The sequence below is a fragment of the Maylandia zebra genome, linkage group LG16, assembly GCF_041146795.1.
Source record: "Maylandia zebra isolate NMK-2024a linkage group LG16, Mzebra_GT3a, whole genome shotgun sequence".
Lineage (NCBI taxonomy): Eukaryota > Metazoa > Chordata > Actinopteri > Cichliformes > Cichlidae > Maylandia > Maylandia zebra.
In genome coordinates, this window is record NC_135182.1 from 27,271,336 (window position 1) to 27,534,652 (window position 263,317).

The 263,317-nt window shown below is 38.6% G+C and overlaps 3 protein-coding genes and 2 long non-coding RNA genes across 9 annotated transcripts; all 5 read left to right on the forward strand.

Moving 5' to 3' along the window:
- Window positions 1-1,268: 1,268 nt before the first annotated feature.
- Window positions 1,269-202,893, forward strand: thsd7ba (thrombospondin, type I, domain containing 7Ba). Its single transcript, XM_076875192.1, has 29 exons — window positions 1,269-1,487; window positions 42,414-42,749; window positions 46,016-46,192; window positions 85,607-86,465; window positions 89,379-89,627; window positions 90,602-90,771; window positions 100,682-100,840; window positions 113,039-113,239; window positions 125,818-126,009; window positions 127,702-127,933; window positions 131,910-132,025; window positions 133,849-133,981; window positions 135,568-135,671; window positions 142,172-142,363; window positions 156,083-156,349; window positions 156,869-157,047; window positions 177,780-177,913; window positions 179,046-179,205; window positions 183,395-183,539; window positions 185,261-185,376; window positions 186,062-186,179; window positions 187,755-187,900; window positions 188,210-188,378; window positions 192,110-192,283; window positions 197,640-197,735; window positions 198,873-198,955; window positions 199,596-199,791; window positions 200,089-200,176; window positions 200,467-202,893. Exons 3-29 carry the CDS (start codon window positions 46,033-46,035, stop codon window positions 200,546-200,548), a joined length of 4,920 nt encoding a protein of 1,639 aa, XP_076731307.1. The 5' UTR covers window positions 1,269-1,487; window positions 42,414-42,749; window positions 46,016-46,032; the 3' UTR covers window positions 200,549-202,893.
- LOC143413045 (uncharacterized) lies at window positions 62,293-63,061 on the forward strand. Its single transcript, XR_013093603.1, has 2 exons — window positions 62,293-62,600; window positions 62,652-63,061. It is a non-coding gene; the product is annotated as an uncharacterized LOC143413045 (long non-coding RNA).
- Window positions 67,624-69,603, forward strand: LOC143413044 (uncharacterized). Its single transcript, XR_013093602.1, has 2 exons — window positions 67,624-69,142; window positions 69,194-69,603. It is a non-coding gene; the product is annotated as an uncharacterized LOC143413044 (long non-coding RNA).
- Window positions 202,894-207,954: 5,061 nt separating the features above from the next.
- Window positions 207,955-217,311, forward strand: LOC101475778 (histamine N-methyltransferase). Of its 4 annotated transcripts, none has more exons than XM_012922374.3 (8): window positions 207,968-208,074; window positions 209,280-209,434; window positions 210,598-210,744; window positions 212,700-212,752; window positions 213,611-213,718; window positions 215,169-215,299; window positions 215,465-215,558; window positions 216,523-217,311. In XM_012922374.3, the coding sequence occupies exons 3-8, from the start codon at window positions 210,608-210,610 to the stop codon at window positions 216,882-216,884; spliced, it is 885 nt and encodes a 294-aa protein (XP_012777828.1). In that variant the 5' UTR covers window positions 207,968-208,074; window positions 209,280-209,434; window positions 210,598-210,607; the 3' UTR covers window positions 216,885-217,311. The 4 variants fall into 4 exon arrangements, with proteins under 4 accessions (XP_004563175.1, XP_012777828.1, XP_004563176.1 ...); XM_004563119.4 differs by having other exon boundaries at window positions 209,280-209,383; window positions 216,523-217,257; XM_004563117.6 differs by lacking the exon at window positions 207,968-208,074 and adding an exon at window positions 208,212-209,006 and having other exon boundaries at window positions 209,280-209,383; window positions 216,523-217,257.
- An 831-nt stretch (window positions 217,312-218,142) lies between these two features.
- On the forward strand, window positions 218,143-232,981 carry LOC101475481 (histamine N-methyltransferase). Of its 2 annotated transcripts, XM_004563116.6 has the most exons (8): window positions 218,143-218,338; window positions 218,436-218,578; window positions 219,940-219,992; window positions 221,308-221,415; window positions 226,838-226,968; window positions 227,371-227,464; window positions 227,970-228,370; window positions 232,736-232,981. In XM_004563116.6, exons 2-7 carry the CDS (start codon window positions 218,445-218,447, stop codon window positions 228,320-228,322), a joined length of 873 nt encoding a protein of 290 aa, XP_004563173.1. In that variant the 5' UTR covers window positions 218,143-218,338; window positions 218,436-218,444; the 3' UTR covers window positions 228,323-228,370; window positions 232,736-232,981. The 2 variants fall into 2 exon arrangements, with proteins under 2 accessions (XP_004563173.1, XP_012777831.1); XM_012922377.4 differs by lacking the exon at window positions 232,736-232,981 and having other exon boundaries at window positions 227,970-228,416.
- The last annotated feature ends 30,336 nt before the right edge of the window (window positions 232,982-263,317 follow it).

Consider the following 263,317-nt stretch of genomic DNA (forward strand, 5'->3'; position numbering starts at 1 on the left):
TTCAAAGTTTTGTTTTTTGTAGACTTTTTTTAATTGCAGTACATTTAATGTTGCACCGTGGATGTTAGAAAGTAAAAATGGCAATAAAAGCACAATCCCAGCATATATTGAGTGTGCAAAATATTGTAATAAACAGTACACTGCTGTTTTCACGTGTTATTTTACTTATCCAGCTGTTAAATAATTGCATATCTGGAAAGTTTTTCTCATGAAAATGCATTAAGTCATATTTTTTTATGCCAGCAAACCTTCCAAAAATTGCTTTGTGAATGTATGATGGTACTCATGATGGTACTCACAATTACTCATTTTATTCAGTAACACCACTTGAAAACTCTAATAATGTAATGTATTCATATTAAGAATTTCATATTTTTTTATAACTCCCACACATTTGAGAAAGTGGGATTGCTGTAACAAATTTAAAAAGTTAGAATAAATCAATAAACTTGAAGTAATGTTTATAACTCTGTGGTTTTCTGCTCAAGACCTGACCACCTTAATCATGCCACAATCTGGATAAATCGATTAAAACAATGAAAAAGCAAAACAAATTTGCATACCAGCATTTGAAACTTCCAAAAGTTAGTAACGCTTATTAAAAGTAAAAGCAGTGAATGAGTTATTTTTTTCTTACAAGCTAAAAGAGCTAAAGAGCCATTCTCTCCATAATGGCCAAAAAGCCAACATAGGTAAAAAGGGTAAGTCTTTACAATATATAGATCACAAAGCGCCACTTATAGTGTCTAAGTTTTTGAAAGCTATTGGAAAAGGCAAAGAGTATCCTGCAAAAAAAAAAGAAGACACAGTTGAAAGGGGAAGCAATTTTGAATTGAAAGACAAAAACACTTTCTGCAACAATTGTGATAAATGACAATGCGTGTGTAGCGGGGGACCTCAGAGAATAAAGAAACGGGAAAGTGCCTAGGAGGAGGAAAAATAGGGCAAATGAAGTGGCAAAGACAATCTTTGCAAACTGCACGGAAAAAAGAATATCAGTCTGTGTCTTTGTGCATGTGTAGGTGTGTATGCGTGTCTATGTGTGTGTTGGAGTGGGTGGGTGTGCATACATCTGCGTATGCATATGCAGTGGGAAAGAAGGAGGGGGTGTGTTCACTTGGAGACAGCAGGGATGGCTTATTAGGAAATCATTCCTTTTAGCCAATGGTTTTTAAGAGGGAGGCAGATGTCATTTGGCTGAGAAGTACCACCTCCGAGAGCCAGCACATCCCCTTCAGTGTAACGCCGCGCTGTGTGAGAGCACCACTATCCCTGCTGTCTCCTCTCTGGCTATTTCTCCCGTTTGGTCCACAGACACTTTCTCGCCTTCTCCCTGATTCCTCCTGCTCCCTCTCTTTCTCTGCGCTCTGCTTGCCCCTCCTCTCTCCTTGCCTTTCCCCCCTTCTCTCTTCTCCTTCTTTCTCTGTGATTCTGAACCATAGACACAGATAGGATCTGTTACAGCATCAGCATCAGCAAGAGCTCAGGTAAGACCCTTTTTTCTTTTTGGTTTGTTTTTTCTTCGCTTTGCAATGAGGGTTCATAAAATTTAAAGCATAAAGCCTGGTTGCTTGCTTCCCGTAGTGGACAAATTGATTTCTCCACATTTCTAGTTTCTCCTTGCTCTGTTTGCCGTGATGAATTTGAAGTGGAGGTCTGATTATTTTAAGAGAGACAGTCTGAGCAAAGTTGAGGAACTCAAATGTCATTTTGTAAGCGCTTTTATTGCAAATAAGTTGTGACAATAACAACTTCAGGAATTTTACTTCAGGCAGAGGAGTGTACCTGATAGGTAGGACTGAATATACCCTTAGATAGAAAGGAAAACACGGATATTATGTATTAAACAAAGATGTGCAATGAGGCTGAAAGAATGAGAAATAAAGCCTGCAGCATGGGACAAAACAGAGAAGCAAAAGGGCTTTCGCTGGTCGAAGCTGGTGGCACAAAGTGAGTTAAGAGTTAGGGAAGCTCAAGTGTTCACAGATCGGCAGGTGCCCAGCGGACACAGTTTATCAGGACCTGTCATCCTTCCTGAACAAAGATATTTTTCTCTTTGGTATATTTATAGAGTGATCACATGTGACTTTGTGTACAGCAAAGAAAAACACGATAGTAAAGCTATTAGTGTTCTATGCAAGAACAGTTTTTCTCTTCTTCAGAGTGTGTCAGAACATCTGAGGCTATACAGTATGACTGACTAGATTTTTTTTTTATGTATTCTTTTAATCTTGGCTTAAGATGGTTACATTGAAAATCTATGTCTACTGAAATGAGCAAGTGAGAGAATCAGTAGGTTTTTCTACAACTGCGTGTTATAAGAGAAGGTTAGGTCATAGTGTTAACTATATAGTAATTGCTGGTCATGGATATAGCATTTGTGAAAACAGTTCCCTTTCAAAGTGTAATCTTTATAAATGCAAATGACTATATAAATTTGCATAAATTACAGAAGCAGACCGTGCTTTTTGCCTCCCTCATTTCGGAGATGTTAAAATGAGTTTAAGACTGCCCCATGAGCAACGCTTAGCCTTTGAAGTTTAAATAAACAATAGGACCATGCAATTGTACTTGTGCAATGCAACAGTGAAGCACATTAGTGTCACTTAAATCATGTCTCATGGTGGGTTTGTCTGCTTTGGAGCACCTTTGCAAGAGAGCCTTTGCTGTAATGATGAATGTTGAAAGGTGGTCTTTGCTGATAAGTAATCTTTCAAGTTCATCTTTAGCTAATATTTTCTCGAGGACCGATGCCCTGTTGGTCGTTTCTGTGGCGTAAGAATATTCATCATACTGATGAATTTAAATGAAATCTGAAAATAGCTCTGAGCAAAGTTGCGTCGGGTCTCATAAGTAATACAGCGGTGTGCTTATATTTCATTCATGACATAGTTTGCAGCGCTCTCTTGGACTGTGGAGAGAAATGAGAGAAATAGCTTTGTGATGTGAAAAGACACTGGTTGTTGAGGTGAGAGAACAACCAGATACACTGCAGTGGAAACACTAACAGCTGGAGCTGAAACTGCATTTTAATTTATGGACACACACACAGAAAACTTGCTCATTTTCACCAGACTTGCCATATTCCACAACAGTTCTGAGGCATTTATGCTGTTTGCTTGGCAATGCAACCCACACTGCACACAGCAACGAGGAAAGGCATGGTATAGGCTTTTTTGACATCTGTTAATGATACAAAATCAGTGACAGAACTACAAACCAAGAGATGTAAACGTCTTTTGTGCAGTATGTGCTGTATGTTGGCCATATAGGTTACCAAATGTGTTAATGTTTTCTAGAGCAAAAAGAAGCTGCCTCAGCTTGCCTGACACAGCCTCTTTCATTAACCCAGCATTCAGCTGGAGACCCAGAAAAATATCCACGTTTTGAGGAAATGAGAGACAGAGAAATGGGGAAGCTGGTGCCTTTTCAGTCCGCTGAGGGTTCTGTGCTGACAGAACACTCCGTCTTTTTTTCTGGTTGGTTGTGAGCTGCCCCAGGTGTGACAGGCAGCCGGAGTAATGGGGGACATTTGACAGATGCATATTTCCAGCCTTGAAAGCTTCATATAAAGAAGATAGACGGCATGGATTCAGGCTGAGCGTGGGACAAACTGTTGGGCTGTGAATCACCTCAATGAGTGCGCCGCCTCTCTGCTCGATTGATCCGTCACGTGACTCTCACAAGCCTTCCAAGTTACTAATTGTATCCCCACCTGATTATTGATTGAAATATGAGGGTGGTATATTGGACTCAAGGAGGCAGGCAGCGTGTTGTGCCCACTTATACTGGTGGAGGTGGCTGGATTACAGACAGAGGGACCCCACAGATTTCACTGGTTTGATTTCAAAAAAGAAATATTTGGAATGAAAAGTGTGACTTCTGTGTAGGTTGAGTGCGCATGTGTCTGCATGCACATGTGCATGGGGTTGAGGTATCACTTGTGTGCTGGATCCATTTTTGCAGCATCGCGGGATGCTACTAATAATGGTGGCTTTATGCAATAATTAATCTTTTACAAGGCTATAAGGGCACATAACTAGGAGTCAAGGTAGGAGGATTAGATTACAGTTTGTAAAGTAGATGGAAGCGTTTCTTGGCAATCAGACTTCATCTGGCAGTCAGTCAGCCCAGGGAAACGCTAACTGAGCAATGAATTCTCCAATTTAAGGTATATTTGTCTCCAGTGTGCCCCTATGTCATTTAAAGTCCCTGTATAATTTAAATTTACAGATTGGCCCATTTTTACTTGTTAAAGAACACATGTTAGGTGCTTTGAGCTAATATGCTCACAGGGATACTGACATGTTTGGCTATTAAAGTAGATGTCATGTTTGCCATGTTCACCATCTGGGTTTAACATTATAGCATACTAGCGTTTGTGCAACTCAAGCACAATAAACCTTCTTCTTATTACTATTCTGAATGTCTGTACATGGCAATCCATACAATAGTTGCTGTCTGACTGATCACCAGATTGAGATGAGCTGAAGGTACATTTCCACACATGCGTGGGTCTAGAAGATAGATGCACCCAACATAAAGTCACCCATTGGTTTTAGACTGCACATTTTCACCACTCAGCACCTTGTTAAGTTTTCAAAGACAGATATTGCTATATTGGGATAAGATGTAGTGATAAGCTATCAGCTTGATTTTGAAGCTGCATGGGTGGACATGAAGGTACAGACATCTAATAAGCACAACGTAAGAGGTTAAAATAGTAGAACTTCACTTAGCAAAACTTTGTGGATGGTCTGTACCACAGCAGGCAGTGATTTTGTCAGATAGGTCCATTAAAAAGCTCCAAAGGCCACCAAAGCGGAAAACGTGGTGGAAAGGTCTACCAGTGTCTCCCATTAGTGGACGTTGAGTGCATCAGATACCTGTAGCTACAGCAAACTGATTGGCAGGTTTCCCAAAACAAAGTGGCCATGCCCATAGCCCACAAAAGTACAGTGCAGTTATATTACAGTTATTATGAAGGAAGCTATCCAGAGAGATGCCCAGTTTTGTGGACCATGTAAGTCATATATGAAGCATGTAAAGTTTCTTAACCTTGTAAAGATGTCATTTTAACAAAGGAGTCTATGGCAATGGACTGTATTTAGGAGTCAGACTGAACTAGATTTCGATGGATACTGCACTTATTGGTATTTTACATTGGCTTCCTTTTTCAGTCTTGGGAGTTGACCTACAAAATCATGCACAGACCAGCCACAACATTATAACTACTGACCAGTGAAACAAATGATCTCATTATAATGCAATGTTCTCCATGTGTGCTGGTATTCATGTGGCTGACCACCCACTTAAGGATTGTTCCAGATCAATCACACTCCCACAGAATTGACATTGACCCAGCCTTCAAACTCCCTCGATCCCAATCTGATCAATTATCTGCAAGATGTAAGCCAGATCCACAGAGGCCCCATACTGCAACCAGGAACCAAAGGATATACAGCCAAAAGCCTGGTGCCACACACACCACAGGATATTGCAGACCCACTGTGTCCATGCTCTGATGGGTCAGAGCTGGCATAAGAAAGATGTGAAAAAGATAGCAGGTGGTTTTACCGTGGTCGATGATTGACGATTACACACAAACTAGAAAGATCACGTGTAATAAAATACAGCTAAAAATATAATTTAAGAAACGTTCTCCAAAGTTTTTGTGTCTCAGCCCCACATTCTGATCTGACAGGCTGTTGTTAAGTAACTGTATAGAGAAAAACAGCAGTCAGTGATTGCAACTTAACTGAGTACAACTTCTCCACTGTGTAGGTGTATGCTGTATTTGAAAATGCCTATGGTGTTTCAAATAATATAGCTAATCAAAGTGATATTTATGAACAAATTTGCATTAAAATATTTCTTTTGACTAAATCACAGTGATCACAGTTTCTCCGTCTGTATAGCAAGCACATGTGGCCACTTCCATTTGTATTAAATAATAAACATAAGTTCTCTTTTGAAGTCATGAACTGTGAGCAAGTGTTCTGGGCTGCAAGTAAAATGTTACACAACTGTTTTCTTTATGTGAAAGCATTGGCATTATAAAATGATAAAGGACAGATGGCTTAGTGCATACTTCTTTATCGCTAAGGGCTCTTCATATTACAGTTTATTCTGCCGTAATATGATGCAATGAGAGTGCTGAGCAAGTACAAAGTTATTTGTCAATTACACCTCCCTGTTAATAGGATTAGATGCATCTGAAAAGCTCTCAAAAGGGTTGTTTGCAGTGAATATGGTGTTCACAACTGTGACAGAGAGGCACGGCTCATGCTGAGGCTATGAGCAATAAATTGTGACAATGTTTTGGAGGAAAGTTGATTATTGGTTGTAAAGAGTACATCAGTCTGTATATGTGGGTTTTTTTGTACTATTTTAATTTAAATACTCAGACAAAAATGATGACGTAATTTCACGGTTGGTAAATTAGGAATACTTTCCCAGGATGGATACACTGTTGTGTGCTCAAATGATATATATGCATAATCACTTTAATCAGTCAGTTGATAGTCAAGGCATGCATTTAACTGGATAACCTCTCCGTTATTTTTCATTTTGGTTTATTAAAATTTGTGAACAACAAGACAAACATGTGCACATATGTTCCCAACATAATACTGGATGGTTGTATTGACCATTGTTAGGTTTTGTATTGTTGATTGTCATTTATGCTTAGAAATATCTACTTATATATGCTTAGAGTTTTATAAATGGGAAGAGGTCGTACCTTGTCTTATTGTTTTATGGTAGGATAAACGTATCTATATCTATATCTACACACACACACACACACACACACACACACACACACACACACACACACACACACACACACACACACAGGCAAGGTACTCTTTGTATGTAGACGTCGTATGTTAATGAACCTATGCATATTCATGTAACCTCAATAAAAGAGCAGTGTTACGGGGGAGCGGACGAGAGCAACTGGGGTCAAGCGAAGGAACAGCATTTGTCCGGTTCTCTCCCGTGCACGAGAAACATGAAGAACTTTGCCTACTTCGTGTCTTACTTTGCTGTGTAATTATATTGTCTTCAACGTTCCAGCGAATAGGTTCAAGCTACAAACCTATCAACCATCTCAACAGATTGTTAGAGATTCTATAAAATAGTAGAAATTCCCTCAAAGAAATCTTTTTCTTAGAGAAGGCTGTCATCGGTGAAACCAAATTGGCCTTTTGAAAGTATGTCCATCAGTTTGTTTGTTTGAAGTGAAGAAAGTCCTGTTTTTTTCCTGATTGAAATGCAACTGTGATAAATATTTAAAAAAAAAATAGCAGACATGTTTTTGATTTTATTTTCCCCTCTTAATGCATTCACAAACCAAAGCAAAAAAGGCATCCCCTTGAATTTTTTAAAAGCTATTTACTATATATGACAGATTTGCATTAAGAAAATATAACGTATCTCCTTTGATGGTTTAATTTGAATACTTTGTGGAGAGGACTGCCAGGATGTGTTTTGACAATGTCTTCATCTCGAGAAATATCAAATCACGGAAGTTCAAAAGCAGTTTGTAACCAACAGGAACACTTCAGGGGTTTGGTATGCCTGCAAAATGTTTCTGGGCTGTAATATATTTCCCCCTTCACTCACTTTACTGCTTTACACCCTTTTCACATGAAAAGCGACACCTGCTACTATTCAATTCATTTTTAATGAGAAGCATGCGGGCAGTGAGGGACTTGTGTGCACGCACCGTGGAAGCATGGGATTTATCACAATTGTCAGAGATCACATTTTATGTTGAGGTCACGAGAAGGAGGAGAATTTAATTTTGGCCGGGTTGGACTGCCCCGGAGCTGTAATGTACATATTTAAATTTACAGGGATATAAACTAAAAGGCACATGTCAGTAAAGGGAGGCTCAGCGAGCTGTCTGTTCTGAGACGAGAAGAATGTACTCTTGTGACCGTGTCCTCTGGTAATGTTTTGTGTAAAGGCAGAGTACTATCAAAGCAGCTCTTATTGTGTCAACAGCTAGCAATATTGTAAATGTGTGTGTCAGTGAAAAATGGTGCAGCAATAAAGTAGAACTGTGATATCCTGATTGTACAAACTAAATATTGCGAACGGTTAGCTTGAGTGTTGATGCTAGCCAAAGTTAGCTATCTTTATCAAATTAGCTGGTGGCAGAATTGAGCATGATGTCTTTTATATATTGTTATGGACTGCTCTAGTAAAGTGAGTGGGGAATACATTGTTGTTGATTGAAAACATCCCTTCATGATGGTTTGATTACTCTGCTGTTCCCATGGTTACTTCATTGCGCACATGTACTGTATCGATACCCCAGATGGTGTGTTTGTTTCTCACATGCGGCAGGGTGTGGACCTCAGATTGGAGACTGCTTCCATCTGAAAGCACCTTTCTCATGACACATGCAGTTATATCATTAAGCTAGCTGCCATTTATTTTAATTTGAGCATGTGTGGGCCATTCATGGAAAAGTAATTCATATTCCACCCTGCTTTGCAGCTTCCCTGTGATGTTTCCAGGATATGTTTTCAATTCCAATTCTGAGTATGGCTTTTAAAGAGTTACATAACTTTAAAAAACTCTTTCCTCCTAGGTATGTACTTACACCCTGCTGTCTTCAGGTGGTTTTAAAGGAATGCTTGTTTGCTGTGTGAGTTTAAATTCTTCTTTTTCTACATTATCACATGGGATTGTATATAAATATCATGCTATTTTAGGCGCATCTGGTGCTTCTTTAAACCTTTTCCTGCCATTTTACTTGGCATTCGAAATATTTTGGGTTAGGTCAGGTTGGGGTCGAGAATTTAATGCCATAACATGGCACATTAAAAGCAAAAACATTGTGATAACACAAGAAATGTCTTGCTGTTACAGTTATGTACCATTTTAAGGTACAAGTTTGGGGGAAAAATATTGCATGTCTCTCCTTTATGTTAGAGAGCTGCAATTTTCAGCTTTTTCAAAGCAATTGCTATTTTAGCATTTTTTTTAAATGTCTATGGAGAGAATGGAAACCTATACTTAACAACTGAACCAAGTGGTGGTTCCATATTTCAGCTCCACAAAAAGAATATTCTCACATCTAGTGAAAACATGCTGTATGCACAGAGTATAAATTACAGTTACAGCTACTACATTCATCTGGGGTAACCTGCATTACGGCATAAACTGTTCGGGAAGAGTAATAGAGAAAGAAATGTGTTCATTTACTGCAGTTTATATAAGCAACTATTTGTCTGATTGCTATATTCATGAGCTCTTGTGATATTAAAATGTAGTTTTTTTACACTTCTGGCACAGTGGTTAGTACTGTCTCCTCAGAGGAAGACGATTTGAATTTGCTGCCGAGGACTTTCTGTGTGGAGTTTGTGTGTTCTTCCTGTGCCACCAAAGACATTTATGATGGATCAATTGGCAGTGAGTGTGAGTGATTGCCTGCTTCTCTGTGTGATGAACTAGTGACGCCTTTTGGGAAATGTCAGTTTAGATGGGGCATCGGCATAGGCTTCACAACCCTGCGACCTTAGTTAGATAAACTCCTAAGAAAATCCACAGATGGATTTTCATAAATAAGGAGCTTAACAAACTGCTTTGATAGTTATCCCTGGAAAATGGAGATATGAGTTTGGTTTCATTTTAGGGTGAATTCTAGATTACTTAAAAACCTTGCAAGCATTTGGCTATGTATATGCAGGTTATCCTCAAAGATTACTTTTAAAATATGCACTCAGATACCTCAGTTTCAAAACTGTGGCTGCCAGAAACATGGTTTTTCTAGAGCCAGACGTGAGCACATTCTAGCGAAGGCAGAATGCTAAGTTACAACTAATGCTAGAGAGCCTAAAAGGTACATCTATAGTCTGTATATTAGACAGAAAACCAAATTGAACCAGGTTGTAAATATGCTTATTCCTGCTGCAAAGTTAGCCATTTTTACATGGAATTCTGTGGGGACAGACCTGCTTTTAGAGCCAGCGTGAGATGGCCACTCGTGACAACTAAAGTTTTTGGCACTTCCACATTGTCTTCATTTCTAACCCCTGAGAGGTTGCTGCTGTGTTTGCTTGTTGAGTAACTGGAGCTTCCAGTGAGTCATTTATCTTGCTACATTAGCTGACATACTGTAGATATGTATATAGACTTGCATCATGGTGTAACTTTTATGAGGTACAATACTATAAAAGGTGACTTTAAAAATTTTATTTTTCCCCCAAATGGTTTATTTTGTTGTTGCTCCTTTAATTTTCTATAAAAATTATGTGGTTGAATTAGGATCCCATTCACAAATAAACTACCAAAGTGTGGCTCTTGGAAACAATTGTTACCTCTTTTGACCTCAACTTAAAAAATGTACCCTTTTTCACCTAAGCTTAAAAACACCTGACTCCATTAAAATAAAGAAATCCTTCTTAGAGGAAACCATTTAGAAAATGCTACCCTTGACATGGTTAGTGGTGATGATTTCATGCTCCTATTCCTCTTCACATCAAACTGATAGAGGGTAGGATGGAAGCTATTATTTGGACAGAAGAATCATAATTCTCTGCAGGGCTGTTGTTAGTTCACATTGCTACCCAAAACACAAACACTTTTTTTTTTTCCCAGAGTCTATTGAATTTGCTGACCCCCAACACCCCAACAGTTTTCAATTACATTAGCCCCCACACTGCAATCCACTTGGAATACAAATGCAGAAGCTTGAACAAGCCTTCTCTTAAGAGTCTTTGTCAAGTAGCCGGCTTATTTGTCTATAGTTCTTTCCATCTGGCCACACAGGTTATTCGTTGGCTGTTTTGTAGTTGTCAGGCAGCTGAAGGAGTCTGTCACAAAACCCAGTCAGCTCACTGGCCTTTAGCTTAGATCTCCTGCTTTTGTCACCCCAATTAACTTTGGATCACTTGCTATATTCACTAAATCTTCCTAGCGCGTAATAGAATTAGTGCAGCAATACAATTCGTTCTTAATGGTCAAATGTGTCTTTTTCTTGGCCTTCTGTACAGACATTCTGTCTCAATTGGCGTTTTTTTTCTTGGTTATTCTGCTGCTGTCTTTGAGGTGTCAGCGGTAATTACATTTAATGAGAAAGGAATGGAGTTGTTCACCTGAACAGAACGCACGACCTCTGATGAAAGAATGCCGTTTCTGCTTATGAAAATGTGCAGTCAGTCAGTTGCGATGCTACTCTGATATTCGGGGTTCGAATCGGTTTTGAACAGTCTTTTGTGCGATATGGATTCAGAAAGAGGCGATGGCACAACTAATGACTGGCAACTAAAGGGAGCGTGTACTTTAAGACTTAGTAATGTAGACTGAAGAGGTGAGAGTGAGCTGCTTAAGATCAACGTTCTTTTGATTTGCTGAGGCTCTTTTAAATGCTGCTGTTGCATCTTGTCTAATTTACCATGATAAGAAGCTGTCTTCAAGCTGAAATTACTAATGAGATGGGAATATTTTTTAAAAAGTGTATTAAGAAAAATCCGGTGTTGCTCACTTGGTGTTACCACAGCCAAATATGATTTCCCTTGCAATGCATTTACTCTCTATCTCATCCAGTGACTTAGTATTTGCAGTGATCTGTGGTGTGAGTGGAAACATCATCTGACGTGAAACTGAAAGATAAAGAAGTCATCATATTTCTGAGTTTTTACATTTTAATTATTTAATGCTTATTATAAATGCTAATTATACTGATGTTACATTGACTACTGTGTACTTTATGTTTCACTCGAAAAAAAGTCAGAATTTCTTGTAATTTTTAAAGTGGTCTTGAGCAATATTTCTTTGGACTTTTTGAAAAGTTTTCAGTTTTTCTTTGGACACTGGCTACTTTTTCACTCACATTCAGTCGAGTGTTTGTACCTGATAATTTTCACAGAAATGTTTTTCTACTTTGTTAAGCCTACACATAATAGACAATCTAGCAAACAACCAATTTTAGATTTAGATTTAGGAGCTCAGCTTGGTGTGCAGTGTGTCTTTAAAAAAAATGAGGAAACTAGAGGAGAGGAGGAGAAAAAAATCTATCAAAGACCTGACACAGAAACATCTGGCCTTTCAGTCAATCCATCCACTTCATTAAATTGTCAAGAAGTCATGCTGAAGGGTAACAGTGAGGCCAAGATATGCCAAATCATAAATAGAAGAAAAGAAAATAAGCAGCAACAGGTCTCATGGAGTGATGAATCCAAATGTGAAAATATTTGTTCAAATGAATTTTTAGTTCAAATCACTGTCAGTATGTATGGAAGAGGTTATAAAAGAGGTACAACAGTTATTATCTACAGCCATCCATTAGTATGGTCTGTTTTTGATTGTTTTTTTGTTTTTTTTTAGTGGGGAGTTATTTTGTGTTACTGCTTCCTGTTTTATTTTGATAGTAGTTTGTCTAGTGTGCGTTGTATTTAGTTTTGCTTTCCTGCCTTGTTCTAATTAGTTTCAGCTGTGTCTCGTCATCCTCCCGTGTCCACTTTCCTTGACAACCTCATGTGGGAGTATTTAAGGCAAACCTTTCCCTTTCCTTGTTTCAGAGAGTCTGTTAATCCTCCTTGTGTGTTACTGGCTTGTGTTTTGAATTCGTTTTTTTTTATCACTTTTTCCCAGTTCTTATTCTAAACTATGTATAAGGTCCTCAATATGTGTATTTACATGAGCAAGAGGAAGTAGTTCATTTGCTGTAGTTTAGAGGCAAACTGTGCATCTATGTATTTGTCATTATTGATAAATAAAGTAGGACAAGCTCTAAATTAACAGTAGAAAGGGAGCGTTTCCTCAGCATACAATAGAGTGGCTCATGGATGTGCGTGCTTTTTCTTAACACTATCATTGTAGCTTTGGCTACACAGGTAGTATTTATTTAGTACTGGAGCTGCAAATTGCCATTCCAAAAAAATATATTTTGCTTAATGTATAGCTGTACGTTAGTGCTTTATGCAAGCACAGATGTATATGGTTATATTGGTCAAATCCACATAGTCCATATAATCCTATTTCTTCATTTACTTAATTGCCATCCACATTGCTAGCACGGTGTCATTATGCATAAACAGACAAAAACACCCACACACAGATGTACATTCCATTAAACAACCCTCATTTTTGTCTGTCTTTGAATATTGCATTTTATATAACTTGAGTATAATGACAATGAGAACTCAACTTTTTAAAAAGTTTTGAAAAATCCATCGGTGATATTAAAAGATTTGTGCATTTTTCTTGGTCGCTTGAGTTTCTGGTCTTTCCATCTGGTTGTCTTCTGATGTAGTGTTGTCCTTATCTTCCTGGACTCCTTCTCTGTGTAGATACACTCTGTCTTCATTCATACTACATGTAATTAACGGTAGATAAGCTAACATTTTTAAAACATCTACTGATTCACTTATTGCTGTTTGGGTCTTGTGTTGACATGTGGACGAGATGCTGCGAGGATGCGTTTTTAGCGATCGTATTTCACCCTTTTGCCCTGACACCTGAGGTGCAAGAATCAGTGTTGCATTGTCACGATGCTGCATTGGCCCTTTGCTCTCCACGGCAGCTGCCTGCTTCAAAAGGCCGCCTGTTGATGTGCTCTGCTCTCTACAGGAGAAGCTCCTGTGATAGTTCATTATTTTATTACACTTCAACCTGCAGCAACAGGCTGTGAGACATGTTTCTCTCTCCTCATTTGTAGTGCTAGATACAGTTTCTCTGCTCTTTTGCATCTAATTAGGACAAGCTGTGTGCCTCCAAACAATGGGATAATGGCTGGCACTCACTGGCTGTGCTGGTGCTGAGTGCCTTCTGGCCAAGCACCAGAACCTTGGAGTGGAAATCTCTCCTTACACAAATGTGGCACAGTTACGAGTGCCAGGGTATGCTGGTGCTTATTGGTATCCACATCACATCCACGTCATGGACTCTGGAGGGGCTTTAGACTGCCTGGTGTTTTAATTGTTAAATATTTTACTCAGTTTATAGCTCATGAAGATTTGAGAAGAAAAATATTTGTTGTGGCACATTTGTCTCACAGAAACAAGGTCCTGGGTCCTGGTTTGCAGCTTTTGGTTGGCTGCAACCTTTTTGTGTGCACTTAGCACGTTTTCCCTGTACCTGGATGAGTTGTTTTCAGATTCCTTCCACAGTCCAAACATAGCTTGTTAGGCTAATTGGTGATTCTAAATTGGCTGTAGGTATAGATCTGAGAATGTATCCCTATCTGCCTGAGTTCACCCTGTGATGACCTTACTTCCTCTCCAGGGTGTACCCCGCCTTTCACCTAAGGGTCAACAACAGGTGACCCCCCTCCACCCCCTCCTTGACCCTGAACTAAAGAAAGAAAGTAAAGAAAATCAAAACATGATTAGTTTGTTGATATATATTTTCATATGAAACCGATTTTTTTAAAAATCTTGTTGTTTCTAAAAGCCTGATTGACATTTGCCTTTTAGTATCACAAAATAATAAAAAATGTCGTCAATTCATATCATGCTGCTGTATAATTGCCTACAGTAATTTTGGTTAATCAAAGGCAATTTAGATTTTTAAGAGCTAGACTATTCATCAATGGGACCCTTTGTTGTGTTGATGAATGTTTAGCAATGAATTGCCTTCATGAAAGAGATTTTAAATTAAAAAAAAAGAGCTATGCCATTCTGTCATCTATCTACAATATGTCAGCCTCAGTAAATAATACAACGGCGCAAGGATTAGACCACTTAAAGTTTCAAATTTGCCACCCTGTGGATTTTCTTCTCAAATAGCTTTTACTTTCCTGGAGCAAACCCTTTCTCGTGCTCATACATTGTTATTTTTTTATAGTTTTTCATTTTCCTATTGATGTTATTCTGAAATGGATTGAAAAAGACATTTAAAAATGAGAGATTAAATATGTCTGGATAATATGTCTGGATCATTCTTATTTATTATCTTAAATAAGGTATATGAGGCCATATATTATAAATTGTATAATTTGCAACCCAGCGTTTTCGAGTGCATTCTTTTCTTGTTCATAAATTATATCTTTTGTTATTTATAAACAAGCTATACGCCTCGCACCCCTTAAATGAAAAAGCAGGTTGTAATAGCATGTTAGGGTGCAGAAGCTGTAATGTTTGATGGTGTGGCAACATGTGAATTGCTTAGTGCCACTGAAAAGAGTTTTAGCTGAGAAAGGTGTTCTACAGAGGACTGGAGGCTTCTACACTGGTCTTTTGTTCTCCCCTGCTTAACATTGTTTTCCCAATGGCAGGTCTCCATACATTGCCTTGTCATGCACAAGTGTCTTCATTAGAGCAGCGTCAGTGCAGTTGTCTCTGTTGTGACAGCTCTAGTATCACAACAAACTGAAGAAAATACTGTCTTGGACTCTTAACCCTGTAAGACCCAACCCATCAAAAAATTCTGATTTATTTGGAACTGAGATGTTTTTTAACCTTTATAACATTTTTTTTTTGCTATATCTTGTTGTGTACGATATATTTTTATTATACATTTATTATATTTTTTGTAACGCATTTGATACATGTTTTTGGCAACTTTTTTGTTAACAACAGTGTTAATTTCAGACAAAAAAAGAGTTTTTTCCATAACATTTTGAAATTATAGCAAGTATTGATCATGCCGATGAGATAGAGGTCTCAGAAACTCATGTTTCAAATATCAACTCATGTAAACTCATGTATCATCTATCAAGGGCATTATAGGCTTAAATTCTCAGGGAAGAAGACCATTAGTTTAGCAACATAACGTAGTAACAACCATGTAAAGAGTCAGAGCGAAAAAGAAATCAGTAGTGATGCACTTGGCCAGTTGCTGACAACTCATCCTAGTCTTTACCTGCATTTGGAGAGATAATTGGAGGCATTTTGACCCCTGAGCATTGGTATTCTAATGTTAATACTCTCATAAATGCTCTGATCCATGAATGGCTAAACAACTAACTTCTCCTGTATTATAACTTAATCTCGAATCTGTTTTTCTTAAAATGCTTTAATGCCAAGTAAAATCCTGCTTCGAGCAAAACTTGTGACTCAGCTGTAGGACTGTCTACCCATAAGGCACCACTCGCATCATGAGGTCAATCTGGAAAGCAAAACCTAATTTTAATCTTTCAATTATTACATTTCTCTGCATTATTTAGATAGAAATATTACTAAAAACTGTTTGTTTTTTTTTGTCATTGTTGAATTAATTAATCAATTGGGCTTTTAACGATCTAATTTATGCATATAAAGGTTACAATGTTAAATTGCTTGTTTTTAAAGGGAGGCTGTACATTAACTTTATACTTCGCAGAGAAAAGCTGCAATTAGGTTTGCAAATCCTAGCTTAATGGACAGATACAGAAAGAGCTATAGATGAAAGCGTACACTGCTGAACACATTGGAATGTATTTTGCAACAGCAAAATTAGTTTTACAAATGCTAAGAACATGCACTCTGTATTCTTATCAAACCCAGGAGGGCTCTTCAACATAAGGCTGGTAACCTTGATGAGTAATGCCTCCTCCAAGTCATGGTCACACTGCATGTTCTATAAGATATAACTGCTCTTTGCTCTCGTTAACAATAACCACATCTACCATTTTTAGCAATGACACTGGAAAAGATCAAAAATATATACGTGATATATGTTGTGTGTGTTAACAAACCCAGTAATTCACAATCAAATATGAAGTAGATATCCTTGTAGGTACATATGCATGAAAATTCTGGTTTCTTGGATACAAACACTGAGCGTGAACTTATTAAGAAACCACATGTTTGTTCTTTCTTGGTAACATCATGTGCATCAACTTTAGTCATGGCAATTAAAACGTGTCATTGTAATAGCTCTCACAAAGATATACATAGTTTACTAACATTATGTAAAATATAATACAAGTTTGTCTATTCTGTCGTGTCAAGAAAAATATGTAAAGGGTTATCAGCACATTGCTGGTGCTACAGTTGAATAATTATTTAGAGTAAATAATAACAGCTGAATAAGATTCCAGTGGGCACAACCTAAATAGAAGGAAAAATGCTTTATTGCTGCTGTTGACAACACTTGCAGCTTTTTGGTCAATGGCTCACACTGGACTTCAAGGTGTTGTTTCTAAAGCAAACCATATATTGGCAGATGATGTCATCACAGTCATGGCCTATTGGGAAATCTAAAAAAAAAAAAGTAAAATCTAAAAAACCCGTAACAGTCCCTTTGGAGACTGTCCAAAGTGCCAAATGATGCTGATGGAAAACCAAAGGTGCACTGATTGGCATACAAGTGCCACATGGCAGTTCTAGTTGATTTATTCATGATTCTATAAAAATAAGATATGTTCACATTAGCATACTACTTGACAGAGTCACGGCTTAATCCACAGTGCCAGTTCCAAGTTGTCAACTCCAAAAACAAGATGCAGCAACCCCTGCAGCCAGCTTACAGTCTGCCTTTACTTACCATCTATTTGACATTTTACATATAAAACTGTGCATTATTAAGTCGAAAATAAAAAAAATTAAAATGTGAATTTATAATCCATCAGCTTTCTTATCTTATCAGCTTATCCAACTTCACAAGAACCTGGAGCTCTACATAAGGCAAGAGACAGGGTGCACCTAGGGTTAACATAAAGAGACGATCACACAAAGTCTATTTAGAATCATCAGGTAACCTAGCAAGCATTTCTTTCAACTATGGTAAGAAGCTGGAGTACTCAGAGGAAACCTACGCAGGCACAGGGAGAACTTGCAAACTCAACACAGAAAGGCCCATGAGGTTTGAATCAGGATCAGTCTTGCTGTGAAGTGAGAGTACTAATGATTGTGTCACACCTCTTATCACATGTTATTTGACATGGAATTCATTTCATTTGTTTGTATTTCAAAGACCTTCACTCTGTGTGGAAATGAAAGCTTGCCTCACCATTGATAAAACAAGTTACATAAGATAAGTCAGTTCCTTGCATTTTATTACACAGAGAGAATTATTGTGTTTAAGCTCTTTCAAGTCCTCTTTTTGAAATTACAGCATTAGAAAGGAAGGGGCATAGCAAGAAATCATTAGAGTTCTTTGTGACACTGTCTGAGAGTATAAGCTGATTTAATCACTGTGCTGGGAATGTTGGGGAAAATTCAGGTGGTCATGTTGAAGCCACAGATGGTATGTGAATCTATATTAGTGTTCTCATTGACTTTACGTTGTGTTTTCTTTAACTGGCAGATGGAGCATCAGCATTTAATCTCACGGATAAACTCTGCCATCACGGTCATTTAGTACTTGTAATTAGTTGTATCATTTACAACCTCGGCATAAAAGCGGAATGTATCCGCTCTTCTACGTTGCTACATCTTAGAAATTACTAGAAAAGCAAGAAGGTTGTAATAATTACTGGCTTTAAATTCCAATCACTCACCACAAACTGACAGTCAGAAAGCATGGTGTGATAAACTGATTAAATAATGAGATTATATTGTTATGATTACGCATTAACTCCCCTGTTAAAAATAATCATTAGGGTATTAATTGTTAAGAGATTAACTTCACTGCACACTGATTAAAATAAGTCACCTACAGTGTTATATTTTTTTTCTCTTTTTTTTTTTTTTTACAAATGAAGACTTTTGGTCAATTACTTGACCTCTTATTGTAGTTTTTAAAAGAGTGCAGTTACACATGCATGCACATGCACAACTGTACTTTATTCAGTCCATTTCCTTTCACAATACCGTGAAATATGAACTGCAAAAAATCATGCAGCATATGAAAAAGATAATCTTCTTACCATAATGGTTGCAAAACAGCTTCTGAATATAACTTTTTTTCCCGTTTGGTGGACTAATGGAATTGTTCAAATTCTTACAACTAATTAATAAAGAGAATAATATTGGAAAAGTTCGAGAAATATTTAGTTTTATCTCCTGCCTTGCCTTGTAATTTTTCACCAGCATTGTTTGGCTTCTGCATCTGTGAATATCTTCCACCTGGAGCTTATCTCCAAAACTGAAGGTGGGCAAAAACCAGCCACTGACAGATTGGGCCTGTCAGCCCTCGAAACATTTGATTGGATTTGGTGGCCACTGTGAGGTCTCTGCTTTCACAAAGTGAACCTGTGCAGGGTTTTCCACAGAGACAGAATGTTCAATAAAGTCCTACTTTCAGCCTTCCCTTGCTCCCTCCTCCCTTATCTGGGAAGCACAACCAGATAAGTGCCTCACCCAACAAAGGCGATAGAGCACTCACACTGTGAATCCATATGTCATGCTGTGTCTTCCACCCCAGAGTTGATAGAGCATCAATTAGACCTCTAGTGTGGGGGGGTTAAATTTTCCTGTAATTGTTATCAATGTGTAATATAGTCCTGAGGGGTTCCTATCAAAGTACCATATTTAATTATGCTGCAATTACAGTGTCGCTGTATTGTCTTTGTTTCATCCCAACTACAATATTATAAACTATAGGTACCATTTTTTGCACAGCATGTCATCGATAAACTTTTCTAAACATTAACTGCACATAGCTGCAAATGTATTCTATATATGCATGTATAAGAGGTGTAGTATTTAATAAACTCAATGTAAACTGAAAGGTTAACTTACTATTTAGATTGGGTCAGTGAATGGGACAGCAGGCATCTGCTTAGATCAGTCAAGGAAAACTTCAAACAGTTTAGGCCTTATTAAATAAATAATTTTGTTCCCTTTTAGTATTTCCTTCCCAAAAAAGCATCTCAAAGACGTCACTCACAAAGTGGTAAACAACTAATCCAGGCTAATCCAGGCGTATATCACAGAGTTATTCTCAGAGAGGCTCATGCTTAATGAATGTCAGCTGCTCTCGGTTTAATTGCATGTTTATTCAGCACTGTCATTTCCATAACATCACGCACCGATTTTTTTTAAATCTTTTATTTTTTGTTGCTTTGCTTGGTGCACAAAAGCTGCACACTTTTTTTAGTCAGTACTATATTCCCGTGCAATGCAGAATATAAAATGTTAATGAAATGAAACTAACTAAGAGCATCAAGAAAAATCTTCTAATTTGTTTTGTAAAAAAATATGGAGGAAAACAAAAGTGTTTACATGGTACCAGGCAATGGAATCTGGGCCACAATAATGAACCAATATATTAATTCAGACAGGCCACTTTTTTAAAGTCTGCTCTAAAACGATTAATTTTGATGGAACAGTGGGGGAAAATTCAACTTTTGCACCTCTGAATTTATTGTTTGCCACTTTGACAAAACTTGTTTGTAGCCATTTCAGATTAAATGCAGCCACGGTTATGCATTGTTTTGTCTTGGTTTCTGGTTGCAGCATGAGGTCTGCTGATCTTGTATTGTCATTGTGCTATGCTGGAGACAGAAGGTAAGTTTTTATATAGCATCCTGCTGGAGATAAGGAAAACTGTAAATTGTATTGTTCTTATCATAGACTTGGTGAATAAAATTAATAGCTATTTTGCTTTCATTTTGTTTTATTTTATACTTCTATTTTATACATCTTTATCTACTCTGATAGTCTAATGTCTAGTGATTAGCTGCATTTAAATGCATGGATGTAACAGTTAATATTCTAAACTAGTACATGGCATTATGACTTTGTGCCTCTGACAGGCGTGGCCAGAGACATTTGTGTTTTGGGGCTGTCAGTCCATACAACAGGTTTCCTTACATAAAACATTTATTGAAAAAACCCAACGCAACATTAATATCAAAAGGTTCGATGCCAGAATGGAAGAAAGAGCCTAAATAGTTCATCTGGGTCCGTTTTTGTAGCCTTGAAGACCAAGGAGAGCTGCATCAGCTGACCCTCCCTTGTAAGGCAATTATTGAAAACTTCCTTGGAGACAGTGGGAGGGGCCTGAGAGACTGCAAGATGAACTCATTAGATGATTTTGATGATTAAAATGCAAAAACACAACTAAAGAAATGTGGTGCACGCCAATTAAATCGTAATCTTCACTATGGTTATATATCCTGTGAGTCTGGAGAGCCCGTGCAGTCTATAACTTCACTGGTTGTCAGAGGCATACAATTGCAAGGCACTAATTATGGTTGTTGTTTGTAAACAATTTACAGTGTGTGTATTTCAGAAATGTTCCTGGGATATTGAGAGGAATGTTACTTGTCAAAATTTCAATTACCATCTAACTCACAGCAGGCACTGCCCTCCTCTACTCTGTCTCATATGTCTCTATGGCACATTGTTGTTATGAGGAATGCATTATTCAGTGCAGCAGTTGGTTACTGAGTGTTGATCCAAGACTCCATTTCCTGTTCTAGATTTGTTTATTCAAATGTGACAGTTGTGAAAAAGCTGTCTTAACACTCTGCATCTGAAGGTCTGAGTAGATTACAAGATTAGACGATATAGAGATGTTCCTGTCTCTGTACTGTCAGCTCCTATAAGACAGATTAGTCACATACTGTTATGTTGTGAAAGCTTCATAGACCACAGTGACCTTTCCTTATTTCTTTAGCAATTACACAAACCACAGATATGTAATAACTACTTTTTATTTTAAATGAATATAGGCCTCGATCTTTATTACCATATGTGTACATATATAAGTGAATGAGGCCAAAGAAATGAGCAGAAAATGGGAATACATTCAAATTTACAATTAGACAATTTGTCTAGCCTTGCTGGAATATATTGCATGTGTTAAATACATGTTTTTTAAAATGTAACATTTTAAAACATGTTCAAGGCCTAATTTTGTTCTTAGCATATGTTAGTGATTCATAATAATTACAATTCAATACAGAATCCTTCTTTGGAAGAAAAAAAAACAGCGGGCTGTTTGCAGACAGCAGGAATAGGCTATGTGCACATTTCTCTAAATAGAAAAATATGGTTGTCTTGAGGTGTATGGAGTAAGCAGTAAAGTTGGAGAAAACCATGACTGAGGTGGATGCTGCAAGGCACACTTCTCTAAAGTGCTGCAATAATTGATGCGCTGAATGTAAATCATCAGTCATCATTATTTGTCTTCTGAGACTGAACTGGGGCTTAGGTAAAAAAAAGAATTTGAATTGAAATAAAACAAACAACAACAAAAAACCAAAACAGAAACAGGATAATGGACCAGAAGATAAAACAGGCCACTCTCCTACATTTATATGTAGGAGAGTGGCCTGACATGTGGTGGAAAGGAATCAGTTCCAGCAAGGACTTTCAACAACATCTAATTTCTTAAACACAGTCCAATCGGTGTAACGTTTATATTTTGTTGAAGAAAAAAAAAAAAGGCGATGCAAACAAACTTTTTCCCAGCTATTTTAAACTGTAGGCCAGTGTGATGCTGGGATGGAGTGGCCACTAGCCATATATTCCACTGTCCAAGACATGCAAGAATGCGATCGAGATGCCCACTTATTGACTTGCCTACAACCAGCTGCAGTGAAGCATTTATATATATGTTTGTATATAATGGATTTTATCAAAAATGTCATTTTAACATTAGGCATTCAGCTGACTATCAGTTCAGTTCAAAGACACTGAACTAAGTCTCGATGAGCCTGAATTGCTGCCCCACCAGTTCCATCATTGGTTGTGTGTCATGTAGATCAGCGGTCCCCAACCTTTTTTGCGCCACGGACCGGTTTATGCCCGACAATATTTTCACGGACCGGCCTTTAAGGTGTTGCGGATAAATACAACAAAATAAAACTAGTACCGGTACCGAAAAAAAGAAGATTTATTCATATCACACGTGAAAAGACCCAGGATGACCGAGTTAAAGATAAAAACGATAACAAAATAACGCTGAAAACCGATAAAACCCCCGAAAACCATACATTTCACACCTGAGCCTCTACACTCGCGGCCCGGTACCAAACGACTCACGGACCGGTACCGGTCCGAGGTCCGGGGGTTGGGGACCGCTGATGTAGATGGCAGACAAGTTGCTGCTCTGTTCCAGATGGTAAAGGAATGTCATGTGCTATTGCAATGTTGTGAAGGACACAGCATGCCAGAATGATCATGCACACCTTTTCAGGGCTGTAAAGTAACCCCAGCTGCGTCCAAACACCTCCAATGACCCTTGAGCTGCCTAAAGTGTGCTGCGTTATGGTGCAAGGAAGTGTTTGTAGCAGAATCTCTTGAGTAGTTATGGTTTTAGCAAATCAGGTCAGGCCAGGTTTATCAGATAAAAATATGGCAAAGAGAATCCAGTGTTTAGAATTAGTAAATTACATACTGCAAAAGGCCTTCTGTGTTTGGTTTCCACCTTCTCAAAGCCATTGTAGGTTCTCTCTGTGTGCTGTGGCCTGTCCATCAGTCCAAAGACACGATTGTTGGATTCATCTGTGATTCTAAATTGGCCGTAGGTAAAGATGTGAGCGTTTGCTTGTCAGTCTGTTTGTGTTAGCCCCGTGATAGACGGGGTTGACCTGTGCAGGCTGTACACTGTTTTATGACAGCTTGGCTCCAGGCCAGATTGCCCATGAACCTAAGGTGAATAAGTGCTTTAGAAAAAGTATTCATATATTTTATCAAGTAGGCAGATGGAGCACAAACACATGGGTGCAGTACATTTCTCCAATAATTTCTGGCACTCAAGCAATGTCATGGAATTCCCTCTTAATGTTGCTCATCACAAGGAAATTAAAAATGCTTGGACAATGTCCTGATGATGATTTTAAAACCTTTGGAATTGAACAGTTCAGGGAATACTACAAGATCTGTGCTTTCCCTCTGGAAAAAAGCTATTGGGTTAGCGTGGTCTGTCTGAAGACTTGAATGTTGTTTCAAGGAGTTGTGTAGCTGCTGCAAAACTTCTCTTGGCAGTCAGGGATTTCTGACAAGCCATTTGTTACACTTCAAAATTTGTTATGTTGGCCTCTGAAGATGGCCTCTCTCCTGAAGGCGTGGGCTGCAATATATTCCAGCAAGGCTAGATCTGCCTTCATAACACCTGCTTAGAGAGTTGGAATCATTTATACACCCTCTCTGCCTAGGCTATAAGTAACCAGTTGGTTACCAACTGCATATATTTAATTTTATGACACTACAAATTAGCAAGAGTTCCTAAGAGTAGACTCCTATATTAACATTAAATATTTTGATAGGAAGAAAACTGCAAATATATATTGGATATTTAATAGGATGCACTTGGGCAATTAATCCAAATAATTTAGTAAATTACGAGCTATTCTATGTATTCATTATTTGCTTTTCTTTTGTTACAGCTAGTATGTGACTAATTTATATGCATTAAAACTATAATAGATTACTTAGATATGGTTGGGTAAAATTGGATCCCGTGGCAGACGTCAGTCTAGGAAAATGAAAGGAATTTAACTTAATAAAGGAATTTAGAGATTTTCGCAGTTGCCATTTTGTGTTTAAAATGTATATTCAGAAACAAAAATGTTTTTCTTAGTTGACCAGACAGCTGTGAGCAACACAGACAAGATTTGCAAACCTAAAGTTTGATATCTGCATCTGTCTGTCCACTGAACAAGTTCTGCTGACTCTGCATCCAAAAGAAGTTGCTCATTAAGAGTCCCACCCCTCGTGAAAGATACTGGCTCTATGCTACACTACATCCTCAGCAATAGTAAAACTGCCAGCACAGAGTGGAGAGTTATTTCCAGAGCTAATGGGATCCAGACACTTTTATCTAGAGCTTTTATCAGTTGATTAACTAATGCATTGTTCTTCGTCAAGATGTAGCGAGTTGGTTCAGTCACCCTGGGATGAAGAGGTCAAGCCAAGGTGAGATCCAATCAGGCCAACAGCACTGTCCCAGGCTGGAGGGTCCTGGTGTAATTACACTCTCCAAGACGCCTGGTGAAGTTACAGATAAGGTGTGGGCATTGTTAGGGGACGTTGGGAAGCCTTGTCTACACAAACACATTGTTTCACATTTTTCATGTTAATTGCATTGTCAGGATTTGGTGTTGCTTTGCATCATAAGCTTAAAGTTTCAAGGTGACTTTTTGTGCTTTCAGATTGTGGTGTGGAAAGCCTAGGGTGATAAATCCAAGCCTCTTGTGATCATTGTTAAGGCGCTTGTACGTGTATTTTAACTTTCTGAGGTCTAAGACATCACCATTGATGACCAACAACCCAAGCCATGAACTCTAACACTGAATTTTGGATAACTGCAAAAAGAAATTTTGATTTAAAAAAAGCAAGCAAACTTTTTTTTGTTTGAAAAAGGGTAAATAGTTAATTTTTGTAAATGCTCTCTATTGGCATTCAGGATACAAAGAAAGAAAATAAACTTAGAGTTAAGCAATATTTATCTTTAACAGGAACATTTTTTCTTTTTTTCTTTTTCTTTTCAATTTCTTTGGTTGTCAAGTTGTTTTTATAGCTGTTATTGTTTTGGAAAACTTTTTTTTCCATTTTGTCCTATGTTTGTTTTCACTGCTAAGTGTTCATCTTACGCTTTGATTTTGGTTTTATACAAAAAGAAGTTACGAAACAAAGTTCCTCTCTGAAAAATCGGTGTGTCAGTGTGCATATATATTTAACACAAGATAGAAATATGAAGTATGATATAGCTTGGGATGCTTCCAAGAACGCTTTCCACCATGTATGTTTTCAATGCACACCTGCAGATTGCTTCATTGTCTTGTACTAGTTCTAGAGCCTTGTATGGAAAAGACAACAGCAAGGTTTCTGTTTGTCCTGTGTCTCGTTGCAAATAAAACATCCATTAAAAAGAAGACAGTAATTGCACAAAAATAATTTCTGTTGGTCCGTTATGAAACAAGAGTGGTTTTTGATCAATTATTTAAAAAAGTAAACACGTTTTATTGAATGGTACCTCCTATTATTCTATCAACATGCTGTCTCTGCCTTTTATTTCCATTAAGTTGTATTGTGTGCGTCTGAGCCACTGGATGTTGAATTAGAACATTTTTGAATTTTGGTAACCCTTTTTTTGTGTGACTAAAAGTAGAGACTGGAGCAGTCAGCCCATTAAAAAGACAAAACCATAACCGGCCATTAAAACTATTATGAAAAATATAATTGAAAAGAATCTCTGAGGTCAACCGAAAGCATATCACTAATCAAATTTCTGATGCGTGTGAAATTGAATTACACATATGCCGAAGATCAGCATTATTTCCGACGAGTGAGAGGCTCATAGTGTCCAGGTCATCCTTCTCACTCCCCCTGTCTCAAGGCCCAATACAGCAGGGTAAATTTGTATCCTCTTGTGCATTGGCGTGTCTGATTGGTAGATCAAGTTTTATGTCCCCCTGTCTGTGACTCTCATTGAATTACCGCCATGTGGGCTGAGCAGCTGTTCCTGCTGGTCGCAGCAGGCTGCTGTCGTTAATTGAAGCGTAATGGGCTCAACAGCAGGGAAGGTCAGACAGAGCGCTCTGCTGATGCACAGCCCCTGTCTGATCATATATACAGTATACCAAGAAACTTTTTAACTCCCCTCCTGTGTTACACCTCCGTCAACCAGACATGTGAGTCAACTGTTATCTTGATGCATAAGTAATATTAAAATTGCATTTTTTTTTCTTTGCAAAAGCAGGTTTACCTTAAGCATGTTAACTTAATAATACTCAATGAAAAGAATATAGTGGACAGAATTTTCTTTTTGCTGTGATAACTTTTTGTTCAGCAAGCAGATCTGATTTAATTGCGGAACAATTTGGTCTGCAATTTAACATTTCTTTGTTTTCTCTCCTCATAGTCTGGTTTTCTTGCAGTTCGTGTAGAACTCTTTAACACAATACTACCTCAAGATACGTTCACACTGCAGGTCTTAATGCTCAATCCTGATTTTTTGATCAAGTCCGATTTTTTTGTCTGCTTGTTCACACTACAAATAAAATGTGACAGCAAACGCACTCTAGTGTGAACGCTCAAAGCGGCCCGCATGCGCAAAAGAAGACGTCACACACACAACACGCTCTGTTTAGACCCAGAGCAAACAATATTGTTTGACTGATGGCCCTTAATATAAAGACTTCGGACTTTACGTTTCCCAATTTTTGCTTTAAGTTATTTGTAAATAACCTAAAAATTATCCTTATTGCTGTTTTAGAGGAGCGGTGCTTCAAAGGATAGCTGCAGATTTCTGTCAGAATCTGCAGATTATATAGTACAAATAAAATGTTTACGTTGTCTTCCCAACAGTTTCACTGATATCTACACTGGAAGGAAGCGTTCGCGACCCCGATAATTGGCATCTGTCTTGTGTCAGTGACGTAAAAGACGGATTTAATGCGACATGACCGTTCAAACAGCAGTCGATTTTTCTAAAACATCGGATATGTATTGGATTCAGTACCACATACGAAAGTGACCCAGCTCGGATTTGAAAATATCGGATTTGTGCTGTTCACACTGTCATAGCATGATCGGATATGGGTCGCATGGGGTCAAAAAATCGGATTTGATGCGCTTTTGCTTGCAGTGTGAACGTAGCCCAAGTTACATTAGTCACATTTTTAGTCACCTGTTAATAACTGTTATATATTTATATAAATCTTTGCGTATACTAACCTTGATTTGCTTGATCTTTATGTTGGGTGTCCAATCTGAGAAGACAGTTTGTTCCAGCAATAGCATAGCCATTCATCTCAGTGCTCACACCTCAGAGCACCATGAATTATCCTCCGAGCTCTATTTATGTTTGAGGATTCAAAAAAGATTTCATGGATCACTGGCAGGAGATCAGAGAGGCAGTTTTATGAATCACAGAACCACAATCCTATTGAACACAGTGCAGTTATTGCAGGCATTGTTTGGCTACTTGAAACTGATTCTGTATTGTGCCGCTGACATTCTGAGCTTCTCCTTACAACAATAGTTGCTTTGATGAAAGATCCTACGAAATCTTGATTGTATTGCAAACCAGGATTTGTGACGTTGTGGGGCATCCTGGTTTAAGTTGAACTGGAGATGTAGATTTGGTGTGTTTATGGGTATGGATGAGTCCCATATCCCACTGTGCTGCTGGAAGTTGAGGTTGTCATTTTCAAGTCTGACGTGGGAATATTTTAATCCTTTTTTTTTTTCCTTTAGCCTGCTTCCTTAGTGAGATTCTTAGATGCTTGATCATGACCTAGTTTAAAAATGTATGTCAACTGAAGAAAACTATAAGCTGTGTTTCTGATTGACCTTATGTCTCTAGCTCAAGTTGAATCTTCTTGACTGAGACCAAGAAATGTTACATTTCGTCAGGTAAAAATCTTTCTGATTTGAGGTTATTTTGAAAACATTTCTCTGTTGCCAAAAGTTATAAGGCTATAGGGTAGAAAGAGCTAATTTTCCCTAAAGTAATCAGATAGTGGATGTGGTCAAGAGATATGTAACTGCACATTGCTTAATGCTTAAAATAATAATGACACATCTGAAAGGTTTTGACTAAACCTGATTAACTTTTTAAATGATTTTTGGCACATTCTATCATATTAAACAAATCCACAAGGCTGTAATAACAAGTAGGGGGGAAAAGCTCAGCTAAATGATCTTCCCATTGTGTTTTAAACTCTCCGTTCCTGTTCAATTTGTACATCTGCTTTTACATTTTGTCAACAATATCTATCCATTTCATAGCTAGATAGTGTAGGGATATTCACAGTAATTACATGTACATGCAATTTCACGGCAGAAGCCAACTACAAATCAGTTTGAACTCCTCTGGGTTGTTCAGTAAAGTGGTGCAACATGCTTGGCCCTTTGTAGAGGAATGTATTTCCATTATTTGGCAAGAGATTCGGTGAATTTAAAGATGATGCAACTTAGCAATTCATAATATCTTTTACAAAGGTTACGCTCTTATTAACGCATTTTGACTTATTAAATTATTTAATCAGATAATGAATGCAAGCACAAACAGATACAAGCTTCCATCCTTCTTCCATCTTAACATCTTGTTAAACCATTGCAGACGTATTCATTAAATGAAATGAAAAAGTAAAGGTCATTTTGAAGTTGCCTTGCCAATCATAATACAATGATCTTTATAAAACAACTTGGGTATTTTCATTCTTCTGGTATAGTATCAAAGCAATGCTGTACTGATGTGTCATTTTTGCTTGTTGTTACACTGAAAATGCTTTATTTTGCTTAGTATTCTGTTTCTGTCCTTTATGCTCTCAAAATGGAGGGAAAAAACAACTGGCCTTTCTTAGAGTAGAATTGGTGTACCACTTCCTAAATCCTAATCCCGATCAGGTTGAGTGGAGTTTCTTTTGATTTCTTTTGATTGTGTGTGTGTGTATATATATATATAGCTGCTTCCACATAACCAAAACATAAAACCATGCATTGAAGGTAGTAATAAAGTATCGTACAGCTTTCAGCTATGTGGTTATGTTGTATACTTTCAACATTTGACATTTTTTCTAGTTAAAAAATAATCTAATTTATTATGCATCTTTAAAATAATGTTTTATACCAACACTTTCAAGACTGTGATTGCACAAATCTTACTTTGCAATACCACAATACCCTGAGTTCAGCATGGCACCATTTATGAAGATGTCACTTGTTCTTTTCTGCCCTTAAAATGCACACTAGTGCTGATGTAAGGCCTCCTTATTGTATGCTTGGCTCAACAAGCTGCTAGGTTTAGCAGTTTTATTCACTGTCATTTTCCCTAAGCTAGACCTAAGCCATCATTTCTCTGTGTCAAAGCACTTTTGAATTGAATTACAGAAATTCCTTATCCCTTACCCAGTTTTATACACAGAATAAAAGGCTGACAGCTGCCTGTCAAACCAAGTGCTTTGCACATTGTGACTAGTACAAGATTGAAGAGGTCTGGAATACAGAAAGCCACTTTTGAACTCTATCCATGTTTTTTTATTAGTTTTTTTTTTTTGTCATGAATCTTTCTGAAAAGATAAGACGCAACACTGCACTTCTAGCTCTGGTCTGTACATTGACTTATTTCAATATATTTTTCTAAGATGGAGAGAGGCAAAACTGTTCATATTAAAATAGCTGGATGTTGCATTATATAGGCCGCTACCTCTGCAAAATCATGGCAGTCCATTTCTTCTCACTCTGCGCTCAAACCTTTGCCCTCTCTACCTCTGCAAGAAAGCTTGGTCATATTTGCTCACAAGTTCTTCTCATCATTGCCAAGTCTGAAACTTTAGTACTAGGTTTAGTAACTTTACAGACCCCCAGTGGCTTCCTGGATCAACCTTAACCATGCATTCTGTAAAACATTGCACAACCCCACAAAACTCCAGCTGCTGGCACTCTTCTCTGCTCCTACTCTGCTTTTTGACCGGTAGCAGCACATTCAGCTGAACTGTGAATGACCTTTCTCTTTAGGCATCATTGTATATTCAAATATACTCAAAATCACAACACAACATCTTTAATTATTTGCGAACTGATTTTGTCAAATAATATCAGGTTAGGAAAAAAACAGTGACCACCTGGTAGGAAATTGACTGGATCTGATGGGCGAGAAATATATTAGACTGGAAACATCATATAAGGAAAAATGAGAACAGCTTTACGGGACTTCTTGGAAAATATATGTACATGAGCACAGAGAGTAAAAGAGGCGAACACAAGGCCGACACCAGCTGACACTAGGCAAAATGCAAGTATGATGCAATAGCGTCATGGACATGCTAGTGCCTGATGCCATTCAAGCATGCTTTTGCAGTTTTTTATTTAACTTCTAAAACATGGAGTGAGGGTCAAGGTTATTATCGTTAACGAAAACTAACAAAATAACGAAAACTAGAAGTGAAAAAACATTTTCGTTAATGGAAATAAAAATAAAAACAAAAAAAGGAAAACTAACTAAAACTGTAATGAGTGTTCACAAAACTAACTAAAATTAACTGAATTTATAGCAAAAATGTGTTTAGTTTTCATTGATGTGTGCGTGTCATACAATAGTCAAGGGTGAAAATGAAGTTTAGTTTCCAGATTTTTTTCTTGCCGTCTCATTATGCCAGCAGGTGGCAGTACGTTAGTTGAGTCGTCTGTGTCGCTGCTCCGTCCACGCGCAGAATCATGTCAGGAAAGTTTGGGAGAAAGCGCCAGAGTCCAATTTGGGATTACTTTGAATATGACTGTGTTTTGGATAAAGCAAGTGTCTTGTAGTGGAAAGAGACAAATTATGAGGGACATTTCTAAAGGGAAAAAAATCCCACAAACCTTAAAGTGCACTTGAAAAGCTCACACAAGAAGGCTAACCTACGTTGAGAAGGTAAGGGAGCACACTCAACCCTCATCCCCAGAAAACAGAAGCTAACCCCAGGCAAGGCAACGTGATGTATCCCGATGGCAGCTGGAATCGCAACATACGCAGAAGAGAATGACTGATATGATGAAAGTGGGATTTTGTTACACTTAATTATTGCAAACACAACTAAAACTATAACTGAAACTAATCAAAACTAAACTGAAACTAAGGATTTTCAAAAAAATAAAAACTAAACTAAACTAACAAACAATTGGTAAAAACTAATTAAAATTGATATAAAATTAAAAATCTGAAGTCAAAACTAAATAAAAATAAAAACTAATGAAAATTGCAAAACTATTAAAACCCTGGTGAGGGTGTGCATTTTTAAATAGGGAGGGAACTAGATGATAATGTCCCGCTTGGTTGTGATTTGAGTAATTTGGAACACATGCGCCTCACATGCCAAATAAGCCCAAGCTGAACTCAATTTAAGAAAGAAACAAAAAAAAAACCTTTATAACTGTTAATTTGTGAAAATGTAAAGAGCCTCAGCTGTGGGAAAGTACAAATGAGAACTGCACGAGGCCATTTGGAGATTACATCTTCTGTCACTTTTTGCAGCGCTTCTTCATCAGATCATGGAGTAAACATAACAGAAAAATCAGTCAGACTTTATCATGGTAGCTGTGTGTCAGACCTAATTAGATCACTGCGTTTTTAGCCTTAAAGCTATTTTGCTAATGACAATATCAAAAAACAGTGTCATGGTAACAGTCGATGAGGTCAGTTACAGAGCAGATGTAGTTTGTGGGTACACCGTGTTCGGTCAGGACAAGCTAAAATTTATTAATATACATAAATTTAAATCATATTACAGAAAGAGTGTTGTCTTTTGTGAGATATTATTTTGAGTGTTTCTAGAAATGTCATTATTCCTGAAAGACTATATTTTTCTACATTACAGCTCACATTTGGCATATTGTAAAAATAAAGTCTGGGAAAACTGTTAGACTGGAACAAAAGGCTGGAGTCGCTCTGCAGCTGCAGCGGCAAAGAAACTGCAGGAGGCCACAGCTCTATGTTGGTCATAAACTGAATACTGTCTTCAAAGTTGCGCAACTCCTTCATACACCAAAAAAAGCATGTGCACATTTGCCTTTGGGCACTTTCTTTAGCTCAGCATGCATATCTAAGACTTTTGCTAACCAAGCCAAATGACTTCCTGTAGCCTCTGCGCACACTTGAGAATGATAAGACTGAAGAAACATATGGTTCCTTTAGAAAGCTTGTGTATCCATAGTTTAAACTGTTTTTCTCTATGAGTAGTTAACTGTGGGATGTTTTTTGGAAACGTGTGACAAAAAAGGAAATTGTATTAGTTTGTACTAGAATTAATAGCAGTATAAATGCTTTATTAAAGCTTTTTTGTATGCACCATTGACTTAAAAAAATGAATAATTGTGTTCAGTTTGATAAGTGTGTTTGTGGCTGCAGATATGAAAGTTTATATTGTTTATGCGACTTCAATTCATCTGGCTTTAATTACTATTTATTTCCTTGGTTTAAGTGAGGGTATGATAAGTGTGGTCATCTTATTTGTTGTCTAGTTAATCAGCTACAATCGTGAAGAAGAACGTTTTCATGGATGATGCATGGACTGTATTTTCTACTGCTGCAAAATACTTAACTATATAAAGCATGATTTATAGCTGGGTTAGACTTAAAAGCTTGATGCAGTTCATCCAGGATGATGTAATGATGTTGCATTAAAAGAAACACTGATATTTCAACACAGTAGTAGAAGTGATATGTTATTATTTACTTTTATCTTTTATATAATTAAATTTTTACAAAGGTAATTTACTTTTGCTTGAATGCAATTTTCCAGCACATTTTGTGGACCAATTAGTCAATTGCATTTCGTGGTTGTTTGTATCAGTTGTATTAGAATTCCACAAGTCCTAACACCAGTTCTAATTCTAAAATTGATTTAATCACTTTTGAAAGTAGTTTTTTTTTCAATTACATTGATTTATTTAATCACGATCTTTTACCCAGTGTTAACAAAGACACAAAATCTTATGTTTTCACAGACTGAATGATAAAAAACTGTTAAAAGTATGAGCAGTATCTAACTACCTTATAGGAAATCGCCTAAAAAAAAGTTGAAACAGCAAATGCGAATGTTATTTTTGCAACAGGTCATAGAGTGTGCATACATTCACAGTCACAGATATGCACAATCTGTGTTGTATGCATTGTTTTGTGCTTTCAAGTGCTGGAACAAAGTTTGGCCTGGTTTTCTGTTTCACTTTCACGTTGACGTTATCTTTGAAACTGTACACGGCGCTGTTCAAAATAGTCATAATAAAATTATTTATAAACATAATCCAGAACGAGATAGAATAGATGCATGAGATAACTGACACTAATCACAAACATAAACAATTTAAACATTTGTGTGCGAAAGTATATTTTAAAATGTGTAAATTGTAACGTCTATTGATTTTGAAGAATGCTTAAAGTCTTGAAGCAACAACTGCAAAAACATGATCACAATCACACTCCACTTACTCTTGCAAATGAGATTCGGCTATAGCGAACGCTAAAGTGTGCTTAGGGAGCACAGTAGCCAATCATGTACAAGGGAGAGTTATTCAATGTACACTTTGCAGCCATTACAATCATCTCTGATTATTGTGCATTCTTGTGCAAGTCTACAGCGGGTGAATACAACTCTATCGAACAGCCTCCCACTCGGCAAAGAGCTTCATTGTTATTGCCAAAACAAAGTAGGCACTTATTTCGTTTCATGCTATACCCAACATAAACACCCAAGGAGTGAGTGACAAATTGCCTCTCAAGTCTATGCTTATCAGCCTTGTGTGGCACTAACACTTGCGAGCGACATCAGTTATCCTAATGGTGAGCTGATAGCACTGGCTTTTTTCCAGTGGACATGGCTGCCTGTCAGATCTGAGTCAAACATTTGAAAATAATAGCTTTCTTTTGTTCAGCTACCTGACATTGTGCATGTGGCACCACATTTTACACATCTATTCCTTTCTAGGATTTCTCTGTATTACTTTGAATCTTTTCTTTGTTGGCCTGTAGATAAAAATCAGATGTGTAGGTGCTTAAGCTGAATTTTGTGTAGCAATTAAAATTAAGAAATCAGCGAGGGGAAATGCAGCAGCTGTCTCATGGCCAGAGTTCTTCCCTTATATCCAGACTCACAAAGAAAACTGGATCAATATAAGGTTAAGGTTTAATCCCTGGAACACCCGCCAATCAATACAGGAAGTCAGCCATTTGAGTGCCTTTCTTCTGTGTGGAACCATAATTCCCAGTAAGAGACACTGGGCCAGCCTCCCCATCTTCTGCCCTCCTCTTTTCCATCCATGGCTGCGCTTTGATAATCCATACAGCTACAGGCTCAGCATGCTGTCTCTCAAGCAGTCTTTATCTATTGTCCTGAGCCCTTATCTCTTGGCACAGTACTCGTGCCACCTTAAAGCACAAAATGTCAACTTGTTCCCCCTCACATCCCTAAATGTGAACTTTGAGTTCTGACGCAGTTGAGCTTATAGACGACACTTCAAAAACTGTGAGTGTTTGAGTGGTTGTGTCTGCGTGCGTGGAACTGCGCTCACCTAACGACTTTATGTTGTTGAAGATTTACTTTACTTGTGTTTGATGGCAGAGAAATTTGAATATGTTGTGCTCTTGGGCAGGTGCTTTAATGTTTTTTAAAAAACATGAGAAATTAGCTCTGAACGTTTCTAAATGGCAAAACCCATATAATGTGTGTTTTTATTAAGTGTGAAATCATCGTCTTTGTTTCAGTCCCACCCGCAGTTTTGGAGTGATGCACATGACGGCATTAATAAACACAATAATTCATTGCATAAAAATGATCTCATTGTTTCAAATATGTAAATGGCACAGTGTGAGGAAAAAAACATAGTGGCGTGTGACTGGGTTATTAGCGCTGTCGTCAGTGTTGATGGGTTTGGAAAGGTCAGTGAACAAAGTGAACATAATGTTCTGACATTTAGATCTGAGAGGGGGAAAGATAATAATAATGTTTTTGATGACTTAAAATACAAAAATTATCCCTTTATACAGGAGCTAAATCCTTGTCTTAGGCTCTGTTTAGGTACTGATACTAATTCCTATTTTTTGTAGTCTTACAGATCTTATTTTGAGCATTTGTAATCTATTTGTCCTTTGACTTGTTCCCAATGACTTAATATGACAGTCTTAAAAATCTTGACTCTGAAAATATCAAATTCAAAGATGAATTTAAAAGCTAAGTTCACCTGCAGTGGAGCAGCTTTCTTCTTTAGCTGATTGCAGGATGTACTGAGCATATGACAGAGTATTGTTTGATATATCCATAGACACTAAAACCAGCAAAGCTTGTTTTTTTTTTTGTTTTTTTTTGTTAACTGTTACCACTGATTTAATTTTTGCAAAGAAAATCAAGTCCTGTGTCAAACTAGAATGCTACATTTTCGGTTTCCTCTTTCACACAGCGTGCAACCTCTTCTTTCCTCAACACGCTGGAACATTTTGACATTTTTTTACACCACCCCAGATTACCACTTACAAAAAAGAACAGACTTCCCATCATCACCACTTATCACAAGAAGCAGGCTTTTAATTTCACCCATGGTTCCCCTCTTCTCCACATTTTTCCCCTCTGTATAATTGACTTTTTACAGGTTTCAACCATCTCTGGACATCTTCTGCAGGCTAGGCAGGTATCAGCTCCTCCTCTACCTTTACTACATACATACACTTGGACACACACAAACACACACTTGGACACACGCAGATAAATGCACACAGCTCTCAGTACATTAACAGTTATTTTCCAGGGTAACATTCGTGGCTTCAGGGTCCAGGTGTCTCTGCAGCTGCTGACCCATGTTATCAGCCAACCTCAGCAACCAGGCCTCCTCGAAATTAATCCTGACGCCGTCACGCTACTTCTCTTGCTCACACTGATGGCTCCCTTTCTGTGCGACAATCCCCTCCGGATCCTAAGCAGTCGGGACTCAGACACACTCACCTGCATACCCTAGTCCCACGAGATGTGCCTATCAATTGAAAAGGGGAGATGGAGTGACCAGGATTACAGCCACGGCTGAGATAATTATAAGCTTTTTTAATGAAGGGGCGGTGGAGGCTGGGAGGCCAGGTGGAACAGCTGCACAAAACAAATCCGATTATCCAGGAACCGTTTTTTCCTCTTTCAGCTTCAGCATCTATCGCTGCCTTTTGTAGAATATTTCCCTGATCTGCTTCAAACATTTCACACATTGGCTTTTAGAGTTTCTGTTTCTGCACCAAATCCTTATTTATTTGTGCATTTTTTTTGCCCTGTTTTGCACATACTGTCAGCACCTTTAACTTGATTGAGAATGACCTACCTGTAACATGAACCAAATCATAGTTGCCATGCATGAGCGATACCCTCTCAGTAAAGTGTAAATTAACCTTGACAAAAAAATCTCATGCAGCCTTATTCACTTAAAAAAAAAGAAGCAAGTGTTACTTGTGTTATTCAAGTGCGTCAGAAATCCACAGAGGAAGAATAACAAAAACGAGCCTTCCTCCAAAAATAAACGCATAAAGACAGACACGTATTTTATTTCTCTCCTTCCTAAAACAAGTGACACTGCTCATCTGAAAATGTAATTTACACAAGTGGAGGTATCAGTAGTCAGTATGAAAGTTATGTGTGACACTTTTTATGGCAATATCAGTTGTAGGAGAGGTGCGAAATGCAGAAAACGGGTTTAATTTATTTAGACATAAAAGTGCACAAAACCTGATGTAGTTTCACATGTAATGGTTTAAAACCACTTCAGGAGGCCATGTGGACTCCTGAAATGGGAAAGTACAGTGACCAAGCTTGTAATTTAAAACATGTGTTGGTAGGAGTCTCTTCCAAGCGTCATTTGAATGAATAAGTCTTTAGGTTAGTCCAAGCAAAAAGCACTAAAATCCCAAACAAGAGGCAAACTACTTGAGGCAGCTTCTTGAAAACATCCATTAATATATCTCTTATAGAAAGACCCTTGATCAAGGCGAAAATGATTTGGAGAGATGAGCACAGATTCACCAGTGACAGGCTGCACCTGCAACAGACCCCAGGCGTCCTCACTCTTAGAAGCCTGCTTCATAAATGCAATTATTAGACAACTGTTCATAGTAACATGTGAAGAAACGACAGCTTGAGAAATCAGGTTTTTCACATGTTTATTTGTTACCCAATTAAATTAAATTAATATAGCACCAATTCACTGCAACAGTCACCTCAGTCCATCCACCAGGGTGGTATCACCGTTATATATGAATGAAGTCAGCTGTAATTTGGTGCTTCCTCTTTTTTCTTCTCCCATGCGGTGTCCCCCTTCTGTCATCCTCACGGAAACCCTGAAGTAAAACCCTGACATGCTTCAAAAAGATACTAAAATAAAAAACAAACCTTCATACTGTACATACATACTTCACACCTGTACAATTAGTATTAACTTCTAGCTCTTGGTAAAACTTGCAAATTCCAAACAAACTTCACTGCAACTCTGTTCGCTCTTTTAAAATGCAACTATAAAAACTTATCAGTGTTGTAGATGTTATGAAGATCATCACGACGTAGAACAGGGAGGTCTTGCAGTACAATGGCGCACTTGTCTGTGAAATCTGGCTTGCAGAACTAAGCAATGAACAAATGGATTACAACATCATGAAACATTCAATAGCACAAAAAACTTCCAAAAACAGTAAAAGAGCCATCTTGTTTGAGCTAACAACTACTGCCTGGAGAAAGGAAAACTCATAGGTTTATTGTAATCAGCAGTAACGAACAAAACTGCTCATAAAATAATGTAAATTTTCAACAATTTAAAATAGCAATTTAAGTTTTACATGAGTTTATACTCACAATCTGCAGGATTTAGGCTCTTAACTTAAATGTTGTTATTGGGCCATTTCATCCACATCCTAATTTACTTACAATATTACAGAAATAGTTTCAGCCATGCAAGTTCAATATAATAATGGGAGAACAATCTGTGGAGTGAAGTCAGGCTCTTATAGAAACAGTCATGTTCTATACAAATTATACTTAAAATAATTGTCAGATATAATCCTAATCTCTTGACTCGTCTGTGGAGAATTTACATTACAATGCACCATGAATGCGCTTTAGGTGGCGAACTTCAAACAGGCCATTGGGTTTCTAGCTCTCCACATCTGTCCACAATACACAATTATATTTGAAGTTAACGAAGCAATCCCAAATTTGCTGCTCTTCTTCTCCTCCATCTGTTTGGCAGATTCAGCACAGTTTAATGCAGTTTCCTTTCTCCCCATGAAACAATGTCATTGTTTCCTTTGTTGTCACTCAATTTGTTTAACATTGCTCCACAACAATGAGTAAACTGCAACTCAATACAAGCTAGTATATTCTTCATTTCCAAACAAAGGTAAGTAATGTATGTAAGCCACGAAAGCTACTGGAATTAACAGTGTACAGTGAGGCAACTTAAGCTCTTTACAGTGTTTTTGAGGGAGACTTATCTTATTCTTATCAAAAATGTTCGCATCAGTAAAAGGGAAAAAGCTCATTATTTTGCAGCTTTGTTCTGGTTGTGCTAATTTGACATTGTCGAGGTCCTTTTTCATGTCTGCGATGAAATATTTATGGTGTGAAGAAAATATTCTGTAAGAATTATCTGGCTATCAACACAATGCTCTGTGGCTTTGTGTTAGGCATTACATCAATTGGAATAATTTTTTTTTCTAAAGGCCATTGATTCACTTTGAACAAGGAAATCTGTGAACAATTAAAAGGTGTATGAATATCTACCGGTGAAATTTAACAGGTTTTACATGCCTAAAACCGCTTTGATGCCCAAAGGTGTCCTTTTACCTTCAGCAGTAGAATACATCAGACAGTTTTCCAAATGAATTTCTGTCAATTTTTTTTGGATGAACATTAGAGGCACAGTAATTATTATTTTCTGTCAGAGGTTTGATTTTGATCAGTATAGCAGAGGAGTTTGTATGTTCAGATAGCTGTGGGCTACAGCTTTGCCTAGTTTAATTGTTCCTTTCATCAGATACAGAAATATAGAAACATTGATGAACTAAAATCTTCACATTAAGGCTCAATTTAAAAATAGACTTCACCAAACACCAAAACTCCCCCTAAAATACTTCCCCAAACAAAACAAGACTGGCAAAAAGATATCCTCTCTGTATGAGAGTATGTCTGATGTCCTATTACATGTGACATAACTCATTTGATTAAGAGATTCTCTGCAGCTTGTGCATATTTAAATATCACATGGAGCATTTTTTGTCTGATCACATTTACTTTGTCATTTATCTTCCAGGCATTCACTGAATTTCCAGCCCAGCTCAAAGTAATTTTTTTTAAATAACCATACAGAAACTGAGAAAAACAATCAACACATTGTGATAAAAAAAGACCCGAAAAATCAACGAATAGATCAGAATTAAGATGGGTGGTATTGTATAGCTCATCTTTATTTGGTGACACTTATGGGCGTGGCTTATTTATATATGTATTTTTTCTCCTGTTATCAGTACTGTGACCCCCGTTGGCTGGCTTAACTGGCCATACCACTGCATCTATAGCTCATGGAGGCAGGGAAAAAGAGCCATAGTAAGTTTGGTGCCACAGTGATAAACATGCAGCTGATTGAGTTCACAACCCTGGCTTCAGGAGCAGCTGCTTGGGCTGCCAGACTGTTTGAGGTGCTGGCAGAATTGAGATACCTCTCTCTTTCAGATACTGCCACATACAACATCTTAACAGTCTGGGACTGAATTCATGTACGCATTGCATAATATACTGTCTGTTTTAGTGAGGTGATTAGTGACTCTGCAGTGCAGCTGTCTCTGATGTTTGTCTGCCAAGGTACCGAGCTGGGAACTGGTTTATGATATGGTGAAAAGCTTGGGTCTGTGGATGCTGCCAAGCCTGTTCATTAAATGCGGAGCTTCTTTTGAGATGCAGAATTTAATTTATTCAATGTTTGGATTAAAGTCTTATCTCTAAAATGTAACAGCAACTAGAAATCATTTAGCAGATGGCAATACACAAGGAATGGCCAAGTTCAGTGTATCAGCTGATGTTTTTGGAGCACACATTAGACATTTATTTTGTTTTATATATATCTGTCCTAAGTTTATATTGGCAAAATATCAAGGTCTTGACTTCCACCAGTGAGGCAGGTAGCTGAGGAGGGATTCCAGTTTTACAGTTTTTATAGTAATAGTACATTTACAGTATTAATAGTACTTATTAGCAGTTTTTGGAAAAGCTATGAAAGACGATAGAAATCATTACTTTTTCTTTCTATTCTCTTTTTTATTGAGTTTTTGTGAACCTCTGCAAACAACAAAACCACCAGAATACTGTACAAGGGATGGACATTTTAGACAACCTTAATGTCATTTACAGACCTCAATTTCAAGAAACACACTTGCACACATTGCAGAGCAAACATTCTGCCTTGTCAAGAGAGCTTTTAGCTGTGGGACTGGAGTATAGTGCCAAGCCAGGCGAGGTAAGCTCCTGAAGGGGGGTGAAAAGCATAAGGCAGGTTTAAGGTTGGAGGCAATTGTTGTCAGGAGAGAGGATGGCAAACACTTCTGCCTTTGAGCTTAACTTAAAGGTAGAAGATGTTAAGCAGAGAAAGCTGAAGAGACTGCACTGACCCAGTGTCAAATAGATGTGGTGGCTTAGGGTAATACATAATCTAGAGTTTGAACTACTACACTTATTTAAGCTAAAGCAGATACTAATTTATTTTAACCACCCAGTTTAATTACTCTTTGTAATTGCTAAATGTGAAATGAGGTAATCAGAATTCATTCATGTGTGATGTAAATGTGTATATTAAATTAGATGCCATTCTGTCAAAATGTTGATGAGATATTTCAATGAAACACTAAATTTTCACCCCACTGTGGTGCTAGATAAGGAGTCACCAAGATTAATCACCTGAGGACTCTGCATCAAGTTTGTGGGAGGTGTTTGAGCAGACTAATTGTTATTTTTCAGTCTGGACTAAAGTGGTGGAATCACTGGTTAACAGACTGGCAGTGACATCCCTTAAGCTGCATTGGCAAAAACAAAAGTGGTCGATTTAAAGCTCCCAGGATTGTACGAAGTGCCGTATTGTCCATCTTAAGGTTACTGCTGTGATTTAAAGCACACAAAAATACTTATTTCATTATCAACTAAAGGCAGAAATTCACAAGCGGTAAGAAAATGTCGCACATGCACCTTGACTCTAATAAACAACAGACTGAATAAAAAATGAATGAACTGTGTGTACATACTTGAAATTGAAATGTTTGCAATTGATTTTTCTCTGTCTACCAGGAGTACCTTTCTTCCACCCTATTTGTTGGCTTTTATTAAGTTAGTTGCCCGCTGGAGGAGGAGTGCAGCTGCAGAGACAAGCTCATTTGAGCCACAATGGAATGGCAGGGCAAAGCACTTAAAGGCCTTGGGAAATCAGGTCATTATGAGCCGTGGTTTTCAGGAGTATGACCAGAAAGGTCAATAAGAGAGCATGGAAGCACTGAGACAAAGTCAGAAGGCGTTAATAGGACTCAATTTCCATCTGGGTGAGCTCTCAAGAAGATCTTGGCTAGAGGGTTGACAGGTTGTCATTGAATATTATGGGAAGCAACTTCAACTCCTCAATTGTCATTGTCTTACATGCCCCCTGGAGACTGAGGGATAGACAAATAATCACTGCAAACCTTGCAGATTTATGCAAAATTTGTCGACAGCAAACTCACCTGCTGCTATAATGCACAACTTGCCCTTCGCCTTTTTAACAGCAGTACGTCTGAAAACTGGAAACATAATAATCCTTTTTTCTTATGCACAGAAACTTTCTTGGGGATCTTTGCACTGAGATGAAGAGTAGAGCGAATAAGAAAGAACAGATGAGTGGATTATAAATCACAGCAAAGTCCTACCTCTGGACCAGTATTTGCTGATCGTGTGTAAAAAAAGACATTGCATTCATGTCATGCATCTCTGTAGAGCTTCCCTGCATTTTCACACTGTTATTCATTACTTCTTGCCTTTTGCAGCTCACTAGCTATCAACTGTGTATCATGTGAAACATAAATAATAAAATGTCATTGCATGAGGCGTCAGATTTTTGCACTGTAGTTGAAAGATGTGAACATCATTGCCTCTTTTTTTCCTTGTCTGTTTTTGTCTTCCTCAGATTCCTTACAGTAGCTCGGGCTGCCTTGTGCCAACCAGAGTAGGAACATCAGTGGGTGAGTGCTTGACAGAGCCAGCACCGGGGAGTTAATACCAGTCACTGCTGGAGGTGTGACACAGTCCCAGCCCACAACACATTGATTCACACAGGATTAAGCCACTGCATGATGCTTCAGGTTGAAGGCCTGGTGCAGGTGATTTACTCTCCCCGTCAAACTTAACATCTTTGGACCATCCTCTGCCCTGTTCCTGCTTTCGGTGGGACTACTAAAAAAAAGCATCTGCTACTGTAACAACCAGATCACCGAAAGGGATGACTGGCAGTCATCTTGCTCAGGTACATTTTACATCATGTGCATGGTGTCCAATTAAGAGTGCAGCTGTTTATGAATTTAGTTATCCAAATGTGCGTTTTCTTTATTTTAAGGGTGGAAAAAATATTTTTTTCAGAATTTATGATCAGATTGAGACTAATGCTCAACTGTCAAGATGCTGACTCCCAAGATTCCATCAAAATTGAACTGAATTCCACTCATTTTGAGCTATATATATCTGTGCTCTTTTGTTTTACAGCTGCAATGAAAATACAAAAGAAGCTAAACATTCTGGAAATGACAAACACGTTTTATATAATGAGCTGTCACCATCCATTCAGGCAGCATAATAGTGGCACTGTCTTTGTTACTGTTCTGAATAGACTAAAACTCCTGGTGTCAAAGGAATTAAAGAATCAAATGTAGTGCAATACTCTTTAAATACCAATCTATACAGAAACAGAAGAAACCGACTGCTAAAATAAGCCTCGGATCAAAGGAATACAAAAAAATGTGTTGTGCATTTGTGATTCTTTCAATGCTGTCATGGCCATTCCTGCCAAGGAAAACATCTGCAAAAATCAGCTCCTTTGGATGTAGATGGATTTCTGTTTTCATATTGCCAACCCCAATCAAAAACAATTACATGCGCTACAATGTGGAAAAAATACTCGCAGCTGTGTTAACCTGAATCCACTTGATGCAACACACAAAGAATGGCGCAGCGATATAGATGGGAGTTTAAGCTTAGAATCTGAAGCGGGAATGAGCTGGTTGGCTACATAATTATGTGGAAATCCAGAGAAGAGGGTGGCATCTCTGGTAAACAGACTGGGATCAAATGCCTTTGTTTTCACTCCAGACAGAACAGGGTGTTTGGCTTATTTAAAGAGAGGCTGGAGGATCGCATGGTGATTGTTCAGAGCCTTGGCATACCAAATTAGCTTTTGCCATTCATTTGGAAACATCTAATCAAACATTAATTATTGTGACCACCTGTGAAAGGGAGGGGTGTAGAGTGTTGCTCATCTGCTCCCTTATGCTAGCTGCAGGGTTTTTCTCGCTGAATTCAATGAGTGAGCCCCAAACAAGGACCACAGGAGACAGAGGAGCAGATTGCATTCCATCAGATCGTGGAGTATCTAATAAGACTCACACCAGCATCTGAGCCATGCTGCTGTTTGCCAGGTTTTCTACGGCCACTGAGAGCCTAGCATGATTCCTTTGACCCAGATATTTAGCAGCTTAAGAGCTTTTCTTTTTTAAGATTTTCAGGATAGCCTGTATTACTCACCCATTCTGAGATGCGCTGGCTGGATGAGCACAATTGCTGCTGAATCTCGCAAAGATATCTTACAATAGAGTAATCTCGATTGTCTACCTTTTTGTACTTTGAAAAACAAAACTGGCATGCCTTGGGGTCATGCTTGTTTCCATTGCTTGTTTGTGTTCAAGACCATGTTTTCCAATCAGTTGTGACATGGTCTGTCAGCCCAAGAAGAGTGCTGCTTGTCCTGTGCATAGTCAAATAAGAGTGGCTGGAGGGTGCGTGTAATATAGGTGCAGTCAGGTATGGCTTCCAGAGCAGTGCAGCCCAAGAGAATGGCTAGTAATCAGCAACCAGAGGTATCTAATTGGCATATGGCTATGTGAGTGCCAGACTGGTCTGCTCACTCATCCAAGTAGAATACATCTTCTAGCCATCAAAAAATGTGAGACAAAGGCAGTTCTAATAAAAATTGTGAATACATTATCTTCAGAGTGGATGAGTTATTTAAAGGAGAAAGTGGAAGAGATGGAGAGGGAGACAGAGCGGGAGTGAAAAAGAGCACTCGCTGTTCTTTGCCTGACAGAACCCCATGAGGCAAATTGGTATTGAGAATAGATACAAACAATAGTTATGTGTTGAATTGCCAAACCCTTGGGCCTGAAGCCCTCCAACACACACAAAAAAGAGCAAACCATTTTGACTATAGAATAACACATCAAAGCCAGAGGAGAATTGGACAGTCCATCAAAAACTGTGCATCTGGCAGCCCACTTCTGGGCATCAAGCCATCTCCATCCAAGCATTTCTTTCTCATTAAACAAATTTTACCCCCACCAAAACATAGCTAAAGCAGCAAAGTCAAAATCTAATTTCCCTGAATGAAATCAAGCAAAAATAATTCAGCTGCCAGCGCTTTCACAGGCACGCCATGTGTAAATAATCTTAAATCTCAAATTGCTGCTGCCTCTCAGAAGTTAATCTACCATTAAATACTCTCTATGATACTTACTATCGTATACTATCGGGACAAAATGTAGAAAAGCCTCTCTGTTGTATTGATGTGGAATGTCAAAAGAAAAATTAAAAACTTGTCCTGTACAGAATCAGTAGATTAGAAAATGCTTACCACAGTCGCACAGATTACATCTAATTCATGACAGATGTGACTTTGAAATAAAATAAACTCTCAGTGATGTTAGTATTGGATGTGTGGCTCACCAGCTTAATACCTCGGCTTGCATAAACATAAAATGTTTTGCTATTCTTTATGTGCTGCAAATTCCCACGGTGCCTAAATCAGCTGTATTTGATATTAAGACCAATTTTTTGCTAAACCTATGCAGCAGAAATTGCTTTTGTCTCATGTTTTATGATTACAGAATGTCAAAAAACTGCAGGGGAGCTCAGTGGGACGATAAGTCAGTAATAACAAATCTCTCAATACCCAAGTGCCACAGTGTAGCAAAAATTGTTTTTGGAAAATGAATCACTGCAGTCATGAACACCAGTCTTTCAAAGCATAAGGTGTTACAGATTTAATTTCATATTCATTAATTTTGCTGTTGGTGCAACACAATTAGAGGCCTAGTGAATCCAGGACTAATCCTTAACACTCCTAGGACACGAATCACAGTAGCAGGAGATAGGAATAAATGAGCTGCAATAAAAAGGTACTAATACCCTGTATTACTCCAAGCTTAGAGCCTCGCCTTCCATCAGTGCTTGTTTCCACACCTCCTTTGGGACGCTGAGATACTCTTGCCACTCTGTCTAATTATTTTTGATCTATGTAGGTGGAGAAGAAGCCATAGTATCCCACAACTATCAACTACAACAGCAAAGCTGTTTTACAAGTCAAATCCATCCGGCACTATGATCCATGTGTGAAAAAGTCTGATGGACTTGGAAAGTGACACCTAATATTACATTTCTGGGCTGGAGGATTCAGTGGGAAGGTGGCCAAGGTTTCTGATCATATTTATGAATGAGCTGATGATGAATTTCATTTTCCTCCCACAGGAGTAAGAGAGGAAGCAATGGGCTGGACTATGACTCTAAAAGATGACTTTGGGGTCATTGCCTGGACACGGCAAGCTGGGAGCTACCTAAGCCTCTTCCTCCTCTTGTCTCTCTTTTCCATATCTGTCCGTTTAGACAACGTGTATCCTAGAGACCACCATTTTTCATGGAAAGCAGGTAAAATATTTATTCTATCTTATTACAAGTGCATTAATAAAGGTCCTGTTTTGACTTATATTTAAATTAAGATATGCAATCCACCTGCTTGCATGTAAAACAACATAATTTTGTTCTTAATGGTAATTTAAAAAGTCAAATCTCTTTGAACCTGTTGAGGATCATGGCGATAAGATACGCAGCACGTGGAAGCACACATTTGCACACATGCATTTTCAGTGAAACCAGTTTTGTGGGGAAAATATTCCTTCTTTTTTTGACACACATTGGACTGCAGTTGGACATCATCAAGCCTTCAGGCTCAAGTGCCTGGGGTGAAGAGAATAATAATGCTTTTTTTTTTTTTTCTTGTAGAGTATTCACTCACAGCCCCAAAATGACAAGGACAGCTACAGTTGTTACAGCAGAGTGGCATGGTTATTAAGATATTGAGGCATATGAAATAGTCTTCCTGGCATGCTTAGTGAATTTATGGCCCCAGTTATATATAGTACACATTGTTGTAATGGAAAACATGCTGCGTATTGAGCTGTACAAATCCCTTATTCAAACACATTCACATGTACTCACACCTAAAATGTGTTTTACATCTCCTGTGTGTTATTTATGCATCCATTTGGTAATTTCCATGCAAATTATTAACATTTTTGTAAATTAATCACCTTTTGGAAACCTGTACTGTAAGCTGATGTCATTCTTTTTTAACAAGAATTTTGAGGCAAACTCAGAATTCATCCTTTGTTCGCTTCACCAATTCAATTGAAAATGCATTTGCAAAGCAGCTTGAGGAGGAAAATTTGGCCTTCCCACACAAAAGCCCCACTTGCTGTGCGATTAGCACTTTCATTTCTCACTCTGTGGTTGGGTAATGACACTGCCCAAGTGATAAAGAGATTGATTAATTTCACTTGAAAGAGCTTATGTTCAAAACGGATGTAACCGGAACACCAAGTGTGAGGATTTGACATCCTTTCAGAGCTAAGATGGCTTATAAGTTGTTTCTTAAATGGAAATGAAAATCAATTTACAAAGAAGAAAGGGAATCTCAAACTTAACATACCTCACCTCTGAATAAATCCTCCTAATGTCTGTTTGACTGCAGGAAAACTGTTTGTCTCAAACTGCTGTTATCACAATGCTTTGATTTGAACTGCGGAACGACACAAACTCGAGTCGCACAAACACAGATTGAACACTTACTGTATTCGCATTGTATTGTGCTGATGAATGTCATTGATGTGAGCCACATATTTGTCTTAATGTCGGCAGCGGCTCCAAGCTTAATGTCTTAACTCAGACTATTAGGTTCATGTTGGCAAATATTGACAGGAACCATTTGAATACTTAATTTAGCTGACAGGCAAATCTTTTTCTTTAGGAATTGTCATTGTAGCAAAGATCTGTTCTCAATTAGCACAGCCACCCTTTTGTATGTCTGGCGTGTCTATCTAGGCCAGCAGCATTGTGGGGTAAGTCTTTTGTGTGAGCCAGTTCCCAGAGCTGTGGCTAAGCTGCGAGTCTCAGGCTGAAACAGGGAGCTGGAGCTATTTAAGCTTGACCTTCATCAGTGTCTTGAAGAACAAAATAGAACAGTGAGACACTGCTGCTAATGGCATTATTATTTCACCCTTAAAATAAATTGCTAAAAGAAATTCCCTTTAACATCTATAGATAACTTTCCTGGCAGTCAGTGCCACATTTCCAGGGTCATAGTCCTGTTTGCATCAGAATGCAGATATCGTGAGTGGAGCATTTTAAGTAGGATTTATTTAAGCATCTGCTTTTAAACATGCCACTGTGCTCATCCGGTGTCAGCTTTAGTCTACTGCAGTAAGTAAGGGCTTCTTTTCCAAGTTTTCAGTTGTCATCACTGAGATTAACGTAACTGTTCCAAAGAGGGTCTAAGGTGTTGGGATTTAGCTCTCAAAATGTATTTGTCTTTTTTTTTATAGTAAAGAAACAAGAAAACAGTCTTCCTGGGTACGTGTTAGCGTTCATCCCAAATGATTTCTATTATACATCAAAGCTTGTTTATTTTCTTTCTAAAAAACAAAAATAAAACGACACCCTCATTTAAGTTTTCATTTTCCTTCTTTGACTTGAGGACCAAGCTAGTTCAGGAAATTGATATGTCTTTAAATCCCAGAAGAAGAAGACAACATTGGTATTCTGGGGCGATCGTGGCTCAAGAGTTGGGAGTTCGCCTTGTAATTGGAAGGTTGCCGGTTCGAACCCCGGCTTGGACAGTCTCGGTCGTTGTGTCCTTGGGCGAGACACTTCACCCGTTGCCTACTGGTGGTAGTCAGAGGGTGGCGCCAGTGTCCGGCAGCCTCGCCTCTGCCAGTGCGCCCCAGGGTGGCTGTGGCTACAATGTAGCTTCCCATCACCAGTGTGTGAATGTGTGTGTGAATGGGTGGATGACTGGTTGTGTAAAGCGCTTTGGGATCCTTAGGGACTAGAAAAGCGCTATACAAATACAGGCCATTTACCATTCTGATGTATTTTAACAGTACACTGGAGACTGCATTTTCTATTTTTTAACTAATATTATTTCCCTATTTACACCTCTTAGTTCTTCCTCCTTTTTTTATTACACAAAATATTATTTTATTATATTGTTGGCTGGAGTCTGCTGAAAAACTCCAGGATGTAATCTACTCTTCATCTAAATTATGTGGGAACCTTCAGCAGGAAGATTCAGCTGAAGGGCAATGATTTTCAAAAGATTGAGAAATCAATAAAGGTTTTCCTTAATGAGAGATATCTCAGCCGCTCCTGGATTATTTAAAGGACTTACGGGGCTGAAGCCCCAGGATCCAGTCTGTAAATCATCTTAAATTGGTTCAGCTTAAAAGCGTAAGAGTCCCTGCTGCTTTAAAAATGTGACTTAATTGAACTTGGGTAGAATAATTTTTTAAAAAACAATGTGAGCTAACGGAACTTGGAGAATCACGTTAAAGAAACCTAAGAGATTCAGTTGGCATTGTTTTCAAATGTCTGTTTTCTTCAAGCTCCCAAAAAACAAAGGATGATGGGTCAAAAGACTTTAAAAGAAGAAAAGTTCTAAAGTTGTGTAAGAATAACAAATCCAAACTCCTCCAAAAACAGCACAGATGTATTTAAAATTCAACTTGAAATCAACAGTACATAATCACCTTAGTTGATCCCACTTAATTCCCGTATAAATATAGGGACCCGATGGATTTGCTGACGAGCTATGGTTAAAACAATCATTACAGCGCTGCATATGTGAGATGTTTGACTGTAAGAAAAAATAAACTCTATATGTGCTTTGATACAGTCAGGCAACATTTACATTTCATTTCAGGGTCTGAGTGTATTTATTTGCAATTTCACCACACTGTTGCACCATCAAAGCTGAAATCAAACATCACTGCTGCACAGAGCTTCTGTTGTTTCTCAAAAATAAGCTCAAAGGAGGCAGTGTGCAAGGATCAAATCTTTGGGGATTCACTTTTAACCAAATGGCACTGAATAATTTACAGAGGTCTTTTTTTGATTTACCGTGGCAAAGAAAACACACACACACACACACACACACACACACACACACACACTAGGCAAATGTATTTTGAAGCAGTTAACATCAGTTGATAAGATGTTGCAATTCAACAGTATCAGGTTACACTCAGTTGCAGTAGTTTTCTTTTGCAGACACAAACAAATCAACCTGTTAGTTATTACTTCTATAGTCAGTCCTATGGCGTGTAGGTGTCACGGCTGCCGAGGCGAGCCGTGTGGAGTTAGAAGAAGGACCCAAGATGCAGGCAGTGGATGAGATGCTGGTGAGTTTATTTACACAGTGGTGAGAAGGCAAAACAGGCAAGAGGGAAGACAAAACTAAAGACCTGAACTGGGAAAGCTAAATGACAAACCTGAGATGAAACAAAAAGGGAAGCGAGGCAGCGAGCCGAGCAGGACACCAAGGAACACAGACTGACGCGGAGTTACACAGACGAACCGGCAACAGGCAGGAGAACACACAGGGCTTAAATACACACACCAGTAATCAGGGGATGAGAGACAGGAGGGCAACACAGCTGGGAGGAATCTGGGCTGACGGGACAGGGGAAACGTAAACTGATCACACTCACATACGACACGGACCTTCACAATAAAACAGGAAATTCAGACACATGGAACCAGACAAGACATTGAACTAAACAGACAGATTCACAAACAGATGGGGAGACACCATAGACAGACAGATACAGACGCAGACTCAGAGGCAGATCGAAAATAACACAGAACTTAAACAATCATCATCTAGAAAATGATAACAAACTAAAAGCGCTGGGTCACCGACCCAGGACCATGACAGTAGGTAGTTAAATTGTTTTCCTTTTTTTTACTGGGCATCAAAAGTTGGCCTGATAAGGGGGACATTCAAGAGTGCATCATAAATATGCACAGTAATTATTATGCGCAGTACTAGCTAGAGATGTGCTCATTTGAAGTTTTGTAAGTAGCAACAGGGAATAACACAAACAGTAGATACTCTGGTGTGACCAGTAGCACTGATTCAAAAGGACCTTGACAAAGAAGATAAGTTGAAAATGACAAATTACGTGCTCAAAAGGAAAAAAGAAAAGCTTTTTGGAAATCAGAGAATCTATTCACAAGCACCCACTGTAACCTGATTACTCACAGAAGATGAATCCAAATAGTCCACGACCCATTTGGAGTGCATGATTTCAGCCATTCCACCTTGAACACACAGTTATTTATACTTCAAAATATCTAGATACATCTATGAAAGCCGTTATTGTATTTCATCTAGGTATGCTGCTAGGCTCCAGTATTCTGTGACGGTTTTGGGGTTTTAGCCTCGCTAAGTAGCTCAAAAAAGATGTTTTTCAAAAATGGGATCAAAACTGGAAATGTCACTCTCACATTAAACATTAATAAACACACAATAGCACAGACTAACCATCCTAAGAAAAGGCAGGATGCTGCTTTTAGCATAAGGCAATTTAACCCCCTTCAAATGAATATTAGAGAGACTGATAACAACATGAAAAAAACCTCACTTCTAAGCAATATTGATCTTTTTCTACCACACTAATTTGTTTTAGGGTGGAAAAAGCATTATAGGAGGCTGCTGAACTGAAAGCTCCAACAGGAGGTCGAGTGTAGTAGCCAACACCAGGCAATCTTATATGTTTGCAAACAACAAAGCAAAACCACTCACCCATTAGTGCATTATCCATGCTACATAAATATCATGTTGCGCTTATTACTCACAAATGATCAGCTTCACTACCAAAGCTGACAGGGATGTAATTAGATTTTATGTATTTCTAATCAGCATTAGAAATAATAATGGTCATTTGTTCCCTAAAACCTAAAATCGTGGCTCATCTGGAGGAGGTCAAGTCTCTTTTGCAAACACAGCTTCCTAATTCAATAAAACAGATCATTTCCCCGCGAGTCAAGTGATAACATGAGTTAGTAATGCTGTTAAATTACACTTGTTTTTTTCAGCTAAACAATAAGAGTTGAAGGACTGCTCTCAAACAAAATTACATGAAGTTGAAAATATATAATGCATACTTTTACCAACACCATGTTATACAAACTTTTATTTTACGTTGGCTCCTTTGTTGTTTAATACTGTTGTTAATTATGTCACAAATGACTCTGCACCTGACGAGCAGCCAATCCACAGTACACTGAACTCCTGTGGGTGGATGGCAGACCCATTAGCACTTTTAGGTTATGCCTGACTGGGTCCAATGTGTTAAAGCTACCAGACCTGGATCTAGAGTGACAACCTGGTAACCCTGTCCCAGGCCCATGCCACTTGATCGCTTGATCTCCATGTCGGCATAGAGGTCAATGAATCTTATTCTGTTTCTTCACCCAAGACCACTTAACCCCACCAGTGACAAACATAAACATACAACCCACTCCATCATGACAAGTTGTCAATTTCTGGAGAAGAGTTAAGTGGTTTGGGCATCTGAAGAGTATGCCTCCGTGATGCCCCCCCTAGGCAAGGTGTTTCAGGCGTGTGGTACTGGGAGAAGGCCCTGGGGCCGACCCAGGACACACTCTGGAGATTATATTTCTTGGCTGGCTTGGAAATGCCTCATTGACCTCCCAGATGAACAGGGAGGGCAGAGGGGTGATTTTCTGCTAAGAGAATTCTCTGCTGCCCCGATGAACCAAACCTGGATAAGTGTCAGAACATGGATGGATGGATGGATGAGGTCACCCAGCACTCCCAGTACTGGCACCAAGCCTGGATAAATGGCCTGTGGCAAACCCTTGGAAAATAAGGGAGCAGTCTCACTTGCAGAAAACTGCTCGTCAATTAACTGACTTGAACAAAACAATCAAAAATGAACAAGTGGCAGAATTTACAATAAAAAAAAATATTGTCAACAACACTGTAAGTGACAGCTCAATTATTTATGAATCATGAATTCAAACCATGAAGAAGGAGATTTTTGTAGTGTAGTAACAAGTGCTGTAGAGCTCAAAAACAGCTCCCTGTAGAGACAGACCCTTATCAATACACAATTAGAAACAGATTGGTGTTTGAAGAGTGTTAACTCCTAAATTCATGTGCCGATCACGTTTCTTAATAAATAGACTAAATGACTGAAGTAAACTCTGAGCATAATTTTAAATCAAGAGATTTCATGTCGGAAGTCGTGTTTATGCACTTCCAAACTGAAAACCCAAAATGACAGTTATTGCAAGTTATATATTTTTATTATGTTGATGACAAACAGTTAAATTTGCTCCACTATATTTCAATACAAAGTCTCAAAGTGTACACGCAGATCTTTCTCCTTAATCCAGCCGACATCATTCCCATAAAAGCCAAATCAGTAAAATGGGCAAGAGGTAACTTTTAATTCAGTGAGTGAATTCAGAGACAACCCTGGTAGTCTAGTCTCTTTGTGATAAACTGAATGGATTCACTTCATTATATTTATTTATTATTTTATTAACCTTCATTTAACCAGGAAGATCCCACTGAGATTAAAAATCTCTTTTTCACGGGAGACCTGGCAAGATAGGCAGCAGCAAGTGTCTCACAGTTACAGAAATGGCTCAATTAAACAAAGGCAGCAACAACACACATGCAAAAAAAAAAAAAAAAAAAAATAAAACATAAAATAAAATTCAGTAAAATTCAATAAAGTTCAAATAAAAATAAAAAAATCACTTTGGCAGCATCAAACTGAGGAAAAACCATTTTCATCATCTTTCACCATGAATTTTAACAGGATTTAACAAAGCTACTTGTCCACACTCTGTTATTTAATGGCTTCCTCCTCGCTCGATGTATAATGCATTAGTTTGTGTCATAGCAGTAAATATGTGTGAATCAATGGTTTCTTTTGACTCATCAAGTTGTTTAAAAATAATTATTACGTGTTTTCATTTTAAGTAATATGGTATCTGTAGAGTGTTGTGATATAGAGACTAAGCACAGTCTGTTTACAAATCCACAGTTATTTCTCAGATCCAGCAGGGATAGGATTTTGTGCTTTTGTTTATGGATTACATACAGATATTCATTATTTACTCTCATTTTGTTTGTTCTAAACAATCTAAAGGGAAGATACAAATGTGTCAGAGATGGCAGGTTTCCTAAAAGTTTAATATGTTTTTAGAAAATACGCTCACAGAACTCATTTATTTTAATGCAATCATAACAAACACCACTGCCAGGTGATTTGTCCTGCGGGCTCTGGCGTTGTCAGCAGTTTGACAACAGCTGTGGATCCTTGTCACAGTGGGATTTCTTCTGCCGCAAATGAAGAGCTTTAAAAGTAAATAAGCTGTGATTCACACAGGGAAGAAAGCGGCTGGTGCTGCACAGCTCTGTGACAATGCAGTGATTTAACAAACTATTTTATTTTAAGTTTTAGATTACTCTTCTTTAGCGGCAAGCCACAGCGGTTATTTTTTGTTTTGTTTTGCTGCACAACAAGATCACACTGTTATTAAATGGGTCCCTCTCGAACTTAAAATTCCATCCATACAATTTTGCAGAAGAATAAAAATAGGGCGTTTGTGTTTAAATATTGTGTTGTCAGAAGTGTCTGTTATGCGCAAAATGTCCTTTGGTGGTGGTGCGTGATGTGCCTAGTTATGGCATTAGTTAGATGCAGCTGTCACTACCAATTTGTCATGTTCCCCCAAAAAGTAACATTGGTATGAAAAGATCTTTTTCTTTATCTTAACCAAACAGCAATTAAATTGCCTAATTTAGTAAACGCCTTTACCTTTCAAAGCCTAGCCAACAACCTTTTAGAGCCTAAACCTAACAAAGCAGATTTTAGGAGAACTTCAAAGAAAACTAGACAGAGATGTGGGGTGGGGGGCAAAAACAAATGCAACACAGAAACAGGCCTGAACTATGGGTTGTGGTAAATCAATTTCCTCTTATAAAACTATTTCAGTGAGAAAATGCAGGAAATAAGCTAAATCTTCTCAACCCTGATGAGAGGCAAAGTCATGCAGCACAGTCCTAGATAAAGACAATGTTAGCACCCCCAGAGATACTGACAGAGGTGGAGCAGAGTGAGCAAAACCAGGAGAAGTGAAAGAGGAATGCTCATTAGACGTACTAAAAGGTAGTGTGGCAGACAATAATGAATACAAAAAACATGGACTGTGGTCTGATGGCCTTGGAGAACAGAGACAAACCCATCATTAGCCAGACACTGAAACTGACAATGAGGAGATATTTACAGCATGGGGGAAATGGAAGTGACAACAAAATAGACCAGCACGAATAGCTCTAATGACATTGAGGAATGGAGGGAAAATATAAGAGAACATGCAGACCTTCCTTGCTAAATTTATGCATGAACTTAATTTCCTGTGGAAGGTACATAATCTGAGTGTTTTTCTCTGTTTGCCTTTGATAAAAACTCTTAAACTTTCAAAGTATTTCTCGTATTTTATTTGTGTGCTATTAATTATGCAGGTTGCCGGAACAATTCAGCAAATTGCTACAAGTATGTGCAGTGTGTTATTCCATTAAAAATTGAATTTCTTTTTTCTGCTTTCACACATGTCCCTTGGGTTGTGTAAGCCTAGTACACAAAGTCAGCCTGATTAGGACAAAGGGGAATAAAATGTAGCATTGACTATTGAGCTGAATACACCCATTTTTTTCTTCTTCTTCTTATTTTTTTTTTGTTAAACCACTCATTGTATTTTAAACATTGCCTTGGGTGTGTCTTTGACAGAAAACGCCAAGAACAAAGTTGATAGGAAACAAATTATTTCCTTGAAGTATTTCAATTAGATCACCATAAAAAACTGATATTTATTAATGGCAAGCTGTATTATTTAAGCTATCAAACAACCTTGACAAAATCAGTTTTGTATGTTGATTGTTGATGTGAGATCTCATTTGAACTTGCGTCCTTCCTTTTGACTGGAATGGAACAGACTGAGGTTATCATAAAAGCCGGTGGCTAGTCTCATGAGAGCTACAAGGCAGTACAATCCAAGCAGTCAGATCCTTAATCCTATGAGAATATTCTCACAGAACAGTTAGCTTTCAGAGCAGCTCTCCTCTCTGAAGTCTCTTTCAAACGAAGCGAAGGCCTTTCAGATCACTCTTATACAAAATGTTCCAATTCTGAACAAATCTTCCCCAGTTTAAATTTTCCATAAGAGGATTGAAGGAGGAATTGGCAGTGACACACAGCCATAACTAGTTTGTAACAGGAGACAGAAGAAATTATAAAGAGCTCCTGTGGCTACTGGATATATCCAGCCTGGAGTGTCACTGTAGAAAAGATGGGAATCAAATTTGGAAGGTCACTACTGAATAGCTCTTGCGGCTTCAATTAATACTGATATTGAAATACATAAAAGGCATGTCTTGGTCTTCTGATTTTTGTCAGATGAAGCCCCATGTGTGCAAACTTCCTTAAGACACGACTCCCATATAAATGAAGGCAGTGTGAGGGCTGTTGAAACTTTGCTTCATTTTCGTCTCTATATAACTCTATATAATCATTGAATCATTCATAGAATATAATCATATATTCAAATTTGACTGATTGTAATCAGTTAGCCAGATTCCATTTAAACCATTATAACAGGCATGCACAAAATACAGTTCAATTTCCAGAGAGCTGAAATGAGTGTCTGTGAGATCATATGCCATGCAAATGAATGCTTTAGAAATAGTATGATGACCAATAAAATGAACTAAGAAGTAATAGATTACATAAGATACATCTCTACTACAGTAATGCAACAATGCAGAGCACCGCTTTCAGGATTTTCAGCTGTGCTCTTGCATCTTTGGAACATCACATATGGATTACACAACATATTTTCCAGCTCAGTCATTCATTGGTTCTTTTTTAGCAGGGTGTTATACAAATTTCACATAAATCACACATCATACAAACACAACTAGAAAAAGCTGGGATGCTGTGTAGAATGCAGATACAATTGGAATGCAATTAGCTTCTTAGAAACACAGTAATCAGTATATTTGATGGGACCAACAAGTCTCAAAATAGTTGGGTCCTCATGCACTAGCTCACGCTCCTTCCCAACCAGAGAAGTGACATTCCAAGCCCCAGCTGCTAGTTTAAAGAGCCAGGAATCGGTCCACTAGGATCTCCGACCCTGGCCACCGCCCAGCGGCCGCTATGGTAACTCCTGCAGATGGTTGGCCTACAGTAGGGTGGGCCCATGTCCCTTCTTTGGGCTGTGCCCGGACGGGCCCCATGGACTAGGGCCTAGCCTTAGTCCATGGGGCCCTTTCCCCGGCAGTGTTCCCTAGATCTTTTACTCATGGCTTAATAGTCCAAGTGCTGAACTGACCTGCCTGCAGTCCATTAATTGTGTAATGCCACTTGATAGCTTGATGAAATGTACTTTCTGAAATGCATTTTAAGACATTTTTAGTACAGCATCCACTTTCCAAAGCATGTATACAGCCTTTCATCGTATACACTTTAAGGACTTTTTTTCCTTTTGAATTACCAGTTAATCTAACACAAATGTCTTTAAACAGTAGGGGAAAGCCATTGTACCCAGAAAAAAACATGCAGAAACTGGGAGAACATGCACACAGAAAGACCAGACGAGTCAACCTCACTAAACTTTCTTGCTGTTAGGTGAAATTACTAACTACTGCACTTCTGTGCCGCCCAAGGAGTTATTTTTGCTGATACTTGTGACTGAAATAAAAGCAGAGCTTAATTAGTCATTTAGAATGAAATTTGAGAATGCAGCTATACCCCAGAAGCATTAAGTCACAATAGTGAAATTTGGTTAGTCAACATCTTCAGATTCTTGAATGCAAATGAAGTAAACCTGCTGACAGGATGTTCTCCTGTTCTGCTGCTGCAAACTGGCTCAAGTGCAAAGATTTCAGTAAATCAGCAGTGAGGGGAGTCAGGCAGGAGCAAGCCCTTCTCTTTGATGTCTTACTGGAAGTTGGAAGTATTGAGTTTTGCGGCTGATGTTAGTGACCTTGTACTTTGTGTTTTATGCATGTCTGTGTAAAGGTTAGGCACAAAAAGAGACCATAAAAGTAATTTGTCACTGCATGGAATGATGGGACAAAGCATCTGATATCCTTGGTTGCACACTGCAAAATGAATTAAGCCTCGGTGTCACAGAGTATTATTACTCTATCATTCTGTTCCTCATTTTTTTTGTTGGGTTTCTTAATATGCTCTATAAATGCTCTCTAGTGAGGAAGCTTCATTGTAATTCCAGATTTTAAAAAAATAGAAGGCCATTTGCTTTAACAAAACATGACACGCCTGTTGTAATTACACTAGCTTTAATGAGATGAACTCTTTGCTCTGCAAAAAAATAGCTTGAAAGTCTCAACCAGACTGAGGCAGGATGAATACAGAGAGAAGCAGAATATAGCAGGGGAGCAAAAACCTAAATGCTTAAAAAAAAAACCTTTTGTGTTCGTCTTCCTCATAGTGCATTTTCCTTGACAAGCTGCTCTCCATACTAGAGTGCTGTATCTTTGTCAGCACAATTGTTTATACCCCCTACTGCAGACAGAGCTAGAAGTAAATAGGTTACCAACTGATAAGATTTCCCATTTCCCTGGAAAGTTACACTTATTTCTATCACTGTATCCCCAACTGTTTGATAATTAATGATGCGGTATTTGTTTCCTGAGCTGGAGGTTTCACTCCACAAAAATGATCCTTTCTGTATTATAAAGGAGGGGAACTCCTTTGTAATGCATTACGCATAGCAAGACGGAAAAAAAAGAAACTGCTAAAAATGTTCTTTGTGTTTAAAAAGCAGCCTCTACTGAGACCTGTTAAAATAGCCCCGTCTGTTTACTGTGTATTTGACCCGGTGGGGAACGCACTAGAGAGACAGCGAGGTAAAACCAAATGGATTTCATTCTTACCTGAGAAACACTCCCATATGAGTCATTTTCTGATTGCAGAGTGCTGTCTATCAGGGCCGCTTGTTTTATTTTACCCTTTGATCAACTGCTGTGCTGAAAAAGACAAGTAAAAACAGAAGGTAAACAAGAGGAGAGTGGAAAAGTGTGAAGGCAGGCTGAGAGCCAGGGGTTTGTAGACTGGCTATACTGCCAGCAATAGTAGCCAATGAAAATGACACAGTTTTAATTGTGGAACATGTCACGTTAAACAGAAAATGGAAAATCATGCTTACAGCTATAAGATGTGGATTCAGCTTCTAAAAACTTTACTCGCAGTATCTATATAGAGCACATCATGTAGATTGTACACACAAGCATGTATATCATAAAATAATGTAATTATATTATTATTAATAATAATACAAAAACAGAAAATAGTAAAAAGAAGAAGTAGTAAAAAGAAGAAAGTCTGAGACACTACAAACCATTGTTATACTCTTAAATGCAAGGCTTATTTTTTCTTTTATCTGTATCTTGTTTTTAATAATTGTGCTTTATGCAGTTGTTTAAAATTTTTTTATTCTTTTCATACTTTCTACACTGAGGTGAGTTACTCTTGAGTGATTGAGAGTCCCACCTGTGACTTTCTACACCCACTGTTTCTGTTTCTACTTCTGTTTACATTTCCGTTTCTCTTTTTCACATCAATAATGTAAAATAATTTCCCTGAAGATTCCTACAATTAAACGCATCCAAAATCTTCTGAAGAACGATTCACGAGATAAATAAAACTACTGTGATGTAATGCGTGTTTGGGAAGGAATACAACTTCTAATCTTCCTGTAAAATGTAAAACGAAATGGTAGAAGTGAATGAACTAGGACCAAAATCCTTCCTCAATTCAGTTCAGTTCATTTCAGTCATAATGTCTCTGCTAATTTCTTTAAAAATCAATGATCTCACAAGTTTCAGACTCTTAAGTGTCAACAGTCAAGAAACTAATATTAGGGCTTTCTAGAAATATATGGAACATTATAAAAGCCACAACTTTTAAATGATTTTCCACTTACTTTTCTGCTGCATGTAATTTGTTTTCATTCAGCGTTATCATTTTGTTCATTCTCAATTGTCCTGTCCTGGGAAGAGCAGCTGAATAATTCTTTGTTGTTGAGAGCAGTGGGAGAGCTGGATCAACCTATTGGACTCAATGGTCACAACAACCCAATTTAATTAATTCTGTTAATTCTTGGCTTTCATTCTCTGCCGGATTTTTCTTTTTTGTACGAGTGACTTCTTAATCACATTGTAGACAGTTTTCAATTTTGTGTTGTACTTATGAGGTGAAAGAGGGCTTTTTCATAAATGAGAAAAAATTAAATCCAGGCGACATCACTGGTCTCACATTCTAAACATATATTAATTTTCAGGAAATTCAGGGCAGCGGTATGATTGCGGTGTTTTCATGATCTTTCTAAACTATACACTGCATTGATGTACATATGTGGTTAATGTGACCAACTCTGGCTGCTGAATCATATTAACTTTGTCCTGCATTCATGATAGGTGCTAGAAATCTGTGTTGGGTAGGTGGAACCTGGCAAGCAGGAAACTAAGAGAATACAGCTGTTTAGTATGTGTGTAATGATGAAAATGGATGTATTTTTCCAAAGCACGGGGTTAGTTAGGCAAAAGTAAAAGTAGTATAGTGCCTGTGTGTAATATGACCCTGTATTTCAGGTATACACTAGACAAACTAATATCATGCATGGTTTCATGCTCTTGACAGTGTTTATGTTACATAAAACACAACCCCAAATACTGTTAAACGTATTGAAGGACTGTTGCACTGTCTCTAGTCAAGTTCTTCAATTTATGCTAATATTTAAAAGCTAATTTTCTAGCTGCCTCTTTGTGTTTTCTGGGCTCTGATTAGTTTCACAGGTATCCATGAGCTGGACAATTAAAGGCCTAGAACATAACTGTCTGGGCTCAAATTTATATTATATAAGTACATAAAATGTTCATTTTTAAAAGCAATAAGGCAATCAGTTCAGTAGGGTTGGTGCTTGTAATCCTTTCATTGCTGACACTTCACCCAACCCACTGAATTAATGGGAGGGACAGAAGAAATGCATCAGAAAAGGCTGATATGGTAAATGGCCTGTATTTGTATAGAGCTTTACTAGTCCCTAAGGACAAAAAGACCCCAAAGAGCTTTACACATCCAGTCATCCACCCATTCACACACTGGTGATGGCAAGCTACATTGTAGCCACAGCCACCCTGGGGCTGTGTTACATATTTACAGTGTTTTTGGTCACTAAATTATGTAAGAAAGAATTCAATGCACTGACAGAGGCTAGGCTGCCAGACACTGGCGCCACCGGGCCCTCTGACCACCACCACTAGGCAACGGGTGAAGTGTCTTGCCCAAGGACACAACGACCGAGACTGTCGGACCTTCCGATTACAAGGCGAACTCCCAACTCTTGAGCCATGATCGCCCCACGTTATGGGTTATATTGAAAGAGCAGGGTGATGTGTGTGTATCATATATATATATATATATACATAACTTTTGTATTTTAAAAACAAGGCCTGGTATCATGTTACATATTTACAGTGTTTTTGGTCACTAAATTATGTAAGAAAGAATTCAACTGCCTGGGCAAAACTGGCCTATATTTAGTGAGCAACGATCAGGGCTATATGAGGGCAAGAACAAAGATACAATGTTATATTCTATCTACTTCTCAGAGGGGAGCATGAATGTTTTAACCATATTTCACAGTAGTGATATTTAAGAGAAACTGAAAGTAAATTTAAAAAAGAGATCAGTGCTAAATTAAAAACGAGGTAATTGACAGCGTCATCAGTCCACTCCAGCTGAAGATGAAAGTATTTCTAACTGGTTTTGAGATGTTTTAATATGAGATCAAATAGTCATACACCCCATGAACCGCACAGATCTTATGCCTCAAAACGAGCCACTGTGACAGTGTTATTGGTAATCGATTACCTTTGAATGTGCCTACTATATATTTGAATGTTTGTAAAAGAAAATTTAACCAATAATTTGTAACATTTACCATGTTGTTGATCTTTGAAGTCTCAAAATCTCTCTAGGGTAGTATGTACAACTGGTTTTATAATTATTCATCTCAACAAAATTGATCCACCTCAGGATTACATCTCCTCAGCCTCCACCTCAGAGTTGTGTTAAAAAATCTTATTGGATTTCATAAACCTGAAGTTGTAATGTTGAACTTGTGTAGAAGTCAAGTGGGAGCACAGTTCACAGAGATTTAAATGAGGCCCTTACAAAGTTTCATTTCAATAAGATGTAACTAGGGGAGAGAACACTAGTGTAATGATAAACAGACAGTGGTGGGAAAAGGGTGCTGGTGGGTTTTGCTGTAGGGATGCTTGGGGGGCTTCCCTTGATCAGGGATCATGCTCTCTCTCAAACTGGCTTTTTGGCAGCATGAGGCCCGAGCCACTGAATGGCAGAAGCAGCTCAATGACAAAGTTAGATTATTCAAAGATGTTCCTCATCACAAATGAACTTCTAGTTTGAGCGGAAACTGTAAAGTTGTTAAAGTTATGTGTAGTTCTGCTTTTTCAGCTGAGTTTGCATACAGCCATCCTTAGGAGAGTTTAAAACAAATACATAAAACGTTTGAAACTGTGGATCTCACAATATATATTGTCGAGGAGGGAAATTATTTTACTGCTATTGTTAAATAATTGTCATTGCATTAATAATATAATCTGCAGCATGGATATTGCATTCCAAGGTTTAAACAGTGTCTCTTTCAGAAAGACTGAGTTGCAGGCTGACAGGAAGTTGTATGCAGAAAGAAGCAGGAAGTTATTTTGAGCCGCAGGCTAAGACGAGGCTTTAACAATGTAACAGATAGCTTTTTAGTAGAGGTTCTTGATTAAAACATTTATTTAGTAGAAGACATACACATAGTCTCAGTGAGCTTCTGGTCTGGTAAAAGGTCAGAAGTGCAACAGGTGAATTGAGAAAGAGCATTTGAGGACGAGACACAGACAGTAGGTGAAGAGGTGACACAAAGAGCATGTGAGGTCAACACACACACACACACACACACGTTAAATTAGATTTATTTAGAGGAGAGGTTAGTTATGTTTGGCTGTAACTGCAAAATTGTCTTGGTAAAAGAGGAACCGTTTCTTGGTGTCTCGGCAAGAAAGAGGAACAAGACAAGAACTGAAAGGTAGACAGGAAGGGCTAGCCATGAAAATAGAAGATGATTTTCTAGGTAAAAAGTCATGATGATGTTGATCTGATCTATGTATAAAATGTATCTGTGACGCATGAAGGGGCGTCAGTAAACAAACCCTGATGCTATAAAATATCTGTTCATGCTTTGATTAAGTCGAAGACTACTTCCTGTCTGCGTACAGAGTTCTCTTCCCACGCGTGTATTCATTAAAATCATCGTTTGACTTCACCCGGTCGGATCGGTGTGGTTATTCTTCGATCACCTCTTGTACCCTTCCTCAATATTGAATCTTAACATTTGGGGGCTTCGTCCGGTTATTGAGGAAGGAGAGTTGGAGGTTTGGACGGAGAAATCCGGGGTCTTAGGTGGTCTGACGGGCAGACATGAATTCCAGTGGTCTAAGTGAGTGGGCATAAGCCGGCTTATCCAAAAGGTAAGGCACTACCTGTTGAATTATTTCCAAAGTGTGCCAAATTGGACATGATAAAATTTAAGTCTACTCACTGAAGTTACTGGTGGATGTCTGTTTTGATTTTGATGAAAATTTCATGAGTTGAAGCAGTTAGAGTTCTGCTAAGAAGAATGAAGAAATGAAAGCAGTAAAGTCTGCTAAAGCAGTAAAGTCTGCTAAAGTAGTTAAGAGTCTGATAAGAAAAGTTTAAATAATGGGTTGAAGTCCCAAAGAAATTGAGTTAGAGTCTCAAGTAGTTTGGTAGGGTATTTGGTCATTTTGTGGGTTAAAGTCCCGGTTGGTCATTAGGTCAGACCTTTGTCGGTCAATTTGTGGGTTAGAGTCCCCATTGTCCATCAGGGTCGATCTGCCTCAGTTATACACTTGTTTTGGGTGTTGATTGTTGTTTCAAAGTATTATAAATTATTCTAGAACGGCAGTTAGAGTCTGCTAGGAAGCGCAGAGCCCGGAGGTTACGCTCCCTCCTTGTCGTGGACGCGCGACATTGACCTCTCGGCGAAGAGGGTTAGTTCAGTGTGGTTTAGCTGTGGGGTACAGGGCATCCCGGAATTAAGCTAGGAGTTAGAGTCTCCTTACCGTTTGCAACGGTATCTGCGCTTTTTTGGACAGGAGAAGTTGGTCTTCGGGCGTGTAACTTTAACTTAACACTTCGAGGTAAGCCTTGGCTGTGAAATGCCAAAAATAGAGCTTCAGGCAAAGTTTGGGTTGGTTGACGCTTTTAAATTGAGTTAGGGATTTTAGAAATGAGGCCAGAAACAGTTAAAGTCTTGATACTGGTTAATTGGTGGGCGGTTATTTTAAATTTGTCGAAATTGGTTAGGCGCTAAAGCTGACAGATCTGACAGTAGTTGTAAATATAAGACGTCTTTGTAATAAGAGATCTCTGTGTGAAAGGAGTCTGAGGCAATGCTGCTGCTATTTTTAGACGGTGTGTGTGAGTGAAAATGCAAATGAGTAAGCAGTGAACTGTTTAAGCCACAGTTGGTTTTACAAATACTGCTGCAAACAGTGTTGAGTGTGTGTTTAAAATGCCATTTATGTTTAGTAAAGGACTATAAATAAAGTTTTGAGTTGCCGTAGGGGATGCATAGTAACTGACTGAGTTTGGATGTAGATATATAAATAGATTGAGTGCACTGTATATACTTAAGACTAACACATCACTTTCAGTAGTAACTTTTCTCCAGCATTAGTTGCTGGTGGGTTTTATTTTTTCAATTTCTTGTGTGTGCGGTGAGAATTAATGGAGGTTTCAATTTTTTGTTTGTTTGTTTTTTACTTGCTCTTTTTGATTATGACAAGCATGTCTAAAATACTCTTAGGAAAGTGTGTTGAGTTATATTCCTTAACTCTAGTCACAGTTTGAGTGTGAATGCGGTGACTAGAAGCTTTGACATGATGAATAAAGGTGTGAGAGGTATTTCTTGGGTGATGTAAAGTAGGACGTTTTAAACTTTGAAAGTGTTTTTAATTTGAGAGAGGCATGAGTGATGTTATAAGAGTTTAGTTTATTTAAAAGGTGTGTGTGAGAGGATTATGAAATCATTGTGTGAATGATGCTACATTTTAGGTCAAAAGTTAGTAGAATTACAGAGGGTTTGTAGATTGTAAATACAAAATAAGTTTGATTAGCCTGGAGAAACAGCAAAGCAGCTTGAGCTGCTCTGAGCAGCTGCGTGCGGTGTGTGTGTAACAGGAAATGGTGTGGGTGACAGGAAGTTTGCATGCCCATATAAGGTGATGTGTGAACAGAGGAAGTCTGAGAGAGAAGTGTGTGCGTAGGCAAAATGCAGAGTGTGTGCGTGAAATAAGGGAGTATTGTTTTTTACATCAAGGTTTAATAGAACTAAAGTAGAACGTGACAAACAAACAAAAGAAGGTAAAATGAAGAGAGAAAATAATGTGGTTCCCTGACCGGGAGAGAAAATAACTGACAATTACATTAATGAATAGAAAACACACATACACAAAGTGCCATATGAGAAATTATTCTAGGAAGGAGTCAGAAGTAAGATAGTTTAACATAAGATGCAATGAAGGAAGCAGCTTACATTCCTTTAATTCCCAGAGCCAGTGTGTTCCCTCCCCTGCCCACTTGGGCCCCGTATCAGGCGAGTATGGAAGGCTGGATAGCCCATGACGGGTAAGATCCCACCTCGAAACCCTGGGACAACCTAAGGCAGGCACAGTCACGATTACTCTCGGACCTGACGGGTAAGACCGCTGGGCTAGGGTGGAGGTGGAAAGTGGCAAGTGGAGCCCTACCTTCTGGCTGAGGACAAGGAATGCTGCTATTTAAGGTAGGAAATCAGAATTTGGGTTAGTAAAGTTGGGGAGGAGAAAATTGACTGTTTAAAGGCAAAATTATGAAGGAGTCTGACACACTGTAAAAGCACCATATGCAAATTCACACACACAAACAGGAAATGCATTAAACTTATAAAGACAAGACAAGCTCATGGAGTTTAATGCATAGACATTGATTACACCTAGCTAAGAATACAAACATAGGCAATGAAGAACAGCTTGCTATTTTGTATGAATGATACAATGGTGTGAATGTTTGATAAAATACATTTGAGTTTGTAATTGAGGAATAGAATAAGCCATATGACAAAGGGAGTTATGAAAACGAAAAAGGGATTAAAGTAGTTTTAAAAAAGAGTGACTTAGGAGTGCTCTCGTACTGAGTGATCAACACTAGTGATCACTGTTGGAAGAAATAAAATGATTTAATGAGTTGGGAATGTTTAAACATATGTTTCTGTTGTTACAGCTTCTTGAGAGATGATTCAGTATGCAAATTAGCTGGAGTGTGTGTGTGACTGTGACTTTCAGGAAGAGGAAGCATAGCAGAGACGAGAAGTGCAGATTGGGGTAGGAAATTTATAGTTTAGTGATATGTTGTTGTAAGGGGGTTTTATGCTGAATTGAAGTATGTTATAGAGCATAAGGGGGTGATTTTTGTGTGCAAATTGAGTGGGTTTAATGGGACTTTTGGTGTATTGAGGAGGTGAAATTATGTGGTGGCAAGATTTGTGTGTTTAAGGTTGTTGTGGTGATGGGTTGATTCTGTCAGGTAGGTTGTTGTTGGTGTTTTTGTTTTATATAGAGGGAGTTTTAGGAAACATGGACATGTCTAAAATTGGGCCCATTATTTTGTAACAGTGCACTTAAAGAAAACCTGTCAGGTGATTTTGTTTTGTTTTTATGAGCTAACAATCAGCTCTATTTTTTTTTTCATTTCTGTTTTAAGCAGGCCTGCAACAGTGAATAACGGCGCTGAAAATTATCGGGAGGAGCAAATATAAGGCGGCTTTCCAGATTACAATTGGCTGAGGAGAAAGCTACCTGGGGACAATTCAGGTCGTAAGTCCCTGTAAAAAGGATTTTATGCGAGTCAATCCAGTCCAAAAGCATAAAGAAATATTTTCCTATGGAAAATAAAAAATGACGGAGCTCATTTTGCTGAGGGTGGAGTATCTGATCGTGCGGGAGGCTCCACTATCAGCAAATACATGGTGTGCCTGCATGTGAGTGAATGTGTGAGTGAATGTGAGGGTGAATAAATGTGGACAAACAATTTGCTTTTACCAGAAAAATTTTTGTTTTGTTGACTGGGGTTAGATTATGAGATTATAGTATATTGTTGGGAGAATGCCAAATGCTAAAGGGGAAATATTTTTTGATGTAACTCAGTTACCATTAATTGTAGAAACACATGACTGATAACTGTTCTGTTTTAAGTTTATTTTTATGACACAGATTGGATCATGAGTGGGGAAAACTGAGCAGTTTTAAGTTTTGTATAGTATCTTGACACATGAAATGTATCAAGATAAAGGGGGGTTTAGGGTTTAATAATTTAATTGTTTAATAATTTAGGATCATTTTAGGACCTTTTGGGTTTTTGATCATTTGGATATGGTAAAACTGAAACTGTTATTTTTAAGTTAAGGTTAAAGGATTAAAAGTGAACTTGTCACGGTTTGCGAGGCAAGCCGTGTGGAGTTGTAGAAAAGGACCCAAAAGGCGGCAGCTCTGGTGCAGGTGAATATTTATTTACAACGGTGGGCACAAAACAGCACTGGTGGAAAAACAAGAAACCGGAAACCTAAACTGGGTAAGCTAATAACACAAACCAGAAACGAGACGCAGGGAGACCGAGGGGAAACAACACAGACAAACCAGCAACTACCATAACAGAAGACACAACTTAAATACACCCAGAGCACGGGGAGAACACAGACATAACAGGCTGGGGGAAAACATGGAATAAACACAAAGAGAGACGAGAGCTCATAAATACATAGAGGGGCACAAGGGGGTAAGAGTCACAAAGGAAAAAATACTTAGGGAACACCACAACAGGACACCTCAGAAAACCTGGCCTAAATAAGGAGCGAAAATACAAGGAACCAAGAATACTGGGCCAACATGGCCCAGGACCATGAATCCTGTTTAGAAGATACAATGCCGGTTTTTCAAAGCTGTGAATAATTCTTAGAGGGAAAATTAGTGAGGGTTGAAGGGGTAGAACAGCTTTGATTTCTTTTTGATTTCTAGAAGTAGTGGTTATAATGTAGGCTTACACATACAGATATTATATAGGAGGTATTTTTAGGATAAAAGGGGGAGCTTATAAATAGAAATGATTTTTATACATATTGCATTTTGTGCTTTTAAAGGAGTTGTGGCTCAAATTTGTCTCTGGAGGGTCACGAGCCTTTGGCTAGCGCTATGATTAGCCAATCTACTGTGAGGATAATATGAGTTCATGAAGGATTGCACACGCTTACAGACACAGAGTTAAGAAACACACATGACAGTATTGATTCCAGGCAAAAGGCCCTAAATTCATTTAGCTTTTAACTGAACTTAAAGAAGGACCAAAGAGGAAGGAAAGCATATATTTTGGTTAAGTCTGATACATTAGAATTAGAAGGTATTGTTACATTAAGGGAGCAAAATGAAATAAAAAGGTTATACCAAAACAGGTGATAACATAGGAAATGTGAGGTTTTAAAATGAAGTTAGTGTTAACACAGAGGAGTTGTTTCAAGGCAGCATTTAGCTATGATGAAATGTATACAGGAGTAATTGCTTATATGCTTGAACTTAATTGATTAAAGTGGTTGTTTTCTTTTGGAGTAGATTAACTTGCAGCAGCGACAACTTGTGCACAGGATGTTGATGATCAGATAAGGGAAAATAGAGCGAGCAACCGGACGTGAAACCAGCGCTTAAAAGAATTTTAAAGTGATGAGTAACGTTGAAGAGTATACATAAATACAAGTCAATAAGTTAAGAAGATAATTAGGATCAGGCTTTTGATTAAAGAGTCCCAGATAGGATAAGTTAGGGAGATGCAGGAAAGGTGTTTTGTTTCCTTTGCAGAAGATCTCGGCGACCACAGGAGGGGCGAGGATCCTGGAGATCTCGAGGTTCGAGACCACCAGAGAAGGGTCTGCGTGAGGACACAATGTATTGTGACCTCTGGTGTTCCAGAGGTCAAAAGGGGGAGTGTCGAGGAGGGAAATTATTTTACTGCTATTGTTAAATAATTGTCATTGCATTAATAATATAATCTGCAGCATGGATATTGCATTCCAAGGTTTAAACAGTGTCTCTTTCAGAAAGACTGAGTTGCAGGCTGACAGGAAGTTGTATGCAGAAAGAAGCAGGAAGTTATTTTGAGCCGCAGGCTAAGACGAGGCTTTAACAATGTAACAGATAGCTTTTTAGTAGAGGTTCTTGATTAAAACATTTATTTAGTAGAAGACATACACATAGTCTCAGTGAGCTTCTGGTCTGGTAAAAGGTCAGAAGTGCAACAGGTGAATTGAGAAAGAGCATTTGAGGACGAGACACAGACAGTAGGTGAAGAGGTGACACAAAGAGCATGTGAGGTCAACACACACACACACACACACACGTTAAATTAGATTTATTTAGAGGAGAGGTTAGTTATGTTTGGCTGTAACTGCAAAATTGTCTTGGTAAAAGAGGAACCGTTTCTTGGTGTCTCGGCAAGAAAGAGGAACAAGACAAGAACTGAAAGGTAGACAGGAAGGGCTAGCCATGAAAATAGAAGATGATTTTCTAGGTAAAAAGTCATGATGATGTTGATCTGATCTATGTATAAAATGTATCTGTGACGCATGAAGGGGCGTCAGTAAACAAACCCTGATGCTATAAAATATCTGTTCATGCTTTGATTAAGTCGAAGACTACTTCCTGTCTGCGTACAGAGTTCTCTTCCCACGCGTGTATTCATTAAAATCATCGTTTGACTTCACCCGGTCGGATCGGTGTGGTTATTCTTCGATCACCTCTTGTACCCTTCCTCAATATTGAATCTTAACAATATATATATATAAAATCATATATATGATGATCCCTGGCAAATTTAACAATAGAAGGTCAGTCCAATTACATTTTGGATCAGAGCATGAGCATAATTGCATTTACTTCAGGTTATTCTCTTATTAGGAGAGACAAAAAGAACTGCACAGTGTTCGTGATTAGAACAAGTCCATTAGACATATATCTGGCAGCAATAAAATCATCCTCGTCATTAGTGGACCACAGGTGCTACAGGAAGTGCCACTCTCACATGCTGAACTCATTATAGAAATGAAAATAGACTATGGCCTGCACACACTATTGAATTTCAGCTAAGATTTGTTTTAAACATCAGATGAAATAAAGCAGCAGACACAGACGAGACTCAATAAAGTCAAGAGTGAATACATTGCTTTATTTGTCGTGAACTAGAACACAAGTAATGCTTCAGTTTATCAAAGTTGGAAATGTTCTCCTCTATAGCTGTGAAAGTACAAACAGTAACACTATTTTGATATTAGCTCTGGAGAAATGGCTCCAGAAGCCACTGTTGTGATCTTTAAACAAAAATGAGTACATCTTCTTTGGCAGATTTTATAAAGTCATGTGTGGGGTTTTGTTTTTAATGGAAAGTGCCAAAAAGGACACTTAAGTTAAGGTTTTGCAGGAGAAACTTATTGCACATAATTAATATAAGTTTGACATGCTATGCATCATTTTCTACCCCAGACGCCCAGCACTTAATCATGAGGAAAGAAGCCAGTTGAACTCTTAATTAGTATTTGTGGAGTGATGTTTGATCTGTTATATACCTTCATTATGAAAGCAACAGGATTGACTCTCTCTTTGTGCGTATTAGATAATAGCTGCAAATCTTATCCCAGTTAACAGCTGATAGTTAACCAAAAATGTATTTTCTAATGTATTAATGATCCACTTTTAATATGAGTGTAGACAACAAGGATGAAGAAACCAGTAACACTCTAACAGTGATTTGGTCATTTTCAGTTGTGCACTTATTCGTGTTTTTTTGTTTTTTAGTGTGTCGCCCACAAAAAACATCTTGACTGTGTTTTTTGCAATAGTAACTACTCATCTTTCCTATTGTGTAATGGATGAGCTTAGTAATTATATTAGGGAAAAATTGAAAATGGTTATGACCGGGCATGTTCCTTCCAGGGTAACCCATCATCAAAGAAGCTGTTACCTTCAAAACGGAAACGCATATATTTTAATTATTGAGCTGTCTTTGAATGTGTGTGACTTATTATGATTATGATGACTGCAGGTGGAGGACAGGTGGGATCTGCGGAAGGTTTCAATGGATAAGCCTTTAAAAAACTAATCTGCATGAGAAAATTGGTCAGGGGATTATTTCTTAATAGAAGTAGAAATATCCTTGATTAATGTTCAGTGAGCTGTAAAATGCCAGTAAGAAAGAATCTCTTTCTGACTCGTTTAAATGAGTTTTAGCTTTGCAGCTGGAAAGTGTTTGTTTCTATGATCCGAAGAACTGGCACCACACTGACTCAAAGGTTTGCATCCTGGAACTGTTTACACTCTCCACTAAAAATAAGGCTGGATGTTAAGTTGAAAATTTTGATTGGTAATGGTACCATACATTCTAAGTGCAACAACCGAAACAGTGCATTTCTTGTGCTAAATAACATATGTATGTTTATACATGACACCGACATGGGTTATATGGAAAGGCTTTTAGATTATTTCTGTTTTAAAGCACGGCACTGCTTAGTTTTCATGATTAAAACACGACCATCAGGCAAAGAAATCTGGTGGCAGTCAGATCATCCCTATGCTACAACGAGGGACTGTGTGCTGATATAATGAGCTGAACTCATTATTGAAACAGAAGTGAACTACAGCCTTAACATTAGCGTAACAAGGTCACTCTCTCACTATATATATACACTATATATTTGTGTGCATTTGTGTGGATGTAAATTTAACTGTGAATACAGGCAAGTCAACTTTTTTAGAAGAGAAAAGGGTTATAATAATAAAAGGAATGTCTAGCAAGAAAATGAATGTTAAAGGGAAACCCAAGCAGTGGCCATTATGAGAATCCTTTTAGCCTAGAACCTGTTGATAATTTGACTACACACTTACAAAAATTCATTTCTTCTTTTATTGAACCAAAGCACATTTTGTTTTCATCTGGAGACTGTTTACCACTAAATACTTAGCAGATGATCCGAAATTGTCCAAAATTAGGAGATGATCACAGTACTTATCAGTTTATACTGTTTAGTCTAAGCAGCTGTATTTCATTCTTGCCTGTAATGAAGTATGAAGTAAACTTTAGCCTTAATTTTATTCATAGCATTGTTTTGATCTTGATTTTTTTTTTTTTGATCAAATCAACATTGTATTGATAGAGTATTGGCAGAATAGTTTGAAAATTAACTTGTGTTGTTTATAATTTGGAAATCAGATTTATTTATTTTGGTAGAAAAAGCCATTTGGCACGGTGGTGAATACTCAGTTCACACTAAGAGCTGTGAATGCCAATGGCTGTGGAAGTTTTAATTGTTGCTTTAAATGAGAGTTGGGTGTAGTTATGGGCCACAAAATCCATGCCACACACTCATACCAGTTGAGTTGCACCAGGTTTTATGATATTTAAAATCTATGCATTACACCCACATCTCCCTCCAAGATGTTCGCTTACATAACTGCCCTTCTTATTTTATATGCATTCAAAAATGGAGATGGCAATGACACAAGTGTTGAATATATCTTTTACACAGTCAGTGCACACTTAACAGTTTTTTGTTTTTTTGTTTGTTTTTGTTTTCACACAGTGTGGGGGGAGAAAAAGAAAAAAGAAGCAGCCCTGTTTCCAGTGAGAGCTACAGCAATCTGTGAAGGACTCAAAATATAGTGTTGCATTACAGTACTGCGGATGAAAGAATGTGTTTGATAGCTAAGCCAAGCCTTTTTAACATTTTGACTTTTTTTTCTGAGCTGCTGACTGACTGCTCTTTTGTGATTCAGTCAACAATTTTGTCAGGATCACTTGAAGCTACGGTTGCTCTGTGGAGCAAGTGGACTTGCCAGAATAAGCACTGCTATAAGTCCAAGGATTTCCATTTTCATTTTTCAGCTCTCCTTCTTATTATTTCACACAGCACACAGGCATCTTGTTTTTAACCTTTACAGTCATCTACATAATCTTTGTAACAGCATGCATTTTACTTACCACAATTGCTCTTTTTGCTGTGTTCTGTGTCTGAAATAACAATATTTGTTAGGCTCTGCTTCCAGTCTATAGTGTGTGAATGTATCATATATACATGCGGACGAAGGATGTGGACTTCTGCTGCTAGTAATATATTGTTTTCACCACAGCTTAGGTGTGCTTAGTTTTTGACAATGTCAGGAGACTCAAGTCTAAGCATCATCGGAAGTTGCCCTTTTAAACTTCAGGACAAAATCTAAAGTTTCACTACAGGAAATCCACTGTTAGGTTTAGATGAGGAAGCTGCCTTGGTAGAGCATGCAGTAGGCAGGACGCAGGATGCTCAGTGCCTTGGTGTTGATATTTTAGACTATTACTTGTGCTTTTCTCATATAGTAATCAGACATCACTGCTGGAAGGCTGAAAGCTGTTAAAAGTCCAATCTCAGTGCACTGAATATTCACATTCTCACATCCATTGGTGATGTCTTGAAAAGTTCAGGACTGTGTGAAAATATGTATAGAATAAGCTGAGTTCCAAAGCTGTTTAGTCCCTTTTGGTTGCAGTAATGTAAAAGCTGGCCTCTTGGATATGTCCGTGCTGAATGTTTTCCCAGTGCAGCTCTGACAAAATACCACAAGTTCAAAAGGTATTTGGTGAAGAAGAAAAAAATATTCCTATCCAATAATACCTCTATAGCAAAAATCACTAAAGCTCTTACAGCTAAGTGTTTGTCCAATATTTCACAGCAATCTATACAGCAGACTCAACCAAAACACTTCAGCCTACTTGTGGTATTCACTGAAAAAAAACAGAGGATAACAAAGCAAAATGAGAATCAATGGAAACAATTACCGTCCGCACAAAATTCTATGACAGTTAATCCAATTACGTGCGGACATATTTCAGTCGAGACCAAAATGATAGGTATCACAGAGTAACAGACTTACTTTACCATCCCAACAGTGCTTCGCCTCTACCAGTTTTTGCCTTGTTTGCAAGATGCAGTCACAGTGTTGTTCTTGTTATCAGAGAGAGATTAAGGCACTAGCAGCCATCAGAACTGTCAAACTATCCATTAGTCTTTCGCCCATTCCTGTGAGCGGGTCCAGGAAAGAAATATGAAGTGTCTGCATATCTCTAATAGACATGCTGATAACAACTACCTTGCACAGTGGTTGATGGTTTTGTTGGGAAGTCCAATAAAGAAAACCCAGAAACTCTTAGGTTTTGTGTTTTGGGTAAAGTGACTCTGTGGTTCCAACAGCAAATGTGAGCTTTGTGAGAGTAGTGAAAGCACACTGTATTTTTAACTTTATTTTACTTTCACTATGAGGTGTGATTTTAAAAAAAATAATCCAGTCACACTGAAATTGGTAAGGTTTAGATGAGCAGTGTTAGGGAGGTTGGCAAATTATAATTTTCTCCAGTAATTATTTATTTAGCCTCCCACAGATAGTCATAAAACAAGGGAGTATCTGATTAATAACTGAGGGACAAAGGGGATGCAAATGACAGATGGAGGATAGGTGAAGTGTTTAGTCTCCACAGGTTACACTCTGCAGGCTACCTGACTCGGGTAATCTGCACTTCTGTCTGTGGAAATTTTGGGTCCTTACAGAATTGGTCCATTCACTATTTTTCCTCTACTAAAGGAACAAACAAAGTACTCCAAAATAATTTTGTAAAGTAAAATGACTCTAGAACACTGTCGAGAAGGAAGCTCTCGAAAACAACAGCAAATTCATGAGTTCCTATTACGTTTAGTGCCAGTCAGTATTTTTAGAAAGGGATGGAAGGGGTGGTGGTGGTGGTGTGGAGGATTCTTGTCTTTCTGAATTAAATGTTGCAGACATTTTTTCCTTTTATAGCAGTCACTTTTCTTTAGTTCAAGTGCAAAAATAAAATAAAGAGAAGCTAATAATAATGTGAGTCAGGAACATTTGCTCCCTTTTATCTATTCAAGGCTCATATTTTGAGACACAAAGAAAAGCAATGGCAATTACTGTGAATATAGGTTCCTGAACCGGCCTGCTTTGACTGAAAAACAGATACACTTATATAATTCCATATATTCTTGAATGCACTTAATGGTATTGAAAAGTTTGCAGTTGTGATCAGCTAGACCTAGTATATGTAATTTTTTTAAACCTTTTCTGTACTTTCAGTCCACTTTAATTAGGAAATTTAGAAATACAGTCATGTTATGCTATGCTGGTCTTTGCATACAGGTTTTCTAGATTTATTGATGACTCTGACCACTTTTGCACATGGATCACATGGATATGTTGCTCAAGAACACTTTGACATGCTCACTGAAGGAACTGGGCATCTAATTGAATAGTGGACAACTCAATCTATCTTGTGAGTCACAGCCTGCCCAAGGTGGTATACTTGACAGTTCAAGGAAAATGTTCTTTTTCAAGCATATATATTTTTTAAATGAAATATTCTTATGTGTAAAAGCGTGTCCTTGCTGTCAGCAGCTCGTATTGTCACTTGTAGTAGAAATAACTTGTTACAGGACTTTTGCATAACTGGCCACCAGTTTCCAACATTGGCTTACTGAAAATTTTGACCATTCTGCCATGTAAAATCTCGTCAGTTGCAATATGTTTCAGGAGTTTCTTTAATATACTACCTATTATAAACAGGTTCATTTTAAATCCCACCTCACTGGGATTTGATATAGGATTCAGGTCTTGGCTTAGACATGGCCATATTGCTTTATTTCTTAGTTTTGTTCCTCTTTTGGTAGATTTGCCAGTGTGCATAGGATCATTATCCTGCTGAAACTTTAACTTCAACCCTTTGAGAGACAGCCTTACATAGCTTTAAAACACTAATTGATACGATATAGAATAAATAGTCTTGTCAGTGACCACTAAGTACCGAGTCTTAAGGGTCCCAGCAAACAAAACAAAACCAAAAACAAAACCCCAAATGGTTGCTTTTTCATCGGAAGACTGTAGTTTTTAGTTTGGCTGTGGGTTTTGTATAGCTAAAGGGTTTTTATTGGCACCCATTCCATGGAGGTTTGATTTTTCACACCAAGAGTGACCTTCAGATTCTTGAATGAACTTTTAGAGCTCTTGTGTTCAACTCTTGGGAGATATTTGCTGGGGCTATGAGATCCGATCTATAGCATGTGCAGCAAGATTGATAAAACATAGTCATAAGGAAATAGTGTTATTTTGCAGGTGCCGATATTCACTGCCACTCATACTTGTTTGCGAATTCGAAAAGACCTTCCATATATAACTAAAATAGAATAGAATAGAATAGAATAGCCCTTTATTGTCATTGTGCATGTACAACAAAGTGTACAAATTAGCTACTGTGCATGTGACAGTGTCTGCTCTACAATTACTGCACGACTCAGCTCTACCTTCAAAGCTGAATTCAGCCTGTGCAAAACAGTCTGACATGACAGTTTTCAAAATATTTGAACATAAAGTTTGCAAATCTTGTCTTTTTGCCCCGGACAAGTGTTAAATACACCTACTTGCTTTAGAATTCTTTGGTTAGTCAATCTTTTCTGTCATCAAAGTAAATCGGTGAGAGTTGTCAGAACATCCAAAGATACACGGCCTAATATGTGCAAGTAAAATTCAGCCTATGAGTCACACACTCATGTCCATGGTGGCTGCTTTGTTCACTTGGCTGCTTATTTCTACTTGAGTGTGTTATTGAATTTGCAAGTGATGACTTCATATTTTGCAACTGGTAGTGAACCTAAAATAATATGTTTTAATAATGGCTAAATTCCACTTCACAAAGGTCCTGCACTAACATTGGTTTACTCCTAAAGCTTATAGGAATACTTAAGGGAGCCGAGCGCTAGTAGTTTCACCTATGCTTGCCCTGCTACAAAGCAAATCTGTCATCAAAAAGGTCTGTTACTATATAAAACTGTTATGGTGAATGTGTTCACAAGAGTTCCCTATTTGTACATCTAGCCACATGAAGGAATATTAGTGTTGATTTGAAGTGACTGTGGCAACCCGTAAGCCCACAGCTCACTCTGCTCTTACCTCTGTTTTGCTTTCCATCAACTCTTGTAACTTTGTCTGATTGCTATTTGGTACATGGCAGGTAGTGTGCAGTGGGCATCAAAGCTTTTCCCTGAAAAGGAAGCTGTCTGCTGCAAATGGAAAAAGGTTGAGTTGATAAGATTGGTTGATAAAAGTGGTGAGACTGAAGCAAACAGTAAAGCTGCAACTATAAAAAGAATAAAGCCAGTGGTTAAAAACGCTGTATAGCTAACGAAAGCTACTACATGTTACAAGAATCGGTTGAAAATATTCTAGTATGAATAATGTTTTACCAAATTAATTAGCTTTTATTTTGTTGACAATTACCTGGCAATTTAGTCGTCTAAACCTCAACTTAAACCAATGATTTGGAGTGCATTCTCCTCAGACAAAATCGCAGAGAAGCACTTCAGGAATTGCTGCTTGCTTCTCAGTCTAAGAGCACCTCAAGGAAAGCCACTCGGGTACATCATTAATCAGCTCTCAAATTAAGTTACAGCAGATGTTTTTAGCCATGAAGGCAACCTTGTCATGGCCCCCTTCAACCAATTAAGATTAGTATTTATTCATAGTCTTAAATCTAGTTTATCCCCAGTTTCCCCTGCTGGTATTCCAGTTTTATCTAATGGATTTTCTTTTGATGTTGGGCAGAGAATTAAATCTTGTACGATATACACAAATTCCCCCAGGGACTGCATCATAACAGTTGCCATGGGTGCAATTTTAAATTTGTCAGCGATACAATTGTCACTTTATCTCTGTTCTTTCATGCCCTGGTCACCTGTATTATCTAAACACCAGGGTCTTTCCTCAGGTTGCTGTCTGTAGATACGGCCATTAGTTCTGCTCCTGTGCTTAAGAGAGAAATCCCAGGTCAGCAGAAGGCAGTGAGACAGAGGAGTGAATGACATCCTATCCAATTACTTGTCACCTCTACATAGGCTGGCACAGGGACTTGAGAAGACCACATGAGACAAGCAATTACATGGAAAAAGATTCTGATCACTGCAGAGGCATAGCACACCTCACATCCCCCACTGTTGTTTTCACATTTTAAAGTGATGCTGACTAAAGTACTGTGGCATTTATAAGTGTAAACACATTGATTTCAGCAAGAGCACCCCTCTGGGGATCTCACAAACAATCAAAGTGGGATCTATGTATATAAATGAGATCTTAGAGGAAATACAATATCCGCTTGGTAGATGAACTACCATGTCTCTCAAGGCTAGTTAATAGAATGACCAAGCATTGATTCTGTGGGGAGAAGAAGTTCTTTCTGAGTCTAAACATTGGCGTATTTTTAGTATGACAGCATGACATGCCAACGCTGCTAAAAGGAAATGTCACTGGATTCATCGCTCAAACTGAGGAAAGAAAAATGAGTTCCCTGTTGTGTTGTTTTGACATCATATGACACATGACCAAATACCCTCTGGTCACCTAAACAGTTTTCTTTTTTTCTTTTTTTTTTCTTTTTTGGACCTTTTGGTTTTAAAAAAAATTTTAAGGAAGAAAACTTACAGGAATCTGTCCTCTTTCGCTGACTTTTAAATCCTTTAACGGCCCTAGTTCCACAGTATTTTATGCTACTTATTTTAGTATAAAAGCCATGTCTCACAGTGTCATCATATATGCAAAGATATCAGCAATTATATTTGAAAGTTAATTGTTATCATCCCAAGGAGGAATGGGTCTATCTACAAAATGATAGTGTCTATAGAAATACACTAAGACTCAAATATAAAGAAACTATCTTCATACAACTCAGTCAGTAGGCAACCTGTAATAAGTCAGTCCAGGATCTCTATTAGGAAGCTATAGAAAGCCAGGAAAAAAAGGTTTCTGTGTGTGCTATTTCAAATATGTCTGCCACCTACAGCTTGTTTGCTTTCTTGACTTAACAAACAGAAAACTGTGTTTTCAGCAGCAACCATTTAAAATTCTCTGAGAGCTCTCACCCGTGGGCAGGTTAAATATACAGACAAGCAACTCAACAATTGGCAAGGAAAAATGACTGTTAGAAGGGAAAATAAGGTGATCACAACTGAAAAATAATATTTGATTTCATCACACAGATACATCTATATAAGGGAAAAACAACAGAAAGAATAATGCATAACTATTTAAATAACTTGCCACTTTTTTAGGTACGCCTATTCAACTCTTTGTTACCATAAATATTGAATCACCCAATGACAGGACAGGAAATTACTGCATTTAGACATGTAGACATGATGAAGACAGTGACCTGGTAAAGATCATACTGAGTATCAGACTTGGGAACTAAGGTTATTAAGTGACTTAACCTCCTAAGACCCGAACTCTTTCATGGCATGCATTTTTAATTTCTCTTTGATATTTGGGCTGATTGGGACCCGATGAATGTAAAAACAAAGAATCAATAGAAAAGGGACAGTATAATGTCCTCGTAAGTGGACATCAGGCCCTTTTGAGCAACATTCAGTATTTTGGTCTAAATAACCCAAAATGTGATGTCCACAAATGTGGACGCCAGGTCCTAGGAGGGTAAATGCGACATGGTTGTTGGTACCACATGGGCTGGTTTGCTTGGGTTTTCCCACACAAGCATGTCTAGGGTTTACAGAGAATGATCTAAAAAAGATGGTGACAGGAAGTAAATCAATCGACCACTTGTTACAACCAAGATATGTGCAACTCCGAATGCACATCATGGTAAAGACCACAACATTTGCCCCTTCTGCCAGGTTCACCAAAATTGCATAAGAGAATACTGGAAAAATTTTTCTGGTCTTATGCAAATTTGGTTCAAAAAACATGGATCCATCTAACCTTGTATCAATGGCTGGAGTTGCAGTTAGTGTAATGGTGTGGGGACATTGTCTTGGCATGGTTTAGGGTTCTTATTACCAATTGACCTTCATTTTAACACCACAGCTTACCTGATCATTATTGCTGACCACAGTGTGCACATCACCAGATCTTAATCCAATAGAGTTCCTTTGGGATGTAAACATGTGTAACAGGAGAGAATCTTGGGGTTTGTGTCTGACCCAAGGATATTTGGGAGGCAGACTGGAGCAGCCAGGAATCGAACCACTAACCTTCCAATATTGATCGATAGATAAATAGTCAGAAAACAAAAGTTTGTACGTGCTTCTAAACAGAAAAAAGAAAGAAAATTAAAAAATGATTTGAACACAAGCTGGTCATACTGTAGATTCCTGTTATTTATTTTTGTAGCCTTATACCTATAACTGATGTGCAGTTATTTTCCGTAGTGCACAAAGTACTATTATTTCTAGAGCCTGAAACACCACTAAGTAGTTTGTTTTGCTTTAGTTAAAAAATGAAAATATCTGGGAAATAGAAATATAATATATCAGAAGGAGCATAGCTTTGTTATGATGGTTATTATTTCTCAGGGGTGAACCATACTTTGCTGTTTGCCTGCCATGCATTTTGGAAAATCTCCTCACTTCACTGTGTGATAACTCTGAAGAAGTCATGATTGATCATCCACTTAGAAATCTTCATCATCAAGATTTATCGGAGCTTGAATTTAAAAAAAAAACATAAATCAGAACAGAGGACAGTGGTTTCCTACTTTAGGGTTTTTATTGTATCTTTTTTCAGTGTCATGCAGGGATGTTTGATTTTCCTCTTTGCTAAACATTATATTTTATTTTAAAAGCACATTCTTTGGTCAAAAACTGGATAGTCTTACAGTGTTTATTTATTTATTTACTTTTATGGATTGGCCCAAGTGGGCATTACATCACTCAGTGGGCACAACATGTGTTAGTGTTGTCTAGTGTTTATACTGTTGGCCATTTAAAAAGTGATTAGCTATTCAAGTAGGTCTGGCATGGATGCTGTGGGCCTGAATACTAAATTATAACAAAAGCTTAGTGGGGCATTGTGTATAGTACTGCAGCCCCAAGGAACATAATTCATAAGTTTGGGATGTTAAAGCTACATTTGATGCTTTTTCCCTGCAGATAATCCAAGCACATTAAGTATCTCATTGTCAATCCAAAACAAAAGTGCTATAATACATTCACTTATTGAGCATTTATGGAAATATATGATTTATATTCAAGCGCGAAGGTCAAACATCTCTCAGAAGTGGCTCATTTTTTATCATCATACAAAGTTTTTATTTTTAGCTCGGGGTCATCAGTGTTATTGTCACTTAATTTGCCTGATGATGATATTTTGCACATATTTTTCTCCGGATGTCCTTCTAACCTGCTACATAAACACTGCGCATTCGTGTTTGTGTAGCATGTAAGGAGAAATGAGCTGATTCAGGCCTTCGGGAGATGGATCGAGTGGCTGATGATAATTTGATGAATTTCTGCATATATTAATGTTGTAAGTGAATATGAACCACAGTGCTCATAAATTACAACTGATGGAAGTGTGTCACTGGGGATAGCTTTGCGCATAATTAGGCTCGGTGGCATAGGTATTTAATTAAAAGTGTTGTGACAAAGGACGCATGTGTACAAACAGTGAAGCTTAACTGAGGGAGATAAGTTGAAGATGGATGGCAAATAAATTCACTACATCCTTGTGAGGAAATGTACGAAAAGCTGCAGCATGATAAGAGAATGACTGATAATCAAATATTACCAACAGTGAAATAGTTTAATTAAGAAGCTTGCCCAAAACAAGTTTTATATACTATTATTTACACAAATGTTTGAAAAAGTACAGAAGATAGACTATATAATCAGTCATAGGCTAACAAAAATACTCTTAGACTTAGATTTTAAAGGCAGTATACCAAGGAAAAAATACCACCATGTCTTTACAGAATAGTGTTTGGTTGTCTAAAATAATATAAATAATAAAAATATATGCATTTGGGGTGCCAGTTTAGCTCAGTGGGCTGAGCAGGCGACCATAGCAGGTGGCCGCCCCGGGTTCGAGTCTGACCCACAGCCTTTTGCTGCATGTCTCCCCCTCTCTTTCCCTCTGCTTTCCTGTCAGTCTTCACTGCATCTATCTAATCAAGCTGAAAAAAGCCAATAATATTTCTAAATTTTATATTATATATATATATAGATAGGTAGGTAGATAGATATTAGATAGATTGATAGATAGATCCATATACATATATGCATTTCTGTAGGTTATACATTAACAAACCTAAAATAGCCGAAAGAAGTTCATACAGCAAGTACACCAGCCTGTGATCCTACAGGGTGTTTTTTTCCCCACTGACCTGAATCAGTGATGCTTTTACCAAATGTAATTAAATGGACAAGAGAGCCAAGCATTTCAACAGTAGCGAGTGCGGTTGCTGTTTAGGAGAAGTTTATTGCTCTTTTCTTTGCTGCTTCTTTCCCTCATCTGTCTGGTTTCGGGGCAGAGTGGAAATTGCTTTTGTTGGGTTACTTGCTATTATCGTACAGCTTTAGCATCATTTGTCTAACTTAAGGGTTGAACTGAACGCTGCTGAGGAAGATAATACGTGTTCAGTCACACTACACTGGCTAAGTTTAATTTCTGCATTTTCCCATAATGTAGTGATGTCTGCTCATCTGCTTTTGCTTCATTCAATTTCAGTTTTCAAACTGAATGGTAAATATAGCAGGAGCTCAATGGGTGCCGGGGCCCCCAGAGGTGCGAGCAAGGCGACTAAGTGCGACGGGAATGAAGGAGCTGTGGGCAACTGGTTCCTCCTGAGGGGCTGACAGATGCTGATGCTGACAGATCGAGAGAGTGATTATTCAGAGCTTAGAAGATGAACTAGTGCTTGTGTTAGCTGGCTCCCCTTGCAGCAGAATCACTCCCAATCACACCTCCATAAATCACACCCTGGCACAGTTTGAAAACAGCACTACTGAGCAAAGGTGGTCATGCCGATGAAAGGGTGTTTATCATGAAAGAGTGCCACTAGTGACCACAAAGGCTGTATGCATACTTGGAAGAAACATGGGTGCTTGCGACCCTGAACATCTGTAACCTTAATTTTGACTAACTATTCAAATTGTATTTCTGTAACTTCTGAACTCTTGGCAGCTTTGACTGAAGTGTAAAGGTCCCAAAGTGTAAGTAGTGAGTAAAGTAGTGCTGTAACAGAAACAACCACAGCCCCTCTCCAATAAACCTCTGCTTAATCCCAAATCATTATGGTATCTCCAATGAGGTATAAAAAGGCAAATAAACAAGCCAAACTGCACGTCTAATCAAGCACAGACGGTGCAAACTTTTTTCACTTTGAAATATGCAGAAAACATTCAAATTACATTTAACAACCTCTGTGTTTACTGAACCAGACACAAACGGTAAGGTAATTGCACCTCTTTACATGAAAATGTATATACAACTCCATATGTTTATTTCCATCTAAAATGCTGCACTTAGCTTTTTTTGAGTTTTTAGCCAAATCAGGAATTCATTTATTCATCCTTCCAGTGTTAAAATCTCACTGTAAATTAAAGTTGCATAATATGTTAAGTTTAAATGCTCTGTATGACTTGCAGTGGCCGATACGTGATGTGGTTCTGGGAGTGGGTCTGTTGGAAGATTAAAACACTCTGTCATTCTTTTTTTTAATCAAATTCTGAAGCAATTACTGGGTCTGTCTTTGTTTCTCAATATGCCCCCATGCGTTTTTTTCACTGTTTAACGGCAAAGAGAAAGAAACTTTATTTTGAAGAGTTCTGTGCAAACATAAGTGAGCAAATAGCCAAAGAGAGCCAATAGGACACTCAAGTCCAACATACCAATGAAATAAAACATCTCATTTGTTTTCTTGTTTATTTTTGTGTTTATGTTTTGATTTTTTTGAAAACAAGTGAAAAGAAATGCCCTTTCTTGTGTTTGATTTTTTATCTTAACAAAAAGAACAAAAATAAAGTGTTAGAAGAAACAAGCAAACAACAAAAAGAAACATGGTATCACAATCAACTGTATTTCTACCTTTAGAGCTTCAGCAGCAGCAGCATTTTCAGTTTGATACGTTGTACCTTTGATGCAAACATGATCTATGATCTTTGATCAGAATAATATATTAGTGACAGTCTCATTAGCATCACAGTGCCAGGACAAAGAAACTCAACATTGTGCTTCAATGAACTGTGAATAAAAATGTGTACTTTAGACTATTCCTACATTAAGCAAACAAACAAAGGAGCCTTAAAATGCTAGCTATAGGCCAGGAAGCAAAGTGTTAACAACAGATTTCTCTGGCATGAAAAGACATAAAACAGTTTGAACAGGTTGTCATTCGAAAGCAATTTGGGAAGCAGTAGGATCTCATTATTACATCAATTTAATTCCAATTAGAAGAAATGAATCAAATTATCTTTTTCATAGCATGTGGCAAAATAACTAAGAACGTGACTGACGAAGATAATCACATCATATCAGGAAATTGATTTATGTCTACTTCTTTTAATGATGAGGACAAAGAGGTTAAAAATGTATTTAAGATTTGTTGGGCTTGGTATTCAAAACTTAACATTTTATAAAAACCGACAATCGGCTACTGTTTTTGTTGAGACATAATCTATATATTTGTTACATTTAAATACAAATGTCACTGCATTGTTTGTAACTAAAACCCCAGATGAAGAAAATAACCCCAGCATCTGATACAACTCTTTTTGGTAATATTCATCAATATATTTGTCACATATTTAACTACAAATATGATTGGCTCATTAATTTAAAAAAAAAAGTCCTATTTGAATAAAATGATGAGGGTCTGATGCAGCCCTTAGCTAATTAACAAGAAACTGAAAAAGTCCCGACACAGGTTAGACACCCTAGTCCTCTGGATTAATGTCTTAGCTTTGAGCCACTCCCCTAACACACCCATTTCTTTCTAACTTTTTGGGTTATAGTTACCTGATGTGAACCAAAGAATTTCTGTGTTCACAACAACAAGGGTCATCAAATATTAATTATATTTATTTGTGTGCCTCTGAATTTACACCCATTATTTGCCACCATCCCTTAATGTGAGTAAAGAGTTCATTGCCATTTCACATAGTTCTTTGAAAGCAGGTGACTCAGATCTTCTGAGACAAAAATATCTGACTGGGTGTTTGTGAGCTGACCCTTTTGAGTGATCAATATTACATTTCCTTAATTATTAAGCAGAAATTTCTTTCCTAAATGTTGCTAGCACTGGTTAATTGATTGACATATTAAGACAATTCAACCTTATGGTTTGTTAAACAAGTTCAAAAGCATCTAATTTATCATTTTTGTTTGAAAGATCTCTTAAAATCACCATTGTACACCATTTCACCTTTGCAGACATTACATTTAAGCATTTGCATGCTTTTACTGTTAAAGGAGAGGCTTTGTTGTAATGAAGTAATAATACAAATTATAATAATGATAATAACGGCCCGCATAATTCAAGTTAATAGCATATCTTATCATAATACCCAAGTGAACTCCTAACCATACTATACATGACCAAAAATACTGATCAGTTTGAGCTCAAGAACCTAAAAATGAATTTAATCCCTTGTGACAAAGAAACTGATCTTGTATTTTCTTTATATTGATGTCCGCCACTGGTTTGATTACTTTGTGTTCCTTTGTTCCTTTTTTCCTCAGTTCATGAATAAAGCAATCATGGAGGTTGAGTGAATGGCCTTGAATTTTGCTTGATTGCAAGCTGCCAGATTGCTGCAATTTAAATCATTTTTCCCCTAAAGCTTCAGTTTTTAATGAAAATGCCCTCTCTGTGTGTTTTTTCTTTGCTGCAGGCCAGTGGGGTCAGTGTACCGGTGAGGAGTGTGGCTCTGGTGGGGTTCAGACAAGGACAATATGGTGCATCCACATGGAGGGCTGGACCACCCATCACTCCCACTGCCATCACATGGAGAAACCAGAAAGCCAGAGACAGTGTTTTAAAGTCTGCGACTGGCACCAGGACCTCTTCGAGTGGGAGGCGTCAGAGTGGGGGAGCTGTGTTCTTGTTCCTTTCTTTTCCAATGAGCTCAAGTTGAGGGCAACTGAGTGCATTACAGCACAGCATGGGATCCAGAGGCGCAAAGTCTACTGCGTACGCACCTCAAATCGGACCACAGTCAGTTCGAGGATATGTGAATTCTTTTCCCAAAAACCACCTGTGGAGCAGGCATGCCTTGTCCCCTGCCCCCAGGACTGTGTGGTTTCAGACTTCAACTCTTGGTCAAGTTGCAGCAAAACCTGCGGTGCTGGCCTGCAGCATCGGACTCGACATGTTCTGGCCACATCAATGTATGGAGGGGCAAACTGCCCCAACCTAACTGAGACCAGGACTTGTTCCAGCCATGTTGACTGCCCGGCTGGGGAGGACGAGTACCAGTACAGCCTTAAAGTAGGGGCCTGGAGTGAGTGCCGAATGCCCCATCACAAGGATGCGCTATTAAGTGGAAGGACCACAGTGGACTTCAGTACTATGTCCAACGAGAACAACACAGCCACGCTGCACACACTAGCTTCTCACCAGCATTTCCATCACACCCACCACCACCTTGCTCATGCGCACATTAAGTACCCCGCGTCGTGGGAACTAGAAGTGGGATACCAGACACGACATGTTCGCTGTACAAGAAGTGATGGCAAAAATGCTATGCTGAGGTAAGCAACATGCTTCAAACCATAAAGAATAGGAAAATCATCTTAATATGGTAATGTGGATTGAAGTTGAGACATATTGATGCATTTTTCACAAAAATTAGGAATACTTGTGCCTTTTTCATTCATTATGCCCCCAAAGTGGCCACCCTACCACTTCACAACTCTTCAATGCAAAATTCCATCAGTTGCACGATCGTTTAAACTTTTCTTGGTAGATTTCTTACTGTACTTTAAATCTTCAGGTCCCCGGCACTGTGCTGCATTAGAATCTATAACATTTTCTTTGCCATCCTTCACAGTTGGTTGAAAAATGCTCTTTTTGAAAGCTGTCTTTGGTCTGCGCCAAACACATCTACTTTAACCACCGTCAAAAAGTTGTATGCTGGATTTGTCTTTCCAGAGTACATTATTTAACCCCCCACTGCAAAAAAACAACAACCCTTCTCTCCCCCTATGGTTCATTGGCAAAATACTTTCTCCTGACACATCCCCCATGATTTTCAAATTTCTGAAATATTTATCAGATAGTATACACTTACAGTTTGACAAAGACAGTTTGTTCATCCTAGAATAAAATGCAGGTTTTACAAGAAACTGTTTTTCAGATGCACTGCTCTAAGGCTGACATTGCTGGGGCAATCAATCCTGGAAGAATCGGCAGTTCTTTGAAATCAACAATACATGTAAAAAAGTTTGCTTTTCGTTTCTTTTTCCCACTGGGATCCACAAACCCATTTTTCCCTCTGTCAGACCACATACCTCAATGGTATAGAAAGACTGATTCCACCTGTTACCCCCTAAGGACATTCTAATAATTTGCACCAAATAGAACGCCCGATTCTAATTTTCTGGATTTCAAGGTGTGATAAATGTTGTGGTGCACCTGATTTGTTCTCATATGAAAACAGCAGTGCTGTATAATATTTCTTTCTTCTTGTGTGTTTTTTTTTTTTTGTACTGTATCCAAGCGGAAATGTTTGCAGGTTTAATAATGAAAGGAAATACCTGTAGTTTGTTTCTCTTTCATCAGTTTACTTTTCCTCTGATAAAGCGTGTGGAGAGTTTTAAAAATTATAGGAGCTGAATGTTGTTGTCTGTCAGGCAAAATAATCCTAATGGACATTTTTTTTAATAAAAGAGAGGCGTAATCAATGCTCACCACCTCTCATGAGATGTATTCAGTGAAATAAAATGGTTTTTATTGATGGTGGTTATTTATTCAATTATTACTAGATTATATGAGGGCTGATGTTTGACCAGCATTTCAGCAAGGAAGGGAGGCATTATTGTGTTAAATGTCAAGTGTTGCCCCCTTCCACTCTCTGCTGTTAGAGCTAACCTTGGTATTTGGATTTGATAAGAATGGATTTTTCTGCACGTACTCGCACACAAAGCAAAAAGCAGAGCACACACAAATGCACACCTACACATGCTGTGTCTCACACACACACAAACACAAATACACAGTAACAAACAACATTCTGTCTTGTGTTTTTTTGCTTTGTTTTGTTTTTCTCATACAGAAAGAAAATCATTGCATGTATATTACATTGATTAAATGCCACCATACCATTTTCTTGGTGTAAAGTGTCACTATTAGCTGGCTGTTAAAATCCATTTCTGACTGCCATCATTGTTTCAGGGACCACATTTCAATCATGTTGTTTCAATTAAGCCTTTTTATTGCTCCATATTGCTTTTTTATTTATAATAAGGCATACTACATTGAAGTTGTACAGCATTTAATTGTCATATCAATTTTCTTGTGATTGCTCTTGCTTGTTGCCATTTTGGACAGAGTAGTTTAAAAGTCGTTTATCTTGCCACACATCTCTTTTCATTGACATGGTTTTTTTTGTGTGTGTGTGTGTGTGGTTTGAAAAAAGGATTTTATTTTGCATTGCTTGATTAGCACTTATTTTATCTAAGGAGGTCTGGCGCTTTTGAAATAGATTTCCCACGTGTATTGTGCTTCATTTTTCTCAACTTACAGCCTCATTACAAGGAGAAAGTCTAAAAATTATCTTGTATCTCAATAACCTGACTAATTCAACTTCCAAGATTAGCCAACAAAAACTGTAATTGGATGAGAAAACACGTGCTTTTCGTTTGGGATTAGCCTATTAAATGGCCATAGTCTGGTTATCGTAGCTAAGGATATGGCTGATTTAGGCTTACCACCACCACCCAGATGGCTCACTGGGTTATGACTTCATTTATGGGGTCATTATACAGTGGTGAAATAGATCACACATGAGCTTTTGCTGATAGAGCTTTTTTCTGATAGAGCGACAAAAGTCAATTCTTGGCAGTCCCAGATTTACTACTGGTACAAGTTGACTGTACTTTTCCCCAGGAGATCAGTGTTTGTGCCATGTGATATTGTTGTTGTTTTTTTAAACTCTCATTTCCATTTATTTCCATGTCACTCTTTTAGTTTTTGTCACACAAAAGACTATCATGCAGAGGACGTATGGGTCAGTTACATGGTTTGGCACTATAGTGGGTTGAGCAGCAGCAGCAGCAGCAGCAGTTTAATGGGATAATAGCATTAAAATCATGACTAATGACTTGTGCTTGTGCTTGGTTAACATCTCTGAGTGAGCATATCAGCTCTTTGTGGCACTTGTGTAAAAGATTGACTTTGTCTTGAGATCTGTGTTAACAGGATGTACTTTAAATTCTTGAGTGGAAGAAGTAAAGGTCATTTATTCAACAACAAATCAACATAACCACTTGGTCATAGGGTCTCATACCTCTCCTTCGGCAAATCCAATTAAATTCCAACAACATCTATTTATAGCTTGCTTTGTGTACAACTGCACTCTCAAACTTTAAAGGGGTCACAAAGATATCATGTTATGAAATAAAATTTCCTTGACGTGACAGTAATTTACTCTCCTCAATCTGCAGCCTCTGTACGAAGGACAAATCCCCACTGACCTTCCAAACATGCGTGATCCCCAAAGACTGTCAGACATCCGATTGGTCATCGTGGAGCCCCTGCTCTAAGACCTGCCGGTCCACCGACCTATCCCCTGGCTACCGCCTCCGGTCACGGATCATGACTCAGATCACAGTTGGCGGGGGGAAGCGATGTCCTGCCCTTGAGGAAAAAGAAGCTTGCAATATCATAGGCGATTTACTTCCAAACTGCCCCAGGTAATTTTTTATTTTTTTTTTAAATAGAGATCATCTTTATTGCTTCTTAAGGCCACAATCTTCAAATGAACGTTCTTTTCATTTGCAGTTTCACCAATGCACGATAAACTTGAGGACCAAATGAGGGTTTTTAATTTGGCTTCTTGGAACAAATTCACCTTAATAATTATGAGAGAAAGCCTAGAGGTTAAAATATTTATGACTTTACTATTGAATTGATTTGTGCACACTGTTTTTTTTTAGCATCATTTTAATTATCTTGTGGCAGCCACAATAATCTTGTGTACTGTAGGGAGCCCCATAGACATGACATGATAAAAAGAGGCCTTGACAGAATGCCATTGTATTGGGGCATTTGGGTTACGATAGGATTTAGCTAATATAACATGCACACAACAAAGTAGTCAATGGAGAATTACTTTCCCTGCTGGTAGATTTTGTTTTATTTGCTGAATCTACACTGAGTGCCTGAGAGCAGAGGATTTACATGATTAGGGAAAACTCATTACGGAAATTAAGCATTTGATAGATTACTACAGGCTGTTGTTCTGGTAAACTCCTCAAATATTATTGCTTTCTGCATCACTGCATTTTTCATAGATGAAACCAAACATTTGTTTAGAAGTTTTGAAATCAAAATAATCACCCCCCACCCCCACACCCCCTTCTTCTGACATACTGTGAGAGATGCTTTTGCCAGAGACTGCTCTCACTAATTTGTCTTTTGCTTTGTGTGACTCTTTGAAAGCAACTGGCACGGCTTTGTGTATACTGAGGCTTTATCCTTCTTAAGTACGATCATTTATCAATTTATTTCTTAATGGATTACAACTTTGTTTTTGAAAATACATAAACAAGTGTTGACTTTTTGTAATACATATCAAACAGTGGCTCCATCACTGATTCAATTTATCAGCTTTTAACTCATTAACATTGCAAATATAACTAATTAGCATCCTTGCATGCTCTGTTAGGTATGTGTGGAGGACCACTGACTGGGGCGAATGTCGGATTCTACCCTTACTGAGCCAGCAGAACCGGAGACTGGCAAACATCAGCCTTTTATGTGGAGGGGGCATCCAGACCAGGAAGACCTACTGTGTTCAAGTCCCTGATGCCTCAGCACCACATCACAGAAAGGAGGGTAAGGGGAAAAATGCCTTTATTTCAGTTGACCTTGGGCTTGCTGGAAAAACACAGTGACTCAAGAGATGCACCATAAATAATTTTCCATGGTTTGTTTGTGGTTTACATTATTAAGGTGAATGCAATGAGCAGAAAAATACAAACCTAATTCCCACAATATTTGGATGCTGTTTTAAATGTAAATTAAAAAATGTAAATAAAACCTTTAAACAATAGTCTGTAAATATCTGGGAGCCAAGAAAACCTGTTGCTGGACTTTAAGAAGAGGAGTGTTGCCCTTTTCTTGCCTGATAAAAGATTCTAGGTGCTCAACAGTCCTGGGTGTTTGCTGTCATATTTTGCACTCCATCATACATCAAGTGTTTTCAGTTGGGGGAAGGTGTGTACTGCAGGCACCAGGAGTCTTCTGCTACAAAGCTATGCTTTTCCAGCAGCTACAACACATGGTTTAGCATCGTCTTGCTGAAATATGCAAGGGTCATCCTTGAAAAAAGGAGCGTATGTAGCTGTAAAACCAGCGTATGCCTTTAAGCATTGATGTGAACGGTACGGGGGTCGTCTAAATGTACGAAGGTGCACTGATGGACCCCCATACTATCAAAGATGCAGGCTTTTTCAGTGAGCACTGATAACAAGCTCGTCGCTGCCTCTCCTCTTTAGTTCAGAGGGCACGACATCCATATTTTACAGAAAGCACTTCAAATTTCAATTCTGACCACAGAAGAGTTTTGCACTTTCCCTCAGTCCATTTTAAATGAGCTTTGGCCCAGACAGCATGGTGGCATTTATGAATCACGTTCACATATGGCTTCTTCTTTGCATGATAGAGCTTTAGCCTGCATTTGTGGATGGCACGCTGAACTGCACTCACAGACAATGATTTCTGAAGTGTTCTTGAGCCCATGCAGTGATTTCCATGATGCAATTATGACTGCTTTTAATACAGCGAGGCCTGAGAGCCATAGGATCATGGGCAACCAGTGTGGATCTACAGCCTTCTCTCTTGATTTCTCCAGATTCTCTGAATGTTTTGATGATATTATGTACTGTAAATGATGGGATATCCACAATTTGATGTCTTAAATTGTTCCAAAATTTACACACACAGTTTTTTTTGCACATTGTTGAAGCTCTATCATCTCTACCTCTGAAAAGCTTTGTCTCTCTAAGATGTTCTTTTTATATTCAGTCATGGTACTGACCGGTTGCTAATTAAACTAACTAGTTGCAAAATGTTCCTCCAGCTGTTTCTTTTTAGTACCACTTACTTTTCCAGCCTTTTAAGAGACATGTTGTTGCCATCAAATCCAAAATAGTTTTAGGTACGAAACAAAAAATGATAAACATTCTTCATTGCTGTAACTGATATGTGTTCTAAGTACAACTAGAAAGAGTCTTTTACCAAGGTACAATACAATATAAGATCTCAAATTCAAATTTTATTTGTCACACACACACAACCATACACAGTATGACATGGGGTGAAATGCTTGTAGCTGTACAATGCCGGACCATTAAATGACAGAAGAAAAGTTTTACAATATTTACAATTTACAGTTTACTACAAAAATTTACAAATTAACTTAGGAATTTACAGTAAAGAATGTGCAAATAGCAGAAGAGATTATAAAGATAAGGATTATAAATTATAGGAATTATAGGATTATAGGAAATGTGTGGTGACGTGTGTGAGAGTCCAGTCTTATAGTGACGTGTTTGGGAGAGTCCAGTCCTACACCTGGTTCAGGCGCCGAATAGCCTGGGGGAAGAAGCTCCTCCTCATTCTCTCTGTTTTGGCCTTAAGGGAGCGGAAGCGCTTCCCAGACCTCAACAGTGAGAAGAGTCCATTGTTGGGATGGGAGAGGTCCATCATAATCTTCCTAGCTTTGGACTTGCACCGCTTGGTGTAGATGGACAGCAGGTCAGGGAGCTCTGATTGAATGATGCGTTCTGCCGAGCGCACCGCTCTTTGCAGATCTCGTCTGTCCTGCTTGGTGCTGTTCCCAAACCAGGTGCAGATGTTTGCCATCAGGACGCTCTCGATGGTGCAGGAGTAGAAGTTCTTGAGCACCTTCAGTGGCAGATGGAAGTCTCTAAGTCTTCTGAGGAAGAAGAGACGCTGACGGGCTTTCTTAACCAGGGAGTTGATGTGGCAGGACCATGACAGGTCCTGAGTGATGCGGACACCCAGGTATCGGAAACTGTCCACTCTCTCCACTGGCGTGCCACTGATGATGAGGGGTTTGTAATTCCTCGCCTGCTTTGTAGTGAAGTCCACGATCAGCTCCTTAGTCTTGCTGATGTTTAGGAGGAGGTTATTCTCCTGGCACCAGGTCTCCAGGTTCCTAATCTCCTCCAGGTAGGCCGTCTCGATGTTGTCGGAGATCAGGCCCACAACAACAGTGTCGTCAGCAAACTTGACAATGGAGGTGGTGTCGGATGTGGCTACACAGTCATAAGTGTACAGTGAGTACAGCAGGGGGCTTAAAACACAGCCCTGAGGCACTCCAGTGCTGAGTGAGATGGAGGGGGAGACTTGTTTTCCCACCCTCACTGATTGGGGTCTGTCTGTGAGGAACACTGACACAGTGATGAGCTGAGTCCTAGATCCGTCAACTTGGTGAAAAGCTTAGAGGGAATTATTGTGTTGAATGCTGAACTGTAGTCCACGAACAGCATCCTAACATAATTCCCTCTGCCAGTGTCCAGGTGACTCAGGGATGTGTGGAGCAGGTGAGATATGGCATCGTCTGTGGAACGATTAGTCCGGTAAGCAAACTGAAGTGAGTCGATGGTGGCAGGAAGTGAAGAGGTGATGTGATCTCTCATCAGTCTTTCAAAACACTTCATCACAATTGAAGTCAGTGCTACTGGACGGTAGTCATTGTGGCAAGCGGGGCTGTTGTTTCTTTGGAACAGGAACAATAATGGACTGTTTGAAGCACGCACGTGGGAACCACAGCTTGGGCCAGGGAGAGGTTGAAGATGTCCGTGAACACCGGTGCTAGTTGATCAGCGCAGGCTCTAAGGACCCGGCCAGGGATTGCATCTGGTCCTGCTGCCTTCCTGGTGTTCACCCTCCTGAAGGTGTTCCTCACGGCATGCTCTGTGATGACGAATGCATTTTCTTCACTGGTGCACTCTGAGCGCGCGCAGCCGTTTGTTGTTTTAATTGCTGCTGCGGCGTCGAAGCGAGCATAAAACGTGTTCAGCTCATCAGCCAGTGAAGCATCTGCATTCATCATTGAAGAAGCTGGTCGTTTATAGTCCGTTATAGTCCGCAGTCCTTTCCACAGGCTCCTAGAGTCGCACTGTCGTAGCTGTGACTCTAGTTTTTCCCTGTAGCTCCGCTTTGCCTTTCGGACCGCGCTGCGCACGTTGTAGGACGCAGCCTTGTATAGGTCCATATTACCGGAGACAAGCCCTTCATTGTAGGCAGCGGTGCGTGATCTCAGAGCGTCGCGGATGTTTTTATCCACCCACGGCTTCTGGTTGGGAAACGTTCGGATGATAGTTCTTTCTGCTGTGTCGTCCGCTAGTTTCCCGATAAATCCCACAACCGCTTCCGTAAACATGTTAATGTCATCAGAGCTGCGCCGAAACATGTCCCAGTCTGCTTCATCCAGTGCGTCATCCAGTGCGTCCTGCAGCGCGGCCACCGATTGGTCCGTCCAGCGAGCGACCTCCCTCCTGATTGGTGGTTGCTGCTTTAGCCTTTGTTTGTAAGCAGGCATGAGGAAGATGGCGGAATGGTCCGATTTTCGAAATGCCGGCAGGGGCTGAGCCTTGTAACAGTTCTTGAACGGGGTGTAGCAGTGGTCTAATGTCCTCGTGCCCCGGGTGGGGCAGTTGATGTGCTGGTGAAGGTTGTGAAATGTCCGTTTGAGATTCACTCTGTTAAAATCTCCCATAACAATGAGTGCGGCATCTTGGTGAAGTGTTTGTTGATGTGTGAGAGCCTCATGTAGCTCACATAAGGCAGTGTCCGAGTCCGCGTGAGGCGGAATGTAAACAGTGAATGTAAATGTAAACAATGACCGCAGTGAATTCCCGAGGGAGATAGAAAGGGCGACACTTAACGATCAAAAGCTCCAGATTGGGCGAGCAAGAGCGTATGAGTGGGGAGATGTTTGTGCTGTCGCACCATCTGTTGTTCACCATCAAACACACTCCACCACCTCTTTTCTTCCCCGACTCCATTGTCCTGTCCATGCGGTAAACCGAAAAGAACCCCGTCGGCTGCACGGCGTGGTCTGGTATCGCTGGGTTCAGCCAAGTTCAGCCAAGATCTGGACCAACAGTGGGGCGCTGTTCTGCATGTGAAATTGTTATTTGTCTAAAGAGCTTGGAAAGAAAAGTGTCTGGACCTCTTTACCTCTTTAAGTTGCTTGAAGACGTTTCACTTCTTATCCGAGAAGCTTCTTTAGTTATTCAGACACCAACTAGGGAGGATCAGAAAGACAAATGCAACAACATTGTCTTCCCCCATGTTGCCGGTTTATCAGAAAAACTCAGGAGAGTCTTCTTCAAGCATGACATGCCAGTGTACTTCAGACACAGCCACACACTCAGACAAAACTGGTTCATCCCAAACTCCTAAACACAAACGTAGCAACGTAGTGTATGCTGTACAGTGTAGTGAGGAATGCTCAAACCTCTACATTGGAGAGACAAAACAGCCACTTCGTAAACGTATTACACGACATAGAAGAGCCACCTCGATGGGACAAGACTCGGCTGTTCATCAAGGACAAAGGTCACTGTTGAGGATGCCAATGTTCACATTTTGGACAGAGAAGACGGATGGTTTGAAAGAGGAGTGAAAGAAGCCATTTACGTCCATTGTGAGCGACCATCGTTGAACAGAGGCGGTGGCTTACGACACCAACTGTCTGCCATCTATAACCCAGTTTTGAGATCCCTTCCCAGATGCCTCAATGCCCACTCACATCCTGGGCCTGTTGACCTCAGGAAACCACATCATAGGGTGGGGCCAGGTTTCACAGCAGGTTCCCCCGAAACTTTTGATTGTGACCTACACCCATTTTCACACCTTGGCTCATGTGATTAGGTAGAGGATCAACAGGACCCCTGTGACCCCCTTGGGGGACACTCCCCTAGGACTTAAATCTGGGACTCTCCCCCATTTGACGTTAGAACTGAAAGAGCTTCTCAGATGAGAGGTGGAACGTCTTCAAGCAACTCAAAGAAGTCCAGACACTTTTCTTTCCAAGCTCTTTAGACTACCATGACCTGGATGACTGAGAACCTTCACAGAGAAATTGCTAATTGTACCTCTGAAAGTGTGAAAGTGCAGTTTTTTTCATGAACATACAAGCATTGGGCCTCTTTGGTCAGAAAATAATGCAGATTCATTATCAAACTAAGAGACAGCAAATATAAAATGGCACTTAAACCAGGAAAGCTACTAAAGATGCTAATGAAATTAACTCTCACACATCTCACAAATGTTGCTTTTGTTCAGTAAAAAGGTTTTTGAATTTCTGCTTTAAAAAATAAATAAATAAATGAATAATTAAATGAGACTGTTCAAATGAAAAAAAAAAGTGCTTGCAGAACAGTTTTTGACTGATATTCCTTACTCACAAGCCACTGTATAAGACTGCGGGAAATATTCCTCTTCAGTAAGCAAATCAGTGTGTCTATGGTCATTCCCCACTGTACTGTGGAAATTTACAAGACTAAAAATCTACTTTTAGTCAGGCTAAGGTAAAAAAAAAAAAAAAAAAAAATACACCTGTAACGATGCTAAATGAACTGAGCTCTTTTTTCCGCTACAATCCTTATTTTACCCTGTACAGTACATTGGATTGTATATTACAGATATGATATTGTCTATTATAGTAAACTGTACCTGGGCAAGTCACTTTAGAAGAATAAGTTTGTGATTCAGTTTTATTGAGCTTTATCTATTCTTTTAAGTTAAGTATAAGTTAAACAAACAAGGTCAAAAATATCATATTTATACTGAAATCACACCAAAGCCTTACAATAAAAAGGAATCTTTAGCAGTGAGAGAAGAAACTGGTGAGGCAAGCCAGATTTTCTCAGGCACATCATCCCTAAACGGGCGAGGCCTCACAGCTAACACTCACTGAGGTGAGAACAGTTAACAGGTTTTTGCCTGAGGATCTGAGGCTGCGCACCGGTTGGTACAGGAACAGCAATTTCAGCATGCATTCTGAATGCAGGCCGTGAAGACCTTTAAAAGTGATAAGTAAAATCTTAAAATCGATCCTTAAAGTGATGGGCAGCCAGTGTAGAGTCTTTAAGATTAGTGTAATATAATTTTTTCTTGGTTGTTGTAAGAAGTCTGGTTGCTACATTTTGCACAGTCTGAATTTTTCTATGCTTTCTGATTGATACGAGTTTAAAAGACCGTTACAAAAATCCAAAACCATGAATGACACTGAGCGTCACTAAAGCCCATGAACGGATAAAGGACTGAGGGAGGACTTCATGGTTGGATGCAGATTGTCTGTACCAGTGATAAGAATTCCTCTTTTATTTGAATTTAATTAACAAAAACTGTGACCAGCAATTTCTAATATAAGAATGTCTGCGTGTTATCAACATAGCAGTGGAATGAAATATTCTTTCTCTGTATAATAATCTGTATAATGTGGTCAGGAGGTAGAATGCATACATACCAGTTATTACCAAGCAAACTTTTTCTTTAACAGAAATCTAGTTCCTTTTTCAGAAAACAAGTAAAACAATTTGAGACCTAAAAGTGTGAGAGACAGGAGGAAAGTGTGTTTTCATGGTTTTTTTCAAATATGGCATACAAGCTGAAGTAAATGTGAAATATTACTTTAATTCAACTGCTGAGAAGAACTTATCATCCCTCCCACTGTGAACTGTGGCTGCAATATCAGGAAATGTATAACTATTAAAGCCCTGTAATAAAATGTAGACAGACTGCATAAATATCTGAGGTTAGTCAAGGTACAGACTTGAAGAAAATAAGGAACTGCTGTTAGTCAAATAATAAGAACTACTTTTTTATATATAGTTTGTGCGTGCGTTTAATGTATCTTGTTTATTGCCGGAGCTATATTGAAGTTCAGTTGAAGGTAGAGACTGAAAATAATGTAAAGTCTAGCTTTAAAATATGACCCAAAAACGGATAATCTAGTCAGATTCATTATTTTGGTTCAGGCAGTTGGGGCAACAATTGCATCTGTTTAAAGACTTCTTTGTTGTTTTGTCACACATCCTTAAAAAAAATGTCGTTACGTGTTGTAGTAATTTTGCAAAGAGATATACTGCCAAATAATGCTAGACAACAGTGATGATTATTTATTTGTTGGTTAAACCGATTTCAATTTGGTCTCCAATGCAATGGCCCTGGGGGTTCTCCCCTGAACTTAATCAGCTTAGCTGACTGGGATTCCTTTATTATTGCAGAACATGTTTATTTGCAGCTCACAACAACGGGGAAGGGAATTGTCTCTGAGTTTTCATTGTTCTACATTTGGCATATTGCCCATGTTTAAGTTGATGCAAAAAAAAAAAAAGATAAGCAAAGGAACAAAAATCTCTATCAACACTTCAGAAACCCAGTCTAACCCTCCTAAGTGTGTTCAGAACATGCGGCACACACAATATGGCAAGTTGTGGCAGCAGGAAGACATAGACCGTTACTGAATATTTATGAACAGAAAGGCGATACTTTCTAATTAACAAAATTAAAGTTAGGCTTATAAATCACTTTAAGAATAGACTAACATGCATACTAAGTATTTAATTTATCTTTTTAATTAAACACAGTTGGTAGTTTTTAATGGCTGCCAACTGTAAGATTCTCTTTTTGCAAATCGCATCTTTGCCTCCCCTTAAAACACAACAGTTTATTAAATAATAACAAGTTAACTTTGCCTCCATCCATATTTTCATATAGTTCTGACCCAAGTCCTGAGCTATGTGATGGAGGTGTTGCCTTTGGAAGGAAGTGTTCAGAGAAATGCTTGTATATTTGTGAATGTGCTAAGTATAGAGTACGAATGAAAGCAACTCTTTGAACCACTGGATGTGAGAGACAACATCAATACTTCAAGTTCAGTGTTTACCTTGATGTGACTCGTACAGTTTTACATGATAAACAGATGTGGCTGCAAGGCATGTGGAGAATATAAAGAGCTCAGTCAGGTTTTATTAGATGCCTACAACTGTAACACAATTGGCAAACATGAAAATACAATTTAGGGAGCAAAGCAGAAAGATCTATACTGCACTTTATCAACGTGTTTAGGCAAGCATCTCATTTTACAAAGGAGATCAAATACCATGTAAATTACTTTTGGTAAAAAGACAAAATGCACAGTGGACATTTAGTGAATATCTCTATGGGCTCTCATTTAAATGGAAATTTGCCTCTCAGTAATGTGCTGAGGTGCATCAAAATGGAATATTAGATTGAATAAATCCCCATGTTGTGGACAGGCAAAAAATAGTCACTTACTCTGCGAGAAAGACTAATGTCAGAGCCCATTACAGGTGGCTGAGCCGACTGTGATCTTCAAATAATGTCAGCTGTGCTTAGCAGTGAATTGGTCGTACCGTGTCTTGACTTAATATCTCCCTGTTGAGCTGCTGTTTATTCCCTTAGCTGGTCGTTGCCCTCTCAGCTGAGTCCCATGCAAAATGTTTTAAAGCTATATTGTTGCACAACACAAAACATCACAGTTTTTAGAAAAAAAAAAAAGGAATTAAAATTCTGCCTTTCATAAGTTATTTTTTTTGTTTCTTTGGGGGTTTTTTTTAGTCTGTTTTATTTTGTTTTTCATTTTGACAGTTTAGTTGGTTTGTCATGGGAACTACTCTCATTAGACTGAGGTTTGATTCTGTGTGTAACAATAACTTTTCTGCTGTTTGTTTTTAGACTTTTTGTCCTTGTTATGGGGCCAATTAGTTTTTCATATATTACTGTCAGACATAGTTTCATATTGTATTTTTATTTTTGTTTTACACTTACCATAATTCTAATTTCACTAAAATTATTCTGTTAGAGTTACAAAATTACCACATTTTGGGTAGACGTTTTCACATCCTTCACCATATATTTTCCCGTTATGCAAGGTTACTGGTTCCTGCCTCTACAATTGGTCCCTCTAAAACTCTAGGTATCTCCTGATTTGACCATTTTCAAAGTCAAAGTCAAAGTCAACTTTATTTGTCAATTCTGCCACATGTACAGGACATACGGAGAATATAAATTTCGTTACTCTCAAACCCTAGATGAAATAGCAAATGAACATTTAAATAAGAGAGTGATTAAAAAATGCAAATAAAATAATTAAAAAGTAAAAATTTAAATAAATAAATACAATACAAATTAACAAGAAAGCTATGCAATATACAATATACAATATTCAGGTAGAGAGAGAAGCCGCTGCGTGTGCACGCGCCGCCATGTTGGCAAAAAAAAATCTTTATTGCAAAGTACATTTATGCAGTAGACCAACCCAGCTGTTACAGATTTTCCTGTGAGACTGAACTGGCCTTCCACTTTACCTCTTAAGTTAGAAATGAGCATTTTTCTCTACTCGTAACCTATTTCTCACCAGCTGTAGTGAGAAAGTTTAAGTTGTAGACTTTACTTTAAGTAATACATATCTTGCCAATCAAAACTAACTGCTCTGATAACACATATGCTCATTCAATCACTTTCATATCAACTAGCACGTACAGTATGTTTGTTTAGCTTTCATTCCAAAACATATTACTTGCACACACACACACACACACACACACACACACACACACACACACACACACACACACACACACACACACACACACACACACACACACTCTACAACTGCCTGTATGTGTTTTGACTTGTGGTCGGTTTATCCTTCCCTGTGCTTCTTTTGTTTGTTCAGTGTCCAGGCCTGTAAATGCTAGGCTGTGTGATGGTGAAGAGCCTCCTTTGGCTGTCCAGCACTGCTCCATTCCCTGCCAGCATTACTGCTTACTCACCGGGTGGTCACCCTGGGGTGCATGTCTATATGACAGCTGCGAAGAACCACATGGGAAGAAAGGTATGCTGAAAAATTTATATAAAAATGAACAAGCTTTCGCTTTTGAAATATTTGGATCATTGCATTTTCCATGTATACATGTGTGTACCTGTCACAAGCGTTATATCGCAGCTCAAACTGGATGGAGTGAGGCAACATACAAACAGATATTCTTGGTTTCTGTGAAGATATTTATTGTCAAACAAAAAAAAGAAAGAATGAGAACAAGAAGATGAAATAAATTGCAGAAATGAGACAAACTGCATGAGCTTGTGAGTGATGCCTAATCAAAGAAAGGAACAAAACCAAGCGTAGGCTAACATCGTTTACAGAATGACTTACTACAAAAGAAGATAGAAATCAAATGTAACTAACTCTTTGTCCAAAACAAACTACAGAGCATCAACATCCTTGCAGCAAATGTGGCTAAACTGAAAAACAAGTAAGGCATGTGCACTGTTAGTGGAGCGTGTGTGGATATGTGTCTAAACCGGACCCAGCCGCAGGCAGTAACGGTTACTTCAAACACAGAGTTAAGTCTACCTGGTACTTGTGTTCAACCTTACAGGCTGTATCTGCAAAATATGTCCTCTAAGTGTCTGCTCGTAGTATTCACAGGCTAAATAAGGGTCTCAAACAAAAGGTACAGAACATGGAGACATCAACATCCGTGCTGAGCTTAAATAAGACATCAACTAATTGGTAAGCTTGATTGTAAGAAGTTCTTCTTACGACCCGGCAGCAAAGCCAGGTGGAAAGCAGTGTGACTGGAATTGTCACAGGACCATTCACAACAGAATCTACGTTTGACCAAATACGCTGTCGAGTTAAGCACATGGAGGCGACAGGGCTCGTGACCATGACACAAAGCTTGCTTTAAAAAAAAATAACGGGATGCTATTACTAAAAAAAGAAGAAAAAGATTACTGTGTAATGTTTATAATTGCTGCAATTAAGTAATTTTACTTCAAAGTCTAAGATGTACAGGATATGCTTGCTGGCCAAAAATATCATGACTATGTGACTCAAGTAGATGGGAGACACATCTTAACACGATGTCTCAAGATGCATCTTCCACCCGGAAAAACACTCTAATCACTCATGACCGACATAAAAAGAAAGGTAAAAGCAGAACAAGGTAACATTTATCTTTGATGGCACATGTGCGCTTCAAAGCACAGAGAGCAGAAGTTGTATTTCTTGTGATGCATCACCGAATTTTTATGTTTGCAATAATAGCCGTGCAGTATTTCAAAATATAATTTAGTAATGCACTCAGCAATTATATTTCAACAATGAGAAGGTTTGACAATGACTTGTCTTCAATCAAAACCGCAGACCACTCCTAGCCCTAGTGATCACAACAGCCCATGAAACATAATGTAACAACCACAATAACAGACAAAGTGCATCAGAGAGTCCTTTTAAAATGTAGAAACATTGTTTCAAGGTGCTTTATTCTTCCAGCTGCCTTCAAAAGTAAAGCACTGTATTCTCCGAATTACTCTGACCGATAATATGGATCGATAATAAAAGGATGGTCACCAAACAGTATAAGAGATATTACATATATTTAAGTCTATTATATTTAAAATTAATCAATTAACTTTGATGTGGAAGTTTAAATCATAACTATTAAATAAAAGAAAATAAACAGTGCTAACTCTATTACAGGGATGTTCCACATGTAGAGTTAGTTGTGTACTTGTATATAGACATGACTTCTAATTAACCTGAAAGCTGTTACATACATATGCATTTGCTTTTTTTAGCAGTGTGACATGCCTTGTGCTTAGATTGTCTCAAGACTGCTTACGCAGTGCTTCAGCAATCCTGAAGAGAAAGAAGTATTGTTCCTGACAGAGGTTAAGTGAGAAAGTGTCAGTGAAAAAGACCAATGTTGTCAGAGCAGTATAGAGAGCAGTATACGTTTGGATCTTAAATTGTTTGTTGATAAGCAGTTGTCTGGGAAGAAATGGGCTTTGGAAGAAGGTGCCACATGCTTAAACCACGGCAGACGAGAGACAGAAGCACCTAGATTTCAGCTCTCAGGCCCCAGGAGGCTGAAAGGAGTATCAGCAGATAAGATGCTTCCTGTCTGCGTGTGTGTTTGCTCATGTGAAGTGTGTGTGACAGTGTGTCTGTGTGCAAGAGAGCAGATGTACTGAAGTATTCAACACACTCTTGCTGCCGATGTTCTTGTCTTTTTGCACAGGTGAAAGTGTGTCATATCTGACTGCTTTGGAAAGGCTGTGCGTCGTGAATGTGTGTGTGTGTGCGCAGTGTGCGTGTTTCAGTCAGTGTGCCAGTAGTGTCGGAGCTGTTAGTGTGTTAGTACTTTGCTAAAAGGGCAGCATGACCTCGTCCCTGCCGTGAGTAAATGCGCATGAAAGCGCCCCAGGGAGTGAGTGAAGTGTGCATTGTTCAGGTCAGTGCCCACACTCTCCAACACTGGATCTCAACGTGATGAGCCGACTCCTCTCACAGACAGTGTCATTAATATATTTCAAGGAGTGGAAAACACAGCATCTGCTTTTTTGCACAGGGTCTCTTGTGGCACACTGTCTTTTGATGGTATTCATAAAGACTACGAGTGCACAGCAGAAAGCGTATGAACCAATACACAACCACTTGCTGAAGCAGTGCTGGCAATGGTGCAATAAACACTTATTGAGTAGTACAGTATTGTTATTATCAGTGTCTTTGACTGTAAGGTTGGGGGGCGGGTTCATTCCACTGCAGGACAACCTGCCACTGCATGTGGCAAATAAAATTTGAACTTGAACTTGAACTCGAACTTGAACTTGCACCCTCTGAGCTGCAAAGAATTGGTAGCACACTGCCTTTGTGTCTCACAATATTAAAACAACTTTTGATCCAAACTGAAAGGCTTGTGAGATCCCAAATTTCAGGTGGAGGAGCCAAGCTGGTGCTTCCGCTGCTTTGCTTTCCAGAAAATTACGAATTTAAATGATCTAAAAGCACTTTTAGTGCCTTTTCCATAAGGCACTAAAAGCTTTATGGAAAAATGAATTGAACATGGGAGATTATTGGACAGAGTTCTGGTAATGTCTCTGCAAGAAATCACAGAGCTGTGGGGAGGTGTATTTCTGAACAAATATGTGCTAAAAATCACCGGTTGGCCCTTGTTTCCTTGAAATAAACCTGGTATGACCAAGAAACCTTTCAATTATTAATATCCGTGGGGGCATGCCCAGCCAAATTGTTTTTTGTGGTTTGGATGTGAGTAACAGTAAGTGCTCCGGGCAATACTGCAATCGATCCACAGTCTCTTTGCTCTTCGAGAGCACACTTGGGCAGCATCGCTCGGATCTGGCCGCTGAACTGGTGCCTCACACCAATAGATGGTCGGGGATGTAATTTGCAGAGTGGGCATCTAGGGGTTTGACAGGTCCACCTGTGGAGGGAAAGAATGTGAGACCTTTCAGCCATGTGTAAATTGAGTATTGCTCAAAAAGAAAAGCCGCCCCTGCTCAAGTGTCGTCTACATTTACTGGAGAAAGTGCCACAGCTAAAAAATATTATTTTTATCCTTCAACTTTTTATCCACAAATGCATCATCAGGAAACTGGAAGAGCTCGGTAGTCAATAGAAACCATGGATTATAAATGTGGATCACAATGTATTCGATAGGTAAAGACCTGATTATAAAGAAATGTATATTTTAAGAATAACCCATCTGTGACATAATCAACATTTTAGAACCAAATCAGCCCTAATAGGCAACAAGAATGTAATTTGATGGGTGATTGGGTGGCTGAATAATAATGAGTGTGTCAAAATGTTGATCATTCTGCAATTTGCTAGTTACTGTGTAAACCATCTTTAGAGCAGTGTTGTTCATGTCACATGAATCAAGCTGCACCCTCTTTAATGTATCTCTAGTCACTGCCTTTTCACTGCTGTTGTGTCACTTTTGCACCTAGCTCTCGCTTAGATGTTATTTCAATCGATATACATTTGTTTTCTGATAGACAGTGATCATGCTGCTTTTGTTTATTTATTTGTTTATTTATAAGGAACCCCATTAGCTTCCACAACAGTGGTTGCTAGTGTTCCTGGTGCCCAAACCATCAAATACCATTGAATAAAATGTTACACAATGAATTGGATGCAAAATATCCACATAATTTGGCTCTTACATCCACAATAAGGTTTTACAATTCTGAAAATATAATATTCATATCATCTATTTGTTTATGTTCCTTACTGAAAAACAGGGAAAGGATGGCAACCAAAAATACGACATCTTTCCCGATCTTGCTAAAATAAAAGTTCTGTAAATGTGACATTTTAGACCAGCTTTTGCTTGATTATAGGGAAAATTATAAAATAAATATTATTATAGGGAAAAGTATTAATTAGCAGTTAAAGTATATATAAGAGAATTACTAACTAACTAAAATAAACTTGAATTGCATAAAAATTACTTGTAAATGTGCAAAGGATGGATCCTTCTATGTAGCTAGCTAGCTATTGGACTATCTATTGTTCTTTCTTTTACGTTTTGATTTTGTCAGGACAACTTAGTTTTTGGATTATAATTTAAAGAAGCATATGACCAGTTGTTTTCATGGGTTCTTTCCGGGTTCTCCGGCTTCCTCCCACAGTCCAAAGACATGCAGTTAGTAGGGTTAGGTTAATTGGTAACTCTAAATTGCCCATAGGTGTGAATGTGAGTGCAAATGGTTGTCTGTCTCTATGTGTAAGCCCTGCGACAGACTGGTGACCTCTCCAGGATGTACCCTGCCTCTTGCACTAAGACAGCTATCCCAGCTACCCTGATAAGGATAAGTGGAAGAGAATGCATGGATGGAAATTCTATTTTTTTATTTTTTTTGTCCCGTTTGGATCCTTAGCCATCAGAATTGTTGTCTTAAGGCCAAGAAAGATGCCAAGCGGATTTATTTTACCAAGTGGATCATCATGGCCTTGCCATATTGGTCCATTTGATTGACCTTTATTATAATTATGTATTTATTTTATTTTCGGTTGCTACAAACGGGACAAACATGACTGGGGAATAGGACAGGGAGAAAGAATGAAAGAAAGAGAGGGAGAGAAAGAAAAACAGAGGGGAGAAGAGACGGTGAGAAAGGGGGAAGAAAGAAAGAAAAGCAAACAAAACACCTGGATCACCTGTATGGAGAAAAAAAAAAACAGAAGAAAAAACACACAAAAAAAGAGCAACATAATAAATACAGCACCATCACAATAAACTAGCTAGCAGTAGATAACAGTAGATGCTAAATATTAAACGCTATTGTGCAGCACACAAGATAGACAGCGCACAATGTGCTTTGAGGCAGCAGCCAAGAAAGCTGTAGTCCGCGTCTGTGAACACCCGTGTGTACACCTGTGTGCACACCTGTGTGGATCAGCATGCTTGTATTCCAAAGGTTTCTCCATGTAACGATCTGCTAGGGAGTGTGGGGAGCCATAGCCCCGTCCCCCAGGGCATGAATCAGGTATGGATGGAAATTCTAAACCACGAGTCAAACATTTGGACTGGATTCTTATGGCACCAAACATTATAGATGTTTTTCATCAAGCTTGTCCTAAATGATCTTAACGTAGCACGTGCTGTACATTGAAGTTCAGATATTAAAATAAAATTTCACTTCTAGTATGTTGAAGGATTGTATTGAATCAAACAAAAAAGGGAAATGAATGAAGAAATATCTACTGGGAGTGTTTCTTTATGAAAAGGTCTCTGTGTTAGAGTAAATGAGAAGAGGGGCAGAAGCAGAATGTCAGTGTGTCTATATCTGTGGCACAGAGACAGGTGGGGCCAAGCAAGGGAAATACCAAAGATCATCATGTATTTCAGTTTGGACTTCTTTGTTCTGAAGTGAGGTGTGATCCAGCCTTTAAAATAACATTAAATATTTTCCTTTGGAAAAAGATGTTTTTTCCTTTGCTTTATTCAGTCTCTCTTGATCCAAAGGTTCAACTTGTGGTCACAAGTCTATGTGGTTAAATTGCTAACATTGCCACAGCATGGTGTTGTTCTGGGTTTTGAAAGGTTTAGTTGTTTGTTGGACAGCCTCAGTGCTGGTGGGTTTGAAATTAGGTGAGAGGGTGTTGTTACATTGTGTTGTCTTTGAGGGTGTGAGGTAATACATGTTGAACAATATTTATTATTCCTTTTAGTTTTATTTATGTTGAAACTATAGAAGGTACTTGAGTTCAAATGCTAATATCATGGCAGGGATACAGCTTTCACCTTCTGTTATGTCATCGAATGAAAGCCTTGTTGGTTTGGAAAGTGTTATCCTTTTCAATGGCATGAAGAACATTTTACAATCTTTGTGTGTACAGTGGGGCAAAAAAGTATTTAGTCAGCCACCGATTGTGCAAGTTCCCCCACCTAAAATGATGACAGAGGTCAGTAATTTGCACCAGAGGTACACTTCAACTGTGAGAGACAGAATGTGAAAAAAAAAAAATCCATGAATCCACATGGTAGGATTTGTAAAGAATTTATTCGTAAATCAGGGTGGAAAATAAGTATTTGGTCAATAACAAAAATACAACTCAATACTTTGTAACATAACCTTTGTTGGCAATAACAGAGGTCAAACGTTTACTATAGGTCTTTACCAGGTTTGCACACACAGTAGCTGGTATTTTGGCCCATTCCTCCATGCAGATCTTCTCGAGAGCAGTGATGTTTTGGGGCTGTCGCCGAGCAACACGGACTTTCAACTCCCGCCACAGATTTTCTATGGGGTTGAGGTCTGGAGACTGGCTAGGCCACTCCAGGACTTTCAAATGCTTCTTACGGAGCCACTCCATTGCCTGGGCGGTGTGTTTTGGATCATTGTCATGTTGGAAGACCCAGCCTCGTTTCATCTTCAAAGTTCTCACTGATGGAAGGAGGTTTTGGCTCAAAATCTCACGATACATGGCCCCATTCATTCTGTCCTTAACACGGATCAGTCGTCCTGTCCCCTTGGCAGAAAAACAGCCCCATAGCATGATGTTTCCACCCCCATGCTTCACAGTAGGTATGGTGTTCTTGGGATGCAACTCAGTATTCTTCTTCCTCCAAACACGACGAGTTGAGTTTATACCAAAAAGTTCTACTTTGGTTTCATCTGACCACATGACATTCTCCCAATCCTCTGCTGTATCATCCATGTGCTCTCTAGCAAACTTCAGACAGGCCTGGACATGCACTGGCTTCAGCAGCGGAACACGTCTGGCACTGCGGGATTTGATTCCCTGCCGTTGTAGTGTGTTACTGATGGTGACCTTTGTTACTTTGGTCCCAGCTCTCTGCAGGTCATTCACCAGGTCCCCCCGTGTGGTTCTGGGATCTTTGCTCACCGTTCTCATGATCATTTTGACCCTCTCATGATCTTGCGTGGAGCCCCAGATCGTGGGAGATTATCAGTGGTCTTGTATGTCTTCCATTTTCTGATGATTGCTCCCACAGTTGATTTTTTCACACCAAGCTGCTTGCCTATTGCAGATTCACTCTTCCCAGTCTGGTGCAGGTCTACAATACTTTTCCTGGTGTCCTTCGAAAGCTCTTTGGTCTTGGCCATGGCGGCGTTTGGAGTCTGACTGTTTGAGGCTGTGGACAGACAGGTGTCTTTTATACAGATGATGAGTTCAAACAGGTGCCATTCATACAGGTAACGAGTGGGGGACAGAAAAGCTTCTTACAGAAGACGTTACAGGTCTGTGAGAGCCAGAGATTTTCCTTGTTTGAGGTGACCAAATACTTATTTTCCACCCTAATTTACGAATAAATTCTTTACAAATCCTACCATGTGGATTCATGGATTTTTTTTTCACATTCTGTCTCTCACAGTTGAAGTGTACCTCTGGTGCAAATTACTGACCTCTGTCATCATTTTAAGTGGGGGAACTTGCACAATTGGTGGCTGACTAAATACTTTTTTGCCCCACTGTATTTGAATTTTTTCTGGGCTCTGCCAGTCATTTCCTATAACTTTATATTCACCACAAAACTCCTTAATCAGGATTTTACTATTAAAAGCTCTGCAGAGATCCTAACAACAAGGCAATCTAATAATCTAACCGGTCAGTAAGTAGCCTAATAATACTAGCTTGGAAACATTATGTCATCATGCGACATCACAGTATCTTGCTCCATTTGGCTTCAGCACCACTGTGGAGTCAGTACAAGTCAAAAAGAAGACTTCAATTTAATGAAGCAAGAGCAATAAAGAGCAGATTACAAAGGTGCTTAAACGACAATATCCCTCTATATTCACAGATAAAAAGCAAAAAAGAGATCATAACTATTTACAGGCTCAGATTGGATTTGCAGCCAAAAAAGCCAGGCTCAAAAATTATAGCAAGCAAATTCGATCATACTTTGTGATTGCCGTTTACCAGGTCAGAGTGAACCAGAGAATTGATCTAGCGATGTAAAACACTCATTTAAACATGGAATTTTCACTCGTAGAAACTCCAAATTTAAATGTGTTTAATGACATTCTCAAAATAAAAATAATCCTGAGATGGCGATAGGGCAGTAAGATTTGCTTGTCTAGAATCAACAGTAAAACTGGTACATTTTCTCCTTCTTTATTATTTACATTTAATTTGTATTATTTTCTTAAGACAATTATAGCTTTTTTTTGTTCTTTTCAGGAATTTTATGTGGTATCTATTGTTGGCATATTATCTACTGTAAACGAATGCCTGCAGCCCCCAACCAAGTTTGTTGCAGCAAATACGAGTAACAGCACAAAAACAAAGTAGTGTACTGGTGTGAATGGGGTCAGCAGCAAAACATAGTTTGGCCACTGAAAAGAATCCATCCATCCATCCATCTTCATCCGCTTATCCGAGGTCGGGTCGCGGGGGTAGCAGCCTAAGCAAAGAGGTCCAGACCTCCCTCTCCCCAGCCACCTCCTCCAGCTTGTCCGGGGGAATACCAAGGCGTTCCCAGGCCAGCCGAGAGATATAATCTCTCCAGCGTGTCCTGGGTCTGCCCCGGGGCCTCCTCCCGGTGGGACATGCCTGGAACACCTCGCCCAGGAGGCGCCCAGGGGGCATCCTTGCCAGATGCCCGAACCACCTCAGCTGGCTCCTTTCGATGTGGAGCAGCAGCTGCTCTACTCTAAGCCCCTCCCGGATGGCCGAACTTCTCACCCTATCTCTAAGGGAGAGGCCAGCCACCCTTCGGAGGAAGCTCATTTCCGCCGCTTGTATCCGCGATCTCGTTCTTTCGGTCACTACCCACAGCTCGTGGCCATAGGTGAGGGTAGGGACGTAGATCGACCGGTAAATTGAGAGCTTCGCTTTTACACTCAGCTCCCTCTTCACCACGACTGACCGGTGTAGCGTCCGCATTACTGCAGACGCAGCCCCAATCCGTCTGTCGATCTCCAGCTCCCTTCTCCCATCACTCGCGAACAAGACCCCGAGATACTTGAACTCCTCCACTTGGGGCAGGAACTCATCCCCGACCCGGAGTGGGCACTCCACCCTTTTCCGGCTGAGAACCATGGCCTCAGATTTGGAGGTGCTGATCCTCATTCCCGCTGCGTTACACTCGGCTGCGAACCGCTCCAGTGCGAGCTGGAGGCCCTCACCCGATGAAGCCAACAGAACCACATCATCCGCAAAAATCAGAGATGAGATTCTGAGGCCACCAAAGCGAAAGCCCACCGCCACTTGGCTGCGCCTAGAAATCCTGTCCATAAAAATTATGAACAGAACCGGAGACAAAGGGCAGCCTTGGCGGAGCCCATCACCCACCGGGAACGAGTCCGACTTATTGCCGGCAATGCGAACCAAGCTCTTGCAACGGTTGTATAGGGATTGAATGGCCCGTAGCAATGGGCCAGACACCCCATACTCGCGCAACACCTCCCACAGGACGCCCCGAGGGACACGGTCGAATGCCTTCTCCAGGTCCACAAAACACATGTAGACTGGTTGGGCAAACTCCCATGCACCCTCAAGTATCCTCGAGAGAACAAAGAGCTGGTCCAGTGTTCCGCGACCAGGACGAAAACCGCATTGTTCCTCCTGTATCCGAGGTTCGACTAGCGGACGAACCCTCCTCTCCAGCACCCTGGCATAGACTTTCCCGGGGAGGCTGAGGAGTGTGATCCCCCTGTAGTTGGAACACACCCTCCGGTCCCCCTTCTTGAAGATGGGGACCACCACCCCGGTCTGCCAGTCCACAGGTACTGCCCCTGATCTCCACGCAACATTGCAGAGACGTGTCAACCAAGACAGCCCTACAACGTCCAGAGCCTTCAGGAACTCGGGGTGGACCTCATCGACACCAGGGGCTCTGCCACCAAGGAGTTGTTTAACTGCCTCAGTGACCTCGCCCCCGGAAATCGGTGGGTCACACCCCTCATCCCCAGACTCTGCTTCCTCCCCGGAAGACGTGTCAGTGGGATTAAGGAGGTCCTCGAAGTATTCCTTCCACCGCCCGACAATTTTCTCAGTCGACGTCAACAGCGCTCCGCCAGCACTATACACAGTGCAGGTAGAGCACCGCTTTCCCCTCCTGAGACGCCTGACGGTTTGCCAGAATCTCTTCGAGGCAGTCCGAAAGTCTTTTTCCATGGCCTCTCCGAACTCCTCCCACACCCGAGTTTTTGCTTCAGCCACTGCCCGAGCCGCATTCCGCTTGGCCTGTCGATACCTGTCGGCTGCCTCCGGTGTCCCACAGGCTAACCAAGCCCGATAGGCCTCCTTCTTCAGCCTGGTGGCTCCCTTCACCTCTGGTGTCCACCATTTGGTTCGGGGATTACCACCACGGCAGGCACCAACCACCTTGCGGCCGCAGCTCAATGCAGCAGCTTCGGCAATGGAGACGCTGAACATGGTCCATTCGGACTCAATGTCCCCAGTCTCCCTCGGAATGCTGTTGAAGCTCTGCCGGAGGTGTGCGTTGAAGATCTCGCGGACTGGGGCCTCTGCTAGACGTTCCCAGCACACCCTCACTACGCGTTTAGGTGCACCAGGTCTGTCCAGCGTCCTCCCCCGCCACCTGATCCAACTCACCACCAGGTGGTGATCAGTTGACAGCTCAGCCCCTCTCTTTACCCGAGTGTCCAGAACATATGGTCGCAGGTCTGGTGATACGATTACAAAATCGATCATCGACCTACGGCCTAGAGCATCCTGGTGCCACGTGCACTTATGGACACTCTTATGTTCGAACAGGGTGTTCGTTATGGCCAAACTGTGATTAGCACAGAAGTCCAATAACAAAGCACCGCTCGGGTTCAGATCAGGGAGGCCGTTCCTCCCAATCACGCCCCTCCAGGTCTCGCTGTCGTTACCCACGTGAGCATTGAAGTCTCCCAGCAGGACAACAGAGTCTCCAGGTGGAGCACCTTCCAGCACCCCCCCCCAGGGACTCTAAGAAGGCTGGGTACTCCGAACTGCCACTCGGCGCATAAGCGCAGATGACAGTCAGGACCCGTTCCCCGACCCTAAGGCGCAGGGAACAAACCCTCTCGTCCACCGGGAAAAACCCCAACGTACCGGCAGCAAGCCGAGGGGATATAAGAATACCCACCCCAGCCCGCCGCCTCTCACCAGGGGCAACTCCAGACTGAGACAGAGTCCAGCCCCTCTCCAGGAGACTGGTTCCAGAGCCCAGACAATGCGTAGAGGTGAGCCCAACTATATCTAGCCGGTACCTCTCAACCTCACGCACCAACTCAGGCTCCTTCCCCACCAGAGAGGTGACATTCCATGTCCCTATTGCCAGTCTTGGCAGCCGGGGGTCGGTCCGCCAGGGCCTCCGCTCCTGGCCGCCACCCGGCTCACAATGCACCCGACCCCTATGCCCACCTAATATTAAAACAAAGAAAGAAATCAATATTTGTTTTAGTGTATATCATCTTTGTGATATTTGCCCCCTTTACTCTGCTGTCAGACAGTCCTTTCCAGTGGGGAATGAAAGCCATAATGGTAATAATAGTACTCTCTTCAAATCTACCAGACTGACAAAAATGCTTATTTTACCTTGCAGAACAATGGTGTTTCTGGTATTCTGTTGCCATGACTTAGCAATTTGCTTGTTCTTGTGATTAGTTCAGCTTTCCATCAGCAAGAAACATCTGATAAGAAGAATAGCAATGTACATATATAGACTTTAAGTCTATGAATACTATAGTAACTATATTATCAGGGTTTCTCGGATAACTTCTTCTGTACTTTCTCATCACCTGTTTCCATCAGGTTTCAGACAGAGGAGGAGAGAAGTGCTGTGGGAGTCTAGTGGCACTCTGGGGACATGCCCTCATCTGACGGAGTTCATTCCTTGTGACGATCCTGCCTGCTACCTGTGGCAGGTCCAACAAGAGGGAAGATGTATTCCCACCAAAAACTCCTGCGGTCCTGGAGCTGCGATCCAGAATGTGACCTGTGTCAACGCTAAAGGTAATGTTTCACATATTCTTCATAGATAAACCGTTCCTGTCACATATTAAATGCATTTCATTGTGACTGAAAATCGGTCATTTAATTCAGTTTCGCCTTATTCCAAGTAGAAAACCTTCATTACTAAAATGAATACTTTACTTTTTGAATAATCACCTTCTACTGTCTTTACATTTTTTTTAACTCAACTATCTTCTAGAGCATCCCATGCCTGAGGCATTTTAAAAGGCAAGGACATTAGTGACTAGAGTCTTGAATTGCTGAATCCTCAACAGAGACTTCATTCTTGTCCAAGATAACTCTGAAACGAGGCAAAATAACAAAGGAGTGCCTAAAGGGAGAGCAATGACAGCTCAGCTAGGCATTTACCTGTTCTATCTAGAGAAAGGCAGCTCAAAAGTTAAACAAGGATCCAGCCAGCAATACTCACGAAAGCAGTGGCTAGAAAAATGTAACAGAAGTTCAAAGCTGTTTGAACTCTCAGTCACATCCTGGATGAGCCCCCAAATTATTACATATCTGAGGAGAGGTGGGGGATGTGGGGAGTAGCAATAAAATGTCCAGGTGAAAGTCAAAAGCTGCAATAAAATTAATCTATATTTTATGAAAAGGTTCAGCTTTGAAATGATTTTTAGATGAGAAGACTATGCTGCTTTATCAGTCAAGCATTACCAAATCATTCGTTAGCCAGTAAAGAAAAGGCAAATAGTCTAAAGAAAAAAGCACTTCTGTTAACAGAAGGCACTGACTACTTTCTAGTAACTCAGCACTACCAAAGCACAAAGCATGCATGCCACTAAAGCTCACCACACTAGCTGGCCCACACTGAGAGATTAGCTCTTCCCCAGCTTTTATAGCACAGGGTGGTTAATTGCTGAGTGAAATCAGCTGTGCGCTCACTCCACAGGAGAACGGGGCACCACCAAATTGAGGTTAGAAAGAAACACTACGAACACAGTAGGCCTGCAATAGCCTTGACTGTATTGATACAAGGTGGGGGAGATCCTGGTTTTGAGCAAAGCTAGTTAGTGGCTTCAGCTTTACTTCATATTTACTTCCTGTTGCTGGCAAGAAAAAGAATTTGCATATTTATGGCAAAATGCGGATTTAACCGTTTCTGACCATAATAAATTAATTCCTTTTATGGTTTTTATTATTATTGATTGCTATTTAGTTATAGTATGTATTCATTTATTTTTTACCTTTAACTATAAATCCACTTAATGTACTAAATATTACAATATCACTAAATGTAATATTGCTTATATATAGCTATCACTAGAAAATCATCCAAATTCACGGTAAAGCCATTAGTGCTATGGTCTTGACATGCAATCTTATCAGTTATGCAGAAACTATCAAGTATAATGTGATCCGTTGTGATCAGCCATATCCTCATGTTGGGTGATGGGGACATCAGCATTAACGGAGCATGCATTATTCATTAGGGATCATCATCGTTTGTGGGCTCAGAAAACATTGGCCTGATTAAAAGTCAGAATTGTAGCTTCCTACCAAGCATTAATTGATCATCTCCATAGATTATAAATCTAATTGCACCCTTTTTTGCCTGTGTTTTATTATTCTGTCAAAATGGATCGTGTGTGTGTTTATCAGGAAGGCAGTGGAAGGTCCAGATAAATTAGCCAACAGGAGAGTCTAATGAGTTTTGACAGGACAGCTAAGAGTGGGAGCTTTGCCAGGTTTTAGGAAAAAGGCTCATGAAATTATCTGTGGTGGATTTCTATGGAAATTATAAAAAGTTGGTGGCTGCTCCTTAATTGGCTTATCGGACTTAAGATTCTAGCATTTTGAGTTATTTTCACACATAGTGACAGCCTTGTGACTGCTGAGTTCTTAAGTGAGCCCCTTTGTTTAAAAACTCTCACAGTTGCAACTGCATGGAAGAAAACCAGTTAATGTCATAAGAATATTACACTTTGTTTCTTGCAGTTAAATGCAAAAAAAGGTCCTGATACTAACTAATTTGGCTTTTCATATTAGAATAAAACAAATGCATAATAGAAAATAAGTGTTAGAGGAATCAGGTATAAGCGATTTGTAATGAATAGACATGAATGAAAAAGTACAATATAATGAAAAATATAATTTTGATAGAAGTATGTGACACTGAAAGGAATCTATATTTACATTATTCAAATCTGCTTTCATGTGTTTATGAGACCACATAATAATCACACCAAGTAATGTTGGTACATTGTTTTTATTATTTGAATGAGTGATGTAAAATAGATGATTATAGATGGAACAAGTTTTGTTGCTTTGATTTTTTTTTTCATTATTTATTTTGTGCAAGCATCTCCCCCCTTTCCACAATCACATCCTGGTTTGTCTCTAGAGAGAAAATGTTCTTCATTTCTGTACTGGTAAAATTTAGCAGACCTTGAAGAAAGTAACTGCTAATTGCCAGTCTGACTGCACACTCAGATTCATCAGATTCAAGCTCTGCGTCTAAGCTATTACACAAGTAATAATGATGGACATTTTGTCTGCTGGAAAAGGCATAAAGGCAGCTTCTCTCCTTGAAAAATGAAGTGCTAATTAAAGATTCCTATAGTCTCAAAGACTGTCGACTAACTGTATTTATTAGTTAATAATGTCAGAGTTAATTTAAATCTTCCTCTAGTCAACGCTTGGCCAACTCCAGGCCTTGAGGGCCGTTGTCCTGCAGGTTTTAGATCTCACCCTGGGTCAGCACACCTGAATCAAATGATTAGTAGGGGTGGGTTTTCATTATCGATTTATTGATTAAAATCGATTCTCACTTGGATAACGTGATATTGATTCATTAAAATCCTGAATCAATTTTTTTAATATAAATTTATTTTGCCCAAAATGCCAGAATCTCAGGTTTAACCTCACAAAATTTCAACAACCACCAAACAGCTAAAACAGTAAATGAGAGCGGGAACACGGATTCTGCACAAAGACGTAAACACAAAGTGTAGACCCGCCGACAAATCAGAATCAGTGAGATGTCGCCTTTCTCACCCGACGGCACGGACACGAGCTGAAAGCCGACAGCTTGCTGATTCTGATGTTTCGGTGGGTCCGCACTTTGTGTTTGCGCCATTTTTGCCCTGATTCTGAAGCTGCAGCCTTTATCTCTCTCCAATCAATATTGACCGAACCAGCAGCAAAAGAAGCAGCAAACTACGCTTCACATAAACATCGTCATGAATTCCCCTACATGCACAGCTCCCTCTCTCTCTCTCTCTGTACTTCAAGATCAGTTTCCCTTCTAACAATCTTTTTTCTGCATTATTCGCTTGCTTGTTACGCACAAGTCTACCGTTCTTACAGCCTGTCGGACGCTGTTTTTTTCCCCTTTTACTTACTTCCGAAAAGAAAGCCTCATTTCTGCCGTTCAATACTGAACTAAACTTTTTTAAATTATGCAAAATAGCAAAATGCTCAGCCGTGTCTCTAATAAAACCTCTGTAACTTTGCTCTGCTTCACATCAGCAGCATCAGGTAATGTTCATATGTTCATTAATGGGTTTGTTTCGTTTTTGATCTACTGCAGAATATTTTTATAAAATCCCAGGCCAGGAAAATCACCTTCATGTTTTTCTGTGTTTTATCCTCTACTTTGACACAAAGGCATCTGCTGTGACGCTCACAACTTTGATTGTCTCCCAAGTGTCAAATTTCTTTTTCTAGATATAAAAATATAGAAATGTACTGATGCATGATCTGAATTATAATATGTCTGACTGTCTGAGGCAAAATTTCCCCAATTCAAATTGAATCGAATCAAATCGAATCGATTCGGAACCTTGTGAATCGGAATCGAATCGATTCTTGAAATGAGTGACGATACCCAGCCCTAATGATTAGTTCATTACCAGGCTTCTGGAGAACTTCAAGACATGTCGAGGAGGTGATTTAGCCATTTGAATCAGCTGGATCAAGGACACATCTAAAACCTGCAGGCCTTCGATGTCTGGGTTTGGATACCACTGATCTAGGTGAACATTAAAAAAAATAAATAAATAAATACTCAAGAATATTAGAAATCATAATAGTGGTTCTCAGCTTTAATCAGGCCTTCTGCTTCAGGTTTTGTTCTCATTTGACTCATATTTCTTTCAGTGTATGTGACAAGAGGGCAGACCATACAAAAGGTTCACTTAAATCAGCCTTGGCTAACGCCAGGCCTCGAGGGCTGGTGTCCTGCAGGTTTTAGATATCACTCTGGGTGAACACACCTAAATCCGATGATTAGTTCATTAGCAGGTCTCTGGAGAACTTCAGGACATGTTGAGGAGGTGATTTAATCATTTAAATCAGCTGTGTTGCATCAAGGACACATCTAAAACCTGCAGGACACCGGACCCCTACGCCTAGGTTTGGACGCCACTGATGTAGTCGAAGCTTCCGCTGTTATCGCCAATAAATTTATTATATGAAACAAAAAATAAACCTTACACAGCTGTGGTCAGAAGTTTACACACACTCGTCATGTCATGGTAGTTTTGGACTACACACGTTTCGTCTTTTTTAGCAGGGTCTTCTTTCTTGACTGGTACCCTCCCAGTTCATGGCTATGTAAAACTCACTTCACTGTGGACAGTGAGGCTGCTGTACAGTTGTTTGAACTGATGATGTTGGAGTCTCTGGACTTTCCAATTGTTCTAAGTATTGGTCAGTCCAATGAGTGCTATCAAACAAATCCTTTTTATGCTGGCACTCTGTTTTCAGGCGGAGAAACTACCAGTTGTAGTCAATCACGCCAGCTAATGAGAAATTAATAGGCCTTGGCCTTGTCAAGATAAACAACAGTGTAGCACTACTTATTGCAAATGTCAGCTGTGTATATGCATACGTTTGACACTGTGCTGATTATAGAATAGCCAAAAGAAATTAAAGCTTGCGCACCCAATTCTTGTTTTTTTTAAAAAAACATTAAAAAATTGTGAAAATCTTGTAATTATCATGACTTTTCTGATTGCAACTGTATATAAAAGCAGTTAAAGCTCTTTACCAACTCTTCTTGCATTGATTTTCTCTCAGACTAAATGGTAAAACAATGAAAGACAAAACACAAAGAACATAAATAAAACGCATTCAATTTTTAATGGTTATAGATCAAGCAGTATATTTACATATATTTTCAATCAAAGCACACCAATCAAAGCACATGAAATCCAGCAGTGGAGGTGGGTTGTTAATGACATTACCTGCGGCATCTCCGGGTTCCTGTGGTGCGTTATAAAGAAACTTTGCAGTAGAATTTTCCAGTTCTTCTGCAGTCCTGTGGAGAGAGCAATGGGGATCTGGAGTTGAGGAAGTAGGAAGGTTTAGACCGACTGTGGAGAATTCCTGCATACGTATTCACTGCTGCCTGGGTTTCAATCATTTTTGTTCTGACAGGCTGAGATAGGCAGTGAAGATGGAGAGGCAGTAGTAACATATCAGCAGAGCTTAAAGGATTGTTTGCTATAATCTGATATGCTGTCAGAAACGGTAACCAGCTGTGATATCTGTAGATGCACATACATTTTTTTAAATAGTAGCAGCTTATCTTGTAATCACTAAATCATAAATACATTAGCTGACGTAGCTGTCTTTGTCTACAAAGGTGGTGGAGATTTTAAGGAACTCTTCTTTCATCTCTGATGTTGGAGCTGGATTTAAGAGTTATTTATGGATAACAAAGAGCAAGCCAGAGGAAAAAACAACAGACCATGTCTACTCTCCATCTTATCTTGACTCACCATATGATTTTAAGTGGAAGGTTGGAGGGAATTCACAAGTCAGTCAGTCAGTGCCCATTACTATGGTCTAGTTTCAGTGTCCCCATTGTAAGCTGAAGCTTTTCTTTCATTAAATTGATATATACATCATCAGGACATTATATACCACTAAACCTCTCAAATTTTATAACCATCATTTCTTTTTGTAATCTCTGCACATCTCAATCAATTACAGGAAAACTATATAATATAACCTCCGAACACTGTCCTGCTCTTCATTATTTTTTATTCCTTTACAGGGTTTTGGTCTGTGTGACCTTTGTCAGGTACAAAGAAACCTTGTTCATGCACATTTGCACATATGTATACATTGAGTATAATTCAGCCAATTAGGCATTCCTGGCTTTTGGACGTCACATGTGCATGCAATCAATCAGTTAATGAGTCCACTCGAATCGTCAATGACATCATCCAAAACCCAAATAACATTTAAAATCACCACCTGATTTGAAAACCGAACCATCTATATATATATTCCAAAATTATCACTTAAACTAAGAAAATTATGACAATTATAAAATAAAAGTTTACAAAAATATTCATACTTTGGACAAATCAGTGTTGTATAACATTTTACCATATACAGTATACAAATCCCAAATCAAAACAAATGCACTCATTAAACTGTTCATCATTCAATCCTTTGGGTGACAATATCTGCAAAGTGAATATCCAAAATGCCTCTCTTCTCTTCAATAATAAATCAATATGAGTATGAAACCATAGAAAAAAGCACTTCAATTTTTTGTCATCAGATTGTGTTTGCCGTGTTTTTAAAAAATCTACAAATAAACTGCTGTCAACTCCAGTAACATTACATGAGCAATTAAAGTTTCAAATGAAGTCTTTCTTACATTTGACCCAAGTTTCACTTTGGAGAAGAGGATAAATCTTGTGAATAGGGTGGCTGGGTTTATTTCTGTTCAGCTAAATAATAAGTTGAATATTATGAAATTCAGTGATGTGCCAGATACCCCTGAGATTTGTAAAAAGAAAAAAAAAATTCTCCCTGATTGAGTGAGCTTTTTGTTCCCGTTTCCCAGCATAAAGAAAATCTGTTCGAAAATCATTCCAAGTCTGAGGATGCATGAAATTGTGTGAGGAAAGTCTAAGCCTATAGAGAGCATACAAACTGCACTTTTCTGACTAAGTTAATCTGATGGAGATTAAACTGATTATCTAGGCTTGCTCAAGCAATCAAAGGAAAAAAAAATCCTATATCACCTAAATCGTGTCTTTGCCATGGAATATATTCTATTATGGCAATAATTTTAGGGCAGCAGAAATCATTTTGGTATGACTGAAGTAGAATTAAGTGATACAAGGGTGGTCAAGGACACTTTTGGGACTCAACCAGACAGATGCCCAGAGGGATAACCATGTGGTGAAAATAATAAAGCGCTGTTGTTTACTGATGAATCATTTTGGTGCATCACATACTAAGATCATGTATCTAGATATGTTTTATTAATGCGCTTTATCGGATATCTTGTATTTCCCAATTCACTTGAGGTTAAGCAGATAAGAAACAGAGCTGAAAAACCCCCACAGAAAATGTTAGTGGCTGTATAAGTGTTAAGTTCTATTTGAAGTAGCCATGTAATACCGTTATTTTCACAATCAGTATCATATGTAGAAAGTATGTTTTGGTGCTAAATTATACACCACATGCTAACTGTATGCCTTAATATTTCTGTGGCAGGTAGGCAGACAGACAGATATTCCCAGTATAGGCTGAAAAATTATGCAAACTCCTAGGTTAATTATATTAACAAAAGCTAATTGGAACCAGGGGAATCCAATCAGTGACGCTAGATTAGAAGTGTAGGTTAGGGATACTTTGACTTCTAAAAATATTTAAGAGTTTGACTTTAGTGTTCACGAGATTTTGCTAATAACCCATGCATATAAAATGATTCTGTGTAAGCAAGGATCACTGTTTTTAAATAAAGCTAAAAAAAAAAAATGAGAGTCTGAGACTAACTGTATTTATTTGTGGGACCAGCTACTAAAAGTGTTGAAATGCTATGTTTGTTTGCACATAGCTTATTCCCATTGTGTTTGTTTATGCTTATTTGTGACCTGTCAGTGGAAGCAACCAGTCACACTGGTTTAACACTATTTAATCAAAAATTGTTAATTCTTCATTTTTTCTTTTAAATAGTGCCAAATGTACATGTGAGTGTATTCATTTATTGTGTTCTACATTTACTATTTTGTGTTTGGCTACAGTTACTACTGTATTTATGTGTTATTTACTGAAAACTACTTCAGCAAAGAGATGTGATAGCTTCACCCTCTAGCTTTTTGGCACAGTAAACTTGTTCTGACAGCTCCCACTAATTGCACGGTGACCAGAGTAGTCGGTCCAATTTCTCGATGTAACCATAGACCACAGTGTAATGCAGTGCACCTGTGACTGGCAGTTGACATGACCCGCATACAGCAGATCTTTGCTGCGTATACTTAAACCTACAGATGAACTGACATTTCTGACCTAATAACTGAGCACAGTGGTCAGCATCATTCTGACTCTGCTTGCTCAAGTGGTCAGCAATATTCAGGAGCTATGTTTAGGAGAAGTGCTGAAAGTGACTAACTTTTGCTGAAATGCTGAAGCTACACGTTTAACAGGCAGGTAAAGCACAGAAAATAATTAGTGACCCAGGGTAGTTTGTTGGATGCTCACAGCTATTTTATCCAATGCACCTTGTTTCTTTTGCCTCCCCCCAGCTCTACTTTAAAAGCTTCCTCCACAGATTGGATATGATTATTAACTTTTAAGCAAAGGCGAGGACTTTTTTTCAGTATCTCCTAGAATAATAACAATGAAGAAATTAATTGGTGGGTGGGCGAGCAGAATAGAAATCATGTGGAAATTGCATGCAGGAGCCAGTGATATTATATCTGAGTAAGAGCCCCAATTCCTGTATTAATAATGCAAAAGGACCCCTAGGGCAACCATCTATTTGCAGAGCACCCCCACACACACAAGTAGTCTCATACATACACACTCACACATAGATACAAATACATTAGTTGTGACTTTGGATTCATGTTATCATGTCATTTCTCTTTAGGCAGTGTTTTCAGGCAAGGTTTTGTGAGTCTTTTGTTACTTTGTTTGCTAATACATGCATTAAACCCTTTTGATTTTCAAGCAGAAAGATTGTTGAATTACTGATTTTCCATTGTTTATAAAAGCACAGTAAGTAATTCCACCTTTGGCAATAATGCATCTGTTTTAATCAGTTTTTAATAAGCCTGGAGCCAGTGTCATGCTTTTATATTCTTTTTGTTGCATTAGTTTGATTTAAAACCTAAAGTTGGGAATGTAAATGCATCAAAGCGCCCTTGTCAGTGGCCTTTCTGCAAAAGTTTTGCCCTTGTAAAAATTAGTAGACTTAAGTGACCTCTTGGTATTGCAAACACCTTGATTGCACAGACTTGTCTGGTTTTAATCATGCTGCTGTCTGCTATCTACTGATAGATTCATACTCTTGTCCATGCTGTTTAACAGAAATTCAACTTCCAAACTATATAAGACTTTGTCCATGCTTAGAATAGGCAGATATGATCCTTCTCTACTTGTAAAGCAGTGTAAATTGTATGTAAATTATGTCACTGCCCATAAAGGTAATAGTGGGTGGAAAAACAAACTGTTGTTCTTCTGCTCTTTCTCTAAAAGTAGTAAAAGCAAAAGAACAAACAAAGAATATTTATTTACTTTACTTTAAGCTAAAACTTTTTGCTTTGCATTTTCCATTTAAAGCTCTTTTTTTTTAAGTACCGCCGTATATCATTGCCCATTTTTGCATTTCTAGTGTGTATTGCTCTAAATGTGGGTCAGTGAGGTTGATTCACTGAAATCTATAGTGCATGCCCTGCTCTATTTTATGCTGTCTTTGCATTTAGCATGCATACCTGAAATAATCACCTGGGTAGGAGTCACTGCGAACCAAAACAGTGACAATGGATTCCCACACAGCTTACTGTCAGTTCAAAACAATCGCGTTAAAGATCATTGTAATTTGTGCTGCAGCCTCCAAAGCTTCTCTGAGTTGTTTAAATATATATACCATCGTGAAACCTATGTTCTCGTTACTTAAAATTTTAATTTTAGTTGAAAATATAATTTTAGTGAACATTACAGTAATAACCATCCACCATCTTTCCACTTGTCCAGTATTATAAATATACGTCTCGCTCTACAAATGTTTATGCACATTTTTTTTGGAAAAGTTTGCATCTTATGCCCACTTTGATCTGTGCTAATGAAAGTCGTAATGTATCCCACACTGTAGCCTTTGGGTCATCGTTACATTCAGCTGATTTTTCTTTAACTCCTGCTGTATGCACATTAGCTGCTTTGATGGTTGGAGATCTCTTATGCTTTGACTTTATGGCCACAAAGTTTCCAAACTCCCCGAGGGTGGGTCTTTTACATTTTTCTTATGAGGCAACATCTAAGTTTGCATTCTCTATGTTTACTGCCCTCCTCTGAATCAAGGTTGTTTGCTTGATTCAGATGAAAAAAAAGAGACAAATTGATGACAGATCTGCCCTGGGGTTGTTATTGTTAAACTATATTCCGTGATCTAGTGGCAGGGTTCAACCAAGTTAATGATTCTTCTCTCTGTGAGTGTATATCAGAAAACAATCCTTCAGCAGCTGCTGGCATTGTTTTGACAACAGGATGACATTCCTGTTTCTGAAATTGATCTGTCTCTCTAGGACAGAGACCTTGGAGAAATCTATGGCAAACTCTTTTAAAGCTCCAAAAGGAAATACAACCATATGTCTGGTTATCTATATAGTAGTAGCTTATGTGCATAGTGTTTAACAAGAAAGCTATTGTTGTATTATGTTTAATCTACAGGTACCTTTCAAGGTGCTTAAGGACGCTTTAAAAGATGCAGTAAAAGTTCTTCTCGATGGCTATTGTGCAATTTTCATTTGATAAATGACATTCTCAAAACTACTTGTTCAGTCTCCATGTTATCTGGTGACATCTGCATGTCATTGATATTGTCATGCAGACGATGTTGGAGCCACTTGTCATGATGGATCAAGCAGGTTTTCTTGTTTTTATTTTTCATTCTTTGATCTTATTGAAAACGAGTGAGAACTGATATGCAAGGTCATGTCTTTTTCACTTTTATTCCCAACTCACCTTTTATGTTTCTTTTTCTTTCTTTGTTTGCTTACTATTTTTGTGACTGTATCTTTGATACTATTCCCATAACCATGATGTTGCAATACAGGAAAGACTGCACATGCAACAGTGTGTGGCAAATAACAATGCAATCAACAGTCCTTTCTCTATATTTCTCTCTATATAAATCTATATAAGAATCCTATTTTTTTTATTATTATTATTATTAGTCCTTTATTTATCCAGGTAAATAACTCTCGTTGAGATTAAAAATCTCATTTCCAAGAGAGACCTGGCAGATATTTGGTAGATATCTTGAACTGAGGCATTGTATATGAGTCAAAAAAGTGGAGCCTTTTGCATTTTGTCTGCCAAACCTTGCAAGAGTATGCAAGAGTATACATAGGCAGAGTACACCATTATACTGACAACATGGCAGTCTAGTGACCAGTATTTTGACCATCTTGTTTGCAAAGAATGACTCAAGCCAATGACAGTTTCAGAGAGTTGAATATTTACTTTTGCAGGTAATTCATTTTGTGGCTTAATAAAATTGCACTTACTGTACTGCACACCTTAATGATGGTCCAAGACGTATTAAAGCAACCTAGATAAACTGTAAAAAAATGGAGTAAAGATATAACAAAGTAGAAAGAAATTGCTCTTTGTTTCCTGTGGCTGTTTCATTCGTAAAAGAAGAGTTAACTAGCAGCTGCGATACATATTTCATAACACGAAGATGAAGGCTGAAGGCTGAAGGATAGCTTTTAAAACTAGCTCAGAATACCAATGGAGTGACCTTACAATTTCTTTTGATGAAATTAAATTTGTGTTTGACAGAACACTTAGGAGGGATGCCCGCTTACTTGCTTTTACTATCTGTAACATGGTCTTGGCAAACTTTATCAATAGCACAAAAAAAGAATTTTAGGGATTAATTTTGAAGAATGAAAAAAGTCTAAGTGCTCCAAATTGCAATAAACACATCATCCTCCCCTATACGTGCATTGCCATGTGTTCACATTCAGAGCTGATGTAGACATGACTTGAATTTGTCACAGAGTGAATGTAATGGTACCAACATGTGTCAATTGTGTCAGCTAGATCCAGCAGGATCCACTTATTATCTTGTCCAGTGTCACAAGTGCACGTCTGGGTGTTCTTCAGAGATAATTCAGGCCTAACAAAAATGGTAAAACTGAGACGAGCACAGAATATAAAGTAGCTGACCAAATAACACATTATGTGTTGTACTTCATGTGAATTGCATTTATACTTTCATTCAGCATGATGAAAGATCTGGTATCCTCTGGAGGGGGCTGATGTATTAGGAGCGCAGTATGCTGTGGGTTCATTTACCTCTGCATTTAATGTGAGCAAGACCAGGCTTTAAGGTTTTAATCTGATCAACCCAGAGTCATAGGGCCTTGGGTTATACCACTTTCTGCTTCTAATATACATTTGTTATTTGATGTATACTTCAGCTGGGATTTCATTCTAGCGCCAGTGTGTTTTGGTTTAGTTTGCACAAGGTTATTTCCCTATCTGATAGCTGTTAGATCAAGATGAGATACTAAGTGTAGCGAGTGTCAATTGGATTATTTGAGCCTTTAGGCTGATTTCAGTTATCTTGCCTTTTTCAGGAGAAGATGTGCCCGATGCCTACTGTGTGGAAGGCCCTCCACTTGCAGAAGAAGCCTGCGAGGTGCCCTGTTCTGCAGACTGTGTGGTTGGCCCCTGGTCCTCCTGGTCCACCTGCTCACACAGCTGTGCCAGTAAGACGGCAGAGGGTAGACAGAGCCGCACTCGCACTGTTTTAGCCATCCCACAAAAAGGTAATCCAAAATTCCCTTTGATCTCTTTGACTCTTTCTCATCTAATACTAATAAAGAACTTCTTTGCTTTGTTTACTGGAGTTATTTTTAACTTGGTTTTACTTTTAATGAAGCTAGATTTTTAAAGCTGATATTAATATATGGCAAATAGGTAGAAAAGGTTTAGATTATAACTGTCGTTAACATGTCATCTCATCTGAAATACTGCAGAAAAAAGGGCAGAAGTAACAAGAAGATGTATTATATTGTATTATTACTGTAGTTGTTGATAATAATGTATACCTTTCGGTATCTATGAGGTTCAGTACTACACTGACTGGATGACAGAAAGCATGAAAACACTGATCTTTGGAGATTTTAAGAAGTAGCTTGTAATTACAGATATAAAAGAAAAAATCCAGTAACATTTTCATTAGCAGGGAGCTCAGTGTCTTTGGGATATAGTGCTATTGTTAGAGGGACTCAAACTGAGGAATGCCACGGCTAACACAAGACTAGACTCGGCAAATAAGAAGAGTAAATATTGATTGAGCTCGAACCTTTATCTGGGTTTTTTTTGTGTGCGAGTCTCATTTAGTCGTTTTTCATCTCACAAACATTTGAAGTTTGAGTTGACCATTCATTATCAGAGACTCTTTTCTTCCCAACAGTGCTTTTCTTACTTTGTGTTGTGTTTTCAAGTCAGTCAGCAAAGCCTTGGCAGCCAGCTAGCAGCCATTAATCCCTGTAACTAAATGCATATCTGCAACAACAGCTGATGAAAGAATTTCACAGATTAAGCCAGGTTCCAAACTATGTTGCTTATTACAATGTTACTGGCTATCAGCTTGCTGACAGAGCTGATGTGTGTGTGGGTATGTATACATGGGTATTAATGCTGCATTTGTGTTTATAAGGATACATTTTTGTAACAGCGTCTGACAGAATACTGTAGAAGCCCTGAGAAATACAAATTGGACTGGAAGGTGTAAGTATATACAATATTTGGTTGTGGTTCAGCTCATCCTTACTTTTCTATAAGTCACAGCACACTACTGTTCCCTCTCCAGATATCATATTTATCATATTTCATCAACTGAGCTGTCCATGTTTTACCTCCATTTCAACCAGAGAGTCTCTGCCCTGACTACTGTAGGCCCAAAACAAAAGTAAATTACCACTGTGAACACCACTGTAAACAATCCTTTAGCCAGAAAGCAATGATGCATACATAGAACTCAGGTATTTTACATAAACTGTAAATGAAGAAATGATTACTTTGGAGGTTTTATATGTATATATACACATACACTAACCAGGACACAGAGCATAAACATTGTTGTGCTTTGGCAGTCAATGAATTACCAAAGGAAGACTTTCACAGTGGCCTTGCTGTGACTGAGTTTGTAATTTGAACTTCTAGAAGTTGAAACTTGAAAAGTGCTTGCTCAGCTAACCCAAAAAACAAATATTTGCTACAGTATGTTAATAAACAGCTCATGGTAGAGTGATAATATTGGCACTTTTTTTCCTTCCATTGATCAAATACATCTTGTACTTTAAGAGAATCCATTAGATTTGTTTTGGTCAAATCACATGTACTCTGCACAATAATGAAACTGTGTTGGAGTGATTTAGTGCAGCTTTTTCTGAATGCCATGTTGTACATTCTGTGTATTTCACAATTTTCTACTCTTATGTGTTGATATGCAGATGGAAAAGCTTGTCCAGCGGGTCCAGCTCTGGAGCAATGGAGAGTCTGCAATGACCATCCTTGTGTGGTATTTCACTGGGAAGCTTCAGCATGGGGTCCATGTATTGAGGATACCTCTATGGCTCTCAATGGAACCAGCCTCCAGAATGGGACCATAACCTGTGCTGTCGGGGTTCAGATCCGCAAAGTCATCTGTGTGAAGATGAATGCTGGTCCAGTCGTAAATAAAAGGTGGAGTCTATGCAAAGTATTTGATATATGGACTTTTTTGAATTTTATGTACTCTGATTCAGTATTTTTCTTTGTAATGTCACTTTTTTATATAGAATTATATATCCAGTCATTTGAAAAAGTAAGTACAGTGATGTAAAAATGCAAAAAAAAAAAAAAGGAAATCAGGAAGGGGGCAAACACTTTTTCACGCCATTGCACATCAAATAGACGTTTTTTACCCTTTTTAAAAAAAATTTGTTTAATTTTAATTAGCAAACACTTAACTCACTTATACATAGTGTCTATATTCTCCATAAACAGATGTCTTTATATAGATTTTCATAGGACAGCTACAAAATTTGGTTTCTCTTGTAGTCTGAGTTCCATTGGCCCGTCACATTTGAGCACTTGAGTTATATGTAGTTCTTAGTGTAGAGCAAAAGAGTTACTGTATTTCTTAATATGCAATCTTGAAACTAGCAGAAATTGCCTGTTTATTATGTCTGCATTTATGAATATTGAAAACAGGAAGTCAACTCTTTAATGGAAAAAATATATAAAAAAAATATATATAATAATTTTTATATTATTATATATTTATATTATATTTTATTTTATATTTTTTTTCTATATTATATAATGTCAATGCCGTTCGTTGTCTTGCTTCCATGTTGTATCAAATCCTAACACAGCATTTCAATCGGATTTAAATCTGGACTTTGACTGGGCTTTTTTATCCTTTGTGTATTTGTTATTATGCTTAGGATCATAATCCTTTTGAAAGATGTACTTCTAAGTTCAGCTTAAGCTTGTAGTGCGGTGACCTCAGATTATCCTTAAGCACTCGTATAAGGTGCAGAATGCATAGTTGAATCAATGGCTGCAAAATACACAGTCCCTGAGGCCGTGAAGCCAACTTAAACTGTAACATTTCTATCCCTATGTTTCACATTGGGTATAAGGTTCTCCTCCTGAGAAGCTGTTTTTTGGTCTTTGCCAAATAATAGGGTGCTGATGAGTAATTAACTGTGTCATCAACATATTGATGGATATTCACGAGACTTGTTATGAGTCACAATTTGACCTCCGTGCATTTGCTCTTGAACAAATGAGGTGAATATGTGGTCTCAGCCCCCCACCTGATGTTTATGGTAATTAAAATTAAAACTTGAAGGGCACTCATTAAGGCCACTAGCCATGCTACCCCTCTCCACTAAGTTACATGAGATATTTTTCAAATTATACAACGTATATTCTTCAGTTCTGGGAGATGACTTATTTTGTCAGTATGAAAATTGCACTTCTGTATCAGAGTATCTTTTTACTGTGCTGCTCTGCTTATTTTTAGCAGCTGAAAATAGGCCCTGAGAGAAATGAATGCTAAATTATAGGTGAGGAGAAAAGGAGCTTTGTAAAATCAAGGGGAAGATGGGATGTTTCTCTTACAAAAAAAATCACTTAAGAACACAGTCTCCATTTTCCAAAACCGCCTTACTTGTAGATATCTAGCGTATGCTTTTAGTTACTCACAGATGACCCAGAGGACTTGCTTCACTGTGAAATAATATCCCAGAGTTTTGTGTATTGAGGTCTGGTTTTATCCTTTTTCCTTCTGTGTGTTTAGTGTTTCTTTTCATTTGTTTTTGTGAACCAGAGATTCATTTTGCTTCTGCTCCACCATTATCTACTCCTCTTTCAGCAATACAATATCAAACTCTGCTAAGGGCTTTTGTGCTGTCACTATAATGATGTTATAGTGATCTTCACAGCAGGAAGACAGATTTATAAATAATTCACAAAGATTGCTCTTCTTTAGCTTGATGTGCTATTGACAGGGCTGTAAAATAGATTGTGTAGAGGCTTTTTTTTTCTAATGCTTGTCCTATCTGCCGCCACAGTAAGAGTCAGTTTTTTAGTGTATTTATGCACCAAAGTCGGGTCTTTCTGCCATCTTTCCAAATTATGCTGTGACTGTCTGACTCTATCGAAAAACGCAGATTTGACATAAATTATATTTATACCCAAGACACATTCTATACGTTCTAACAGATTATGTTCTGGATTAAAAAAGCAAGGAAAACTGAGTAGGTAGGCGAGCTGCAATTCTGCGTTAACCCCTGTTTATCTCAAACTCTGATTTCTGAATTGTTAAGCTTTGAGTTGGAAAATGTTTCAGAATACAGCTGTTGCTGCTCTGTTTGAAGGGTCACTTCAGTCAGCAAACATCTTAGCATTTCATGCTGAGCAGTAATCTCAGCAGTGAGCAGTGGCTCAACAAAAAGATTCGTTGTTTTTTTTTTTGTTGGTATCAATACAGAGCCCCCAGAAAAACAGTGTAAATAATAAAACTGACAGTGATGAAACTTCATACAGTACACACACATACTATTAATATTATTAATAATGATGAATAATGAATAATGATGCTGAACACTGTGGCCTTGACAGTGAATCTAACTCCCTCATTTTGGGAAAACCACACAATATACCCCAGCTGCTCTGTTGCGTTGTCATGCCCTCTGGCATACATCACTGCAAAGGGAGAGAGAGAGAAGAGTAGGGATAAAGCTGGGGAATGATGGGTTTTATGTATCTTTCCCCCTTATGCTTTGGCATACTTTGATCTCATTGCTGTGCGTGCTGGATTTTTGCAGTCAGTAGGATGTGGCGCCATGCTGGGTCTCTAGTGAGACCTGGATCTGGTTGTTGGGCAAAGGAAGTCACTGGCTCTGAAACAAAATGTGAAATTTCATGTGTGTTTGTGCATTGAGGACAGGAGTTGGCTGCTGGTTGATGAAGACATCAAAGCTTATGAATTACTTGATTTTACATAGCTGCATTAATCCGCACCAATTCAAGGTTGCACGACACACAAAACACAACACAGCCAGAGGGCTGTTACAGATATGTTACACAAGAGATGTGCCAGCATGAATTAAGACAAGGAAATTGTTAAAAGTCGGTCAGATGCTCATTAAAACCTGGTAATGATGTGTTTGGTGTAGCAGGAATGATCTATTGGTAAACAGTTTGCATATCCTTGTTTCTCAGGTTAATTAGCAGCCGTGTTTGATTGATTTTTTCCCCTGGAGCACTCTTTCGCTTGTCTTGTTGGTAACAAAAAATGGCCCTGGCTGCTCTGTATATGTAAAATAAATCCACTCACTGGGACATTTAAATTGATCATAAATTTGTTTCCACTATTTATAGATACATTGCCATTGCTGATATTTTGTTGAGATTTTTAGTTCAAAAAATATTGCCTACATACTGCCACTAGGGGCGACCGTGGCTCAGGGGGTTGGGAAGCGTATCTGTAACCGGAAGGTCGCTGGTTCGATCCCTGGGCTCTCTGTCCTGGTCGTTGTGTCCTTGGGCAAGACACTTTACCCTACTGCCTACTGGTGTTGGCCAGAGGGGCCGATGGCGCGATATGGCAGCCTCGCTTCTGTCAGTCTGCCCCAGGGCAGCTGTGGCTACAACCGTAGCTTGCCTCCACCAGTGTATGAATGCGAGAGTGAATGAATAGTGGTATTGTAAAGCGCTTTGGGTGCCTTGAAAAGTGCTATATAAATACAATCCATTATTATTATTACTAGTTGATGCCACTGTGGGCTACAAATCTAGCATAAAGAAATATTGATTAGTCTAGTTTTAGTAAAACTGGGATTTAAAAGTGAAAATGCACTGTGAAGCATGCAGGCACTTTGTAGGCTTGAATTTATTTTTTTTAATGAGTAATATTTGTAGACTGGGAGGCAACTGAATGTGTGAGAACACTGTAAATTTCTATATTTGTGTAGCGTTTGCTTGAGCATGCAGGCAGAGGCACATGTAATCAATCATGTTTTCTGTAGGGAGATGTGTGATGTCAAGGACAGGGCATTTGTTTTACTGCGCTATCCTCTTACTAGTGAGACCCAGGACATTTATCATTCATCACCTGGGGGCTGAAGAGAATTTAAGACCACTGTTTGTTTGTTTGTATGTTTAGATGTTCAGATTCTTCCCGTCCGGAAACCGTCCGTCCTTGTTTGCTACCCTGCAAGAGAGACTGCATTGTGACGCCTTTCAGTGAATGGACAACTTGCCCATCAACCTGCCTTCCAGGTAGCTCACTGACAGGATTTTCTAGAAATTTATTTTACAATTGCCTCTCTAATAGCTTAAGTCTTTTTAAAATTAATCAGTATCCAGAGTAAAATCTTTTAAAATTGGTAAATTATCAATATATTGGGATTGAATATATAAATACCTTGTTTCAGGAGCACAAATAACCTATTCAAATAAAAACACATTTCATACTTTCACAATAGATAGATAGATTATAGATTCGATTATAAGTAATCAGTTGATTACTTATAATCTATCTAGAAACTGATTTTAATTTGACATCAGTGTATTCCCAAAAGGTTGATTCTGTTCATCTGGACGTAACGTTTTCTGTGGGAGAAACGTTTCATCATTCATCAAAGTGACTTCTTCAGTCTCAGCTGACTGAAGGTTTCCCCAACCTTTTACACAATAACTGAACCTAGCCCACTGAATGAGCAATGGGCTGTGAGGTCAGCTCCTTGATCATTAATATGCAAATTGTCACCACCATTGATCAACAACTACTGATCAAAGACTATTGATCAATGACCATGAGTACCATTCACAGAGAGTTGGGGAATGGCTGCAATCACCGCATTGTAAAATGGCGAAAGATGTACCCTTAGGCCCCTCCTCGATTCAGAGATGGTCTTTCCCTTTTCACGTAAATAGCCTCCTTGAATCCCTGCTGAAACCAGCATTCCTCCCTGTCCAGGATGTGTACATCCTCATCATTGAAATAGTGACCACTGGCCTGTAGATGTAAATAGACTGCGGAGCCTGATGACGTTGTTTGGTTTGGTCTGAAAACGCTACGTCCAGATGAACAGAATCATTCTTTTGGGATTTACTTACCTGGATGATTGAGCATGCATCAAGACACATCAGTAGATTGTATAAGGTAAACTTCAAGAAGGTATACATCACTGTATATGTTATTCCTTTAAGCCTGACCTATAAAATAATTGCCAGAAAATTCAAAATTAAATATATATTTTCATACATGGGTTTTACTTTGTATCATAGTTGCTACATACAGAATTTTTATTTATTTTTTCATTCTTGCAATGAATAGCTTGAAAATGTAATGTACGATGCGATATATTCAGATTTTTCATTGAAAAAACTGATGGCGTAAAAATCTCAAGAACTCAAATATGATGCACTTGGCTTCACATGCTTACAATGATGGCAAGAGGCTTCTTAGAAAAATGTACAGTGCAATACACGCAAAGTGTTGTCAAGAATTACATTTAATTGTAAACAACAGTTTTAACTGTCCATTACATTAACCTAGCACATAGAGAGAAAATAATGGATATTTAATGGGTTTCAATATGTGTACTGTAATGTCTCAGAAATCAAAAAGTATGTAATTGTTTTTAGAAGAATTGAGCAGGCATCTCATCTGTGTAAATATGCTGTAGTCCATTGGGTCTGTTGATGATGTAATCTCTTTCTTAATTGCACCATTTTCAATGTTTAGTAATTAGTGCTGTGTAATGGGCCTTGGAGCCTGAGCCAAATGAAGCCATTACAGTGTGGTGTGTCCGAAAACAGACTGCAGTGAAGTGGAGGACATCGCTGCTACAAGGGCATGCTAATCAGCATCGGAACAATTTCGAGACCACTTGTTTTTTTCCCCTCTTTGAGATATTAGAGCACAGTGGTGATATTGATGCATCATTTATTTTGCGACCAAGACATTTGTCAGGCACTTGTCTCGGTATCATTTTACATCCTATTCCTCCTTGGAAATGTTCACTTAAATTCAGCTGTGCAAATAATCTGTCATTGAACGCAGCCTTTTTGTGAAGATTATCTTTCATGTTTAACAGAAAATGCAACCGCTGCCACACAGTCTCGATACAGGACCATCATTCAGAGGGCTGCTAATGGAGGTCAAGAGTGTCCCGACACACTTTACGAAGAGAGAGAGTGTGAATCACTTCGTGTATGTCCAGTGTATAGGTAAAAGCACTATTTATAATGAACTGCTTTCTGTTTTTAATCCAAGGACAAGTTAACTCAGCTTATCTGCCATATAAGAGCACACGGTAAGAAGTGAGTGAGCTATTTTTGAAATCATGACTAGGGTGCATTATTAGAGTTAAATGATGAAGTTTTAATGGCACAAGATGGAAGAATAAACAGGTAAGTAAATACAAATTCTGGTTTATATTCAGATGTTACGATACATGTTTAAAAACACATATAAATATAAAATTGCAATTTTGAATGATAATATGATACTAACACAGGTTGATAAAAAAAAAATTTCAGCTGCATGGGATAGTTTTGGTAAATATTATGTTTTTTACGGTGCGGAATGCAAAAATGATCTCCATTTCCCTTCATCATGTACAGTTATTTGCAAAATATGTGGAGTTTAAATTTAAAAAAGCAATGAAATGCATAATTTTTTTGAGATTCTTTACCTTTCGCTATGAACAAAATAAACCTGTTGGGACACGATCATCTGAGCTCCTTACACCGCCAAACTACCATTTCGGTTGCAGACCTGTGTAATTACCTGGGAATGAGCTTCAGCTATGTAACATAGCCACAAGCTTTAACATCAGAAACTTGATATTTGACATTCACTAAAGGAGTATGACTGGTAAAATATGTGTTCATCTTCATTTGCTCTGCTTGATATGCTATATTCCTTAAAAAATCTAACTATTCATCTGTGTTTTGAGTACAAGGCCAACCTGTTTTCGTCATAAATTCTCAAACTACTACCATGTCCCAAGCTTAGAAAAAAAAATAAAAATAAATACTGTTTATAGAATCGCAGGACAAATACCTTAAAAAACAAATGACATTACAAATGTAAAACACCTTTAGAGAAACATTTACAGCTGCTGGCTTCATGGTCTTACTTTTAAGTAATAGTCTCATTTGGAGATACTTCCCAACAATGGCTGGATGTCTCAGCTCAGTGTGATGCTTTCAGATTTGTTGCCAGTTTGGTTTCCTCCAAAATCTGCTCAGATTTAAACTCCTTCAAACACCTATATCTTCATTTCTTCAGCATACTGCTCCGTCTCAAACACCACTAGCAATAGATATGCTGGAAAGTTGTTGGTAGTTGGCCTGGTGAGGTACATGCACTTCACAGTAACCATTCATGTGCAAGAATGAGCATTTAACCATAACACACAGTTAAGCGTTTAACTGAGTTTTTCTAGTATTTAATGTGAATTCATGTACCTAATTTTAGTATTCATACATAAGCCCCCCCCCCCCCAAAAAAAAAAAAAAAAACCAACACCAAGAATTCAAGCAGAAGTGTTTTCAATAAAATACCAATAGAGCAATGTGACCTTCACAAACTGGACAAATTCAATGCCATAATATTTTTATTTTCATTGTAAAATCAAGAATGGCACTCACTTCCATTTTTCCACATTCAGTGCTGCCTGTGGTCCAGTTCACGGCTACAAACTCGCACTTCTGAGAAGAATATAATGACACCTTTAGCGTTTCTGTACTTAAAACTGTAACAAGCCGCTGCCAGCCTAACGTTCTTCTTCCTTCGCGTTTCGGTCTAGGTGGAGGACGCACAAATGGAGCAGCTGTTCTCTAGTTCCTGAATCTGTGAGACGTGGGCTGTCGGGACCAGGAGAAACGTGTGGAAAAGGTTTAGAAACAAGAGGCAAGTTGTAGCCCTAAATCAGTGCATTCTCTTCACTTTATATTTCCCAGCTGCTACCATTTCACCTATTTTCAGCGTTGCTCTTCCATCTATATACCATCTTTACTTAATGAGACCTAATAGTCCTTTCTGAACTGCTCCTCTAACAAGCAAATGGCAGAAACGTTAAGGAAGACAGCAATTTGTTCAGTGAATATCATTAGATGAACCTTTCTGTGCTTTCTTGACAATTTCATCATGTCACTAGTCTCTTATTAACGTACGTAGCAAGTCCAGCCATCACGGGCTACTTAGTATTTGCTTTAATAGAAATGAAAAGCCAGAGCTAGCACCATGCAGACCCTACATGCACTCATATGTTCTGACTCACAACTTCAAAGTAGACTCACAACTGAGTGCATTTTATGTTGGATAAAGTTTTGAAGGTTTCATAGCTTTCTCTGCTTTTCTAAAGTCAGACCGAAAAGAACCTATATTGATGCAGTGCATCAGGTTTTTTCTTCACCTTTTTGCTCACCTTTAAACTAAAAAAGATGGACATTAAAACGAGGAAACTATTGTGTAGTTTATTTGTCCTTGTCATTATGTCATCCTCTAGTTTACACTGATTTTGCTGAATGCATTCCTATTCTGTTTGCTGTTTTTCTTTTATTTGCAGCCAATCAAATCTTTTAGAACATTATATTTTGTAATATCTGCAAAATATCGCATGCAAGGCAGAAAATCTCAAAGTCACAGACTAATAATAATTTTTTTTAAAAGATGTCCTTCGTTGTTTCTATACTCGAGCTATGGCTCTATTGCCAATTACTTTGCTCCAGTTATGCCACAATTTGACATTTATGTGCCCTCTCATTGACTTGGTTAAGCCTAAGCTGAGTGAACGTAGCCTCTGAAATCTTTGTTGTTTAAATCCTACATTTAATTTCAGTGTTTTTACCAATTGCAAATTTCACTCTCACACTACAGTTTTTGAAATGTCACAGGTATTTAACTTGGCTATCAACTAATCATATTCAAATAGGAAGCTCTAAAGGTCAATGAGGCTTGCTCTTAACCTAGGAACACTGCAAACACTTTTCCCATCTTCATCGAAAAGTCATAGAAAGTCACTTGAGAAATGTCAGTTGTAATTATACTGCTACGTAGAAATCAGCGATGCCGAGAGCAGAAATGCTATAAAGTTCTCAAGGCAGTAAAATAATGCTCTGAAAACTTCTCTTGAGCCATATAAGTACATTAGAACAGCCGGTTTCGGGAATGCATCAGGAAGCTGCTTGCCTTTAAATGAGTGCAAAATGATTCAATTAACACCTATGGCTTTTTAATAATTTGAGCCTGTAGCAGTCATTTCCACAGATCCTCTGAGAAGCATAAGGATGTTCATCAAGGATATGACACAGGAATCTACACAGTCCAAAAATCACACAAGCTAAGAAGTGAATTTTTCAGCCCTCGGGCTGTATTTAGTAAGATTTGTGGCAGGCGGTTTTCCTATGGAGAGCAGAATTACTCCTACAACATTATTAACATTATACAGACTCAGATTTTGGTTGCAATAATATGAAGAATAGGGGAAATATTAGTTTTTAATTAAAGCCTTTTTGGGGTGTAAAAATATACACGTTTTTATTAACTTATTTATTAAGTAGAGGTTTAAAACCTTTGAAGGTCCATTCAACTTGAATTGTTCATATACATTTTTTCAACATAATCCATGACTATAGCTAGAAGGTTGAGATGAATTGGTAAGGCATGACCCTAATACAGTATTCAACTTTGAATTAGTTCCCCCAGACTTGCTATTAATTATAGTTGCTCACATCCTGTTGTAAGGGTGTGAGAGATGAGATGATAGCTACTTCAAATGCTTCTCTTCATTGAAAAATTGAATATGAAAAGTTGCAACATTAGTATGTCAGACCTTGATCCTCCTTCAGTGCAAAATCTAGGCTGGCTTTTAGCTGCTTGTCTTTGGCTTTCTTCAGCAGCTTGAAGTGAATCATGTTTCCGAATACACTGTATGGACAAAGGTATCAAAGTCATCTTTGAATTGAGCTGTTTTCAGATGCAGTGCCACACGTGCTTAAGATCAGCTGCCTAGCCACTCAGTCTGCTTTTACAAGCATTTGTAAAGGAATGGATTGAACTAAAGATCTCACTGAGCTCATTTGAGCATGGAATTGTAATAGGATGGAACCACAAGTCAGTTTGTGAAATTCCTTCACTCCTAGATATTCCATGATCAACTGTAAGTGGTATGATCACAATGCGGAAGCATTTAGGAACCATAGCAACTCAATATGCTTCTCAGTACTGAGTGCTGAGATGCGTAGCGCATATGTGCACTGCATGCTAAGATGAATTGTGCATATCAGGCTGCATCTTTGCATGATGGTAGTTAAGCAGATTACATATAAGAGTAACTGTCGTTTTTTAACCTGTTTACCAGGTTGGTCAACAACTATGAATGTAATCCTATCTTCTTGACAACATATGTACTGTTTAAATGATCAGCATAAAATATTAACATTGCATTGTGCTTCTACCAACTAGCAATGCACTATGAAATTTGTCCTCTGTTCTCTGGTCACGAACAGTCCATAGTGTTTTTTTCTAATCTGACACGTCAGCTTTCATATCTGTGATAGTGAGCAGCAGATCACAGCACAGTAAGGCATAGATTTTTTTAAATCACCAGAATTCAACTCTGCTTCTTATTGTGTTACCCATTAACATGTTTCCTTTTAACTTTATATCTGTACATCAATGAAATATATTTGCTTTAAGGTAGATGTAAGTGTATTAAACAGTCAATTATGCACTTAACCTTGGGTTTATCTCATATTTCTTTGACTTAATTTCTAACACTGAAAAGTAAAAACAGACACACAATCTATGTAGAAACCACTATTACTTTCCTTGAGATAGGCAGCATTTTAGTTGCAGTTGCCTCTACTGGGAGAAAGAAATGTTTTAATACAAATACCGTGCAGCCTCTGGAAACTGACTAGTGATGATAAATGTCACTATGAATAGTTTAAAGATGGTAGAAGAACAACTTAAAGAGCAACCAGGGCTTTTCTGCCTAGTCAAAACCAGTCAAAATGTTGTGAACCTCAGGCTCAGAGCTTTACTATGAGATTAAAATAATAGTCAGAATTTGCAACATATTGGCTCTGTAAACCTCAAATCCAATCACAAATATTTCCTTGCCTTGGGTAAATACTTCCATGTCCGTGTGAATCTGGCCTCATGCCAGATTCAAGGCATGTTGCATGAATGCTAATGTCTCATAATGTGCAGAACGAGGAGAGGTTTGTGTTATACAACTAACCCGCTGAGGTGCTCGCAGATAAGAGGCATTACTAAATGAAAGATCTGACAAGATGAATTAGAACCTTTCCAAATAAAATAAAAACACTAAACGAAAGAGAACACTTGACTGCAGATTACCTGTGTGAATTTGTAGCTGATAACCACTAGAGTGATCTGTTTGTCAGTGCATATTGCACTACATACTGTGTCTAAATTCAGCCAAATTTTGTATCATAACCAGCTGGATATGTTATATTCCTCCCTGAGTAGAACTGGAACCGTTGTGAGTAATTATTCAGTAGAAAGTGAGTCATGCTGATGATCTTTTGCTCCAGGAAAGATGTGACTTAATGGCTATGATGAATCCAGTCCACATTACACTTCACAATGCATTATACTGAAGAACATTATACAAGCAGTATGACTGAATTAAAATGAAGATGTTTGATGGTGGATGTGTGGGCTGGATATATAATGCATTAAAAACTTTGTATTAAGTAAAGATGTAAAACATAAAATCTTCTGGATTGGACTGAATAAAAGAGAAAGAAATTTGATGTTTTTAAAGAATCTCTTTTACCTTCAAGCTCTTTGGGATTTTAAAAAGGCAGAATATGACAAGCCTCTTGAAAGCATACCTTCTATAAATGGCACTCCAACATACCTTTCTAAGTATCTATATAATCAGAGATGATCCTTGTCATTTGCTGGGATGCCTTGACAAAAAGTAACCACTTGTAAGGGGAGATGATGAGATGATGCGGGTGTAGGCAACCAGAGCCTGAAAGAAACATGGATAGACTAGATGGCCCCAAGTCAAAACAAGATGACAACGAGATAGTATTCTTAATAAGAAGCTTCTGGGGATCACATAGTTGGGTTTTCAGTGAGACTAGCTAAAAGACAAGACATAAAAAAAATGTATTTTTCAATATATTCTCACGTCTTAAGTGTTTGATGGCTTACAGAATTAACCTATAGACAAACATGCAGGCTTTTGTATAGCTATGCATTTGACCATTACGTAAATGCACTATAACAACAGCTACCATCCTCCTTGTGCTGCCTGTGCAGAAGCTTTGTATGTAAATGACCATCCCACGCCTTTTCAGCAGACATGTAGAAACCAAACAGTTTTTGTCAGAGGGCAAAATTTAAAAGTCAAATACAAATCAATACAATGGATTAAAGGCATGTTTGTAGATCAGTGAATCCTCAAAGACTCGGAGGTCTTGCGGGAGGAGAAGTTCCCCTCACTGGCAACAATAATTTATTTAAATCCCAGAGTGACAGTGCAAAGTATTTGAACATTATAATGCCCTGTGCAGTTTGTTTGTTTATCTACGAGGATTCCTTTTTCAAGGTGTCAAAGTCCATTCAACCTTTCCTTCACAGTTAACAGAACCTGGCGAAGCTAAAAATGTTCCTCTGCCTTCCATCAGCCAGCAAACTCGAGCCAATATGTCCACAGGCATTGTTTTGTTTTTTTAACTTCATTTTCTTTGTGTTTTTTTATTTATTTATTTAAAACTCTACACATAGTACTATTTTTATGCAGCTACTTTGTGTGCAGTGTCTGAAAAATGTGTTTCATGAATCTGGGAGGGACAAATCATTCCTTTTATCAACCAGTAGATGTGTTGATTATTGTAATTCAGATGTTTTATTTACTTTGTTTTATTGTTTTGTTTTTAAATCTGGGTAGTGTTTCAATTATTATGCTATTTGATTTGCAAAAGCACTTATCACACAATCTATTTCTTTTACGTTATTTAAATGTCATGCATGCATTTCTAACAAATGGATGTGCTTTCTTCCATAATATGTTCCCTTTGTAGATTAGATAATTAGGTGTATAACTAACTGTCTATAAAATATCAATATTCCTGCAACATTTGTCTAAACATATTTATTGATACACCATTTAACTCAAACTTCATTACCATCATTGCTTGTGCTTAATGTGTGGTTTGCCATGCTAGGATATTAAGTTACACAAATGCTAATTATCAATGATTGAGGGTGCTAAAAGCCATCCTGTCAACTAAGCTCCAATTTTACTGTCTCAGACTCCAGTTTTATTTTGTCATAATTGTAATTACGATCTTTCCCTGTCTGTCAGCAAATCATAAACAGTTGTTCAAAGGAGTTTTTGAAAGCATCTTTAACCCATTTTATTTCAGCATAGTGTGATATTGTTAGGTTTCTGTTTATTTTTTCTTTGGGCATGCTAACGTGCTAACTTGGCCTTTACCCAAAGGAATGGAAACTATTATTTTTGGTAAGCCATTAACCTGCCTGCAGGTTAGGATTGGGCATTTTCAGTGAAAAGTACTTGATTTATTACTATGTGATCCTGATATGCTAAAGCATTGCTAATATTAAACCTGTTAAGCATCAAAATGTTAACGTTACTGTTAATTGAGCATGTTGAAACATGTTTGTTTAAAGTAAAATACAGTCTCACAGTACAGCTTTTAAAAACTCATTCTGATCTATCCCTTATATTGATTGTTCCTTTTGCTCTTGACCTTTGATGATGCCAGCTGTTGCATTTTCTGAAAAAGACACCTCTTACATCTTCCATTTATTTGCATTCATTTATTTATGTCTAAAGGAAAGTAACAGGCTAGACTGTGAAATGTTTCTTCTATTCAACTGAGCGCTAGACCCACTATCAGTAAAAGAAAAAATAACACATCTGCTTTTGTTATGCAGCTAATGTAATAATTCATGGCACACCCTGGCACATATTGCTGAATTGTAATGTCTCTATCCCTGTTTGATCAGGCTCCAATAATTTCTTTTTAAAACATGTAGATCATTCTGTCAAAGCTATTAACCTTTTATGTTAAGCTTTTATTATGAATGTCCTGTTTTTACACAATAAATCATAGTTATCTAAAGAAGTCTGATAATGGTGTTGAGCTTGAAGGTTGAATTACCATTTCACTTGATGCTAACATGAAAGCTGCACCAGAATATTCTAACTATGGCTACACTGTGGAGGCATTTTCTTTCTTCAGTCCAAGCAACCTCACATAAAACTGTGAACCTTTTCTCAGGCATAGTAGGAATTTTCGAAGACTATTTTACAGTAGCGACAACTGAATTTTGGCTTGATGAAGAATGGCTTGTCATTTGTGCAATGTATAACTGAAATGGCATTCTTGTAATTGCAGGAGTCAGTTGTGTTGGGCAGAGCGGAGAGTCTGCCAATATGACAGAGTGCCTGCAATGGGCTGGTCCCTTGCCCCCTCAGATCAGAGAGTGTCAGGTGGCTTGCAAGGATGACTGCACTCTAACTGCATGGTCCAAGTTCTCTGAATGTGCTGGATGTGGCAGCTCTCGAATACGAAAGCGCTCACTTGCAGGTAAAGACTCGTTATTCACGGATTGTGAGACACACGCAATTTCAAGGCAACTGTTTAATCTTTGCTGGTAGAACAATTGGATTGTGTTCTCAGGTGAAGCATTCTCACATTGTTGATTTATATTTTTATTGATATGACTGGTAGTCAATTTGGAAATAAATAAAAGCAGAGAGGATAAAAGCTTTTGTAATGTCTGAGCGTGTGGCAGTTTTCTTAAGTCAGAATATACCAGTTCAGACCTAATGCATATTAGTGAAAGATAAAAAAAAAAACTTATGTTGTTTCACTTTTACATTAAATTACAAAATTAATGAACATTTTTATGTACTTCTGCATTTACTTCAAACTAATGAGTCTTGTTTATTTATTCATATTCTATTACTGCAGATGGTAAAAAAAATTCTTTTGTAAAATTTGAGTAGAACACTGCCAACTTTTGACCAACTTCTACAGCTTTTTATTGTTTTGTTTTTATTTTAATCAGAATCAGAATCAGAATACTTTATTGATCCCTGGGGGAAATTATTTTTTGTTACAGTGCTCCATTATAAACAAACATTAAGACAAGACAGACAATACGCTAACTAAGAATAGTACAATATATACATATATATACATACATACATACATAAGTCACTTATAAATAAATATTTGGAAAAGAAACATGTGTAGCTGTAGCAGCAAACAGTGTGTTAAGTGGATGCGTTGTACAGGGAGATGGCCACAGGCAGGAATGATTTCCTGTGTCGTTCAGTGGTGCTTTTCGGTAATCTCAGTCTCTCACTGAACGAGCTCCTGTGACTGACCAACATGTCATGGAGTGGGTGGGAGGTGTTATCCAACATTGTCTTTATCTTGGACAGCATCCGCCTCTCCGACACCACCTTGAGGGAGTCCAGCTCCATCCCCACAACATTGCTGGCCTTACGGATCAGTTTATTAAGTCTGTTGGCATCTGCGACCCTCAGCCTGCTCCCCCAGCATGCAACAGCATAGAGGATCGCACTGGCCACAACAGACTCATAGAAAATCCTCAGCATTTTCTGGCAGATGTTGAAGGACCTCAGTCGCCTCAAAAAATAGAGACGACTCTGGCCCTTCCTGTAAAGTGCTGTGGTGTTTTTAGCCCAGTCCAGTTTATTGTCAATGTGAACTCCAAGGTATTTATAGTCCTCCACAATGTCAACACTGACCCCCTGGATTGAAACAGGGGTCAAGTGTTTCCTGGTCTTCCTGAAGTCCACGATCAGTTCCTTGGTCTTTGCCACGTTGAGCTGCAGATGATTCTGCTCACACCACGTGACAAAGGAGTCGACCACAGCCCGGTACTCTGTCTCATCATCCCTGCTGATGCATCCAACCACCGCAGAGTCATCAGAAAACTTCTGAAGATGGCAGGTCTCTGTGCAGTGGCTGAAGTCTGTGGTGTAGAGGGTGAAGAGGAAGGGGGAGAGGACAGTCCCCTGTGGTGCCCCTGTGTTGCTGATCACCTTGTCAGACACACACTGTGGGAGACGTACATATTGTGGTCTTCCTGTCAGGTAATCAACAATCCAGGACACCAGCATCCACACCAGCATCCACCTGCATCGCTGCTAACTTATCACCCAGGAGGGTCGGCCTGATGGTGTTGAAAGCACTGGAAAAGTCAAAAAACATGACCCTCACAGTGCTCGCCGGCTGGTCCAGATGGGTGTAGACACGATTGAGCAGGTAGATGATGGCGTCCTCTGTTCCGAGACGAGGCTGATAAGCGAACTGAAGGGGATCCAGATGTGGTCTTACTATGGGTCGCAGCTGGTCCAGGATGAGCCTTTCCAGGGTCTTCATGATGTGGGAGGTCAGTGCCACGGGCCTGTAATCCTGGGGGCCACTGGGACGAGGCGTCTTTGGTACAGGGACGAGGCATGATGTCTTCCACATCACCGGGACCCTCTGCAGACTCAGACTCAGCATAAACAGTTTATGAAAGACTCCACACAGCTGGGGGGCACAGGTCTTGAGGACAAGGGGACTCACTCCGTCTGGTCCAGCAGACTTGCCTGAGTGAAGTCTCCTCATTTGCATCTCAACCTGGTATTGAGTGAAGGTGATGGGTGGGGGAGGGGTGTCAGGAATCTCACAGGAGGCAACATGTGAAGAGAGAGGCTGGCACAGTGGTGTGGCTCTGGATTCCAGGCTGACTGCAGGTGAGGTTGTGGGGGTGGGAGCAGACACTGTGGTGTCGAATCTATTGAAAAACAGATTCAACTCGTCGGCTCTATTCTCACCTCCCTCAGCTCCCCTGCTGTTGGTTGGCCTGAATCCAGTGATGGTCTTCATGCCCCTCCACACCTCTCTCATGCTGTTCTGCTGGAGTTTCCACTCCAGCTTCCTCCTGTAATTGTCCTTAGCCTCTCTGATCTTGTCCTTTAGTAACACCTGGACCTTCCTCACCTCCTCTTTGTTGCCCCCTCTGAAAGCCCTCTTCTTGTTGTTGAGGAGGGCTTTGATGTCCTTAGTAACCCACGGCTTGTTATTTGGGTAACAATGAACAGTCTGAGCTGGAACAATGGAGTCGGTGCAGAAAGTTATGTAGCCTGTGATACACTCAGTAAGCCCATTGATGTCCTCGGCGTGAGGCTCACAGAGTGTTTCCCAGTCGGTCACCTCGAAACAGCCCTGTAGTTCCGCTATTGCCTCCTCTGACCACCTCCTAACAGTCCTGGTGGTCACAGGTTCCCTCCTCACAATTGGCACATAGCGGGGGGTGAGGTGAATCAGGTTATGATCTGACCTACCAAGTGGGGGGAGGGAGGAGGAGCTGTATGCATCCTTGACGTTAGCATACAGTAAGTCTAAAGTTTTCTCTCCCCTGGTGGGACAGTCCACATATTGTTTGAATGTTGGTAGTGTATTGTCCAGTGATACATGGTTGAAGTCACCCGAGATCACAATAAAGGCACTCGGGTGCTGAGTCTGTAGCCGAGCTATGGCAGAGTGGATAGTGTCACATGCAGCTGTGGGGTTAGCAGAGGGGGGAACTAATTGTTAATTACAAAGTTATAGTTTAAAAGAGTAGAACAACTTTGAAATCTGAAAAAAAATGAAAACAAATGAACTATGCCAAGATCTCAGCTTGTGTGGCAAATTTTCTGCCTTTAATATAAGTATGAATGATGTCCTGAAGTCTTTATTTGCTACAGGTGTGTTGTTTGTGCTTAAAATCTCATTAGAACATTGACAGCAATCAAAATATATGTAGCTTGCCAGCGTACACCTACACGCACACTATACTGCCAAAAACATTCCAAAAAACTCATCCATTCAAATTCAGATGTCCCAATCACTTCCATGGCCACAGGTGTATAACATCTAAGCATCTAGGCACACAGACTGTTTCTACAAACATTTGCAACAGCTGACATTTGCTCTCAGGAGCTCAGTGAATTCCAGTGTGGTACCATGACAGGATGCCACCTGTGGAACTGGAAAGTCCAGTTGTGCAATTTTCTCACTACTAATTATTCCACCATCCATTATTACTGTTATTATAACAAAGTGGAAGTGAATGGGAATGACAGCAACTCAGTTATGAAGTGATACACCAAGTAAAATCACAGAGTGGGGTTAAGAGATACTGGTGTGTAGAGATGTCGCAAACTTTCTGCACAATGAGTCACTACAGACCTCCAAACTTCATGTGGCCATCATATTACCTCAAGAAACAGTCTGTAAAAAGCTTCATGTAATGACTTTCCATGGCAGAGCAGCTGCATCCAAGACTTACATCACCAAACACAATGCAAAGTGTCAGATAGTGTAAAGCACGCCGACACTGGAATATAGAGCAGTAGACATGTGTTCTCTGGAGTGACAAATGCTTCTCCATCTGGCAATCCGATGGATGAGTCTGAGCTTGGTAGTTGCCAGGAGAACGGTACTTGTCTGACTTTATTGTGCCAGTTGCGAAGTTTGGTGGACGGGGTTGTTGGGCTGACCTTTTAGCTTCAATGAAAGGAACTATTAATGCTTCAGCATATCAAGACATTTTGGACAATTTTATGCTCCCAACTTTATGTGAGCAGTTTGGGGATGGCCTCTTCCTGTTCCAACATTGCTGTGCGCCAGTGCACAAAGCAAGGTCTGTAAAGACATGGATGAATGAGTTTGGTGTGGAAGAATCTGACTGGCCTGCACAGAATCCTGACTTCAGCATCTTTGAGATGTGGCCCTAAGAGACTGTCACCCAGGTTTTCTCATCCAACATCAGGGCTCACAAATGCACTTCTGGATGAATGGTCAAAAATTCCCATAAACACACTCCTAAACCTTGTGGAAAGCCTTCCGAGAAGAGTTGAAGCTGTTCTAGCTGCAAAGGCTGGGCCGACATCAAATTAAACCCCATGGATTAATTTGATGTCAATTGTGTTAAGGCTGACTAGTGAGTACTTTTGGCAGTACAGTGTATTACTCAGTGATACTAAAATTTACTAAACAAATATAGCATTTTAAATGTATTTATGAAGAAATGTACAATACTGTAAAAACTCAAATGTGTTTTTCCAGCACTTTGTTACAGTGTGAGTTCACACAGTTCCTGTAGTTTAATATCACGTCTAAATTTGATCCCTCACAGCTTGTAGTCTCTTATTTTAGTACAGATGGCAAAATCTGAATTACATGCTGTGGTTTCAGACCAGGCAGGATACTATTTGTCTACATTAATATTTTATCTGTTGCTGGAGGGGTTGCAGTAAACATGTCCTGTCTCCTTCTATATTGCTCTTATAATCCACCACATGAAATCAAGCTTAGCTCATGGGGAAGTGTGTTAGCATAATTGTCTGTTCATAGCAGTCAGAACATGTGAATATTTCAATTCACTTGTGTCTTTATCACTTTTTATCACCAAATTTATCTGGACATTTGATTGGAAATGATCCTACTTTCTTTACCAAGTGTAAGGATAAAGAAGTTTGTAAACTACAGCATACAGTCATTGCAGCCGGTGTTATCCTTTTTAACGTTGGTATTAGATTGGTCAGTCATCCAATAGTCAAGGTGTCTGTATGCCTATAGGTACCAGGGCAGAAGAATTTGGATGGTTTTCAGTTGTTGGGTCTGTCTGTTTGTGCGTCTCATCATGGCAAAATCTGATCTTTGAGACTCTACTCTAGTGGGAAGAATTTTATGTCTGTTTGTCTGGATGACAGTGAAATAATTTTCTCAGAATGATTTCAGCATTTGAAGATATTTGACAGGATACAGGTGGATAAAGGACATTAAAATCAAGGTCGAATTTGGAAATGAGTACTAAGCGACCAGTGCTTTCAGTGTTCTCAGTGTTCTCTGTTCCCATCTAGTCAACTTTTTAAATTTTTAATGTATTTTTACTATTGTATTTTGAAGTACCTTTATCTGGTGAAGCATATACCAGCCTCATATACCAGTGGCAAGCACTATACTTGCCTGTAAACTGAACAGAGGGATTGCACATGTAGAGCTCTGCACAAAGACTCAGTGAGTGGCAGGAGAGAGGGAGAAACCGGAAAATGTATTTTATGTACTTTACGCCATGAAGCACCAAACGGTTAACCACATATTGGTATCTATGATCTAGATCACCGTAAACTATATTTAGTGGACTTAAGTAGACAAATATCATCAGAGAACTAAAATTCGTAACATGTACCTTATCTTTATCCCTACATTTCTTTCTAGGTTTGCTTTTACAAGGTTTTAATATTGCATATTATTAAAAGTAAACTAATAAAATGCATTAGCTACCTTAACAACTGCAACATTTGTATTTAAACAAACAAACAAACATAGACAATCATGTTTGGGCGGCTTCAACTTGGGCCTGCCAGGACACTAGGCTTGTAATACACTGATGGAGATCCAAGTGACAAAAGGCAATGTAAAAACTAACCTCTAATCATTACAGGTTAAACAGGGTGGAAAACTTGCAAAAGTAAATATACATTCAATAGCCACTTTATTGATTTCTAATGTAAATATGCATTTAGGCACATTGACATTGTCAAAACGACCTGCTGAAGTTTAAACATCACATTGGGGAATAAAGGTTATTGAAGTGACTTTGAATGTCGCATAGTTGCTGTTGCCACACGGGGCATTCTGACTATTTCAAAAACTGATGATCTACTGGCATTTTACCACACAACCATCTCTGGATTGCAAAAAAGGAGATCATATCCAGTGAGTGGCAGTTCCCTTGCTATTGCAGAGATCAGAGGAGAATGGCCAGACTGCTTTGGACTGACAGAAAGACAACAGTAAGCAGAAAATCATCTTTTAATGCACAACCTTCAAGCCTTGAAGGTGATGCACTACAGAAACAGAAGACGACACCAGGTCCCTTTCCTGTCAGCTGCAATAGTAAAATAAGACTACAATCTCATGGTATACTGTAGCTGACAAGTTTGCACAGTAGAAGATTGGCCGCATGTTGCCTGGTCTAATGAGTTCTGCTGCAACATTTTTATAGGTAGCATCAGAATTTGGCATAAGCAACATGAAAGTATGGGTCCATTCTGGCTTGTATAAACAGTTCAGGCTGGTGGTGTAATGTGTAAAGGTCTGGGGTATATTTTCCCAACACCCTTTGGGCCTCAGGTAACAACTGAGCATCATTCAAAAGCCATAGCCTACCTTGGTATTGTTGCTGACCATGTCCATCCCTTTAAGACCACTGTGTATCCATCCCTTAAAGACCGATGCCTCCTCTATAGGGATAACACTCCATGTCACAAAGCTCAAATCATCTCAAAGTGATTTTTTTCTAACATGGCAGTGAGTTTCCTGTACTCCACTGGCCTCCACATTCTCCAGATATCGATCTGACAGAGCATGTTTGGGATGTAATGGAATGGGAGATTCCCATCAGGGATGTGCAGCTGACAAATCTAAAGCAACTGTGTGACACTGTCATTATGGACCAAAATCTCTGAGTAACATCTCCAGCATCTCGTTGAATCTGTGCCACATAGAACTAAGGTAGGTGTGAAGTCACAATGGGAGATCAAACCAGTAGTAGCAAGATCTATCTATGAATGAAGTGGCTGGTGGGTATAATTCTCTATTTAGAATAAAAGCTGTTTGTAAAGCTCTGTATACATTATTTTTCATATTTTAGTTCGTACCATTCCACTTATGTTCACAAACAGGCTGTGCTTGAAAGGAGAAAGGCATAAAACGAACAGCCATACCCACTGTTTACTGTTCTGTCAGCTTCTGAACACTTACCCTGCCCTCTGTCTTATATACTAAAGGACACAAACATGTTGTTTTAAGTAGCAGATTTAATTTATTACACCTCTGACTTTATATATCACATGCTTCAAAAATAGCAATCCATTTCAATTAGATGGGAGTGTATATGACACTCCACATTGAGGCAGCATCGGCTCAGTTGTTAGAACTGTTACTTTAAAAACTGTCCATAGGGAGGCTGATGCCTCTCTGTGAGGAATTTGCATGTTCACCCAGTATAGGTTTCTTGCAGGTGCTGTAATTCCCAAACGTCTAAACACATGCTGAATAGGTGTGAATGTCTGTTTCTATCACTATGATGGTATACGATCCACCAGTATACTGCATACTGAACACCACCATTATCTTTTGCTGAGTGTTTTTGGGACATCTCACATTATCATTTTACTCATTTCCATTTGGCTGCCTGGTTGTGAATAGATGTGCATCAGATTTGTTTAGTGTTTATCGTTAGCAGCATTGGTTTACCGCGTGTTGTTGAAAACATTCTGAACATATCATCTTTAACTCATGTGTCTATGAATAAATAACACCTTAATGCTGAAGGTCTGTTTCATACATCAGTAAAATACTGAAAAATTGAACCCGTTATAAAAAATAACTCTAGGGAATGATAATATTCTAGTTTTAAATACACCAATGTCTTAATAATATAAATGTTAATAGGGAAAATAATTATTGTTATGCCGCTGTAAACTGAATCAGTCAGAATTTAACTTGGGTGAAAAAAATCTTTTAGAAAATCATCATTTTTTTAAGCACTTTCCTTTTAAGTGCTCAGTAGTAGCTGGTGCTATATTTTCCAGGAGAATGAGTGGTGAATGAGTATTCAAACATTACCTTCTGTGAATTATTTCCCCCACTTATCCGAGAGCAGTGTTTGTGCAAGTATCCTGAAGACCTTAAATGGTAAATGGCCTGTATTTATATAGCGCTACTAGTCCCTAAGGACCCCAAAGCGCTTTACATATCCAGTCATCCACCCATTCACACACTGGTGATGGCAAGCTACATTGTAGCCACAGCCACCCTGGGGCGCACTGACAGAGGCGAGGCTGCCGGACACTGGCGCCACCGGGCCCTCTGACCACCACCAGTAGGCAACGGGTGAAGTGTCTTGCCCAAGGACACAACGACCGAGACTGTCCAAGCCGGGGCTCGAACCGGCAACCTTCCGATTACAAGGTGAACTCCCAACTCTTGAGCCACGATCGCCCTTAACTGCATTTCAATGATTTAGCCGGCATTGTTAGTGTGCATTTCACAACCGCTCTGACTCTGAGCCTTCTAAGTAGCTCCTGTGTATCATTTTAGACAGGCGTTTATTGAAATATGCTCGCTCCGATGGTCAATGGCTTATCTAGAAGCTGATTTCATTCCATAATTTTTCTTTTGTATTTTTTCTTCTTTGTGAGTTTTTATGATTTTAATGTTAAGAAGTAGTTTCTTTGCAAAGCTGACCTGACTTTTTATGTTTAATGGGTAAAATTTTTGATTGCTAAGTGATGGGTTTGAAAAGTCTTTAAAAGTCCACTCAAACTGCGAAGAAGTGTGTTGGTAAAATGTTTTAATGAAGTGGGCTGGAATTCAAAAGGACAAAATTTGTAGGATTTATTACACACTCTGGGGTAACATAACAAAAGTTTTAATATTATGCCGCTAGAGAGCCAGACAACAAACTGAACAGTCAGACTTTTTCATTCATGACAACTGTTACTCAGCCACTGTAGGACTGATGACATGAATAATTCACTTTAAGTGTTGCAACTTGAGGAAGTTAATATTATATGTAAGAATATAAAGTCTATCAGTCAAGCTATATAGCAGCTTTAACACATATTGAATTTTTTGTAATTCATTGTAATGCACTCTTATTGTATTGTACAAACACTTTATTTCTTAGGTTTGCTTTGAAAAAATATCAAGAATAAAGAGTCAGAGCATTTTAGTCAAAATCAGTGTGAAAAAATATAATATATTCTCAGTGTTTATGGTGACATTTAAAAAACAAACGTACGTAAGCCATGAATCAATTCAACCTTTTGAAATATACATAAACCAATCAGTAAATATTAAGAAAATACTTTATCTCACAAGCCAAATTCATGTATTTTTTAAAGACAGGTGCAGATGAAATAGGGGGGCATGGCTCAGCCTCAACAATGGAACAGCCATCATTCTTTAACAGTTGGGTGTCAGAACATACAAAGATATGCATTCACATCCAAATGCTTGGCAGTGTTGTTCGATAATTCTGCATAATATTATGGCTTTAAAGAAGCATCAGGTTATGACACTTTATATATGGAAGATTTAGAGGAAAAATCTCTATACAAAATACATAATATTAAAATAAGCTAGATATTGCACTCTTTGTGTTGCCTGCAGATCTTTAACTAGTAATTTGCCTGCAAAGTCAAGTTGCCAGTGAAGTGATATTGCACTGGCACTTTTCAATCAACCACCAGCAGTGGCATAGATTGAACAGATTGTTGGTGAATTGCACTGTGACGGCAGTGGGTTCACACTCGATAAGGAATGTTTGCAATCAAATCATGTTACGAAACAGATGGACTGCTCACTGACTGGGCACACGGGGAGCTAAAGACACCCAGGATCCACAAAATAAACAGAGGTGCACAGGCATAGCAGGATTAGTACAACCACAGTGCAACTCTTTTACCAGGTTGTGAGTGTTTGTGAGCTCTCCATTTGGCTCGGGTCAAGGAGTTCTGTTATAGTGCTTTCATTTTACAGTGCACGAGGTGTTTACTTTAATTGTAACAATAACGTAGCAATTTGCTTATTCTTGGGGGAATGCAATTCATTAAAGTGTTGAATGGTTCTATTCATGTGGGACTAACAGGATTTATTTTAACCAAACAACAAGAAAATAACCACCTCAAAAGCAGTACTGCATAAACCTACAAATAATACAATGCCATCTGTTCTTTGTACAGCAGGTTACATTGAATTTTCTTCCTTTTAAAGCAAGACGTTTAAATTAGGTTTCTTTTTTCCATGACTCTGAATTGAATGAGTGAAAGAAAATTGATGTATAAATATATATTGAAAAAAACTCATCATGTTAATCACTAAAAAGTCTCCTGATAGTTTTTGAGGAATCCTTTTTTGCTTGGAGGTGCTATTACAGTACATTTGTGTGTAATAGACAACAGCACATAAGGTAAACATGTCATACTACACCAGGAAACTGAAGTAATCTCAGTACACTTTGTAGGTTATTAGACTTAAGTGGCTATTAGAAAAAAGTACAGAGGGTCTCTGCTTTCTGAATCCACACTTAGAGGCAGCTCTTCGGGGCAGGCTCTAATTTTAAAAACTAGCAGTCTCAAGTAAATTTGCACTTTGACAGAGATTTATTCTCTTCATGTAGTCTTTAAGGTACAGTGGAGCCTGTTCATCTTTATATATATAACCAGAATTCTTTGGGGTCAATGTCTGTATCTCTTCAAGTCTATGAGGCTTTACTGTAAAGCATTAAAATCACCTGGAAAGGAAAGCAGTGATAGACATTACACACCTTAGCAACATGTCTTCAGATATCATCATACTGTCACAGCACACACATTGTTTTGCTAAATACGCTGTCAATGTTGCTATAGTAATGTATCTGTCTCTACATAATACAAACACTCAGTTGCTTGAGTGGCAGCCAATTTGTTCTTTTATTAGTTTGTTCCTTTATTCTGTATTTCTGTGGAGCACTTTATAATGCTGGTTTTGTGCTATACAGAAATCATTGTTATTATTGTTATTATTACTTTAACGTGGAGGTAAACATGATTGCAATATAGTGTTTTTTCAATTTCAGCATAGTCAGTTTAACAGTGCATTTAATCTGGCAGAAGGGATTCACATTTGCAGATCTGATGTATTATTAAACAGAGTTTGGAGATTCTCTGGTAAAAAAAAAACAGCAACCCCTAAACATATTAATTTTACACACAGTATACCCCAAACCTAAGGGACACACAAAATGATATTAATATTAATGTAATAAGCAACACACAAAACAATGTCAGGGACTCATTATGACCTAAATTGCATTTTTATTTTCATTTTGAATGGCAAGAAGATGAAATATAAAGATATGTAACCGTTTTGTCTTCCATTTGCTTGAATTGTCCCTTTATAGTCTTTGAGGTGTGTGGGTGGGGGGCAGTGGGCTTGTCAACTTAAATTTTTCTCTAGTACTGACAAGTACATGAAGAGGTGACAACAGAGGGGACTGTTTAATCTATTTCTTTATTTTAACTGATGCATCACTGAAAGCAGGATATTTATAGGTGTTATGTTATCATATGACACAGCAGACAATCTATCATAAGGTAGACTTCTGAGGGGCTGGGCAGCTTGACAGGTTGTATCTGTTGCCAGTCCAGATATTGAAAGTGGCATTTCCAGCCACTGTATTACTATTGTTGTTTTAAATAACATTAAATAACATTAAATAACTGTGAAAATACTCATGCTCAATCCACTGTATATCGCTTAACCCATGTACTAATACCCAGTGATAAAGACGGATGATAGTGTAAAATGTTTTCAGTTAAATCCTCTTTCATTTCTTAGACTCATTTTGGTGCCACAATCTCTATTAAAAGAAGCCGTACCAGAACTTGGCAACCCATAAGATGCGCTGTGTTCTGTGGATTGTAAGTAAGCATGCTGTAAAAAAGGAAAAAATAAATAAATAATTAAATTGTTACAATTTAAAAAAGCTTGCCAAAAGGCAAATTTATAAAAATGATTATGTGATATAAAACAAGAAGAGACAGGCTGAAGGAAGGTAGGCATTCCAAACACAATTACAGCACTTAATCGCAATGTAACAGCTGAGCAGAACATTACAGATTAATGATATAACTAATGTGTCTGTGCAGCTTTGTCCACCCATTTCTCCACTATTGTCAACCCTTTGAATCAAAGACTCTGCACTTTTGATCATTATTAATAATAAACAGCAACCACTAAGTGCTGGTGAGAAATCATGGTTGTAAAAGAATGAGAGGGAATAAATGCCCATTACCAGAACACATTCAAGAGATTTTTAAATGACAGATCTTTCTGTGTTCCCTGCTCGGTGGGAGAACACTGCAATGCTGCAGCACTTTTTATCCTTCCTGCTCCTCACGGTAGCACACAGTGCACGAATGTGCTATATTCAACGATGGTGCATTTACATACAAATGAGCTGCAACAGGTTATAAATATAGAAATTATGTTTTAGCTGAATGGAACAATAATCTTATTTGTATTGTCCATTTTAATATTGTCTAAGTAGTATGGTAAAGCAATTCTAGTCAAGTCTAACCTTCGCTGTAGCTGTAGAGTCATAACACAGACACTAAGCATGCACCATTTCCCCAAGGGGTTTAAAATAAATGGAGAAATTAAGCAATAATACATTTGCGAACAGCACCAATTATACAATGAGGTTTTTTGGGCGTCACACGACAAAGGGAACAAATAAGTGTTTTTTGTTGGTTATGATTTTATTTGTTTTTTGTTTTTTTACTGCCTCGGGGTTTTTTTTACTGCCTCGGCTGTGTTTCTTCTAAAGGAACTCAACAAACATAGACTAGAATCGCAAAAGATGACCTACTGAGTAAATTGGTTTACATCCAGCCTCGCAGCAGTTTGTGGTATATAATGGGAAAAGCCTGCCATTTGACTGCAGTATTTTGTGGTGGAATCACTCGTAAGAGGAAAGAAATGTAGTATTATACAAATATATTTCAATAAATACTACATAATAGCGTTTGATAACTATACAATAAAACACAGCTACTGTCACTCCATGTTAACACCTTATGCTCTATTATTGTATGATGGCAGATTTAACAGTTGGTTACATTGTCTTAGTTCATCTTTAGAGAATATACTGTATTTCTGCACATAACTATGATTTGGGCTTAAATGTGAGTGAGAATAATGAAACTTTAAGCCAGCTTCTAAAGCAATTCACTGCCTTGCGGAGTCAGCAGTGAAAGGGAGGCAATGATTCCCACAAGAAATGAAACAGTGATCTTATTAGCTAAGGCTCAAATACAAGTCTCTTAAGAGTAGAGATGGTGGATTTAAGAGAGCAAGCGAACTTGCAATGTGCCTGTAAGTGTCTCACAGTTATAATGGTGCAAATTAGCAATTTACACTCAGCTAATAGCTACACTGGTTATTTAGTTTTCTCACCTGCTGACTTTGTAAATTTATTAACATAAATACATTCTGTTACATTTAATGAACACTTTTTAATTACTGTAACTGCTGTTTATGTTAAACAATACACCTTATTATACATTCATCTCTCAAGACTCTTATCTAATGTGGAAAAAAGCTGTCCTCGTGTCCTATTACAAAACATGTTCTGCCCATCCAGTTCAGTAATTTTGCATTGTTTGTCCATCTTCTGCTTAGGTCGTAGCAAAAAAAAGGAAACCTGCTTGAATAAGGAGTTGCACCCGCTGGAGGAGACAGAGACATGTCCTTGTGATGAGTTTTTGTCCCAGCCCTGTGGGAACTGGTCTGCTTGCATACTCCCTGATCCTTCGGTCTTGGGATCATCACAGGGCTGGATGAGCCATCGAGAGGTGAAGGATTGTGGCCAAGGTCTGCGCTACAGGGCTGTTGCCTGCATTAGCCAGCAGGAGAACCTGGTTAGCCCTTCACTCTGTACAGAGTCAGGTAGGACTAATTGAGATATGCCTACAAATTACACATTTTAGCTAAAAATAATGAGTATCCTTCATAAACATACAACATTGTATTAGATACATGCAACATAGATTATATCTCTAATTTATTTCACTATATATAGTAAATTGATGATGAAATTTGATGAGAGTATGAGCAATTTAACTTTTAATGTGAAAGAAAAATGTCAGTGACTAAAACACAACTGTAAGTCTTTGTCCTATATGGTCGTTTCCTTGTGTCGTGAAGCCTTGCTGTGTAAGTCTAGCTAAAAACCAAACGCAGAGAACAACAATTTTTTTAACACACTGTAAAAAGCTTATACAGCATAGGAATTAAATGCTCATTAGTCAGTTTATTAGCCCTCGGTCTCACGGTGGGTAAGTCCAGGGTCTGGGGTAACACTCACCAGTAGCGTGACTGTCTGACATAATTAATGTGATCTGCACTGCAGCTGCAGACCAAGTCTGAATCATCCCTGCCCATTCTGTCTGCCAATTTAAATTCCAGGCTACATTGTGGAGGTTTGCCACATCCCTTGCCCCATAGACTGCAAGCTCAGTGACTGGTCAGCTTGGTCCCCCTGCAGTGCATCCTGTGGCAGCGGGTTAAAGATCAGGTCTAAGTGGCTGAGAGAGAAAGCTTTCAATGGAGGACGACCATGTCCCAAACTGGATTTAAAGAACCAGGTAAGGCTAGCACCAGTGTAGTATATAGAATCCAATACAAGAGGAAAAAGCAAATATTGAAAGGTAACTGTTTGTTATGAATCTGTCCTCAAAGTGGAATTCGTATTCACTTGTTGCTTGATCTTTATTAATATTTATTAATAACAGTTAAAAATTTCAGGGAGAAATTTACACAAGGAGACACAGTAAAACCACACAGAAATGCGCTCATCAGCTCTTTTGCTGCTTATTTAAGTTCCTTTTTCTCAGACTTGGTCATTTTCAGGGATAATACAGTTTTCAATTCTGTTTTATTTATGTAGGTCCAAATCATAACAACAGTCATCTCAGGCACTTTATAAGGTAAAAACACTACAATAATAGAGAAAAACACCAACAATTAAACAACCCCCTTTGAGCAAGCACGTGGCAACAGTGGGAAGGAAAACCTCTTTTTTAACAGGAAGAAACTTCCGACACAACTAGGCTCAGGGAGGAGCAGCAATCTACTTGACTGGTTGGAGGTGATGGGAAGAAGACAGAAGAAAAGACAGACTGTGAAAGAGAGCCAGAGATTAATAATAACAAATAATGGAAGTCACGTGTACTTCTGCAGTACATGCAACACAGAATTATGCTAAATGTGGAAACAAATACCGTCTTAGTGCTAATAGTGTTCTCCTTGCTGTACGCAGGCACACACTATCTTATACAGGAAACATTTGTACGGTGCATGCTGCAGTTTCCATGTGAGTGTTTGACACATCTTATTTAGGCTTTTAGGATACCTTTGATGAATTCTGCTCACATTTCAATGACAAGGTTTATTACCCTTTAGGCAGAGGGACTCAGGGGTGATCAGTTCATTGTCTGGTGTTTTGAGTCGCCAAATCAATGGCCTTGCAAGACATGCCCTTTCCTTGACATAAAAATGGAAGAAAATTAAGTAACAAAAAAAGAAAGAATAGAGAGGAGGGAAGTGGACAGATGGGAGCTTTTGATATTCCATAGTCAGGTTTTTTTGCACAGCCCTGAATATTTTGTGACAGCACATCTCTCGTGGGGTCACGGTTTAAAGAGGGGAAGTGTTTTATGAATGCTGCCTCTATGCTTGAATGGGCTTGAAAGGACACTTTAGTTTGTAGAGGTCAGTATGGAGATGAGGCATGGCTGTGTGAAAAATATTCTAATGTGTTCTAGTGGAGATTTGTGTACAGATGGTTAAGTGCCCACTAACAAGGTCTATATGGCCCCTGTTGTAATGCCCTGTAATAACCCTCAACACTTAAATTGGAGCTCACTGTTGCCCATGTCCTCATGGATTTATCCAGACTGTGGAGTGGGGCTCATTGTTAACATTGCTAAATTGGACATTTAAAGTGAAGTACATCTGTCCAAAGTGTGGGTGGAGAGATACTCTAACCTTTGTGCTAGTTCTGTAGGCATAGAGCTGCGAGGGTGCTTCCTCCTGTTATGTCAAATGAGGAAACTTCTAAATGGTCTCAACAAGATGTCAAAGAAAGATTTATCCTCTGGTTTATCCTTGCTTTGTCCTAAAGTAACTATTGTCCATTGCTCTCTATTTTTACATTTGTAAAAATGTAGTTAATGTCTGTTAGGAGTATTTCACGACAACGAAAATTCTCAATCCTAATTGGTCTCTCCTCTTTCACAAACACTTGCTCTCCTGTCGCTGACTCTGAACTGTGAATCGCTGTAGCCAAACTCTAGCCTCACACCTACCAGCAGATGTTTCCCCTTGAGCCCCAGCCAGAAGTGATTGGCTCGACAGTTATAAAATTTACAGCATGCCACAAATCATCTTCTTGTCACACGGCTGAGTGAGCGCAAAAGATAGGGGGAGAGATAGAGAAAGGAAGAGCCAGAGCAAGAAGGAAAACGAAAGCGAGAGAGAGAGAGCCACCATGGAAATAATGAGCAATAATGGCTACAATGTCAAAAAGGCTGTGCAGAAGCTGCTCTGTAAAGTAAACTCAAAAGTGTGCTGTTAATGAGCAAGCCCATATGTATGTATATATTTTCTTTTTTTTTTTTGTACTGATAAATGAATGACCATGAACAAGTTAATCATGATGAATAATGCATGCATCACTCTCACTGAAAAAAGTCCCCAAGCTGTGGTGTACAAGTGGGAAATGAGTAAGTAAAGAATTAACTTCATGTTGAAGAATACTAAAAACTCGGCACTCTTGTTTGCACTTTGATAAACGCCACCCCTAAACAGCAGTTGTTCAGTCACAACTAGCCAATGTTTTTGATTTTATCCATGTATGGATCCAGCTGTAACACTGACTGTATATAAATCATAGCAAAACTATGTTTAGATTAATTAGAGATAGACCAAAATGTGAACATTCATGGGCGCATATCCATCTTTCTATCATTAGTATTAGTAGCTGAGTATAATTTCAGTTACAGGTTACCAAAAAAAGCGAGTATATCTGTGTAAAACTCATTAACTGAAATAATGCAAGTTAGTCCTCATCCAGCACAATGGGACACATTCCATCTCCCAAATCGACCCACCCATCCCAAAGTGAGTTGTGGTGGGTCATTTGCTCGGACAGTCCCAGTGGATAAGACCTAGGCCACTCCTGTCAGCTAGCAGCTATCAACAGGATATTGAGTCTACAATTCACCACTGATAAGAAGATCTTCTAAAAGAAAACTGGAAAGATCTTGTCTGGTCTAATGAGTCTTAATTTTTGCTGCAGCATTTGGACGGTAAAACAGGGATCCACCTCAGACTGCTGGTGGTGGTGTAATGATGTGGGGGATATTTTCTTGACAAACCATAGGCTATGGATCATGTCTTTGTGTTCACTGTATTCAATTGACCTCCGGAGTCACCAGATGTCAATCCAATAGAGTGTCTCTGGGATGTGGTGGAATATTCAAATTCAAATTCAAATTTTATTTGTCACATACACAGTCATACACAGTATGATATGCAGTGAAATGCTTACACAATTGCTCGTGACCTACAGAAACAGAAAAAAAGGCTATGAATAAGATAGGAAATAAATATGAAAATTAAAAAGGGTCAATTTAACTAGGAAGGAATAAAATAAAATATAAAAATTGAAGTTAAAAATGAAACAACTGTACAACAACAAATTAGAATGAAGGGTAAATTTAACTGGGAAAGAATAAGATAAAATATATAAATTAAAGTTGAAAATAAAATAACTGTACAACAAAATACACAATACACAAATACACAGTATAGAAATATATAAGGATGTATGAAGAAATATAAATATATATTTATAGCTCCTCCTCAGTCTCTCTATGTTGGTCTTCAGGGAGCGGAATCACTTTCCTGACCTCAGCAGAGAGAACAGTCCATTGTTGGGATGGCTGAGGTCCTTCACGATCTTCCTGGCCTTGGTCCAGCATCGCCTGCTGTAGATTGAGTGCAGGTCAGGGAGCTCGGAGCGGATGGTGCGCTCAGCTGATCGCACAACCCTCTGTAGAGCTCGTCTGTCCTGCATGGTGCTGTTCCCGAACCAGGTTAAGATGTTTCCCGTCAGGATGCTCTCTATGGTGCACGAGTAAAAGTTCCTGAGCACCTTGGAGGGCAGTCGGAAGTCTCTCAAGCGTCTGAGGTGGTAAAGATGCTGTCGGGCCTTTTTCACCACGGTGTTGATGTGACAGGACCAAGACGGGTCCTGCATGATGTGAACTCCGAGGTATTTGAAGCTGTCCACTCTCTCCACTGGGCACTCGTTGATGACGGGGGTCCGGTAGTTCCTCTCCTGCTTAGTGCTGAAGTCCACTATCAACTCCTTTGTCTTACTGACGTTTAGAAGGAGGTTGTTCTCTGGCACCAGTTCTCCAGATTCCTAATCTCCTTCAGGTAGGCCATCTCGTTGTTATCAGAGATAAGGCCCACCACGACGGTGTCGTCAGCAAACTTAATGATGATGGTGGAGCTGGTAGTGGCTACACCAGGAGAATAGGAGAATCACATCATAAATGTGAAACCAGCAAATCTGTAGCAACTGCAAGATGCTGTCAATATCTGCCAAAATTTAACTACCTTGCCAAATCTATGCCAAAAGGCCTCCAACCAAATATCATGTATACTGTAATGAAGTACATATCTAAAATCTTTTGTTGACGTTATTGTTTTAAACCATAGCCAACCTTCATTTTTGATAACAGTTATCATGAACCGGTGTTTTAGAAATGACCACAAACAAGAAAAAATTCGTTTTTACATTGTCAACATAGCTTGTGTAACTTTTTGCCATGCAAAATATGGTATTATATAAATGTATGTATATATATATATATATATATATATATATATATATATATATATATGTATGTATATATAATGTCTCCTTGAAATACACTATGTGTTTGTGACTTCTCTCAAAGAATGTGGAGTTATAAATACAGAACTGACAGTATTTTTTTTTAAACATTGCATCAGGAAACACATGACTGCTGTCAAGGGTGCCTGGCCATAGACTGAAGTGAAGTCACCACTGGCAATACATGGCTGTCTTTCTCATTTTCTTGAAATAAGTTCTATCTTGAAGCCTCGACATATTGTCAGCTATGAAAATAGGAGAAACAAGAGGGGGAGCTTTAAATTAGGAGAGATTTTAAAGTTGCATACATATGATGTTTATTGGTTCATTTTCATTACAGTTAGTATGGGTTCCCCATCATGATAAGTGTCTCATATATACCCTTATTTTTAATTGTGGAGTACAGGTATATACAGTGGTGTGAAAAAGTGTTTGCCCCCTTCCTGATTTCTTATTTCTTTGTATGTTTGTCACAATTAAATCTTTCAGATCATCAAACAAATTTAAATATTAGACAAAGATAAAACAGGTAAACACAAAATGCAGATTCTAAATGGTGTTTATTAAGGGGAAAGAAAATCCTGACCTACATGGCCCTATGTGAAAATGTGATCACCCCCACGTTGTTAAATCATGAATTAACAGTGATTGACCACATTTTTATAAACCTGACATCAGTTTCACTGCCACACCAAGGACTGATTACTTACAGACCTGCTGAATGAAGAAGTCAGTTAAATAGAAGTTATCTGAAAAACTGATGCGGGTTAAAAAAATCTCAAAAAGCAACACAATATGCCACAATCCAAAGAAACAGCTGAGAAACAAAGTCATTGACATCTATCAGTCTGGAAAGGGTTAAAAAAAGCCATTCCTAGGGGATTGGGACTCCAATGAACAATGGTGAGAGCCATTATCCACACATGGAGAAACCAGGAAAAGTGATGAACTTTCCTAGGAGTGGCCAGCCTACTAAAATTACTCCAAAAGTGCATCAATGACTTATTTAGAAGGTCACAGAACAACAGAACAACATCTAAAGAACTGCAGGCCTCACTTGCCTCAGTTAGGGTCAGTGTTCATGACTCCAACATAAGAAAGAGACTGGGCAAGGGACTGCCCCATTACATCTGGTGTTATGAGTAACACAACATTTCAGAAAAGGAACATCATACAAACACTAAAATATGGTGGTGGTAGTGTGATGGTCCGGGGCTGTTTTGCTGCCTCAGAATCTGGAAGACTTGCTGTGGTACATGGAAACATGAATTCTGCTTTCTACCCAAACATCCTGAAGGAGAATGTCCGCCCATCTGTTTGTGACCTCAAGCTGAAGGGCACATGGGTTCTGCAGTAGGACCAAAACACACCAGTGAGTCTATCTCTGAATGGCTTAGAAGAAACAAAATGGAGACTTTGGAGTGACCTAAGCTGAATCCGATCGAGAACCTTCCAATATGGCTGAATTACAACAATTCTGCAAAGATGAGTGGAACAAATTGTTCCACAGTGCTGTAAAAGTCTCATTGAGAGTTATTGCAAATGCTTGCTGCTGTTAAGGGTGGCCCGACCAGTTATTAGGTTTAGGGAGCAATCCCTTTTTTTACACGTGGCCATTAATATGCAAATCTTTTACCCACTTGTCCACATCCTCAGTGCGGCATCCTTCTCTCGTCTGGACGCTTAGAATTTCCGTATTTTGCTGGTGTTTCCAACGCACAACAAGTGGGTCAAACTTCCTTTGTTGCCTGGTCTTAGACTTTCATGCTGTGCTAGACGAGCCTTCTTAGTGAAGTCAAACACCTTTTGAAGAGTATTCTCATCTGGAAACATTGTAAGTCTCTGTCAGATCCGCGCCTCTTTTGATTTTAGCACATCAATGGTAAAAAAAAATGTTGTCTCACCCGTTCATTGAGCAGCTGACTCTGTGCCTTCTGCAGGAAGGCACCACTGACGATCTTGTCAGTGATGCTAGTTTCAGTCATTGTACAAAAGAATTGTTTATAAGGTTGGGGAAACCTGCATTCAACTGAGACTGCAGAAGTCATTTGGATGAGTGACGAAATGTTTCTCTCACTGAAAACCAGATGAACAGAATCAACTTTTGGGGATCTTTTTCTAATATTTTAATTAGTTTGGTGATCTGAAACATTTAAGTGTGACAATCATACAAAAAAAGTAAGAAATCAGGAAGGGGGCAAACACTTTTTCACACCACTGTATATCCCACATTTTTAAACATAATTATAAATTCACCCAAAAACCTTTCTAATGAAATCATGAACCCCTTCTCATTGATGTAAGAGTACCACTATTTGTAGCATACAAAACAAATTTCCCACGTGTGGGACCAGAGATGGGCAGTAACGCGTTACTTGTAACGCGTTACTGTAATCTGATTACTTTTTTCAAGTAACGAGTAAAGTAAGGGATTACTATTGCAAAATCGGTAATTAGATTACCGTTACTTTCCCGTAGGAACGCTGCGTTACTGCGTTACTAAAACCGTGATTTTTTTTGTGAGAATGTCTCATGACAGTGACGTAAACAAGTGCGACGTTGGTGACAGCAGCTGTGTGCAGATCAACAATGGATAATATATCGAGTGCGGGAGAGAGTATGAGCGTGCAGCGTTTAAAGTGTGGAAGTACTGACCTTACTTTGAGTTTGATTCCATAAAAAGTGACAAAAACATTAGCGTCCATCGTGCGTGGGAAGAAAACTTCTTTTTACAGCGAAAAAAACCCCTAAACTTCCGAGCAAGCACCGAGTAGCTACTACGTGATGGGAAACTCACAGAGACACTCGCGCGGATTCTTCAACTGACCGCAGCACACCTGCACCAGGGTAACCCTCCGCCTACCCTGCTCCTGCTTTACAGGTGAAAATAGAGCAAAAGGACCGCTGAGTCTTTGACTTTATTTATTTTCTGCTGTGTTTTACTTGCATCTGTTTGAAAGAGTGAGTGAAAACACAAAAAATATTTTATTTTATGTGCTGGAATGTGTAGAAAATAGGTTTAAATGTTAAACTAATTTATTCAAGTCAGAGAATGTTGCATATAATTAAATGTTTTGCTTGATGCATAAAGTTAAAAGATTAAAACTGATAAAACAAGTTAAAAAAAGAGACTTTTCCATTTGATTACATTTTGTATGATGGATTATGTAGAAAAAGTAGAATTGGGCTGAAAGATCTATCACTTTATTACCTATTCAGGTTGTAAATCGTGTTTTTAAAAAGTAACTAAGTAACTAAGTAACTAAGTAATTAATTACTTTTGAAAATAAGTAATCAGTAAAGTAACGGGATTACTTTTTTGGGGGAGTAATCAGTAATTAGTTACTGATTACTTTTTTCAAGTAACTTGACCAACACTGTGTGGGACTAATAAAGGTTATCTTATCTTATACTGCTAAACACAAGATGCCCTGAGAGATAGCCACTGAGAGCTCACAGATGTCAAAGCTGAGCTCCAAGGCAAACACAAATTGGATCTATAATTACTAGAGATATCTGAATTTCATCAAAACTCCAACTGTTTACCACCAAATGCTGAGACATCACGTACTATATTCACTTTCCATATAACACATGTCTTCATTCTGTTAAGGCCTTGGGGTCTACACTGCATGCACTATGTGTGCTAAGCGGTTTGTCTGTGGATGCTGTTTTAAGAATTTTTTGGTGAACAACAAGCAAGATGTAAAATTAATAAAATTGCCTTCCATTTCTCAAATGATGATGCTTCATCTATCCCGTCTATAAGAATGAATAATTATATTTAATTTATAAGTTTTTACAAACAGTGTTGTTTTTGTAGTGAATTGGAAACAGTTCAATAGTTGTCAGCGGTTCAATCTTGGGCTTATTCTGTCACCAGACTGCACCGATGCATCAATCCATGTGGGTGACTGTGTCTATTAGAGAGAAAGCCTTGTATGTATGCAGCAGGTGCTGTATGAATGTCAGTGTGAAGGATAGGGGAATAGGGCTTGTTGCATGCATCAAACATCACAGTTGTTTTAAAGTCTCAAAAGAAATTCCTTAATTATTTTAAAAATCTATGCCACTTTTTTAAAAGGTAAGACAGAATTTTAATTATAAGTATATGTAAATGATATGTAGATGTAAATGATTAAGATTTTACCCACCATATCCTATATACAATACAACAGTCAACAGTTATTTCCCAGACTCTGTTTTGTTTTGACAGAGTCAAAATAAGGTATGTTGTGCTTTCTTGGCCATTGCTTGATCTCTTGGCTCCGTTCACATGGGTGTTTATGTATTTGTCGGTAAGCTACGGGGCTGCTGATCCTACTGGGTAACAGTGTCTTGCTTTAGAGAAAAGAAAATGAAAATGGTGACACACGGTTTTAAATAGGCCTTAATTTACTGACAATTTGTTTTTTATCTCAACCACACATTTACTGATGAGAAATGTCATGGTGTCTGCTGGTATTGCTGCCAAGCTAAGCTCTAATGGTGCTGCTGTTTATGATACCCAAGCTCACTGTTTTTTCAGTAACACATGTAAATGTTTGATGCTGTTGGCTGTTGCAGGATTAAATTTCTACTAGTCTTGTCAGCACTTGTTTTTGATATTTATCTAGTCTGCCCTCATGGCTTAGCTCTTGTTGATAAATCTTTAATACATTTGGTGTAATTGGCTTCAAGTATTTTAGTTTATCAGATTTTCTCTACAGATTTAAAATCTTATTTTGAAAGGATAATTAACTCTGTTCACTTAGTAAATGATTAAAAGATGTGTCTGTTGTTCATGCATTATACAATTCGACCTAAACCACGGTCCCGTTAAAGTTGTGAGGATTAGCTAATCACACTTCATGAACATGTGACCGTTATTACTGTCTCTATGCCAAAACTGAAGTTATAAACAAGTTTAAAAAATAATTGAGTCTGCATATGTTTGCTGGGAAATTGGAGTTCTGGGAGTTTTACCTACCTTAGAGCCTGCATTGTGTGCTGTTCTCCTACTAGCCAGATTAAATAAAATACTGTTCAACCTACACATCGAATCTAACATTCTTACCAACACACATTGTCTGCTGAAGCTAGCTAAATATGTTGACAGTTGCTTTTAGAAACTGTTGGGTTGTTTGGCTGTGTTTTGTTTTTTGAGTCGTTACCCATTTTCATTGTAAAGAACCTTCAATTCACTGAATCTGAATGAACAGCCTCGTACACATAAGAATTCATCCTGCTACTTCTTTATGCAGTCACATTATCAAGAATACTACTGGTCCAGTTCCACTAGCAGACACACATGCTTATACTGTCTCCACTATGTTTGCCAGATGATGGAATATATTTCAGCTCATAAGGTGTTCCTTCTCTTCTGAAAACATTCTCATTCCTATCATTCTGGTACAAGTTTATCTTGTTTTGATCTGTCCAAAGAGTTTTCAAAGATTGTTTTTGTTTTCCAGGACTTTTCAATGTTTTCTGGGGTTGCAGAAAATTTCTGAAAAAGCCTGGCTTCCTATTCTTTAGTGTAACCAGTGGTCTGCATTTTGCCATCGCATCCACATTGCAGACTTTTATAATAATATACCTACTTCCTCTGGAGTGTTCTTAGTTATAAACAAGACTTGGAAACAATACATTTTAGCATTCCATGTTTCTGGAGTCCTTTTGATGTTGTTAAGCTAGCCAGTGCATTCCCTGTTTTAAGAATGCACCAGATTATCGATTTGCCCACACCTAAACCTGGTCATTTCAGTTCATTGTCAAGATACTTTTGAGCCTTTGAAAATGAGGGCCTATGTATAAAAATGGCTGTAATTCCTTCAACTTAACTGCAGTGGTGTGCTGAGGCAAAATATAAAAAAAAATATATTTCTTAGCACAAATTTTATGGACCTAATTGTAGGATTCTGCCCAAGGAATAAAACCAACACGTGGTCTTTAGCTATAGATATATACACATCTAGTTGAATACAATTAATATGAATTCCATCTACCCATCCATCGTTTATTTTTTTTGATAAATTATGTTTTAAAATTAATAATAATATATTACTGTTATTTATCTTACAGTTATGGAGTAACCAATAGAAAAATGCAAGCTTTTTAACGTGAGGCAGTTGTTGCATACTGATGCGTGAAGGGAGCAGAACCCACGGGGGTTACTACACTGACAGACAGTTGCTTTCATATATCCCAGAGATGAGAGAGCCACATCATGTTCATATGACGTTGGGAATGCACAACTCTGCGAGCAGTGTTGGATATACATCTTCCACAAGCAGCCAAAACTTGCCCGTAATGCCTTTAGCCATTTTAGCTGGGTTTGTCAGGTCAGATTCAGTCATCTCAGAATGTCATTTTTTTTCCTGAAAAATTCTCAAGCTAGAAAGCCTTTCATGTTACTGTGACAGCCAGCAGCTGTGAGTCATCATGTCCTTTGCTTCAGGATAACCGCATAACGAAAAATGTTTTTAATATGACGAATAGGAAATGTTATATATCTTATAGTCTAACATATTTTTGTTTTATTTTATAAAACAAGTCTGTCTTCATTTGCACATCAAATAAGGTTGCACAACAAATATAATGAGCAAAACAGTTTACACAGCATGTAAGATGTAGTGGTACAATGTACTGAGCAGAAGGCAAATTGAAGCCATAAGCAAATATTTAATTATTTTTGTGCAGACTGTGTGCATATGCTCATCCGGGGCACGGAACTTTGAAAACAAAGGTTATACCTGCTTTTGGCAGTAATATGTCACCACTTTGTACTGTGTGTGAAAAGTACCATGAATCAATATTGATATGATAAATCTTGCAGGAACCTTGGCTTGTACTGAAGACACACAAGTGGGCCGTTGTACTTCCCCAGAGTAAATAGGGGTGCAGTGGTGACAGACACTGTATCAGCCATTATATGCAATATTTTCTACGTACTGTGTCGACCTATAAGTGCTTTTGAGAGCTCTTTGTATGCCAGATTGTATGACCTACCGTAACAGAGGCACCCCTGTCTTGTTGTTTCGAAAATCTTCAATAATGACTGTTCACAGTGCAGCAAAAATAAAGCCCAAAGTACACAATTATTGCGACATTATTCAGTAATATAAGCTGCTTTGCTTACCTTATTCAAGTGCAAATTTGAGATTTGGCAAGTACAGCATCGGCTATGCTTACCGTAAAAGCACTTGATTGTTTGTACTTTCAGGCATTTTACTTTTCGGGCTCTGTGAATAAATTGATAGCTGCTGCTTTGATGTTACTAGCTGTTCTGCTTTGTCGTAAATGTTCTTAGGGACTCTCTTCATCGCCGTGACAGGTGTTATGTTATAGTTATGAGTGTGTCATGTTGGTAATTTCCATACTTCTGTAAATAATTTGTTGAGAGTGTTTATATTATTGTGGCATATACTATGTGCATCTATCCTTGCCAGTATGGTGGTGTTAACTCATTTTCATCTTATCACTGCATGAAGTTTATTTAGAATATTATTATATTATATCATTCACACACAGCGATTCTCTTGCACCAAAGATTTAATATAGACTATGAAATGAAAATAGAACATGCTTGAGTTGAGCATTTACAGAAAGCTATTGTCTTTTTTTTTAATTCTATGTATGATGAACCGAGGCACACTGCATGATGACATTGTAGTGACCCATCAGTCGCAAATTATTCTGGCCTAAAGCATACCCTGCTGTATTGTCCTTTTGATTACAGCTGACAAAATGAATGCCCTGTATTGAATAAAATTTCAAACTAGTCGTTGAGATCATAGGCAAATCAAGAATGTTTTTAAAAGGTTAAAGAGAACCAAAGTTTCACAGTGTGACTCTAAAACCTCTAAAACCTACATTCATTTTTATATGCAGTGTATGGGTACACCCCGTTCTGTTGGAATCATTAGTGTATACAGTTAATTTTCCTCAGTCAAGTCTCGTTCATCCTTCTGTTGAAAATCAAACACAGCCCATAGCAACTCAAGGGAATGGATGGATCCCAAACTGCAGGATTAATGTTAGATATCTTGTGCTTACCTGGCTGCAGCCAGATGGTGAACTCATCATTGGCTTCATTAGAAAGACAGACTTTTGTAGTCATATTCTGATGGAGCTTCTGATGACCATTGAGGTGTAATTAACTAAGGGCATTGCTTGGGTAAATGATATTCTCCCCCTGTAAGCCAGACCCTGCGTATTTGTTAAGAAAGTTTGAAGTGCTGCCATTATTCTCAAACAGGCTACATTTTAAAGCCCTTCGAAAGTCTCTAGCCAACCAGATGATCAAAAGCAAATTGAAAGTTGGGACACTGTGTGAAATGTAAATTAAAATAAAAATACAATGACTTGCAAATCTCATAAACCCCTATATCAATTCTTTAACTGATACAATTCATGAAAAATCTGAAGAAAAAAAATCATTTTTAATTTGATTGCAGCAACACATCTCAAAAAAGTTGGGACGGCCAATAAAAGGCTGGGAAAGTAAGTGGAACTAAAGAGGAAGTAGTTAGTAGTAAATAGTTAGGTTCATTTGCAACAGGTCAATAAAGGTTCACTGTGCCACAAATGCAGGTGAAAGTGCTATCATACAAAGGAGCATTATGTGAGCATGATAGAGAAATGTTGCTGTCGTCCATGGCCTAAGCGCCTTAAAAATGGACTGAGGAAAAGTTAAATGTTGTTGTCACACAAATTAAAATTTGAAATTCTTTTTGTAAAACATGGATGGACACTATGTCCTTCGGACTACCCTCCTGAGACCGAGCCTATTCATTTATGTCTGCTGTAATGGACATTTCTTTTTGGTCTATATCTTTTGAATTATTTGAGTTTCCCCACTAAGTCCTGATGTGCTAAATAGTCCCCTATTTAACACATCACGACTGTGGCCTTTCCAATGATATTTCATGTGTTTGGGTGACCTTGTTTGGCTCCAAAAAGAAATCACAAAAAAAGTTAATCTGAAAGATACTTTTTTCCTGAGTTCTCAGGAAGTTATTGGTAAGTGGGCCCAACCAGCTTGTTATCAATGCTGGGTTCAAAAGCCAGTTTGGGGTGCACAAGTGCCTGAGGAGCTCATACCCAGAACATCCGGACAAGCACCATCAATGCTGTACACATCTTTTTTTAGAAGACCTTGCGAGACAATGCCAGACATCATACTGCATCTTTTTTTCCCCAAGTGGTACATTTTGTTTGAACTATTGGTATGTTAAAATGTTCTATTGAATCTATAAGATATGTAGACCATTGCATTATGTTTTTGTTTTTTTAATTTTACACAATATTTACACACCTTTTCAGAAATGGGGTTATAAAAAAGGTTAGCTGTACCAATTAAATAACCTAACAACTGTTAGTATCCAGCGACAACCAGGCAAAGGCTGTGAAGTGACGGTGCTAAGCACTGCACTTCCAGGTGTTTCTTTTACTTTAGCTTCACAGGGTGTTGCTGTCACATTGTCACACCTCCAGTGTGTTTCTTTGAGCTTCCTAAAGCCATTTTGCACTAATAAACATTTCAAAACTGTGAGGAATATGCCCAGTAGTGAGATAAATTATTTTCTTGCACTGTTATTTGATGTAGTATTTTTGTGACTAATGGGTGAAAGTGGAAGAAGAAAAGTTCACATAGAAGGAAATTACAATATTTATGGGAAATACTGCAGAAAGGTCATGTTTTTCAGAAGCCAGCCACTACCCTCACACATCCTGGAATCATCCATGGCATTTCAGCTGCGTACACAACAACGGAGCATGGGAATTATGTAGCAAGTTTTATAAGCAATGGAAATGCAGCAGTGAACAAGAAGCTCATGGTAGAACTGCTGTCATGTCCAAAGCAAGTTATAGAGAAAAGATAATAATAAATAATGAATTGTTTTCTTTTTGTAGTTCCTTTGTTAGTTAATGGAATGAAACCTCAAAACCACTGACCAACCTCTTTTTAAAAATTTGTATGCCACGACCGCCAGACAAAACAGGGATGGGTCTTTGTTCTGACATCAGCTGGCCAGACCACAAATCCTGAAAGAATGGCCATTGCTCCCACATGGGATCTCTGAGACTGGTGCTTATGCACATCTGTTTTGGTTACTGTCTGCAAATTATTTGTCAAATTTCCCATATACATACACATATTCTCATATTACGTGAATTTTTAGACATATTCCTAGTTTTGTAAATATGCAGAAGTTATAGATAAGGTTAAACACCACAGTCAGTGTGAACTTGTCCTTTTTAGCTCAATGTATGGCTTCAGAAGTGTTTACAGTTGGACTCTTTTATTTGAAACAGAATTTCTTCACATACACTAGTGATATAAATTGCAAAAGACAAGGGCGGATGCTGAGGCTCTTGTATGTGGAAAAAGATATTTGACCACATCTATTATTATGGTGCAAGGTTAAGTACTTGCAAAATGTCTCTGCTAATGTATTCCTGTCTTGGTGAGCTAGGTTCTTGTAATAGATTACAAAATAAATGAGAAAAGGAGATTATTTCAAAGCATGATTGCCAATCAATTTGTGTAATTACAGAAAGTCACGGCGTTGCCCTGCAGTAGAGCCAACACAGCAGTGGGTCCAAAGGGGATGTTAGACAGACTGTAAATCTTGTAAAGGCTTTGGTTCATGAAAGTGTTTGATAGTAAGAAAACTAATTGAGAGAGAGAGAGAGAGAGAGAGAGAGAGAGAGAGAGAGAGAGAGAGAGAGGGTGAGGATAATAAGAACCAACTCAATGGTCAATGACCAACTGTTAAAATTAAGTGCAGCTACGGTCAGGTCTCTGTCGGCCATGTGCTTTTGTGATGCTCGCAACATAAAACAACTACAGTGGTTTAAACAATGCTTAAACAATGCTCTTCTATTGTGGCTACTATACATGGCTATACAGTATAGCGTGTTGAAAGAGTACATTCACAGAATTCCTGTGACTCAGTATAAATTTGGAATTCAGTTTATTAATCTATCTATTAATTTATTAAAGTGTTATAAGTCTGTCTGGTGTAAAACCAGTATAAACAGCATAGTGTCAATGTTAGGGGATCAACATCAGCCACCATAGCTTGTGAAAGTACTGACATCTTGTTGAATTCAGTTGTGTAAATCCACGAAGAGCAGCAGGCCTGCAGATCACATAAGAAAACCTACTGAAGCTCACTTGCTGAATCCCCCGGTATCTCCTGACTCATTTTACTGTTTAGGTGTTGAGTTAATGTAGACAACAGAAACTAGTTATTTATTTAAATAGCACAAGGTTCTGTTGCCTTTGCACAAAAATAGTTAGTAGAATCATACTTCAAAGAGTAACTTTTTACTTTCTTTGAGTACATTTAACAGCCTGTACTTTTCTCCTTTAACTTGAGTAAAAAACTTGCTTCAGCACTGCAACTATTACTGCAATATTTTTTAACCAGGTATCTACTTAAGTACAAGAAGTCTGTACTTTTGCCACCTCTGGTTCTGTTCTTTTCCTATCCCAGCTTCATCTTCTGTCATCTTAAATCAGTTTGTTTGTATTTTCATTCAGCAGTGTTGTATTTCTCTTCTGAAAAATCCCAAATTGACGTCTTCAAAAGCAAGGCTCTATTATACTGTATTTTGGCACATTTTAAGTTATCATCTCATGAGTGTATTTTAGAGGTCATCATCACCCCAGAATAGATCCTACTGTGTTTCTCAGTGGTGCCATTGTTTTTTAGCTCATCCATGGGCCTACTGACAATAATTGCAGAGTCTATTTGAAGTTGGAGGCACACAGTGACACTATGAAAGAGATTTATAGAATAGATTGCTCAGCATCAAGGCTTCGTGTTCCATTTTCTCTCTGTTTACAATAAAATGCCATCCCTGCAGAAGGGCCTGCTGGTGCTTCAAGTCCTTTTGTGTTGGTCTTTTATCTATCTGATTGTGTATAGGTGTGTTGTCTTTTTATGTGCACTTGCGCATCACTGGGTAAACTTCTAGAGTACAGTAGGTATGTGTGTATTTGTTTTTTGGGCAGGAGCCATGTACAAATTAGCATCTAGCGAAGCCATGGAGTTTTATTTCCATGTCTTGCAAGTAGATTGTTTTTTCCTCTGTAAATATGGGACTTTATATTCACTGCTAAATATTTTTACTTATTCTGATGCAATTCAAGTGGGAAAAAGGCATAAATGAAAGAATGATTCAAAATGACAAGGAAAAACTTGCTGCATTGGCATTAATGGGGATTTATCAGCACAAGAATATACAGTCAAAAGAAATTAAACCTTTTTTAATTCCAAGGTTTTACGTATGGTGATATGATAATCGGGGGGAAAAAGAGCCCTTCTGAGCCTTAAGAGCTTCTAAAACACCTCAGGTATAAAATAACACACAACAGTTTCCATCTTTTCTTTACTTATTTACCAAAAGAAAAACAATCTAAGTGCACCCTATGATGCAGTAGCTTTTAGAAGAACCTTTAGCAGCAATAGCATGTAGTCATTTTCTGTGATTTTGTCAATTTCTCACATTTTGGCCCATTCTTCTTTATACCTTTCTTTCAGTTCATTGAGGCTTGTGGGCTTTCATTTTTGCATAGCTCAAGGTTCCACAACAGCATTTCTATGAAGTTGAGGTCTGGACTTTGACTGAGCTACTGCAAGACCTTGATTAATTTGTTTTTCAGTCATTCTGTTGTGGATTTGGTGGTATGCTTGGGATCATTGTCCTGTTACATAACCCAGCCAAGACTTAGCTGTCATACAGATAAGCTCTCATTTGACTGTAGAATAGAATACTTTGGTATAAGAGGAGATCATGGTTGGGTCAATGAACGCAACGTGCTCAGGTTCTGTGGCTGCAAAACATGACCAAATGTCACACCTTCACCACTGTGCTTGACGGCTAGTATGGGGTGTTTTATGTTGCGATGCTGTGTGCATAATGGCTAAAGACATTATTCCAGAAGTCTTGTGGTTTGTTCTGATGCAACTTTGCAAAGCTAAGCCTTGTTCTTTTTAGAGAAAAGAGGATTTCTCATGACAACACTCACAAACAAGCCCTACTTTTTCAGTCTTTTTATAATTGTACTGTCATGGACATTTAATGCTGACTGAGGCCTCTACAGTCTGAGGTGTAGCGCTTTGGTTTTTTGCGGTTCCTCTCAACATTTCACAGTCTGACCTTTCTGTGAATTTGAGATTCCTGGAAAGATTGTGGCATTGTGTTATGGCACATCTGAATGCCCCAGGGCAGCAAATTGCCACAATTTCTGCTTTTATGGCACATAGCCTGACTTGAAGTGGACTTGGTGGGACATCCACTCCTAGGAAGTCTGGCAGCTGTCTTGAATGTTTTCTACTTGTGAGTTGTCTTTGCCACTGTGGGAGGATGGAGAAATTGTTTAAATGTCCTTACAACAGTTCTCAAATTGATGGGCAGCAGCAAATGCTTCTTTAAGATTATTGCTGATGTCTTTCCTCCTCGGCACGGTGTTAACACACACCTGAATGCTTCAGACCAGCAAAGTGCTAAATGTCCGCTTATATAGACGTGTTTGCATGGGCTGATTGTCAAGTAATCAAGTGCATTTGATTAACAACATCTGACTACTTCTTACCTTCTTCCAATGGAAGCAGTAAGGGTGTACATCGTTTTTCAGACATTGCATTTTAGTTTTTGTTTAATAAGTAATGACACTGCGTAATATGACATATGTTGCTCTTCATTTAAGGTTGCTTTTACCAAATTTTAAGACCTTGTCTGATCAACCAACTTCTGTTATTTGTTTTTAATATTTAAAGCCATATAACTGAAAGAAGGTACAATATATAATCTTTGTACCATGACTGTGCAGTGGTACATTTGCCATCTCAAGAATCATTTGGCTTAAAAAAGCATTACAAGTCTAGTTAATATTCATTTTGAATGAATATACTATATGTTTAAATCTGAAGCTGTGTATTTTATTCGAATGTTTTAATTAAACTCATTCAGAATTACCCAAACAGAAACTTGTCAGTGAGATAACACTTTATATTCAGTAACCTTGTTTAGATACAGAGCACACAGCCTCTCTGAGCATATGCTTATTCACGCGGACTTCCCGCTCACCATCTCCAGACAAATTAATTCCTTGGAGTTGCCTTCAGCTGCAGGTCTGGCCAGAGCACAGCTGTTACAACCAACTGCAGCATTTTAAAAACTCTCTCAGCATTTTTAGTCATTCAGTTTGGCAAACTATCCGGGACACCTAGATTCACTGTAGATGATAAAGTACCTAATCATCCTTTACCCTCATTAATGAAACACCGAGGAGAATGCAGTTTTTCAAATTTACGCAGAACTATACATTTCTGTCACTGCAGGCAAAATCTATACTAATGATCATATCATTGTTCTTCTCTCCCCTGCCCCAACTTCTGGCTTGTCATGCACTGCTAATATGGACATCCACGCAGGCTCAGGTCAGTGCTATTCATTCTGTACGTATACTCTGCTTTAGCTAATGAAGACAGAATGCATGCCGGATCTGTCCAAGTCACATATACTTCTGACCTTTCTAGCCCTTCGGCCGAGAGAAAGAACAATAGTTTGATTGGTGCGAGTGCAACACGAACAGAAGTAATTTATCCGAAGTGCATTTAGAGGATACATCATCTGCTTTTTAACTGGAGAAATTCACACTGCCAAGATGTCAGGGCTTCATTATATCGTGAACAGTTTTTTAAAGTGTTCTAAAAAGAAATTGAGTCAGATGATATTATTGTATTGTTAATCTTTAAAAAAAATGATTTTAGGAGTCTTTTAAAAGGAATAAAAGAGCCGCCTGTTTGTCTTTCGTCTGTAATGAAGTGTGTGTGACAAAAGTTGTACTCGAAAGGTGGAGTGGTTTGCATTGGAACCACATATCAGGAGTGATTGGTTTGAATCCCACGGTCGTCTGGGGCCTGTGTGTGTGGAGTTTACATGTTCTTTCTGTTCCTCTGTGGGTTTCCTATTGGTACTATAGCATCTTCCCACAGTCCAAAGACATACATGTAAAGTTATTGACTGACTCTAAATTAGCCATTGGTGTGAAATCATGTGGGGGGGGGGGGGGGAATTACAGAACAGAGTGCTGTATGAATGTATATGAATGAGCGATACGCTCTAAAAAGGCGAGGCTGTTCCTATTCTTTGTTGCGCTGCACCTGCTTTAAACTGCAATTTACTCCCTGTGTGAACCTGAACTGAGACGCTCCAGCCCGGGTTGAAAAGTTTGGGATCAGTGATGAATAAATAGTGTAGCAATTGAGGAAAATGGCTTAAAAATCACTCTTTGGGTGATAAAAATTAGCCCTTCAGCTGGTGCTGTGTTTCTGCAGTAGTAGCGGAGCATGTGTGAGAAGAACAGTTGCCAGTTTACCAAGCTAGGGGCATCTGCAGGGACAGATGGGAGATGATGACGTGTGTAATAGGCATCTGTGTGGCCCACAGGGGAGGGAATACTCGAGAATCATTCCCTGTCTCTATCTCAGCACACACACACTCGTGAGCGCACACACCACGGTGACACCCATTACAGCTTGTCATAGCTTTCTCCACAAATTGTCCTCAAGAGTGCACCTTTAACTGTGGCAGACAGTTACATAGATTGAGAGTAAACATGTGTTTACAGGAGCATTGTGCTGGCTGCTCCCTTGGTTCAACAGACATGCCAGATTCAGTGGCTGAGTGGAGAAAAGTGAATAGCCTCAAAAGCGAGCCAATTACATCATCAGCTGAAGGGCCCGTTGCCATGCTCATTGTCGTTTTACGCACCCCATGCTGTTCTCTCCATTTCACGCGCAGGTTTATTTTAGTGTGGAAAAAAGACTTTTCATCTATAGCTGTATATAAAACGTCTTTCAGCACCTCTCTGTAGTACAGCCTTCATTTTCTCTAGCTACTCTGACTGTCCTCACAATTTGTATTATTTTGTCAACTTTTAATTATGTTTAAGCCTCATTTATGCTCTAAAATATAAAGAACATCGACTGGCATAAAACTCAGGCGCAGACTTCAAAACATCTCAAGAATACACAAGTGCTTGATGGTAAAAATAAACAAAACATGAAGGTAAATGCTACCACATGTAAGAAATTAAGCCTGAAAGCTCAAAGCGGTGTGTTTTTCTATCTTTACCAAAGGAAAACCCAGGTGAGATACTGTTTCTGCTACAGAGACACCTCATTAGGTGTGAAAACTAAAAGTGTTCCTACATTTTTGCTATAAATGTAACAACCAACTCTTCCTTTTGTAGCATGCTTGTGTGTGGAGGGCAGGTGGGGTCACTGTGTGTATGAGTTAATTTGTATGCATGTCTAGTTTTTCAGGTCATATGCTTAGTTGCTTTCCTTCTATTGTTTATTATACGTGTCCTTTTCCTCCTGTGTATGTGTGTGTATGTACATACAGGTGTATGAGGCTCTGCCATGCTACAGTGAATGCAGCCAATACGAGTGGAGGGCCGAGCCATGGTCCATTTGTACCATCAACACTGTGGACGACCTGCCTGCCTGTGGGGAGGGAGTCCAAAGCCGCAAGATCAGGTCAGTGAGTAGGTTAGGTTTAGAAGACTGCTTGCCTAGCGTTGCAACAATGGAAAGAGAAGACTGCCAACGATCCTAAATCTGGCACTCTCACTGGCCCCAGCACTCGCAATGCCAAGGGAAAATAAACAGTCAAAAACAATCCACAGATTCCTAATGAGTGTCGATAGATTTTTGTGCACTGCCTTTTAGTGCTACTTTAAAAAGCCACAGAGAAAAAGAGTGAAGTATTGACATTGCTGTTGGATTAAGCATCGTCGGAGAGAATAGACACTGATTTGGGCAATTGTGTTATTGTGTCCAAAGAAACTGATCTGGACTTGTTCAGTGTGAGTAACAGAAACTAATTTGCGCTAATCAACCACTCAAAAAGAAGAGTTTTTACAATACCTTATGTACATTCTCTTCTTCTGAGAATAGTCAGCAAAATTTTGTTTGTACTTTGTATGTAAGTGTTCTAAATTCCCTTACCTATAATTATTGAATGTTTAAGGTTTGTACATTTATCATATTAGATAAATGTACAATAATGATGTAAAAATATCAGTACTTACTGTAAAATGAATGACCAGGGTAACAGGAATGATCTATTACATGATTAACTGTTACTCCTTTAAAGAATGAAAAAAGACTACTAATAATAGATAATGATGAGCTATTAGAGTTCATTATTGAATAAATTACTTAAAAGTTAGATTATCACTACTTCTATGCGAGTAAAACGAGGTAACAGTCACTGGTTCATCAGTTATCATGAATTCACCCACTTCTGAGAGATACAAATAATGACCTCACACTAGTAAAGACTTGTTTAAGCAGGAGATCCGACTGAAGCCAACCATCCAGCTGGGAATCTTTTCTCTCTGCTGCAGGACAACAATTCCATATCATCTTGACAAACAATATGTTACTCTTCCTGAAATGTAATTAAGCCGTTTTAACGAGGAAAAATCTGTAGTTATATTTCGAGTGAAAACAAACTACCTTGAGAATTTTACCTGACCCAAAAAACATATAAACATGTAATCTAGTGTGAGTCATAAACTCAGAAATGGGTTTTAAAACTCAAAAAAAAGTTGTGCTTCTGGGGCCCTAGAGACTTATTACACAGCTGCATCTGCTGCGCTCATAGGTGTGTAAAGAAAGGAACAACGGGGAATGGGGAAGACAGCACTGTGGAGGATAGTCTGTGTGATCAAGAGGAAATGCCACCGAGAGCCCAGGTCTGCTATCTGGCATGCCCCAATGACTGTGTCATGGCGCCCTGGGGACCTTGGAGCAACTGCCCTGTGGTAAGAAACAGAATTTAGTGGCTGTTTCTGCTGTTATTTGACAAATTGTCAGGGAGTAAGTTGCTTGATTTGTTGTTTTCATCTCAACTGTATCCATAACAACATATATATATATATATATATATATATATATATATATATATATATATATATATATATAATAAGCTGCAGGTAAAAATGGACAAATACCCAGCTGATCAAACAACGTATTTCATTATTGCCTTTTATTATTTCTAAAAAGTAAGGGCAAAAAACATGTATGTGCATTAAGTTCTGCATTTAACTATCAACTATCTGCTGTTAACAGGCTCACAAATGCTTAGATGAGCTTTATGGCCTTCCATAAAATTATTTGTGTCATTAGAAACCAGGTGTTTTTGTAACATGTCACATTACATGTGTTTATCTAACTTCAGTATAGCTTAATATATATAAATATATATTCATATTCACAGTGAAGCACTGTTCTGTACTTGTTCTGTAATATTTTCTGCATAGTTTAAGGTAAAGTGGATAAATTGAACTTTATTAATACGCCTCTGTTCTATAATGAAGGTTAGCCCTCAGGCTGCAACTACGTAACATATGTCCCCGAGTGTTTGTAGCCACAGGCTATTGGTCATATGGCCTCTTAGCTGTGTTATAGGTTTCCTGTCAAACGCAACAGTTCATTGGACTGGAACATTAGAGTCAGAAGAGGTGAAACGAGCTAATTAGTCTGAGTCTACTCTACACATTGATTCATTCAGTGTTTCAGTCTACAGTATTTAGTAGCACTTTAGCATTAAAGGACTGCAGTAATGCTGTAGGTGAAATAATAATGCAAAACACATCAAACTGAGAGCTAATTAAACAGTCCTGTTTTTACAGCTAGGAAAGCTCTGCACATGATGTAGGTGTTTGTTTTTGCATCTGTTGTTTAATCAAATACTGACTCAACTGAAATTTAGCCACTTGAAAGAATATTTCTGGTACGTAATACATAAATATACTGATGCAGAGAAAAAATAGGATAAAATAAAAATGTTAACATACAGTAAGCTTAACATTTTATCTACACAATTGATCTAAATCATTTTAAATCAAATATGTGAGCCTTACATTATCCTGTCCTACATAAAAGTAGTAATAAAGTAAAGAATTGATGAAGCAAGTCTACTCATACACACCGGGGTATGCAGCTGATTTACAGTCTCTGCTGTCAACCTTAAACTGCCACTGCGCTGCAGTTTGGTCAAATATTTTTGTGCTTCTTGAAGTTAATCTCTAAAATTCAACAACTTGAGATGATGATGAAAATAACGCTTGACACTGATTCTGCATCCTCATGCTGTGAAAGGAAAACCTCCTCTGTAAGTGATAATGTTAGATCAAACAGAGATATTTTATGTAAAGTATGCCCATCCACTGTAATTAGCAGAAGCTTTGTACCCTTAGGTTATTTCTGCTCTCTCAGCTGGAATGAAGGTATTGTGCTGCATGTACAGGTATGTGACGAGATGTGTGGGGTACAAAGGCAGCATAGTGATAAACGATAGCATACTAGGTAATAACAGTTTGATGCTTCCCTTTTCTCAGCCTTGTTTTAGTTTAAGTTAGATTAAACGAATACTTTTATGGAACTGTAACTCAAAGTTTATTTTAAAAAGACATAAATTGCAGAGCAGTGGAAATAAGCCCAGATTGGTTTTACTATTATGACCAAGTTGCTACATCATTTTCTCTGCATGGTTTTTAGTAGATTTTGATTACACTTCTTTGAAGGTTTTTAAGGCTCTTTTGAAACTAGGGTTTTATTTCAGCATTACTGGCCAAAGTGGAAATTTTGCTTCTCCAAGGCAATGTTTTGTGCGTCATAAATTATTGGGGGTAAAAAAACAGGGAAACACCTGCCATGAAGCTCCTGGCACACAGTTTCTGTGCTGATGTTAATGCCAGAGCAGGTGTGCTAGTGACTTGTAAGCACTATATGCCTCATTATTGAACCCTACTCTCACATAGATGTGATCATGGAATATCTACTCTAGAAGGGAAGAAATTTCACAGACTATCGAGTGGTTGCTGGTCCTAGTTGGGCTGTGCTTTAGCTTATTTCACTTATTTTCCCACACTGTCATCTGTACGGTTCAAAAAGAATGGTCCAAAAGAAGAGAAAATAACTAGTGAGCAGCAGTTCACAGGGCCAAAATAATTCATAACTCTTAAAGAAGAGCATCTCTGAACATACACCATGTTGAAACTTGACGTACAGTGGCTACAGCAACAGAAGACCACACTGAGTGCCCAGTAAAATGAGTCTAAAATTTGCACAGGCTCATCACATTTAGATAGTAACGTCTGATCTGATGATTCTTGATTTCTGCTGTTATGGTCAGAATTTCGCTTAAACGACATAAAAGCGGGGCCCCAACCTGCTTCCTGTTTAGTTTAGGCTCAGTTTAGGCTCATAGTGGTGGTGTAATGGCATGGGGGATATTTTCTGGGCAAACTGACAGATTTACATCAACATTATGATGCAATCAAGTCAATATAGATCAGACTGTCTGAGGAATGTTTCCAGGATCTTGTTGTGCCATTAAGACTTAAGGCAAAAAGAGGTTCAACCTGGTACTAGTAAGGTGCACCTAATGAAGTGGACAGTCAGTGTATTTTATAGTAAATGAGTTGCTGTAATAAGAAGGAGAAATCTTAATCTCTGAGTCTCTGTATGAAGCATACAAATGTAAGCACGTGGCTTTGTGATCGTGAGCCTGAACACATTAAAGCTACAATGACTGCAGCTGATTCATGAGATTCACACACCACCACCTTCTCATTAGGAGGTTGCAGTGACTGATACAAATGCATCTCAATGCAAAGACCTTTATTAGAAGAATATTTGAACCAAAGACCAAGCTGACAGTTCACATTTAATCCTCTGTTAATGGATTTCGCTTCCTCTGTATTGTGACTCCAATGATTTGCCAACGCTCCTTATTTAGTAAATGTTGTACTCTTGCAGTTTTTTCAATAATTGTCTTCATTTGCCTTTAACTGTGTGGTGTAGAGGTTGATTATTTAACAGTGTGGTATAAAAGTCGATGAGTTCTCCTAGCTTACTGACTTTGCAAGATTATTTAGATGCCCAGTCTCTATATGTATTATTTATAACAGGGTGAAGGGAGCAGCTGCCATATAGCAAATGTGTTTCATGTGTCAATTACTGCTGACGAGTGTTGCTGTTCAGTCGAGTTGGATGTTGGGTAAGAAAAACATTTATATTTATACTGATAAAAACAAACAGAGAAAACAGAGAATGATACAGAAATCAGGATTTGATATCAAATTTTTGACCTGTATTAGCATCTGCATCAGTTTTTTAGAGGTTTTCATTATCTGTAAACCACAACACAAATGAAGGGTTATTTAAGTAAATTTCTGGGTATTTTGTTTTGTTTTGTTTTCCATTTGCAAAATAGTTTCTATTATTTATAAGACTGATGTTTTCACAGCAATTAACCATAATCATGTCAATAGAAATGATCTATTGAAGAGGAACAATTGCAGCTTTCATTCTCATAAACCTTTTATTAGGTAGCTTATGCCCAAGGTTAACACATTGTGCTGAAAATCAGGCCGCTAAACGCTCTGTGCTGTGTAATTTGATAACACTCATGTCAAGAGAAAACGAGGGTTTCACCTTGAGCTGGCTCATTCAGGTTGCTTTTCTTTCATTAAATGTGTTTATCATAGCATGTTATGAACAAAAATATGTTCTTTTTATGAGAATAAATTATTGGATTATTTGCTACTGATTATAATAATAAAAAAAAAACAAGTTTGTCCTTGAGAATAACTGCAAAAAGTAAGCACTTTGGATTCATTAGGGAGATGTACAGCTGTCGGCTGATATTGAATGGTATTACGTTAAATTTTGAAATCTACTGGAAATCTACATAAAATTAGTGCCATAAAGGTCACTTCTAATGACAAGAAGTATTTATCATTAGTTTCTGCATGCTGTTGGGGCACAAATAAATTTGAAATATTTTGAAATTAACAATGTATTTCATAACTTCTAGCTATTAGTATGTTTAACTTGGTAGATCATAACACTAAAGACAGCGGATGCTGTAGGATGCTTTGTTTCTGCCTGATCATCCCATCACTCTTTTTTCTTTTTGTTGCTTTTTTTGTTGTTATTCTGCAGCAATGTGACCAAGATACATCAAGAAACAGAAGCAGACATATCCTGCGCCCCGCAGCTTCAGATAACTCACCCTGTCCAGAGATGGTCCAGTCAGAGTCCTGTGTTCTTAATAGTACATGTTTCACCTACCAGTACAGAGTCTCAGGTAGGACAATCTGCACGTCATTTCTGATCTAATTCACGTTACATGATTACAACCTGTTGTTAGCCCCATAAACAAGATGGGTGCGTACCTAAAACCAGCAAAAGGTCAAGTTTACTTGCTATAAGAATGCATCCATTATCGTGGTATACTGCAAGGGACAAGATTAAGTCATTTTTAGTTATTTTGTAACACAGTGATACACAACAAAGTCCCTTTATCCAACAACTATAATGCCAGTATTACAGCTAAATAATATATTAATAAAAAATGTTATTATTTATTATAAAACTGCTTTAAAAATAACGTTTTTATAACAATGAAAAAACCCATTTATAAAAGTGTTTTATTAAGGAGATCGCAAGATGCTTCATCAGGGATGAAAAAAGAGCAATAAAACACATTTCTCAACATATGCATAAAGCCAGAAGACAGATATATTGTAATTTAGTGTTAGTCATTCTCACATAAGGAGCAGGTAAACACCTGTGCATTCAGCTTAAAGGTAAGGCTACGCACTGGTTGGAGTTAAGTAGGCTAGCTATTTTTACATACTTTCTGCAAGTGTGGTAGCATGCTCATTTTTAAGCTGTAGAACGATCTACTTTTTCACAGTCTGTGGATTACTGTCAGATGATAACCAGCCAGATCTAGAATCTACCCACATAACATAAAGTTGTGAAACCTCCCTAACTCTTCCTTATTCAGTGCACCGAGCGAGTCTAAAGACAGTTTCCATACTAGAAAGCTAGATTTAGACCTTTTGACACAGATTTCTCCTGTATTGAAGTAGCAGTAATCATTGCAATAGCAATATAAAATATTTATCAAACTTTACAAAAGTATTATGAGAAAAATAGCTGTGATTCCTTTTGGAACAGCTGTTTTCTCCTTTTTTCATTTTTAGTGAATTTTTTTTACATTTTTCCAATATGGATGGTGCATAACACACTCAAAGAGAGAACAACTCAAATGTTTTAGTTAACTGAAATATAATAAACAAATAGACAGTTGCAGATTCATTTTATGTGGGTTTTGAGCTTTATAGGCACACACATGCCTGTATGCAAGAAGTTATCAGTAAGACTCCCCAGAATGGATTCCAGGATTGAAATAAAGTGAATTAATTATTAATTATTTCATTTAATTATTCATTAATAGTGAATAATTAATACAACTATTAATTGTTAATTATTCCCAGTGTAGCCAGAATCTTTTGCCTTTACCTAAATTGCCAGAGCTGGCTTTGCAGTGCATATGCTGTCTACCAGCAAATCCTTTGGTTTCAGTACACCAGACTGCCATCATACCCCATCCTCATCATCACTGAATATGGTTACACTGGTTCCCAGTTCTGTGCACCTCATTACCACGACTTCTGAAATAAACGTTAGCTCAGCTTTGAGTTAGAGACGCTCATCCCCATGAGAGACTACTGAGTACAATATTTGTTACTGCTTCATTTGGTCTGGTTGTTTGGGTGATTGGGATAGTTGTTCTGAGTGAATCTTTTTTATTATTGTGGTCTTGTGGTTGTGCAATGGTCTCAGGTCTCTCTTGACAAAGAAATCTTGATTTCATGGAGTTTCCTAAACAAAGAAACAGCCGAGTGTGAGCTTGTTGGGATTTGTGCAGAATGTTGCTGTTGTTGTAGACCAGTAGCGTTGACATAAAAGACGGTTTGACAGTGAGACTAATGAAGATATGTTGCTGTGTGCGTCTAGACTGGAGTACATGCCAGCTGAGTGAAAATGCCATCTGCGGTCAGGGATCACGTTTTCGTCTCCTGGACTGTATTCGCAGCGATGGCAAGGTTACGGAGGTGCAGAAGTGTGAGCAGGTAATCGCTGTGTAGACAATTAAAGATGTATAATGTAAAAATGAAAAGTTTCATCACACATATATACATATTTTGGGTGCAAGTCAAATTCCAAAGCCATACAAGTTTTAAAAAATGCACAAAATTAACTTATAGTTTGCAAAATCTGAAATATTGACAGCTATTGCAGTGCAGCAGCTTTGCTTCTGTTCTCATTACTTATTTATTATTGAAAGCTCAGTTGCCCAATTTGATTAAGTGAAAATGTTGTATCTGATTTCATACCAACTTTGCCACTAAGCCAAACAGAACTTAATGTTATTGACTTTATTTGTGCAAAGACAAATGGCGCTCTTACGTTACTGTAATTGAATAACAGTAGACGTAAAAAGATTTCTCATTTTTGTGAAGCAAATGTTTGGGTAATCTCTGGCACATCCAGAATCATATTGCACTATCCACTTAATGCAATTTTAATGGGATGAATGTAGCAATGATGTTGTCTCTGTGTTAAATATAATGTACATTAACAGCTCAATAGCATCTGAAGGTTTTTTGTTAGGGTTTTATTTTCAGCTGCTGCTTTTCCACTGTCTGAAATGAACTGTAGCATATTTAAAATATGGAAATGTGTGCGCTCCCCCTTTTCTTGTTAGTGGAAATAATTAGCTAGCCCTCCTCTCAGATCTGTTCTTGTTTTCTACAGTTTGGTTTGATCAACAAGTGGATTCTAACAGAGAGCTGCGTAGTCAACTGTCCTGTCAGCTGTGTGCTCTCTGAGTGGTCGCCGTGGGCAGAATGCTCGCACAGCTGTGGGAGTCAAGGTAAAAACATCATGAGCTAAAAACCTTAACTTAAATTCATGGGAACAACAACCTGATAAACAGACACACGGTGGACTACATATGCAGCGCCTCATTATTCCATCTACTCAGGCATGCACCAAGATGTTGAATAGTGCATGAATACATTTAAATGCATTAAAATATTTACGCGTATGTGTAATCCAATGCCTTATTATGCAGGGGAACTCTGTGCACAGGTTGTGGTTTTTTTTCAATAATGTATACTTTACTTTTTCCTCTTTGTTTTATATTATGCACCAAGTTTATTTATTTATTTATTTTTTAATTAAGACTGGAAACTTTCTTTGTGACATTATGTTTTAACAATAGATGCGTCCATAAGTGTGAGCTCCATAGCTCACACTTATGGACGCCATAAATGATTCAGTGTTCCTAAATAAAATATATAGCTATACCACTCCGTGAGTGCAAACATGCAGCTGATAATCCCCAACCAGTGACACACTTAGTATCACTTTGTGCAAGTCATGTTGTAACCTCATGCAATATACAAAAGTAAATGATTAAACCGAAATGCATACATTGTTGCTTCAGCTTCCCAAAGTCAATCTCCCAAAGAGAATGCATGTTATTCTGCTAATTAGAGAGAGTCGGCACTGTCTTCTTCTTATGTTTATTAATTTTAATTTGTCACTCGCTAACTTTCTACTTGCAGTTAACCCCTTATCCCAATGAGCTCACACTAGCCCAGGCTTTCATCTGGGAATATAAACTCGAAATCCTTTCTTTCACAGCTCAGTCACTATTGCTGTGACTCTTTCTGCTACTATCACTTCATTCTCACACATTGTGAAACGCATTTCTCTGCCTCGATGAGGGATTTGTGTCATATTTGTGTCGTATCTGTGTCAGACGACGCAAGGATCTTGTTTTGTCAGGATGCCATGGGAGCGTTAATGTTTTTGGTTTGATTTTTGAGATGGCAGAGCCGGATGTCCTTTTTGCTGCGTCTTCCTGCGGCTCTCGGAGCTCGGCATCTCTCCTGGCATTACATACACAGGCGCGCGCACGCACAACTTCTGCCAACTGGATGGCTCATGGAGGCTTACAGGACCCAGGCACAAGCTGCTTTTTTCCCTGCTGGCATTTAGCAAACTTTTCCTTTCACACATTATTAATGGCTCACTTGAATGAAGCACTTTTGTTGGAAACTGCAAAATCTGAGCATAAAGTGGCACAGTGACACAGATGTATAGTGCTGTTACACTAATTCCTCTTTGTCGTGAGGAAAATATTTTGTGAGCTAAAGAGCAGGCACAGCCTATTTTCACTACTAAATGAATCATCATCTCTCATTTCAGCCACTCATTGTATTAACAGTTGTTTTATGGAGTCTTATGTTTGTGTAGTGATCCATTTTTGTCTCTCTCAAAGCAATTGAGAGTATGAGCTGAACTAAGAGGATCAATCCCACTGTGTTCTTACTGTGTTTTAGCAATTAATGGAAAAAAGGACATAAAAGGCAGGCATCCAATGCAAATGCACTCTGCTCGATTTATTGTCACATTTGCATGTTTGCCTTGTGTTGTGTAGGTCAGTCTGTGCGCAGTCGGAGAATCCTTCAGGATGCTCAAGAGGAGGGTCGCCCCTGTCCCAACCAGCTCATCCAGACCAAACCATGCCCCATAAGGCCTTGCTACATGTGGGTGCTGAGTGACTGGTCCCCATGCACAGTAGCGGTATGACAGGTTTTTCTGCCTATATGTTGATGTTCTTTGCACTGTACTGCCTAACAGCTTTTTGTGTTTCCTGTGGTCTGCAGACTTTCAGCATCACATTTATCTAATATGTGTAGTTCAAGAATATGCTGCAGTAGCTGTTGCTTCTGTCATAGTTTTAAAGGAGTATCTCACATTCAGCTTTCCAATTTGGACTTGTCGCCAGCCTGCTGCAGTGCTTCAACAGAAAACGATATACAAATAGGTTAAAATAAAATTAAGAAAACCTTTGCAAATGTTTATTAATGTTGATTTATTGTGTCTCTGCAGGGCGCAGCATGTGGTGAGGGGCTTCGGAGAAGAAATCTATCATGCATTGTCCACTGGGGAAACTGGCACGAGTCTCCTCGTCAGCCAGTGAAGGAGGAACTTTGTGGAGACGTACTTAGGCAACGTATCCAACAAGAGATGGAGCAGCCCTGTTTTGTCCCCTGCCCTGGTAAAGCTGCATTCAAACATAGTGGATATACTGGATTTGATAGTTTTACACGAATATGTCAAAATTACATGACTGAGTGATTTTTTTTAATTACTGTAGTCCTTTTATATTCACCAAACAACTACATAATCATTGAATCCGTCTAACAACACAGTCAATAATCTTGTTTTTAACAGAAATTCATTTGCTAGGATCTGCCAATAAATTGTCCCTTTTTCCAATTGGCTGACATTTTCAGCCACTAAATAATTGCAGAATCAATAAAAGTCATAGCTTTACTAATGACCCTTGTAGCTCTACATTATCTAGTTTCGTCCTGTACAGTAGCAGTACAGGGCCTGAGCTCAGTAACTATGAAAGAGACATATTTTATAATCAATAACCTGAGAACACTTTATTTCTTTGCACTGCATTATGTAACAATACATGACTCCGTAAGGCATGAAAAACCATCATCTGCTAATTGAAGCATTTAGCAGATCACATAGCTGAGAACAATCCCAGAGCTTATCACAGCAGTTTAATGCCTATGGGAATTCTGCGCACAGAAAGCTTGTTCAAATGTGAATGTAATAATTTTCCAATAAAAAAAACAATTATTAGGAGAATGAAAGTGCATTTTCAATACATTTAGTGTTTACTGCAAACACAGTGTATGTAAAATATAAGGAAAAAAAACGTTTTATCCTATTTCCATAACAGTTTGTACACTGAGTCGCTTTGAGTTTAACACAAGCTTCAAATGATGTTGACACATGGGCGACAAAAACCTGAAGAAGTTGTGTGGTTCTAAAAAACTAACCCATCTAATTTAATCATTTGAAACTATTTTTCCGATGTAAATGGATTTAGGGGGATTTTATTACTTAGCACATCTAAAATCAAGAAAAAGAAAAAACATCTGTATGTACAAGGATTATAAAAAATTATATTTTATGGTACTAGCACTGAATAAAAAAAAAATCTGTACCAGTTGTAATTCTATAGCATGTAATTCAACAGGTTTGAAATACATACTATAGTGCACATATGCATGGGTCATTTGCACACCTTTGAAGGCCCCTTTGCTCAGGGGCGTAATTTCCAGGGGGCTTAGGGGGGTTATGCCCCCCCCCAATAATCAGATCCAACCAATAGAACCCCCCCCCCCAATAAAATTATGAACTACCTTGCATAAATAGCCTGTTGATTTTCTTTACTCATTTCAGTTAACAGCAAAATAGTTAACATAGTTATACAAAATAGCATGTATAATCACCCCCCCAATGTTCAGCACAAAGTTACGCCCATGTTATTGCTGAATGGTATATACCGATTTCTGAACAACATCTAGCCAACATAATTTTAAGAAAAGCATTGCTTATTTTAGAAAGACTATGCCAAACCCCATTCTACCTCTATAATAGTACCTTAGTATGGCTCTGTAAACCTGTTGTTTATTGAAAAATCAGCATTGTCTCTGACAAAGAAGTCTGCAAACTGTTGAGAACCTGAAATTTATCATTCATCAAGTAAGTATGAGGGGAAAAAAACCTTGTGAAAAGTACAGTAACTGGTCTCCCCCGTTGCTGGCATGAATTCATCATGAGCATATATTTTTCATCTTTTTTCAAATATAACTGCTTTGTGTCTTTATATCATTTCTGACATTATTGTGATGAAATAATTCTGTATCTTGGACTAATGCTAGCCATAGCTTGTGAACCTGTTCAACTGTATCGAGTTATTTTTTTTTAAGTTATGATTTCTGTCCAATCAAAGAGAAGTTTGTCAGCTGACATTTCAGTCTTAGACAAATCCCATTACTGGACTGCATTACTTTAAAAATGAATATACCTCTGCTTATACCATGTGTATCTACACTAAAGTGTGATGTGATGTTTTGGAGACTCCAGACTGCATTGTTCAGTACAGTAAATGTCACTGTGTCAGTGTGCTGTTTGCAGTGCACATCACACCACATGTTGGTCACTGTGATGGATAACGATAGCAGAGCACCAGTGTTGGTAGAGTAACTGTCTGTAGCTGTAATGTAGCAAAAAGAAAAACATAAAAATAAGAAGCGATGGTGAATCTTGGCACTGCTATGTGCTCTACCTCAGCAGCCTAAAATGCAAAAACTTGTTTTAAACGAAATCAATTTATGCAAATTTTCTGGTAGACTTTTTCGAAATTAAGGCATGTTGCAGCTTTTCAACCTTGTTGTCTGTAGTAAATTAACACTGCATGTATTAATTCAAACGGAAAATATAAACAACATAATAGTAGACTTCTTGCACGACATGCTGTTAGTTTGTTATTTTGGTGAGGATATTGGGAACCCCTACAATGAACCTTTGTCATGATTTTTTATTGGGTCTGTGCATAGAAATTGATTAAGCTCATTGTTGTAAAAATCACTATAGCAACAGACAGACAGTGTATCATTGTTAACTGACATTCAACTCGTGTTTTTTTTATTTAGGCCACAGTGTGAATGTAGAATTTGCCTTAACCAAGAGAGTTACTGGCCAGCTGACAGTTTTGACCTGCTTCACTTGTCACTGTCTGCTTTTCCACCCTGCGAGTCTATAATGAAGCATTACTGTCTTTAGGCATATGCTAGCTGAACAAACTCTATAGAATATATTTGATTTTCTCTCTGTTTTTTCTTTTTAAAGAGAGAGTCATTATGGTAAAATCACCACCCCTCAAAAAATGACCTCCTTATGCATGGCTACTTCCATGTATGGCTTTTGTTAATTTGTGCTTTGAAGAGAGCGAGCAGTGCTTGCTTTTGTTCATATGCCTCTCACTCTCCTCTGATCCTCTCCTTGATTCATCACTCAAACCGCCTTTGCTCTGAGTCTTGGCTCGGGATCAGGAGTGTTTGATGGCAAGAGCAGATGTGTGTGTATGTGTTCATGTAAGTGTTGATGTGATGGTGGCAGACGCAGAGTAGGGGCCAGAGGAGGAGTTGTTGACATGCTTGTGATGGGTGGGGGTGTGTGTGTGTGTGTGTGTGTGTGTGTGTGTGTGTGTGTGTGTGTGTGTGTGTGTGTGTGTGTGTGTGTGTGTGTGTGTTTGCTGTATACTGTAGCTATTGCTACAGCATGTTTCCAGGGTTCTAGCAGCATGAGTGAAGAGCTGATAGACTGTATCCATATAAAGATGAAAGATAATGAGATGTTCCAATCCACAGACAGTTACTAATGGGTGTTCAGGGCAAAGAATCGGAGGGTTGTTCTGGCTGAGTAGCTGAGGCTGTGGGTGATATTATCACTACAATGTGACCCTATCAAGAAATACAAGAGATATTTGTGTTTGACATTCAAAAACCAAACAGATTTTATCCTTTAAAAAAAATATTCCAAACTAAACCAAATGAATTTTCCATCTCCTTTGAGACGCATTTCAGTATTGGGTTTTACCTTTACAGTCCAGCTTGGAGTTATAGCTTGTATTGTATAATTTATAACTCTGGTTGGTCTATTACTTCTGAATACCCACTGGGCTGTCTGAGTAATTTGTTTGTGCATTTGTTACATTATCAGCCGCAGATGTGTGCTGAAGTTGTTTTCGATCTCTTTTTAATGTTCCAGGAGCTAGCAGGGGAGCCAATAAAACGATCCCTGAAATAGTGTTGGCAAGCTGAATATAAACCACCCGCAAGTATCTGAAAGGAGAGTCTGACAGTGTTATTGACCAAGTTGTGCTATCACTGATGTTTTACTGTCTTTTTTTCCCCTCAGGAGACTGCCATTTGACTGAGTGGTCGTCTTGGAGCTCGTGCCAGTTGACCTGCCTGGAGGGGCGGAGCTTTGAAACCACCGGTCGCCAAGCGCGCTCCAGAGCCGTGATTATTCAAGACATGGAGAATCAGGACAGCTGCCCTCATCAAGTCTTTGAGACCCAGCCCTGTAAAGGTACTCGGGATGCCATGCATTTTCCATGCAAAGTCATACCAGCATCAGGTCGCCAGTGTCAGGCAAAAGACGACTTTCTTCTTTCTTCCTGACAGTGACTGTTGACCAAAATGCACAATAATTGATCAGTTAAATGCACCAAATACTAGCAGTTTGGTAACAACTACTTTGTAAAGGATTGAGCTAAGAACATTCAGAACAGCTGCCATATATCACCAATGCTTCCCTCTCCACAGCAGCTCATGTGTGCATTAATGGGTCATTTAAATGGACAAATTCCTTGTTACTTCTGCATCAGAACAACTGATCACAGAGTCTCTCAAACAGCTGATGAATTTACACTGGTCAGTGAAAATTAATTAATTAATACTGCAGAAATATGTTCTTTCCACTACAAATACTGTTAAAAAATAATATTGTGCTATAGTGTCGTATAAAACTCCAACTCCAGATTTTGAAGTTTGCTCTCAAATCCTTTTTTCCTCCTTTTCTCAGGGGTGACCTAAATATTTGTGGCTAAATTCTCAGGTTTGTGCTGCAGTTCAGCTGAGTGCCTGGTGTTGGTTTGATGTGTTGGAAAGGTGTTGTGCCTCCAGCCTCCTCCGTTTAATGAGCATGTTGCAATCTCTCTTGTCAGGACTTAACAGACAAAGTCAGCATTTTCTCTAGCAATTACAGAGCTCATGATCGCCACTCCTAAAAATAAAGTAAATATTCTCAATTAGCATTAGCAAGGTAATAAAGACTGTCCGCCCTGAGAAAATAAGTCATTTGTGCCAGCTTCTGTTACATCCTATTGTTTTATTGTTTTAAAAGTTAGACCTCTAGCAGCTGTGCAAATAAGTGGATGTTTACATTAATATCATAACTTTTAGACCTGGGAAGTCAGATTTTGTAGGAAGTGACGCAACTCTCAAGCTAAGGGCGTTCCCCTGGTAAAGTCAGAAAAGCAAACAACAACCGGATTTGTTTTGCTTTAGCAAGGTGGAGCCAGTCATGCAACACTAGCAACACAGTGCAGGGCTTTTAAAAAAAAAATTATTTAACACCATTGAGATTCTATTCTATCTTCATAGATAGAATCTGATCAATTCTCTGCATATGGCTTATTTAGTAAGTAGCAAAGTATCAAACAGTTGCAGTTCAGATTAAAATGTTTTACGGTTTTACTGATCTTTGTGCTCATAGCAGCAATCCTGGATCTTTGAGTCTGGGTTGCTGGGGCTCCTCTGACTTTCCAAGTTGAAAATCTCCCTTGAAATAGCTTTCCTGTTTAAAATCTTACCTGGTAACTCAGTTAAACTGATAACTCAGATTCAAATGGAAGGCACTAATAGAGAGGAGCCATCCTTAATAGTGCCATCTACGCCCAGACCTCTGGATGTGAACACAAGAGCCCCACCCACCTTCTGTCTGTGAGCGGCAGCCAATCACAAGAAGGTTGGCTTCCCGCTTTTGAACCATAAACTCTACAAAGTTACTCTAGAATACTGCAAGTAAATAAATATGGAGCTGGAAATGAGCATATACTGTAGGCTCCTTTTAATTAATGGTCTCCTAGTCAAAACTTGTGTGTGTTTGTGCTTCTACCACCACCCTACCTCCCAGTATGTTGCGCTATGTCTGTGTTGCTTTAACAGCTGGTGTCTATGGTCCTTAAATAGGCATTAAAAATCAGTTATTGCAGGTTTTAAACTGTAACCGAGAAGCTGAAAAACATGCCCCCGAACCTTTGAACCACTCAAGCTGTTTCTCTTTCACTGGCTTTCAAGTTGACCTTTATTGTCTTCATAAATCTACAGATAAATAAATAAATGTAAGAGAAGATTAACACCATGGTGACATGGAAGGTCATCATTTACTGTGAGAAAAACTGCTTTTTTTCCTTCTGCACACAGTGAATCTGTTACAATTTTCAACACTCAGTATTAAAAACAAAAGCTTCTTATCCCTGAAATGGATCAGTGACATGAATATTGCCTTCTGTTAAACATTCAGTAAACTTTATGTCTTCTCATAAAAGACAGACAGATTTTTATATGATTCTGTATGTGTGACAGAACTCTTATAGGCCTTTCTGTTCAAGGTAAAAGGCTAAAAGGTGATACTACAAATGGTTTCTAAATGGGTATCTGTGCTGTAGATGGCAGTCTGGTGATTGTAATTGCAAAGTTCTCATTGAGACTGTGTCATGGGAGGTTAGCACTTCAAAATTACAAATTGCAACAAAAAGGCTGTGATTAAACAGTCAGCATTTGAACCATAGAAGGGTCATAAATGTTATTCCACTTATCCAATATTTGATGAAACATGGAGGTCAATGCATTTGACTGATTATTGATTCACAAATTGGAGATATGTGTGTTTCACAAGAGACCTTTGTGACTTAGCTCTGAGTTTGAGTTAATGTATATTTATATATAATATATGTGTACATATATATAAAAAAACCTGGACAAAGCTGGACTGAATGATAGCACAGAGGCACTAATCATGGCAGCACACGAACAAGCCCAAAGCACAAGATCCATAAAAGCCGGGCACACCAGGTGCAGGCTGCGTGAAGATGCCTGTGAGATAATCCTGCTCATAGCAGCAGGGTGCAATAGAATAGAATAGAATGTCCCTTTATTGTCATTGTACATGTAAAATGAATTTGTGGGTGCTCCACACCAGCTGTCCCAAAATAAAATATAATTAGCAGACAGCAGGAATTAAATAGCAAACAGGAGAAATATAAACGATCAAGGTGCATATAGACAAAAGAAGAGAAATATATACGAAAACAACAGAAAGGCACACATTAGAGAACACGATGCTAACAGGCAGGGCATACATGGAATGCTATAACCAAGTGTCTGGCATAGTATTAAGGAACATCTGTGCCAAGTATGACCTGGAAGTCCTGAGGTGACAATGGGATACGCCCCCTAGGGTGGTTGAGAATGAACAAGCTAGGATCAAGTTTCCAGGCCTGGTAGAGGATAGAAGACCGAAGGATAAAGACTCCCCACATCACCGATTTTATATATATTTGTGTATATATATAATATATATATATATATATATATATATATATATACACATATATATTAGGGGTGCAACGATACACAAAATTCACGGTTCGGTTCAGTTCGATACTTTGGTGTCACGGTTCGATATTTTTTCGATACAAAAAAAATGTTCATGCCTTTTTAATTTGTCATTTATTAAAATTATAAATATATATTTTAACTCAAAAGTACAGTTTTTAAATTTAACCCTAACCCTTGTGCGTGTTTTTTATTTTGACAGCGAATGCGCACCTGCGGACCACTTATGTGCAGCCCTGGTTATTTAGCTTGTCATATTGCAGCCACAGAAATTCTTTTGTCCATGAAACCATAAAGCTGCACTTTCTTTTTGCCTTATAGTCTGATTTGTCATAACTTCTCCATTTTGTGGTAAGCTTTTCTTTGGCTGTCACTTCTTCACCCTGACCTGTCTTATTTGGCTCAGCAGAACTAAAACATATATCTGTCTGTGAAGGTTCTCAGTCATCCAGGTCATCGTAGTCAAATATAAATCCTGCTGCTTTTACACACGGACTCACATAAGCTCAGCGATTCTCTGCGCGATCAACCTCTCACATGTTTAAGCTGCGGGAGATTTCACTTGTCATGTTTGCATAGTAAGCTAACGATTAATAAGACGATGTCAGAGGAATTGGTGCACAAATTATCATCACTCACAGATCAGTGCTGTCGCTCTCTATACACAGTTCAAAGTCCACAGTCCACCACGATTGCAAAGTGAAAGCAAAAAAACAAGCGCAAATTCAAACGCGATTTCAATATGTCACATATTGACAGTGGCTCACCGATGCCAATGACATAATTACCCAGCTACATTTCTGAAAGAATGCAAAAGCATTGACATATATTTTTCCTTCTTACAATAGCCCGACGGGCAGGGAAGAGATAGATTTTGGTAGCCCGACTGAAAAAATCGCTAGCCCCAGGACGTCAGGCTAGCGATATTGCAAGCCCTGTATCTGATTGAGGAATCATGCATCTTTGGAAAAGAGAGTTTATTACAGAGAAATGTCTCTTTCCAAAATAAAAGCTATACTATCCGCTTCTTCTGGGTTATATTCTCAGCAGCATAAGGAGAATCATGTGCTAACAGCTGTCTAAATGACTCGGCTAAAGTTAGTAGCATGCTTGTTGTTTTTGTCTTTGCACTAGGATGATGTCGGCGTAAATGTGTAGTCATATTCGTTGTGTTCCCACTAGTGCTTTCAGGTTAATCTCGTTGAAATGACCTTAACACCACAACATGGCAAATCTCCGTTAACGAGCTACCGCCGATCGCCCCGTGCATGGGGCTAGACGGCCAACACGTTAACAAGCTAACTGCGCTAACACACTAGTTCCCACCCATGTAATTGAGCATTGCATGGCACATTCAACATACTGTTTTACTTTAGTCCATGACTCGCTTACCTTCAGGGTCATACGTCACATGAAAACCAAAATAATTCCAAACGCCAGATCTGAATGAGGGTGGGGGAGGTGCCCTGCGCTCTTCCTTCTGACTATGCTGTCTGTGTTGAGCGCTCAGTGGATCTGCGCTCGACAGTGCAGCCTAGGCGGAGTAGTCGAACGCAGATTCACTGAGCGCTCCACACAGACAGCATTGTCAGAAGGAAAATTGATAAAATAAATTACAAATGTTGTATTGTTCGATACATACGCGTACCGAACCGAAAGCACTGTATCGAACGGTTCAATATCGATACGAATATCGTTGCACCCCTAATATATATATATATATATATATATATATATATATAGACATTGTCTACAAATTATTTTTGCCTCTTGATTGTTTTTCTATTAATTAGTTGTTTTTGAAACCATAACAGGGTAACTGTGGGCTACAGCGAATATATAAATTGTCCTAACCTTGTTCTTTATTTCCTTTCCTTTAGTGTTTTTAATCGTTTGTCCCATATTTTAGCACTGCACATTTTCTTTAATACATGACGCTCAAGTGCCTTTCACTGTTTCTCTCTTTAAATCAATTTTTCCCTGTAGCTTCCTCTGGGAAAATATGAGCTTTCCTGCAAAAAAACAAACAAAAAATGGCATTTTTCAGACATTTCCAACCAATTTTGAGATCATTTTCACCACCTTTGTCTCACAGCACACTGCATCAGTTACAAAGGTGCATTTTCTTCCCATACTAAAACCGTAATATGTCTTACCATAATGAAGTTGCAGAAAGGAGTGGTAGTTAACGTCTGACGACAGGTCTGCTTGGCCAACACAAACTGCTAATGAGCGTCGTCTCTGCCTCTCTGCTGTTGCAACAGGAGGAAAATGCCACAGTTACCAGTGGAGGACAGGAGGATGGAGCAACAACGAGAGAACAGTATGGTGTCAGCGCTCAGACGGCGTCAATGTTACAGGTGAACAGTCGTTGGGTCTTCTGGCCACCTTAGATGGGTCAAACAGAATTGCTCCTGGGAAAACGCAGACATGTTCTTGTATAAATATAAATCATATTAATGCAGGCTGCAGCTAAAAGTGCCCCAGTTCTGTTTTTGTTCCCCCATGCTGAACTGAATCATTTTTCAATTCAGTCTGGATCACACGGATATGTGCTACAATATCAGATAATTTGATCGCTCAAAAAGAAATTTGTAAGCGTTGCCATGACAGTAAGTGAATCTGCTTTCATTCATCTAAGAAAGCTATTACACTGGTAATATTAGCAGAGGTGGCTTTAGCAGGTGGTTCAGAAATAAATATAGATCATGATTTTCTTGTTGGTTCACGAGATAATTGGAAACGAGACGTTGGAAAAGATCTGAGAAGGCTCGATACAAAATCGGATACGATGTCTTTTTGCCTTTGTTAATCATTTGAGTTTATGATAATATACTGTCCATGGGTTACATCCTGTAACAATTATGATTAGCTATTTTACCCCCTCTCAAAAACATCTGATAGTACTTCACAGTCTTCCATTGGAACACATGTTTCTTTCACATGCGTATAAATACACACTCAGAGAAAAAGCATGGCTTTAGTATAGAGTTCTAGTTGAATTTAACACCTTATTTGATCTACCTAGTCTCAGTGGAGCCTCCATTGATTTCTGCCTCTTAACATAAGTAATCAATAAGCCAGACTCTGAGCTGCAAGGCTTTCAATCCATATAAATATAAACGTGCATTTGTATTTGTGGGAAGTAAAGCAGGCGTAGAGAACGAGAACAAAGGTAATGGTATTGGGGGAATGAAAGCTTTAGGCGAGCTTGATGTGCTGTAAATAGTGGTTGAATGTGATCTTATCACTGCTAGGAAGTGTTTTTGGCAAATATGAGCCCAGAAGGAATAACCTCCCTCTGCAAAGAAGGCAACAACCTCAGGCATTACTCTTTGATATTTTGACATGCAATTTTCCATGTTGGAATTAAAATGTTCACAGACTGATGGGGGGCTCTGATAGGCAACTAAGCCCATTAATCTGATGTGACAGTACATTAATTTAGCAATCAATAGGTAAAGGAACAGAAATAAGAACACACTGTCTTTCTCCAGGGGGATGTTTCCCACAAAAAAGGCCCACCACGCTAAGACACTGTCATCCTCCGTGCACAAAACCGTTCTCACACTGCACGCCGGTAAGACCATTGCACTTTGATCAGGCAGCTGTGATCTCTGTAATTCTCACTGTTTTTTTGTTTTTTTTGCCGTTTTATTTGTATTTTTTTGCTGCCCCCACGTTTTCGGTGGGGAGTTAAATGGATTTTGACAGATGACATTTTTAATTTGGCAGAACAGGCCATTAAAGAATAATCAGATTAATACCAATGAACGTGGGCTCCATGTCAGTTAGAGACTACACCTATGAGGTGGGGGGACTGCACACAAGCAGCATGAAAATGACAAATAATAGATTTAGCTTGAAGTTTTACTGCCCCTTACAGTACCCCCGTGTTACTGCACCCACAAATGCAACGCTGTGAAATCACGTGTTGCATTTGTTTCAGGGTGCCTGTTTTTAGCCTGACGGGGCGCATTCTTATCCGTTTCCAGATCCGGGAAGCGGTGTAATCTACCCCCCGACGAGAACAATTTAGTGCTGGAAAAAGTAAACCTGTGTTTAGAGTGAGAAATATTTTGTTGAGTAAAACAGAACGGTCCAAATATGTGGCAGCCCATTTGTCAGCAGTGCTTTGCAGTAATTGGAAAGCAACAACTGCAGTCATCGTCAGCTCGCTGTAAATGATGTTCTTCTGGGCTTCTTTCCCCCTCATGCAGAGTGGAGTGTGTGGGTGTGAGAAGGGTTACACTGAGGTGATGACCACTCACGGTTTCTTGGACTACTGCACCAGAACTCCGGGGTTGGACAACAATAAGAAAGCAGATGTGAAAACTAACTCTGGCAGATTAAAACCTGGGCCGTCTAAGGCCAAAGACCGCTACAACGAGTGGACCCTACGACCTGTTGGCCCAGGTACTGAAATGAAAATCATGTGTGCAGACCAACCAGTACTGCTACGACCTTTGAACCTAACTTTGTTGCTCACCGGGACGGGGGAGGAATTTAGGTCCATGTTTTTACACGAATTCATTATATATTACAAGAAAGACAATGTTCAATAGACTTTAAATGCCTAAAACTGTAGTCAGGACTAGCCCTACTTATTTATTCTGAGCAGTGAGGAAAAAGTTCTAAAAGATATTCATAAAATAGATGTAGACTTACATATATTTAAAACTTTCTATTAAAAACTGCTTTCTGATTGCACAGATGGAAGAGTAAAGCTGTGGGTTTACGCCGTGACTGCTGTTGGATTCATCTTAATACTCTTCATTATAGCGTTATCGTTCCTGGTCTGGTATGTACCGTTTTCTACTCGGTGTTCAGTCTCAGAAACAAAAGATTCATTGTGGTTTGTGCACATTCTGTATGAGAATGGAGAACATCAAGAAGGAAAGCAAGTGTCTTTCCTTGGACAGAACCCTGCCAAGTATGAGTTATAGTCTACTCTATACTTTGTCTGCTGTGTTGCTGTTATCAGATAATGGAATTCTTTGTAAGGACTGAAATCAAGTTGGGCTGCCTTGTGCTACTAAGCCACATGAACTCTTAGCTTTTCTTTCTTGTCTGTCCTTTTTTTTTTTTCAGTAAGCCATCCAAAACCACTAAGACGTCTCCCCCACCGCAGAAGCCCTTGACCCTGGCCTATGATGGTGACATGGATATGTAACCAGGTTGCTATACCTCACAAGGACACGCTCGGCATCAGACAGCCTGCTGCCTGTGTTCAGATTGTTAGGAAGCACATCCGTCACTTACTGTTTGCTCGGTTTTTGCAATGTCTCAAATAGATCAGCGAATAGCAACGATCACACATGATTTGCTGCTGAAGGGTAACAAATCTCGCTAGAGCCACTCGCTTCCTCAAAGAAGAGGAACCAGAGCTGATCAAAGTGAAAAAATGAGACAAGGACCTCTAGTTTCTTTTCTTTTTTTAATGCTTGCAACATGAACACACAGTTGAAGCACTATTTAAAACCTGCGAAAGAAGATGAATGCACAGCTGTTGCTCTTGGAGGGGGTTTTTTTTGTTTTCTTTTTTGTGTGTGTCAAGTATCCGAGGGACATCCTGGTTGACTCGTCAGCAGTCGCTCGTGATATTCAAAGACCCACAGAGGTGGGAGTATTTGACTTTGTCTCATCAGTGGTGGATCTTTGTGAAAGGAAACGTCTCAAGCCTTTTGAGTAAACTAAAACAGCCTTTTTTTGAATTTTCGACAATAAACACGATGGTCTATGCACTACGTTAGTGCTGATTCCGTTTTCCTTTCCGATGACTTTTCTAGTGTTTTAATTGTAATGCAAGTTTTTGCTGTCAGATTGTGTTTTGTTGATGATGCCATATGTTGTGTATATGTGAAAACCAAATGCAGGCTTGCCTTGAGTTTAACGATACAATGATGCAGTAATTTCTCCTCCCTTATTCTCCCTGGATTCTCGACCACTGAGGACAAAAATGAGTAAGTAAGTCAGAGCGGAGTAATTTGTACAAAACCAAAAAACGTCCGAGTATTTTGGTGACGAGTGCGGTATCGCACATAATGCAAATTACAGTATGTAATACCAGTATGATAAAGACCATACCTCATATGCAGTGCTTAAAGGTTATTAGACCACCTACCATTAAAAGAATAATACGAATAAATAAGTATTTATTAGGCAAATATAAAAAGAATTCATATTTTTAGATTAAAAAAATCAGAAATTAATGAAGCATAATATTCAACCACTAAAACTAATTTCTCTGTTCAGGAACACAAGGAAATAACTGTAATTTGACATTTTTATCAAAAAAATAACAAGCAGTTTGGGGTCTTTTTTATTGTTTTTTTTAACTAAATGTGAAAATTCGTGGATATCAATGATAATTATTTGTCAGCATATAACAAGTTTGCGCATACAGGTCGATTTAACTGTTACAGAAACATAAAATATTATTCTGGTAATTACCGTTACTGTGTAATTAAGCCAGTTGTGGTATGAACCTTTCTATGGGTTGTGGTCTAATAAATGTGTTAAGCACTTTTTCACTAAATGCAAAGCAAGAAAGGACTAAGCATCAAAACATACCGGAGCATAGAGAGGACGAATTATCCACTGGATTACACACAGTGCTTTAACAGAGCAGATGCGCTTTATTTATTTAAAAATTTTCATATTTTAGTGCTTTATTTTACATCCAAATACAAGGTCTTTTTTTGTTGTTGTTGTTTTTGTACCATGAGTACAGGGCTGAAGACATAAAAGATAGCAAATACCAAATATTTATGAGCACATAATTTAATAATCCGGCAGCTTCTTATTTATTTTCTTATTCTAGTCTTATTTTCTAGCCCTGTCTTTTTTTAAAAATATATATATTTCCACTCATAGCATCTTGGTAGATTCGAGACTTTTCACCTTCCTTTTGTGCAATATTCACACAGCCCAGTGGAGAATGAAGTTCCTGGTATTGGCTAATTTTGGCTCTGATCGGAGTTTATGCTGTTTCTCGTTCTGCCAAGACTAACTGGAGATTTGGTCTTGTGTTGTCCGATCTCCTCCTGAATGTATTTTATCGGGAACTCTTTAATCTTAACGGTTGTGCAAATACGGTTGTTACGTGACTGTATTCCAACAGCTGATTGTATGTAGGCATGCTAGATCCATTTTGGCAGAACGTTCTCCAAGTGGCCTTTGCAAAGATTCTGTTTTACAATTTACCGAACATTTCAGAATCGTTTAATTTAGACAGTGTTTCTAATATTTGGCCGATAAAGTGACACAAAGGAACATGTGGAAAATGATGACAAGGATAACGAATAAAAGTAAAGTGAAACCCCTTTCTGAAAACATGACATACTAATTATTTACTGTATTTAAAAGAAAAAAACAGCCTGATTTGATGAGACGTCTCTCTGGTTATGTCCCAGAAAACTAAAAGTATGTTCACCCATTGTTTACAGCATCATGCTGCTTGTGTTTTTATTGTGTATACATGGAGAGCTGGACAAAAATGCAAATAAATTGTGAAACCATGTGAAATCAATGCACTGCTTTCTTTCCTCTTTGGTGCACCTTTTTAAATATTTTTTTGAGGGATGCTTTTGTTCTCCTGTGATCTCCATCGGCTCCTTGACTATCGAGTCCTGATAAATTCTAATTACTGATACAGGCTCAGAGGCAAAGCCTAGAATATATAAGCTGCTGATAAGATTCATCTTGCCCTCCAGTCAGATTCCCAGTCTGATAGTCCCGCAGGATGCACGCAGGTTGCGAAGGAAACAGTGTTTAAATCTTTTGTCTCATCTAATTCATTTATTTAAGACTGTCACTTTTGTTTAAGAGAAGGTTGAATTCAAATGCTTGTGTCACGGCCATCTGATCTGTGGCAAAGATGTGGGCCGATCTTGTCATGTTCTATTCATCTCATTTTAGTAGCTTTCAAGACATATTTGCACATTTCAGTGGATGCTTGTGAGCGGAATGAAAATGGTTAGTTTAATTAATTTTATTTATCTATCATATGAAAGCTGGCTGATTCTAATAAAATGCTGTATCCTGCAGTTTGTCAGGGCAGAGCAGAGCTTAATGAATGTTTAGCATCATCAGTGCTTAATGCTTTAAAATAATGGCCATTATAATGCTTATTATCATTTATTACTAATGTATTATGTGTGAATCTGCAGCCCAGAGGAGTGAAGCAGTTCTTAGAGATATCTAGTTTCTGATATGTTCAGCCTCTCTAAAATAAGTCTGTTAATGTTTTTTCCAGGGGAAAAAAAGTCTTTTTAGGATTTTATGAATGTATTAGGAATCGTCGGCCAGCAGACATTGAAACAAGAAGCCAGTTTCATTCAGATCGTGTTCATTACAGGTCTCTTGACCACCAGTATTCTCCATGCCTTTAGGATAATCCCATCAAGGTTTATATCAGGATCAGGATTTAATTGCATGAGACTCCTCTACAGTCAGTTTTAATCACCAGTGCTGCTGAAGCTGATAAATTATGACATTTCTTGAAGACTTAATACAAGGGCAGCTATCTTTGACTTCACTAAGTTATTTAGTTTGTAAGTTTAGGGGTTGGGGATGTTGGAGCTAGTCCAAAACTACTACTGCCTGATTCAGCTGTTTCACTGAAACTAACAATTAATCACTTACATTGTATAGATTTGTCTCGAGTGTGTTTTCAACCATGCTTTAATGTAGTGGCAGCAGAAAGTTAATGTTTTCACTTAACCCATGAAGATGTACCACTCCGTGTCCATCTACCTGCTACACTATGCTTTAGAACAAGAGTTATCAACATCACCTATGAACATTATCTGGATGCTCATTGTAAAGTTGCAACTGTGTAATAAACCAACTGTTTATTAATTAGTAAACATCCAGCCATCTATCTGTTTTCTTCCACATATCCAACGCAGGGTCAGTGTTAGGCTGGATCTCAGCTGTTGTGCCTCCCAAATAATTATTAACTGAAGGTAAATTGACAACTGATTAACCATTTATTATTATCATCATTATTATTTAATAATAGGGGTATTAAAGTGTACCCCTATGTTGTAGTGTGGTGTTTAATGTCAAAGCAAATGATTCAGTGAACAACCAAGTAAAAAGTTTCTCTACATTCCCCTAACTCAAAAGTGCATTTTATCCAGTACTTATAACTAAGTGAATGGCAAACTAAAGATTTCTTCTTTTTAGAGCCAATATATAAATCCTTGCACGGTAACACATTCAAGTGAAATGGTGAACACAAAAATGTCAGTGTTGTCATTGCGAACATGTTATTACTGACATTGCTATTTAGCTCAAAGGACCATTAAAAGCTAGATTGAAGAGATGAGCGGCTGACCCTCTTTTGAACTATGACCTGGCATCGCGTGCTTCCGATAGTGTGGTGGTTAACACGTTCACTTGGCGAGTGAAAGGTTGAGTCCTGCCAGAGAAACAAATTCCCTTTGGGGTTGGAAGGGCATCCAGCTTTCAGCGTAAAACCCTGCCAGATCAAAAATGTGGAGCTACCTGCTGTGGTAACCCCCTTGTTGCAAGGGAGCAGCTGAAGGAAGCTTTTATCACAGAGCACAAAATGCACAATAGTGTGTGTCTTGCTGGGCCTTCTAGGGATAGAAAGACAGAGAAAGTGAGACAGACTAATAAATATTTGGTGCTGAATTTGACAGTTAGGCAGGCTGGGTATCTAATTAATCAAGAAGGAGAAGAGAAGGACTTCATGCCAGTCCACCCACTAATCTTCTGACTTCCATTTTTGGTGATTACATGAGCCAGCACACTGAGATCTTAGAGGGTGCAAAGGTGGAACACGGAGAACTGTGAGGTCAAAAAGATGAGCTGGTGCAAGCTTATGTAATTAATAAAAATCCTGGTTTCCACATGGAGTCTCTGAAATAAGGACAAATTGTTGTTATAAGGTCAGTGCTTTTCATTTTCGTCTGACAGCATTATTTAGTTCAAGATGAAATTTTAATCTTCCACAATGTTTTAAAAAAAAAAAAAAAAAAAAAGGATGCAAGACTTTCTTTTATGATGAACTGGAAAAATTATGAAGTACTGATTTAAATTCACCTCAGTCAGTGTTTAGAGGTAAATGATGTCAAGTAAACCCAGTGAAATGCAATGATTTCTTGGTACATTTGCAAACTGAGACACACAAACCAACAAAGTGATTAGGCTATGTGTGTCGGTAGGTGAAGGCACGATGCTCTCTGAGGAGCCAAGGTTGTAAAATATCACTGCTAAAATGAAACGATTACGTCATAAATGTCGCACTTTCTATCCTAGATCTCATTCATCTCACTACTGCAGCAGCACAGAAAGAAAAATCAACAAACTGACAATAAACACGCTTCTAATCTCATGCACAGTTATTATACTTGTGCTGAAGATGTGCCAATTATCCAACCTGAATTCATAAACAAGCCTTTTAAACTTCTACTAATTGATCACAACTAATACAAGACGATAAAAGAACCGAGGATATTAGCTGTGTTAGCGAGTGCACTTACACAACGCTCGCTTACACAATGCCTATCCTTGTGTTGTGTAAGTGACACAATGATGTAAGTGACTCAACTGACACAATAAAGAAGGGCTTCTTTATTATTTTCTAATAAAAGGATTTCTTTTATTAGAAATCAAGTCAGTGCTTCTATCTTTCTTGACAAGTTGTTGATCTTAGCCTTGTTTAACTCATTTGTCTTGTTTTCCTATTTAAACACTCTTCATTTGAAGCCAGAGATGAAAAGGCATTTTTGTTGTCTTGTGACAGAGCTACAGTTTACAGGTGCTTTTTAAGGCCTAAAATAAAGATTTTTCCAAAGACTATGTGGCAGGTGAAGTACTGCTTTCATCATCCATTTAATAATGACAGTAATAATATGGTCTGCAAATGTTGGGATGGGTTGGGAGGATCCTAGCAACAGAACCTGCTGGGAAATACTGTTCCACCATTTTTTTCATTTTTATTTTATTTTTTTACATTTCACAAAAACTTTAATAAGAAATAATCAGACTGATCGAATCATCCAACAGAGTCAAATTACTCTAATAAATTGTAGACTTTCTGCAACACAATGTGCAATAAACTACACCACAAAAGCATGTTCTTCTTTGTCATATCAATCTGTACTTGAGCATATTCCCAATCAGCTTCATCAATATCTGCATAACTATAAATCTGTCCAAGGCCAAATATTTTTCATCAGTTTCATTTCAAAGTATATTCTTTCCCAGCTATAGTGTGAGTCTCATGACCAGGAGTTCAAGTGAGATTATACATGTGGGGAAAATGATATATGGCTGATTTCCAAACCCCAGCTTGTACAAAAGGTAGAATTCAGTGAGTGAATCTAAAGAGCACCATCACCTTAAAGATAAATTGATGTAACCTAGTAACAGTACTCTAGATGTAACCAGCAAACCACAAGGCATCACTGTAAACTTTTAACTAATCAGTATAACCCACACTAAACAGCCTGATGTTTCATCCAACCTATTCATGTAACACAAAACCAGCCCATTCATCCAGTCTCTTCTGCTTATCCCTATCCCAGCTACCATAGGGTGATAGGCAGGGTACATAACAGAAAGTAGAAAGAAACTTCAATTTGTGTTGCAAGACAAACACATAATTTAGCATAATTCAGCATATAGCTCCAATATCTAAATTTCTTATTCCTGAGCTGTTATCTCCATGGCATCACTGGAAGCAACGACAGGCTGCAGCACACAAAAAATTAAAGTCATTCAACAGTGATATGCTTAGCCTGCCTATCAGATTTAATTACTCTTTAACTAGAAGTGCCAGAAAACTGTTCTGATTGTTCCGAACCGCTTTAACCCCTCACTACACCTTCTCAGACAAGGGGTCACACTGACCAAAGAATGATCTTGTTCAGCTCACTTTAGCTCATTCAGTTATGTAGTTGTTATTAATTGCCTAGATAGTGCGATTGCAGACATTTGTTTTTCATTGCATAACATGCTGATGCCCCCCCCCAAAAAAAACCCCCCACAAAAAAACAAATGTGAGTCCTTGCAATGAAATGAATATTGTTCTAGTTGTATGTCTGACCACCGGACCTATATTTATTAGCTATAGACCACTAAGACCAGCAGCCCTCCCCTCCTCCCCTGTACGCTCTTTTAAAGCACATCAAAAGGGATCTGTGGCATAACAACAGTCTAATTTGAGTTCTAGTCCTGATTCCGGTGTCTGGCAATTCTTAATCACAAACAAGACTTGACATTTACTTAATTCCCTTTCCTTCAAATTAAATAATATATCCTCATTTTCATGCTAAACGGAACCCCCTTTAAAGAGACTTTTACATCATGTCCTACATAACAACTCAGACAAAACTTACTAAAATATTTGTTTAAAAAAAAACACAATTATTGACAAGGAAGTGCATGGTTATACAACTGTCATGAAATTAGAATAAATGTAAAAATTTCTCTTGTGGTTTAAAAAAAAAAGCATTTTAGTGTCCAAGTTTCATACCAAACACATTAAACACTATTTTTTCTTGAATGTAAAATAACGACACGGTATTTCTTTTATAACGTAATCTGACAAACAGCACTGTCGCCCTGTGTCCTTTGCACTTCGCTCTGCATAAAGCCAAGCGGAGACGCTGGTGGGAGGGTTTATTCCAGCCGGGCAGACATCCGGACATCAGTTCTGCACATGTAAGTGAAAACTGCCGTGTTTTAGCTCAATCTTCCTGCTGTTTAACAAATCATAAACAAATATGGCAAAGCTGGCTCTGCGACACATGTTCAGCGAGCAACAGCTGGCCTTCAATTGTTTTAGCAGCTGCCTACGCGTCGATGGACGCAGCAGACTCCCGTGTTTGTGTGGCGTAGTTGTGTTTCCGCCGCTAAGACGCCGACAGCCAAAAGCCGCCGATGATGTACCCGTCCTCACTTCTCTTGCACTTTCTTATGGTGTGCATTTTGTCTATTTCCACGACACAGTTACTCACTTCCCACTGTGACTTCGTAAGTGAGGGCTCACTTGACCGCAGTGCTGCTGATCAGACTGTCCTTCTAACATCACCCGTTTACGTGGTTTAATTTGAAACCGATGGCCAAGCGTTATATTGTGAACGTTGTTTTAATTCACCCATGAAAAGGAAGGTTTCCTGGTTATTCCTGGAACTTAGTAATATGCTTTGGAAACTTGTCATTGGCAACAGGTGCACGTTTGAACATGCCTCAGGTGACGCAGAGGTAATCCCAGCCCACATTTATCTGGATTTGCGGATCAGTCATTGAATATTTGGTCCTTTAGAAGAGCAAGAAGTCACTGAAGAAATACTGACTTTTCATCTGAAACGTGGCTGTGGTCGAGAGTCAAATCTGAATGTTAATTTAATGTTGGATCAGCATTAAGATATCAGTGAAGCCAAACAGCGTGTCGACACTGGAATAGGACTGATTCATAGGGGTTTTTGTAGTTGACCAGTGAGGCTGAAAAGTCAACAATTTATAGTTGGTCGAAATTAAAGATGGTTTCACCTCTGCCACATTATTATGTTGAAAAGTCAGCGATTAATGTTGCTGATCCTGTGGTAGACAACATTTGAGAACCCCAGAGATGTCTCCTGTAAGTGCATCAGGTAAGCATTGAGTTATTTGTCTAATGTTTGTGTAAAATGTATTTTTTTTACCAGTTATGTGTTATGTTCATTGTTACTGTGACAAAGATTTGTGACCGTCACAGTGACCAGATACTGAAGTCAGCCTGTTACTGTACCTGGTAGAATAATGCTAGCTAGGGTGAATTAGGAGAAAGTTAAGCCCAAATCAGAACAAAGTGTGTTCCTTTCATATTTTTATCATATTTTTATTCATTTTTTATAAATATTTTGCTTTGGTGTTTTCTTTTCCAGATGGTCTAACTCATCAGTTGGTCAATGTGGCAGTGTGAAGTCTGCTTTACCCAGGCAGTTCACAGCTACGGTCAAGACGGTGTGAAGGGAGTCTGGATGAAAATGTAGGAGTAAATTGACAAACCAAATTTTAAACCAACCCTGATGATAATAAAGTAAATAAACTGCTTTAACTGATGTGAAGTTGTCTGTTATTTGCATGTTAGAGCCTAATGTTAAATTGTACAGTTAAATATATTTATCCTTTATCTATAGCCAAGATAAATGTTATAATTGTGCTAATATTTTGAAGTATTCTTTGTAGTGTGCTGTATTAAATATTAGCTGAAATACCACTATGGTCCTGTGGACCTTTGGTAGTGATGTTACTGCTGTTCTAATATTGATCAGTGGTGCAAAAGGGAGTAGGACTCAACAGCAGTGTTCAACATTGATTCAGTTACATGTAAGTTGACAACAGACTGTTGTTAAAACATGATCTCGGCTATTGTTGGCTGTCTGTTTCAATACTTGTGTTGTTTCAGGGTTGATTAAAGACCCTTGACCAGTTATTGATCAAACAGTGTAGGTAGACTGGATTAACTATTGCTATGTTAGCTGAGCTCAGTGTAAATGTCAGCATCTGCTGCATTTAAGAAAGTAGATAAATGGACATATGAAAGTGATTTATGATTTCAAATGTTATTGCTAAACCTAAGTACTAGAAACATGTCATGGTCTGGTATTTTTAGGACGGTCTCTCAAAAAATGTATAAATTAGAAAATTCACATTTATAGTAGGTGGCTTGTCATATATTTAGGTTTTTCTTTTCTTTGTCTTAGTTCCTGGATTGGTCATTGGTTTCAGATTTACATAAGTGTCTGATCACAAGCCAATAGTGGGCACCCAACATCAAACAGCTCTCACTGCTGGAAAGTGGGATGTGTTGGGAAAATAAAAGAAACATATCCGTCGGAGAGCAGTGGCTCAGAATCTGTGCTCTCACTTTTAAGCCATTTCTCTAAATACACAGGCTGCTCTGTAATGACTGCTAAGATCTGGTAGTCATGGATGCATGCTCAGCTTTAGTATTCCTATAGATAAGTACAATGGGAGCTGAAGTGAAGAATAAATACAGGAAAGCTTTTGGAGATGTTGACTTAGGTGAAGTTCAATGTAAGAAAACTTATTTTTCAGGGATAAAAAGCAAAAATGATCCAGATGTGTCATTGTTAACAGTGTTTGAGTAACACGTCGTGGCAGGTCATTGTTTTTATATGACAGCAAGCATGTTAATGCTCACTTGAAATAATACTTTTTTTTTTTTTTTTTTGGCAGATTGTGAGCCATGGCATCTTCCCTCAAGAGTTTGGTTAATGATGATGACCGATACCAGAAATCCTTCCAGCTTTTTTTGGAGCGCTCGTCTGAACACCAGTGTATGCGGGACTTCATCCACAATAAACTGCCAGATATACTGGCCAGGTAATCTACCACACACAGCTTTGAGCAACTCTGCACGACCATACCATTCAACATGGCATGCATTATACTACAGCTGAATCTGAGAATCAAAGCAGTATTTAAAGCTAAGCAATCATTTACTGTCAAAACTCTGAAACTTTGGTGCAAGCCTTAAAAACCTGATACAGTAAGGTTTAACTGTATTAAACATATGATTTAAAAATGAAGCTGATAAACTAGAGTACCATAAGTCAGGAGGCGTTAATAACCTTTAACCTCAGCTCCTTTTAATATGGTAATTTGAGATGTAGATTGGGTAAAATAATTGAATAAAAAGTTAACTCATGTCTGGTGTTGTGGTGGTTAGCATCATCTCCTGACAGCAAGAAAGTCCTGGGTTCAAATCCACCAGCTGGTTGTGTAGATTGTGTATATTCTTCCTGTATCCTCATGGGTGCTCTCTGGGTGATCTGGATTTAGTCCAAAACTGCAATCCCAAATTGGATAAGTGAAAGAAAATGGACCGATAGATGGAAAACCCTTAAGAACAGCCAATTAACTTTGAGAACCTATACAGACATATCAAGTGTCAGTCATCTAGGTCATGGTAGACTTCATCTAAGCCACGGTAGTCTGGACTTCTTTAAGTTTCTTTTGAAGAAAATTGCTTTCTTTCCAAGCTCCTTAGACTAGATGCATGGTAGTGTCAACATTAGTCAGGGTTAAAAGTAAGTGGGAATTGGGTGGCAACCATTTATTGTAATCTTATTAGATGTGAGTCAATTGAAAAAAATACAATCAGGCATTATAAAGTATATATTTTGTTGTGTGTCGTTTCTTATTTTACTTAACTATGCAAAGTCTATGAAGTCATTTTGAAACCTTTCAAATATCATTAAGAATAAGCCACAACATTAAAACCAAACTACAATATTGTTGAAGTACCCCGTGTGTCAAAGACTCATCTCTACACACATCTCTGTGCATGGATCTCTATGATTGCCCTATGAGAATTTACAATTAATTAGCAATTACAGCTAATCTGTGGAGCCTTCTTGGACTGGATTCTTCTGTTGCACCTTATGGATTATGCAAATAGGGAGTTTGAAGGCCGGGCAACCACTTTAGGGTGTCTGTCATGTTCTGTATGGCATTCCTGACCAGTTGAGCAATGTTTAGATCAGTGATATAGGTTTAAAAAACATACACATAAATGCCTGGACCCTAGATAATTACAGTTTAACGAGATGATCAATATTATTCATTTCACCCGTGGTTAGTTTTAATGTTGGGCCACTTGTGATGATAAGCATCAGCCACTCATACCTTCAGACCGATTTGGAATATGTCGAGAGGTGACAAAATACAGTGTGAAAAGGAAGATCTGGAGCACACAGACCATTTAGTGACTAAGCTGTGTCAATCAGTCAACATGTGCTCTGCTTAATACTGCTGAAAGCAGTCAGAATTGCTGAGTGATTAGGACTGCACTACAGCCCAAAGCGGAATATGTAAGTACCGTTTCACTCACAGAATCAAATAACTGCCTACACAAGTGTACATGCTAGATTAACCAGCCAAACAATATGTGATTGTAAAAGACAATGACTGATTGCTGTGGAAATTCCATCTCTTCCTGTGTTATTTTCTGTTGATGTAGGAGGCAATTGACATGCAGCAGAAAAACAGACCCTCTCCTCTTCTGTGCAGGTCTAAAAAGCAGATCAGAGAGGAATCTGGAAAGATGTGACTCATGAGTAAATTAAAAAGGTGTTATTAAAAATCATACAGTGAGTGACAGAACATGCCACAGCAATAATCAAAGCCTGGGTATCTGTAGATTCTTCAGTCGCTACTTCAGAACATCTCACATGCCCAAGTGTCAGGGAGAACTGACAAGCCCAAAAATGTGACCCACATGTCACAGGTTGGAGGATGTGAACCTTTCTGAAGTGTTTTATCTGCTCTCTCCTCAGCATTGGAGATGGAAAGTCACATCTGAATGTCATTGGAGTTGGAAGTGGAGCTGGTAAGAAAATTCTGTTACCACTGGTCTAAATGTGACGCGTTAAAAAGCAGCGCGACCTGCGCAGCATCGAAAGTGACAAGACATTGCGTAAGCCATCTGTTACTGCTGTTGCTGCAGTTTTTTCATTTATGGTTGCAACAGGAAAAAAACAACAAAACTTTGCCCTTATTATCACTGCCAGCAGTTTGTAGACATCTGTCCAGTTTGTGAGATTAATCTTCAACCCAGGCCAGATAGCATGACCTCGCTGTTCTATAACTTTACTGCACATTGTTTTCAGTGCCCGTGATACAGCAAGGTTAATATTTTTCCTGAGCAAACCCAGTACATGCCCCCAGAGAGCTGTTACCCTTTGGTTATGTCTCCGCCAATCCTTTTAATTTACTGAGCTGTCATGTCAGAATCATATTGGAGCATTACGGATTCTCTTTTCGGCTGCAAAATACATTAGAATGACTGGAAACTCCCCTGAAAGATATTATTCAATCTAAAAGATTTAACATGTGTCCACATGAGCTCCTTTGTACATGGCAACCTGTCACCTTCAGTTAGAATTAGAGCCAAATCCCTGGTTACGTGATACTGAAACGGTATCGCTGTGATAACTATCTCTCATGGTGTTGAATTACATTTTTTTTCACTTCTGTAATTACTGCAACAGAAAATGTATGATTTTCTGCAAAACTGAAACATGCTGTTAGATGCTTCCTGCACCATTTCAACTGATGTTGATCTGTTTGGCTAAAAGTGGAAATTTTATTTTCAATTATTTTTAGCAGTTCGGGAACTGTGGGAAAGTGGGTCAAATTTGTGTTTGCGACTTTGTCTTCCAAATAAAAAGTGTGCCTGTGCCTTTAGGTGAGATTGACCTAGAGATGCTCTCTGAGCTCCATAAGAAGCACCCAGGGGTGACGGTGGATAACGAGGTGGTGGAGCCTAGCCGCCAGCAGCTATATAACTACAAAGGTACAGTCTTTACAGGCACACACTTCTCTCACACAACACAAAATGAATCATTGTATTCTCAGCTGTCCAAAATGGGGTTCAGTATTTATTTACAAGCAAAACAGGATATTATTATATTTTTATTGGTGAAAAACAGCATCTTAAGAATTCACCGGTTCATATATTAGCAGGAAATAGTCATTTAACCACCAGTGGCGTTGTAGAGTTTAGCCTTAATGTCTGTAAGAATGGACCCGACTAAAGCATCTGTGAGTAAAACACTGAATCGTTACGAGTTTCAAGTCTGCTGCTGTCTGACCAGGATCCTTGCATACATTAAAGCTACAACCAATTATTCACCCAAAACTCCTATAGACACGATATCTGATTAAAAATAATGCATAAAGCAGGGACTCCCCCGTTCCTCATTGTTGATTTTTGTTGCTGGTTCTTTCCATTGTTCAACTTACAATCTAATGAGAGACACCTTTGCTGTTTAAAAATGTTTTAAAGCATGTTGAAATCTTTTGTTATTTGTGGAACTGATCATAATTGTCCCCTTAGATTTGCAGTTCAAAGAAAACAAAAGGTGTTTAAGTTTCCCCAAGATAGCAGACACATGCTGCGTTTTTACAAATGATGCAACATGAAGTGTAAGCCTCTACAAGAAGGGATGGGTGAGCTTATCATCTTATAGACTGGATGGTCTAATTTGCCGAATGATCTGCTTTGCAGAGGATTTCCAGACTTTCTTATTGACTATGAATTTGGTGAAAGTGTGATTGGTAATTGGTTTTGAAACAATTAGGACTATTCTCCTGGAGGTGTACTTCATGGCCTTTACCCCTCAGATGACTGGGTGTGTAAGAAATAGCAATATGATATGTAAGAAAAAAACCTCTTTGAATGATTGAAAGGTTCATTCTAAGGGGATTGTAATGTCGACATAGAGAAATAAAGTAAAATGTATGACATTTAAACTTTGCTCCGAGACATATTGATAGAGTAAATGAACCTCCTATTTTCTGTTGGAGAAGCAGCATTCCACCCACAAAAGACCTACCAGCCTACGACTGCAGATGCAATTAGCTCATGTAAATGAATCCATGAACTTACGATAAGTTGAATACCTGTCATGCTGGAAGTCAGTGGTGGATGCACGAACAGCAAAGAGTTTCAAACACACTGTAACATTTTAATTTCAATGCGTTGTGATCATTCTCAAAGGTCTCTGTGTGGTTGTGCCAAGTGGTCTCCATTGTTTTTAATGAAGTGTGATGCAAAACAAGTGCGTTGTTTTTAGAGGGGGGGGGGGGGGTGCAAATTACAGAAATGCTCTCATCATTGTGACAAGTGTCAGCTCCGTTGTGGCCTGAAAAAAAAAATCAGCCACTCTAAGCTGTAAAATTTCATGCCAGCTTTATTTCGGTGTTAACTTGTAATAAATAACTAAGTAATTATCTGTCTGCAGTTTTAGTGTCACAGAAACCAGATTTAGATTACATCAAGTTCAACTGGAACACGATGACTGCCTCTGAGTTTGAGGAGCACTGGAAAGCCGAAAAGGCCACCAAGAAGGTGGACTTCATTCACATGATACAGGTCGGTGTCGATGAGCATACCCTGTGTTTTTTACACAGCTGGGTTACATTCATTTCTGGCAAATGGCAGCAGTAAATCCAATTAGAACAACTGCCTGGCACAGCGTTATAATTAGGCATTCTGTGAATGCAGTTAGTAGCTCATTATCTGTGGTGAAATCGACAGATGCTATACTACGTGAAGGATCCTGAAGCAACTGTCAGATTCTTCCAGGGTCTTCTTGGTAAAAATGGGAAGCTTCTCATAATTCTAGTGTCTGGTAAGTGGATATTTTCTTTCTCTCATGTGGGCGATTTAATTATGGTGCAAATAGCTAACGAACATACTGCTTATACATGCAATACATTTGGAGATGAAAGGTTTAAAACAGCATCTTACAGAAACAACCAAACCTTTTCCAGCATTCAGTTGATATATAGTACACGCACATAACTTCAGAATATAGAGCAGCAGTTATACTGCTGTTTTAACTTATTTATTTTCACTTAATTCAGTAAAAATTTTCAAATTTATTGCTGCGAAAACCAAGAGTGGCCAAAACTCAATTTACTAAGACACCTGCTCTCAGACATCTCATGCTGCCATGCTGCCCAAAACCAGTCTCAACCCAAATGAGATTCTTCACAGCCAGTCCTTCATTTAAAAAAAAATTAAAAAGCCTTGATATTAGTCTGACCTTTTTCCCCATGTCAGCACTAATGAGTCCATAAATATTGCAGACAACAAAAGAGACAGTTTGCTAGCACACACCGATCTCCTCGACATCTTCAGTGTATGCTGAGGTTCGTGTCATCTGCTTTGCTCCTGGTATGTGAATCCGTGAATGTGTAGATGCATAAAAATGCAACTTTTAACTTCAAGACAAAAACCTTAAACAGGGAAAATAAACAAGGCTCTGAGTGTAATCCTGAAGGAGCTAAAGCTTTTTCTTATTTCTTACTTCCCTCTGAGTCTTTCCTCTGAATTTATTAAATACCTGAGCTGCGATGTAGCAACGTGATCCATGTAAGCATCTCCATGGTGAAAAAATTGCTCTGATGCATATGAGGATGAATTCTCCCCGCATTGTACCACCAGCAAGTCATTATTCATTTATACTTATTCAGTCAAGTATGATTCAGTTTCTGGCCAATTCTAGACAGAAATTAGGATGGTGACCGTGCTAAACACCTGCTTGTCAAATTGTCATTGTTGTAATATAGCCTCTTTTTCATCTGTTCCAGGCAAGAGTGGTTGGGGGAAGCTGTGGCGGACCTACAGAGCACAGCTGTGTCAACCCGACATAAGTCAGTGTGTGACCACTGGAGACATCAAAAGCTTCCTGGACTCCAAGGGAGTGCGTTACCAGAGCTATGAGCTGCCATCTCAGATGGATATCACTGAGTGTTTCACTGAAGGGGATGAGAAGGGAGAGCTGCTTCTTGATTTTCTCACTGAGGTGCTGGATTTCAGTAACACAGCTTCACCTGAGCTCAGAGCTGGTGTCCTAGAGATGCTTCGGCACCCAGACTGTAGTGTAGAGTCCAACGGTAAAGTTATCTTCAACAACAACCTTGAAGCAATATCACTAGACCAGCTCTCCTAAACATGTACTGTCAGTATAGTAAATGTAGGTGGATCACATTGTTTGATTTATTTTGCACTTGATGTATATAATAAGCTGGGTAGAGGATATCTACACACCTGCTTCCATTTATATATTTTGTCTACTTACTAATAAAATAATGACTCCATAGACTGCTGTTGTTAGAGCATTTCTTAACAGTTCTGTAAAATCAAAGGTTATGCTTGTATATAAGTGAATTGGTTATAACTACTGTTTGTTATGAGTCTCACAAATAAGTCGTAAACTGCTTCGGACATTAGCTTTAGATTTCACCGTCGTATCATTTTTAATGAGCTGCATTTGGCAGGCTTCGGTGCTCCACTGCCAACCCCATTATGTTGTTTTCATTGGAACATGTATTAATCAAAATCTAAAAGTAAACAGAACATTAAGCAGTTCAGTTTTCCATAAAGGCTGATCTATTTTAGATAAGCTGAAAGGTTGTAAGCTGTTTGTTATACAGAAAAACTTGAAGATGATATTTATTTTAATGTGAGAAGTAGATGAATTAAAGTCGCTGCTTATACTGGACGTGTATAAAGCTGAAGTAAGTTACTTATACAACTGATTCTAAGATGAAGCTGTCACAATAGCATTTTGAAATTAAGATGGTTTATACATTAAAAATAAATTGTTTTCCTAGATGAGTAGATTCATCGTAATCATGGCGTTGTGACTGATTTGGGGATTGTTTACAATAACTGTTACAACCTTTTGCAGCTTAAATATATTTATGCTCCAGAATGTCTTTTCAGCTCAACAGCTTGTGCTGTTAATATTTATAAAATGGTAAAGATGATGTATGCTGTGGCAGCAGATGTTCTGCAGACACTACGATATAGCTGAACTTTTGGCACCATCTTGAGGACAACTTTACTTACTGATCTGCAAACACAACCATGTAACCATGACATGTAATGTATGAAATCATCTAAAGCAGTGTCTGTGAAGGTTCTCAGTCATCCAGGTCACCGTAGTCTAAAGAGCTTAGAAAGAAAAGCATCTGGACTTCTTTAAGTTGCTTCAAGATGCTGCAACTCTCATTCAAGAAGCTTCTTCAGTTCTAAATCTAGGACCAGAATCTTAGACCATCTAAAGTGGTGCATGCTTTGCATATGTTTGGTTAGTGTTAAGGGCAGGTGAGGCCAGTTGAACAGGTTGAGGAAAGCCCACTATTTCTGTTCTACAGAGAAAATGTTGAAGCCCAGCCCATTTGTGGAAGAGAAGAGAAACACCACAACTTAAAAGAAGGGGGAGAGCAGTTGGGTCTCTGCCCTCATTCGCCACAACCAGTCCAACAGTTCAGGACGCCCACTATTTGTGCTTTAGAGAGACTACTTTGAAGCCAGCCCACTTTGTGGGAGGGAATGTAAAGTGTGCAACTCAAAAGAAGGGGAAGAACTCTATTTCCACAGAGGCTACAGCTATTTAAGGTATTTTTTTTTTTATTATTCTTATGATGTAACTATATAATTAAAGTGTGGTGAGCAACTTGATTATGTTGTTGTTTTTGATTTCTGTGCATTGCAGGAATCAGTCATGGCTGCAGAAGCACAGCACACTTGTTATGAGGGTGACAATGTCCACATTTTCCAGTTCTATCTGGAACACTCAGGAGAGCACAAGGCCATTGTGCAGTGTGTTAACAATCTCCTAGCAAGAGAATTTAAAAGGTACAGCAGGAAATGAAATGCTTGAAGTAATAACCCATATTCCAAGCTAAGAGTAGGGGACAGACTGCTCATGCAGCACTACAGTAATGACTGTACTCAAGGGTTGGAATGTGAAAACTTTGACGTAAGTTGCATCTGTGTCCTCCACTTGTCAACAGTAGATGCTTTATACCGCCTGAAGTTCCACCACAGTATGGTCTCTGCTAGTTTATGGAAAGTCGTTTGAGCATTTATCCATTTAGTTAGCCAGGCTTAAATTGTTGCCTTCCTTATGTTACGTGCTGTTTTAGGGAATGGGGTAATTTAGCCCACCAGGGTCTGTGCAGATAACTTCAAAATGTCTTTTTAAAGGCAGAAGAAATTGCCTACAATTTCATGCAAGCTGCAGTGCACGCACACAATCTGAATTTTCATTCAAAAACTCAATTTCTTTCAGATTGTCCCTACTATGTCAAAACAACCCATTTGGTGCTAAATTGGATCAGCCTGATGGATGATGCTATGCTGTGATTGGTTATTACATTTTTATCCGTATTTGTCACACAGCTATTTAAAACAGACGGGAAGACTAGAAGAAGGGTTTCTTGTCTCTTTCACTGCCGCACAGCCCTCTTATAAAAAGTTTCTTTTCACCATGATCTCCTGAATATCCACAATTTGTCTATTGAAATAATGTTAACTTGTGCTCAGCAAGACTGGTCATTTTTTTAATAAACCCCCTGAAAGAATTCAACAGTACACTTGCAGTTTATCCTTTACACTTGTCTTTATTCACTTGATAGCACAAACATCTACTGTTTACTTAACTAAATGTACCTCACCAACTTATTTATTAAATGAAAAATGCTTTGAGATATTCTGTAGTCTGATAGTTTGCAATAGATTAAATTCCATATTGTAAGTAGAGGTGAAATGCTTAATAACAAAAGATGTATGGCTTTCAGCTTTTACATTTTCATATTTTCCTTTTAGATTTTGTGATCGTTTAGAGGTTTGGGCTGATCGTTTTGAAAAGCAGCTGTCATAATGCTCTTGCTTTGAGCTCTGTAATTAGTTTTTTCACAAAAGAAAACATCCATGCTTTCAAACAGTCACTTCTTAGATGCTCTTTTTAGACCACCATTCAGGAGTGAAGCTGTTTTAAAAATTAAGCAAGCAGCTGAGCTGTGTACAACCCACTGAGCTGCCAACCCATCTATTCAATGATCCAGCCTAGCACCAGCCATAATAAATTAGACAGCTATAACACAGAGGCTCCATAGTGCAATTTTGTAAGACCGTAATTTTCCAGCATACATCTTGTGACACACATACTGTACACTTTCTTTAACGGTTTATTAACGTTCTTATTTTTGATGCAGGATTGGAGAGGGTAAAAGCAGCCTGAGCGTTCTTGGTGTTGGAAGTGGTGGAGGTATGTGATCAAATATAACAATAAGTGTAATATTAATTGTAGTAGCATTACTGACCATTGTATATGTGTGCTGTGGTAGTTCTGGCTTATTTTGTCATGTGGCAGTGTGAAGTGGGCAGGAACACTGCCCAAAATGCAGGCTCACAAACAGGACTGAACTCAAAACTCTTTAAGCTTTATTACTGGAAATACAGAGGACATGAAACCAAACTGGGGAAAACTAGGAAACTAACAAACAGCCAGAGTATGAGGGAGATGCAGACATAAATGCACACAAGGGGAAATCAGGGAACAGAACACAGGTGGGAACACAGCTGAAAGTAATCTAACTAATGAGACAAGGAAGCAAAACTGAACATAACGCACACAGCACAGGAGGCTAACAAAGGAATTATGAGAAACACACACTGAGACACAGACTGACTAAATGCAGGCAACAGGGGGAGCGAGAGAACTTAACATGCATAACCAGACATGATGGACTACACAAGGAGGCACAAATAACTTACACAGGAGACGTTGGAGAAGACACAGAAGCAAGACTGAGAGACTGGCCATGAGAGGGATCTAAATGATTAAACAAGGGCTAGGAACTAGAACTTAACAAAACTCAGAGGCACTCTAAACTGAATATCAGCATCTTAATATTCTGCAAAAACAAAATAACAAACTCAAAAACGGGTCAAAGACTCAAGACCATCACATATTTACTTGTTTTAAACCAGTGGTTCTCTGTGGCAGTCCCCACAGATTAAAGTGGAGCAGCTGAACGAACAGGGTTTTTTGAAGAAAAGAGTTTTCTGATGTTGTCATGCTGACCTTTATTTCACTAAAATGTAATCCTGGATACTTTTTTTTTTTTTTTGGTTTCTGAAGTGAGACATGCCAGAAAAAGTTTGAGAATCGCTGTTAAAAAGCTCCAATTAAACTGATTACCATGCCCTTCAAAGGCGTGCAACAAAGAGAATTCATAATAACAGTGTCTGTGGGGGCATTAATACATTAAAGTCACTGTCAAAGCTATTGCAGATTGCACTTGGCTCCACATATGATCAATATAGGTCATAGATCACTCCGGTTATTGCACAATGACATCAAACAACAAACTGTTAATGATTCTGTTGATCAGAATGATAAGAAGTATTACACACATCTGCGTTATATATATTTTTGACTTTTCTAAATAAATTTCAGGTTTTTTTTAAAGTGTTCTATACTATATGTTTTGGAGCATTTTCATTTTAAAGCGTTATGTGGAGCCACAGGTGTTCAAAATCTTCTTCACTTCCTGATTTTTTTTTTTTTTTCCCCCCAGGTGAGGTGGATGCTCAGATCCTCACACTGCTGCAGTCTGTATTCCCTGCTGTTCCTATTACTGCTGACATTGTGGAGGGCAGCTCTGAACTCTCAGACAACTTCAAAGGTATTAACCATTCACATTCACACCACATGTTGAAATATTTTTACTCTATTTTCAGATGGGTTTCCTCTTCAGGCTCTTCTTTACCTTTCTGAAAAGCCGATGTATTAGTGCCAGTAGTGAAAGTACTAACATTATCAGCTGACATTTAGAGCTTTCTCAAAATGCCAAAAGAAGTAGTTACTTTGTGTGTTGTTAAAATTCATCATGCACTCATTTGTGTTGCAGTACCTGAAAATTGTGTAAAACGTGCATACATCGTCATCTGAAATCATTTGTTTCACTTGTATTGTATTGTATTGTATTGTATTGTATCTTTATTTGTTTCAGACATATAAAACAAAAAACAATATATACACACTACATATATTTTCATTTACAGATACGAATATATATGTAGATATACACACACACACGTATGTGTTCAGATAAACAAAAAATATATAATGAAATAAAACAAAATCGTCTGACATAATGTAACAATGTTTGGTCTGAAAAGGAGTAGGAAGAAGTATGAACATACTTATTAATTCCTACCCCTGCTCAACATCTTATTGATCCCACATAATTCACCTAATTCCCATCATCACATACTCCACACGATACACGAGGAGAACCTATATAAACTTGGCTACCGTGATTGATATAATTTGGATATAATTTGATATTTTTATACATACAATGGGTGATCATCTTTATCGGTATCATATTCTTCCAAAATCAGTTTTCGAAGTATTTTCATGAACTTACTAATTCCTGAGCATTGCTGTAGATCTATAGTAAAACTATTCCACAGTTTTACCCCATAAATAGTGACACAAAAGGTTTTAACCGTGCTTTAAGAATCCTTAGATTCAATTTCCCCCTCAATTCATAGTCTCCTTCTCTGTCATAGAACATCCTCTGTATATTTCCTGGTAACATATTGTATCTGGCCTTGTACATAATTTTTGCAGTTTTATATTTTATAAGATCCATAAACTTCAGTATTTTTAATTTCAAAAACATGATGTTAGTATGGTCTCTAAATCCTGCTTTATTAATCATCCTGATTGCTTTTTTTTTAATTTTACATATTGGTTGAAGTGCAGTTTTATATGTGTTTCCCCAAATTTCCACACAGTATTCCAAATATGGCAATATAAGTGAACAATAAAGTACCCGGAGTGATTTGGAAGGCAAAAAATATTTAACTTTACTTAGTACGGAGATGCTTCTTGACAGTTTGGCTTGTATATGCTTTATGTGAGGTTTCCAGCAGATTTTGTTATCTATTATCACACCCAGAAATTTTGTATCCGAAACTTGCTCTATTTCAACATTGTTTACTAATAATTTTGCTCCTGCATCTTTTTTACAATTTCCGAATAACATAAATGTAGTTTTTTCCAAATTTAATGATAGCTTATTTCTATCAAACCATGTTTTCAGTTTAATCATTTCTTGTGTGACAATTTCCAAAAGCTGCTGTAAGTTCTCTCCAGCACAAAAAATATTTGTATCATCTGCAAATAGAATAAACTGTAGTATATCTGATGTTCTGCATATATCATTGATATAGAGGATAAACAGCTTTGGTCCCAATACTGACCCCTGCGGAACTCCACAAACAATGTCCATACACTCTGATTGATATTCCCCAATTTTCACAAATTGCTGCCTGTCTCTCAAATAACTCTTTACCCATTCTAACACCACTCCTCTAATGCCGTAGTACTCCAGTTTATCAAGTAATATGTCATGATTAATTGTGTCAAAAGCTTTTTTTAGGTCAATGAATACACTAACTATACATTGTCTTTTATCTATATTGTTGGTGATATTTTCGATCAGTTCCATTAATGCCAATGATGTTGATCTATTTGATCTGAAACCATACTGACTATCCGTTATTATTTTGTGTTTATCTATAAATTTGTCAAGTCTATTACTAAAGACTTTTTCCAGTATTTTTGAAAATTGAGAAAGTAGAGAGACAGGCCTATAATTTGTGAATTGGTGTCTGTCACCATTTTTAAACAGTGGTGTTACTTTAGCTGTTTTCATTTGTTTTGGGAATGTACCAGTTTGTAAGGACAAATTGCAAATGTGTGTTAAGGGTTTGGAAATGCCCTCTATCACTCTCTTAACGATTTCCATATCAATGTCGTCAGAGTCTGTAGAGTTTTTTTGTTTGTGATTTCCCAACAATATCAATGATTTCCATTTCTTCCACCGCCGTTAAGAACATTGAATGAGGATTGCGGTCAATGAGTCTAGTTTCTTTCTCTACAGAATCTGTTATATCAGGAATTGTTTCAGCCAAGTCTGGCCCAACACTTACAAAGAATTTATTGAACTCATTTACCACATCTCTCATATTAGTAATATTTCTATCATTATTTGCGAAATACGAAGGATAGTCTGCCTGCCCCGAGCCCTTTTTGATGATGGTATTTAATGTTTTCCAGATCCCTTTAATATTATTTTTATTCATAATCAGTAATTTTTCATAGTATTCCTTTTTACATGACCTTAAAATACTCGTTAATTTATTTTTATATTTCTTGTATTTATTTTCAGCTTCTGTGCTTCTGTTCATTATAAATTCTCTGTATAAGGTATTTTTCTTCTTACATGCATTTTGCAATCCTTTTGTAATCCATGGGCACTCTGCATATTTTTGTTTTTTACTATATTTCTTTACTGGGCAATGACTATTATATAACAGTTTAAATTTTCCTAAAAAAATCTCATAAGCTTTATCAATATTTTTTTCCTTATACGGCATCTCCCATTCTTGCTTGAGTAAATCACTTTTGAATGCGTTTATTGACTCTTCTGTTCTCACTCGTTTGTATTTTATTGTGTTTTGCTGTTTAACCTTCCTGTAATTGCTGTTATACACTATAAAAACAGGTAGATGATCACTGATGTCATTAATTAGGAGACCACTTATGGTTCTATTTTCTATTTCATTAGTAAATATATTGTCTATTAGGGTTGCCGACTGTGCTTTAATCCTGCTGGGCTTAGTGATCACTGGAAAAAGTCCCAAGCTATACATTGTATTAATAAATTCCTCTGTCGCTCTCTGCTTGTTTGGATTTAGTAGATCTATGTTAAAATCCCCACAAATGAACATGACTTTTTGATTTGTCCTAATGAATGTTTTATCTACCCACTCCTTAAAAATTTCAATATTAGAACCTGGTGTTCTATATATACAGCTTACAATGACATTTTTCTCTTTTCCCATACTAATTTCTATTGTTACACACTCTAATATATTATCTACCGCCACCGTCATTTTTTCTACCATCTTGTATTTTAAATTTTTATCCACAAACAAGGCCACACCACCGCCATTCTTATTCTTTCTATTTGTAAGATTTAATTCATATCCATCTATTACAAAGTCCTCTCCTTTCTGTTTATTAATCCATGTTTCAGATACTGCAATCACACTGAATGGATGTGTAAATTTTCTTAAATATTCCCTTATTTTGTGAAAATTTGCATATAAACTTCTACTATTAAAGTGGATTATAGATATTTTGCCGTTGACCTTGACAGTTTTGTTGAATTGTTCTTCAGTATGATAGTAGCAGGTATTTTTGATGTTAAAAAAGTTCAGTTCTGGATCAATGTCCTGCTCTGTGAAGTGTGTTTTGTATTCCGTGTTTACTGGTGAATTTATCTCCTGATTAGCAATCCTTTGTGGTAGCAATGTATAATTCCCAGATAATGAATTAATTGATTGTTTCATCCTTGAATACGTTACGCTTTAGCTTCCGTTGTTGTCTTCTATTACCTGCTTTGATGACTGTAGATTGTTTGTCCCGCTCCTTGCCTTTGTAGTCAAGTGACCTGTTAATATTTTTCCAGATCCTGGATGCATTTGATGACCAGCACCTTGGCTTCCTCCGGTGTACCGTTGAGCTTTATAAATATTTTACAGTTTGCAGTCCAGGTGTTCTGAATTTTACCCAGTTTCTTTAGGTATCGTGCTTTCTTCGCTATGTCAGCATTGGATTTGGTTAGATGGTCATTCATGTAGACGTTCGATCCTTTTAGTTTCCTCCCCTGCTTCAGCAGTGCATTCTTGTGTTTCCTGTTTACAAATCTTATGATGATAGCTGGTTTATCACTAGCATTTCTCCTGGGCAAGGGGTGGCATGCCTCGATGTTATTACAGTCCAGGTCGATCCCTTTCGACTGCAAGAAACCAGCTACTTGTTGCTCCGCAGAGCTCCCATCCAGATCTCCTTGCTCCTCTTTACTGCCAGCAGTCACAGCCCGAGCATATGACCGGGGTTTTATGTACAGCCCTGTGATGATCACGTCGTTCATTCTGGTATATTGCTCCAGGTCCGCGACCCTGCTCTCCAGATAGACGATCCGTTTCTCCTTCTCTGCATTCTGGTTACGTAGCGACCTTATTTCCTCGACTAAGTCTAGGATATATTTCTGTTGTAGCTTGATAGCCGATGTTTCCTCAGTTAGAAAGTCCAATGACTTTTTGATGTCCTCAATTTCATCGGCGTTCGGTGTTCTCTTAGGCCCCATTGAGCTTGTTGTCTTGCTCGCTCCGTTCACCGTCTTGTCACTGTTGATTTACTTGTTGGTGCCTTGCTAGAGGATCCTGGGCCCAGTGGCTGCTGGAGGATCCTGGGCCTGGTGGAGCAGTAGGATCCTGGGCCTAGTGGCTGCTGGAAGAGCCTGGGCCTGGTGGCTGCTGGAGGATCCTGGGCCTGGTGGCTGCTGGAAGAGCCTGGGCCTGGTGGAGCAGTAGGATCCTGGGCCTAGTGGCTGCTGGAAGAGCCTGGGCCTGGTGGCTGCTGGAGGATCCTGGGCCCAGTGGCTGCTGGAGGATCCTGGGCCTGGTGGAGCAGTAGGATCCTGGGCCTAGTGGCTGCTGGAAGAGCCTGGGCCTGGTGGCTGCTGGAGGATCCTGGGCCTGGTGGCTGCTGGAGGATCCTGGGCCTGGTGGCTGCTGCAGGAGGATCCTGGGCCTGGTGGCTGCTGCAGGAGGATCCTGGGCCTGGTGGCTGCTGCAGGAGGATCCTGGGCCTGGTGGCTGCTGCAGGAGCCTGTGCCTGGTGGCTGCTGGAAGAGCCTGGGCCTGGTGGCTGCTCTGTTGTTATGCATAGGAACAAACCCCAAACTACTGATACGTCTGCTGATGTTACTTTCATGTGAATGCATCAGCTGTTTTTTGGTTCTTTGTTTTGTGGTCTTCTCATGTACACCAACGAAGAAGACTACAATCGCATCTCCCCATATTTATTTTTACTTTTCTTTATATGTTCTTAAAGTAGTTCATTCTCTTACATGATGTCTGCCAGCGTTTTATCTCAGTGTAATCAGTGTTTTGATGTATCGCATATACATAAGCATAGATCTCAATGTTATTGATGGCTATTTGGTTTTGTTCATCTTAAAGCTTTGGTAGCAAAGACTGCCAGTCTTCAGAAGATCCCATTTGGCTGGAACATCATGAGCAGCGAGGACTATGTAAAGCAAGTGAAAACGAAGGGCGAGATGAAGAAATTTGATTTCATACACATGATTCAGGTATTACGAGTTTTCCTTCTGCAGATTCATGGCAAAAGAATAGCGGGAATTCTAGAATTTGCTTTGTCACTCTATGGTGTCTTGTCTTCTCGCCTAAGGTGGGATTGTGGTGAGCTAAAATCTACTGCAAACTATAAAGTATAAGTATTGTAAAGTGTAATATCCTTGTCTGACTCTGTTAACAATGAGATATATTTGGGTCCTCACTAAATCCTGCACTGCTGCTTGAATTCAGTGGGGACCGCAGTGGGAGTAGAGTGTATTCTGACAGATAAATGTGTAATTAGTGTGATAAATTGTCAAGCAACCTCTGACGAAATGTCCTAGCAGATTTATTGTAAATGATAACACTTAATTCATTCAAGCTTTAGAAAGTTCTCCCCATAATGTTCCCCCGTACAGATGATCTATTATGTGGAAAACCTTTGTGAAACTATCAGCTTTTACCACAGCCTTCTAAAAGCTAACGGCAGACTTATGATCATCGTCGAAGCAGGTAAGCCGAACTTGATTTTAATTATCCTTAATTAATTAGTCCGCAGTATAACAGTTTAAAGGTGTCAAATTCAGATTGTGTGAATGTAAATAAAGTATACTATACATTTTTGAGAACATATTTGTTTTATGCTCCTGTTTTTACCAGAGATGAGCCTTGTTTCAAACATATTTTTCTCTTTGCGCTGGAACAATGGTGCCCTCTTGGGGTTATATTTTGTATATAAAATCCATATCTGAGCATTTTTGTTTTGTATTTAATGCATTTGAAGGGGAAACTTAAAAACAGCTACTTTAGGTTTAAATTTAAGTTGAATTAAAGTTTATATTCCATTAATAATATTGAGTTATTATATTTATAATGAAGTTCTGTTAGGTTTGCACATAGCTGGCCTTCAAGGAGCTACTTTTTACTTTTATATTTTGAGTAAATCCTCTTGACTACTTTTGTTTGAAGTATTTTTTTATTCAGAAATGTATGTGATTTTCAATATCACACTATCCAGCCAACAGTGGATGGGACACCTTGTGGAAGACTTACAGCAAGGAGCTGTGTGTAGGTGTCATTAAAGAGTACCGTTCATCAGCAGAGGTCATTGCCTGTCTGAAGAGCCTGGGTCTGAAATACGATGAGCATTCAGCTCCCAACGCCTTCGACATTACCGAGTGCTTCAATCCAGGCAGCTGCCATGGAGAACGCCTGCTGAGTTTCATGACAGGAAGCGACAAATTCCACGAGTCCTTCACCCCAGAGATCAGAGCGGGCATGTTAGATCTTCTAAGGAGAAAGTGCAGCGCAGAGAAGGATGGCAAAGTGTTGTTCAACAGCGATCTGAGCTGCATTCTTGTTCATGCTTAAATATATGCTGTGGAGAAGTGTCCATCTATTCCGCTGGATCTTTATTCTGTAAGTTTGTCAGAAAGAATGAATAAAATCAATATAGTTCAGTTTATCTCGAGTGAGTAAAAGTTGTGGCTGTACAAGAAGACACATACGTTTAGCTACTAAGTCGCTTTGATCAAACGTTGGCCTTTTTCGAATCTGTAAGCAAGTTTAGTATCGGTATGACCTTTTAAGATAAAGTCTCTATAATCTATATCTTTACAGTTAGAACAGCTCTAATGTGTGGAAAATGTCAGCTCTTGTGATAGAGCCACAGAAAATAATCACCCGGCTTTACAAAGTTTTCCAGTTATTGCTCTATATTTACATTTTTTTTTTTTCAGCCATCAAGGTTGTTTTGTTCTCAGTTGAATCTTAAACCTAAAGAAACATTGGATGCCAGTGTTGTTTCACATATGCAGCATCTGTAGCCTAATTAGGCAGCTATTCCGTAATATTTTTTTTTTAAATCAGTGTTAATATGACATTATGGTTTGCAGCAGATTTAACCTTTTTCATTTTTATCTTACAGTATAAAAAAATAACAAAGCACTTTATTTATTAGCAAAATGAAGACAACTTTTGGTATAGTCTTAGTTGACACAATGTATTTTCAAATGGGATTAAAAAAAATTCCAAAAGATACTAAATACAAAAAAAGAATATTTATTTTATAACATTAATTATCACTGATAGATCATACATATTGAGTTATGCTGAGCTGGCAGGTCTTTGCTGAACCCTGATTAAGGATGTGACTAGCTGATCAATATTTATCATTGTGCACAATCTGATATCCATGAGGTGTCACATGATTAGCTAGTTCAAACATGAGTTCAAAGAGGGTATCTTTTTTTTTTTATTATTTAAATAAACTGCTGTTCACAATAAAGCCTGCAGATGGTGCTGCAACTCTCAAAATGCAGGTGAACCTGCATTATGCTATGTTGTACTAACTCCACTTGGTGGCATGCTATCCCTACATTCAGTAAGGCCATGACAGCAAACGGTGGAAACTTTTATTAGCCATATCAGTGTGCTTAATATTAAGCATTTAATTCCCGAGCTACCAGTGGTTATTTGACTGTTACATTTTCAGCCCCCACTCGCCCAGTTATTTCATTTCTACACTGGCGTTATGCCATCTGCTGTGGCCACATACGCACAAAATCCAGTGGAACGGCTGAGGTCTTGTCTCAAGCTATCTGGCAAATGTATTCTGGCTGTTCATTTACCTCATTAGCTTTAATAGATCAGTAATTGAAATTCATCAGAAATTCTTGTCAGTGCACTCCCCCCTGATGTCAATGGGCTTTCAGCACCTGCTCAGGCTCCATTACTGGGGGTCCTCGCTGGGCCCTCTCATACCACAGAGTGACAGAGCATTAGTCACAGAGATAATCAACCTCAATACACTGCTTGCCACTAATGTTCTTCAAGAACTATTTACTTCATGTGGCAGTTGGTGTCTTATCAGGGTAGAAGTTCTCCACTAGATAAATGTGATGAAATTTTTATAGATCACCTTGTTGTCCAAGTGATTGATTATACTCAGAAGTGCCGAACAGCTGGGTATTGTCATATTATTAGCTGGATATTGTTTTTATTTACTTCCTGCCACCTGCTTATAAGCTGATGCCATAATGACAAGCCACGTCTTTGAAGGGTGCGTGATGCAGATTTCTATTTGCTTATGAAACTCACGGGCTTTTTATTATGCAGACGATGCAGAGAAAGCTGTGGGTTCCATAACTACTTTCTTCCCATATTGGCCATGCAGCACGCTGGTCAGATGTCAGATGCTGCAGTAAAATTTTAACATGATTGAGGAAGCCTCTAGGTGAAAGTCTTTCTCAGAAAAGTGATCTCTCCGGTATGGCCATCTGGCGGGCAATCAGAGCTGAACTTCTAAGTTGTGTCTTCAATCTTTAGGGGCAATGAGGAAACAGGCCATGTGTTCAAAGTGTGACTACTGGTATGCCTTAAATTATGTGCTGTACCCACTAGTAGGGCTGTTTTTAAAATTATTTTCTTGGCTCAGCAAACGTCTTTGGCACGTGTTGTTAGGCAGAGAATATGCTTCATTCACAGCTGCTTTAATTCTCCTGTAATTAATGAATTTAATATATCACTGCTAAAAAGTATCACATGTAAAATTTAAAAGCTAAACCAGAGTAAAACAGAAAAACGATTTTAAAAAACAGCATTGTTTTTGCTCACTAGGAGATACCATCGTCACACCTACTGCACCTAACGCGTATAAAGAAATTACCTTGTTATTTTGTTGACCATAACTTCACACCATTTGTTTTCACGTGTAATAGGTGCTGATAGTGCACATACAGAAGCAGTGTTAACCCATAAATATAGCAACTGTGGAGGTCAAGTAATGTGCATTGTTTTCCATATGCGTACCTTTATTCTGCTGTAAAATGGTTTCCAACAGTCTTGCTGATGCTAGTGTGTCCTAGAATACTAAAGCTGGTAGGGATAAACCTAATCCCAGCCACTAAATGCACATTTATGATACCAGTGCTTGCATTTATTTGTAAAGGCAAATAAAAACGAAAGCAGCGATGACATTTTTGGTATTTCTCTAATCTGAATTCACACGGTTTGGCCAAATTGACTCTTCAGATGTCTATCTTCTTTAATAATATAGCCTCTACTCTGGTTTACTCTGTATGGAGAGCCACTGCTGGCCCAGAAGCATCTTCTATCAGCCATTATGTCAGTGTGTAGCCCTCTTTGAGAAAAGAGCAGGACATAAACCGGCCCTAAAATACATCACACACACTTTAATGGGCAGAGGCTGCGGCTGGGCCTTGAAATATAGCTCTGATACCGGTCCTGTAAATGGCCGTCCTCTGCAGCATATTTCATTCTAGAGAATTAGTCCTGTTTAGCAGCCGTTGTTATATAGCAGCTGTCCTCCATAGGTCTGAGTACAGCAGAATATGGCTATTTGATTGATGATTCCCGGGACTTTTCTTAGTTTGGAATTTTATCTAACGTCAATTAGCAGTCGATAGAAAACAAGGTGGAAATTCCTGCTGAAAAATTTCTCTTCTCTTCAAGTCGGTGCAAATTCTGCTGCGCAGAAGTGATCTTATAGAATCAAAGGCTTAAATCAATCCAAGGCGATTAACTACAAATCAGAAAGGGTGGAATGGGGTGACTCTACTCTAATCAAGTTTACCTTTGTCTGTCTCATTAATCTAGCGATTCAAGGCCTTATAGCCTGATGTACAGGACCATTCCTGTGGGTGTGAATATGGAGAATTGCCACAGATAAGATATGGCACCATATTTATTCCAGAAGTGCCATTAGTGGGACAGATAAAGCAGGACAAACACGCCACTAATTGACCGCTTCTGTTCATATTTTTGATCAATTACAGATAACACACATTTGATGATTTCATAAATCATACTAGTTTAGACTTTCTTTTTTCTAGCACAGTCGTTTAACTTGTGTCGAGAGGAAAAAAGTTGAAATGAAAAACGGGCCACTTTAGAAGAATTCTATATGTGTCTGACAAACAGTGATAACAATTTTGTGAAACAACTTGATATTTCTCTAAGCCATGCTCTTTTAAGTCAATATTTGCTGGTTTGATGGAAAAAAATAAAAAACAGACACTGTCACTTACTCGCTTTGTCAACTGGGAGAGTTCCTGAGGGCAAGCTCCTCTTTAATTACACTCTGTGACGTTTACCCCCACTAAATGCCCCTCACAAGGTTCAGGGTTTGGGGCTGTGCTTGTCATTGTGTGGGAAGTGGAAGAAGAGTTTTTTTTAAAAAGGAAACCTAATGCAGAATAAGAGATTTTCTCTTGAAGTTGTTGCTCAAATAGGGTTTGTTTGATATGCAAGCTGTGCTTTTATTAACTACTAGGTTTCTCTGACATGATTAGAGCAGAACTATTTTTTTATTTATCTTAAAAAAAACATTTGCATACTTTTAATGTTCATAATACTATAACTATGGATTGTGCACACTCATATGTTTAACTTTAATATATCCCGGGCTCTACAGCCACACTGGTGATGTGGGTCAGTCTGCCTGAAAGAGCTGTTCACCCTGCAAGAATTTAATTAGTCTGGGATTCAATGGAAAATAAATAAGTAATGTTTAGAGGTTTAGCGATGCTGTTGCAAAGGATAAGAAAGGAAATCTGCAGGAAACACTGAGAAATCATTGAGTCATGGCTTGGAAAATGCCAAATTAAAGATACTGAATGTTGCCATCCTAACTATCAGTGACTTCAGTGTATCGACAGAGGCCTTTCAACACCCTTATCGTTTGAACCCTGTAGATGATATCAGCTATGTTTTATTACTGTTATTACTGAAGATGATGTCTTTCTCTCTCTCCCTCTTTTGCAGCTGTATTAGTGAAGAGATACAGGACTTGGAGTAAAAACTGATCATGAAACAGAGCAATCCTGCCAGAAGTTAATACCAGTAGCAGGGATATTTGTACTTAATCCCTGTCAAGAGAAAAAGAAAATAAGACCTTACATTTCCCCGCAGATCTGCTATGGCTTTATTATTCCTCATTGCATTAATCAACTTGTATCTCGTCTTTTGCTTTTATTAAATGCCGTTTCTGGCTCACATCCATTCATCGGACCTTAAATATCCTCCATCTCTTGGGTCTGAGCTTGATTGTGCATAGGAAATGAAGTTGGAAACTTTGGAGCTCTATTTAAAGCGGGAGTCCCTGATGCGACCCCTCCCTGCCTTAATAACTTATGAACAGGATCCTCTGGTCCTTATTTGGCCTCATAGTGTTTCTGACAAAATCAGTTATAAAGAAATGTGAAACTGTTGTTTCTTTGTATCCATAAACAGGTGTTTATAGCCCCGGTAAGAACCTGAACACAATAAAGATGGTCGCTGATCTTGATATATTGTAGTGCAGGTGTTCTGGGGTATATTTGTCATCTGATGTTTGTTTCTTTAAGAGAGGAAATGATTAAATTGTATAGAAAAATGTGATTAGATTTTTTCTGAATTACACATAAGCAGAGAACCAACTGGAGAATATATGCACAAGTTCAGTGTTGTTACAAAAACATGAAGAGATTTAGATTTAAAACATTTCTGACTTTGGTATATTAAACATTCAAACACTTAGCATTAGGGAACAGAGAAAATCATTAACGGATGTCACTTTACTTAAGTGCATTTGCTGCAATAGTACTTTGATATTTTTGTGCCAAATTTGTATCTATTTTTAATTTTTTTTTCACTCAGTCCTTACAAGATTCGATCCTACTTGCAAATCAATAGAGCTATTGATGGGTGTCAGATAAAAACCATTACGGCAACCAGCTCTAATTCTTCAGCTGAATTGATTTCATTTTAAATGATCCATGTACATCCAGTGGAGCACACCACCACTGTGAGTGTGTTTTACCTTGACTTCATGCGAGAGAGACGTTATTCATCACCAAGAGAATGTCCCTTCTTCACACCCCAATAAAAAGCAGAGGAATGAAGCTTCTGTGGGTGCTGTCAACCCAACACTGCTTTATAAAGGATGACACAATTATATTTTACCAGCTCACCAAAAATGCTGACAAGCCCTGGTTCAATAAAACACAATTCTGCACCTAGAGAAGCATGCTGGTTTCTGTGCTATGGAGTCATAGCTCATGAACTACAGAATGTCATAACACTGAAATGCTCATCGAAGACATCAAACACATTTATTACAATTAAACCAGAGGAAGTGGGCATGGCAATGTTAGGAACCCAAAGTAATATAGTGTGTACAGATCTAGTTTAAGGGTTTCAGTGTTGCAATGCTCCGGACTCTTTGCATGACGGTCTCTTTTGCTGGGAAAAAGCTGCTCTGCTCATAGACAAACTTGAACCCCACATTTTCTTTCTCAGAAATAAACAGATGACATTTGCCTGTGAGCAAACAGAAGTTAATGCTGCATTACCGTCTATCAGTCAACTTGGAAAACACTTGTCTAAAGTATGATGGAGGATGTGTCGACAACATTAAAAGACGACTGCTTCCTAAACCTGAAATCTTGCAAATTCAAAGACAGCCGGCACGATGCTCCAGACAGCCGACCGTCAACGCCCTGCTGTTTGACGTTTACTAGCGGCAGGATATTGCTGCTTCTTAGCGGACTGCGTGTTTTTTCCTTGGAGAGAGACACATCTGGCTCTGGATAATCTCTCCTTAGTCTTCTCTGTGTAATGCATGCAAAGCTGTGCTCCATGTAATTCCCCAACTGCTCTTTTTTTCTCTTCCTTGACAAGTGTAAAAAGGCCAGTAGTATAAAGTATATCGCATACAGTGTTAGTAACCTGGTCTTACTTTTAGCCATGTTGCTATATATCCACACAGATATATAAGTGCAAGTAAAGACTGGTAAGAAGTTTTATCCATTTGCATGTATCTTTTTGGGGTTTTTTTTTTTCATTCCAATTTCTGTTGCTCAAAAGGAAAAGCCCAATAAAAACAAATTTGCTCAGGAGAGAAGACTACAATACTCAATGACAAAGTGAAGGCGGCTCAAGATGTGGTGGTATTATTATTCTTGACACAAGTAATATATAAACATGCCATAATTATGCTTTGTAACAGGAAATCAGGACAAATTGAAATTGAACATCATGCAATGTTAATGTTAATGAAATGTGCGGTGCGTAGTTGGATGCCTCGAGCCTGGAATATTATACGTACTTGCACCCTCACTTGTTTATTTATTAACAGAGGAATTGTCTGCTTCACTTGCTATCACTGAGGCTTGACAGCTGCACAGTCCAGGTGATGCATGAGCCAATATGTGGACTGGAGAGGGTTCAACGTCGCACATCAATATGAAAATCAGTTTCTGGCAGAAATAGCCCAAGGCAGTACATCCAGCACCAAAAAGTGACTAATCTTAGGGTCATAAACCCTGCACAAGACGCCCAGGGTCTTTTTTAGAGAGACAGAATTCAGAAATGCCATCATTTTCCATTCCACAAGCCAAGGACCTCATTCCTTGCATTAGCAGATTTCTTTTAATAGTGTGTGAAATGGCAGGGTTGCCAGAACTAAGCAAGAGCAAATAAAAGAGAGAGAGGGGGGGGATAGTGAAAGGTGACCTTAGTCTCTGGAGCGCCAGATTAAAACTTCAAATGCTCAGCCAGTGGCTCTCCTAAAGAAGCAAAAAGACCATAGGCACAATGTTACAGTAGATGGAGGTGGCTGCCAAATATCATCTTCTTACAGAAAGGGATTATGTATTTCACAAGGCAGTGGTGGTCCCATTGGTGGGAATATTAGTTCGTGTATTGTTCTCCAGATCTGCATATATTTCTGTTTATTTTTTTTTTCTTTTCATGACTTTCAGAACTTCTTAGCAGTAGTCTGGTTTTAAAAAGGAGACTTATTGTATGTGCAATTTTTTTACTTTTTCATTTTTGGATACAGTAAATTTACATACATGTGTATTTGGCTCAGTGTACTGTAAATAAAAAATACCATTAAGTTATTGGTAGTGCAACACATGTTTTAATGGTAGGCCTACTAACAATAGAAGTCTGATATAAGGATAATATAGAAATTAAAATCACAAGGGACTGTTTTTTACTGCTACTTACTGTATTTGTGTACCAAGATGATCCTTCACAATGTCACAATGTAAAATGTACATTTCTGGAAAATGGATTTCTCATATGCTGATCAGCCAGCCCCCAAATTGTTTTCAACTTACTGCCACCCCTTTGAATGACTGGGCATCACATTACGTAGGTGATCAGGCAGAATTCTCGATTCACTCCAGTGGCTCGATAATAACTCTGCTCACTTAATTACTCAGTTTCCCTGACAAAAAAAAAAAAGAATGAAGTAATTTTACTCATGAGGAGAGTGAAACAAAAGCTTTCCAAATCCTTGAATGGATTTCTATCTCAAAGCTCATGGTGGAGACATTTTGAACTGTAGCATCAGCGGGTGCTTTAATTACTGTTCAATGACTTTACTCTGAGTCCTTGACCTAGTTTAGATTCCTTATCAGAAACAGCCATGCTCTGAGAAAAGATTACTTTTTAAACTTTATAAAGAGGGCAGACAGAAAACAAGCTAATGCTATTGCACAAATACATGGAAAGGGACACAGCCCAGAGCAATTTGGAAAGCAATAGCCCATTCCAAGATGTGGCATCGGGCTGGCATCCACACAGCTCTTAAATTCCTTTCTCGAGCCAGATGGCTATGGAATTACACATTTTTTAATCTAAAGCATGAACGTCTGGAGGCTTGGGGAAATCTTCTTGGGATGGCCATTTTGGATTTATTTGCAGAGGAGGCAGTCTCTTGCCCTGGGGGCAACATTTGATGGTTAATATAAAGTTTGACACTGAATGTCCTGAGTCCACTTGGTGTTACTCTGACAGATAACTTAAACTTTCACAGCATGCTGCGAAGAGAGTCCAGTAATGAACAATGTCTTCTTTTTTGGTTTGTTTTTGATTGGTCTGAATAGTCTATAAAGCATTTATAATTATGATAAGCACCTTAAATCCTAATAACAGTCGTGTGATATTTTGGCATCTTTAAACACTGTTTCCAGCTTATTTGTTAGCTTAATTTTAGGTTAGCATAAAGGGGGAAAAAAACTAGCCAGTGTAGCATTGAAAAAACGACAACACAAATAAGTAATTTTTTTTATATCACAGAAGAAATAAACATGAGTGAGAAATAGGAATTTGACCTATTAATATTGTGACCTCAGGCGGTCCAGGTTGTGGATTTTGGTTGAAGCTACAGTGTCTTGAGGCTGGAAGGGAATAATCTTAGGATGCCCATTTTGGATTTATTTGCAAAGGAGGAAATCTCTTGGCCTGGGGACAACATTTGACTGTTAACTTCAAGTTTAAAATTGAATTTCCAGGTTATACTCTAAGAGTTAAGTCAAACTTTAATGGTACACTGTATTCGGATGATTTCAGAAAATAAACACCATCTTTTGTTAGTCTGATCAGTCTGTGGATGATATGAACATTAGCCTTACACCTGTAAACCAATAGTTGGATATTTAAATAAACCAATACAGTTGCCGTTGATCATGTAATTAAAATGATGCAGTGCTTTTCTATGATGTTATAGGTACACAAATGCAAAAAATAAAAATAAAAAATGGGTCAATTTAGCCCATTGTTAAGCTGTCGCTAGGCAACAGGGTGAACCTATAATGTATAATTCAGCTTTTGTGGCTACAAATCTGCCTTGAAATTAAAATGACAGGATTTTTTTTTTTCAAATGACAGGTCATTTTAGCCCATTGCTAGGTGGTTGCCAGGCAACCAGGGAGTGTATAATGTCTGAGTAAAATTTTGTGAATGTTACCGTAACTAGATGTTACAGTGAGGGAATAAATGCTTAAAGAGGGTCACTCTAGCGCAATGCTCGCTTGTTGCTAGGCAGCATCGTAACATCATGATATGTCAAATTAGATAACCTTCAAAGGCCTAATATGTACCTGTGTCACAAGTTTGAATGCTTGACACAAAGGAATCGGAATACTTTATTAATCCGTCAGGAAATTATGTGGTTACAGTTGTTCCGAGACAATAACAGTAACAAACTGAACTAAATTAAATAATACAATATATTACAAAAAGTTTGCAAAATAAGAAGTCAATAAGAAATTGCTCTTACATAAACAAATAGCTCAGTTATAAATATCCAGAATATTACAGAGGTGAAATATATGTGATATATATACATTTTGACATTGTGACCTTCTACTTTTGGCCACAAAAGTACTGAACAAACTAAACTACATACATGAAGAATATTGATACTCTGATACTGATGGGCATGAGAATGGAATCTGTTTTCTCTTCCAGTTCACAGAAAGTGCAGAAAGCAAATTGTACTTGTCAAAAGTACGACAACACAATCCCCTTTTTTTCTCAAGATTTCTTTGGGAAGAGTACACAGATTTTAGTGTATTGTGGTATAGTCAAAATGGGAACAATACATTATTCAACTGTAGTTAACTCTCCATAGTTTCATGTCTTAAGTCCACACACAGTACCCGCCCTTTCTCCACAGGCAAGAAAAACAACAGAACTGAACTCTCCGCTAATCACAGGCGTGCTGTCTTACAAAATTGTATGTGATAGGTGACTAGACTCAGTGTGAAAGTTTATAATGTATTCAGTTTCATTCAGTGCTACTGCCTCAGTAATACAATATAGATAGACAGATTTTCTGCTTTTTCGTATGGATTTGATTATTAAAAGCATCATTTTGATTAAAGAGCTTGCACACATGTTAATTTATAGCATCTGTGGCATAAACCTTTCACTGGGTAATACATTTGCTAATCAGTGTGTGTGTGCATGTATCGGTCGTGACATACAGCTTGGAAAATCATCAGAAATTGAAAAAGCATTTCTTATTTTCCTAATACCAAAGAATATAAGAACAGTTGACAGGTACTCAGCGGTCTTTTTTCATGCTGAATACAACACTGAGCAATCCACTTAAAGGTTAATTAGAAAAATTATCTGTTGAGCTGAAAACAAATGGTACCATGGAGTCCCCCTGCTGGCAGACGAGTTAATCTATGGCAGGTCTCCTCGCTTCTCCACCTGCGATCTGTCTCCGTCACTCTGCTGACAGTCCCTGTGAGCCACTGAGAGGATACGCTCCATCGCACCACTGTGACTAGCCTGCTAATGAATACAGAGGAGCCCAGGACGTCCAGACGCCCACAAAACGGCTGGGAAGACTCCTCTGGCTGCCACGATCAGTCTCTGGCCGGATGTGGGCTCAAATGAAGCGGAACAAGGCTGCTAGACAGAGAGTGCAGAGAGAAATGCCACTCAACCAAGACAGTGATTGCTCTGATGTTTGAGATTCATTCAATGAACCCCAATATGTCCCTGAGGGGGAGAGAACAGGCTGCAGTTTATGGGAAATCTGAAAGATTGTGCTGCAAGAAAGGTAATATAGAGAATAGCTCAAGAAACAACTTTCTGTGATTGGTATGATGCTCGTGACTAAGTTTAATACCGATCCAAATGAACGCAGTATATTAAACATTAAAGGTTCATACTCGCAGCGGGTATTAAGGTGGAAAAACATTTTGTTTGGTAGCTGAATTCATTCAGCGATGCACCTTTTAAAATTGTCTCAGGCAACCACATGAGACACACTGTATGCCCTTGAGGAGGCTTGCATAATCTAATCTAGCTAGAAAACATTGAGAGACATGGAAAAACTACATGGTCATGATCTCATTCAAGACACAACAATAAGAGCCGCATATACTAACATGAGTGATGTGTACAAACTGTAATAAGCCTGTTTGATGACAAGTACGAACAGGTCATGGTGCAGTGACACGGCTTAATTCATTGTCCCTGCTGACATTCACAGCGAGTCATTAAAGGTTTGTCCTTTCATTAGCAGACATCAGCCTTCAAATATCAGCATCGAAACAGGAAGAGGAGGGAAAAGTCCAGCATGTTTATAACCAAGCACAACATCATTTAGTTGTCACTTACTTCACAGCCTCTGTGAAAGTGTTTTTTCACTTTAAAACACCGAGATCACTTGTCATTTTCCCACAATTCAAACTGTGATGTAGTCTCCCCAAGCATGGCGGCACAGCATTTAGCTGTTTGAGCATGCAAGCTTCCCACAGGACTTCCTTCTGTGTCATGTTTTCATGATCCACACCCATAGAAAAGAAAATGTTTATTTCTCCCATCACTGTGCCCTGTGACCAGGTCGCAAGCTTTCAGCTGGAGTTGGTCCCCCACTGCTGACTTTGATTGTTTCCCTATTTAGACATGAACTCCTTTCCATTAATCTGAGGGCATCTGAACATGTTCGCTTCAAGTCTGAACAACCCTTGGTCACTTTTCCATAAAAGTTGTAATAGCGTTCTTACTAGGACACCCCAGTAACATTTATTAATCACTTTCTCAGCATAGTGTCTGGACTGCATGCAGAAGCACTTACAGGCAGGCATCACAAGACTACAATGAACTGATGTAGAATTTTATTATGTTTAATAGGCAATTCAATACACCCTGAATGGCGCACTCGCTTGTCCATCATGTTGCAGCCGGAAAACTGGCCTCATGCATTATATGTGACTTGAAGACAAATCTCAGCTACATGGCAAAGAGTGCTGCATATTTCAGCCCTCTTCGTCACCGTTTTAGCTATGTCTTTTTCATGAAGCCAGCCAGCGATGGTGCATTCCATGTCTGAATAGCGTTAGTTATGGGGTACTCCCTTTACGCCCTTCTAATTTACACCCTCTGCTTCATTCCTGCTATACAGAAATTGTGTGAACCTTTAGGAAATGGATTCAAAGCGAGTCTGATCTCTGACAGGCAGTCATTCACCGAGTTGCACATTAACCACGTACACAGATAGGTTTTTAGTTTTAGAGCAGACATTTTAGCTGATCACTAGAATGCCAGCCGCTTAGCATACTTATTTTGATGAAAGTTGGTGGTTACTTTATTAAACATATTTAACCTCCTTGAGACCTGAACTCTTCCACAGCATGCATTTTTAATTTCTCTTTGATATTTGGGCATATTGGTGCGCGATGAATGTAAAAATTAAGAATTACCAGATTTTTGTTTTTACCTTATTTTTGTTTTTAAGAAAATAAGAGCCGCATATGAGGATATTCATTTAAAATTTTGATAGAACAGTGGCAGTATAATGTCCTCATGAGTGGATATCAGGCCCTTGTAGAGCAAAATTGAGTAATTTGGTCTAAATAACCCAAAATGTGATGTCCACATATGTAGACAGCAGGTCCTAGGAGGTTAAGGTGGCATGTAAGAAGGTTTAAAAAAGGAACTGGCTTTGCAAAGAACCTCTCACTATCGAGCATATTTAAATATATTTAATGCATGGAACAGCTAACCTCCAGATTAAGACTACAAAAAGCAAAATATGATGCTTTCGACTATTTTGTTTCTTTTATTCTATTGGAAAATGTTTTTGCTTTGTGTTTGTGCGCGCGCGTGCATGTGTGTGTGTATACCATGGTTGGTATCTTTGTGAGGACCAAAACTTGGAATACTATACTTGTGGGGGCCAACAGTACTTTATGGGGACAAAAGACCCATCCCCACAAGTTTGACGGCGTATTAGAGAGTTAAAATGTGGTTTTAATGTCAGGGTTACAATTAAGATGGTTAGTTTCAGGCTAAGGGTTAGTGTTAGGCATTTATTTTTGAAGGTTAGGGTCAGCATTAGGTCACTAAGATATAAAAACAAGTGTGTGTGCGTGAGTGTTTGCTTTGTTCTGTCTAGATTTGCTATGCCAATACTGAGTGCTGTAAATTTGGAGCAGCCGTGTTTTGTTTCGTATGTGTTTGGAAAAATCATAATAAAAATGTACTCAAATGTTTCGATTCAAAATTGGTTAACATATCTTATCATCAACGCAAGTGGCATGTGATTCTGCTTGCACGGTAACAGTCAATTAAATGACTCAGAGCAAACCACGTGGAGCTTTTTCCTGATGGTGGTAAAGGTACACTGCTGCTTGTCGCAGCACAAACACACAATTTGCACAAATACTCATACATACAGCCAATATTTGCTTTTTATTAAGCATAAGATGACAGGCAATCAGTCTTACTTGCCTCTTGCATGATGGATATGGCACAGACTTTCTTGATCTCACAAGAATTTATTCAGTGCTGAAGTGAACCTAATTTATTCTGATCAGCTTTCATAAGGAGAGTTTGCAGAGCTTTGATAAGTCTTTGTAAGGTTCATTTCCCCCCCTTACTGTGTTTAGCATCATACGCTCAGATGCATTGTTTCAGACTATATTTTTCCATAAAGATGAATTCCTATTACTAATGATTTATCTAAGTGTTTATCATGAAATTGGCAATACAATAGAATACAGTGATATTGGCCTTCTACATAAATGTCATGGTCCGTGGTCCTGTGTCTGTGGAATGCGTGATGCTCGGGTAGCCACACCCCCGGGCTGGGCCATCACCAGCACACCTGCTCTCCATCCCGGTGATTACACGGAGATCCACTTAATCCGGCGCTGACGGATGCTCCACGCCAGTCCGTAGTCATCCCCACAGTGGTAACCAGACTTCCACGAAAAGTGTGCATTCTCTTCTGCTTGGAACTTTGTTTAACCTGCCTACTTCTGTCCAGGTTTCTACTCGGCGTCTGCTACCTGCCTGTCTTCCGGCTCAACTGGATCTCGCGGTGCTCACCTGGCCCACTCGCCATTCCACGGACTTCCTGCCCCCACGGACTGCCACACTTCCCTCCCGAGCTCCCACGGTTCCGTTCTATCGTAAGCCCCTACTCTAACTCAGTCCTGATATGTTCTCCCCGCTTCCTGGCTCCCTAGTAATCATCTCCCCTTTCTATTGCAGCCCCCCGCCGTCCCGATCCCGGCTTCCTCGTGTCATTGTTTCCCTGGATTTTTAGTTTCTGTTTTGCTCTCTACTTTCCCCGGGTCGCCTTTCGTTGTTTTAATAAAGTGTCTTTTTGTTAGCTCGGAGTCTGCGCCTGGATCCTTTCGTGCCCGCGCACCACGGCGCATGACAATAAAACACTCAAAATTATGAGTATTAACAACTTCTGAGTACTTTAAAAAACTACAACCCGTTTCAAGTAAAGCAAGTAAATAACCCCAAAAAGCGGAAACGAGGGGAAGAAGAAATGCTAAAATCCCATAAAGCTTAATGTTCTACTCTGTTGTGCCTTTTTTGATCAGAGCTACAATTCAGCTCATACAAATCACAGCTTACACACTTTCAACAGTGCATGTCTAAGTACGTGTGTGCATCTGCAGGGTTGGAGTTGCAAACTATTCCCGGAAGACCATAATCGTTGTCCTATGAGTGATAACAACCACTTCATTTAGTTCTACATTCCCTATGATAGGCCTCATTCACTGGGATCCTCAAATGACATTATATTATCAGGAACACGGGCATCTCTTGGGAGTGACAGCATGGGGGTGTGAAATCATGTCCCCTTTCATCAAAAGAGTTATGATCAGTCAAGTTGGGCTCATAACAAATAGCAGGCTTTGCGCTTTTATCAGCAATGCCATGACCCTCGACGCTGTGACCTCATCATTAATATGGGAAGGCCACATGATAGATCAAAGCATGGTTCAGTGGAGCATCCCTGGGCCAGAGCCGGCCTTGAATCGTACATCACGCCATCCCTGTGGGGACTTTACGAGGGTCCGGGGAGAAAGGACGATCTCGAGGCTGTCATATTTGTTTTACTTCTTTTGATAATGGCTCCCTTTTAAAAGATGACATGAAGGAATTTCTCATTAAAATGTTGCTGTGATTTTAACTGTGATGACATCCTCTAATGCAGATAAAACAGGATTGTCACAGAGTGGTTCTGACAATCTGTTTCGTGCTTGTGTTGGTTCAGTTTGGGTCAGGCTTTAGTCTGTTATTAGAATACTATAAGAAACGACTCTTGGAAGTCGCAGCAGAAATACAAATAAGAGGCAAAAGTGAGCTGATGCAGCTAAATGGTTTCCAAGGACCTTGTTCAGAGCATGAATAAGACATTTCAACACTGCTCAGCTGTTGGCTGTGTGAACGCAAACATTAGTGTAAAATGTTAATTTTCATTTGCCAGTATAGATATGCAAAATACATTTAGGAAAGATCAAAGAAACAAAAGGGATGATGCAACCAATTAAAAACCGTAGATTTATTATATATTTGGCAGTTGACACTATGAAAGAATTTGTTTTCACATTCAAAGACCACCTTTGCAAAAAAAAGACAATTATACACTTTAAAGACCCCTAGGTTACCTGAGCACAAGGTGTCTTTGTTTTTGTTTGGCCATGCTGTGTTTTGTCCTGCAGGAGCTGACTGGAGGGTAATTGGCTGGTTGAGATACATTTTGGCCCAGTGTGCTAACTGATAAATGCTCCATCCTCCCTGCGGTCTGTCTCAGAATCTGACTAGCTGTGCTACGGCACGCTCCTTGGGTTTTTTCTTTCACTTCCCACATATACCGCAACCTATTCCTACATGCTTTACACTACCGACTTGCTGATAAATGCAAGTTATTGTAGGTTAATCGTGTTTTCATACATACCGTCAAGTTTTCTCAATCGCCACCTGGTATTGTTTCCTCATTCCTTGTCACAGTCTACGAGGCAGGCTGTGACAAAATATAAACACCTTTCATACCTGCTAATTGTACGTGCGCACGTGTGTGTGTGTGCGTGCGTGTGTGTGTGTGTGTGTGAGAGAGAGAGAGAGAGAGAGAGAGAGAGAGAGAGAGAGAGAGAGAGAGAGAGAGAGAGAGAGAGAGAGATAACATCGTAAACAGATGCACTCAAAGGCTTAGACTGATAATATAAAAAAGGCACTTGTGTGTGCCGGGATAAGGTTTCCTAGAAAATGCTACCTATTTAATATCAGTAAATAATTTAATGTGAAACAGTTGTGCAGGCAGATTAATGAGTGACCCACAGTCAGAGGGGCTAAAAGAAGGTTAACTATAGTCTCTTATTTTATACTAATGTGAAAGGTACATACTAATTTAAGTCAAGCTTTCAATCATTTAGAAACTATTCCTTGTTATTATGGAGTCTCCTCTGACAGACAGTTATCCTGAGTGAACAAAGTCTCATTTATGAGGCTGTTTAACTTTGTTGGTACCATATTGTTTGCTATGGTCCAATAAGCACAGCTAAATATATATATATATATATACAGTGAAATGCCTAATGTACTTTTCCTCAAACTACCTTTGAAATCTATTGCAGAAGTCATCCAGGACTTCCTCTCATTGACCAGCAGGACTTAATGTTTTGTTAAAGTCCAGTGAGCCATATCCCTCAGGTTGCTTTTCACCTACAATCATGGGGACAGTTTCTTTCAGCTCAGAGAGACATAGCTCAACTCCTACAGGTAGCAGCTGACATGACTATTAGTCTTTCTTCTGGTACTTGCAGGTGTCAGACTCGCCAGTGCTCACTTGTCAGTGCTGCTCTGTGTGCTGTCTGAGGTGATTCATCTTCTTGCCAGCATCATTAACTTCCTTGTGAAAGGACTGGCAGAAGGAGACTCAAAGCAGGGCTCCAAAGAGTTTATGTGCCTTGTCAGGAGCTACTTTCCCTCCTTTGTAATCAGATTGAAACTTCTTTCCCTTCTATATAGTTTTTTCGTAATTATTCTTTTTAATTGTTTTTCTTCATTTTCGCTTTCTCAGATTGGAAGACAGCGTCCTGAAAGTCCTTCATTCAAATGTATAAATGCAATATTTGGATGACTGAAATTCTCAGAAATGAATTATCTCATCTTGACACCATTCAATAAAAGAGCAAATGCTTGAGTTGTGATTACAAAGTTAAAGAACAAAGAGAAAAATGTGGTCATATTATTAATGCAGGCACATTTATCATGAGCCAAAACAAACAAATGGACAATGGCATAAAAGCACCCTCGGCACTATTCTATTTTGTTATTTTCCCATTAAACTAATGAGTTTCTGTTGTTTGCCATTAATTGCTTCATTTCATTTCTTCTGCAGATATTTATTTCTGCAATAGCATATATTCACTGACTGTTTGCTTTATTTAGGCTCCTAAATGAAACAAGTTAATTAGTGATCGAAATACAAAGACCTGTCAAATTAACCCTTTTTTTCCAGTACATTACACTTCTGAATTAAACCAAAATGAATTCTTACAAGGTTGGCGCAAGATATCACTATATAGGTCACAGTTGAAAAAATGATATGTCTGGGCTTGATGAGGCTCTCAAAACGAATGTTTAAAGATGTCATCATGTGCTCCTGTGAATGAGAGCAATGGCCTGCAGCATCAATAATATATTCAAAGCATATCTCCTGCTTTATTAAATGTAGCAGAACACTCAGGAGTTTATGAGAATTACTGAACCTGAATAAAAATGATATTACTCATGTAGAAATGGTATCGATGGGTGCACAGTTTATTTCTATTGCTTGTTTTTTCTGTCCTTGCTTCTAAAAACATCTCTTAAACATTTTTCTTTAAGTTAACAGCAAATTAGACGGTTAGCTCTCCCAGAGTGTTTTCCTCTGGAAGAAAATAAGCAGAAGATCACCCCGTGACCTTTTCTCCCAAACAAACCTCTTTTTCAGCTGCTCGATAACAAGTTATTATCCAATATGGATTCTAAAAGCTGGTGAAAAGTGGCAGAGGGTCTGTACAGGGGAATTATTAAGCTGGAGTATGGACTCTTAAGGAGTGCTATAGAGTGTCCTTCAACCTCCAAGTGTTTTATTGTGAAACCACACAGCTTCAAATTCAGCTTAGGTCTCGTCTTCTGTGCTTATTATTTAAAAAAAAAGGGAAATATTTCGCTGGTCTGCTTCTGAAGCTAGCTGAGAGGTGATGTAGATCAAAATTCTGAAAATGTATTACTGTCAAACACTCATTTCGTTTTTATCAGCGCTGCCAATGCCTTTATTTGTGTCATTGGAATTTAATAACAAAGGGGAATGTACCTGCCTTCTTTTAATCTGATGGAAATACTGGTTGTTGCAGAAATAAATACACTTGGCTTTAATGGAGCTGTCACCCCTAATAGCTGTAAGTACATTCTGTGTATAAAGGTATTACACAGTACCGTGTGCCTGGTGCAGAGGATGATGGGGTAATGTCCCCTATAAGCACTGCAGAGCAGCAACACTCCCAAGATGATTCGCACTCTTTTTTCAATAATGCAGCTTATAGAGAATGCACAAGCCATTTGTTTGGGATCATTGTTTGCTCTATATGTGTTGCAGACAATTGAGCCAGCAAACCTCCTCCTCAGATTTACAGTGTTTGTTAATAGGGTTATAGAAAGGGAGCAAAGGGAGAGAGAGACGGGGAGCGTGCTAATAGGAAAAACACCAAATACAGGGGGAGTTTCATCTCTTGTGTCTCCACTTGATTAGTTTAACAGCTCCTTTGATCTTTTGCTGTGATTGAAGTGTTTAAGTGGAACATGGGGGGCAATGGCAGAGCCAGAGAGCAGGCGCCAAGTAATGCGCCACCAAATGCCTATGAGGCACAACATCTTAATGTCAGGGGGAAATTAAAACACTTTTCCATTACCAAGGCCCTTGAATCTTAATTCATTTGTCCACACACAATATAAAGTAGGTGACAAGGTCAGTAAATACTCATTGAATAAGATGTGAATGTTGACCTTTGAGCGCAGGTAGAAATGAGAATAATTTCAATATATATATATGAGAGGGAGAGTTCACCTGCAGTTTAAAAGCAAATGGACTAACCCTGTGCACTGAGCAGCAGGGTCCACATTGATCGCTGCAACATTCAGCAACTTTGCACGAGTGACTTTTTAACTTTTGAAATTACAACCTCAGATTTTATAAATTGTGCAAATATCAGTGACATCACACTTGGGTTTATCAATCTGGAGGCTCACATTTAATGCCAAATTATTAGGCCTTTTTCAGTTAAATGCATTTTAAACCAACGCTGTGTCTAAGTATGGCCCACTGTATGTTTACAGGCTCACCATGGACATCTCTAAAATGAATTGCATGGACGGTTAATTTAAACAGTATCATTTATCTTCTGGTCAGTACCTTGCTACTGTATTTTGAAGGCACGAGTCCCTGCGTTTCTGTTCTATGGCTTGCATTTGTTTTCTATGTTAAGTGGCTGTGGTCCTTCAGACACTTTACTGGTTATTCTGCTTTGCAATATGGTGTATGCCAAGGCCAGCCAGCTGGGTTGACATAGTAATCTTTCAGTTTGGCTTGTAATACCATAAATGATGCTAACAAAATATGTGTTTTTTATTGCTAGCTTTTTCCTTTTTTTAATGGTCCTTGTAGTGGTTATTTTCTCAAAGTTAAACCAATCACTGAGTGTCAGCCAGCAGTTTTTCAGAACCAACTCAGAAGCATCTGGAGTAAGTACTCTTTTCACCCCGGAAACAGCCCTGAAAGAAGTCCTTCAGGGGTGCTTCCTGTGATGGGAACATAAGCACAGGTGCAGGCAGTCTTAAAACAGATAGCTCCTGCAGTGGACAGTAGACAGGATTTTTTTTATGCCCTTCACATGTTGGAATGCTTATTAACTAAATGTGTGTAAGTTTTGTCTGTTAAAATAAAAATATTCCTGACAAACATTTGGCTCTAGTAGTAAGTCCTACTATTATAGGAAGAAAATAATATGTAAATATGATTAGATATATTGTTGTATGTGTCGCTGCTTATACACTGGGAGAGTTAAACAGAGGTTTTTGCTGATTAGTGTGCTCCACTTTTAAAGCTGCAAAGGAAAGGGATTTTAGGATGACAACGAACCAGTAATTGTAATGCTGTCACAGAAAACAGTTTTGGCTGGGGTTAGTGGAGTGTAAACTGCCCCTAAATCCAATCCAAAGAGCACACCACAGCTGCTAACAGCACTCTAACTCTAAGGGCCCACTTTGGAAAAGTGGGGAAATATTATGCTCTGACATTCAAGGCTGCGCTCCAATATTTTTACATAACAATATTGCAGTGGCTATGTCAAACCAGTGAAATACCAGAACAAGTATTGCTGAGGACAGCTTATTTAATGAATTCAATCAAAACCAGTTATGTCATTACATATTTGTCTAGCAGCCAGCGATCAGCCATCATCTCCTATAAAACCCTGTCACCGTCTGGAGCTTTAAAAGTCATAAGCTTGAGGTATCTCCGGGACACACTTCACAACACAAACAATTTGGTACCTGTAATGTTATGTCAATACCACTGGACACAAGACAGATGTTGTTATTATTTTGTCATTTCAACTTTTTTGCACCAGTTGGAGAATGTCAGAGATCCCGCTGCCCTGCGCCACAATGTCAACTAATGACCGGACATTCAGAAAAGAGCAGCAAATTTGTTACCACTGACAGAAAGCAGTGATGGATTTGAGAGTGAACATCCACAGCTCGCCGCAGACAGTCTTAAAGGTGTAGTGACACTGTGAGCACAAAGCATTACTGCTGATATAAACGCAAGAAGAAAACTGGAAATGAAATGAATTTTTATTCATGTTAAACTTTACCTAATCGTAATAAAAATATTATACTGCACTGTTTACTGATATTTCCTCAGTCTATTGTGGTTCAATTAAAGGGGTAAAAGCAAAAGTTACTCTTTTATTATTTTGTAATGTTGTGAAACTTTGTCCTTGTCCTGTTGACTCACAGATAGTACGAAGACAGCAAACATTGTATTCCCTGAATGAATGGATGCAGTTTGATTTTGTCTCCTGGCTACTTACTGCATGGCTTTCAGCTTTTGCTCCTAAGCAGACCTCATACTGTACAGTTTCAAAGTTTCCAATCACATAATTAATAATGCTTCTCTTATTATTATCTGTCGTAGGTTATATTAGACAAATGTCCTCATAATATTATTAAGAGGAATTATGTTTCTTATAGTGCGTGATTCACACAGAGCATTAAAAGAAACTATTATTTATTGGCTTAAAATATATATATGAACTTTAGCGGTGCAAGAATTTATAAATAATGATAAAACTTAAAAAAAAGTAAAATGAGTAAAATTAAAAGTGGCTACATTTGTTGTTCTTTTAGTTTAATGCTAACCTCAATCTAAAGCATTTGGTAAAACAGACCTCATGTAGTAAAGTGATATTTGTCTCAAAGGAGCTTTTTAGGATTAAAGCAAATACACATCCATTAAACTCTGGAATAGTGTGAGAACCATGGTTAAAATTGCACTTTCACGCTCCAGTACAGATGCATAATATTAGATGCCAGGATGTTGTATATGAACCGAGAACATGTTAGATTTTATGGGGAGCAGACTCAGTTGTAATTCATTGTAACTGTTTGAATATTAATGTGTTCTCCCTTTTGTGTTGGTTTGACATTGATACTGAAGATAGAGGCATATATGGAGCATGCTACAGACTTTGCCATTTACATTTGACATACCTCATGTTTTTTATCTGAAGAAACTCACATCACTTAATACAAAAATACAAGAAGAGGAAAATACATATTAATGATACGTGGTCTTAGGTTCATAATACATCTATAAAAGTACTTTTGGTGAACATACTTGGGCCCCTCTCTTGGACATCTAGATGAAATCATCTCAGCTCCATACTGTATATGGCATAACAGTGCCAACCTCTGACTTTTGAGGTTTTTGTTGTTGTTGTTTTTCACATTTTGAAGTTCTCATTAAGCACATTGTCTGCATTAGCGCAAGCATCCACTCAGGAGAGATAATCCACTGATTCTTGTTAGAAGTCCAATCACTCCAATTACATGTGCTCCAAAGTGACTTTTCCCAGTCATCCGGCCAGGGATTTCTTTAGCCATCAATTAGAAACGTCGCTTCTAATCTGAGCCGGCTTCCCAGACACTGGTCATTTCCCATTAGAGTCATTTTCCCCAGGATCCCATGGAGCGATAGACATCTCCGCAGCTCAATAGAGGAGACGTGGAGGAGACCATAATTAAAGAGGTGGCATTTACTCTCAGTCAGGCCCTCTCAGAGATCTGAATCTGCAATTACCTTCCAGAAAATAGCATTGTCAGGACAGGACCCACGTTAATAATGGCCCCCATCTCTGGGGCAGGGTACAGAATGCAATCATTTCCACTGAAGCCGCGCTTTGATTGTTTATCGCTTTACCCAGGGTTATCAGCCACTCTACTGTAGCGAATGTACACAGAAGGAAATAATCCTGTGGGCCACAAGAAGGGCTATTCAAGTATTTTGCTGAGTGGTGACAGGACTCATAAAGGGTAACTTTACCACCATACTCATAAAGGTTGTACTATCATGGATAGTATTCGCCATCCAGCTGTCTCGCTAAGTCTCACTATCTGTGAACATGCATCACCCCCTCTATTTTCACCCACACTTTCTGTCTCATTCACACATGCTGCAAGTGCATAGGCTCCCTCTACCAGTCCGTGCCTGACTTTCCAGATACTTTGTCAAGTGCATAAGGACCATTTGCACAGAAGGCAATTAAAAGCTTTACTGGTTTCTGCAGGCAGAAGGGTAGTTTGGGGGCCCCAGTCTACACATGAGCCAGCACCTTATTAGAGGGGGCTGGCTTTGTGCAGCAAAATGGCTCCAGTAATTTATACCAAATAGACTGCAGGTAGGGTATGAGAGCCAAGAGGAACGCATCTGCATTAATCAATATGAAATTATCCTGGACGTAATTTGTGGAGGGCAGCCATGCACCTGCCTAGAAATGTGATTGGGGAAGCCTGCAGACAAATAAGTGACTAAACACTGCTGAAAATCTTGTGGCTAGAACAAGAAAAGAGATCCAAATTTCAGTCCAATTGTCTGTCAATTCCCAAGAAAAGAGAAAACTGAAGAGTAAAACTAATGAATGTATAACCCGTTTGAAAACAATGGGTTTTTGAAGAATGCTGGATGCTTCCGACAGTAAGTCTTAAAGCTTTATAAGAGTTTAATAACACCTGTAGAATATTTGATGTAAACCTCCAAGCTCACTAAATGTGACTTCTAGATGATGAGCATCCCCGAACAAATGCAAATACAGGGGAGATGATTGTCAAGGGTTGTAAGGAAATAAATCTATTAGCATGGTTCCAGAGATAAGCGCGTCCTTAAAATGACCATATGCAAAGGTAGTGATAATGAGGATGTCCAGCGGATTTTCACATTTGCATATCTTCTAATCAATCCACTTCCCATCTGCTGCTTCGTGTAAAGGCCAAGATCACTGTGTCAAGATTTTTGATTCAATCTTTTGTTTACTCGATTTCTGTTTTTTAAGTAAGTCAGGCAGCTAACTTAGTGCGCCTGCACCTTTCTTTGTCCTTAACGTACTTGTGGTTTTTTCTGATATGCTTCTCCATGACAGTTTCCCAATGTCATTAGTGTCAGTAAATAGAGGAAAAGCTGAGAACAATCTGGAGCTGGTCTAGCCCGTCTTTGGCAGCTGGTGACCTTCCTGGTCTGTATGCTCCATGACTCTCCAGCCTCGTTTTTTTTTTTTTTTTTCAGTTTGCAGACAGCCCGACTCTCTTTATCACTTTCCAGGATCAGCAATTGCTCACCGACAGTCTCTCAGTAATGCATCCATGCTGGGTATCTCTTCAGAGCACAGCTATGTGCTTTGCAAATGCAACATACAAGGAGTGAATACAAGTGAGAGAAAGCTGGGGGAGGGGTGGGGCAGAGATGGTTGGAGGGAGTTCGTAGCATTTCAAGTACCAGCCTGAAGAGGAGTATTTTAAGCTTTACAGGAAGGCAAGATTTTAAAAAATTGCCTTCTTTTAATTGTTATCAGAGAAGCATATCAGCATATTTCCCTGATATGCTGTTTCCTGTGGACTGTACAGTATTAGGTTTGCAGGCATCCTAGATTGCTGCACCACCATGATGCTAGCATTTTAGTAACAATGATAGATGATCAAAAAAATTCAGGTCCTTTCACTAAAATTAAAAGCTCAGAAGCAAAGAAGAATTAAAGATAATCTCCTAGACAGTTGTGCATAAGCTCTTATACTGGACATGATAATACAAACTACGGTATAACCTCGAGAAACAAGATCTATATTTTCATATAACAACACAACAGGATGTGTTGAATTTCACTATTTTTCATTGACTCGAATAAGGCTTACCAATTATGCAGAGTGAAATACTGAAAACGTTTAGAGCCCTTCCTGTGATGCATGGTTCATAAGCATAGTACCACAGGCTTAATTGGTTGAATTCCTCTCTTGGCAGACAAGGAACTGTACCCCCAAGCATAGATAAAAGGCTTCTAAACTCTCTTTTGTGGAGCGAAGAGATGAAAGGGCAAAGAAGACAGGAGCTTGTCAGAAAGAAGCCGGTTCCAGCAGCCTGTTAGTGTGCAGGTGTAGCAGACCAGAAGAGCGACAGGTTATCATCAGCTCCCTGCTTGAGGAATGAGACGCCTCGTCATCAAATCATGATGTCTTATTTCCCCCTCGACTCTCGCACCCGGTCATCTTCACTTCTGACATGACAGACGGCAGTGTTGTTTACAAATATGAGATGCTCACTGTACAGAGGTGCCTGCTCAAATTTAACTGCCTCATTTTGTCACGGTTACTGTAGCTCCAAATCTGAAGTGGAAAAAAAGAAAAATTTCCCTATGAAAGCCTATGACCTTTTCCTTATGTTGCTTAGTAGTTAGAAAATAAATGATAGATACTAAACTCTAAATAAACTTTTTCACATGATGTTTTCCACATTCGGGGATATTAAAATAGTTTGCATTGCTTGAGATGCTTAAATAAAAGGTTGCTTTACGTTTACATGATCCTAAAATACTATGGACTGTACAGCCAAGGCAAGCTAGGATCAACATTTACAAAGAAGAGAGAGAGAAGGAGAAGAAAAGTATAAAATGCTCTCAGCTGACCTAACCCATTACCTGCTTCCGCCTATCTAAGGAGAAATTCTGCTGTTTTTAGTCTTTTAGTCTTACCTCTTTTCTTCCTTTTTTTTCATCCCACTTAAAATTGGGTAACTTGAGGCCACCAACAGTGTTCCTCTGATATTGTAAAACTGAGGCTGAGGCTGAACATTATTGTCATTCCATTTAAAACGAGTACACTACGCTGCCAAAATGTGTTCCAATTCTCATGATCAATTTCTGGGACTCCTTCATATGTTTTTATCTTGCTATATTAAGACATATTGAATATAAACCTTATCTGCACATTATTTTTTATTACATTATGTTATCTAAAGGATTTAAAATGTTAATTGAGAATTTTTTTATTATTTTTATTTTCAAATGTTACCATTTAGATCTGTTAGTTAACCATCGTTCCACTTTCCTACCAAAGCTACCGCCTTTTGAGTGTTTCTGGAGCTAAAGTGTGGCAAAACTAAGCTTTCAATTTGCACTACTTCATCCATGCCCTGTATAAGAATGGCTAATCAGATGAAATTGTGTTCCTCTATTTGAGAAGCGCTCGCACACGCGCACATGCACAAACAAGCAAACACACTCAACTAGTGCTATACAAAATCAGCTTGTCAAGTTGGACGTTAGATTTTTTTCTCCCTAATCAAGTGTAAAGATGAAAGAATGTGGCTGAAAAGTGTTAATATCACATCTAATAACTGTAATACTTTTTCATGAATGTCTTAGTTCATTTGATAATCAAACTAGAATAAAAAAGATGCATTTTGGTTAAATTAGTGCCTCATTTCCATATCAAGCGGGGCTATTAATAACATGGAGCCAGTGTGCAATTTCTCTCAGTGCTCCATGGGAAATGAGCTATGAAGAATAGCAATAATTGTCAATGGACATCTTTGCAACAAAGCATCTGCTTCATGCAACATAATCAGCCCTGTCAAAATTCTGAAAGGCCTCAAACACTGAGACAGAAAACATGGAAAGCACTTAATTAAGAAGAACGAAAATGGAAACAAGTGTAATTTAATCTTGTTTGGAGTTTCATTACACTCACACTCTTGCACTCCCCTCACAGTTAATTTTCTGCCAACTCTGGTGTTAGACTCCAGTGTTATAACGCTACAGATACTTGGCTCATCAAAATTTTTGTAAATGGGGTTTTGAATCTACTAAAAAAAAATCATTTTCTTTTATGAATAATTCTTTGCTGAAAAATAAATCCTACTATCTCTCAACTAAACAACTCAGGTATCAAATGTTACCAACCTAATAAAACCAAAAACAGGTTTTCAGAGCTATTAGTAATGCTTTAATAATCATAATTAAGTAACTGTAAATAGTTAATTAAACTTTAGTTAACTGTTACTTCATTGCTAACAAATATTGAGATGGCCAGATGTAACGTTTTCTAATCATTGTGGATAATATCATTTGTGGTGCAGTGTTACAAGTTTCTGTAATATAAAATGATAAGTGTATTGTATAATTTCAATTCATAGCTTACAGCTGATAAGAACTGTACCATGCTGTATGCATACTTCATATTGTATCTACACTATTATTTTTTTCATGATTAATGATCCTATCTACACTTCCAGAGTGGCATATATCGCCAGTTTGTCAAATATGCTGGAGTCTCAGAATTTCATACAAACTGACCAAAACCTGCCACAAAAAGAAAGAAAGAAAGAAAGAAAGAAAGAAAGAAAGAAAGAAAGAAAGAAAGAAACCCTTATCACTGTCTCCAGATTTGAATTTAATCACCACCTGCCTACTGAACTTAAAGGTATTAAAAACATCAGATGCAACCTTACAATAACCATGCAGATAATGTTCATAAATCCTTGTTTTATTATAAACCACTTATTAGTATCAAATTAGTTCATTCTTCATTCTTTTACAGTAATCAAATGCTGCAACAGAGGTCTGTGAACCCTTGCCAGAAATTCTGCTTTAATTACTTATTAAATGTAGTCTAGTCTTCATCTTGTTGACAGTTATAGACAAATACAGTCTAACACACACAAAGCATGCTTGTACTTTCATACTTCTGTTGAGCACACTCAGTAATCATTTGCATTCCAGGCTGGAAATAGTAAGCGAACTTGCGTGCTAATGAATTCTTCGGATGTTACTGTACTTAGTCGGGTGTGATCTTAAAGAATGTTGGATGTCAAATTTTCACTATAGAGATCCCGTCCTACAGTTTGAGGAATTTAAGGATTGTTACTTTTCTTCCTACGAGTGGTTGCCCTTTAAACGTTATATTAAGAGCACAACATATGCAAGGACTGCTTTGTTACCTCTGGCCCTGGAGGTCTTGTGATCATCGGGTGAACAAATAATGTCAAACTGTATCAAGATTATTTACATAAGGCTTTCAAGGAAGCAGTGTCTTACATGAAACCCAAAGCACACAGGAGGCAAAATGGCTCACATGAACAGAAGTTAGCTAATTAATCTAGAGAATAAAGTTTTTTGCAATTCACATCCAAGTGTTCAATAACGACATCAAAGTGCGGCATCTGTGTTATTAACTTGTTTGTGTATGATTGCTACTTATATGAAGATCATACCCATTTTATGAGCGACCAATTTAAAAGTCCTGGCTTTGTATAGCAGATGAATTTAATGCTCAGCTTCAACAAAAATGCACAAGTTAGATAAGTTGAGCATAAAGTAAAATGGTTTTGTGTGTTTCAGTTTTTCAGATCTCAGTCAAATTTACAAATTTACACACAGACAGACGACATGCTGCAGGATTTAATGAATGTTATATATTAACTGAATGTATGGTGACCTTCAGTCACAGAGCGAGTTCTACATTTATTAGAAATATATTTAAAATTAATGCTTGCAGGGATGGATTACTAAAATCTACAGTCTATGCTGCGGAGACATCCTTGTGACATTGCGTTGAGCATTCAGTGCAGTGTTACTGAGATTAAAAGAGCTATGTGTACCGTTGGTGGGAAAAAATGGATTACAGTGGCTCAAGCTTATAATGAATGAAGATACTAAGAAATGTGTGCATGGATTAAACAGGCAGCCCATGTATGAAATCTGCTGCAGGCTACTACAAGACACAAGTGTCAACTTGGACTTCAACTGCCTTACTATTATTCATTTTACAAAAAAAGATTAGAACATTTTTATGGTGGATGCCAGGACTCTATTAGTCATTGTGACATCATCAGTTTCTTTTTAATTTGCCACAAACAATAAGACTGAGCAGGAATTAAATGCCACAGTAGAAAAAATTCAGACTGGAATTCATAATTAATTACATGGAGTTGTAGTACACAAACAATACAGAAATGAGTGTTTAGCGGCTAAAAGCATCACAGAGTTGGTCTCCTTCAACTGTCATGCAGAATGTTACAGCTGGAAGATATTAATATACCACATGCATTTCAGTGTCGTAAATATGGGCAATAGATGTGATATCCCACCTACATAAAATTTTGATGCACTTGGAAATTAAATATGGGACATCTTTGGCAAAAATTATGTTCTTGGGGTACGAGAAGACAAATTTTCCACCTTACATATTTTTCATGAAATAATCCATCAGTTCTCTGTCAGCCAGTAAGATTATTTTAAGAAGGTGACTTGAGGTTATACAGTAAACAAAGTAAAGGAGAGTGTAAAGAATTGCTGGATTATTTCACTGAGCTAGGATTAGATGATTATTCCATGTTCAATTTTTTTATTTTAATCTAGCCTTTAATCAACCTACAGTTTTGAAGCTCAGAACTTTTTTGGGTTGTTAATAATAATTCTAGTCCTCTCAAAAATAATTTTACATATACGCTACAACACCATTAAGAAGTTTGGAAGTATCAGTCCCTTAGACACCAACATCAAATGCTTTTCTAATATCAGAATTTTGGGCCAAAATTCATTGATTAACCACAATGGAAACAATTTCCAACAAGACAAAAGCATAAATTTCTCTAATGACAGCATATTTCAAGTTATGTGACAAAGTAAGTGCATTTAGGCATGTAAGTACAGGTATGATGTTCTCTGAAACTTTGTCTAGCTATATATATATATATATATATATATATATATATATATATATATATATATATATATATATATATATATATATATATATAAGTTCATATCCACAAAAATGTGACATTTTGTATTTTTTCTTCTAATTTCACTCAAATCAAAAAAGGAAACTAAAACCTAATCAAGTTATGTGGCCGTGGGCAAAGCTATCCAGGAGCAACAGGTGTAACCTGTCGTATTTAAACCTCTGTCAAGTTGATGCTAGAGAAGTGGGTGGTGTCAACCTCCCAAGATCTTAAGCCCTTAAGGAATATGTAGTGAATACTTGAAAGTCTGGCAGATGATTTAAGATCTCCAAATTAATTGAATTGATCCTGTAAGCAAAATGATCTACAGGTCACATATTTGTTTAATTTTTACCTGACACAAGCCACTCCAGCTACTTGAGCTCAAGAGGAGAAAAGGAAAGGAAAAGAAGTCTCAAAGAAACTCAAAAGTCAGTGAAGTGAGTTTTTTTTTTCCATATGAAAAAGTAAGTAATTTCTAACTTGGGATAAATAAATTATTCTGTAGTCTTTTTTTTTTTAGTATAATGACTATAAAACAAAATACAAAACATCCTCACAGAATATTTGTTTAGCAGAAGGTGGAAGAGTTGAAAACTACTACACAAGTAAGTTTCTCAAGGTCTAATGATCTGTTTGATCAACTACTAGATTTCACTTTCCATCCAATGATTATTTGAATTTTTATTACATAGATTAAAATCAAATTAGAAGAAACGCTGGATCCTCGGGCTTTTCTACAATCTCCATTGTTCAGTATTATGACTATTTCCAAAGCAGTCTGGAAAAAAAGTATGTGACTAATGTCAAAATCAATTTTTCTCTCGCCGCCATGTTCTGATAAGGTCACTGGGACTCATCTTGGCACTGTAGCCCTTTTTTCTCCTGCTCATAAGTTCTGTCTATATCAGTCTCCATCACTCAAAGCACTGAATACTTGTCAGTAGTAATATCAGTGATAACTTGAATTTTTTTTTAATTAGAAAAGTACTTGAGATTGGCAGTAGAGGACTGCTACAGTCATTGTTCAAGGGTACATTATTGCAGAGGCCTATTCATACATGATCAATACAGCAGATATGACAGAGATTAAACAGAGATTCATCTCAACGAGCCAAGAATATGATCGATATTACTTATTTTCTTTATTTAAACAAGCAAAAATACTGAAAACAACCTAATTTACAATTTACATGATATATCTTTTGCAGAATGTCTACAGAATAGGAATCATCCTGTTCTAACTTTGAGTCAGAGCGCACAACGGCTTTGGAGCTAGCATTAGCAGGTGGATAGTACCTTGGGTGAGTTTCAACAAATGCCATACATAAACTACTAAGCGACACATAGAAAATATGAAAAGCAATCTGAAGAAATAAGCTTTTATTTATTTATTTACTTGTAAATGAAAATTTTAATGCACCAAGTGTATGTACTGTGCACCATACACACTAATGAAAAGCCGGGGCTGTTAAAAGTCTAACAGACTAATACAATGAAATGATTATTCTTGAGCCGTCCTATTCTTGAATTGTTAGATTATGTTGCCTGTGGTCACGTTCAGTAAAGCCTGTTTCCCTGCCCTTAAATTAAACTGATTTAAATGCTCGATAAGCATCGCCTCTTCAGCTGTGATCTTATCATCCATCCCTTCCACTTCAAAATGGGTCAGTGTATCATCGCTGTGATATTAAAGGCATTTGATGTGGGCTGCAAAATGTGACATTTCACTGCTGTGTTTACAGTATATTTGACTAAAACCCAACCGGCTCAGATATTTGGGTGTTTTTGTCATTATATGGTGCAAACATTCAAAAACTATAACATATTTACTTGTGAATCGAGACTAGTGCAAGAAGGCCACTTATTGCTCATTCTGTACAATAGTGTCCATCCATCTGAAAGGGAATTAGTTATCACAGGCCTGCAGGGAGCCTTAACAGAGTTTTGTTTCAGAGAATGGCATACCAGAAGCTGCTTTGTGTTTGCTAAATGAGCAACATCAGAAGTAGAAAGAAGAAACAATGAGAAGACGCAGTGGGAAGTTTCATCTGTAGTGTAAATACATTAGATTTCTTTATTTGAATGGGTTTTTCCCCCCAGTTTTTTCTCCAGCCTGTGATGTTATAGCCTAACACACACGTTGTTTGCAGGTGGTCTCGTGTTTCATGTGATTTAATACATTAATTCTCCTCCTTCGGAATACAGTTCTTAAAGAAAAAAAATCCCACATGGACCTAACTTATACCATGAATCTGAATACATCCCTGTGTAAAATCAGTAAAATGCTGAAATAAAAACTTCCACATCAGTGTGGTAGTTAGTACAGTATTATACAGAAATCTGTTTACTCTCACGACAGAAGTAAAAGTGATTACACATGTTATTTCTCCTTAAGACTAACCATATGAACAGCCAGCCTTTTTAATTTTAGTTTGTGATGCTCATTTTGCACATTTTTGATAACTGACTGACAGTGTTGGGGAGTAACGGAATACATGTATTTAAAATACAAAATATGAGTAACTCTATTCCGTTACAGTTACCGTTTAAAAGGTGGTATTTAGAATACAGTTACTTTGTTGAAATAAATGGATTACACAGAGGTATTTTCCTGTTTCATATTGTGGCGGGTCAGGACTGTTTGGGTTTTGTTTGACAGCTACGTTCTGTTGTTCCAGGCTGCAGGTTACGGTTGGTTACAGGGTGACGCCCTCACTCTGCAATAGTGTGTTTCATGCGGGAGAGAGTGCCTTGTTGTTGTTGTTGTTGTGCTAAGCTAATAGGCAGAATGCTACAGGGGTAGCTCTAAAGAATGTAGCATCATGGTCAGTGTAGTCTGTGCTGCAGGGAGAATGGACTACACGTGTCGATCGTGGATCAAGAGTTGGGAGTTGCCTTGTTATCGGAAGGTTGCTGGTTTGAGCCCTGGCTTGGACAGTCTCGGTCGTTGTGTCCTTGTGCAAGACACTTCACCCGTTGTCTACTGGTGGAGGTCAGAGGGCCCGGTGGCGCCAGTGTCCGGCAGCCTCGCCTCTGTCAGTGCGCCCCAGGGTGGCTGTGGCTACAATGTAGCTTGCCATCACCAGTGTGTGAATGGATGGCTGGTTGTGTCAAGCGCTTTGGGGTCCTTAGGGACTAGTAAAGCGCTATCCGGTTGTTCAGTGATGACGCGACGAATCCTACTTCCGGGTCTAAAGTAGTCTGCGTTTAATATGGCTTTTGTGTTGTTAACATGTTTAATGTTATGTATTTTCTTCTATTTGATCTCAAAAAGCTCCTAAAACAGTCAGTGATCCCTGTTGACCTCCCTCGGCTTTTATTACCGCTAATCATTTATTTAAGCTCAGTTTTTAAAACCTTAGGATGTAACTACAGCCCAGCCCATGCAGCAGCCCATGAATGACTAACCTCGTATTGTGGATGGATTATCTCAGTTGTTCTCCTGGCTGAAGTTTGGTCCTTTTACACCATCCTGCCATGCGATTACATTTGTTCCTGACCACCGAGAACACTCACGTTAACTTTTATCGAGTGGAAAAAAAGTTAGCTTGTTTATATTATGCTAACATAGCTGTGTCGCTAGCGGTCACGTAGCACATCATTATATACCAGCTAGCCCAACTTCAGTAACCCTACAAACTTCACTGCTGTTTAGTTTTCTGTCTTCATTTATGCTGGAAGTGATAACAGAGCTGTACGTTCCAAAACCCCGCAGTCAGGACTAGAGATGGACCGATCCGATATTACGTATCGGTATCGGTCCGATACTGACCTAAATTACTGAATCGGATATCGGAGAAAAATAAAAAATGTAATCCGATCCATTAAATATCACGAAAGCACCTCACAAAACTTGCAACACCATAACTCACCTCAGAACGTTAGCACGTCGGAGCAGTATGCATCACGTGATAGAGCGGCTGTGGCATGCGGGACCTGTCTGTGGTCTGGATAGCATGTGGAGCTTCGCTAGCAACCCGGCATTTCATCTCCGACAAAGTTATCCCCGAGAGAAGTAAAGCAAGGCAAGTGTGTAAGTCCATCTCTGCCTCTTCTTGCTGCTACTTCAATCATGAAACTGCTTAATGATCAGCTGATCGGCTTTTCTGTCAGGAGTACGTCTCTCTTGTTTGCTTTTGGCCCACTTTGCACCAGAAAGAGGAAACCAGCGGCTGAACAACAGCAGCACGTTTAAGCTCTATAAGCTGTTGTTAGAATTTATTTAATATTACTTTCTACTCGAGGATCTTTTTCTACGTAGCTGACGGCTGGTAACTGTGCAGGGGCGGATCTAGCAAAGTTTAGCCAGGGGGGCCGATAGGGCATGAACAAGGAAAAGGGGGCACAAAGACATACTTTTCTTTCTTATTCTCATTTAAAATGTCTAGCTTTTAATAAATAATTATCTGACAGCCAACGTTTTAATTTGATGCAAAATGAATAGAAGTCCATTACTGTATATAGTAACTATTAAGTCTAATATATATATATATATACCCTAGTAAGCTATAGTACTTTTTCCTTTGTGAAGGTACCATCTGTGCAGTCTGCAATTTTGTTGAAGAAAGATGTTGAATCTATTTAATATTTCTTGAAAAATAATTGATTTCTGTGCTTTTTTTTTCACACTGCATCAAATTAAGGTTGATTACGTTGATTAAGCATCATGAGGTGGAGCGTGAGGGGTGGTTCCCTATTTTTTATTTATTTATTTTTGTTGTTGCTGGGAGTTGGAACCCTATTAGTTAGGTTGCTTAATATATATGCTAAGTACTCTTTAAAATACCAGAATAGGGAGGATGGTGTAGGTTTAAGTTTATTAGATTGATCAGTATTGCTGAACTATGAAATATTTTTTTTGGATACAGGTATAACAGAATAGCTTTAGTGTAGTTGTTGTTTTAAACTTGAGTATGAACTTATACAAAATGCAGCAAGATATTTAAAAAACAGTTTTGTTGATTAAAAAACACTATATCGGATTCATATCGGTATCGGCAGATATCCAAATTTATGATATCGGTATCGGTATCGGACATAAAAAAGTGGTATTGTGCCATCTCTAGTCAGGACATGCTATATTGTATTTAGATAGAAGCTAGCGAGCTAACTCCCTGCTAACTTCTAACTCCATTAAATGTCATAAATTCCGTTTTCATGGATGCCTGGATGTTAAACTCAATTGTTACACCTGGTAGAGCAGAACGCTGATCATTTTATTAAAGATGAAAGACTTAGACAGTTTTTCAACTCTCAGTAATGCCATAGTGATGGTTTGATATATGGACCTGCAGCGGAGTTTAGGTCCAGACACGGCTAGTGACGTCCGACTGAACAATCGGTCATTTACCATGTGTCCGTGAGCGCGAGGAGGGAGTTGTCACCCTGCAGAAACAGGAGCTGGAAGCATGTAAATATAATAATAACCACTG

Bases quoted from the DNA above. Each gene is read 5' to 3' on its own strand.
- LOC101475778 (XM_004563118.4), top strand. From the start codon at position 210,608: ATGGCATCTTCCCTCAAGAGTTTGGTTAATGATGATGACCGATACCAG. The intron at 212,753-213,610 runs GTAAGAAAATTC...CTGTGCCTTTAG, and splicing joins TGGAGTTGGAAGTGGAGCTG to GTGAGATTGACCTAGAGATG. The intron at 213,719-215,168 runs GTACAGTCTTTA...ATCTGTCTGCAG, and splicing joins GCAGCTATATAACTACAAAG to TTTTAGTGTCACAGAAACCA.
- thsd7ba (XM_076875192.1), top strand. From the start codon at position 46,033: ATGGGCTGGACTATGACTCTAAAAGATGACTTTGGGGTCATTGCCTGG. The intron at 192,284-197,639 runs GTACTCGGGATG...CTGTTGCAACAG, and splicing joins TGAGACCCAGCCCTGTAAAG to GAGGAAAATGCCACAGTTAC. The intron at 197,736-198,872 runs GTGAACAGTCGT...GTCTTTCTCCAG, and splicing joins AGACGGCGTCAATGTTACAG to GGGGATGTTTCCCACAAAAA.
- LOC101475481 (XM_004563116.6), top strand. From the start codon at position 218,445: ATGGCTGCAGAAGCACAGCACACTTGTTATGAGGGTGACAATGTCCAC. The intron at 218,579-219,939 runs GTACAGCAGGAA...TTTTTGATGCAG, and splicing joins CTAGCAAGAGAATTTAAAAG to GATTGGAGAGGGTAAAAGCA. The intron at 219,993-221,307 runs GTATGTGATCAA...TTTTCCCCCCAG, and splicing joins TGGTGTTGGAAGTGGTGGAG to GTGAGGTGGATGCTCAGATC.